The following is a 288,358-nucleotide window of genomic DNA, read 5'->3' on the forward strand; positions in this document are numbered from 1 at the left end:
AACCACAGTTCAATACATGATTTCCATATAATAGAAGAACATCAACAGTCTCATCTATTCCTATTCCAAGTGAGCTATTGGGTGCTCAACTACCACAGGAAAAAACATTTAAGATTTCATTCACTATATGAAGAAGACATGAAAAGAGTTTTTAGGCAATCAATGTAGTGTAAAATCATAGCTTATGACTTGTAAGTTGCACACCCCTTGTTTCATCTAAAGTGCGTAACATACAAACCTTTTACTTTACATTAACATGAATGCATGAAATATCTTTACTAAGTAAATTTCTTAGGATGCACGTAAACTTTAATCACATCACAAATAGCAATGTGACAAACTGACATTAAACAGTTCAGCAAAACTTTAGAAGCTAGCAGTAAAGTGCTTTTCTTGCACAACTGAAAGAAAATACAGAAAGAAATGCACATGCAAGCCAACCTTTAATTTTCAAACAACAAATGTTATTTTCTTGTAAACATAAAAGATGAAAACTCAAACATGATTCCTGTTACTGAAAGGCAAACAGAAACCAGGTTTTTGTTTGAGTTCCTTTACAGATTTGCAGATGTTAACTATAATTAACCTACATTCACGCTTTTTTATATATACATAGGAATGGTAGCTGAGAATGAAAAGGCAGGCAGGCTACTTGTTACCATCTGTAATTAGCTGCTTAACTGCAAGCATACCAAGGATCACTACTATTTAGCAATCAAAATGGATTTCAACTTCATTTTTTCTGAGGACTTTACGATTACACAGCATGATGCCTATCTAGTAAAAACAAATGTGACAAAATGCAAACATTAACACACGTTTAATAAATGCAATCTGGATATTGTATTATGATGCACAACAGAAAATAATGTTCCACATTGTGTTGGCTATGTTGTAAAAAAATAAATAAATCTACCTTTATGGCACAAAGCCATCTTCAAGGCAGGCACATTTACTGAAAAACTGTAGAAAATCCTAGCTGTGTCAATAATTTCAGTCAATACCAGACATCAATTATTTGATGGCATTATTTGTATTGATGCACAGTATTTAAAACAGTACTATACTTTGCTGTATAATGGTATAATCATATCTAAGCTTATGTAGCAGTTTAAATTCTGACCATCATCAAAATTTGTTTACTATATATATGTATAGATATTGGCAAATTATACTGTATATGTTTGACTTCAGGTAAAATGTTTAGTTTTTATGGGAAAACTTCCACCACTCAAATTTCAGTTTTTGGTAATTAAAAGCCCATATGTACTTCTCTTTCTTTCTTTAGCTAGAATGCAGAATTTCAAAATATTATTTAGAAGAGAGAAGTGAGAGCCTATTTACTATCAATAACCTTTTCAAGATTTTTCTGGTTTTGTAATTCTGAACACAAACCAAGTTTATAAATACATTTACAAATTCTCTTGTATAAATATGCTTTCTGATTTATTATTACAAAATGCATAATTTACAGCTAACTCACTACTTTTAGACTCATTATTTTGGATGAAGACAATTGTAATTAGAACCAGTCCAACATTTTCCCTCCAAAACTATGGCCAAAATTTTCTATTTTAACTATTTAAATTTTACAGACTTTAGTCCTGCAAACCCTTATGTACATGCAAGTTTGGGGCCTTAATCTTGTTTAAACAAAATATTTACAGAGACTCAAAACATGCTGTATTTCTGGTGGTTCTTAATTATGTAAGAAAGTCCAGCAGTAATTTAAAATAATTATATTTTCTTCCTGACTAGACTGCAAAAGTCATGTCACTGGCAAATATAGTTAAATTCTTGACATCAATCAAAAAAGGAATGTATTAAATCTTTTTAATGTTTTAAGTACTAATATACTTGGTTTCAACTGAGACCAATGTATTTATTGTATACAGTTTATTTCTGCTTAATATGACTAATGAACCTATGACACTAATTTCAAAAACTAATATAGAATATTTTTCATAAGCAAAGTAAATGTGATATTAGCTATTCTAAAAGCAGCCTACAGATGAAGGACTTGTATCAGCAAATATAAAAGTTTATCAGCTTGAACACTCTAGAACTGTCAATAGTGTTTAATGTTCCCTCCTTATATACAATTTAAAGGAGGGAAAGATTTTGGGGCAGATTGTCAGCTAGTGTAAATTGAAGTCAATATAGCTATTACAATTTATATCAGCAGATGATTTGTCCCATTGTCAATTATATTTAACTAACTCACAAGTTTTGTTGTTATTGATAATCTTGAAGTGTGTCTCTGTTTGTAAGGTGGAGGAATCATTACTAAAAAACAAAAAAAGTCTTCAAGGAAATTAAAATCAGATTTGAAAATGAAATGTTTTATTTTCTGATTCTGGATCCAGCTCTGATAACCTCCCTGTGACAAGTTAAGTATTACTCAATTATAAGCAGTCCCACTGAAATCAAATGAGGCTCCTTAAAAAGTAAGATATTATTCAGCCTAAGTAAGGAGATCACATATAATAAATACAACTGTTCGTATTAACCCCCCAACTAAGTCAAACTCTTCCACTGAGATGACAGCAATACTGGGTTCAGTCTCAGTACGTTCTATTCTTCATGATGTTCTTCTGAAACTTTACAGCTATCTCCATCACTGCTTTCCTTGGGCGAAGGCTCTGTTTTTGTATTGGATGAACTACTGAATCCAGGATCTTCTGGCTGAGTCCCATCTCCATCATAGATAATATCTTCTGGATTTGGTGGTGGTGGACAGAATTCCTCCTTAGGAAACATTTCTTGAAAAAATGTCTCAGCCTATTCAAGGAAAACACAAAAAGTTAATTTTAGGTTGACCTTTACTAAAACCAGATCAAAATCCGAAAGAAAACCAATGGTGTGAAAAGATAGGTTCTGTGGTTTTTAGAACTTCTCAGCAATTGTTGGCGTATTCTACAGTATACTGCAAATGTAGCTTTCATTTACAAAATGTATGAATCTTTTTCCACTGAGAACGCACACCTGGTTCCAGTCCAACAACAGAAGCAGCAAAAGATATGAACTTTAGAGGCCCATGGGAGCCATTAAAATGTTAACATTTAACATAGATCATCTATCCCTCCAAATACCTCCTTTTTTAAACTAAAAACAGCAAAAAAATCATAGCTGTATTGCTTGTATGTAGTATTTACTACTGATGTTTTTCTCATTAAATACATAGCTCAATATTAATTACTATTACTGTAAAATGTACTATTTTTGTTGGCAAATGTACATGCAGTTTTGCATGATTTTTATATTTTACAAAAACAGTTATAAATGCTTATATATCTATAAAGTTTGTGTTTGCATGCATGTGTACCCAAACACACAGACCACTTCTCTGAAAAAGGTGTCTATATACATAATACATTATATTTTAATAAGAATAAAGTTGCTATCAGAAGTAACACAATGATTTCATTATTAAACAATTTATTCCAGACACTGTTAAGGTTCAGTAATTAAGTACTTAAAAGTGACAGTATTAAGCTGTCGACTGTCACAGTGATTTATGTTAAAAAATGCTTACTGTAGGAAGAATCAGGACACATGCTATAATAATGCATGGATTACAATAGTAAATACACTACATTTTGGGTAAACATGGAACGGCAAAGGAACAGTAATGCCCGCAAATCATAAATTCAAGATCTCGGGGACCAGGGGCAAAATCCCAGCTAGCCATAGCTATGCAAAAGGTGTCATTACTTATCTTATTATTCTGTTTCCATTGCTTTTCCCAAATAAAGTATTAAGCGGATTGCTTTTCACAAATTAAGCAATCTCCTTTTATAGGCCATTTAATGATTTTGATTTACAAGGAGAGCTAAGGAGTCTTACAGTTTGGGGATTATTATTTAGATAACACCAAATGATATACACTGTACAGACAAACTGAAGACAAGTTCCCTGTCCCTTAGAGCTTACACTCTAAGGCAAGTGGATCTGGCACTTGCACGCAGCCCCACAGAAGTCAATGGGGCTCTACAAGAGCACAGAGGTTCACCTGAGTGCATCTCTTTGCAGGATCAGGGTCTAAATAAAGTCTGGAATGAGATGAGATTTGTATTCTCCACTCCCATTGCCACCTCCACCTGTCAAACTAGTGGTACTCAAAGGAGCTGGATTTTCAGCTTGGAAATGGAGATTGAATGGGTCTATTTATTCACAGAACAGATACAGTATGGATAGCAGCAACAGAAGATTCCCCCACTCTCTCCTTTCAATATACCTCATCCTGATGTGCAGGTATCACTTCAAGAGATTAGAGGATAAACTTAGTTTCTCTGCCCATCCAATCTCTGGCATTTGCACTGGCCAACAATGAGGTCAATCAGTACCAATTGCAGAGGTGGGTTTTGTGGTGGGGGGACTTACTTGGCAACGTCCTTGCCCATCCCCTCCCAGTGGAAGGACTTCCCCAACCGGTCCTTGGTTCTGTTCACCCCAGCATGGCCACTGGGATGATCATGGGCTAAGCTTAAGAGCTTCCCCCAGTACTTAGTTGGAACCACCAACTGTTTTTGTGGCTGGCATTTTTCCCGGTGTCCACCATAAAGAATCTCCTTGTATAAAAGTCCTTGGTCTATAACAAACCGGGATCGATTAGAAGAGCTGAGAGGCGGTGGGGTGCTCCGTGCCACCGCCCAAGCTTTCTGAAGGCTGTCATCTGCTTCCTGCTCAGTCTGGAACTGTTCCCTTGAGGCTGGGGACACCAGTTCTTCCTCAGACTGTGGACTTGGGCTTGGTCCCTCTGGAAGCAATGTAGGTGATGGGGTTGTTTCCGTTGCTGGTGAACCGCTCTCCGCTGGTGCACCTGAGGGTATTTCAGGCTCGGGCTGAGCCTTTTGGGTATGGCTGTATGTTGCTTCTGCCAGTTCTGGCTCGCTGGTGCCCTCTGGCGTTGAGTTAGAAGATGTGGTTGCAATTGCTGGTGCTGGTTGCTGTTCCAGTTCCGGGCCTGGGACTGGAGGTGCTGTGGCTGTTTCAGTGGTAGGCATGGAATCCGGGTCCACTACCTCTGTCTGGGTCTCTGGGAACACAGACGGGGCGTCTGTGGACGGCTCAGGAACAGGAATGGGTCTGGAAGCTTGCCTGGTTTGGCTACGTGTAACCATTCCTACTCTCTTGGCTCGCTTCACCTGGTTGGCCAAGTCTTCCCCCAGTAGCATGGGGATAGGATAATTGTCATAGACTGCAAAAGTCCACATTCCTGACCAGCCTTTGTACTGGACAGGCAGTTCAGCTGTAGGCAAGTCTACAGCTTGTGACATGAAGGGGTAAATTGTCACTTGGGCCTTTGGGTTGATGAATTTGGGGTCTACGAAGGATTGGTGGATAGCTGACACTTGTACCCCCATGTCTCTCCACGCAGTAACCTTCTTTCCGCCCACTCTCAAATTTTCCCTCCGCTCCAAGGGTATTTGAGAGGCATCCGGGCCTGGGGATCTTTTGGGTGATGGTGGTGTAATGAACTGCACTCGGATGGCGTTCTTTGGACAGTTGGCCTTGATATGTCCCAGTTCATTACACTTAAAGCATCTTCCATCTGATGGGTCACTGGGTCGAGGTGAGTTACTGGAGACTGGTGAGGTGGAAGAATAGGGCGTCTGTGGCTTTACTTGGGTTGTATGTGGGGTCTTTGGCTGTCCTCGGTTGTAGGGTTTATGGTCGGTGTGCCCCCTGGGGTATTCGTTCCCCTTGACCGTAGCTTTCTTGCTTTCTGCCACTTCCATCCATCTGGCTCCAATCTCCCCCGCCTCAGCGAGATTTTTGGGTTTTCCATCTTGTATGTACCGTGTGATGTCCTCAGGAACACCATCCAAGAACTGCTCCATTTGTATGAGGAGGTGCAGTTCTTCCAAGGTTTTAACATTGTGTCCTGGTATCCAGGCCTCATAATTTTATCGAACGTAGTAGGCGTGTTTGGGAAATGACACATCTGGTTTCCACTTTTGGGTTCTGAAACGCCGACGGGCATGATCCGGGGTGATCCCCATTCTGTATCTGGCCTTGGTTTGAAAAAGTTTATAGTCGTTCATGTTCTCCTTAGGCATTTCAGCTGCCACCTCTGCTAAAGGTCCACTGAGCTGTGGCCTCAATTCTACCATGTACTGGTCTTCAGAGATACGGTACCCAAGACAGGCTCTTTCAAAATTTTCCAAGAAGGCCTCGGTGTCATCACCTGCCTTGTAGATGGGAAATTTCCTGTGCTGTGGAACAATCATTGGCGCAGGGTTGTTAGGGTTGGCTGTGTTTTGCTTAGCCTTTTCTAATCCCATGGCCTGTCGGTGGGCTTCCCTCTGGAGTTCCAGCTGTTTTTGGTGGTCTGCATCTTTGGCTGCTTGCTCTCTTTTGTAGGCTGCCTCTCTTTCTCTTTCTCTCAGCTCCATCTCTTGTAGTCTTTTTTCCAGTTCTCGCCTGTGTTCAGTTTCTTTGATTTGTTCTTCGCCCTCCATTTTTGTCTTGGTAGGCATGGTTCCTGTTTTCTTGTGTTGGGGTGCCCTCCGGTGTTTATCTTCTGAACTGCAGGCTCTGTTGCCTCCTGGGGTCTGCCTAGCAACAGTGCCTTTTTCCCTTTCTTTCTCTAGCTAATGTTTTCAATGTAAAGTAAACCAGAAAAACCACTTTATTTGCATGTATATAGTGCTGGTATTTGACTCCTAATGGGAGTGCTATTGTGTGACAAAAGACCCGTAACAGCTCCTTAATGGTTTCTTGCTTAATATGCAAGCCACAACTGCCAGAGAGAGCAGAAAAAAAATTCTCTCTGGTTCCTTTTAAACCCAAACTGTTTTTGCTTAAAAGCCCCTAGCAGAGAAAAGAAAAATATAATATTCCTACTGGCTTCTGGATTCTATCTATCCCACCGCTGCCACCATATCATAACCTAGTCCCAGATTTGGACCTTAGTGTCCAAAATATGGGGTTTAGCATGAGAACCTCCAAGCTTAGTTACCAGCTTGGACCTGGTAAAGCTGCCACCACCCAAAAAATTAGAGTGTTTTGGGGCACTCTGGTCCCCACAAAAACCTTCCCTGGGGACCCCAAGACCCAAATCCCTTGAGTCTCACAACAAAGGGAAATAAACCTTTTCCCTTCCCCCCTCCAGGTGTTCCTAGAGAGATACACAGAAGCAACCTCCATGAATCTAAGCAGAGGGATTCCACCCTCCCCCGTTTCCAGTCGGGAAACACAAGTACTTCCCTCTTCACCCAGAGGGAATGCAAAGTCAGGCTAGTAAATCTAACACACACAGATTTCCTCCTGACTTCTTCCTCCCACCAATTCCCTGTTGAGCTGCAGACTCAATTCCCTAGAGTTCCCCACTAAAGAAAAACTCCAACAGGTCTTAAAAGAAAGCTTTATATAAAAAGAAAAAAAAATACATAAAAATGGTCTCTCTGTATTAAGGTGACAAATACAGGGTCAATTGCTTAAAAGAATATTGAATAAACAGCCTTATTCAAAAAGAATACAATTCAAAGCACTCCAGCAACTATAGACATGTAAATACAAAAAAAAAAAACCATATAAATCACTAGCTGATCCTTTGTACTTACAACTGGGAAACAGAAGATTAGAAAGCAAGAAATAGAAATCCCCTCATAGCCGAGAGAGCATACAGGCAGAAGACCAAGAACAAAAGACTCACACACAAACTTCCCTCCACCCAGAGTTGAAAAAATCCTGTTTCCTGATTGGTCCTCTGGTCAGGTGCTTCAGGTGAAAGAGACATTAACCCTTAGCTATCTGTTTATGACAGGTGCCTGTCCTCTCAGGAATTGTTCTGAGATTAACAAATCCACATTAACCAAAGAGCCTTCAAATGATGAACTTCACTCACCTCTGACCAGCAATGGATTTGAATTGAGATTTCAAGGATGAAGGATTCCATTACTAAGCTTGTATCTAAGTGACACAGACTCATTTCCGTATCATTGTAAAATTCTGGTTTCCCTAATTTACATTTTTTCTCCTCTTTCAAAACTGTTTTCAGGTACAAATCAGGAATATAGCATGTCTAATACACAAATTCTATTTTACAATACAAACCATGCCTTTTCAATTGAAAATCAGCCAAATGGATTTTTTGATTGGGGAAAAGAAAAAAAAAAAAAAGCCCAAACTCTGTATATCAAGTCTCAAAGGAAAATTTTAAAGATAAGGTAAGAAAACATTTTAAAAAATCCCCAGCATTTCTATTTTAACTCACAGCAAAATTGTATCAATGGTTACTCTGGTGACATTGCTATGATGAAGAAAATGTAATGGCATCTTATATTTAAAGAAAAACACCAGCTAAAACAGACCAACATTTGCACTGCATGTGCCTTTGATAGTCAGTATCAAATTAGGCAGCAAATACCCACTCCAAAACTTGGTCAGATAATTATGAGATTGAACATGGACAGCATTTCTCAGTATGCTATGTAGGACAGCATGACTTTGATTGTAATTGAACAATTTAATAGTACAGAGTGCTTTCAGGTCTACCAATTTAAAGTTAACCGTATTCAGTTGAAATCATGCAGAATAACCAATAATAATTTAACAGCCTCTTCATAACAACACTTTGGTATTCACAGTAAGTAATTGATATAGTAAATAGTTTCTTTGATATTAAGTTGTTATGGGTAATAGCATTCCAATCTGTAAATTTCTAAGCTAAGCAACATACACTACTGTGTAGAGAAACTACAGAGATATTGTAGTTTAACAACAATTACACTATTTAAAAAAAATTAAAATGACAATGTACTATATGGTGTTTTTCTGTGTTCTGGACATCTACCTTTAATAGCTTGCACAGAAGCTACATAACCCCTTTCTATTTAATAACAACATGTATATAGAATCCTATTCAAATAACAGGATGAAATACAAGATGACCAATAAATTTCATAAATCTCAATACTTCCAAATACCACCAGATAATGGGGAAAAGGCATGCAGTGCCACAAATGTTGACAGGTTCTTTAGTGTATACTATTAACTTGAGATGAATAACATCTTATACATGTTAAATACGGTGCAGGTACATTATACTAAATATGAAACCTTGGATTCAACCACCACACTGACCTACTACACTATAACTCATCTATAAACAGGTTATGTTGTTGAACAAATAAATTTGGGAGCCAAATTCTGCCCTTGGTTTAAACTTAGAGCTCCTGTTGACTTTAGAGGGAGTTCCAAATAGCACTAATTCCTCTCTTTAGCCTTATCCCAGAGGGAATTAAAATATCACATCAGATTAAAACATAATATGATATACTAGAAAATTAACCAATTAAAATTGAGGTTAAATAGCCTGTTTATTGGATTTTTTGGCAGTAAAATCTGCAAAGAAACTGTGGCACTGTCAGTCATATAGAACATACTACCAGTTATACAAAAATCAGACCACATGATTCACAAGAACTGGTAATACTCAAAAGTAGTGCAAGTGGAACTCATGGAAAGCATCACTAAGAGCAAACATGGAATCAATCACCTATGTTAGAGATGGATCATCCAGACCATCATCATGCTAATTAGCATATCCCCCTACAGTAAATTTTCTAGTACTTTTGTCCTATGCAATTTAAATGTATCCTAAGTGAGGGAACTTCCACCACATTCCTCATTTTCAAGAAGTTTGCCTTATGTTCAGCCTATATTTTCCCAGTCTTAGTTTATCCCATTACTATTTCTAGTAACATCCCTGTGTTTCATACTAAAATATTCCTCTCTCCCCTTGCTGTTTAAATCCTTTATGTATTTGTGAACTATACCACTGAAAGCTAGTCATTGCTTAGGTAAACTAAATATATTATTTCCATATGTCAACCCTCCCAGCTCCTGATCATTTCTTTGGCTCTTCCTCTGAGCTCAATCCAGTTTACAAATAGCTTTTCAGTGGTCACTTGCCCAGAAGAGAACACGTACTTCTAGTTGCAGTCATTTCAGAGCCATATAGAGGAGCTACAGCAACTTGAATTTTTAAATTTAAAGAACAGAAGTAGTTTCCAGTTACAATAATATCACTCATATTGAAATGGAGTTGAGGGAAAAACAACGATGGCCCTAGAAAAGGTGGTGGATAATAGGTTGTGGACAGAAGCGTGTGGACATGATATACCACAGCTCATCATTAGGTAAAAAGTGTACTGTAAATATGCCCCACATTAACTTTTAAATGTAATTTAAGCAGCTTTTAATTTGCACTCAGTTTAAAATGGTAAAACAGTTTAAAATTCTCTTTTAAACAAGTCATTTACATTGTAATAGTGCTACCCTAATGTTTTGCACCATTTCTCTCTGTATAATCCGTTATCCTCATAGTTTATCCTTTTGGGAAGCAAATTATTGCCTTGTAAAGTGAAGTGAAGAATACTATTAGCCCTTAATTATACTGTTCTGACACTACAGTTCGGGCTGCGTCAGCCATTCCATTATAAAACTGTATGGCTGGCCCTAAAAAACTGCAGCTGGATAAAAGTTTTCCATTCATATTCTCTGGCCAGAGTCACTTAAAAAAACAACTTTTAAAAAATACTAGAGTCACTTAACATTATGTAACTGTAAAAACCGTTCATGCGTGCTAGCACTGAAAGCACTCATATCATGGTGATAAGTGCAGTATATAGGTCTAAACTACCAACCTATCTTACTAGGGTGGACTCTTGAAGGGAACAGCAAAGAAGAGACACCTTTGAAGGGTTTTTTTTTGGGTGAGGCAGGGCCTGGACACCAAGAAGATCCACTCTTCCTCTGCCGCACAGTAGTAGGGAACGCAGGCAAAGAGGAGCTAGGTGATATAGCAGTACTTGAGGGGCATCCTACCTGCAGCCTGGATGATTGGGCTGCCATTTATTCCCCCCATAGTTAAGGTTATTTCCACATCTCTCTGCTGCTCTGATAGGAAAATGTAGATTTGCCTAGTAACTTTTTTTTTTAATCTTCTCCAAAGCAATGGGAGGCCATGTCTTCAGCTGAGCATCGGTGTCTTAAATCTTTTCATAAAGCAAACAGAAGTTACATGACTACATCCATTGTACTTTGAAAATTTACTCTGCAGTGTGAACTCTACTTTTAATTTTTTCTGGCTTTTCTTGGTTAGTGATGCTTTCTTCTCTACAAAGACATCAGAATTCACCTTATTCTCTTTATCCCCGGTGCCAAAAAATTGCCTGTTCTCTGATTATTTCCTATGTGATTAAATCTATCCTGTATTCTTTGGTCTTCCCATCTTTCACCTGTAATATAGCCAAAAATCTTGACATAAGGATCATCCTTTTCAGTTATATCTGCTTTCTTGATTCTCTAGCTTCCCTTCCCCACCCCCATTATGTTTAAACTTTCCCTCTATTGTCAAATGACACTATAGCTCTGTCCATGTCTAAATTATGCCCCTATCTTCTGTTATAACCCAGTGTTCCACCACAGTGTCTTCTAATGATCCCTTTTTCTCCCACTCTCACTTTCACGTCTTCAAGTATTGCACCTTATTAGCTGGCTTCTCTATGAACTCCAAATTTTCAACTACTCTTCTAAAAAAATTTCTCAACAGTCACCAGTTCTATGAAACACATTACAGCTATATTGTCAATGCACTCTATTTGTTCTGTTTTATAATGTACTGTTTTATACTCAGCATCACTTGAGGCCTTTAAACCGAAAGCTTTCAAAGTTGAAAAATATGAGTTCCCTTACCTGTTTGACAGCATAGTCATTTCCTAATGCACAATCTGGCCCAGAACAGACATAGACGTTTGAGGGTAAACAGTCATATGAATTCCTGTCAATTCCTGAAGAATCTCTCATGTTGAAGTATACTGCCCATAGGACTCTGGGCTTTCCCAGTCCTCCTCCATTTTCGGACTCTAAATGGCAAGAAATATTTTCAGTGGCCAGTATGCAAATATAAGAGACTTGTAAAACTCAGTATAATAAAACAATCAATTCAGTTATTAGCATGAAATTACTGTAATAGAATATAAATATATATATTTTAAAAGACACTAAAGCATATCAATAGTGCTTTTAATACGTTCTTCTTATAAGGTTTCAAGAAAGGAATTTCCTAAGTAACATTTTAAATCTTGCTGGATTATTACAATTTTTAACTGTAAGAAGAGTCTCTTACAGTATGTGCTAAACTGACCACCTCATTCTGGAGTTGCTGATTTTGAAGTTCAATACAGTTGCCAACCCTTTTCACTAACTGGTGTTACCCTCAGTGCTCCCTTTTTAATTTCAAGAGCAAATCACATTAAATGTTTATCCATGACTTGTTTAGAAAAGGGCTTCTCTGCGGGAAAAAAAAAGTGTAGTTATGGACTGTACATTTGCCTATGCCTAAAAAACAAAAGCCAAATTTTACATTGATATGACATTGTACAGCGCAAGACAGACTATTTTACCACTTACACCTATCTATCCATCCCCTTATTTCATCTTACCTTATACCCACCTCTTAGTTGCTTTTTCTGTTTCACTTCCCTTTTCCATCCCTTAGTATGTATGACAGTTACACTTGTTTTGTACATCAACCAAATGCCAAATAAATGCAAATTACATTGCTTTTCCATTTAGACCTATTGTTTTGACCAACTGATAAAGATATATCACTGTTGAGTTTCATCCAGAGATTTACGTAGGAAATATACATGCTTGTAGAAGATCTGCATTTGGCTCCCAAGTACATTTTCACCTTACCCCATTTGTTTCCCCTGACCACAAAAATGAGAGCATGGAATTTGTTCCTGAATACAGGTCCTCTGTATGACACGTCAACCTGCTGCTATCAAGCAACAGGGCCCATCTCAAATGTTGCTTCACAATATACATTCTATTTTGTCATTTCCCACTTAACAATGACTTAGCAGTTATACAGCACTTTTCACAGGATAACAGAGTGTTTGACAAACCATAAAGGGTGAGATTTTTAAAAGGGACCTACGGAAATAAGGTGCCTAACCCCCAATGCAAAAGGGAGTTCTTATGAAAGAAATGGCAACAAATACAGAAAATAAACAACAATAACCATGGATAATGGAGAACAACAAAAATAATAAATTACTCCAATTCAGATAGCTTAGTCATTCTATTTTGTCTTTTTTGTTGTGTCGTTGTTAAATGGAAATCAAAGGTAAATTTATCCATTTATCTCTGTTTATTAAAGAGAGCACGTTATTCTTAATGCATGAGAAACCACCAATTTCTAATTCTTCCTTATTTACTATCTGTATCTTTTTCCTGTTACTCAGGAAAACCAGCAACACTTCTTAGAAGATGATAGTGAAGCAGAATGTATAATACTGATACTGAGATTTTTAGATGCTATTTTGTTTGGAAAATTCATTGTGTCCATTTTTGGTATTCTACATCCTCTATAATAAATGCTGCCAGCATTATTATCCTGCATAAAACTTATTCCTTGTAAAATAATCTGTTAGATTTATTCTTTTTCAAAGAACCAACTGTCCTGCCAGATAATGCTGACATTCAGAAAAACATAAACATAGTACTGTAAACAAAACAGCAAGAACATAAGGATAAATCTATATCATTCCATCAGCATCTATTTTTTATGACTATCAAACAATTTATTTAAAAAATAGGTGTTAATGCTACTGAATAATTTGAAAACAAATTAAATCCATCAGCCTGTGAAAGCATGAACTTTAATACAGAACAAGATGCACTTTAATATATTAAAAAGTTGATACTGCTCATAAAAGTTACTTCTTCCTCATTTAGGCAGGAAAATAAATGGAGTCCTCCTCTCCAGGTGACTTTCCCTCTTTGACCTGCCATGGCCCAGTGCTCACTTTATCTAGTGATTCATTTTCAATAACTTCAACAGTATTTGTTCTGACATTTTAATTAAAATACGACCACTACCTCATCCTGATGATAAAAAGGCCTGTGTGTCAGTGAAAACTAGCTTTTCAGTGCCTCAGTGCACCTGAGGACCCCTTCTCATCAGAGTTCTTATAGAAGAATTTCATTCAGGTTCTAAATAATACATCACTTCAAAACTGGATCACTTTAAACATTAAGATTAATGTAAAAAAACGACACTGAACTGCAAGCTAATCATTTATTTACCATTTGATACTCTAAGAGGCATACAACACTGCTACAGATTATACATTTAAGCTTAGGTCTCTAGCATACAACTTTGTGGACTTTAACTTAATAAGCACACTAGTAATAAAATATCTGAATGAAAGAAATAAAACACACAGATAACTCCCTACTTTACAAACTTGTATTTACAACCCTCCCCTTTTTGTCCAAAATCTGTCTTCCAAAGTCCAATAGGTAGATAATTGCATTTTTCTCAAATTTTACAAAAACTTGATTTTTCAATTTTGTAAAAATGAGATTTGCCTGTACTATAAACTGAAAAGAAAGAAAAAAATATGTTTTGAAGATATATGTAAATCAGACCCTCTGATGAAGGCAATAGCAGCTTCTCCTCTTTTTATTATAAAAAAGAAACAGTTTATCACTGAGCCTTGAAGCTACAAAAGAGAGTTAAGAAAAGGGGAAAAGAGAAGAAACAGGAAAAGAGTGAAAAGTTAAATATCAACTATTCACAAAACATGGTAAATAGGCTGTGAATCCTTACCTACACAGTGAACATTTTGCAAGTTAGTAGGTCATCAGCAATGATTATTAAAATGATCTACATTAGTTAGTTTATGAGTTTGGTTGCAAAGTAATACTCCAATTGACAAAAAAAAGTTCCAGTGTTTTGCCATGAGAAGGCAATTCACTATAGTTGAGTATGAGTACTCCAATGATAAAAAAAGCTTTAATTTGTTCACAACGCGGCAACCACCAACAGTACCTTACCCTGCTGCTCCACCTTCTACACTGCCTCCACATAAAATACAAGGTTACATTCAAAATTCTGCTATTGATTTTTGAGGACCTTTGATGAACTGGCTTAAGATACCTCAGAGACCAATCGTCTCTTTGCAACAGCTACATTTTTCAACAGCTACATTCCCCAAGCACTATGAAGCTGTCCATGTCAAGGACAAAGCTCATGAAAACATCTGCCAGGGTTTTCTCAGAAATAGGGTCAAGGCTTTGGGACTCATTACTAGGAATAAGAGAGACTAGAAATCTCATTATCTTCAGGATGAAGTGTACAATTCACTTCAACTTAGAATTTATACAACTGCAGTTACAAACAGCAAACGAGGAGAAGTGGAGGAAAAAGATGAAGACAAGAAGCAATGTAAGAGGAGGGATAAGAGAAAGGAAAAGAACATCACAGAAAAGCACACAGCCCTGACTGCGCTGGGGAATCAGACTGGAAAAGTAAATCATCATACTATTGGGATTTTATCTTGTGAGTGTCAATACTAAAATGATGGCCAGCAGTATAAGAAATAAGGAAGGATAAGAAAAAGATGGGATACAAGTAATGCATTGGAAATTGCATTCATGTTTCAGCAGTAGTGTCTAAGTCCTTTTGAACAAACCTTTCCTGTGCAAGGAAACATTTGTTAGAAATGAAAACACCAGAAAATACTTTCAGGATTCCTATGGTTTCTTCAATGCAGGACATTTAAAGCCAAAGTCTTGCTCTGCTCATTCAGAACTATTGCACCTAATCAATGTCTGAAGCTCTACCCGTGACCATTAGATCATAGTCAAGGAAAGAGGTAAGTGACCTTTTATCTAATTATGTTCTCTCATTCTTTTTAAAAATATATTGAATCCTTTACTTTAGAACATGGATACCCAAACAGCCAACCAAGCGGAGATCACTCTGTTTTCATCTTAATGGTGGATTCAGATGTTCAGTAGAAGAAACGTTAAAATTCAAAAGGTAAACATATGTACAATTTTTCCATTAATGCTTTTCATCTATTTTTCTTACCTCTCTCTGTTTCAGCATTTAGGGAGAACAGCTTCCGTACAACAGGCTCTAAATCTTCTTTAGCAGTTTTAGTTGATGAGCAGGTAAAATGAACCAAGTCTGTTGGAGGGGGAAACACAGATTGATTACACTGCTCTACAGCCAAAATGCTTCTGAAATAAATATAGTCTAACTTTACTAATTCTGGGTCACTGAGAAAGAAAATGATGCTTAAAATTGTTGATTGGCTCTAGTTTTCAAGATATGCTATTGGGTCAGTATATACGACCCTTGACTTGGGAATGGCGGAGGATAAGTGAGTTATAAAGGGAAGGGATCTCAATTTAAACCAGAAATGACTAAAATACATCTTTGACTGGATCTATGAATAAATCTATGACTGGGTTTGGACAGTACTTGCTTTTGAGGCAAAACAATCAATGATGCAATCTGAAGCTGGTATTGCGTCATACATGATATGAATTGCATCATGTTATTCCTAGACGTCATGGATGATGCAATCATAACGAAGCTTACATCACTCTGCTGAACAAATTGCCCTATATGAGCTCTAGAAATCATACAGTGTGGTGCTCTCTTATTTGTCACTGTTTGATTTTGCAAAGGGACACATTTCTGTTTAGCCAAAGTGAGCAGAGATGCCTCGTACTTGTGTGAACAGTGCAGATAACTTCTGCTATGTTTGTGGTGAAGTGACTTTTGCATCACAAAAGCGCAGTATAACCACTATGGTTAAGAAAGCCTATCACCTTTCTTTTGGCTGCAAAATTGGAGATCAGGACAAGAGGTGGGCCCCACACATATGCTGCAACACTTGTGCAACAAATCTTCGCCAGTGGTTGAAAAGGAAAAGGAAATCTATGCCTTTTGCAGTGCCAATGATTTGGAGAGAGCCAACAGATCATACCAGCAATTGTTACTTCTGCATCGTGCCTCCAGTTGGGAAAGGTGTGTCAAAGAAGAAAAAGTGGACTGTGCATTATCCAAACATTCCATCAGCTATACGCCCAGTACCCCACGGAAAAGGACTGCCGGTTCCTGATGCACCAGAATCATTCTCACTTGAGTTAGACGAGGAAGAGGAAGAGGATGAAACTTCTGGTCCTGAACCATCAATGTCACAGGACCCACATTTTCTCCCATCTTCCTCCTCTGAACCACACCTCATAACACAAGGTGAACTGAATGACCTTGTCAGGGATTTGGAACTACCCAAGAGTAAGGCAGAGCTGTTGGGTTCCAGACTACAGCAGTGGAATCTCCTGGCAGGCTAGCTATCAGGGCAAATGGAGCCCATCAATGCTTGCAGAGTATTGCTGGAGAGTGACAAGAGATGCTCCATTTAATGAAGACAAGAGACAAGCCAAGAAGCGCCGAGTAGACACTGAATAGGACTAAACTATGTACATAATAGTTTTTTGCCTTTTGTTTCATAATACATTTTATTTATATAACCCTTTTGCTGAGTTTTTAAAGAGTTACATAAACAGGACAGGTGAAGTAATATCATGTAAAGCAACCATAAACACATGAAAAGACCTAGGTTTACAATTTATGATTAAAACTCTACTATACATATATATACACACAATAAAATGTAAAATGTAAAAACAAATATCTTAGAAACAGTAGCCAATCAGTTGTTTTAATTGTCATATTTGAATTCAGCACATCAAAATAGATAATAAATATCACATTTTATCTCTGAAGCAGACGACTTCTCAAAAATTGTAGACCAGTGTTATGATTGTTACCACCCCTTACATACAAATATTAATTACAACTTAAAAAAAAATCAAAACACCAGCGCCATGAAATGACTTCTCTAAACAGATTTCACTTCTCTCAACTAAGAGAAGAGCTGCATATTTGGAGCAGAGAAGTTCAGTTTATGAAGATTAATGATAAATTTCTGAGAAAGATCCCCAAACATAAAGTGAAACTTTTTGGGGTAGACTCTCTTTTTATAAGCACTACTGGAACCAATAACTCCGCTATCCACGTCTGACCTTTATAGTGCAAAAATTTAGCGTTCTCCAATTCTTATAGAGCAAGTCAATTAAACATCTGACATCTGCTTTTTAAACTTAAATTATACATAATATAAAAAACCACCTTAAAAGCAGATCCACAACAGTACATTTCCTTTTTTAGATCTTTATGAAGATTTTCAATCTCTTTGTTCAGACACATCGGTACTTGTACCCTAGAGCTTTTAACTTCCAACTTCCTTCCTTTCCTAAACCTAACAAAACAGCCTGCAAAGTGCCTGCAAAATCTCAAAAGGAGTTCAGAGAGTGAATGTTTTTTCAAGCAATTTAATCCAAAGTCTAAGGTGATGTTTCCATTCAACACTGTACTTAAAAATATCGGATCTTTTTCTTAACAAAGCAATACTGAGATAGCAGTTCACTATGAAGGTATATGTGTAGCTCAGTCATATGTTGAACAAAGAGGTGTGACTACAATCATTAGCAGAGCATTGCCTGTAAAAGGTTTAACTTGCCTCTTGAGTAACAGTCTTACTAGCATGAATGGAAGTTGCAGACAAACAACTATTTCAATATAGTTCTGATATAATAGTTCAATATCCAGAGTTTTGTCTGTAGCAACCTGCAGGGACTTTGGAGGGAGGAGCACAGGCTGCAGGAAGAAAGAGCTTGGAAGAGGCACCAGACAAAATCAGTCTGAATAGAAAGCTAGAACTCTACCAGAAATTGCAGCATCTCTGTAAAACTATCCTCTTTAAAAAAAAGACCACTTTAGTTTTATAATCTTGGAGTCCTTTCAAATTATTACCTAGCACATGAAAAAGACGGTTACTCACCTTTGTAACTGTTGTTCTTCGAGATGTGTTGCTCATATCCATTCCAGTTAGGTGTACGCGCCGCGCGTGCACATTCGTCGGAAAACTTTTACCCTAGCAACTCAGTGGGCCGGCAGGTCGCCCCCTAGAGTGGCGCCACCATGGCGCTCGATATATACCTCTGCCGGCCCACCCGCTCCTCAGTTCCTTCTTGCCGGCTACTCCGACAGTGGGGAAGGAGGGCGGGTGTGGAATGGATATGAGCAACACATCTCAAAGAACAACAGTTACAAAGGTGAGTAACCGTCTTTTCTTCTTCGAGTGATTGCTCATATCCATTCCAGTTAGGTGAATCCCAAGCCTTACGTAGGCGGTGGGGTCGGAGTGAAATGCGGCAGAATGAAAACTGCCGAGTCAGAGGCCACAGCCTCTCTTGACTGTTGAACCAGGGCATACTGCGAAGCAAAGGTATGGACCGAGGACCAATGGAGCTTCGCGACAGATCTCGTGGGTAGGTACACGAGCCAGCAAGGCGGCAGACGAAGCCTGAGCCCTGGTAGAATGCATGGTGATGTGGCTTGGTGAAATATGAGCCAAATCATAACAAGTGGGGATGTCCGCCATCACCCAAGATGAGATCCTCTGAGAGGAAAACAAGCAAGCCCTTCCTTTGGCCCGCTACCGTGACAGAGCCGGGGCACCTTAGGAGATGGGTCTGTCAGCACAATATAAATGCGAGCCCTCCACAGATGCCCAAGGAGTGCAATGGTTATGCCCATTGCGCTGAGCTGTGGGTAACATGAAAGGCCGAAACCCCTTAGGGAGGAGACGTAACAGCTACGAGGAAAGTTGTCGTGCAGGACAGGCATAGCAGAGGGCCAGTCGTGAACGGCTCGACTGAGGGAGACATAAGTCTGGTTAAAACGAGGCTGAGCTCCCAGGTCGGGGCTGGGCGGTGCACCCGAGGGTGCGAGCGCTCCAAGCCCTTGAGGGACCTCGAACCCATAGATCGTGAGAACAGGGAACGGCCACCTTAGCCTGCTGGGAGGTAGAGAGGCTGCTACGTGTATCCTCAGCAATGATACCGTCAGGCCCTGCCGCTGAAGGCCAGAGGCAGGCCAAATAGAGGGGATCGAGACCTCAGCAGGAGCAAGATCGAGCGTATTGCAGCCGTAGAAGAAACACTTCCACCTGGCCCTGACCGTTGACCAGGTGGAAGGCTGCCCGTCACCCCGACTCAGGTACGCAGCAGCCACACCGTGAGGTAAACCAGCTGCAGGACCGAGCGACAAAGCCCGTTGTCGCCCTGAGTGATGAGGTCTGGGTGGGGTGGAAGGGTAATTAGGTCTGTTACTGACAGGCCGAGCAACATGGTAAATCAGTGCTGCCTGGACCACTCTGGAGTGATCATGACGATGCACGCTCTGCCCCTGCGGAGTTTGAGCAGGACCTAGCGGACCAGTGGGAATAGTGGGAAGGCATAATGCAATTGGCCTCTCCACGGCATCAGGAATGCGTCCAAGATCGATCCTGCGGAGAGACCTCGGAAGGAGCAGAACATCTGACATTTCCTGCTCTCGCAGTGAGCGAACAGGTCTGTGTGAGGAAACATCTCAACTTCCGGAAAGCCGAACGCTTGCTGAGGCAAAGCGTTAAGACGTTCCGAACGCCTGGGAGAAAGGACGTCGCCAGCTCCATCGAATGGGCCATGCAAAAGACCCGGAAATGGATGGCCTCCTGACAAAAAAGGGGGGGGGCAATGTCCCTCCCCGGATACTCATGAAGCACATGGCCGTTGTGTTGGCCGTAAACACCGAGATACAACGGCCTCGCAGCTGCCGCCGGAACCCCTGGCACGCCAGGCGGACTACTCTCATTTTTGGGGCATTGATGTGGAATGCCAGCTCCCAAGAAGACCAAAGGCCTTAAGCCCGGGGGTGACCATGAGCACTCGAGCAGAGAGATGACGCTTCCATCGTCCGGGCAGTGAGGGCTGGGGCGGATGAAACCGCATCCCTGCCCACATCAGGGAGGGAGGTAGCCACCACTCTAGGGAGCCTAAGGTGCTCGAGGGAACGGTGACCACCATGACCATTGGCTCCCTGTCCGGGCGGTACGCCGAGGTGGGCCGGACTTGGCGAGGACGGAGGCGGAACGTGGCGTGTTTGGATACAAACTTGCGGGCAACCATGGACCCAGGAGACTGAGACAAGAACAAGTCGAGGTCGTTGGGAAAGCCCTTCGACCTCCTATGATTGTTGCCATCGCCTAAAACCGCAGGTGTGATAAGCAGGCTCCAGCTGGGTAGGAGACCAGGATAGCCCCTTGGAAGCCCAACCTCTGCGTGGGAACCAGAGTGGATTGCTCTATAGGAACCATCAGGCCTTGGCCTGTGAATAAGAGTGTGACGATGTCCACGCACTGAGCAGTTTGTGTCTCAGAGTCTCCTCGGATAAGCGAATCGATGGTAGGCGGCGACTATGGCCGCAAGCCAGGAGAGTGACCGTTGGCTATAAAGCGGAGGTACCTCCTGTGCGGAGGGAAGATGGCGTCACGAAAGTACGCGTCTCTCATATCCAGGGCGGCATAGTAGCCCCCAGGAGGTAAGGATGGAATAATGGTTCCCAGGGATACCATGCAGAACTTCAACCTCATTCTAAACCGGTTGAGTCCGTGCAGGACCAGGAAGGTCTGACCTGTGCCCGCGTGGGGGACTAGGGCATAACGGGAGTAAAACCCCTCGCCCCTTTCGCCCGCCGAAGGGGGACAGGGCTGGAGCAAATTAAAGGTGATACACTGTCCCCAGGTACACCTTGGAAGGTTCGTCTCCGGTCCCAGTGGTAATTACGAGGGACCTTGACCTTGGCTCTTTAGGGGGCCTGACGTTCGTCCGCGACCACCTTGGCCTTGCCGTTAGCCAAAGTTCTGCCTCTGGCTAGGCACAGAGTATGGCGGCTGGGGCCAGAAAGGCCTGCGTTTAATCGCCGGCGTATGCATGCTTAGAGAGCGCATTAGGAGCCCATTGACCACCAGGCTTCGCAGCCTGGGGCTGTCCCTGCCACGACGAGGCCTTTACCAACAAAGGGTAAATCCTGAATGGCAAACTGCAGCTCCCGTCGGAGGTTTGAAACCTGAAGCCATGCACCTCATGGCGACGCCCAAGGCCAGAGTCCTGGCCGCAGTGTCTGCTGCGTCCAACGAGGCCTGGAGGGACGCTCCGGGAACCTCCTTTCCTCTGTCCTCCGAGACGGCAGCGGACTCCTGGCGGGAGGTCTGAAGGAAAAACTCCTTCACCCCGGTGCTATAAGTATTGCAGCTAAGCAAGGCTTGTTGCTTTGCTACCTAGAACTGTAGGGCCTCTGCAGAGTACCCTGGCGGCCAAGCAAGCCCATGCGCCAAGCCTCTTTCGGCATTGGGGCGGGCGCCCGCTGGCCATCATGTCAGGATCATGGTCCTGAGCATAGAATCTGCGCATATGGAATGACACAGATGCGTGTGCGGACTGCCACGGAGGTACTAAAGAAGGCACAGGCAGAGTCTCTGACTCACTCGGATCTTGCCCAACTCGGCACCGGGGACCGGCACCGGGAGGCGTACCGGTACCTGGAACGAGATCCAGACCCGCAACCAGAACGGTGCCGGGAGGTCAACCGAGATCTCGAGGCTCGGGGAGAGACTACAGGAGTCAAGGTATCCGCCGCGGCGCCGGGAGTCGGAACGGTGCCGACAGCGGGTCGGCGAACGGAATACCGGGCGGTGCAGCGAGTGTGACCAGTACCGATGAGGAAACAGCATCGGGACTGCCGATGGTGCCGGGCGTGTCGACAGAACCTGGAGTGCCTGCGGGACCGTAATCATGAACGGTGCCGCTCTGCTGTGCTGACAGAGGACGGTCACCTGAAGAGACTGTATCAGGCAGCATCGACTCTGTCATGGCAATGAAATTCCTCGCCGTCGGTAACGTCTCCGGCGTGGAGGGAACAGCAGGCTCAACCACAGCGCATAGTGGGGAGCTGTCAGGCATCGGATTCGACGGCCCTTGTGGGACCGGGGTTGACGGTACCGAGGTTCGGTGCCGGGCGATCCGAGTTAGATAAGCTGGCTGGCTGCGGTGCCGTTGGCACGGAAGCAGCAGGAGCAATAAGCTCAACCACGGCTCGTGCCGGGGAGCCGTCAGGCACCGGATTCGATAGCCCTTGTGGGACCGGAATCGACGGTGCCGACATTGTCGGTGCCTCAGAGGCGTCGGTGCTGGGCAATCCGACCGAGACTAGCCCTCTGGCTGCGATGCAGGTTGCACGGAAGCAGGAGTAGGGCTCTCAACCACGGCGCGTGCCGGGGAGCCCTTAGGCCCTGGATCCTAACGGCCCTCGTGGGACCGGGACCGACGGTGCCGACGTCATCGGTGCCGCAGCAGACGTCGGTGCCGGGCGATCCGACTCAGAGGAGCGCTCTGGCTGCGGTGCCGTTGGCACGAAAGCAGCATGAGCAGTAACTCAACCACGGCGCGTGCCGGGGAGCCGTCAGGCACCGGATCCTAACGGCCCTCGTAGGACCGGGATCGGCGGCGCCGACGTCATCGGTGCCGCAGCAGGCGTCGGTGCCGGGCGATCTGACTCAGACGAGCTCTCTGGCTGCGGTGCCGCTGGCACGGAAGCAGCAGGAGCAGTAGCTCAACCACGGCGCGTGCCGGGGAGCCGGGAGGCACCGGATTCTACGGCCCTTACGGGACCGGGATTGACGGTGCCGACGTCGTCGATGCCTCAGCAGGTGTCGGTGCCGGGCGATCCGACCTAGACGGGCTCACTGGCTGCAGTGCCGCTGGCACGGAAGCAGCAGGAGCAGTAGCTCAACCACGGCGCGTGCCGGGGAGCCGTCAGGCACCGGATTCTACGGCCCTTACGGGACCGGGATCGACGGTGCCGACGTCGTCGATGCCTCAGCAGGTGTCGGTGCCGGGCGATCCGACCTAGACGGGCTCACTGGCTGCAGTGCCGCTGGCACGGAAGCAGCAGGAGCAGTAGCTCAACCACGGCGCGTGCCGGGGAGCCGTCAGGCACCGGATTCCACGGCCCTCGGGGGACCGGGATCGACGGTGCCGACGTCATCGGTGCCGGGTGATCCGTCTTAGATGAGCTCTCTGGCTGCGGTGCCGTTGGCACGGAAGCAGCAGGAGCAGTAAGCTCTACCACGGCGCGTGCCGGGGAGCTGCCAGGCACCGGATTCCGTGGCCCTGGGGGACTGGAACGACGATGTCGACCTCATCGGTGCCTCTGCAGGTGTCGGTGCCAGGTAATCCAACTTAGACGAGCTCCCTGGCTGCGATGCAGATGGCACGGAAGCAGCAGGAGCAGGGGGTCTCAACCACGGCGTGTGCCGGGGAGCCATCAGGCACCAGCAGGAATCGTAGGCTCTCTCGACCTCGGAAGAAGGGAGCGGTGCCGAGCCGATATCGGTGCCGGCGACGGCCGGTGCCGAAAGGCCTTGGTAGTATCGGCGGGGTCCGGTGCCAAGGAGGCGCTACTGCCCGCCGCTTGATCATCGCTCGGCGCCCCAGGTGGAGGGGTAAGTGAAAATCCCACACCGTTTTGTTCTCGGCTTAAAAGCCTTGCAAATGGGGCACTTAGCTGTCAAGTGTGATTCCCTGAGGCACTTGAAACAGGAGTCGTGTGGATCTCCCTTCGGCCGCGGCTTCTGGCACGCCGGCCCATTCGAAAAACCGGTGAGCCCCACATGGGCTCCGGGACCGGGTTCATGGAAGGGGCTACTTCCTGAACCCCGCTAACTAAACTAACCATGTTAGCAAAGAAAACGTATAACTATACAAATATATAAATAAAAGGGTTATAACTGCGTAACTATATACGAGAAATACGAGTAGCTAGGGAAGTGGAGGTCAGCTAAGCCGCGCTCCACTGTTCCAACGACCGACACGGGCGGTAAGAAGGAACTGAGGAGCGGGTGGGCCGGCAGAGGTATATATCGAGCGCCATGGTGGCGCCACTCTAGGGGGCGACCTGCCGGCCCACTGAGTTGCTAGGGTAAAAGTTTTCCGACGAATGTGCACGCGCGGCGCGTACACCTAACTGGAATGGATATGAGCAATCACTCGAAGAAGAACTGTGCATTCCAAAAGAAGCCAATATTAATTTTAGGGCCAAATTCCCCTCTCATATTATGTGACATATCTGTGCACTGTAATCTGTCCCATTTACATTAACAGATCGTACGTTCATGTAAGTTTTCTGTGTATATTGGGAGAGCAGAATATCATTTGAGATCCATGGGGTCGATACAGAGAAGAGATTTTACACTTAGAGAAAAAGGCTTCCAATATCAGGATATGACCACATTTAAAAAAAACAGCAACAAGAAAAAGTGATGCATATACTTGGCACAATGTCAGCTATGGTGTCTCTCCAGACAGCTTGTAAAAGTGGAGGACGGATCAGAATATGCCTCTGAAGCTTACTGAAACTTACAGTAAAAATATCCATGTCAGAGTTTTCAACTTTTAGAGTCACTGATGTCAACAAAACTATATTCACAACCCAATAATTTTGAACCAGATTTTCAGAAGAGCTCAGAGACCCCAATAGGTTCTATTTAGGTATCTAAATAAGGTCCTGTCAAAACTATTGCACCAGGTTATATCTGAAAACACTTGTTAGCCAACATTTTAAACAAGACCTATTTCCTCTTGTCCATGGCTTCAGTGACTGCTTTGTCCCTGTGCTTCCCAAAGAGATTACCAACAGACTATCTGGGAAGGATGTCATCAGATGTTAGTCTGCAAGTCCAAATTCCACAGATGGAGCTGCAGTTCCTCTAGGATTGAACAGCAAATCTTAGTTAGGTGAGAGATCACTCCTGAAAGATGCTGTTAGGGAAATTCTATTTTAAAGTAGATTTTATGTTGGTTTTTGTTTGATTTTGTCCCCCCTAATGTCCCCCCCACATTGAGAACAGCCACGCAAAAGTCGTTGCAGACAATGCTCTCAGAGCTGAGGTGACTATCCGAGTTTTGTCTCAGTGATGATTCTATTCTCTTGTCCGTGAGTTCACCACCCTTTTTGTTTTTTTAAAAAACACAAGAGCATGTGAAATGAGATCTCCATCTTCTTTGATTCCAGCTCAATAGCAACAATAGGGCTGAATAAAGTCTGTCGTGTACCGGCTTCATTCATCTTTAAACCTTTTTGACCTGTGTCATTCTTTACTGTGTCTATCCAACACATCCCTGGTATTCCTCTGTTTTTAGTTCCTTGCATAGTGGCATGTGTTGCTATGTATAGTATCCTTTCCAGGTCCAGTCTTGAAATGTCTCCAAACCATCACAGAGGACTTTCTTTAATTTTCTAGGACAGTGTTAATTCTTGCCCTAGACTTTTTCTTATCTCTTCAATTTTTATTTTCTGCAGTCTTGAAACTCTCAGTATTCCACTGAGCCAGTTCATTTCTGCAATCAAAATCTATCTTCTTAACTCCAGCATTCCAACCTGAAAAACAGTACTATCTTGAAAGTTGTCTCATCTATGTTGACTTTTGTTTTTATGGAATGTCTTTTAGCCTTCCAGATCTTGCAGACTTCTCTGAATGCAGCAGCAATAAGTCTGAATCTTTTTATGTCATCTTCACAATTGTCATTCTTTGATAACAGTCCTCCAATACACAATTTTTTCCACTTGTTCTAATTCTTTGTCAGTTTGATTTTACCTCTCTTCCAGTTGCCATATTTTTTGTCTTCTAGATGCAGCTCTTCAATCACTTTTTCTGCTTTCCCAGTCTGCATTGTCAGTTATTCTCTGTAAATCCTCCTTATTCAATGGTGTGATGTCAAAATCATCTGCGAATCTAAGGTTGTGCACTATCCTACCACATAACATGAGTCTTCTTGTTTCATCTCAGTGCCAGAGCCATTACTGCTTCTAGCACCAAGCTGAACAAATCTGGTGACAGCATGCAGCCCTGTCTCACTCCTTTGGTCATTCTGAATCATTCCATCAGCTTTCTGTCTACTCTCATTGTACTTAGCGATTTGCTGTAGATTTTTTCTTATCAGCTTTGTCAATTTTTCGGGGACACCATACAGTCTCATAACTTGCCATAACCTGTGTGTCAAATGCTATCAAAAGCCGGTTTGAAAATTTATAAGTCAATTCAAGTTTAATTCTGAGGTTTGAGAAAGAGCGTCACAAGGGAAACAACAAGGACAGAGGCTGACGTCATGTATCCTGCACACTTCGTAAGTGATTTTGGGTTATGGAGAGGACTTACAGATCAGAGAGATGCCTCCTTATATGGCACAGGTGGAATTTAGATTATAAGTAATTCTGGGCAACTCAAATTTTGACAAATTTGAGGTGCCACATATCAGGGTACAATCCAGACAAGTGAGGTGCTTCACAATGTTTTGCTCTTGTAGCTCCAGCCAGGCCCACTCACAGACAACATAACAGCATGCAGATCACATCCTGCGTGTCTGTGCATAGCTGCAGCCCTGGTCTAGCAGCTCTGACCTCAGCAGGCTGTCAGCAGCACACTAGTCACACATTGGCTTCCATCAGCTTTGGTAACCACTTGCAGGGTGACTCCCATGTACTCCCAGTCCTGAATTTTCCCCAAAACATGTGTTCTGCACCATCCTGCCCTCTCATTGACAGTCCAGATATTAAAGGTCCATTGCTCATATAAAGGGTCAATAATCAACTATTTGCTATTTGAACTGGAGTTACCAAAACAGTTCAGTTTAAACACAAACACTTGATTAGTTTAGATTAAAAATAGTTTATTAAAATCTATCTCTAAGTATTTAAAGTGACTAGAAGCATAAGGTAATAAAGGCAGGAATGGTTACAAGAAAAACAAAGATAAAACAATTCCTAGTAGCTAAATCTTCACAAGTTAGGCTTGGTTCAAGGTAAAATCTTGATCACAGATTCCCAGCAACATGGCTGACCAACTTGGGAGGGATAGCTTAGTGGTTTGAGCATTGGCCTGCTAAACCCAGGGTAGTGAGCTCAATCCTTGAGGGGGCCATTTAGTGAACTGGGGTAAAAATCTGTCTGGGGATTGGTCCTGCTTTGAGCAGGGGGTTGGACTAGATGACCTCCTGAGGTCCCTTCCAACCCTGATATTCTCTGATTCTCAGGTTAGGATCTCCGCTCAGAGTCAAAGGGCTGGTTCCTAAACAGTAAAGGCAGCGACATGGGGTCCAGGTGGTGAAGGACACTCCAAGTTCTTTCTTCTTACTCATGTTTGCTGAAATGCAAATGTACTTTGTCTCCTGCCATCTCTTCTCCCTGCTATCTCAAGGACCTGTTTACCTCAATTTACATACAAGTAGTAAACACAAATGCCTTTGTTTAGCATAGACCTGTTTAACAACTTTTGCCTAGTCAGTGGTTTTGAACATGAGCTATCATCATCACCCCACAGGGGACTTCATAACTTCACATATAATATTGCTACATACATTTCACCATGATAATACTGATCAGTGAGTTATTAGTTTTCAAATGATACCTCACAAGGCATCTTTTGTACAAAGTTTATTACAATAGTATGCAAAGTGTGAATACATGGGTACTTTCAGTCACAGAAGGGAATTCATAGAAGAGCACCAAACTGTTAAGGATGAGAGGAACTGGCTTTTGATTCAAGTTTACAAGAACTAAATACATATATATATTTGATTAAATATCAAATAATATTGGACTGTGAAAATTTATTTGCCCATTTTTTAATATGTGAATAAAATATCACAAGTTGCCATCAATCATCATGATAAAATGGTGTGTGGGGACAAACAGATTTTGCTTACGGTCTGGTAAATATTCATGACAATTTTCAAGGCTGTACTATGGGGATAGCATGATTTCAAGCATCTAAAAAAGAGACTGTACAAAGCTCTGAGAAATACACTGTAGAAAGCTATCTGACATTGACAGTGGAAGAATTTGATTGTTAGAGATTTTTTCCCCTGTGGAAAGTATATATTTATGGTCCTATACAATTAATCAAAACAGAAAATGCTACATATTGTATGGGCGAGTCAATCTTGCTACTGAACACAAAACTATACACTTCCTGCATGTGATCAAATTTGCAACCTTACTGTATGAATATAAGTTTAGTATTTAATTTTCTTGGTTGTTGGATATTCGTCTTTTAAGAAAAAAGGGATGGAATTTTTCACTGATCTCCCATGGGGCAGCTATGTGGTCTCTTTCTCTGCTTCCCAGGGTCTTCTTTTTGGATGGGGCCAGGCACTGTACTATATTGTCCCTATTGGACTCCATAGATCGCAGTTCAGAATTAAAAATCTTGAAGCAAGCATTAGCTCCTGCTGGACTCCTCCATTGGAAAGCAGTTACAGGGGAACTCATGGATCACACAGTTCTCAAGAAGCAGTGCTGCTATGACTGGAAGCCTTTTAGTGGTACAAGACTTTTGCAGCAATGGATGGAGAAAATATGCACTCTGTTCACTATCTCCAATTTTTCCTATCCAAGTGGATATTTACCTCGAACTCTCAACTACACAGTATTTTCTGGCCCTTTTGCCCTCCCAGTTCCACCAGAGGACAGGACAATCTGTCTCAAGGGAGGGCAGGGAGGAGGTAGAAAAGAAAATGCTAGTTGCAGCACTGTGAAGATGCACAACTGTGCTGTGTGCATCTCCACAGATTTTCAACTCAAACTGAATAGGTTTTCAACTTACCATTCTCATGCCACTTTACATTACATATAATTTTGATCAAGCCAACAGTACGAAAGGCAATTACTTAAAATTGAATAAAAATGTTACTGCACATACACAAACCTTATTTTAAGAAAACTGTATACAGCTTTGTAATTTTATTTTTTTTTCTCTTTTAAAGAAAAACTCATGGCATCTTTTTTTAAAAAAAAAGAAAAAAACCCTGCATTTCAGCATAGCATTAACATTAAGTTATTTCATTTATAAGTGCATCAAAAACATTTTCAGTGAACTTCTAGCCCCATCGAAGTCAATGAGAGTTTTGAAAAAAAGTAAATCTTTTCTTGGGTAACAAAGACCAAAAAATCCAACATTTTCTTGAATATAAAAAATTAATTTATCCTTTGGCTCAACCAAGAATGGAATCTTTCAGCCCAAAAAGACAGTATATCACAAAGATAAGTAAATTAAAATATGTGGTGATAATGAAAGTCATCTTGCAACTTTAATTAAAATGTTTTACTATCTCAAATGTTGTAATACAATTTATTTTTCTTAAAAAAACAGCTATAAATCACTGATGTTCACATCATTTACTTTCTATAAAATCATTTTTATTACCTTTGAGGTTATGGTTATGAGTCACGAAGTCTCATCAGTATATATTTTGATTATGTTTGATTTACTCAGGTATAACTGCATTAGTTACAGTGGTTGCCAACATTTGTCTTCAAGTAATTCTTCTAGCAGGAAGAACGATGAGTTTAGTTCATGATTTCATCATTACAGTCTCAATTTTTAGGGCAAGTGAAGGAGTTTGGTTCCACTCAGCTGGCAATACCGATTATGTGCTGTCATTTATGCACTATGATCAAAGACTAGATGCATTTGTATACTTATCTTAAGTAATTGTTTGAGGGAGAAATCAGTCAGGTTAAAACTCATTTACAGATAATGATGTAAAAATAAAATAAGAGATTTATGAAATGTGCTCTGCTACTAGAATTTAGCTCTGCCCAAATGCCACCATGTTATTTCAACATTCTGATAAAAAAAATTAACAGTTCATCACTAATTGAGCATAAGAACAAAAAGCGGAGTTGACGGGGGAGCCGTGGCCATCGATCCAGCGCCATGAGGACAGGAGGTAAGTCAAAACTAAGATATGTTGACTTCAGCTACGCTATTCTCATGGCTGAAGTTGAGTATATTACATCGACACGCCCCTCCCCTCCCCTCCGTGTAGACCAGGCCTAAGTAAAGTATCGAAGTGTGCAATTTAAATCAATCAAAACAAGTACATTCTGAGGAAAGGCTACAAAAATTCTGTGTGAAGTGGAAGTAACGTGGAGGGCGGGATGGAGGAAATTGTTTAAGATTCCATCATGCTCTTGTGCTAGATTTTAACCTCAATTTAGACTATTGCTTGCTTGTCAGTTTATAACCATTCTGAACATTAAATGCTTTCTAGGTTTGACTTCCTGTTGTGTTTCATAATATATTGAAGAAACCAAGGCAACAAATCTGTCATTTAAATGAATGAGCATTAGCCACACAAACGACCTAAAGTACTCTGTTGTATAAATACATCATAAAATGATTATTAAAATGAATTTTATTTATTCTATACTGTAAACAGTTTTAAGGGACTAGGCGGCTCAATGGATAAGCTCACCTCCTTTCCCTTCCGAAGACCTGAATTCAGATGTAGGTTACAGTGCATGAGTCAGTTATTATTCAGTATCATTCTACTTATCTCCTTGAAGTGTCTCAAACTGGTAAACCCTTATAGCAGAATTTAGAAAAGACCAACGGATTACTGTGAGATTCAATAGGAACAATTTGTTCAACTTTTTCAGACCACATCAAATGTTAACAGTTCAGACATAAACCCTTATAAATAGGAAACTTAATAGAAACACTGGAAGGCCCCTTCTAGTCATCTCATTCACACACATATATATAAAAAAACTAAAGGATGATGCAGAAATATTTAATATAGCCATACAATTCTGATAAAATCTCATTTCTCTTGTAATGTTATTATGATGGAAAAATCCCATTTTCTAATATTGGAGCTATATTCTATAGCTACAAAAAGAAAAACTTAATATGTGCTGGATACAATATTTTGCCTTAGCAATTTGTCCTTTCAAGAACAAACTCCAAAAAGAGGTGTCAGATGAGATTCAGATGGTTAGTGCTTTATTTATTGACAGTAGGAAGTTTGTTATGTTGGATTAATTGTATATATGAAAATAAATCAAATAGAATTACATTAATTGCACAGTATACACAGGAACAAAGGGAAAAGATGGAGATCAATGGGACCACACATTTAAAAAAACAACAAAACAAAGATTGTTTCCAAAATATTCTGTGAAAAAAATCCCTCCTCCTAAGTATATTTGCTACCTATGTTGAAAGGCTGTGCTTATGAAATGAAATATTTCTAATCCTGTGTAGAGTACAACATATTGCAATACAGGATTGGATTTATGGTGTTAGGCTTAAAGGTAATCTAAAAAGGAAAAGAAGTTACAATTGTGCCATTCCTTGCATCTTTATGATGCATGAAGAAGCACTGAAATTCATGTCTGATCTTCCTATTTTGCTGGAGGATTGCTTAGATGAGTCAGAAGAGGCTACTGGAAGCTATTTCAGATTTAAAATCAAAGGTCCAGGATGTTTAATTCTTAAAAATTTTCTCCCAAGATTTTTAGTTAAGTGGTCACAGAACTCACCCCCACTGCTCTCCCTTGAAAAAACAAAAAGAATTAAAAAAAATAACTTCTCTCAATAACTCATGTTTGACTTTTTTTGATAACAGTGATATTATAATCCTGCTAATTCTTCAGGTCTTCCAGGATAAACAAAACCTGAATTTCCAATGTAAAAACACAAAACAGAAGGAAAAAAGCTCTTTGGGGAAAAAACCCACCGTTGCAGGCCATCCCTTGTACATGGGAACCAATGCATGGCATAAGCCCACTTCCATACCCACCTTTTGCAAGATTTTTCATAAATAATCCACACAACCTAGCTAATCTAATCTTGGTTCTCTCATGAGAAAAGATCTTCAGGTTTAATGGTGATATCGTAATGCACACACATCTCTGAAGACTAAGTCTAACTATTTATTATTGAGTTTTAACAACAGCATGCAAGTCTAAGTGGCAAACAAAGAGATCCACTATTCTACTAAAGATAAACTTGTATTGTTTTTATAGTTCAACTGCCCCCTTTACAATGCAAAGATGCCCCCAAAATTTTTCCTCATCTTATTTGTTAACTCAGAAATATCAGCTTCTGACTTTCTCATTTGACAGAGGACTTCGGCAATAATTTAGCACCTGGAAAGTGACATCACAGCTTCAGGCTGAAATTGAACTGCAGTTCTCCCAACTCCATTTGGGAGCACCGTAAGTCACAGAGCTAATTAGCCCCTTTCACTCAATCGGTGACAGAAGCTGTACCCTCAATGGATTACTAAGTGCTGGAGTATGCAACTGTACTTACATTACAACATTCCTTGGTGGTGGCGGCGGGTGCCCATTAGTGGAAGACAACTAAGTTGCAAATCGAGGTCCCTAGCTGCATCAGTGGCAAAAGCTGAATCAACACACCCTGGCCATGTCCCATCTTTGGCCAATCCTGGCCACATCTGTGGCAATGCTAGCTAGTTATTGTGCCACTTGGGGGAGCAGGAATCGCAGATGCATTGCCCCAGATCACTGGACTAGCAAAGGCTGGTTGCAAAACAAAAGTCAATACTAGAGCTTGTTGAACATTTTGCATCGGAATGATTATCCAATTAATAATGCCCTTTTTGAAAGGTTTTATCCAAAACTTTTGATTTTTCCTCAGTAAAAATCAAAGTGATGCCTTCCTGGCTGCCCTTCCGAAAATTTTTTTTACCAGTTTTACTTTCCACCAGTGCTCTCTGCCTCCCACAGCTCCAGGGGACAGAAAGGCAGGGGCAGCTCTATGTATTTTGCCGCCCCAAGCACGTCAGTCAGGGAGCCTTCGGCGGTGGTTCTGCGGGTGATCTGCTGGTCCCATACCTTTGGCATACCCACCACCAAATTGCCGCCAAAGCCGTGGGACTGGCAGACCTCCCACAGAAATGCCGCTGAAGGCAGCCTGACTGCCACCCTCACGGCGACCGGCACACCTCCGTCCCCCCGCTCCAGGCACAGGTTTGCTGCGCTGGTGTCTGGAGCCGCCCCTGCAGAGAGGCAGAGCACCTGGGTTCTGCATCCTGAAGCTGCAGGGGCAAGCTAAATATCAGGGTGCTCTGCTTCTCTGGCAGCCAAGCTGGAAGGTTCTCACAATTTAACAAGTAATTTGATGACAGCCTTCCCAGTGAGCAAACTGGGTGCTGAAAAATTCCATTTTGATGCTTCTGAAATGGAATTTTTTTCTCAATTCCCTTCCATGAAAAAATTCACATTTTTGGCATTTCATCCCAATATGGGACAATTAAAAAATAAAAAAAAAAAGGTGCAAAATTTTTCCTTGGAAGGAGATTCCCTTTTTCAGCCATCTCTACTCAGGACCTCTATTTCTGAGAGAGAAAAAGAAAAGTTAGGAAAAGGGGGATTTGGGGAACATCTTTATATCATAAAGTAGCCATGCAACATTTTAAATATTGTTCTGAATAGGTGGGGTTGTAATCTACTTTTAAAATCTCCTGGTACATAAAAGTAGAATATTTTCATTAACTGTGTTAAAGAAATAGGCAAGCACTATGTTATAATTAAACCAACAGGGCAAAATCCTGCTTGATCACACACCATCAGTGACATCAAACTTAGTGACAGTAATGATATGAGTCAAGGGGACAAGATTTGGTCTTGGATATTTTCTGTAGCAGAATATACACTATACTACACTATAGTGTACTACACTATATCTCGTTAGTTAAATGAGATAAAACAATATGTGGTCCTAACTGGAACTGGATGTGAGGATTATACCTACATGATCAGCTTTCCCCAGGGACTCTTCTGGAAATAAGGAGCATGAGAGCAAGGAGTTTACATAAACAATTCTAGTACCTGAGATTTTCAAAAATATCTTTTTAGATAACTAAAAGCAGCCCACAGAAGCCCATGAAATACTAGGTACATGGTATTGAATAAGATACGGGTGAGTGGAATTATTTCTCTTTCCTATTGGCAGCAGTAAGCTATTATAGATTATTTTGCTCAAGCAGGTATCTGACAATTGTGCAACAGAAGAATAATTCAAACAAATATTTTAACAATTTGTTTTCATAGCTGATGGAAGCAAAAGAAAAAACAGTCAAAATACATCTATTCTGAACTTACAGGTGTTTCTCATGCACGTCATGGTTGAAGAACACAACTCAATGATTCGAACTGCTGGCTGCCCTCGTTCCACTGGTGGCACTGTCAAAATGGAAATCTAATAGAAAGGAACAGAAAATTCTGAATACCAAATTAGCCAAAGAAGCAATTTGATCTTTGTTTCATTATTCTACATTATAGAATAATGCAACTTGTCACACCGTTAACAGACTATTGACTACCTATATAAAAATGCCCACTGCCACAAGGTATCAAAGTGGGAACAAATCTTCAAGCACCCAAAAGAGTAAAAAAACAAAACACTCAAATAAATAATGATATTATCATATATAACTATTTCTTTAATATCTCCACAGCATATAATCTTGAATATATAATACATATTTTAACATTAAATATACTCTTGCAAAGTCTTAGTCAATAACAGCATCAACTTTGAGTATCAAGTTTCAAAATATCCATTTTTTCTAAAATAAGATAGCTTGATTTGAGTCCTACAAATAAGTTTGAAGAAGTTCATACTTGAGTATTTATATGGTCACAAAAAGAGTTGTTACACACTAGTGGGTAAATAAGTATGCAATCTATCAACACTATAAATATGTATTTATGCAATAGACTTAGAAAGCTCCAGAGAACCTGATGTCAAATCCCATACAAACTGTACATGACAGATTTATTTCCTTTTATGAACTGCTTTAAAAATTCATTAACAAGTCTGTTAAAGTAGAGCAACATGAAGGATCAAACATCCCACAAAATCAAGGCAATTCCCAGTTAAAGTAAAAAGTAATTGGCGACACTTAATACTACTTTCATGTAATTTTATTTTCTGGTGTACTCAAACTCCTTTCAGAAAGAAATACATGGATCATTCCTAACCTTAATCACATGTATCGTGCCACAGAGACTACTTTTGCTAGTAAGGTCTGCAGGACAAGATGTACAATAATAATAATAATAAAAAAAGAAATCTACACTGTAGCCATTTTTTAGAAAAATGTTTCTAAACCTTTTCCCACATGGAATCCAATAAACCTAAGTATTTTCTTGTCACAGTTGACATAAACACAACACTTTAATTTGGAAACTGCCATTGGTTCATGAGGATGGAAATAAGTGAGGAAGCCAAGTGTCTAGTAGAGTCTTGATTCTATATGAGCAGCTGTTGGTTGTCAGAATAGTTGGAAGAACTGGGAGTCTATAAAATAACATGCACACGAAATGAATGATGTAGAGAAAAATGATAGGAACATAGATTCTCCCTTTCTCATAACAGAAGAGCATGTGGACACTTAACTTAATTGAAGGATAAAGGAAATGTTTTAACCACACAGTAGACACATTGGCAATTAATTCCACAAAGAACTAAGCACAATAGAGGACTGTATATTTATATGGATAATAAAAATATCTGAGAGTTAGAATAGTCAACATTTAAAAGTTTTGGAAGGGATATAAAGAAACTTTCAAGCTTCGTGGCCAATCATTATTATGGATTAGAATGAAACTTCCCTGAGGGACAGATTACCCCATATCTGTCTACTGCAGGTTCTCTTTCGCTTTCCTATGCAGGATTTGGTGCTGCCTACTGTCACAGATAAGATACTGGATTCTGTGGACCTGAGTCTAATATCTATGTTCAGGGCCGGCTTTAGCAAGTGTGGGGCCCAATCTGTACTCACTTGGTGGCGCTATGGGTCTTTGACGGCACTTCAGCAGCAGGTCTTTCACCCGCTCTGGGTCTTCAGCGGCACTCAAGGACCCGCCACCGAAATGGCGCCGAAGACCCCCCGGAGCACCGCTGGGTGAGTAAAAATTAAAAAGGCACCGGCGTGGGGCCCTCAGACACGGAGCCCGATTCCAGGGAATTGGGCGAATCAGCCTAAAGCCGGCCCTGCCTATGTTCCTGTGACTGGAGGCAATAACTGGCTGTTGTGGATGCTTCTCTTCTCTACTATATTCCACTTATGTAACAGTTAACTCTGGGCACAGCTATTGCAAGAGGCTGTGAAGCTGACACCACAGCTTCTAGAATTGCTGCTTCACCTTCCCCAGAGCTGACCACTGTGCAGGTGAGTTAAAGGCTGCACTGTGATTAGATTTAGGAACAGAGGAGCAGCAGGATGGATGAGGGAGAAAGTCACTCCTTTCTGCCTTCCATTGGGTTCTAGCTACATGGTTCTACAAATTTTGCTTCAATCTCTGGGATTTGATTCAGTGAGCATTCCATGTGACCAATCTGCAAGTTGCACTCTATGGGTTGAGAAGCACTAGTATACAGTATCTGATTTAAACTAAATATATCATGCTAATTAAAATGGTTTTTTCCGTTAAACATTAAGGGTATGTCTACACTGCAATTAAAAACCTATGGCTGACTTGAGCTCACAGGGCTCAGACTGAGGAGCTGTTCAATTGCAGTGTAGACATTCAGGCTCTAGGACCCTGCGAGTTGGGAGGGTCCTAGAGCTTGGACTGCAGCCCAAACTCAAATGTCTGCACTGCAATCAAACAGCCCTGCAGCCCCTGTCCTGTAAGTTCAAGTCAGCTGGCAAAGGCTATCTGAGTGCCTAACTGCAGTGTAAATATACTCTGAGTGAACAGATCATGAAAGGCACCAGATTAACAGTGCCAAGGACTATGCAAGATTCCTCAAATAGCTCCACAAATAAACACCACTCTTGGCCTAGAGGAACCTCTCCTAGGGATAAGCTTGATGTTTAGTCTCAATTCTGATTCAAAACTTGGTTTCTCTGAGACTACTAACAAAAGGTGTCAGAGTGACTATTAACAAACACAAAAATATGTCAGTCCCATTGCTAGCTAGTAGTTTTCCATTTTGACTGATTTTACATTTAATTTGCTACTTTAAGGAGAAAAAATGGGATTAAGACAATATCAATAGAATCAATTAACTGGAAAGCTAGATTCAAATAGAAGCAAAAATACAAATTAATTCTTCACAGAAGTTTAATTTGACCATATACAACTCTTTAAAAAGATTACAAATACGGAATTGATACGTACCTGCTGGTCTGAATCTGTCTTTAGTACAGATTGATCTGTAATGAGCACTGCTCTGGAGATCTGCCTGCAAATAAACGAAGCAATTATGGTACTTCACAAAAGAAAATACATAGCTATTTGGATTCAGGCCTTTTGAAAATAATTTAGTTACAATATTACCACTGTGGCAAATTATTTTTGTTACTTAAATATAAGCTATCATGATTACACATTATTAATTACATATTTTGTGTTACAAAGTAGGCCCACTTCTACAACCTCAATTAATGCACTACAGCCATTGCCAAAATAAAAGCATTAATGTGAGTAAAAGACTGCAAGACTAGGGCTTCAGCTTCTATTAAATGAACAAAAATATTTTGTTACCAGAATATTATAATAGAATTCTACATTTCAGAGATTCTATAACATTCTAGTTACAAAATAAATAGCATTTTGAGGCAATTTTATATTTTTATGCACAAATGCCTATATTACTGACATTTCATATACATTCAGTGGGAAAAATCAAATGAATGAGAAAAAACATTTTTAATTTTAGAAACAAGCAACTCATCATATAAATTACAAGAATAACATGGCCTCGATGAATCATATTCAGTGCCTAAAAACTGTATATTTGAGACATTTCTGCGGAATCTGGGACAAGCTTCCTAGCTCTTGTGTAAATTGGTCAGGCTAGTCAGCAACAAAAGTCATGGTACATATAAAGCAAAAATGGTATAAGAATACTACACCTGGAGCACCAAAAGGCTCCCTGAAACAATGTTCTGACACAATTTTTTTTGGGGGGCAGGGAGGGAATGATGCAACAATCACCACCAACAAGGCTATAGAATTCCCGCTGGCTGCCAGCATCATATGAAGATGTGAGGTAAACAAGAAAAATCTCAAAAGGAAGAACTGTAACTGCATCTACAACATATTTAGGGTAAAAAATTCCTTTAAAAGGAAGTAACAACAAAGACTGGTGTTTTTAAGTTTGTAGAGAAAACAACTGGTGTTTGGATTGGAAGAGCGACCCCAGGTGGGCACTACTGCATCAAGCTACATTGTCAATCACTTTTTCAATTTGAAAAGCAAGTTTTCCACCACAAACAAACCCATGTGTGTCTGTACACAAATATAGAGATAGACATCACTGCACAGGATAGATGGTACTCAGGGACTGAGGTATTTAATATTTATTTTTATACTCAAAGTATGCTCCCATTCCTTATTTACTGTACATCATCCAAATGCTCCATGAAACAAAGGACAATTATTTTTCTCATCTCCTTTCCTACAGTACTAATTATTGTAATATGTGAGCCTAACGCACATATCTTCACAACACCTGTATGAGATTGGGAGAGGTTTCAAAAATGGAAAACTGAAGCATAGGGAAATTAAAGCCAGAATTTGCAAAATATCTCCACTAATTTGGGCACCTAATTTTCTATATACCCCAGTTTGAGACACGTATGGCCTGATTTTTCAGAGTTCTTGGCAGGGCTGGTTGAAAACTGCCAAATAAATATCTCCCCTCCAGAAAACAGGGTTCTAGCGACATTGTAATTTTGCACAGAGAAATATAGTTTGACAGAACTTTCCATTGGGAAAATTGAAACAAAAAGCAAAGCATGATGACAGCTTGACCACAAGGATAGATGACAGCATATGATGCAAGATATAGTTTGGCAGGGAACAAGGCACACAGAGGAGAATGGGGGTATAAAAGACCTGGAACTACAATTCCCATAACACATCATGACAGCTCAGCTGGATACAGAGATTAATATTAACTCAAAACAAAACTGAGATGAAAACAAATGTCAAAATATTGGTATTTCCTGTAGAACTGACACTTTTTTTTTCCATCAGCTCTCTTACTTAGCATTTTTATAGCAATTTATATGGTCAAAAACACGCTAGCAAAGACTCCAGACTAAAAAAAGGAGCACTGGGTTGGGAACCAGGAGATCATGAACTCAAGTCTTAATTCCCCAACTGATTGGTGTCAATAAGTTGATATTGTACCTGATACATTTTGCCTGTCCCCCATCTGGAACACACTGAATACATAAGGGCAGTATATGTGCAAGGCTACAGGAACGACTTTTTTTTTTTTTTTTTTTTTAATTTCCTTGTGACAAGGAGCCAGTAATGAACTCAGATCAGCAACACAGAGAAAAATGATGATTTTCAACACTCATACAAAACTGTACAACAGGCACCACTCTAAATCAATTAATATCCCTCTGACAAATACTAAATTCCTGCTGCATGAACAGAAATATTAAGAGTTCTTCAATAAAAACCGTTCAGAAAAAAATGTATAATGAAAATAATAGGGGAGCTAAATATAGGGTACATAGTGCCCTCTATAATATGCACACATCATAGGAAAAAAAACACACAGGATTAGGCTAAATTACCATGAGGCTGCCCTCTGCATCAAGCTGTGTAGTTTCATTTGCAACATATTTTATATATTGGAGGTTTTTAAAAAATAGCACTTACTATGCTTCTTGCTGACTATTTACCTGTAACACACATTTGTGCAAGTTTTCTCTGAAAGGTAACTGTCTTCCACCACAAAATAGTTAGCACTTATTCTTTGCCCAAAATGATCTATGAGTGCTTTACATCTGTAAAAGAAGCACGACACAATAAGAAGAGATTAATTTCATGACATAATTTGTATAAGTAATTTGTTAGGCTCATAAAGTTGAACATTTTTTGAGGGATTCAACTGAGTTTCCAACAATTAGTAATAAATGCTATGTATTTTACCTATAAACAGCTAGAAATGACTCCTTAGCACAAATCTGATTACTTATAACACGACCTTACAAGAAAAGAGAAACATATAATGTAGTGTATGCAATTCTTTGTTCTAATTATACCAAAAATAGTATTAGAGCATATCATCATTTCACAAACAAAAATCATGTATTACATCCAGATTGCTAACCGTGGCTCTTTATGGCAACTGCAGGCGATGATAACTGAAAAAGTGAAACTTAGAATGATTTCCTATAAGGAACCTCCAGTCCCTACTCTTACTTACTATGCTCCAAACCCATATCACCACGGTAAGTTTTCCAGTGGTACCCTTTATCAAAGCAAGGACAAGGTTACTGTAGTAATAAAGCTTTAATGACAAGTTAGAAAGAAAGTTAGTTTGACTGTTGTAAGAGAATAGTCTTGAGAAATGTGGGGTTGTGAGAAGGGATAAACTGAGTGATCCAAGTGGTCTTTTCTGGCCCTACTGCCTATGATTCTACAAAGCATTTGTGATCTAACTCTTTAGTTGTATTGACAAAGCACAATAGATCATGTTGTTCTAAGAGCAGAACAATGATCATGATAGATAATACTCTTTTGAAGACAAATTATAAGAGTTTTAAAAGGTAAAAAAAATTTAAGTTTGCTTCAGGCAAATGTTTGAAAATCTAATATTAAGAACCTCTCTAAGGGCCTTGTCTACACTGGTACCAGCATGTAAGATATGTGTATAAGTTTCGATTTTGACTGTGGGTAGACACTACTATAATATAAAAATAATGGCAAATTAAATAATAATTTATACCTGGGATCCCTTGGAAGGCAAACACAGATTCAGTCCCTATGAAATACTGTCTAACTACCTTTCTGTGAAATACTTCCACACTAGTTATTTTCTAGGAAATGCCATTGGTGTTAGTCTTCAAGGTAGCCATTCACTCATTTACTAAGTAAAAAACAGCTGCTATCTATATAAAAAAATTGTGATACTATTGTCTGGCAATATCTGAGGTTATAATAATCCTTCATATCTTCTGTTAAAGTACAATGCAACAAAGTAATGTTTCTTTATTTATCAAAGCTGAAAACTGAGTCCAAAAACCAAAATATGTAACAAGAATACTAGTACAGAAAGCTAAAATGGTGGGGAATATGTGCTGAAGTTTAGCTATTTTACTGAAATATTACAAGCGGAGAAAAAGGATCTCAAAGAATTGGAAGTTATTTACCCATAATTGGAGGTTTTTTGAGAAGTGTGATCCCTATCCTGTGTTCCATGCATGAGTACACATGCACTGCTAATACATCATAGCTCTCCTTGTGCTCCAAACTGAGCACATAAAGGGTGGTGCAGGCCACTGCCTCTCCAGTTCTTACTCTTGCCATGGAATCCAAATAATCCATAGCAGAGGGGATGGAGGGTGGATGGCGGAATACAGACAGACACCACACATATTGAAGAACCTCTAGTTACAGGTAAATAAACTCCATTTCTTCAAGTGATAGTCTCTATGTATATTCCACATAGAGGAGATTCAAAAACAGTGGACAAACTGATGGTGAGTGTGAGGAAGCAGAAGCGACAGCTGACTGTAATAATGCAGTCCCCACAGATATGTACACAGTAGACAAGTGGACCCAAGCATAATGTCTTGTGAAGATATGCAAGGATCTCCAGGTAGTTGCTCTACATACCTCTACTAAGGTTATGTCTCTCAGAGATGCAGCAGAACCTGTTTGTGCTCGTCTGGAATGAGCCTGCAAGCCCCCTGAGGGGGGATGTGATCTAGTTAGTAAAGGATAATACAACCAGAAATCTATTTTGAAAGTCTGAGCAGATATAAACTTGACTCTTTGATCTCTCTGCTATGGTAACATGTGGTTTATGTATCTTTCTAATGCCTCTTGTTCATTTTAGATAAAAGACCAAAGCCCTTTGGACATCCAGAGAATGCAGGCTCCTCTCTTCATCCGAGGCTTGAGGTTTAGGAAAAAATACTAATAAGTTAATGGTTTGACTCATGAAACTCAGACACTACTTTAGGGATGAATGTGGGGTGGCTGCATAACAAGGCCTTTTCCTTACAAAAGGTAGTATATGGAAGGTCTGCCATAAGAGCCCCCAGCTCCCTGACACTTCTGGCTAATGTTACTGTGATTAGAAAGGTCACCTTCCTAGACAGATGGGCCACAGAATACATCACCAGTGGTTCAAAGGGAGGTCTGGTGAGAGACAACAGAATGAAATTAAGGTCCCACTAAGATATGAATTTCATCAGTGGTGCAAAGAATCCAAGAAGTCCCTTGGAAAAAAAAAATCTAGTTGTGACAGGATGACTGAAGATCACACTATACTCTAAAACCAGCATAAGAACGGCCATACTGGGTCAGACCAAAGGTCCATCTAGCCCAGTCTCCTGTCTGCCGACAGTGGCCAATGCCAGGTGCCCCAGAGGGAGTGAACCTAACAGGCAATGATCAAGTGCTCTCTCTCCTGCCATCTATCTCCATCCTCTGACAAACAGAGGCTAGGGACACCATTCCTTACCCATCCTGGCTAACAGCCATTTATAGACTTAACCACCGGGGGCAGGAGGAGGGGAAGGGATAGCTCAGTGGTTTGAGCATTGGCCTGCTAAACCCAGGGTTATGAGTTCAATCCTTGTGCAGGCCACTTAGGGAACTGGGGTAAAAACCTGTCTGGGGATTGTTCCTGCTTTGAGCAGGGGGTTGGACGAGATGACCTCCTGAGATCCCTTCCAACCCTGATATTCTATCAAATTATCCAGTTCCCTTTTAAACACTGTTATAGTCCTAGCCTTCACAACTTTCTCAGGTAAGGAGTTCCACAAGTTGACTGTGCACTGCGTGAATAACTTATTCCTTTTATTTGTTTTAAACCTGCTACCTATTAATTTCATTTGGTGACCCCTAGTTCTTGTATTATGGGAATAAGTAAATAATTTTTCCTTATTCACTTTCTCCATAATCGCTCATGATTTTATATACCTCTATCATATCCCCCCTTCATCTCCTCTTTTCCAAGCTGAAGAGTCCTAGCCTCTTTAATCTTTCCTCATGTGGGACCCTCTCCAAACCCCTAATCATTTTAGTTGCCCTTTTCTGAACCTTTTCTAGTGCCAGTATATCTTTTTTGAGATGAGGAGACGACATCTGTACGCAGTATTCGAGATGTGGGCATACCATTGGTTTATATAAGGGCAATAATAATTCTCTATCTTATTCTCTATCCCCTTTTTAATGATTCCTAACATCCTGTTTGCTTTTTTTTTTTTTTTTAAACCACCTCTGCACACTGCGTCGCCATCTTCAGAGAACTATCCACGATCACTTCAAGATCTTTTTCCTGACTCGTAGCTAGTATGTATAGTTGGGGTTATTTTTTCCAACATGCATTACTTTATACTTATCCACATTAAATTTCATTTGCCATTTTGTTGCCCAATCACTTAGTTTTGTGAGATCTTTTTGAAGTTCTTCACAGTCCGCTTTGGTCTTAATTATCTTGAGCAGTTTAGTATCATCTGCAAACTTTGCCACCTCACTGTTTATCCCGTTCTCCAGATCATCTATGAATAAGTTGAATAGGATTGGTCCGAGGACTGACCCTTGGGGAACACCACTAGTTACCCCTTTCCATTCTGAGAATTTACCATTAATTCCTACCCTTTGTTCCCTTTTAACCAGTTCTCAATCCATGAAAGGACCTTCCCTTTTACCCCATGACAGCTTAATTTATGTAAGACTCTTTGGTGAGGGACATTGTCAAAGGCTTTCTGGAAATCTAACACTACGTCCACTGGATCCCCCTTGTCCACATGGTTGTTGACTCCTTCAAAGAACTCTAATAGGTTAGTAAGACACGATTCCCTTTACAGAAATTATGTTGACTATTGCTCAACAGTTTATGTTTTTCTATGTGTCTGTCAGCAAAACAAACTATATACAATATATTTACAGAAATGTTGCAACAGAAAGGAGCTGAGGGCACCAAAGATTCTAACTCAGCCCATGCAGCAGTAAGAAGGAACTGGAGAGGTGTTCTCGTGCATCACCCTTGATGCCCTTGTTTCAGGGTACAAATAAATCTATGGTGCATGTATGGGTCAATGGACACTTCCTGTAAAAAAAATTCAAACTTAGGCACGTGTACCCAAAAGTGGAATACACATAAAGACCATCACTTGAAGAACAAAAACAAAATAGATACACTTAGCAACTAAAGATTAAAACATTGTTAGAAATAAATTAAACAATGTTTCCTAAGGGCAATAATTAAAACTAGCCACTATTGACCAGCTGACATGCTTTGAAGCCATGTTTGTTTATATTTTCTCAAAGCTGAGAAGCTGAACATACTGGACAAGACTACAATTTCAGAGGATACTCTTCTTAATGACTGCTGTTCTTAGTTCAACTTCAAGTAGATACACATTCTACAGTTTCTTCCTTTGGGGCTAATTTTTTTTTTTTTAACGTCACAAAGATCTTTAAGGTTTAATCCTGAATTCTCAAAAGGATTTTTAAGGCACTTTATACTGTCAGATCATTTTCTGTATAAAAATATTGAACACTTTTTCATTGAACTTTTTGGCTGATGTGCAAAACACATCCCACTTAGAAGAGTGAAGGCTTTTTGAATTGGCTACCCAAATAACTGACACAAATCAGTTGCCTCAATGGAGCACACTCCAGAATTTATTACTCATCTACCAATAGATATCTGATTACAAAATAAGCATAAACGTTTTCTATAACACTAGTTATTAGCCAGTTTTCATACTGTAAACAAACCTAAAAATCCCACAAAAGATGAAATCCCGGCCCTATTTAAGTAGATGGGGTTGGCATTGTCTTCAGTGAGACCAGGATTTCACCTCAACTTTCTATGGGAAGTCGGTACTTGAAATGAGAGTCAGAAGAGAAATACGGATAGAATAGACTCACAACTTAGTTGGAATGGTAGCAAGAACTTAATAGTGACAAGGGTATAAAAGTTGTAAAATCTAAATATTAATTTCATTATAATGGACAATGTGTGATTTGCATACCACCCATCTAACGTTCTAACTCTTTCTAAATTCAACAGCTTCAGTGCACAGTCCATTTAAATATATTAAATATTAAAATTAAATATTTAAAATAAATGTTTAATATTTTTATTATCAAGTTTTAACATGAAATACCATATACATATAATGTAAATCATTCTACTCAACATGTATTTCACTTGTTACTTCATTTTTTTAAAATGTGAGCTGAATTAATTTCACTGTAAAGCACTCATTTAAATACTGCTAATAAACAAGCAAGTCAAGCTGGCACAGTTCATATCTAATTATAATCTTTTATATTGTTTATGAAACAAGTTCCCCCCATACCCCCCAAACATTCTGGAGGAGGAAGGTTGATTAAATGTCATGTTGCATCACTCAAAGCCAGCAAAAGCAACCATATAGGCTTTTTATTTTCCTGTTAAGTGTTGTTTTCTCTCCTTTGTTCAGGAACAACTATCAAGTCATATGTCTGATAAGGTTTTAAACAGAAAAAGCTTCTTGCTTCTTTTAATATCAGTTTCCACTTCACTTCAAAGGATGATCATGAGAAGATTTCTTTCAAGTGCTGCTACCAAATAAGGAAAACACTTATGCACTGACATTATCAGGTCTCTGTCATCTGATATGTGTTGGGACAATGAATCATACAGAACTCTCCATTGACCTTCTTTCAATGTGTCTAGATAAAAGGATGAAAATTAGAATCCATCTCCTTGCAGTGCCATGAGTTATAAATGTACTTTATAGGGCTCATTATCCAAACTAATGGACTAAGGGCGACATCCTTGAAATGGACTTAACAGCACTGACAAAGCCACTATGCAATATTTCAGGAAAGATATGTAAATTACTATGTGTTTGCTATATCTTTTTTTATAGAAATATAAATTTATATTTGTCACATCTTTTCAGTTTTTGGGCCAGAATTATTTTAGTAGAAACATTTAAAGTAGGCTCAACATAAAATGTTAGCAATTATTTTTAATGTAACCATACTTGAAATAAACTAGATGTGAATTAAAATACCTTAAATCTTACCAAATTAAGCTAAATGAGCAATCTCTACTAAGCATATAGGAATTAAAAGCAAAAGACACTAAAAGGATAATAGTAATGAAATTCAATTTGCATTTCCCTTAGGGCAAACAGCATGCTCCTCTTTCAGTTTGCTAACACACAACACCAGAGTTAAGTCAAGTTTATAGTATCTAGCAACATAGTATCTTAACAAATTAAACCTTTTTTAAAATTGGTGATTTACATTAGGTTGCTTGTTTATGTAAACTTTTCAGCTTTTTTCCTTCCTTCCATTACATTTAATTGAAGCAGAATTGCTTATTTATCCAACACCTGTTCAAAGATACATAGCTACAGTGAAAAACCTTTTAGTTGCATTATTCAAGTCTTGGAACAGCTATATCTAAAAGATTCCAACTTTCTATAACCTCTTCTTTGCATATTACAATGGTTCATATACGACGAACTACATGTAAAGGGCTATATTTAACAATTATATTCAAGAAAGCCATTCCATTATATAAGATATGGACAATAATCTAGTGAAGATTGAATTTCATTGGGTACTGTGGAAGGCAGTATTGAACCTTAGATGTGCTTCAGAGTGGGTGGGTAATGGCCTGAGAACTTGTTTTAGTGATAGAGAGGCTCCTCATGTGTATCCTTAAACCACCATGACAAACAGGACCAACTTCGTTTACTCATACAAACTTTGAGCTGTTGGCCATGTCAGACGATAGCCAACCAGCAAATAAAATCACTTTATTAAACTCTCAGGACAAGTCTATTTTATTCCTTGTTCTTTGAGTGGACACTTTGCTGGTGAACTTGCAGTAACTTGTAGGGGGAGTTATACAACTTCTCTTGATCAGCCTGTGTCCATTACAAAATCTGCCACACACAGATCACTATCTATCTTCTGGATGTGTGCCTCAAATGTTAGGCTATACTCATTCAGATGAATACAAAGGTTTTTGTATGCTAGCACAGATGTGATTCAAAGCCAATTATTTGAAAATGAAAACACCCATGAACTATCTGGATATGCTTGGAATGATAGTAAACTAGAAACGCTGATATACAATATACACTGTATGTTTATACTCAGTGATACTGAAGCCCTAAACTAAACTTCTAATAGCAGAGACAGGTAGCTCAAAGTGGAAGACACATGTAACTCAAATCAAAAGAACAAAAATGCCAGATGTGAAAATTTCGCAGGGAAAAGGGAAATTTCTTGAGGGAGATTCAGAAAGAGGTCCTAACTTTGAGAGTGGCATCCTGGAATGCTCTAGAATGGCACTGTCACAAAGAAAGGCTCTGCACCATTTCCTTTAGATGGTCAGGTTCTGGATTCACCTAACTTTCTCTGGAAGTTTGTTCCATAGCTGTATTCTGTCAACCAAGAAAGCTTTGTCCCCGTGTTTTACACTGTCACAGTTGTTCACAGATTGAAATTTAGTTTTTACTTTTCATATAGCCTGGACTTGATCAACTTGGTCAAAATTAGGATGAAGACCTTAAAACTGGCATTGGAAGCCAGGTAGCCGGGAAAGGGACTGGAACACGAGCTTAATGAGTTCATGATTGCCCAAACCACGGAAGATGCAGGTAACCACATTTTGGGCAGCTGGACTTTATGCTGTATTTTCATATAAAGCTTCAGATAACAGTAATTAAATGACTGTTCAAAGGTGAATTATTTCAAGAAGAAGGAATCTGGTAAAGACTGTCAGTGAAAATAGGAGCAGATGCACTGCAATGATATGAGTGGGCTAGTTAATTAGGCAAATGGGCTAATCCAAGCACATACAGGAAGTATGAAGACACACAGAAACTCTGATGAAGTGAATAGATTATTTATTCACATTATTTAGGGCACACCTAACAGGCAAAGAGTGGTAAGTTCAAGAGTCAAGTTTCTAAGAAGAGTCTGAAATGCTCAGCAGTGTGATGCTGCATGAATTCTCTTTCCATGAAAAAAAAAATACAGAAAACAGGATCCAATAGTAGAAATAATTGGCAAGACAAATAAATAAGAGGAATGAAGTGGCCACAAGAGAGCCAAAGATGGCACCAATAGTGGATAAATTCTGATAAAACACAGCATTTGGGCCATGCTGGAAAGAAAAAAAAAACTATTGTGTGAAAAAAGGTCACCAACAGAGACTAAGAGTAATTAGAAGAGAGATGGAGAGAATATCTAAAAGATGAGAGGTCAATTGGATAGGAAATGAGGGGGCAAAAATCAGAAAACTGGGGGGAGAAATTACTAGGTGACCTGATCTCAAATAAATGAGTTAAAGAAAGTTTTCCAAGTTTTTCACAGAATGCACCATATCTTAACAGAGGAGTGGACAAGGAGATATCTCCCCTCCTCTTTGAAACCACATATTACATTTATCACCACATGTTGCCCAGCCATCTATCTATTCCTTGTCTCCCCCGAACACTGCTCTCCTTTTGGTGGCTGTGAGTCATAGCCCCACTAGAGGCTTGCTCCCCAAAGGTGATTTTTTTTCCCCTCTCTTTGTCCTCTTGTTTAGCAATAGCTATGTCAGCTCGTCCTCCTCATTTCCAGTTGCTTCTACATGCACACAAGGCTTTAATTTGAAAGTTCCTGGAGTCATGTAGAATCAGCTGGTAACAAGGAGGAGAATCAGCATCACTGGACCAGTCAGCCCTCTGCGGATTACTAGTGGTCCATGGACTGAAGTTTGGGAACTGCTGCGTTAAGCAATTAATACTACTGAATCAACTGTGGAGTAGTTAGCACTGAAACTGGCAACTCTGTATGTTCCTAGAATTTCAGTGGCCCACAAAGAATTGGTGTTACGTGCATATGTAAGCACAATATGGTAAGGTCCAGTTTAGCTGTGAGAACCATGCAACATAAGTGAGTTGTGTCAATTTCAATTAACATATTAAACAATTATTCTTATTAAAATGTTATTGCACAAGCCCAGCAACATTGTCTAACAAAAAGAACTGATTTTCAATATCCTCCTTACAAACTGAAATATTTGTCAACAGAAACTGAACAACAGTTTAAAAACACAGAGTTACAAAAGCTCACACAAAGCACCTGGAAACAAAACAAAACAAAACAAAAAGAATTCCAAAGAATAAAAATCCCAAAACACAAAAACCAAGAATTTCCATGTACAGTTTCTTTCATTTGAAAAGAAATCAAAATATTTTACAAACCATTTATAGGAATCACTTCAGCCACCACCGCTAAGTTACCATACCTCTGGCTTAGAACTCAACAGCTGTTGAAAGCTGCACAGCACCTTTAAAATGTCCAACTTAGAAAAAATACTCTAACTTTTTTTGTTTTGTTTTTAAAATTAAGTTTACTCTCAGAACAAGATTTAGATCATCAAGTTTCAGTTCATGGCCATTTTGACTTTTAAATCCTTGAAAAAACACACACACACACACAATGGTAACTATAACAATCCACAGAGGTGCAAGCAATGTCATGAGGGGAAAAAATGTGGGATGATTTTTCTTCACTCAACTTTAGAGCTGCCTGCAGGCCTGATACTGCTGTAAAAGAATTTATCCTAGGATAACAGGGCAGCATAGTTTATGACAACAATCTACCTAAAAATTCATTAAAGTCTTTTCTCTTGGAGTGACATGCATTATCAGCAAAGATTAATCTGATGAGTCTTTAGGTGAGCTCCATTTTTAAAAATGCAATAACAGAGGGCTTTGTTGTCATCTGATGAAAATCAATTAGAGTAGGTAAGGCCACAAGGAAAACTAACATCACTCATCACCAGCCCCCCGGCAGCTGAAATGATTTGTCTTCCAAGCTTGGATGATCAGGAGCTGTAGTAATATCACAGGGAAATTAATTTAGTTTCTATATTCTAGACCCACTTTCCTTGTTCTGGAGGACCTATACACAAATTACTTTTAATCAAGGTTGATGTGTTCTTAATACCAAGGAGGATCTTTGAAGAATATATTTTTTTTAAATCAACTTCAGCGTTTTTTAACTGTGTTTTATGTATAAAGGTTACTTGTATAGTATTACCCTTACCGTCCAGATTCTTTGTCCACTACAAGGCACTGTACTGAATGGCGAAGACAATAGATTCCACCAAATACGGCACACATCCTAGAAATATATTAGAAAAAAATAAAAGATTCATTGTGACTGATTGTAAAGAACTTCTGTATTGTGATTAGAAATGGAAAGTGAAGTAAGTACAGCAATAAACCAGAATTTAACATCCTGAGAGACAGAAGTCTGAACCTCAGAATCAGAGAGATCTCTCTGTATCAGATGAGCCATATCATATACTTTCAAAACTGTACTCAGAACCATGCAATTGAATTATTACTAGCGCCCAGAGACTTTAGATCAGATAGCAGTGTGCGCACACATACTAGCACACTCAAAGGGCTTGATCTAGAAGTGGAGGGTGCTAAGCACCTCTTACAATGTGGCCAAAGTCAGACCATGTTGCAAGTTCTGCTGCAAAAGCCTTGTTTTAGAATATAAACCATATCTTTTGCTGCTGTTGAACACTTAAAAATGAGTATCAAAAGATTATTATAAAGACACCAAATTTAATTTAAAAAAGATTTCCTTCCCCCACAGAAACCAGTATCTAAATCCAGATAGTCTTTTGACCACATGAACCCTCCTATCTTGGATCAGAGCACCTACTACTCTTGAGGGTCTTTCTAGAGGACTTATATTTGAAGCTGAGAAAGTCCTGGGGAGAAAAGTATTTCTTTTAACTGTTACCAAGAGCTTAATAAGGCTCTTAACAATTCTGCGACACTCAACAGGATCTCTACTATTGTTATTTAAAAGAAAAAATGCTTATTTCCCTATTATACATCACCAAAGAGTCCCTTCTTTACTGAAAATATATACCAGCTGTCAGGCACTTTCTTGTAGAGCGACAACAATAAAACTCTCATATTCTGGTGGTTAATAGGCTTAATCTGAATTGTATCCAACATATTAAATATATAAATTACAAAGGCCAGTAAAGAGGATTACATCTTTTTTAATTAAAAGGAAGTTAACACATATTGCTCATTATATGATAGCTGACATAAATGTAAGATAAATACAATGACTATCTATGACTCATGATATGGTAAATTCTCTTAAGTTTACTAATTCAACATAAAACACTTTAGATCTCTGTGGGAAGGCACAATGATACTAACACAGAACAGAACTTATGTTTAACTGTTAGTAGGAACAAATGACACAGTATGAGGAAAACAGAAGATTATGTAAACTTTGTTTACTGGGGCAGCTACTAATCCTCAAAATATGGGAATATTCAGTTTCCCAAATTAGGGAACATACTGCCTATTGTAGAAAATAAGGGCCAAATAATCTCCCTGGCGCACAGTTTGAATCATCAAGGCAGTGCAATTCTTAGTAGCTGCTGTAGCTATATGGCTGGCATACTGTATACTAAAACAGATTTAAGTAGATCTCAGATACTCTGGTTCCACCAGACTTTCAAATGAAGAAACACATCCCTAGCAGAGCTTTGAAGCATGCAGGTGGAGTTGACCTTCTGTATCCTTTACCCATTACTGCCTGTGCAGGAATGTGCTGGTTCTACTATAGCAAAGGTCTTCTGTACCAGTGAGGGCTGTCAGGACACCCTCTTAAAGAATAAATACATAAGTACAAAAATTATTATAAAGTCATAAATCCTGAAAGAAACCAACATAATTTTATATCCTGTTATCAAGTTATAAAGTGTTTAGTCTATCAACTCTCTTCTAAAATATAAATTTGAAGAGAATACTCTCAAATGCTGATCAGGTAAAAGTGATGACATCTAACTCATAGGTAACACTGTATTTTTAGACTGACCAGTGTACATATTACCTCATTTCACATTCAGTTTACATTAATGTACTACAACAGCTACCTAAATTCTGTATTATAGCTGGAACTGTCTGGGGTGCTATCACTATAATAAATAGAACAGCTTACATTTATTCAGTACCTTTCATCCAACAGATCAAACTTTACAAATGTATATAGGTAGGGGTCACTTCACACCCACCAGAGGCAGCTACAATCCAAAACAGGCACAATCTGACATAGGTTAGGAGAAAGAAAAAAAAAAGTGGTGTACTAGGGGAGCTTTATGGACTACCAGCAACTAGGGCTTTAGTTTTGCATTTTTTTCAGCCACGCAATGGTACAATTAGGTGTTCACTAAGACAGAAGAGTGCTCTAACTGAATTAACACTTCCCACCACAGACCTTGCTTAATGCATAAATACAAAAGGTGGCATAAATGATCATGGCAAGAATTTTCCTCAAAAGAAAAATGTACCTTCTGAAGTGGCCATGGGGATCAATGATTAAATACTGCAGAGATCCAAACAATGCAGTATTAAGAAGTTTTCCTTAAAAAAAATGCTGCCATTAAAAGCAAGTAAAGAAAATTAAACCACTGAAAATATTAAACCAATATTACTAGTCTGCTCTAAAACTATGAGAAAAGTCACAGCTTAGAGAGAAACTCTAAAACAATTCCAGTACATATCTAAAGTTCCTTAAAATATGGAAGTCCTAGAATAAGCAATCCACTGTAAAGACTTCAAAGCAATTTGTGATCTTACAGTATCAATATGTGCATGACGGAGATTTCTTTGAGGATAGTTTGATGCTTACCTATGCATTAAGGTTCCAAAATAAAGTCAGGTTTTAGTCATCACTTTTGCTCATACTGAATAAACATTTGGTATACATTCGGTATATACACTACAGATAAGGTTGCAAAATATTCACGTTTTAGGATGAAGTGTTCCAGTGTCCTGATCTATGTCACAGAGGAATTAAAAATAATGACTGTTTGATGTTTGAGAGAGAAATGAGCACAATCTGCAATTGAATTATTGGCCTGCATGGCAAAAGATGTGCATACAGAGCAGGTGATGCAGAATCCTCCTCTTCTTGTGTTTCAGGAAGTTTTGCTCACTCAGACTCTGGAAGCACTCAGAGCTCTAAATTGCAACCGGCAATTTGGCCTCACATCCTTCTTGGGATATACAGCATTTCTTAAGAAGATTGTTAGGGCCATGATTAAGAAGTTATATGTGAGACTGATACTTATTAGGCAGGATGACTACTCTCTTGTTTTTAAATCAATTTTTTTGGGAAATATAGTTAAGGAAGAAGAAGAAATCTAGAATTCCTTGACCTCTTTTAAAGATTTGCTTTGCAAGTGTGAACAAATTGATCAGTCTTTACCTTCAGTAAGTCATTAAGCAACTACGGTGATTTTTTTTTATTATTATTATTTTTTTAAAAGATCTATCAGCAAATTTTGATATCACTGACTGCAAGGTTCTTTTGACATGCCTGGAAACCACAGCAGGAATAGCTAAATTGTGCTTATGTGGCTCAATTCTTTTCTCTCAAAGAGAACTCAAAGTAATACTGGACAATTTGCTTAGCAGAACAATTGATACTTTGATGACACACAGCTCTCTGTCCCCCACCTTTTTTTTTTTTTTAAATAAATATATCAGAATGGCATAGTCAATAGGTTTTCCTAGTGTCCAGCCTTCAACCAATTCTTGGATGATCTGTAACAATCTGAGGCTCAAGCCAGAAAAGACAAAGAAAACTTTGATAGCATGGGGGAACAGATATTAGAAACAGAAATGGCATTTGTCCCTTGATTAAAGGAGTCTGCCCAAACTTTTTGACTTAACAATTAAAAGTTGGGATTTATTAGATCCTCAACCTCTTCTGTATTTCCAGAAAGCAATGGCAAAGAGTTTCCCACCCTCACCTGCTCCTGTCAGGAAAGCAGAGACATTTCCTTTCTGATACAAGCCTCAACAACCTTACCTTTGTCACCTTCAGCCAGACTCAATTACAGTAATGTGCTTTATTTGGGGCTACAACTGAAAAACATCAGTTGATACAGAACATACCTGCCTGCATGCATAAAAGAGGGGTGGCCCTTCCCAGACAAGCCAAATTATGGGTTAAGCCTGGATGAGGGGTGGGGTACGGACTTACACCCCTGGGTGTATGATGGAGTGTGTCTGGATGCTGGGACTGACTGTCTGACAAGCTGTTTGTCTATATATGAACAGGAGCAGACAAAGGTAGCCTTCTGCAGATTCATCATCCACAATCAATTTTTTCTTCTGGGGTTACTGACTATATATGATACCACTTTGTCACACTATGTGTATGGGTTTTTTGCTGTATATTAGGTTAAGGAGGAGTATGGCATTCATTGCAGTTAGGGCACGACCACCAGACATCTAGACTTTCTAGCAATTATGTTGTTTGTATTGCATAGGCAACTTCAGACTTTGAAGTGTCATCACAGTGACATGGTAGAATTCACCTATCTTCATCTCTCTTCTGAGAGCTGGTCCTGGCAGTATTGGAAACAAAATTAAATGGGAAGTGGGAGGCAGGACGTTGGCATATCCAACCCCAGAGGTCAAGAGTTAGGGGTTTTCTTTTTCCTCTGAATTTGGCATCAGCCCAGCTTCAACAAGCTCACCTGTTGTCTCCAAATTTCCAGCACAATGGCCCCTGACATACACAAGCATACAATTCTTGACCATGAAATAAAAAAGAGAAAACAATCTGGAAAAGCAGTCTTAAATTTGAGAGGGTGGTGGGTTTTCTGCAAGCACATAGGAAACAATGCTAAAAAAATAACAGCTAAATTTGCAGAAAATGGCAATCAAAAGAGGCAGGCAAGACAATTAAGGTTGTGTTTCCAGCCTTAACTCTGCCATTTTGCAAGTATGCATTGCAATACAGTCAAAATTACATGACTACAGGTTCTAAGTACACATGTAAGTAAGGCGGTAGAAGAAAAACTGTACTTCATAAGTAAAAGAAGTTTATATTAGTCCCTTATTCATATGTTCTTATTACCTTCTAATGCATTACCCTTTTGTGCTGCTTGGTCTATGATTTCATGTGAAGTTATCTGCACACTTGGAGCAAAAAAATCCTTCATCGAAAGCTTTCAAGTTATAGAAATATTTTTTATATATGATAAATTAGTTTACAGCAACAAAGAGTCCTGTGGCACCTTATAGACTAACAGATGTATTGTAGCATAAGCTTTCATGGGTGAATACCCACTTTGTCAGATATATGTAATGGAAATTTCCAGGAGGCAGGTATAAATATGCAGGCAAGAATCAGTCTAGAGATAATGAGGTTAGTTCAATCAGGGAGGATGAGGCCCTCTTCTAGCAGTTGAAGTATGAACACCCAGGGAGAGGAAACTGCTTTTGTAATTGGCTAGCCATTCACAGTCTTTGTTCAATCCTGAGCTGATGGTGTCAAATTTGCAAATGAACTGAAGTTCAGCAGTTTCCACTTTGAAGTCTGGTCCTGAAGTTTTTTTGCTGCAGGATGGCTATCTTTAAATCTGCTATTGTGTGTCCAGGGAGGCTGAAGTATTCTCCTACAGGTTTCTGTATATTGCCATTTCTAATATCTGACTTGTGTCCATTTATCCTTTTACGTAAGGACTGTCCAGTTTGGCCGATGTACATAGCCGAGGGGCACTGCTGGCATATATAACATTGGTGGACATGTAGGTGAATGAACCGGTGATGCTGTAGCTGATCTTGTTAGGTCCTGTGATGGTGTCACTGGTGTAGATATGTGGGCAGAGTTGGCATTGAGGTTTGTTGCATGGATTGGTTCCTGAGTTAAGAGTTACTGTGATGCGGTGTGTGGTTGCTGGTGAGAATATGCTTAAGGTTGGTGGGTTGTCTGTGGGCAAGGACTGGCCTGCCTCCCAAGGTCTGTGAAAGTGAGGGATCATTGTCCAGGATGGGCTGTAGATCACTTGTGATGCAGTGGAGAGGTTTAAGCTGAGGACTGTAGGTGATGGCCACTGGAGTTCCGTTGGTTTCTTTCTTGGGCTTGTCTTGCAGCAGGAGGCTTCTGGGTACACGTCCGGCTCTGTTGATTTGTTTCCTTATCTCCTCATGTGGGTATTGTAGTTTTGAGAATGCTTGGTGAAGATCTTGTAGGTATTGGTCTCTATCTGAGGTGTTGGAGCCAATGTGATTGTACCTCAGCGCTTGGCTGTAGATGATGGATTGTGTGATGTGTCCGGGATGGAAGCCAGAGGCATGAAGGTAGGCATAGCAGTTGGTGGGTTTTCAGTATAGGGTGGTGTTTATGTGACGGTCACTTATTTGTACTGTGGTGTCTAGGAAGTGGACCTCCTGTATAGATTGATCCAGGCTGAGGTTGATAGTGGGGTGGAAGTTGTTGAAATCGTGGTGGAATTCTTCCAGAGTCTCCTTCCCATGGGTCCAGATGATGAAGATGTCATCAATGAAGCGTAGTAGAGAAGGGGCGTGAGTGGACAAGAGCTGAGAAAGCGTTGTTCCAGGTTAGCCATAAAAATGTTGGCATATTGTGGGGCCATGTGTGTGCCCATAGCGGTGCCACTGGTCTGGAGGTATATAGTGTCACCAAATTTGAAATAATTGTGCGTGAGGATAAAGTCACAGAGCTCAGCAACCAGTTGTGCTGTGTCATCAGGGATACTGTTCCTGAAAGCTTGTATTCCATCTGTGTGCGGTATGTTTGTGTAGAGAGCCTCCACATCCATGGTGGCTTGGATGGTGTTTTCTGGAAGATCACCAGTGCACTGTAGTTCAGATTCCTTAATTCGTATTATGTGGTATAAGTTTTTTTATACACAGTATTTCAGTAAAACACTATGGTCATGGCACTGTATTTAAGGTTATGCAAGTTTCTTCTGTTAAAAAAAATTCACCATCTCCTAATTTCTTCCATTTCATATTGTCCACACCACTTTTCTGTTCTATGTTAAGTTTAATGAATTCAGTGTTACACTCCTTTCTGGAGAATGGGACAGACTGAAGACAGACATAAGAATGGCCATACTGGGTCAGACCAAAGGTCCATCCAGCCCAGTATCCTGTCTGCCGACAGTGGCCAATGCCATATGCCCCAGAGGGAGTGAACCTAACAGGTAATGATCAAATGATCTCTCTCCTTCCATCCATCTCCACTCTCTGACCAACAAAGGGTAGGGACACCATTCCTTACCCATCCTGACTAATAGCCTTTAAGGGATACAACGTCCATCAATTTATCTAGTTCTCTTTTAAACCCTGTTATAGTCCTAGCCTTCACAACCTCCTCAGGCAAGGAGTTCAACATGTTGACTGTGCGCTGTGTGAAGAACTACTTCCTTTTATTTGTTTTAAATCTGCTGCCAATTAATTTAATTTGGTGGCCCCTAGTTCTTATATTACGGGAACAAGTAAATAACTTTTCCTTATTCACTTTCTCCACACCATTCATGATTTTATATACACCTCTACCCCAACATAACACTGTCCTCGGGAGTTAAAATCTTACTGCATTATAGGTGAAACCGCGTGATATTGACCTTGCTTTGATCCACTGGAGCGCGCAGCCCTACCTCCCCAGAGCACTGCTTTAACGTGTTATATCTGAATGTGTTAATCAGGTCGCATTATATCAGGGTAGAGGTGTACCTCTATCATATCCTCCCTTAGTCTCCTCTTTCCCAAGATGAAAAGTCCTAGTCTGTTTAATCTCACCTCATATGGGACCCGTTCAAAACCTCTAATCATTTTAGTTGCCTTTCTCTAAACCTTTTCTAATGCCAGTATATGTTTTTTGAGATGAGACCACCACATCTGTATGCAGTATTCAAGATGTGGGCCTATTATGGATTTATATAAGTGCAATAAGATATTCTCTGTCTTATTCTCTATCCTTTTTTTAACAATTCCTAACTTCCTGTTTGCTTTTTTGACTGACGCAGCACACTGCGTGGACGTCTTCAGAGAACTATCCACGATGACGCCAAGATCTCTTTCCTGATCAGTTGTAGCTAAATTAGCCCCCATCATATTGTATGTATAGTTGGGCTTATTTTTTCCAACGTGCATTACTTTACACTTATCCACGTTAAATTTAATTTGCCATTTTTTTGCCCAAACACTTAGTTTTGTGAGATCTTTTTGAAGTTCTTCAGAGTCTGCTTTGGTCTTAACTATCTTGAGCAGTTTAGTATCATCTGCAGTTTTGCCACCGCACTGTTAACCCCTTTCTCCAGATCATTTATGAATAAATTGAATAGGATTTGACTTCCACTTTTTAAAAGATGCCTTTTTATCTCTCATTGCTGCTTTTACATGGTTGGTAAGCCACGGTAGCAATTTTTAAGTTTATACTGTATTTTTTAATTTGGGGTATACATTTAAGTTGGGCCTCTATTATGGTGTCTTTGAAAAGTGTCCATGCAGCTTGCAGGGATTTCACTCTAGTCATTGTACCTTTTAATTTCTGTTTAACTCACCTCCTCATTTTTGCATAGCTCTCCTTACTGAAATTAAATGCCATAGTGTTGGGCTGCTGAGGTGTTCTTCCCACCACAGGAATGTTAAATGTTATTATATTATGGTCACTATTTCCAAGTGGTCCTGTTATAGTTACCTCTTGGACTATATCCTGCGCTTCACACAGGACTAGATCGAGAATTGCCTCTCCCCTTGTGGGTTTCTGTACCAGTTACTCCAAGAAGCAGTCATTTAAAGTACAGAGAAATGTTGTCTCTGCATTTCATCCAGAGGTGACAAGTACCTAGTCCATATGGGGATAACTGAAACCCCCCACTATTACTGAGTTCTTTGATAGTCTCTCTAATCTCCCTTAGCATTTCATAGTCGTTATCACTGTCCTGGTCAGGTGGTTGATAATAGATCCCTACTGTTATATTCTTATTACAGCATGGAATTACTATCCACAGAGAGTCTATGGAACATGTTGATTCATTTATGATTTTTACTTCAAGTCTACATTTTCTTTCACATATAGTGCCACTCTCCTCTACCCCACAAAACCTGTTCTGTCCGTCCACTATGTTTTGTGCCCCAGAATGACTGTGTCCCATGACTGACCTCACTCCTCCAGATTTCTGTGATGCCTATCAATATCCTCCTTTAATATGAGGCATTTTAGTTCACCCAGCTTATTATTTAAACTTCTAGCATTTGTGTACAAGCACTTTAAAAACTTGAAACTGTTTATTTATTTGTCTGCCTTATTATATAGGGAACGTGATACAGAGGCAAAACATTAATAAGGCACACCTTGTATAAGGGATTTGTTGAAGACTGATTAGTTAAAGTGATTTTCTGTTTAACAAAGGAAATGTGGGATTTGTGTGGTCTGGTATCCACCTGAGGATTTGAATGGAAGATAATAATATGTATATCTATGGGCCAAATCTTGCTTCCAGGTCTAAAGCATCTATAAAGGGGATTAGCATTTTGGCAAAGACTTCCTATTCTGAAACCTATTTTGCCTCCTTTAAAAAGGAATTTTCTTTATGTATAGTTGAAGAGTCTTTTAAGGGTTTGAAACAAATTCAACTGCTTTCAACATAAAGAAATACATGGAGGTCTACTTTCTATTCATAGCTCAGAAGCTAGTGCACAGGACTGGGACTCAGGATCCACAGCTCTGCCAGTGGTCTATGGGATGACCTTGGGAAAGTCACTTCAACTCCCCATGCCTCACTTTCCCCATCTGTAAGATGGGGATAATGATACTTCTCTCCTTTGTAAAGTGCTTCGGGGTCTATCGATGGAAAGCACTACATAAGAGCTAGGTATATTAAGAGTCTATACTATAAATTTTCACATATGACCATGCCTACAGCTCCAAGACAGAGGCATCAATGCTCATTTGGTCTTAGTTATGTATTTATTCCAGATACAGCAATAACAGCATTAGAAAATTCAAGATGGCAGCCTCCCATACAGTGTTCTCCAACATTTCTTTGAGGATAGCATTAAACTAGGTTGCTGTTCAGACAAATATAACTGTAGTTCAAATAAAATTAGATGGAGTAGTTTAATAAGAATAGTATTTTTCCTTTTCAAAGTTATCCATAAAAATGACTACTCCATTTTCTTTTAGATCTACAAGAGGAACAAATACTGTAACTCCTCGCTTAATGTTGTAGTTATGTTCCTAAAAAACACGACTTTAAGCAAATCCAATTTTGCCATAAGAGTTCATGTCAGTGGGGGGTTAGGTTCCAGGGAATATTTTTCACCAGACAAAAAACAAACAAACACACACACACACACACACACACACACACACAGTGTAAGTTTTAAACAATTTAATACTGTACAGAGCAATGATGACTGAAGTCTGGTTGAGGTGGTGAAGTCAGAGGGTGAGATATTTCCCAGGGAATGCCTTACTGCTAAATGATGAACTAGCGATCGGCTGAGCCCTCAAGGGTTAACACATTGTTAATGTAGCCTCACACTCTACAAGGCAGCACAAAAGGAGGGAGGGGAGACAGCATGGCAGAGAGAGACTGTGTGTGTGTGTGTGTGTGTGTGTGTGTGTGAGAGAGAGAGAGAGAGAGAGAGAGAGATGCATTGCCCCTTTAAGTATACTGACTGCACTGTAAGTATATTGCCTTTTTATGTAGATCAGCAAGTTGAGACGGCAGCTGCTGCCAGCAAACTCCCTCCATCCTGAGCCCTGTTTTCTCTTCCCCCTGCCCCGCACCATGGAGATGGGGTAAGCGGGGGGCAGGAAGAGCACAGGGGAGGGGTACACCTTGACATTATCCTCCCTTTTCCCCGCCCCCACACAGCAAGCAGGAGGCTCCCAGGAGCAGCTCCAAGGCAGAGGGCAGGAGCAGAACATGGCAGTGGGGGGGGAAGGACAGTTTAACTGCTTGCACTTGATAGCCTGCTGGGCAGCTGCCGCGCAGGGGACTTAGGAGAGTGGGGAGCTGATGGGGGGCTGTTGATCTATCCTGGTTCCAAGCCCCCGCCACCTAGCTCCAACCGGCTGCTCTTTCTGTAATCAGTGGACAAAGCAGGTGGCTGCCAAACAACGTTATAAGGGAGCATTGCACAACTTTAAAAGAGCATGTTCTCTAATTGATCAGCAATGTAACAACGAAACAACATTAACCGGGATGACTTCAAGTGAGGAGTTAACTGTATCTGAATAGCCTCTATTTCCTTACTCAATTTCTCTTATTCTTTTGGAGTACCACCCTAAATTAGAACATGTGCTATTGAAAAAAGTTTGAGAGAACTATACAGATAGCATAAATACTAATTTCTAATTGTTGAACCAACATATGCTGAATTTTAATCTGCTGTTAAAGATTTCATCTGTCATAAAATCTTCCACATGTCAAATAAAGACAGCAAGTGAAAACAGAGTACATACGCATGAGCCTTTGCTTTTCAAATGTTGTATTGATTCTCTTTGCAAATCAAAATTTCTATCCTTTGTAAATTTCAGTATTTGATATATGGCAGCAACTGACAGAGAACAGAATGATTATTGTATGATATATAACTGTGGTTCTTTGAGATATAGTCAGTGTGGACCTGAGTTTTTGAATAGTTACATCCATAGGGGCTGCACATACACCTCCTCATGCTTTCATTTGAAAGCATAAAGATTGGGGTGGCCAAGAACCTCCCTCAGTCCCCTCACAATTCAAAGCCCATAGGTACCAAGGACATCAACAAGCAGGGATGGAGGGTGAGTCATGGGAGCCGCACTAACTGCAACATCTAAGAACCATAACTGCTGTAGTGTAAGTAATAGTTCAATCCAAGTAGGTGTGTGAATCTCACAATATGCAACTCGTCAGCAGTATTCTCACTGTATGGTGGGAATGAGGCATTCTAACTGTATTACTTGGCATCTGACCTAGCTGGTAAGTCAACGGCATAATGTTGGATAAAGGTTAATGAGTTGCTTGCTCCATGTTGATGCTTGCAGATTGAAGACAATCAAAACATTTCTGAAGGAGGCTGAAGATGTTGCATGCCTCCTGGTGAAGCCATTTGAAAAAGATGGAAATTCAGTGTGTGATCCATTGAGTGATTCTTCATGATGAGATGGCCCAGCCTTTTAAAAAGCCAGATATGGCCACAAAGAGGCGAGGAGAAAGCCTAAAGGGCTTGGTCTTGTCAAGAGCAATAGAGTGAGGCTCTGGAGATGTCCAGAGTGTGTAACTTTTCCCCTGGCATCAAGAGCAGTTTCAGGAGGATGATTAGATTGACTGGCTCTGAAGGAATTCTGAGAACTACCATAGGATGGAACTTGAGATGCAATGGACCCAGGAACCCTAGGTCTCAATGGAAGAGCATATAGGGAGGTTCAATCAGGAGGGCCTGGAGTTCATTGACCCTCCTTGCCAAGGTGACGGGAATCAGAAAAAGGGTTTTAAGGGTAAGATGATACAATGAGCAGCCTGAAAGTGGCTCAAAGGAGCTTTAGGAGGACAAAATCTTCGAAAAAGTTATGTCAGACATAAGGAATGCAATTTAACCAGAGTATGGCATGCCAATACTGCTATAAGTTGGACCCAGAGAGCTGAATGCTCAAGTGCAGCATGTAGTTGAGGATCTTGGGTACTGGGAGCTCCATTGGGCCTAGATCATGTTGGGGATACCCATAAGGCAAACCTTTTCCATTCTGAGTAGATCTTGCAGATAATTCTTGCACAGATCAGAAAACTACCTCAATATGTCAGGAGAAGTCTGTCAGTATTGTTCAAAAAAACCAACATCCTAGCAGTCAGGTGCAATGACCATGGAGGTGGGTGCAATGTGAGACACGATTCTGGAATATTATGTCTTAATAGGCTGGAAGATGGATGGGGGCCAAATGGACATTTACAATAAGTTGGCCAGAACTGGAGCTATGAGAATCAGTGTGCCCTTGTTCCATCTGACCTTGACCATCACTGTGGGTATCGGAGAGATAGGTGGAAAGGCACAAAGGAGGCCTTAAGCCCACTATAGCATGAAGATGACTGGAAACCATTCCAGGCTCAGGAAACCAGTGGAACAAAAATGAAGACGTGTCATAATCATTGATAGCAAAAAGGCTCCACAGAGCCAATGAACATTGGCTCTATGGTGGATTGCTGCAGTGAACATCATGGTTGGTTACTGCATGCCTGTTCAAGAAGTCTGCCAGATAGTTGGTAACACCTGGAAAGTATGGAGCCAGCTGGGTTATTCTCTGTTGATGTCTTCCTGTTCATAGCTTAATGGCTTCCTGGCAGAAAAGTGATAAACAAGGTCCTCCCTGCTTACGTCATGCATTGCAGGAGGTATTGTCCATCAATATCTACATTGTGGAGTTTTGCAGGACAGGTAGGAATGCCATATGGACCACTCTTATGGCCCTGAATTCCAGAATGTTTATGTGGAGTTTCTAATAATCCTGAAACCAGAACCTCTGCATCTGCTGATGCATCTGTAATGATTCATTGTTGCAGAAGGAGCAGAGTTGAACCCCTTTTAATCCATTCGTAGGATCTATCCAGCAACTTAGGTCACTCAGGACATGAAACAGTCCTGTGACCTTCTTGTAGATGTTGTGCTTGGACAAGGAGTACACCATCCTCAGCTACAGTTGTGGAGGCCGCAGAGGTATGGTAAAGGATGAATATTGACATGTGACCTAGTAGTCCTAGACAAGTTTGCACCATCATTGTTGGAACTTATATAAGCACACAGTCTAAACTCTCAACCCTATTAGACTGGGCAACATCTAGATTATGCAGTTTTTCTCACCCCACTGGATATTGCAGTCCTTAATTTACAGGTTTGTTCCTTAGACCTGGGCCAATCTCCTCTGTTGAAGTCTTTTCTTCTCTGTGTCTTAGTTGCTTGTAGCGAAGGTGGGGGCTGGAGAAGGGACCAGTATGTGTCCCCTCTGTTTTATATCCTCAGTCCATGTGCTTGGGGAGCACAAGTCCAGGCATGTTTAGGGGGCACTGCTGAGTCTCTCCAAGCAAGGTTGAGCAATTCCCCTGGTGTAGCTGCATGAAGGTGAGTCACTGCACTGTAGCTCCCTTGCTGGCTGTTGATGGGCTCTTTGACACCCCGCTCAGGCATTGGTTACTTTCCTTGCTGTTGCATCTGGGAGCCAATATCTGGCTAATTCCCCAACTTACAGCATGTTTTAGCGACCACTATACAACACAATTCTCATAACTTCATATGCATTAATGATACACATAAATGGATAGAGAAATGACTTTCAGCAGGTCATAACCATTCCCCGATACCTTACAAGGCATGCTTTATATACAAGATCATGATTATATGAAAATCAGGAATATGGAGGTTCCAGTATGCTCCCCCAAGGTATAGAATGTCACACTGACATGGCGGGATATACATGGCTTTTTACTTAGAAAGATAATTGGGCTTTCTAGTGTGCTATAACCAGTTTCTCTGAGGTTGGCAGAGGTATAGCTTACAGTAATGGGCAAGGATACAGACACACATGGAGCGCAAGCTAGCTTTTGAGTTCTTAAGGGACTGAAGAGCACTGTCAGTGTGTCAGCTGAACAACTCCATCCCCTCAAAAGGTAGGTTCTCTCTTGCGGATTCCACCTCCTTGGGAATTCCTGAAACCTGGAACCATAATGCTCCTCATATCATCACTGCCAAAGCCCTGACTCTTGCTGCTATATCTGAGGCCTCCATGGATCCTTTCTTAGCCTTTAACTGGCCCTTCTTGATGACCTCTTTGAGCTCATCCCTGTAAGTGAGTGGAACTCTGGGGGGAGGGAAAGGGCACCACTCTATCCCAGGTTAGAGAATTATATTTGGCCAGGGGAGCTTGATAGTTTTCCACTTGAAGTTAAAGGGAGGCAGAAGAAAAGACTTTCCTCCCAAACAAATCAAGCTTCTTTGGGTCTTCATCCTTTGGGATGCTTCTTCTAGAGTTTGAGTTTTCTTCTATTGCTCAGACAACCAAATAGCACAAGTTAAGAGCAGGCAACAAAACATTCATAGCTTTTCCACAAAACTTGTTACTGCTTTTCCCATCTTTCTGCTGCATCCAGGACAGTGGCAGGTTCCCTGTAACAGTGAAGTGAGAAGGCATGGCCTTATGGAGGAGGAACAAGTTTCCTCTAAGGGAGGCATTGAAGCACATGGTGCTATTGGTTTCACAGTTCACACTGGTATGGTGGTTGTCTTGGTCCTGGGGTTGTTTCTGACATAGGACTGGAATCCTCCAACAATGTGTGTGTTTGATCAGCAAATCTCTCGCTAGAGAGTAAACACTGATGGTTGCTCAGCTGTCAGTGCCGGGTAACTTTTGTCAGTGCCATTATGGTAGATGATGCCTTCTCACTAGTCCTGGATTTGGCATGGGGCTTTGAGATTTTTTTCCCCCCTAGTGGCTTTATGCAGTTTTTCCCCCATCAGCAGAAAGTGAGCTCCCCCTAGAATCTCCAACTATATGCTTGGAGCAGTCGATCTCGGTGTCAGACTTTAGTTCTGATGCTGACAGAGTCTCAAAGCTTAGCCCAAGTCTTTTCTCAGCACTAAGAGTTTCTAAGAGTCAGCTTGGGCCTGACCTGCCTACTGGAGGGGGCATTTGAGGATATTTTCTCTAGTATCTAGTAGGAGGACCACCTCTCTTCTTACTTTTTGAAACTTGTCAAATTATTTCAGGGATTATGGCTAGGTCAGCTGGGGTGAATGACAGGCCACAGAAGCAGCTGAAGGTTGTTACTAACTGACCTCTATTCTACAATTTACATGAAATCATTTAGTAGCCTTAGACCACTAATTATTGGACAGATTGAGTTGTCTTTGTGATGTGGACATCTAAGTTGCAATTTTGTTGGTTGTTTTACCAAGACAACCTTGAAATACCCTCTGTCCCTTGGTCATTCCAAAGGTTGGAAAGGTAGGGAACTCACACAGTTCTTGCACATGTTGTGCGTCCAGTTCTGTGAACAGAAAACTTCAGTCCTCACAGTTGTTAATCCAATACCATTCACAGGCACTAAAGCCACTACAAATACTCGAAATAATATTTTATTAAAGGCTCATACCTTTCTAAATTATAACTAAAAGGAAGACCTCAAATGGAAAATGCAGGGAATTTACACCCAAATGAAAAAAGTAAATTATGCAAAACACACCATGCAAGTGTCTCAGTGCGGAGTGGAAAGTTGGACCCTATCTTTCAGAAAGTAAATATTTCACTAGTTAATCAGTTTGTTAACATCACAGAGTGCAAAATATTTATCAATGTAGTTTAACAAACTAAAACATGTTTATTAGGCAAATACTTGTCTAAAAGTTATAAATATGTATTAGTATGTATAATGATAGCATGGTACACATGACCCTTCCCAAATAAATGTACCAAGAATTTTCTCCACAGTTAGCCAGCTGAATCAATAACTGATCAACTATTTGTCAAAGGTAACATTTTTGTTAAGTTGTTTTAAAAAATACAGTTGGCTTAAGTACATTTTCAATTGTGGCTTAGAGAGGAAAAAGAGAGAACATTCTCTTAGACACATCAACATTAAATACAAAAAAGAAATTACAGTAGCATTAAGCCTGGATTGAAATCCACAGATACAATGAAATTCAGAAGCATGAGTACTGTTCTGCCTTTAAATCACAAGACACCCAATCAAGACCATAGCTCCACTGTGTTAGGTACTGTACATACACATAAATAAGAGATGGTGCTTGCCCCAAAATGCTTACAGTCTAAAAAGAGAAAAAAAAGGATGAAGTGGAGGAAATGTATTTTTCTTTAACAGGAAGGGAATTGAGGCACAGAGAGACTAAGTGACCTTCCCAAGGTGACTCAAAGTATGTGGAAGAGCTGGAAAACAAACTCAGATCTCCTAAACGTGCACGCGCGGCGCGCACACCTAACTGGAATGGATGTGAGCAATCACTCGAAGAAGAACAGTGACTTAGCCACAAGATTATCCTATCTTTATATATTATACTGATTTCAACTTTCCTTTGTGCCTCTCCAGCCCGACCACACTTCGGTAAATATACCAACTGTGTTGCTCTTATTAGGCAAACAGACTACTCCAAGTCAGCCAGTTATGTAATATCTCCAGCCTTTAACTCAAAACTGTTATATAACAATCCTGTACACTGAATCAGATACCACCAGAAATTCTTATTTTAATGTGAAACAAATATACTGTGGCAAAAATTGTATCATATTAAGGCCAAACCAAATGTGATAGTTGCTATAAATATTTGTAATGAAATAAATATTAATAGTACAATTCAACCCAAACCAAAAAACTAATGGTGAAAGAAACTGCAGGGTATGGCCTATAGCAGAGTGTTGCCCTGATCACCTGGAGAGGATTGAAATGGGGGTTGTAGTTTCTCAACCTCACTCCTCGTAGCCAATAAGAAAGGTGGACTATGTACCCAAATTGGTCACTCTAAATGTGACTCCTCTAATTGATTTGGCTAAACCAGTATGACACCTGCAGTAATACTCAGTAACTGGCAAGTAGGAGGTATATTGAATATAAGTGATCATAAGCATCCAGGGTTCTGACAAACTGGATTCCACTTTCTGCTTCGTTAAACTTGGTAGTAGTCAGTTGCCACTAGAAAGGATTTTTCCTATCAGGGCAGATTAGCCTGAGGGCTTGTCTACATGACAAGTTATTGTGCTGCAAGACACAGTGTGAATCTATAGGGCAGCAGCTTGCCATTCAAAGAATGTTAAGCATTACCCTCTGGGACTCAGTAGGAGGGTCTACATAAGTCACTGAGTGGCAAGCTGGCATGTTGCAGATTCACAGATTGCTGCCCTGACAGAGTTCTTCCTCTGCGCACTTTACAGGTTTCAAATAATAAAGATGATGACACCTGAGCATTTTTAATGACGACAGAGTTTCATCAGTGAGCTGGACAGTTTGTCATTCTTGTTTTGCCTGAACTTCGCTGGCTGAGTCTGACAGTGAAGAATGAAAGAATTCCAGCCCTAGCATCCCAAAACCCAGGTTTACACTGGAAAAAGAGAGTGGAGTCAGGCAGATATCAGTAACATCACTTAGTGCTAGGCACAAAGTATAACACACTGGCCTTTTAGGGAACTGATTTTCCTCAGAGGGAATAACTTGGGTGAAGAGACAATTTGTACCCCGTATCTGTTTGAGAAGTAGGCTGACTTAGCGGATAAACACTGACTGAAGGACAGCAGGGACCTAGACCACTGGGTTAACAACACTCCACACAGGTTTTATTTAACAGTAAAATTGCAACCAGTGATCTTTAACCATGGTAGAGCAGGTGTTTTACTTTAGGGTTTTCCATGGTGGAGCTCGGCAATATTTCTTTCATGACGGTTCATGTTAGAAATTAGTTACAGTTTAACTTAATTAAAATAAAGCTCTCTTTGTAATAAATTACATAATTTTTTTCTTTGACTTCCACCATAACCTGAGGAGTAAAGTGTTTTTTGATAAACGCACCTTACTTTCTCAACATGGTTTGACAGAATTGTGCTGCTTGACTGCACAAAGGTGTGAATGGCTCTTATTTCCAATAGTAGTCTGCTACCCAAAGGAAAAGGACATGACCTGTTTTCAAAGCATGCAGGTGGAATACAAGTTAAAAAAAAAAAAAAAAAGGAAAATGACAAGGAATTCTGTTTGTATCATATTAAACAAGTACAAAGAACTGGAATTCCTGTTAAAATAGCCTTGCATGAAATATATGAATTTGGAAGCAATCCAATATTATTTAAATAGTGAAGTTGAACTAAACTAAATGAAGTCCCAATAATTTATGACAAAATCAAGTAAAAATCATCATGCCAACATTACCTTAATACAATATGCTATTCAAGATGATTTGACTATGCTAGAAGTACAAGGTAGCTCTTTGATACCATTAACCCTAAACGACAGACGTTTAAACTGATATTACTTTAATTAACTGGCTACTGCTTCCACCAATAATTCAAGTTTTGCTGAAAGATAGCACCAACACTGTACTCAAGTTCAACTTTGCCCTGGTGACATCAAATCATATTACAGCTAAATTAACAGTTGTGAAAATTTTCAGCCTGGTAGACCCCATCATACATAGCCTTTAAATGCCATTTCAGTTCCTATCAAGGCAGGAATCAGCAGATGTAATTTTTAATACAGCTGCAAAACAATAGGACCCATTAATAGCTGAACTTTTGACAGCATATTCATGATGATTTATGAGTTTGTATATAATTTGATTATTCTATTAATTCTACTGATTACTGTTTCAGACAATACAGTGAAGGTCACTTCCAAAATAAATCTTCATTACATTTCACAGAAAGTAACTGCCTCCAACTAGTTGTTTTCTTTAATTAAACACTAATGTAACAAGAAAGAAAATAGGCTTTAGGGTTGCTGCATCTGTTGCTACAAGAGGAGTATATTGCTTTGATGTAATGCTCCCTGATCCTAATTTTTTTAAAAAAATAGGGCTCTTCGTCTGACATCTTGATTTTCAACATAGAAATAACAAACAAAAACTACCATTTACAGATTACCTTCAGTTCATTTTGAAACTACAGAAAACGACTAAGAAAAATACATCACATGATTACAATATATTCTTCACCACCCAGAAAAGCTCTCATTTATAGTACATGTGATTTTTATTTTTTAAAATTTGTGTGTAGTGATGGCACAAGAAAAGTCCTTGCCCTAACAGTTATTCCTGTAGCAGGATATACAATTTTTTCCCCTCTTCCTGAAAGAGGACTATACTGTGACCATGAGAGGGCAAGCTTTGGAGAAAGATCAAAGACAAACATGCCAAAGCCCTGAATTAATGCATTATCCTCTTTCAATTTATTTTTTACACATAGGGCAAGCTATGCCCGGGATCTGATGTTATATTCTTTGTTTCCTCCAAGTCTCTGGAACGTCAACATTTCCTAAAGTATAGTAGTATATGTTCTAAAAGAACCCTGGAAAATAGGCTATGGCCAACACAAACATAATTCAAACAAGGTCATATCTCCATAAATAGATTAATTTTCCCATCAGAAAGTTGCACTACACAAAAGCAAATTTTAGTATGCTTACAGACACTTGGACGTTTAAAAAAATAATCAGCTCTTTCAGTGAATAATTATCTCTAGGAAGACCATCACACCATCTGTAACTCTCTTGTGTCAAGGGGAATTATTTGGTTTTGGGGTGGACTCTTCACAGTAGGAGCACAGGGCGAGGAAGAAGCATACTAGATACAGGGAGCAGGGAGAGATGTCTGGGGGACAAAGTAATCCAGCAAAAAGCAATACTCAGAGCAAATTACTATATCTATTATTCCCCAGGATCCTAAGGACTAAAACCTGTATTTTCATCATCTGATTTTAATTGTTAAGAAATAAACTCTTTCCCCCCTATATAAAACCAAGTCTACTATTTAGGTAAAAATTTGTGGTAGAATAAATATGAAACTCCAGCAACAAAACTGAACAGTTTAAGTCAGAAACCTGGATGGCTATGAACCATTTAAATTCCATGCAACTTTTGCCTTTAATGATAAAAAATGAAGTTTTCCAGTTCATAGGATTTTGGCATATTCCTTGGCTCCAATCCTGAAATAAATTCCACACAAGTGTAGGATCTTAAGAGCTAACCCAACAGCTAACATTCAGTCAGCAGAGTTGTGTAACACAGTAAAAACACTAATGCTAAGCTCTGTATTTAGCATCACATACAGTTAGTTCACCAGGGTAATTGAATAATATATTAGTAAGATTATTAATGCATAATGTAACTCTGGCAGAACATTGCCGATAATTCAGAAGACTTAAGGGGAAAACAATTAGTTGCATCCATTAGTACACATTGCTGAAAATATCAATCCCGAAAGATAAAAAAATCAATATGTACAGCTGTGCTCTTTAAAATAGTCATTTAATATTAATCGTGGCATTGCAGTAACAATTTTTTATAATTAAATGTACTTATTAGGAATACTTCATTACAAACATTTCAGAATAATTTCTCTCCGCAAAGTTTAAAATAATTTGATATGCCTAATACACACACATCGTACTTAGGAAATTAACATTGCATCTGTACATTTATAACAGTAACAAGCAAGGTACAAATGTAATACAAGCACTGTTAGTTCTACAGTATGCACAAACACTCATTGTGCACATGTACGAATCTCAGCACAAAGAGGAAACTCTTGGAAGTCAGAGATAAAATTGACAGGCTAGCATCACAGTTCACTACACCACTTTGAAATGTATACAAGAGGAGTTGCTATTTTACTTTCCTAGAGGGATGTCTCCGAGCAATAGTGATAAGGAAGGAGGAGAGGTCCTCCTAGATTAAAAGGAGGGAGAGCTGGGATATCCACCTGGAAGCAAGCTTCACTGCAAAAGAGAAACAAGGTCTCCCCTGCAGTAAACTGACACTTAACCCACATGAATTATGAAAACTACCATCAGGGTGCTTTCGTGTAAATCTATCCTAAGGATTGCCCCTACCATAGGCCTAACTCTGTATGTCTTCCTCCTGAACCGTTTATCAGAAGTCACAAAATAAATGTGACATCCTAGGACTAAAACCTGAAAGTGATAAAACTCAGGCTCAGAAAAATATGACGACAGAAGCTTGTTCCACAGCTTTGAACACTCCACCAGCTCTGCCTCATACCTATGGAGGTATGCCCTGGAGATTGTCCTGTTTTACCACAGCTGCTGTTAAGGCATATAGTATATCCCTCTGAAAGCTGGAGTCCAGACCATCTGGAAGTTTTGCATGTTAAATAGGAGACCCTGGTCTCAGTAATGTAGCCCATGTAGGAAGTTGTGCAATATACTCTTGCTGCTCTGTCTTGCTTAGCAGGCAGGCATTGCACATTATACTGGCTTTAATTTCCAAGTGGTCTTTATGGTTTTAAATGTGTTTAAAATAGTCTCTGCAAAAGCAGAAGAGAAAGATTTCTTAATTTTCCTCACTGTTTTACAATACGATTTATGAGGAATTCACTTAGGTACCGTAGAGTTTTCAGACAAACATGGGAAGCTTATCTTACAAAGGATTCTGAAAGCTTATCATGGTAAAAACCTATTTGGAGCGAGTTACAAAAATTGCAAGCCTTCTGTCATCTGTAAGTATAAAGGAATATTAATAATCTAGGCTTTGTTTCAAACCAGAAATTTATTTGCTTCCAGAAATTGCAAGGTAAATAAAAACTAGGTGCAGAGGTAACTAAATACAAGACTCTGCACCAGCATGAAAGGTCTTTTGAGGACCTCTCCAACACCCCAGAGAAAGAATTTTGGAACTGGCCTGAAATCAGTTGTACAACCAAGAAATGGAGTGTGTTCTATGAACAACTATCAGCCCCCAATATGAAAACTACGCAGCCTTAAAATAACTTAGGAACAAGAACTGAATTTATCCTGTAATAAGGAATGCTATAAAACAGCTCTTTAGCCATTCAGGGGTCTGGACTGCCACTTTACACACCTACATTTAAGAAATACTCCAGAGAACTCCACAGAGTGAAGCACAGGGTGAAAAACTCGGATTAGAAGCACACAGCACACTTAGCTGAGTTTTGGGAAAAGACCAGAAACAAATTAGAGAATTATTACTTTAGATATTAATAGCTATAATATGCAACATTTTGTAACTGGAGGAAAATTAACCAGAGTTTCGAAGCAAAAGTTGCTTAAAATAAGCTTGCTAATGGGCAAAAAGATATATTCAGTCACTGGAAGGACAACACATTAAGTTCTGTATCAAAATGGATATTGGCTCAGAGATGCTGACTAAAGAACACAAAGCTATCAAGCTAAATAAGCATGGCAGAAGACTGCTTAATGATCACAACAGGGGAACTGCACCAGTAAGAAACCTTCCTGGCTCTTGAAACAGAGACAAGAGACCTGGGGAAACAGAAGCAGAAAGAAAAAGGCATTTTGGAGCCCATCACCTGAGGGACAAATGGGGAGCAGCACCCTTTGAGCTCATGAAAACCAAGAGCAGCTAAAACTGACTACAGGTGAGAAACCTGCTTACCCAAAGATGGTAACTTGCTGAAATTACGTTTTAGTCACTAGAAAGCATGTTTTGTTTTACTTGTAACAATGTGTTCTTCTGTTCTGTCACTTAAATATCTGTTAATAATAAAATCAATTCTTTCAGTGAGTAATTCTCTCCATGAATACTACCACACCACTAAGCTTATTCCTGTTTTATTACAAAACCACCTCAGTGCTGTGTATTAAACTGAAGGATGAAGTCCTCAGCTAAAATACACTGGTGTGTACTCTCTCCCTTTGGAGGCAGCAAACTTAATTTCTGAGGGTACATCCACACTACCTGCCAGATCGGAGGGTAGCGATCAATCTACTGGGGATTGATTTATCATGTCTCATCTAGACGCGATAAAATCGATCCCCGAACGTGCTTCCTGTCGACTCTGGAACTCCAGCAGGGCAGGAGGCGGAAGCGGAGTCAACAGGGGAGCTGCAGCCGTCAATCCCACGCCGTGAGGACGGGAGGTAAGTCTAACTAAGATATGTTGACTTCAGCTACGCTATTCTCGTAGCTGAAGTTGCCTATCTTACATCGACACCTCCCACCCCCCCAGTGTAGACCAGGCCTGAGAGCATCTGTAGAAGGGTGGGACCGGAGCTCGACCCTCCCTGAGGATGGAGGGGAGCCACACCGGCTCACCACACTCTGTTGGCCCGGGGCCCGCCCCTTGCTTCGGGGCTGTGCAGTGCCACCCAGTCACTTGGGGGCTCAGGCCCTCTGCTGCAGGGCTGAGCAAATTAACACAGTTAATAGGTGGCTCAGGCCCTCTGTGGCAGGGCTGAGTGACCAAACACAGTTAATAGGTGGCTCAGGCCCTTTGTTGCAGGGCTGAGCAAGCAAACAACAGTCTAGAAGCCCAGGCCCTGGCTCAGGGCAGGGCAGCAAGCAACTCAGGGCTCAGGCCCTTCAGGAGGGGCTGAGCAAACAACCACGATGAATGGCCTCCTCAGGCCAGAGGAGGGGGAGTCTGCCACCCTTGAAGGGGTGGCAGGGGGAACGCAGGCCCTCCCACTCCACTGCGTTCCAGCCCGGGGCCCTAGCAGTGGTTAACACCGCTGACGGTCAGTGGGGGATCCTGACTGAAACACACTGACATTGGCTCAGGTGAGTCTGCAACCTGACTGGAGCCGGCTGCACCTGGGCCACTTCCAACCTCTCCCTCACTGGGTACCTGCCATCCGCCAGCGTCGTCCGGTGGGTCCCAGACCATGGGTTCCTCCGGGTACCGGGAGGTCCAGTCCATTCCTCTGGATACTGAGCGTCAGGAAGTCCCAGTCCCTCCTCGGGGTACTGGGCATGGGGAAGCTCAGACAGCTCCTCTGAAGGCCGGGCGTCGGGAAGCTCGGGCAGCTCCTCTGGATACCGAGCATGGGGTAGGTCAGGCCAGCATTCCTCTGGGTACCGAGCACGAGGTAGGTCAGGCCTGGCGGGAGCTCGGGTACCAGCATCTGCCTTCTCCGGCAGCCTCCTTCCAACTGAGCGCTGGGGTCGGGCTTTTATACTTCCTGTCCCGCCCCTTGACTTCTGGGAGGCGGTGACAGGCGGCGGAGGCTCCACCCGCTGCTGCGCCTGTTCTGGCTTGTTCCTCTCAGGCGCGGTGGGGAGTGAGGCCTCCTCGCTACAGCATCCAATGAGAGGAACTGCATGCTGAGGGGGAGACTGTTTTGGAGACTCGGAACTGGAAAGGGTGTTGGTGTCACTCTCCAAGGAGTAACTTGGCTGGTGGAAGCCAAGACGAGGCTTCTGTGCTGTGAGCAGGCTGATGGTAGCACAGCACAGCACAGCAGAGAAGCACCCGGGGTTGCAGGGCAGGCAGTGACAAAACCCCAAAGCATCATACCTTCTTCCAACAGGGAAGCATTTGGCCCATTCTGCAGCTTGTGTTTTTGCCTGGACATATTATTCTAACTCTTGAGGTTTATTAAACACTGGAACAAGGAATGAATGCAATGCTGGTTTAAACAAGGTTAGCCTCAATAGGAGGTGAAGATTATTATCTTCTATTTTCCTTTATCCTTTGAAGGCAGGAGAAACAAATATGGAGTAAAGAAAAGTAATCTGTAAAATATTTTAAAAGAGAGTGGCAAAAATATGTATGCATTCTCCCCACTTTGTCCTTAAAGAATCAATGTAACAAAAAATAGGTTGCATTTTTATTAAGTTAAAAGGATTAAAACAATGATATACAATATTTTCACTATGACAAACATGGAATAGGCAAAAACTGTTTAAGTTAGAAATTATGGGAAATATGGGGGTCTGTATTCCTCTCAAACCACATGCCTCATTCTCATTATGGGCTATATTAACATATTGAAGATGAAAACAAACACCTTCAAAGTAAGATTTTTGGGAAAATCAGAAAACATGAAGGGAGAAATGGGAGATATTGGAGTCCCTGACAGCACTTCAGTAAACCCAGCTTCAAGAACCCCTACAATTGACTCAGATAAAACCACTAGTGCCCACCAACATAATAGCAACTTAATCTCATGTCCATCTAGCCTCCCAATAGAATGTAACATATTGTATAGAAATTACTATTGTCTGTCAGGAACCACCTAACACACATGGTGCACAGCTCAACCAACAGAAGCAGCCAGAGAGAGAAGGCAGCTTCACCCATTCCATCCTCCCTCCTACCACCCTTCCTCCTCAATGGTGGGAGAGAGGGAGCATCTGACATCCACTAATCCCTTCTAATCCCACCGGGAAGGAAAAGGGACACACACAGAGCCCCTGGCATGGTGGAGAGAACACGGACGCTGGTGTGGGGGAGGAGGAGGGAATGAGGAACAAACAAGAAGGTCCTAGCATGAGGGAAGGAGTGGGGAGTTACAGGGAGTCCCTGAACAAGAGGGGGACAGGAGGGTGTCACACAGGGACCTTTTGAGGGAGAATGGAGGGATGCAAGGAGCTCCCAGTTCATGCAAGGAATTCAGCCTACAGAAGTAAAATGTGCGTCCTAGTACATTTTTATCATATGTTTAATTGAATATTTCAACATTTGGTAGTAATCACAAGATTAACTTATGTACAGACAGATTGAAGTTGTGGCTTTTCTAGCTCTGAATCCCACTGACCTCATAATGCAGAATCCTGTTCCAGGATTAGACCCTTAGGCCTCAAACCTGCAAGCAGTTCTGCCCTCACAAAGTAGCTTGCATGAGTGTCCCCATGTAGACAAGCTATTAGGCCTGGTCTACATAGGGGAACGGGGGGGGGGGGAATCAATCTAAGTTACGCAACTTCAGCTATGAGAATAACGTAGCTGAAGTCTACGTACTTAGATCTGCTCACCGTGGTGTCTTTGCTGTGGTGAGTCAACTGCTGACACTCCCCCGTCCACTCTACCTGTGCCTCTCACTCTGGTGGAGTACCTAAGTCGACAGGAGAGCGCTTGGCAGTCAACTTATCGCTCCCCACTGGATCGATTGCTGCCCACCAATCCGGTGGGTAGTATAGACAAACCCTGAGTCTTTGCTAATACTATTTTAGGGCCCTGTTCATCACTCCAACAGAAATGGGAGTTTTGCTATGGTACTGAATAGGGTCCTTAAAGGGGCGCTGACAAGATAAAAGTAATATTTTAGAAACAATCTTGTCTTGTATTAACTGCCTTAATTATTAAATCAGAAATTGTACTTTTTGGATTTCAGGTTCATTATTTGTATAACGCAATCAGAGTGGTGAAACTATAACTATTACTATTGTCAGTTTCACTTTCTCAGTGTTATGCAGCAGAAATGCTATTGGGTTGGTGTTTCCCATACTGCAAGGAAATATTTAAATCCTCTCTCAGTGCAATAAACTGCTTGTTTTTATTGGAAACATTTCTATTGGGTTACTTAATCTACATACTTTTAGCCTAAACCACTTGACAACATCCTTATAATCACCCAAAGAAGGATTCCATACTGTATATTCTAGTATTCTGAAGAATACCAAGTATTCAGCCAATTAATTACTTCAATAGCTCCAATGCTTTCAAATAACTTGTTTAAACAGACACACAAAAGCACAGTTCGTGAAGAGAGTTCACTTCTAAGAGGGATACTGTTATTCACAAAGGTCTTCATATACTTAGGATGTATGTTTCAACATAAAGGTTATCTCCAAATTAAAAGTCTCTTACTGTCAAAACCTGAGAAATAATGTGGGCAAGGACACAAAAAAGCATTCCATAGCTTTATTAACGACAATGCTCACTGATCTGTGAATAACCTGGAAAAAAAAAACAGCGGGGATTATTGAGTTACTTTACCAATCTATCCATCCATCACAAGAGAACAGGCCTCAGAAATGATGAATTATCTCACCTCCCTAATGTTTATCCCAAGGAAAACACTCTCCTCAAGGGAAAAACAAACAGATCATACAAACAATACCCATGTTGCATCCCTATGCCAATATGAACTGTAACTAAAGAAAAATATCTGTTTTTTTTTAAATTGCTATGTTGAGGGCCCTATTTAAATTAAATGCAAGTAGAGTTCAGAAAAGAGGAGCAAAGTAAGTACTGTTCACATTTAGCATTTAAAGAAAATGTGCGTAAGTATTGACTTGATTCATATTTCCAGTACTTCCAAGATGAATTTTCAGGTCAAAGTAGTTCTCTTAAAAATTGATACAAATATGCAAATTACACATTTTAAAATTTAGGCCTCAACTCACATCGTAGATATGGATAATATATATTATCTGATAACGTCAGCTGTTCTGTTTTCACAGATATACTCCATAGCTGATTTCATAAAGCTCAATGCTATCTGCCTACATATCTGACACCATGTTAGGTTAACATGTCTTAATTTCCCATACTTTATTAACATGCCAACTTTTATGCTCACAAAGTTTACAGAAGAACTATTAAGTTGCTCAAGGCAATTAATTCTATTGCTTTACAGTTACAAATAAAAAAATAATTACTCAACACCAAATTTGTTGCAAGTCTTGGGACAAACCCGAAAGTTCTGGGACAAATCAATCATGAGCATTGTTCTAATTTACAGACGCTGGGAAAATATAAGCTTCCCAGAAGACATGAGACAAACACTATTGGACTCATCCTGGAAGGCTTGAACAAATCACATGGATATCTCAAATGCAAGAGCACATTATCTCACAATCTCTGAACCTTTGGTTTCTTACAAGAATTTTTTAGATCCATCCTACAAAAACAACTATACCCTAAACTAGATTCTCAGGCTGTGCATAGATTTTGGCAATGCATCTTAATCAGAACTTCCCACTCATCACAAGAGAAACAGCAAATCATCATCATTTTCATGATGGGACTCTAATTTCAGTTAGGATGCCCAGGGACCACCTGTATTTTCTCCTGGCTCTCTTAATGACAAACTAAGATCAGAGCCAGAACGAAGAACAGATGGCTGAAGATGAACCCAGGTAAGATTAAGGTGATGTTGGTGGAAATAAATAGCACTTCAAAGAATTCTCCTCCTCTACAGTAATTTCACCCAGTGAAATCTATCCGCAGATTTACCTTAATCCACAGCCTTAGAGAGCTCTACTCTTCACTCTGAAATGCAAATAGCCTTAATGGCAAAAAAATACTCACTACTGTCAGCAGTTGGGTCAGAAAATTCCACCCAAATCCCACTGGTCTCAGGATCTGGCCATAATGATCCACTTATTCTTAACATCTAGGCTAGGGATTGGCAACATTTTGCACATGGCCCATCAGGGAAATCCACTGACAGGCCAGGACGGTTTGTTTACCTGCAACATCCGCAGATTTGGCCAATCACAACTCCTACTGGCCACGGTTCGCCGTTCCAGGCCAATGGGGGCTGCAAGAAGCAACGGGCAGCACATCCCTTGGTCCCCAACACTTTCCGCAGCTTCTATTGTCCTGGAACGGCGAACCACAGCCAGTGGGAGCTGCTATCAGCCAAACCTGCAGATGCTGCAGGTAAACAAACCATCCTGGCCCGCCAGTGGATCTCCCTGATGGACTGCGTGTCAAAGGTTGCCAATCCCTGATCTAGGCTTAACTATCAATTCTCTATATCTACAAAATGAAGACTTATGTCTTGAAACAGTATTAGTTACTTCAAAATGCAAGAGCCCATCTGCTTATCAACACAGGTCATGGGGAACAAATCACTTTAAAATTACTGCTTTTTGTACATGTTCCCCATTGAAAATAGGAGTCTTCCTCAATTTTCAAAGCCCTGAATGGAATTACTCCAGGCTCCCTGAAAAAAAGTCTCTCTCCACAACCTCTCAAGGCAGCTTTGTTCCAAATATGTCAACCAATAGGGAGCCATGGAACCTTAACAGGAGATAGACTGTAGAACTCACCACCAGAAGTAGTAAAAAATGATCACTAGACTCCACTGCATTCAGATGGAATGCAAAACACACCTCTTACCTAAGCTTTCTAGCAATGGTATCTTTCTGCATTACAACACTCTCACTCAATTTTCAATAATAATTTAAAAGCTCAAGCAGGCTTTTGCAGTCAAGAAAAGAGTCACCATTTTTACTCTTGGAAGGTGCTCAGATACTTTGGTAATGGGTGCTAATAAGTGATCATAAGTAGGTATCGAAGTACACAGTATTTTAATAAAGTTAGTATGGAACAATACAACGCTATTCTTACATTGCGTATTTCTCTAGGTAGTTTTCCTCATTAACCCGTAAGTATTATAAACCCACTCACTTCCATCCTGCAAGTATAGAATAGAAGCTTTCCATGAAAAAACACATTTCAGAGTTGCTTGCTTTTATATCAATTATAGCCGGGGTGCTGAAACAATGTGTAGAGTGGGGGTGCTAAGAGCCATTGAACCAAACAAACCTTGTATATGATGGAAACCACTTCAAGCAGGGGTTATAGACAATTATTTCTGAAAAAATTGGGGTGGGAGGGAGGCAGACAAGCTAGACTAGAAATCTGAAGCAAACTGTTGCTCTGAGCCAAATCTCATGTCTTTCAAAAAAGTCTGAAATAGAAAACAGTAAATTACTGGGAACTTTCAAAGGCAAAGTAACTACAAATGACTCATCAGGACATTCTTCTAAAAACCTAGGAATCAATGTATACCTCATTCGTATCCTCATAATATAGACAGACGGGATTCCCAATCCTTGTCTTCTCAAAATAAAGTGTCCACCTCTATCAAATTAATTTAAGCCTCCTTCCTGCTATTGCTGCCATTGCAGTTTAATATTTCAACTACTGTATGTAAAGAAACTCTGCCTGATTCAATTATAAACTAGCCCCTCACCTCTAAATCATGTTCTCTGGTTCATTAATGAGTTACTACACCAAATGGCTAATTAACATACTTTCTGGATTTTAAGACGACTATGAAAATCTCCTATAATCAAGTTACCGTATTGGCCAAGTCAAGCTAGTAATTCTTGCAAGTTAAACCTCCCAAACCAGGAAATATTTTGGTTGTCCTTTAATGGTTTCCCTACATGCAAAGACCAAAATTATACTAAATATTCTAAACACTCAATCGCTAATGCCTTATACAGTGTAGTGGCAAGAATACTTTGTGTTGCATGTTGATTGTGATCTTGGCACTCTCCCTGTTTCCCAGAAGATGTTGAAGTGTTGCATTACTTTGCGTACTGTATTTCCAAGGTACAACTAGGCAGAAGCACACTGGTGCAGTTTCGCTAATGGAGAAGTTTTCCTTATCAGTTCCCTATCCTTATTGCATATATCTCACATTCAGCTGGTTGGGAATATAAACAGCACTCCATTCTAGAGGTGAGAGGCTTTTCTTCAGGGTATGGGATATCATTTTTTTTTTTGTTCAAGCATAATTCCAGATACTGTCTCATAAGAAAGGAAGAATGATTTTGGTCTCATATTAACATGTTAAAAACAAAGGAAGCTATAATAAAGGCTGGACAAAGTTCCTTTGCTTGTCGGCGTGGAACAATGTGAAGATTCCAATGACCTATCTTGCAGCACAAATCCAATTTATGGGGATAGAAATCTCACATCTCTACCTTGGCATACTGGGAGGTTCATAACAGTGATATAAAATAGTTTAGTTTTCTCTACTAAAACGTAACTGTTTAAACCAATAAAGAATTAATGCTGCTTTTATTCACTCAAATGTCTTCAGTACTTATAAAGTGTTGTACTGTTTATGCAGAATCCATTTAGAATGCAAGGATGTGACTTACAAATGTCTTTGAATCATTCACATAAATATGCATGTATGCCATTTATAACAGTAGCCTTGATGAGAACACAGTGTAGCTGGCTGCAAGAAACGCTTAAGAGGCTTACATGAAAACAGAATATAGAACAGTGGCTAGAAATCACAGAACAGGTGACACCTTATTCTGATAACCTGGTGATAAAAAGTGTAGGATATGATGTATAGGTAGTAGAGTTACCACTTTACTATACAGACTGAACAATATACTTCAGATATTATTCAGTTTTAGCAGACAATACCTGTGGTAGATCTATAACAGTCAAAATTAAATGATGTTGTGACTGATTTCTAAATTGTTTCAATATTGATTTAAACAAGAAATGTTAAGATTTCAGATTTTAGTTTTTATTACAGTGGTACTTTAAATCTTTTAAAAAACTGGTAAGCTTGCAATTTGACATAAAGCCCCACAGATATAATCTCCTTACTCCAACTATAAATGTTGACCATTACTTGAAATAAAAGTACCCAAAATAGTGGAGTACAGTGGGCACAATCAAAAAGTTTGGCCAATTTGAAGAATTCTTATAGTCCCAGAGATATTAACTAACAATAGGTACAAAATTGCCAGAGAGAAGTGTGTTTAAGACTATGCGGTCCCTTTAAACCTAATCAGAGGTGTAGAACAGAATAGTGCCTGTCTGACCATTGAGCCAGCAACTCCTTGGGTCTTCTGTAAAAGGTGCGGCAGTGAAATTGTAGCAAGAAAATCCCACCTTTGATGGGACATGAAGAAAATATTTATCTCACTGTTTGTTTGAAAATAAAATACAGTAACTCCTCCCTTAAAGTCAGCCCAGCTAACGTTTCGTTATGTTGCTGATCTATTAGAGAACATGCTTGTTTAAAGTTGTGCAATGCTCCCTTCTAATGTAGTCTGGCAGTCGCCTGCTTTGTCCAATGCTTGCAGGAAGAGCAGCCCATCGCAGCTAGCTGGTGGGGGCTTGGAACCAGGGTAGACCAGCAGCCCTCCCCATCAGCTCCCTGCTCCCCTAAGTTCCCTGTGCAGCAGCTGCCCAGCAGGCTAGCAATTGCAGCTGTTCCTCCCCATCACTGCCATGTGCTGCTCCTGCCCTCTGCCTTGGAGCTGCTCCCCGAGACTCCTGCTTGCTTGGGGGTGGGGGGGGCAGCAGGGAGGAAAGAGAGGAGACTAATGTTAGGGTGTTCCCCTCTCCCCTGCACCCTGCTTATCCCATCTTCCATAGAGCAGGGGGGAACACGACACAGCTCAGGACAGAGGGAGCTTGCTGGCAGCAGCAGTTGCGGTCTCAGCAAGCTGATCTAATTAACAAGGCCGTGTACTTAAAGGGGAAATGTGCATCTCTCTCTCACACATACAGTGTGTGTCTGTCTGCGATGCTCTCTCCTCTCTCTCCATTCCTGCTGCCTTGTAGACAGAGAGTTAACCCTTGAGGGCTCAGCCAATTGCTACCTCATCATTTAGCAGTAAGGCATTCCCTGAAAAATATTCCACCCTCTGACTCCTCCACTTCAACCAGTATTAAATTGTTTGTTTAAAACACATTGTGTGTGTGTGCGCAGCTACAGATATATCTATAGCTAGTCTCTTGCGTGGCGAAAAAAATTCCCTGGAACCTAACCCCCTCATTTACATTAATTCTTATGGGGAAATGGGATTCACTTAACATCATTTCGCTTAAAGTCACATTTTTCAGGAACATAACTACAACGTTAAGTGAGGAGTTACTGTATCATCTATTTGAAGGTGGTTGGTGGTTTAGAATATTAGAAGACATCACAGCAAGATAGATTAGTAAACAGAGTATTAGAGTGGCTAAACGGTGAAAAGTCATCCCTGTAGTCTGATTCCCATGCACAGATCTCTCAGCCCAAGTGAAGTTCTGTTGAAGTAAAGCGAGCATAACAATCTACCCACACTGATGCAGCTATAGGATTGAGGGCCATAATGTCTAAAACAAAAATATCTGCTTAGTTAAGAAGTTGGTGAACGATGTATTTTGTCATCCAAGATCATCAGAAATTAAGAATAAGCCATTTTGCAAAGAACATCCTAAAAGCCTATTGCACACATTACGTTACTGAATTCTCATTTGCAATACAGGATTGGATACTTGCCCAAGAAACAAACGGGAAAAACAACTGGCAAACCCCATAAACAACATTTTACTGAAACAAGTTACTGAATTGAATCAAATCAAAAAGCAGAATTTAGAAATTAGGCAGAGGGCTGTTACTCCTACAAGTATACAGACATGCTACTGAGGAACTCAACCCAGAAATGGTACAATGGAATGTATTTTTCATATTCAGTGTTTATGCAAGACAAATATATAACTACTATCTGGTCACTTTCTCAAAAGATGTTGCACATTCGTTTGTCTGAACTAAATGAAAAGGTTTCAGACTTAACTGAAATTGAATTTATCTGCTTGGGTTGCAGAAATCCTGGCACCGGTAAAGAAGTACACTGTTTGCCTGTAATGGCTGCTGCCTTTTTTTCATGCATTCAACCACCTGTCAAACAGGGTTTTCACGTAGTCACAGACGTTAGGAATAAATCAGGACATTCTATACCGATGCTAGCTATCAGTGTCAATACCACCATGTTCTCTGAGAGAAGAGGGCCCTTTAATTCACAGCAATGGCAATGTCTATTCAGAGAGAATACACCTCCCTATCCCCCATCACTGTGGTACTGAGAGATCATGTCAACCCTCTAGACAGCCAAATTTGAACCCCATGCCGATAGGATCATCTTTCCAGCTGTGAGTGGCCTAAAAGCTGGAATCCTCTTAAAAGAGAAGAGAGATTAAGACTTCATTCTTGAGATTAGAAAGGAGGAAAGCGATCGATCATTGAACACTCTCAAAGAAAACAATGGCCAAGTATGTGTAAAAATTACCACACCCACTGCAGCCTAAACAACAACCCACATCAGACCTTGTAATGACATTTATAGAAAACCCAGTCTCAGATACCATCACATATCCAAAGCATCCTATTGGTGCTATACTAATAACAACAATATACATAATTTTTACTTCAAATACACAAAAGTTACTACATTAGCACCTACACAGGGTGGGTGAGAAAGTGGCTTGCATATAAGAAGAGATTCCTATATGGTGTCATGCTTCCAAAGGCTATCTGAACTCTCAGGGAGAGGGAGTAATCTGGTGGTCAGTGGTGCCCATTTAAAAACATAAGATCAGTCATACTAGGTAAGACCAAAGGTCCATCTGTCTCAGTATCCTGTCTTCCAACAGTGGCCAATGCTAAGTGCCCCAGAGAAAATGAACAGAACAGGTAATCACCAAGTGATCCATCTCTTGACACCCATTCCCAACTTCTGGCCAACAGAGACTAGGGACACCATCCCTGCCCAGCCTGGCTAATAGCCATTGATGGACCTATCCTCCAGGAGCTTATCTAGTTCTTTTTTGAATCCTGTTATACTCTTAGCCTTCACAACATCCTCTGGCAAGGAGTTCTGCAGGTTGACTGCGTTGTGTGAAAAACAAATTTCCTTTTGTTTGTTTTAAACCTGTTGCCTATTTATTTCACTTGGTGAGCCCTACTTCTTGTGTTATGAGAAGGAGTAAACACTTCCTTATTTACTTTCTCCACAACAGTCATGATTTCATAGATCTCTAGTCGTCTCTCTTCAAAATGGAAAAGTCCTAGTTTTATTAATCTCTCCTCACACGGAAGCCGTTCCATACCCCATATATTTCTGTTGCCCTTTTCTGAACTTTTTCCAAGCCCAACATATCTTTGAGATGACGTGACCACATTTACACGCAGTATTCAAGATATGGGCGTAGCATGGATTTATATAAAAGCAATATGATATTTTCTGTCTTATTATCCATCTCTTTCTTAATGATTCCCAACATTCTGTTCGCTTTTTTGACTGCTGCTGCACATGAAGTGGATGTTTTCCGAGAACTATCCACAATGATCTCCTTCTTGAGTGGTAACAGCCAATTTACACCCCATCATTTTATACATATAATTGGGATGATGTTTTCCAATTGCATTACTTTGCATTTATCAACACTGAGTTTCATCTGTGTCACCATTTTGTTGACCAGTGACCCAGTTTTGAGAGATCCTTTGTAGCTCATTGCAGTCTGCCTGGGACTTCAGAATTTTTGTATCATCTGAAATTTTGCCACCTCACTGTTTATCCCCTTTTCCAGATCATTTATGAATAAATTGAATAGAACTGGGCCCAGTACGGTCCCCTGAGGGACACCACTATTTACCTCTCTCCGTTCGGAAAACTGGCCATTTATTCCTACCCTTTGTTTCCCATCTTTTAACCAGTTACCAATCCATGAGACAACCTTCCCTTTTATCCCACGACAGTTTACTTTGCTTAAGAGCCTTTGCTCCAGTCTGACTCCCTTGCCCCTCCAGAAACACATACCCTAGTAACATGATTAACCATCCTATAAGCCAGACTTTGGAGCTAAGGAAATGAGTGTCACTGTCATGGCCCCAGCAATGTTTCTACAACAAGAGGACTGCTGTGTATTGTCAGAGAAGTTTTTATTTTAGAATCAATGCCTCTTCTTATCTTAATTATTTTCAGGGACTGTGTGTAGTACAGAAGTACAAGAATTTTTGAAGTAAGAATCCAGAACTGCAGTAGTTGTACATTCTGTGAACAATGCAGTATCAGGACTCAGAAAACTGGCTCAACAAGGAATGTTACACGCAAATGCTATTTATGTTGCACTGTGAATTTGGATTTCCAAATACTGTAGAGATTTTGTGAAGAGAAAGGAAGGACACGTCTTTATTTCTTCTCCAGTATGAATAAGCATAGGATTTAATATAAAGCAATATAATGATATAATGTCATTGCTTTTAAAATGAGCAGGACTTTTCTATGACAGCAACATAATTATGTCACATCAGCTTGTGATTGCCAGTTTGGATTTGTTCTGTCTGAGGGGCAAGTCCTTGAGTCCGCTTTTGAAACTGAAAACAAAGCAATAAAATCTTCACAGCAGCCATGGAGATTTGCCCCACAGATGGAGGAAAATTCTTCACAGTTAGCCTACAGAGCTGGCCTGGTTTCTTGCCTATATCTTTTCTTATGGGTTTGATTATTTATAGGTTAATATGAGACTGTTTTGGCTGTAATGCAAGGGACCTACAGTACTTTCTGTATGTTTAGCTAAGGCAAAGATAGCCTACATGTGCTTGGGACCTTTCACCTAGATAGATAGTGATGAGCTAAAGCATAAAGTCCATATATGGTTGCGACCTTTAACATAGATAAAGGAGCAAAGAGTCCTGTGGCACCTTATAGACTAACAGATGTAGTACTTGTGGCACCTTAGAGACTAACACATTTATTTCTCTAAAGTGCCACAAGTACTAACATCTGTTAGCCTATAAGGTGACACAGGACTCTTTGCTGCTTTTACAGATCCAGACTAACAAGGCTACCCCTCTGATAATAGATAAAGGATGCATTCAAGCAGGGTGGTATATGCAGGCTACCTCAATTCACACTCTTTAAACTTAACAGGTACAACACAATTTGGAACTTAGAAAGAACTGAAAGAACCGGTTAGGACAGAAATAACAGATGTGAGAATGAGCTAATGTCATTAATATGTATGTATGTCATCAATACACACAAACATACCAGCCTATGGAGTAAGTGTACCCTAACATTTTGTGGGTGAGGAAACTAAGTTTGAGCTTTGAGCAGTCCTTCTGTGCCCAAGCTCTATGAGAGGGGTGACCCATCACCAGCGGCGTATTATCACCGAGGCCAACAAAACCAAGGCATAGGGCGGCAAATTTGCTCGCGCTCCCTCCACAGATCTGCCCCTTCCCCAAATCCCCGGCCCGCCTCCTCCCTCAGGCACGCCGCTCTTCTCTCCTTCCACCTCCCTCCCAGGCTTGCCGTGCCAAAGCGCTGGGAGGGAAGGAGAAGCAAGTAGCAGTGCGCTCGGGGGATAGCGGAGGTGACCTGGGGCCGGCGGGCGCAGGGAGTAACTCTCTGGGGAAGGGGTGAGGGGGAGACCACTCCCTGCCCCAGCTCACCATCACTCCACCTCCGCCATCCCCTGAGCGCGCCACAACTCCCCTTCTCCCCCCACTCCCTCCCAGGCTTGCCGCAAGGAACAGAGGTGAGCTGGCGCCGGGGGGGGGAAGCAAATTTTTGAGGGCCTAGGGGTGGCAAATTTGTTAATCTGCCACTGCCCACCACGCCAAGGAAGCTTCAAGGCTTCTTCATTCTTAGTTCCCCTTTTGTTTATTAGTGTATTCATCTGTTAGTTCTTAATCATAAATTTTAAGGCAATTTAGTTAGCTTTGATAGCTTCTAGCTCTTTAAACTTCTCCTAAACTCTGCACGTTCCACTCAAGAATTGAGGAATCTGAACTCTCTTGGCATGCCAGAGGCGAGGCTGGTCCTTTGTCTCTTACCACCATGTTATCAAGGAAGAGTGTGAGTATATTAATCCAAAGCTTTATAGTGCATAATATCATATCTACCTTTAGAACAATATTATTGCCTTTTAACTCCAATTATTTTACCATTTGATTACTATTCCATTTATCTCAAAGAAAATCTTTAAGCCTACATTTGTCTCAGTGTGAACATACTTGTCATACCTCCAGAGAGTCCTTGCAAACTCTGTGTAGCCTGATTCTGGGACAAGACCCTTATCTTCTGATCAGGTAATATGGGTTATAGGCTCACCAAGTAATCTAACATAATATTAACCTCCAAAATCAGGCAACAATAGTGATTATGAAAGAATTCTTACAGCTGTTTTTGAAGAAGCTGATACTGGCCCAGGAACCAAACTGAAAGTGCATATTAGCCTTCTTGCATAGCAGCCAGACTTATTTTTACTCTAATTAGGCATCTAGGAAATTACCAATACAAAAACTAACAACTTTCATGTGTCTTTGTGGAATCTTCATTCAGTTCAGTAATCATGACTACCATCTGATAACTGTGCCCAATAACGGTGTTCTTCATATTATATTGTCATTGCATGACCCCAAACATTCAATATGAAAAGACTATCTAGTACGCAATTATCAAACAGACACAAAGGGCAGAGTACTGTGACATTGCACTCTATATGATTTTATGAAAATATGCTAATGTAACTGGAATATGCTTCATGCAAAAGGTCGCTTGTAAGGTATTATTACAAAGTTTATAATCTACTGAGTGTGATCATCCTATTTGTATAAATGTACCACTCTTATCTAAAACTAGAAATTGAAATATAACTCTGAGGCCCTATTGTAATTATGCAAAGTGTGGGCCATTAATGGTGGTTTGGAATCTTGACTCCCATTAACCAGGACAATTGACTGCACATGGCTCTGTTCTACCTGTAAGTCTTCCTGTATACCTGTGTGCTAGCAAGTGGGTAATGAAGTCTTACAGTGACATGTGATCATGTCACCTGAACTGTAATCCATCTTTAACCTGGTGCTTTTCCACTCGGGAGGAGAGGGGGGAGGGAGGAGAAGACCCAGAGGGACAAAGGATTCCAGCCTTATGCAAAAGATATACAAGTAGGTGGAACAGGAAAAAGGGGAGAGCCATCATGAAGAATCCCCTAGCTACCACCTGAGCTGGAACAAGAGCTGTACCAAGGGAAAGAATTGTGCCTTGGCATAGAAGGTGTCTAGTCTGAGGAAAAAATTTACTGAAGTATCTATAAGGGTGAGATTATCTGTATTCAGTCTGATCAGACAGATTTACGTGTTTTATTTTATTTTGCTTGGTGACTTACTGTGTTCTGTCTGTTACTACCTGGAAAGACTTAAATCCTATTTTCTGTATTTAATAAAATCACTTTTTACTTATTAATTAACCCAGAGTATATATTCATACATGGGGGGCAAACAGCTGCGCATACCCCTCTATCAGTGTTATAGAGGGCGAACAATTCATGAGGTTACCCTGTATAAGCTTTATATAGGATAAAGCAGATTTATTTGGGTTTAGACCCCATCGGAAGTTGAGCATCTGAATGTTAAAGACAAGAACACTTCTGTAAGCTGCTTTCTGTTAAGTCTGCAGCTTTGGGGCAAGTAATTCAGACCCTGGGTCTTTGTTGGAGCAGATGGGCATGTCTGGATCAACAAGACAGGGTGCTGGGGTCCTGAGTTGGCAGGGAAAGCAAGAGCAGAAGTAGTCTTGGCACACCAGGTGGCAGCTCCCTGGGATGGGGTGGGGGTTCTGTGATTCACCCCATCACAGCACTTTCTGGCAACTGTCTCACCAAGTTAAGTGTGTGGAGGACTGAAGCACAAATTCCTTTAACTTACCTATGACGTTGCACTCCATATGTTTTATGGAAATATGCTTATTAATGTGAATATGATGCAACTGGAATATGCTTTATACAAAACTAGGTAGCCAGTCAAAAAGTTCTACTTACAGTCAGTCACTGTTAAATTTATGCCATAATATTTAATTTAGCAGAATCTTAATTTCTGCTTTTTAAAAACAGATGAACTTCTGCCCCCTTCTTCTAAACAGTCACACTGAAATGGCCAGTTCAATGTTACACTGCTCTAAAGGAAGAAATCTCTTTTCAAAAAAAGTGTAAGAATGATTTGAGAATTTTCTAGTCTACAAAAATACAAGGCAAACAAAAGTGATGTTATTAGACGTCTACAGAAATGAGTTAGTATTAGATCATCAAATATTTCCACTTCCTATAAAAAAAAAGTCCTGCTTACCTGCAGAAGCATTGTGGGATCTCTCCTTGACCATACAAAGGAAACAAAAAGGGTGTATTGCCATAACGGCCAAGACACTGAAGAAAGTGCTTTGTTGCCTTGAGCCCATCTATGGTGTCACTGTTAGCCTCCGATACCATTGCAATAGAATGCAGAATAAAGTGCTGCAAGTTAGCTGTTAATTTCTGGGTTTTCAAATATTCTGAAAATGTACATTCCTTGTAATCTGTTACAGGAAAAAAAAATACAATTCAAGTAAAGGATGCAATTTAACACAGCAATTTTTCTCCTAGTACAGTACCAATCAAAAGAAATTCTTACATTTAAATATTTTTAAAAGGTGAAAACAAAATAAAATATTACAGTTTAGTAATGACAACTTAATTTTTCGATGTGTCTGATTGGAATTGGGTAAGCCAAAGCGACAGAAGTTAAAAATGGATTGTCAGCCTTGACTCTGAATTAAAAAAGAATCTCATAAAAAATTAACTTTTAAGAATGACAGAAATCCACTGCCTGTGAGGAGACTCCAGTAGTCTGGCAGGTTTTAGGAGAACAGAGTAGTAGTGACACACCTAAAAACGTTTTCATCTATTCAGTGAGTTAGGCCTGATCTAAATACATTTTTTGTACAATTTGGCTATTTCTATTAGGGACGCAGTTTTCTACCAAAATAGTGAAATTAGTACAACCCCTAGTATGGACAGTGATAGCAGCATACAGGTGCCTTTACACTAATATAGCTTATTCCTATAAGTGACAAGGATAAGCTCAAGAGGATGAGACATCTTAAAACAAGTTGCATCACTTGGGAGATGCGGGTGTTGTAACACTTTAATTATATGGGTGTAATTAAAGTATACAAGCCCTTAGAATAGCATTTTAATCCTGAATGCTGAACACTTGGAATATATTGTAAATGGCTGACATTTTATTCATAAAAAAGCAACAACTGAGTGGAGATGGGATATATCAGAGAATGAAGAGCAGCTGATTAGGATTTACTTTCCTTTCCTAAATATTATTGTTGATGCACCTGTAGATACATTAGTCCTTAAGAAACTATCTGAATGCAGATACTGCATGTCTGCAACACTTCTCATACTTAAAATAGAAAATTCAAATATTGGGCTAAATTTAATTACCATGGTTAATACATTTTCTCTCTCTTTTAAATGGCACCTGCTGTATTTCAGCTACACATGTCACTATATAATTAAGAAGTCTCTTTTCTTAGGCTTATTCTGGACATTTCAAAATTTAGGACTATAATTCAGACATTTTCTACAGTTCAATGACAAATATTACAAAAAGTATATTTTTATTTGAGCTTCAGCCACTGTTTTATTACAAATATATTTTACTACCTATGTATAGCCATGCAACAAATCATAAAATACACTTCATTTTCTCATATTGTATTGTCTTTATAAAAAAAGGTACCTCGGCCTTTCTGTATTTTAGGTTTCCTATATATTACATTTTAGAGAAAAAGCTTTTAAAAAAAATGCACTGCCATGCACTCCCCATTAGAAAGCTGTCTTCTCAAATGAATATAACATAGTCTCAAGAGGAGGAGCTTTAAACTTATCAAAAATTTCAATTAGTTAAGTTTAACTAAAAATATATCCAATTATTTCATGGGTGGCTTTAAAATCTGGTAACAAAGTCTGTGTAACCATCTCTGGAAGTAAAATAAATCGAATGTCATGCCAGTATATGAATCAATGAATTGCATCTAAAATTGATGTGGTGTCTCCTTTTTGGTACCTAATAAATTTTCTAAATACCACCTTATATTCTTTCTCTGAGCACCTCTATTTCTTCCACCAGCAGCAAACCTGAAATTGCCTGTAATCTATAAAGCACTTTGGCCTAATGAGTTTTTACCTTCAGGATCTCTGAGTTCATCACTAGTCCGTCACATACTTCCCTCTGCTAGTTTTATCATTTCATTATCTATATTGACCAATTCTCTTTTTTCTGGCACGTGCTTGGCATCTTGCCTGCTATCATTTCTGACACCCAATCCAATGGTCATATTCAGCCAAAGCAACTCCATATTCACTTACCCTCCCTTAAACACATTCCTGTGTGACAAACCTATTCAAATACTTCTTTTACTCAAAAACAAAGCCATTTTACATTTTCTGTAGTCTATTAAGGCACCTGGATTCTACAGTCTCTGAAATCTTTGTAATGTCTTCACTTCCTCTCTCCATTATTGCCATTTTATTTTCCACATATTTTCTAACTCAGCCCCTAAACTTTAGAGGGCACAGAATGCCTCAAGCAAACTACTCTCTCATTCCAGGACTGGAGAGCATATACTACATCCTTTCACACCTTCAGTAGGTTCCAGATAGTCACAAAATCCAAAATCCAATTCAAATGATCGAAAATAAGATGAATGCATTATCCAAAAGAGAAAGAAATTCATGTATATCGTATCGTATGTAAGCAAATACCTCAGTTAAAAGTTACTTTATAACGTTTTGCAAACCAGCAGCAATATTCTATGGAAAAAAGAGGAAAAAATTAAGTGAAACTGAGAAAAATAAAGGAGTGGGAGTTTGATAAGCAGAATTTAACATTGAAGTGAAAAGGTCAAAACATACTTTGAAACTGAATCCATAAAAGTAAATGGGTGAAAACACAGGAGCACTATCAAAACTACTGGTAACTGAATGAACACATAGCTGTGTAACTTTTCAGTGAAACACACTACCTTCATATTCATCGGGATGTTGTTCATACTCCAAACAAAATGTCAAAAATTTCATTAGCATTCTCTTTTCCACCATAGTGAGCTTTTTGCTGTTGAAGACATCTGCTCTGGAACAAGGTACCTGGAAAATAATATTTTACTAGTTTTTCAAAGGGAAGAAAGGAAAGATTATTTATTATATTGATTACCTGATGAGCATTTTAAAATTCATTTATTCCCAATAACCAGAATATCCCAATACTTTCTTTGTTTTTCTTTATTTCCTATCATCTTCAATAGCATCTTAGCTAACTTCAGAGATAGTTAAATATGAACAACTTTTCTTAACTTTGCCAAATAACTCCTGTTGCCATTATTAGGACAATGGCATTTCCCTCCTAACCAGGACAGATCAAATCTAGCTCTGTAATCTGAAAACTTAAAATTGGCTTTTTTCTGAGATTTAACTGCTGAGTCAATAGTAGTTTGACTACTAAGGCAGTAGTCTATTCAGTTCCACATGCTTCTTTCAGCGGAACAATACCCTAACATTTAATTTATGAAGTGAGACAACAGAAGTAACTGCTTATCACACCAGAGTGCAAATAGAGACATTTTCCAGGAAAAATACTAACAAACAGCTGCAAAACATCATGAATATCAATTTCAGCTCATTTATATTTAAGAAATTGATTCAACTTATATAGTGCATTTTTCTACAGTACCTGTTCCACTCTTCCTTCTTGAAATGCAAGAATCCTGGTGACATTTTTGAACTCTGCATATCGGCTAACATTAGACTTAGTTAGGAGGTCAATTAACAGTCCCCGGGAATAGAGCAGCTGTAGAAACCAAGAAAATAAAATACCTGAGGATAAAGAAAAACCAAGCACTTATATCAAAATGAAACAGTTACCTCAGTCATATCAGATTTATAGCCTCTTTCCCGTAATTGCCTATAAGTAAGTACTGTGAAATAGGAGGTTATGAAGAAATACAAAGACTCCAGAATAAGACAACATTTTGTCAGTGGGAGGGATGAGACACACAAAAGTAGCTGAAGGATGGCATCCCATAAGAAAGTATGTTCCTACCCAACGGTGATATGGTTTTATTGGTTTGGCGAAATCAGCATATCTGGTTCAGTGCATGGGGAAGAGGGAAGCTCTTATCTGTTCTGCACAGGGACTACTGTATGATTTCAGTAAAAGTTCTGGACATTCCTCTGCATTTTGTTTGCCTTACTACATCATAAGAATGGCTATAGAAATGGTCTTCTGCTCTAGTCACTTGGGATTTGAAAGATATACCAGGCTCTGTCCAAGGCCACCTCTTTTTCTCTCTTCACAACCTCTCACTGGGAGATCTTATCCACTTACAGAGTTATCTTTATACTAGTTGTTAACAAAATCAACCCCTTTTTTGGCTTCAAGTCTATCTTCTTCTGTCAAGCCCAGCATTTCAGGCTCACCTTTTTAATACCTCATGAATAGCCAGTGAGCAGCGCAAAAATCAACACAGCCGAACGTAAGCACCTCATTTTTTTTCCCCTTTAAACTCTCCCTTCTCTCCTACTACCATGACTAAAAATGTGCTCCACAGCACTCAGACCCGTGACTTGGGTGTCATCTTACTTAAAACTGTCTCTAGACCAGAGGTTCCCAAACTTGGTTCATGACTTGTTCAGGGTAAGCCCCTGGTGGGCCGCGAGACGCTTGGTTTCCCTGAGCATCCGCAGATACAGCTGCTCGCAGCTCCCAGTGGCTGCGGTTCACCATGCTTAGGTAAACAAAGCATGTCATGGCCCACCAGGGGCTTACCCTGAATAAGCCGCAAACCAAGTTTGGGAACCCCTTCTCTAGACTATGATTAAGAGCCATGAGAATTTTTCATTCTTAATCCTTTTGGTGATATTGAGTCAATTAGCGTAAGGGTGAATTTTGATTTATATGTAGGACACATAGGCCCATAGTAATGTAGACATTAAACTTGTTAAATTATGGCAAATTAAAGTTATGTTAACAGGACTTACTTTTGAGGCAGCTTCAAGCTTTGACAGAACAAAATAACTTTTCACACAATTCCCCAGAAAAGGTGACAGATCAGTAATTTTTTTATTGCGGTCATGAGATCTCATAGGTCTTGAGAAAGTGTAATCATGAGATATGCGAATGGATAACGAACATCTTTTCTAAGTCAAAGTTATGACCAGGAAAGTGGCCAGGCCTTAAAGTTCAAAAAAGCCATACAGGAGCCCTCACTGTTCACCAGAATTACCTCAGTTCCCTTTACCTGAGTCAAGTCATCCTCTCTTCTTATTCCCATTATTGGTTGCTTGCGAAAAATATATGGATTTGTGGATGTGGCAAAGAAACAGTACTGCAAAAAGGAGGGCGGCAAGATGGACCCAAAGGTCAGAATGACTTCACTTGACCAGGATTAGAAAATACAATTGGGGTTTGAAATGTCTGATACACTGAAAGGTCTTGTGGGATGATACCAGCCTGAATTTCACCCTTAAAAGACTAAGTAAACAAGGAAGAAGTGTGCTCTCCAAGGTCACCATAATGATAACCAGATGGCTTATTTCCCTGCAGTTCCAAACTGACCCTGAAGCTCCACAAAGCAAGTGAGCCAAAGAGATAACCCCTTCTCCCCCCACCCCGCACTTGACTCCCCACCCAAGTAACTTTTCTTTTTGTTTCCTTAACCAGATACCTGAATACCCATGGAGGGAAGCCTGCCAGGAAAGACCTGTCACTGTTTTTTTTGGGGGGGATGGGTGTGGAGAATGTATGTGTGGGCCAGTAAGAGTATGTCTACATAGCATAGTTACCCTCAGACTCTTTTAAGCCCAAGCCCCCTATCATTCACACACAAATCAGTCTGACTCAGGCATGCAATCCCAATGCAACTCGGGTCCAACCCCTTTCATTCTGCAGTGTCAACACAGCTCAAGCAGCAGACTCAAGATAGATGGTCTGTATAATGCTGTATGAATGTTTGCATGGGAGACCTGGGTCCAGCAACGGTAAACCTAGGTTTACAATGCAGAGCAGGCGCCCGACTGAGGCTTGGCAACAGAGTCCACAAACACAGGCCCCACAGACTCAGTTTACCATACAGCACAGACATATCCTAATAGCATGAACATATAACCCTATAGTACAACCTAGGCTGAAAGCAAATCTTACCACTGATTATTAGAGGTTGCCTGGGATGTGTGATGATTCCAACCTTAACCTCTATTATATCCCAAGAGAAAGTAAGCTACTAAATAAACTGCATAGAGATTGATCAATTTACTTAGCCTATCCTTACTGTTATCTTAATTTTGTGGTTTTATTACTGATTATGCTCATGCAATGATTTGACCAATTGTTCTCAAGTGGTTCTTTTTTAAAAATTAAGAAATTTTAATTTGTATTATGGTTAACTCCTTGATTTTGCTAATTTGATTTACATTGTACTCTTAATCTGTTTCTTATATTATTTACTGCTTTAGGGAAGTATAATAAATTAATTAGTTAACTTTACAGTTCCTTATGTTCTTAAATAAAAAAAATATGAAATTGGTTCTCTCTGATCAAATGTTGATTAGGTAAATACAAGCCTAAAGGAACTTTTAAGTAAACATTATTAAACATTTGACTCAGGTCCTGAAAAGCCTATTACTACAGAGAGAATGTGCATTCTCTGTATCATGCATCATGCTTCCCTAAAACTTTATTTAACAATCTATTTCCAAACATAACTTGGCTTTTCTTGAGTAAACAATTGTTACTTATGTCTCTGCTCTATGAGTTAAATATAATTGTGTCATATTCCCCAAAATGCATGTCTCCTAAAACTAAAAAATTCCTTGAAGTTTTTCAAAAGCTTAGTCCCTGCTTTTATGTCATTCAATTGCTGAATGAAGCTAGCCATACTTAGCCATAAAACCTTATAACCTGCTTTGTTTTACTCTTTGTATAACCTAGAAATTTATTGCACACTGTTGGGGGGGGACATGAATGTAACCACTAGTACAAGATGGATTACCGAATTTAAAAAGTAATGCCCCACTGGAGAAAATTACATATACAGTGCTATCATTCTAAAAGTTTTGTGGCCCTGAGTGCAGAAATTTGTCAAGTTCCATACGAGATGCAAAATCCTGGCTGCCATCTCAGATTTCAAGTTCTGAAGAGCCACGTCTTTGGAGTGAGTTTTAATGATTCCTTTTCAAGATAAAGGTCTACTGGAACACTACCTTGGGCAGCCTGGGACAGTCTTAAAGAGTCTCAATGCCAAATGTGAACAGTTGTGATTTACTGTAGCCTTTTGTTGCCCTCACCCCTTATGTCTCCCTCTGTTCTGCTCCTTCCATTCTACCTTCATTTGTCCTACACTGTATCCTAGCTTTAGATCATTCTTGAGACGTTATCTGTTCAGGTTTTTCTCCCTTGCCTGTGTATGTCCCCCTAGAGATCCAACTGAGACAGTTGGGTGCTCTGATGTGCCCACTGACTGTCAATCACGAGCTCTGGAATTTTGTGGAATTAGCATTATCTGCAATATATTTGCCAATACTTTATGTCATATCACAATGCCCAGACCAATGTGCTCTATAAAACAATATTCTCTGTTCAGTTACCGTAAATTGTTAATAATAGAACCTTAAATATCTTTGTGACAGCACATAATGGGGAAATCTGCATTTGAAGTGCTGAGAATCTAGCAAAAATGTTTTTGTAATTTTAACTCTAAGCTTTTAATATGTTATTGAAGAAACTGTTTATTTTCCAGCTCCCGATATTCAATAATAAAATTCAGTTTCTGAATTAGGAAACATCTGCTACATACACTATGGATGTGATCCAAAGCTCACTGAAGTCAACATAAAAGCAAACATTTCTCTATAACTTTATGTATACTGTACATATACTGTGAAGTAGCCAAACAGCAAAGAACCTAGTTTTGAGAAGTAACTCTGTGTTCTAATTAAAAACAACATAAGAACAGGAAATCAGAACAATGATGGGACACACTGCTTCAATCAGCTTAATTGTTATATTAAGGACTAATTGCCTCTGATATTTTTCAATAGGCAAGTTATTACAATCCACTGTGTCAATGGCATGAAAACTAAAAATTCTTTAATAAATACTTCTTAATGAAGAACCATGACGGCTTCAAAAGGAGCAATTTCTTGGGTTCAGGAAAGTGTGCTTAAAATAACTCCATATGATGGATATGAAAAATACTCTGCATCTTGAAAAATTCTGAAGTTCTCATTTGTTGCTAAATATAGCTTTGTTCCTTTTTATCTTAAATATTGCAGACAGAAAATAGTTTTAGATCTCTGACTTAAGCTCTCAATTGCAGGGAAATATGCTTTTACAGCTTTACTTCTGAGCTAATATTTTTGGTTTCCTTAATTTAAAACACCCCGGCCTTCAAGACCACACATTTGATGTGTTGCTGACATTTTAGAAGAAAGTATAAATGTACATCACTTTAGAGCACAAATTCTTTCCCCCAGTGATGTTATCACCTTGTTAAACCCTTACATGTCCACAATGTATATTTAATTTTTTTAATGAAGTAATGTATTTTTATGAAGAAAGTCAATTAGTTCCTACCTTGGAAACTAAATCAATATTAAATCTCCTGCCTTCTTTAACAATTTGCGCGTAAGTAATTTTCTTTGGTTCCAAGGCAGCAGCTTCTGCAGTTGATACATTTTCTGTTTTTCCTGTTTCCAAAGCAGACTGATCAAAAGTTGCATCACAGAGGTGCTCTCTCTCAGAGGTCATTTCTGCATCCTTCCTTTCTGTCGTACTCTCCAGATCATTACACGTAACACTTTCTGGATATGTTTCACAGCTCTCGGTCCCTAATGACTGGCTTTCCACAGGCAGGCACTCTTTTTCAGACTCCTGAGCAGCCTCACTAGTATCAAAAGCTCCAAAGGCAGGCAGCTTTGGCAATGCACCAGCTTCTTTAACATCTTCAGCTAAATCCTGACTGATTAAAACACAAAGAGAGTCTTTAAAATAGTCTTAAAACTGAACTTATTTCTAGCAACATGATTAGTTACTGCAAGGAATGGAAAATGTCAGCAGCCCTTTCATGAAAGTGTTAGATTCATCTGATCTGTCCAAATCAGATGTCTTATTTGGATCAGCTGAACTACTCCGGTTCTCTGATTATAAAGCTATTACTCATGTGGGTTACTTTAATATATCAAATAGTAGACTTGCAGACTCCACATCTGTATTTCTTATTTTGCATAAAAGACCAAGAGAGACCAGGCAAATTAACTGAACAAATCTTAAAACTCTCAATGTGATAAACAATGCAGCAGATGTTAGTTCCCACAATAGAATAAGGAGTGTGATATTAAAAATAAACAGATACTAAAAGGTAATTTGAAATGTTTTTATATGGATACAAAAACCTGTTGGAAAGCCTAAATCATTAAGTTACTGAAGATATTAGAAAATCAAAGTAATTTAAGACAAAGGGACTACTCTCAGAATAAGGCATACTTGATTTGAGTAAGATTATGATGACTACGAGTCTATCAATTCTTCAGGAGAAATACAAAATTGTGAACTGAAGTTTTGGCACATAAGAGCTTTCAGTATATTTTTTGGCCTTAATTCTGCAATCTGATCTATGTAAACCAGCCCTTATTCCAGTGTGGAGTCTCACTGAAGACACATTTGGTTCAGATTTCAGTATTCAGGGCTTAAGTATGTACAATTCAGTCATTTTATAAATAATTTATAAATGAGACTTTAATATAAAAGATTAATGAATAAATAATAAATTTTCAGATTATGGAATCCAACAAATACCTTATAATAATCACGATTTATAATAATCCATTACTGTTTCTGATGTGCTTAACCACCTACAATACATACTACTTGTGTATGTAACACGTTTATAACATCAATAATTTATTAACCCTTTAATAACTATGTGTGACCTATATAACCATGCTATTTTCAGGATGTGTGTCATCTGTAAACCTAGGAAATGCCCAAGGAAAAGTTCTACTCCTGCTTCGTATCAGTACCATGCATACCTTGGGCCCTCATACTTCCTACAAAATGTGGCTCATCCCCACCTCCACATGAGTTTTCTCCCTGTGAGCGTGTGCTTTGATCTTCTGAAGGGCCACCACCTGTCCAAGTAGGCACAGAGCCTCATTCTTCCAGTCCCCCTGCTTTCAGCTGTTGGCTACTGCTAACATTAGTCTAACCCACCATGACCCTGGCTCCTGCTGCAAGCTCATTCTGCTCACTATTCCTGTATGGGTTGAGAATAAAGGTGGGACCTAGAAACAAAATAGGAGAGACCCACTAAGAACACCAGTGAGCAGCAACAGAAAGGTTCCTGGCAGAGAAGAAGCATGACTAAGTAGGACTCATTGCAAGCAGACTCCCAAACTGTCCCTGCCTCCCAGCAGCCATAGATGATTCTTCCTCAACATCTCCTTAACAAAACCCTGGAAATTAGCCACTCAGGTGATAGGAACATGGGAGACGGCCAGTCTCCTCAAGTATCAAAAACTTATTTTTTTTAAGCAGTACAGTTCACTTGTTAACCAAATACAAACATGAACCCAGAATGCCATTAAACTTAAGTTGTAGCTAATCATCAGGAAATAAGCTTAAGTAAAATATTATAATGAAGGCATGTCTTTGTACAGTTCTGATTAATCTGTAATTTGCCTATAGTAAAGGCTACCTGGTCAGAGAAGGGAGGTCACCCTAAGTAGCAAGTATTTTGCTCAGTCTTCCTAATTTTCATAATGAAAAAATTCTTTAAAATTCCCCTTATAAAACAGAACTCCACATCTAATCTCATCTGTCTTTTTTATCTTGGACTTCAATGAAGTCTACCTCAGCAACTAATACTTTTGAACTTGAAATTTTAGTTTATGCTACCAACTGAAATGAATCAAATCAATGTCATTATGAGTGAAAGAAATTCAGCAACAATTTTGCATTATCTTTTTATCTTTCTACCACAAGCCATTAAGGCACTGAATAAACATTTTAAACTCAGCTGAAAACTAATGAACTGTGATTTTAAAGGTGACCTGCAAGGGTACAGTTTATAATTCCAGTGGTTATCGAAGTGTGTGCGTGTGTGTATATATACACACACAAATTCTCTTAACTGTATGGGGGCATTCAGCACAGTTACCAAAATGCAACTCTTTCCTCAGAGGTGGGGGCACTTTGTCAGAGTCAGCATTGGAAGAAAACCCTAGACCCTTTTCAGGATTGCAAAATCCCACCCTACAGTCTTGAGGAGGGTTCTGTGTCTGATTGGTTGTACAGAAGTGCAGCATAAACCTACTGGCTCCTGGATACATAAGGAGATGGCTTATAAGCCCTTCCCCAAACCATTCTGGATTGGGAAGTAAAGGCTACTGCTAGGAAACAGCAGGCAGAGGAGCTGGCATGGTTACATGTGGTGGCAACTCTCCTGACTCCCCACCTCTGAGTTTGAGAGTGCCAAGGAACCTCAGACACTCCCAGGGACCCAAGTCATAAGCACTGGCTCACAATCATCCCCAGCGTAGCAGCAAAGGCAGCAGTGGTGAGCACCTTGGCAGTAGGGTTGTCAACTTTCTACTCGCACAAAACCGAACACCCTTACCCTGTTCCCTGCCCTCCCTCTTCTGCAAGGCCCTACCCCTTGTCTGAGGCCCCACCCCAGCTCACTCCAACCCCTCTCCCTCTGAGGCTCACTCTCCCCACCCTCACTGGCAGGCTCACACTGGGGTGTGGGAAGCGGTGAGGGCTCTGGCTGGGGGTGCAGGTTCCGGGGTGGGATTAGGAACGAGGAGTTTGGAGTGCAGAACGGTGACGTGGGCTGGGATCGAGGGATTCAGAGGGTGGGAGGGGGATCAGGGCTTGGGCAGGGGGTTGGGGCCCGGGAGGACGACAGGGGTACAGGCTCCAGGCAGTGCTTACCTCAAGCAGCTCCCAGAAGCAGCAGGCACGTCCCCTCTCTGGCTCCTACACGGAGGCATGGCCAGGTGGCTCTGCACACTGCTCCATCCACAGGTGCCGCCCCCACAGATCCCACTGGCCATGGTTCCTGGCCAATGGGAGCTGAAGAGGCAATGCTTGGGGCGGCGGCAACACGCAGAGCCCCATGGCTGCTGCTACATGTAGGAGCCAGATGGGGACATGCTGGCTGCTTCCCAGGAGCCACACAGCAGAGGCTAGCAAGGAGCCTGCCAGTCCCACTGTACAGCAGTGCTGCCAATCAGTGGTCAACAGCCCGGTCACCAGGATCCCTTTTCGACCGCATGTTCCAGTCGCAAACCGGATACCTTGTCACCCTACCTGGCAGGGAAAGGGAGGCAGCCCCTTATACACAGTGGGAACCAGAACTTTTCCCTTGTGGAAGTGACACAGCATAAGGAGAGGAGGGTGGGAGCATCTGTGAGTGTTCACTTATTGACTTATGCTCTTTTTTCTTATTTTAGACCCTCCCAGCGCCCATCTCTGCTGTAGTTGGCCAGCTCATACTGAAAAGGGATATACTAGCGAGCACCAGGCAGTTCTTTAGCTGTCACATAACCCTGTTGAAGCCAATGCACAGGAAGCTGAGTAAATTGTCATTTTAATATAGAGTATATTATTCAATTTTTTTACTATTCATTTATATTCTAAATGGAGTTTGCTTCAGATGGGCTAGAGGCTGCGGAACCTGAAAGAAAAATGTTTTACAGATGTATGCTGAACCTTACACAGTTAAAATTACTACAATTTTGTATCAGGGGGTAGCAGTGTTACTCTGGATCTGTAAAAGCAGCAAAGAACCTGTGGCACCTTATAGACTAACAGACGTTTTGGAGCATGAGCTTTCGTGGGTGAATACCCACTTCATCAGATGCATGTAGTGGAAATTTCCAGGGGCAGGTATATATATGCAAGCAAGCTAGAGATAATGAGGTCATTTCAATCAGGGAGGATGAGGCCCTGTTCTAGTAGTTGAGGTGTGAAAACCAAGGGAGAAGAAACTGGTTTTGTAGTTGGCAAGCCATTCACAGTCTTTGTTTAATCCTGAGCTGATGGTGTCAAATTTGCAGATGACTTGAAGTACAATTTTGTACTTTACTTTTGCTGGTCCCATGTAGACATCATTCTTTTCAATATTAGACTTTTTCCATGTTTAGTACATCCACTTCTCCCACCCAAAGTAGAGTTGGCTAAGTAACACACTGCAGAACCTTGTGGTATATCATATACACATTTGATTAACAACCTAAAAAACTGAGCAGATTTCAAGCTGTTATTTTTATTTAAAATTCCCACACAAACATTCTTCCCTCGTGGTCCCCAGACTATCATGGAAATTTTCCCCAAAGCTACACATTGAAGCATAGGAGAATATTCAGTCCTGGACCAACAGACAGGTTTACGGTCCCATAATCATAGGAAAAAGTCAGTTCTAGAAAGAGGTTCTGGAAAGATGGGACTCCCTCTCCCTCTGCAATAAAATTTGAGGCTTTACGACAATTTTATAGAACAAATGTAATTTTAGAAATTTCTAAAGATTATTTACTTTTCTCTCTGATATCTGCACAGTTGGTATGGTATTAAGGTGCCTTATGGTATTATGTCACGTGATTTTGAGTGTAAAAACCAACAGCTAATTACATTGGAAATTCCCAAAAATTTGTAATAGTTTTTCTATTAAATGGAGCGTAATAAACACCAGTATGGTTTGGTAGAAAGACACTCATTCTGGTCCATTTGTAAAAGTCACATATAGCTCCAGTGCTCACAAGCAATGCAGTTATTCTCAACCTATGTCAATAAAACTTTTATACCATAGCATTATATATCAGAATCCATCATAAACGTACAATACACAAATATTTACACATTCACTTATACTAGAACAGTCAAATGAACATAATTCACACGTAAGTGTTCACAAGAAAAAGCTGAAATGATCATGGTTTTGCTGTGTCATTTTTATTTTGATTTACATTAACTTTTTATAAAATATTCTGTTTTCTCTATATAGTGTTAAATGTCTATCTACAATATCTTAAATGATACAGTATGATGACATTTTTCCTTAGAAAATATTTTTTAAAATTCATCTCAGCTAACTTGTATTGCTGGAAATCAATTCAATATTGTTGACATATTTATTTGTATAACAGGATATAATGTTTGTGTAAACTTAATGTATAAGCTATAAATATTTGAACATTAAAATGAAGGTCTTACTTCATCCTAGCTGTAACCTTACGTATGAAGTTCTGCTCTGTCAACATACAGATGTTGTGGAAGCCTCAAGTTGATGTCACAGAACTATTTCATTTTAAGCAAAAATTCATTACAACCCGAGTTTAATTTGGACTTTGCAAAGCATTCTACCTCACTCTAAATGGAAGTTTGATAAAGTAACTATATAAAGAAGTTTCACTGTACTGATGTATTTTAAAAATCTATTCAATTCCCCCTTAATGAACATCACAATTTGTATGATTTTCAGGTCTACTCATTTTATCACAAAAGCCCAGCCCCTTTATATAAAACCGAACTCATGACATCTTTCCTATAGGAATAACCATCCCTGAATAATGTAACAACTGTGTCTATAAAAAATGAAAAATCACTCAAATTAAACCTTTGGGCAGACAATTTTCTACTAATTCACAAAAAGGATACATCTGCAGGCAAATTGTTGTGTAAATTTTGAATATTATCTACCACCATTCATCAATTAATGGTAGTAACAAAGGAATATCTCAAAGTGAATGTGTCTTATTAATGCCTTGTAACAGCCACCCCTTCAGATAGGTCAAATGAAAAATTGCCAACCAGCTGGTTAATTTATTCAGCACAGGTGTTCACTATTTATTTTTCAGCCATTTTCCTTTTCTCAATACAGCTTGTTGCAGAAACAGTATTCTTTTCCATTGATGGATGCACTTTGTTCTGGGGCCATTCATTTCAAATTTGCACAGTATATATTATACTGCTACCCAGCTGTTTATTTTTTCAAAATAAATGTTTAATGGTTACTTCATAGGCATTATAAAGTTAAGAAACAACAACAAAATCCAGACAGAACATGTAAGTTGTCAGAAGTACCATAATCAACTCAAGTTGTTTAGGCAAACTTTCTCTTTGCTATTTTTATCCAACTCCCCACTCTATTTGGAGGCAGAAAGAAGAGCAAACACTATGTTATTAAATGACCTAGACTTCATTAGGTGCTTAAAGGAAAACTAGAACAAATCTGGAAGTTCAAATTAAGACTCTCTTGTACAAATTGTGAAATATTTGAAACCTATTTTTGAGTCTGCTGTTGGTCAGAGCCATTTTTCAGCATGCAACCTCTTTAGCAATTAGTTATATTTGAGAGAGATTAAAACTTTTAATCCTACTTCAGTACTAGTTTTGAACATTTATTATGATAAAGTTATGGCAGTGATTATATGACTGGGATTAGACACAGTAATTTTAAAAGAAATGGAACCTTTATATTTTATCTGCATTATAACCTACTGTATGAACCTCAACTTTTGAAAATTCTACACAATACCCTGTTAAACATTTTATCACCTTTCAGTGCTGAACCAGTATTAAAAAGGTACATATGGACTGGTTTCTGATATTACAGTAGGTTCCCAAATTCAAAGTAGATATACCACAGGAATGCTTAGCTGAATTTACCCTACATTAAAAAGGGACCCTTCATTCATGACAATTCAATCTAAAATATCATGCTAATCTTCAATTTGTTTGTCTGAATTGCTAAGAACTGAAATTGGTTATCACTCGTGCAATTTTTGTATCAATGTTCATTACATTACTGAAGTACTGTTTGGACACATTCATGTTACCTATGATCTTCTATTTACAACTGCCATGAAAACAGATATTTTAGTTAAAAACAAAGATATTCTCTATGGCATCTTTGCAGCTTTTCATTCAGGTAAAGTATAATATATAAATATAGTAGTTCAAAGATGGTGAGCAGCTCTAATCACACCTTATTGCTAGTTTCCAATCAGAAAAGAACTATTAGCCTTTTATTCACGAAATTGCTCAAAATGTTTTACATCAAATCTGAAGCAAAGCCAGTAAAGGATCAGCCAGTTTCAGTTAAGTCCGGGGGACTTAAGTATAGGACTTTTGAAGAGCAATTTATAATTCTTATTTTTGCTGTTAACCCAAAAGGATATAGATGAAAGAGAAAGAAAAAAATCACTTATGCTGAGATCACAATGTAATTAATCATTCACAATATAAAAAGCTATACCAAGGAATTTTGTTTATATACCTTCCATACTATTTATACTTACCTAGCATAGCAGACATCTTCTACATGCTGAATGGTGTTATCCTTCTTGTTAAGAGAAATAGCTTCTTCTGTTTCAAGGATCAATTTTCTCCAGTCTTCATTGTCCTCTCTGACATCAGTTTTTTCCTTACAAACAAATATAAGATGATAGGAAATTTTTTGAACTCTAATTTTTTAATTAAAAACTTAAAACGTTACCAACCTGGATGCTATTGTAAACTGAAATAAACTTCAATTCCATCAATTCTAACTTTCTAGTGATGTTTTTGAGGAAAATTTCCTTTTTATGCCACCGTACAGCTTAAATGTGTACTTTCCTATAGCTAGATATTAATTCAGTTTAGATAGGAGCACAGGTGTGCACTAATAAAAGTACTTAAAATGAGAGCTGCTATTTATAATTTGTGATGAAATACAGGGTTTCAAAGTACCACAATACATCTTTTGACTGATTCAGTATTTGATGACTTTTACTGGAAGTTTATCAAGCAAGTTAAGATAAAAAATAGAGACTATTCATGCATTTTCTTTTTCAAATTTGTAGACCTATTTATGTCAGGTAGATGTTGACATGGTACGTTAAAGTGAAAATTCACTTAGCTTGCAAGCAATACCAAATAGGCTATTTAAAAAAGAAACTTGTATTACATCTGACAGGTTAGTTCTCATAACTGTAACTCAGTCCAAGGCAAGATTGCAGAATGGGTTGGCATATCCACACTAGTTTTAAATCTAGCTAATACAAGTAAAAATATCCTAATACAAGTAAAAATATCCGTGAAGACACAGGAGCACAGGTTTCAGTGTGGGCTGTACAGGCACAATGGGAACCTTAAGTATGTACTCATGATGCTAGCTCTTGCTGAAGCCTGTGCTACTGCATCTTCAATGCCATTTTTGGCCACTGTAGCTAGATTAAAGCAAGCACTGCAGCACAGGCTGGCATACCAATCGCACCACCAACTCAGAAGTAGCCATACCCTAAGAGAGTCTGATCCCTCAATTCTGGCTGAGAACTCTTGCATTACAGACCACACCTAGGAATTAAATGATTTGAGAATTAGCTAGTCAGGCTAGACATTTACCTAGGTCAAATGATGAGATTTTAGGAAGAACTCTCTCCCTGGAAAGAAAATGAGTGCAACAGTCTTTTCCCAAGAGGTTAGCTCTTGCTAACATCCTGCTTGTTTAAGTACAAGAGCCATTAGATTATTTTTGGAAGAGCACCTGAAACAAAGGACATTTGTCAAATGTGGCAAACAGATACAAACTACTCAGAGACTAAGCAAGATTCCTCTTGATCTTCAATCTGGGCACATACAAGTTCTCTTTTACCATCACAGAGAGAGAAGAAACTCATCTTTCCATACAACTATCAAAAGTGGTTAAGAAATGTACAAAACATGTGTCTTATTGTTAACTGAGCCCTATGTGACACCTTTCATCACTCCCCCAATCACTATTAATAGGTTATGAAAGATCTAAGATATGACAAAGCATCTTCACAAAACTAAAAATCCCTTTTTGGCCCTTCTAGTGCAAAGTACTCACTCAGTCTACGCCAATGATTTTCAACCTGTGGGGTGCAAACCCTAGGGGCCTAAGTCTAAGATTTCCAAAGGTGTCCACACCTCCATTCAAAATTTTTTAGAGGTCCACAATTGAAAAAAGGTTGAAATCACCAGTCTACACAATTGTCTCCAGCATAATAGTAAAACAGGCATGATATACTGCTGATTGTTTAGCATGCTGTTATCCTCAGTTGTGCTGGCTGTTTTGGTGATCTCATTATGAGAAATAGTGCTAGCATTTCCTTTCAAGTCTTGGTAACTCATTTACTTTGTGAAGTTTGTATGTATGTGTCAATTTATTTATAAAGTGGAGCTCTTGGAGAGAGCATTGTGGTTTCTACTGCTTTATTTGGGGGTGGGGTCGTCTGATCTATTGATGTAGCATACTTATGTACTATGAAGGAGAAGCAGGGTTTTTTTTTGGTTTTTTTTTTGTTTTTTGGGTTTTTTTTGTTTGTTTTTTTTACAGGAGGAGTACTTCCCCTACTCCTTTCTAAGAGAAACATAATGGTGGGACAGTATTTTAAAAAGAACCTACCTGCTCTAGACACTTGGTAAAGCTTGCTTTTGTAAAATAATCAGGAGTTTACTCACCTTACAAATGCCTTTGTGAAACAAAGAATTTGAACAGTCACACAGTTAAAGTGAAAGGTAATGGAGAAACAGACTGCGCTGTCTGTGCAAAAGGATATGGCCAGTACAACAACAGAGAATGGGGCAAAATGGTCTTGTGCATAAACTGGGAGTTGAGATCAGCCTAGCTGTACCATGGACTACCTGGACAACCCTGAGCAACAGACTTTTCTCCATTTGTAACTTGGTGCACTTAGTGTGACACAGAATTTGAGGTCTTGTCTTGTATTCGTGCTCACTCCTAAATAGGGGAGGTTGCAGATGAGATTCAGCTAGGATTGAAAGTGTAAAAAAACCAGAAAAAATAGAATTATGGTTCTCAATTTCTTAAGCCTGATGGAGAACACATGTAAATAGTAATTACATTCTTACACAATACCCTAAGCATTTGGGACAAATTTTTCCAGTGGATTTGATGCTGCAGCTCTGCACAAAGTGCAATTCTGAATTTTTTTCAAAAATACAGAAGGCACAGAACAAATTAAAAATGATAGTCTCTCAAGTTAGTCACAAATCTGGGTAACCTGTGTAACTTTCCAGTGCCTGTTGGACATAATGCAGTGTCACAAGGAGGCAGTCATGCAGAAGTTCTTGCAGCTACAACAAGTAGTATCTAGTCTGCCAAGTAGGGGGCAAGTGAAAGAAAGTGGATAGCAAACATTGTTAAAAGGCAAATATATTAAGATATTTGAAGTCATAAGGATAAAATTTTGAACAGATTTCCCTACTAAAATTAGGATATTTTTACATTTCCTGATAAGGCAGTTGGTATGCATGGGTTATCTATTTGATGTGTATTTATGTGATGGTTTATTTTACATGATGTTTTAAAGTGTCATTTGATTCCAACATTTTAAAAATTACTGAAACAGTACAATTTCAAGAATTAAAGAAAAAAAGCTACCATATATAATTTCTACTACTATCTGCTAATGCTACAGGTACTAGAGTCAGGGACACTTGAAAAAGCAAATGTCAAATAAAAAGTGATTGTATTTGTACTTCAAACCTGAAAAAAGTTAAAGGGTGTTGTCTGGTTTCCAAATTAATGCAACAAAATCCCCAAGAAGGACTTTAACTACAGTAATATTAAACAACAGATTTAGTCCAAAGATATTACCTCGCCCACCTTGTCAGCCTGATTGAGAGCAGAGCATTACCCTTTATCGAAAGTTTTAATATTTAGGACCTCTTACTGTTCAATACACACTTCCTCTAAAGACTCTTGCAAGAACAGAATAATGGGAAGATTTTAAGATTTGCTGGGTAAGTTAGATAAAGCTAAATCTTAGCTAAAATGGTTATTCTCTGTGATAGCTATATTACTTACTAAAAATCACAATGTATTGTAGTAGATTGAAGTTTGAGTTAGTGTGTACGCTGTTATGATTGGGTTTGGGTCAAACCTAACTGAAGCTAGTGGGCAAAGGGAGGAGTTGCCAGTGTGGAGCCACCCGGTGGCCTCACGTTCTGCTCCTTTCCCTGTTGCAGTTCCCGAGAGAGCTCTGCAGTTCAGGGCTCCCTCAGGAACCACAGCGGGGAAGGGAGGAGAACATTGGCAGCTCCTCTGACATGGCTGTACCGCCCCCAGCCCTGCCTCCGAGCCCCGTCCTCCAAATGAGACATGCTATAGAAAACCCACAGAAACAGAGAGAAGGCAAAAGGGAATAACTTAAAACAGCCAAGAGGAAGATATGCAACATAGCCGTAAGAGAATTTTTAGAGAGTGTGCTGGCTGGAAAGAGGCTTGGAACTGTGAGGAAAGAAACTGACTCATGCATTTAACTCCTTCTTTTTTAAGGGAAACAGGACTTCCTACAATCTTTGTAAATAGAGATGATTGTACTTAAATTCCTGACTCATCATCAGTTTCTCCCACTAACAGAAACAACCTGCTAGACCTCGAGGGCTGGTCTACACGGGGGAGGGGTGGGAAGGGAAGAATTGATCATTACGAGAATAATGTAGCTGAAGTTGAGGTACTTAGATCTACTTATCGAAGTGTCTTTACTGCAGTGTGTCGACGGGAAATGCTCTCCCGTCAAGTCCCCTAGCGCTTCTCGTTGAGGTGCAGTACCTGAGTCGATGCTAGAGTGAATGGTGGTCGATTTATCGCATCTATACTAGACATGATAAATCAATCCCTGCTGGATCAATCACTGCCCGTCAATCTGGCCAGTAGTGTAGACAAGCCCTGAATTTTGGCTAACTGCTTGGTTCAAAAGGATTAAGCGTTCAGGAAGAAAACCATGAATCAGAGAGACGACTGTGTGACATATATGAAAGTGGTGATCTCACTTCCAATTTTAAGTTGTGATATTGAACAGCCATATTACAAAGTGTTTCCTTTTAGTATAATGAATATAAATAGACGTGACTAAACTAGAGAGGTTATTTCCTATGGATTAGCTGGCTTCACAACACTTCAGTAGATAATCCCAACAGGAATTTAAAAGCAATAAAGCAGTAACTGTGCATATCCATTTGCTAATATAGTTCAAATGCCTGCTTGTTCTAAGCGAGTGCCCTTTTTAAAAAGCTTTGAGTGAACGGTCATGAATTACATAAGCCTTGGTTATAGAAAAATGCATTATCTGCATTCAAATTCAAGTGTTTGTCTTGGCTACATAAGTTTCAGAGGTAAGATCTGACAAGTATACCAAAATCATGGCAATCTGTCCAGAAATAAATTATGCCAACAACTGGGATTACGCAGTTTATATTTATTTATATTTTTGTATTTATTTTTTAAATATACACACACACCCCACTATATATACACGCACAGACACCTCAACACAGATACACACACACGAGATATATATATCAATCACACACACAGGATACAGACTGAGTATAAAGAGCTATGTTCCCACATGATCCCACAAAAGCATATGCAGATTGTATTCTTAGCTCTGCCACAGCTTGTCTACATGGTGGTTTTGTCTGCATTAAAGGGGTGTAAAATTGTAATCCGTGGTAACTTGTTGCACACTAAATGGCCCGTGCAGACCCTGTTGGACCACACTAAAAGTCTTATCGTGAGCATTAACATAGTCTGATTTCAAGCTATGTAAGTATATAAAATAGTTATGATATTCTATAAAATACTGATAACATTTTTCTTCACTGCAGTGATGTGAGGCGTAATTCATTAGTATCCATAAAAGTGCCGTGAGAGCCTCACTTGGAATGTTCCATAGAAGTGCAAATTAGTATTTTTATCCAGTAATGACAGTGAAACGGAAATACTTCTTACAAACAGATAAAATTAATTCAGAATATATCCATGATGGGTGAAGTCTATAAAAGCTCATTTAATAAAGTATACCTATTATGTGGCTGTATAGTCTCATTTATACTCATATAAAACAGTACTCTCTTATTTTAAGATATACTTCAGAGATGCCTTTTTTGATAACATGTATTATAATTAACACAGGGTTTCTCAAATAGGGGACGCCACTTGTATAGGGAAAGCCCCTGGCAGGCCAGGCCAGTATGTTTACCTGCCCCTTCCCACAGCTCCCATTGGCCCGGAGCAGCGGTCCAAGGCCAGTGGGAGCTGCAAATCAGCCAGACCTGCAGACAGGGCAGGTAAACACTCTGGCCTGGCCTGCCAGGGGCTTTCCCTGCACAACCAGTGACCCCTGTTTGAGAAACCATGAATCAACAATTATAATACTGAGGTTACCAGATGTAGCTTAATTCAGGAGCAGTGGTAGAAGTAGAAGTGGATTCCTTTTCTTACTGGTATGGAGGGTGGGTGGGGGAGGGGAGAGAGACAGCTAACAGGGGGGCACATGACCTCCTCATGCGACCCTCCACAAGAGTCCTCCCTGTCCCCAGCCCAGGGCTCCCATGCCCTCCCCATCCCATGATCCTTACCTGGGGGGTGGGGGGGGGAGGCTCTGCCTCCTCCCACTGCGCCGGAGACTTCGGAACTGTAGCAATGAAAGGAGCGGAACGTGGGGCTGCTGGGTGGCTCTACCAGAGAAGTTGTCAGTGTGGGGCTGCCTGGTGGCCCCATGTTCTGTTTCTTTCCCTGCTGCAGTTCCTGGGGGAGCCCTGCAGTTCAGGGCTCCCCCAGGAACAACAACGGGGAAAGCAGGAGATCATCAGCAGCTCCTCCAGCACGGCTCTACCACCCCCAGCCCTGCCTCTAAGCCCTGTCCTCCAGCAGGGCTGCTGTACAGATGGAGGAGACCCTGTGTGGAAGGGCTGAGGGCAGTACTACCGTGGCAGAGGAGTTGCTAGCATTGGGCCACCCAGCGGCCCCACATTCTGCTCCTCTTCTGTCTTTCTGGTACACTGTATCAGCTTTAAATATTTTACTGGTATGGCATGGTGTACTAGACCGTCCTACCTGCACTGCTGTTTAGGAGTTATTTTAAATAAAATTGTCCATGTATAAAAATGAGATGCATGGTAGTTCAGTTTTGCTGGCTTTAATATTTATTAAATATGTAATACCAAAGAGTACTAGACACTTCCTAAGTTCTTGGTTATGTAAGTATTTTTAAAAAATAGAATATAGTAAATCCTCACTTAACGTTGCAGTTACGTTCCTGGAAAATGCGATTTTAAGCAAAATGGTGTTATGTGAATCCAATTTCCCCATAAGAATTAATGTAAATGAGGGCATTAGGTTCCAGGGAAATTTTTTTCACCAAACAAAAAAGTGTATGTGTGTATATTATATATAACACACACACACGCACACACACACACACACACACACACACACACACACACACACAGAGTACAAGTTTTAAAAAATTTAATAATGGTACACAGTGATGATTGTGAAGTTTGGTTGAGGTGGAGGAGTCAAAGGGTGGGATGTTCCCCTTACTGCTAAATGATGACCTAGCAATTGACCGAGCCCTCAAGGGTTAACTCTTTCACTCTGCAAGGCAGCAGGAATGGAGGGAGATACACGAATTTCCCTTAAGTACACTGCCTTGTTAATTAGATCAGCTTGCTGAGACAGCAGCTGCTGCAAGCTCCCTCTGTCTTGAGCCATGCTCTATGGAAGACGGAGTAATTGGGGTGCAGGAGCAGGGGGACACCCTGACATTAGCCCCCCTCTTCCTTCCCTCTCCCCCGGCACAGCAAGCAGAGGTTTCGGGGAGCAGCTCCAAGGCAGAGGGCAGGAGCAGCACATGGCAGTGAGGGGGGGAGGGACACAGCTGAACCGCAGGCAGCTGCTGCACAGTGAATTTAGGGGAGTGGGGAGCTGATACGGGGCTGCCAATCCACTCTGGTTTCAAGCCCCCACCAGCTAGCCACAAAGGGCTGCTCTTCCTGCAAGGGATAGATAAAAGAGGCAGCTCCCAAAAGAGAGCATTACACAACTTTAAATGAGCATGTTTCCTAACTGATCAGCAATGTAACAACTAAACAAGGTTAACCAGGATGACTAAGTGAGGAGTTACTGTACTAGAAACCTGAGGAGAAAAAAAAAGTCATTCTAGTTCCTTACCTGATTTTCCTTAATCCAGGACAATAATCCTGAAAAGCTAAAACTGGCCCAGTTTCCACCATAGTAATTTCTCCTGCAATGAAAAAAAATGAAACTTGGTTGAAAGAAAACCAAAAATATAGCTACTGAATTACCTATAATGCTGCTTATGAGACTGTGCAGAACTTTATGTAGTTCTGTTAGTAAAAATAATTTTCATGTTCTATATTCTGAGCCAAAAGAGCCAAATTCTCACATCTCATTGAATGCTCTCCAATTTACTTGCTCTTTCCAATTTGAAAAGAAGTTGTCAATTTACTAAGTTCAACACAAAAAGGTAAGTCAGTAGATGTGCTTTTTTCCTTTTAAGTAGTTGGTCCTCTGACTTCCCTTTTCAAGTTTTTCCTATTGACGCTTCCTAAACATCACACTAACTAGTGAGCTTTTCCACTATATGAATAAGAGATTAAGTAAAACATAAATGTTACTTTTATGGGAAAGAAACAAGCACAATATAAACATACTAATAAAATGAAAGGATTCTACCACACCTATAATAAAAGATGCTACCTCACAGGATTTAACACTAATACCAGTTAACTAAAGCATGTTGGGACTTTTCAAAAGTGACCAAAACCAGAATGCGTTCTTCAATGGACCCGTAAAGTTACATTAAATCGCACTTTATTCATTTCTTTTGTACTCTCCCCCGCCACCGAAGCTATAACAGAAGCTTAAAAACACTGAGTAAAAATTATTTAAAACTTTTCGGAAAGATAAGAAAAAAGGCAGTTTGCATTTTACACCAGAGATAATAAAATCATACAATTCCTCCTAGACTGAATTCGGAAATGGAAAAGTTTAAGATGGAGGGTTTGAGTCCAACTTACATGTTTAAAGGAGGATGTTTTTCACACGAGTTATATATACTGACAAAGACTTCATTAGGAATGTCAGTGTCTTTGTAGAACCAGAGGGTGATGCTCTACTATGTTGCTTAGTTAACACATGAAGGACAGATGTCTGCTAAACAATGTCTAATTGTTCATGACTAGAAACTGACCTAAAGAAGTCCTTCAGTTACTTCAGGGAAATAGCAACAAAAGAGTCCTGTGGCACCGTATAGACTAACAGACGTACTGGAGCATAAAACTTTCGTGGGTGAATACTCACTTCATCAGACATGTGGTGGAAATTTCCAGAGGCAAGTATAAATATGCACGCAAGAATCAGGCTAGAAATAAACGAGGTTAGTTCAATCAGGGAGGATGAGGCCCTCTTCTAGCAATTGAGGTCTGAACACCAAGGGAGGAGAAACTGCTTTTGTAGTTGGCTAGCCATTCACAGTCTCTGTTTAATCCTGAGCTGATGGTGTCAAATTTGCAAATGAACTGAAGCTCAGTAGTTTCTTTTTGGAGTCTGGTCCTGAAGTTTTTTTGCTGCAGGATGGCTAACTTTAAATCTGCTATTGTGTGTCCAGGGAGGTTGAAGTATTCTCCAACAGGTTTTTGTATATTGCCATTTCTAATATCTGACTTGTGTCCATTTATCCTTTTACGTAGTTTGGCTGATGTACATAGCCGAGGGGCATTGCTGGCACATATTACATTGGTGGACGTGCAGGTGAATGAACTGGTGATCATGTGGCTGATCTGGTTGGGTCTTGTGATGGTGTCGCTGGTGCAAACATGTGGGCAGAGTTGGCATCGAGGTTTGTTGCATGGATTGGTTCCTGAGTTAGAGTTACTATGGCGTGGTGTGTGATTGCTGGTGAAAATATGCTTAAGGTTGTCTGTGGGCAAAGACTGGCCTGCCTTCCAAGGTCTGTTAAAGAGAGGAATCTGAAGCCATGATTTACTAGTAGAAAAACCCAGATAATCTTCTGTAAATTCTAGGTAACCAAGCCTGGCAAAGGAATGCATTGGCTCTGGAAAGGGTTTGAACTCTCTCGTCTGCTAAACCATGTATAGGCTATTTTCTTGGTCTGCCAACTACCATTTTATCTAGGGTCTATATGAACAGTTTAACAAATCCCAGACCAAAACATTCCCACTGAGCATGTAAATGATTTCCTGCCGATCAGCTTTCCTGGGCCTCAATCTAAAGGTAACACCAAGCAGTGTCATTCCAGGAGATGGATCAAGTCAAGAAACTCAGAGCACCTATAAATGCATGCAATACAAAAGCAGCAGCAGGTAACATCTTTTGTAGAATATGTCTCTGTTAGGCTGGCTGCCTTTCTGAATGTCATGCCATAATAGCTGTGGTAAAACAAGTCAAAGCTGCTGATGCTTCATGATTTCTCCTGAGAGCTGCCTGTATGTGTCTATCCTTTATTTGATTTCTCAGGAAAAAAAAGTCTCCTTCCATCAAAATAGCTGTCTTCTGCAAGGGAAGCTACTGCCACATTGATTTTAAGAAGCTAATTACAAAATGACTTATTTCATGCATTACCTGTTAAAATTCTTGTGTTTATTAGTTCCCATTCTGCCGCAGTTATATGCTCCAAAACACAATTAAATAGAATGACAGGCTCCTTTCTTGGCTCCCAAGAGAAAAATATTAACCATAACCACACTTCATTTCTTTTGGCAAAACTCTTGCCATTTAGTCTTAATTATCAAGGTTAAAAGATATCTGAATTAAATCTATTGACCCAGAGAACCAATTTCCTCACTTTTCTTGGAAAGGAATCAAAAGACCAATGCATTACTCAAGGGTCCTTTTCCCTCTCTCGTTTACTATTTATTAGCTTCATAACTTCACCTAAGTGAAAGGGTAAAGAAGAAGGATAGGAGTTAAACACAAATAATGTGAGTTATATTGTATTATAAATCTTACCTGTTCTGATAAATTTAGATAAAGAGGCAGGACAAACTATAGAGATTCAGATGGCAGAAGCATACAGGAGCCTACCACACTCTGGGATCCCATATAAAATAGGAATTTTAAGGAGAGAGGACACTGAGTATTTGACATCTGGAGCAAGGAGAAAAGTGAATGAAGATGAAGGCGGGAAGCAGAGACAGAAGAGCAACAACATGTGAAAAGAGGATGGTGCAAATTGTGGCATGGAAGAATCTGATGGGAAATACAATGAACATAAGAAAAAACATATTGCGTCAGACCGAAGGTCCATCTAGCCCAGTATCCTGTCTTCCGACAATGGCCAATGCCACATCCTCCAGTGGGAATGAACAGAACAAGTAAGCATTAGATGTGAGGATGAGAGGTTTGAATTTTATGTGGAAAGATTCAGGAAGTCAGTGAACGATCACGTCACACATCTTTCGTCCTCACGGTGGCAGGAAAGAACTTTAGGTGCAGAATGTTGGATGTGTTGAAAAAAGGAGAGGCAAGAGTGCAGGAGTCTAAGGAGAGGAATGTTACAGGTGAAAGAATGAGGGCATGAAGCAGGATTTTAAGCACTGGGCACAGAGGGGAAAGGGTAGATCTTAGAAATATAACAAACAGAGAAGCAACAAGACTTGGCATAAAAACTCAGAGCCTCAGATGTGAAGAGTCAGTTCTCAAGTTTTGCGCTTGAAAAGGAAGGATAGCAGTGTTTTCAAAAGTATTGGATAAAATAGGGAGAAAAATTAATTTTCTGTTACTGGTGAGAGTTGGATTAAACTTCTTTAAAAGTAGAGGATGCATCTATTGCCATTCATTTAAGAGTTGTAAGAAGCCCTTGCGCTCCTTTATAGAATAAAAAGAGCTAAAATAATAGGGCCCTTCACCTCCCAAACAGGTGCATGTCACCATCTAAAACAAAGGTACATGCAAGGCACAGGTGCAGGGGTTTTGCTGGCTATTGTTTTGTGTAGGTTTGTACATCTGTCAGAGAAAGAGCATAAAAACCATAGAAGCTGAGAGAGTGGGCAGCAAGAAACCCTTAAGCCTGATAAGGATTTGCAGCTTAGCGAACAGGAGCTGCTAACAGGGAGTTTTGCAAGGGAGTTTGGAAGGGAAGTAGGAAGGGAGGGGGGGTCCCTTGTTGGTCTGATCTGTGACCCATTGGTCCCCTGAACCCATAACCCGAGCCACATCGAGAACCTTTCTGTTTACAGCAGAGAGGAGCGTACAGGGAGCTGTAGACTGCAATTTGAGACAGTTTGACAGAGGGAGGCCTACAATGGTGAGGAGAACCCGCAACACCTGTGCCAGCACTGCTTCTGTCTCCTCCACCTGCGCCTGTAGCCAGACAGAGCACCAAAGCATAGATGCTTTTACCTAGATTCTGGTGTGGGCTTGCAGAGACTGTAATTCGCAATTTCCACTTACTGATATCCAGGCTGGGGGTGGCATCCAATGTGAAAGGTGCCTACTGGTGGAATCTCTCAGGCAGCAGGTTGGAGAGCTACAGGAGGAGGTGGCCAGGCTGAGGTCCATGAGCAATTCCTGGACAGTATCCATGTGGAGACAGCTGACGGTCCTGTCCCAGTTGACAGGACTACCGACACTCCAGTGGAGGAAGAGATGCCTCAGGGTGTATCTGACACACCAGTGGGGGAGGAGGCTCAGGGTGGACACAGCCAGCTGGTTACTTCTAGCAGCGGGCAGTGCTCCACTGCTGCTGCAAACCCTCCTGTTGTGGTAAAAGATAACCATTATGCTCTTCTTGATACAGGAGAGAAGAAATCACCCCCAGCAGTTAAGGTGGTGAAGTCTCGTACCCCTAAGGCTGGGAGGTCTGCTGCCACCACTGATAAGAAACGTAGGGTAGTGGTGGTTGGAGACTCTCTGCTGAGGGGGACGGAGACACCCATCTGTTGCCCTGACCGCTCATCCCGGGAGGTATGCTGCCTGCCAGGGGCCCGTATCCGAGATGTTACAGAGGCTTTGTCGAGGATTATCCGGCCTTCTGACTACTATCCCATGCTACTCATCCATGTGGGCACAAACGATACTGCAAGGTGTGACGCTGAGCAGATCAAGAGTGACTACAGGGCTCTGGGAGTACGGGTTAAGGAGTTTGGAGCGCAGGTGGTATTCTCTTCGATTCTTCCTGTTGAAGGTAGGGGTCCGGGCAGAGACAGATGCATCGTGGAGGTGAATGCCTGGCTGCGAAGATGGTGTCACCAGGAGGGCTTTGGCTTCCTCGACCACGGGATGCTATTTGAGGAAGGACTGCTAGGAACAGATGGCGTTCACCTTTCGAAGAGGGGAAAGGCCTTATTTGCACACAGACTGGCTAACCTAGTAAGGAGGGCTTTAAACTAGGTTCGACGGGGACAGGTGAGCAAACCCACAGGTAAGTGGGGAACAAGACCTGGGAGATGGGTTGGAAACAGGAGGGAGCACGGGCTATAATGGCAGAGAGGAAGGAGGGTCAGGGCAAAGCTGGGAGGCAAGATCAAACCAGTATCTTAGATGCCTTTATACAAATGCAAGAAGTATGGGTAATAAGCAGGAAGAGCTGGAAGTGCTAATAAATAAATACAACTATGACATTATTGGCATTACTGAAACTTGGTGGGATAATACACACGACTGGAATGTTGGTGTGGATGGGTATAGTTTACTCAGGAAGGATAGACAGGGGAAAAAGGGAGGAGGTGTTGCCTTATATATTAAAAACGTACACACTTGGACTGAGGTGGAGATGGACATAGGAGACGGAAGGGTGGAGAGTCTCTGGGTTAGGCTAAAAGGGGTAAAAAACACAGGTGATGTCGTGCTGGGAGTCTACTACAGGCCACCTAATCAGGCGGAAGAGGTGGATGAGGCTTTTTTCAAACAACTAACAAAATCATTCAAAGCCCAAGATTTGGTGGTGATGGGGGACTTCAACTATCCAGATATATGTTGGAAAAATAACACTGCGGGGCACAGACTATCCAATAAGTTCCTGGACTGTATTGCGGACAACTTTTTATTTCAGAAAGTTGAAAAAGCTACTGGGGGGAAGCTGTTCTAGACTTGATTTTAACCAATAGGGAGGAACTTGTTGAGAATTTGAAAGTAGAAGGAAGCTTGGCTGAAAGTGATCATGAAATCATAGAATTTGCAATTCTAAGGAAGGGTAGAAGGGAGTACAGCAGAATAGAGACAATGGATTTCAGGAAGGCGGATTTTGGTAAGCTCAGAGAGCTGATAGGCAAGGTCCCATGGGAATTAAGACTGAGGGGAAAAACAACTGAGGAAAGTTGGCAGTTTTTCAAAGGGACGCTATTAAGGGCCCAAAAGCAAGTTATTCCGATGGTTAGGAAAGATAGAAGATGTGGCAAAAGACCACCTTGGCTTACCCTTGAGATCTTGCGTGACCTACAAAATAAAAAGGCGTCATATAAAAAATGGAAACTAGGTCAGATCACGAAGGATGAATATAGGCAAATAACACAGGAGTGCAGAGGCAAGATTAGAAAAGCAAAGGCACAAAATGAACTCAAACTAGCTATGGGAATAAAGGGAAACAAGAAGACTTTTTGTCAATACATTAGAAGCAAGAGGAAGACTAAGGACAGGGTAGGCCCACTGCTCAATGAGGAGGGGGTAACAGTAACGGGAGACTTGGAAATGGCAGAGATGCTTAATGACTTCTTTGTGTCGGTCTTCACTGAGAAGTCTGAAGGAATGTCTAGTATAGTGAATGCTTGTGGGAAGAGGGTAGGTTTAGAAGAGAAAATAAGAAAAGAGCAAGTAAAAAATCACTTAGAAAAGTTAGATGCCTGCAAGTCACCAGGGCCTGATGAAATGCATCCTAGAATACTCAAGGAGTTAATGGAAGAAGTATCTGAGCCTCTAGCTATTATCTTTGGGAAACCATGGGAGACAGGGGAGATTCCAGAAGACTGGAAAGGGGCAAATATAGTGCCCATCTATAAAAAGGGAAATAAAAACCACCCAGGAAACTACAGACCAGTTAGTTTAACTTCTGTGCCAGGGAAGATAATGGAGCAGGTAATCAAAGAAATCATCTGCAAACACTTGGAAGGTGGTAAGGTGATAGGGAATAGCCAGCATGGATTTGTAAAGAACAAATCGTGTCAAACTAATCTGATAGCGTTCTTTGATAGGATAACGAGCCTTGTGGATAAGGGAGAAGCGGTGGATGTGATATACCTAGACTTTAGTAAGGCATTTGATACGGTCTCGCATGATATTCTTATAGATAAACTAGGAAAGTACAATTTAGATGGGGCTACTATAAGGTGGGTGCGTAACTGGCTGGATAACCGTACTCAGAGAGTAGTTGTTAATGGCTCCTAATCCTGCTGGAAAGGTATAACAAGTGGGGTTCCGCAAGGGTCTGTTTTGGGACCGGTTCTGTTCAATATCTTCATCAACGATTTAGATGTTGGCATAGAAAGTACGCTTATTAAGTTTGCGGATGATACCAAACTGGGAGGGATTGCAACTGCTTTGGAGGACAGGGTCAAAATTCAAAATGATCTGGACAAATTGGAGAAATGGTCTGAGGTAAACAGGATGAAGTTCAATAAAGATAAATGCAAAGTGCTCCACTTAGGAAGGAACAATCAGTTTCACACATATAGAATGGGAAGAGACTGTCTAGGAAGGAGTATGGCAGAAAGATCTAGGGGTCATAGTGGACCACAAGCTTAATATGAGTCAACAGTGTGATACTGTTGCAAAAAAAGCAAACATGATTCTGGGATGCATTAACAGGTGTGTTGTAAACAAGACACGAGAAGTCATTCTTCCGCTTTACTCTGCGCTGGTTAGGCCCCAACTGGAGTATTGTGTCCAGTTCTGAGCACCGCATTTCAAGAAAGATGTGGAGAAATTGGAGAGGGTCCAGAGAAGAGCAACAAGAATGATTAAAGGTCTTGAGAACATGACCTATGAAGGAAGGCTGAAGGAATTGGGTTTGTTTAGTTTGGAAAAGAGAAGACTGAGAGGGGACATGATAGCCGTTTTCAGATATCTAAAAGGGTGTCATCAGGAGGAGGGAGAAAACTTGTTCATCTTAGCCTCCAATGATAGAACAAGAAGCAATGGGCTTAAACTGCAGCAAGGGAGATTTAGGTTGGACATTAGGAAAAAGTTCCTAACTGTCAGGGTAGTTAAACACTGGAATAGATTGCCTAGGGAAGTTGTGGAATCTCCATCTCTGGAGATATTTAAGAGTAGGTTAGATAAATGTCTATCAGGGATGGTCTAGACAGTATTTGGTCCTGCCATGAGGGCAGGGGACTGGACTCGATGACCTCTCGAGGTCCCTTCCAGTCCTAGAGTCTATGAGTCTATGAGTATGACTCAGAAAAAAGTTGAGAAAACTTTTGAATAGGAGTAGTGCCTGGAAAGGGGCTTGGAAGTGTGAGCAAAGAAACTGCTCCCTACTGCTTGAATCCTCCTGTGTTCAGGGAAACAGGACTTTGTATAATTTTTTTTTAAAAAGAAGCAGTATTACATCATAAATTCCTCTTAACGGAAACAACCAACAGCACATTAAACTTCAGCTAAACACGTGGGTCAAAAAACCGGTAACGTGTTTAGTCTCTGATATGTCCTCCTGTAGGTTTCTTAGAGATAGGGTAAGACCTAACTCTAGACAGAGGGGCAAACAAAGGAAGAGGAAAACTAATGTAACATATTGAGAAAGGTGGAGTTCCTGCATGTGCTTGACTGACACTTATTCTTTAGAGCGGTGGTTCCTAAACTCATTCTGCCGCTTGTGCGTGGAAAGCCCCTGGCGGGCCGGGTGGATTCAAACAGCAGGAGCTCCAGCTCCAGTGGCCATGGCTTGCTGCTCACACTTTCAAGCCCCTTTCCAGGCAGTACTCTAACCTAAAGTGTGTTCTCAACTTTTTTTCCAAGGTCATGCTACAAATTCTTCTCTGGCTTAAGGATTTTTTGCCCAGTATGGAGCAGCGAACCGCGGCCACTGGGAGCCACGATCTGTCAAACCTGCAGCTGCGGCAAGCAAACAACCAGCCCGCACCACCAAGGGCTTTCCTTCCACAAGCGGCAGAACAAGTTTGGGAACCACTGCTTTAGAGAGACAAGGTGGGTGAGGTAATATCTTTTATTGGACCAATTTCTGTTGCGGAAAGAAACAAGCTTTTGAGCTACACATAATTTATTGTTTAGGAGGAGGAAGAGAAGACAACTCTTTAAGAGTTCAGTGCATAGTTCGATATTTCTCTTTGCTCTGCGAAAAAAGAGAAGCTCCCCAAAAAGAATTTTAAGTAACTGATACTGCTAATATGCCCAGAGTCACTGGAACAAACAAAACAGGAGCATTTGAGATGACTACCACAGTCCCTTTACAAAGGCAGAACATTTTTGGTATCTTCTTTTACCTACCCTTGACTGACAGCTTTAGAACTAACTCTAAATCTCAATAGGAGGAGAAGCAGCAGCTTATCTGCAGGCAGGGGGGGGGGGGGGGGAAGAGAGAGAGAGAGTGTGTGTGTGTGTGTGTGTGTGTGTAGGTAGTGGTGAAAAGGAATATATTAAAAAAACCAAAAAAAACCAAAAACACAACTCTGAAATTTTAGATAAGCCTTTCTGTGAAAGACAAGGGAACAATCTAAACTGAATTTTCATTTCAGAAACTAAATAGAAACAAAGCTGATACAAAGAAAGTTTTCCCCCTCAAGACTTCTATCTCTACCATCCACCCCAATAAAACCAAAAATTAAACTTAAAATAAGCAGGGGTACAATAAAAATAGAACACATGCTAAGAAAAAAAGTCCCATATACATGACCATTTATTGTGGGAGCTGTATTCAATGCACAAAGTAATCAACTTTTAGTTTTGATATACTTCCCTTTAGCAACCTCAAGTTTAAACTAAACTAGTTTTGAATTGCAAATTACTTTTCTAAATCACTTAACACCTATCCTTGAAATTTCACATGTCAACAGCTCATTAATATCTACAGTAAATGTAGCTCCCTGAAAAGAACCACAGATTTTACATTTATTGAGACAGATAGCTGGCACACAGAAATAGGGCTCCTTCAATTACACTTTGGCAGAAGCTAACTTGAGTTTAAAATCTGTCTACAGGAATTTATGGCAACATTGCAATGACATGACTATTTTAAATAAGATTAGCTGCTGTTGATTTATAAACACTGTCCAAGCATCATCATCAACAGAGGCTAGTACTTAGGATTTTATAATGGACCACTTCAGAACCATCTACCATTATCACCTATGTGGCATAGTATGATCAATACAAACAGTGGCTGGAGATTAAAAGTGGTACAATGATCAACATATGGTAATGAATGCAAGCAACACACAACATACTTCAAAATTTTACTTACACTTATTCCATATTTTATAACTAACTTCTTTAAATATTTGCAGAGAAAGGCAGATATACACTATTATGATGAATGTCTATGACACAAAAAAGCATTTCAGTAGGCTCAAATTCTCATTTTTAGAAATAATTTAATCCATAATCCTAAAGACAATAACCCAAAATATAAAACACAACAACATTTTGAATATAGATTATTTGGATTGGTTATTTGAATAAGATTAAATAATTTGTAAATTCATCTAGAAATGAAGATCATAGAATATTTCACCAAAATAAAAATAAGAATATTCCTATTTTAAGTCAGAAAAAAATCTTGAAAAGTCTACAGAATTATACATCCTCCCAAATAAAATCTAAAATGCCCTTGACAACGGCTTTTTACATAAGTGATTAATTTGAAGATTAAATAGCAGATAACCATTGTAAAATTTGTAAAAGCAGCAAAGAATTCTGTGGCACCTTATAGACTAACAGACATTTTGGAGCATGAGCTTTCGTGGGTGAATACCCACTTTTTTTTCCTGTCCCTGCCCTCCAGTGTGTCTGCCACTCCTTCCAGTTTAGTGTCATCTGCAAACTTGCTGAGAGTGCAGTCCACGCCATCCTCCAGATCATTAATGAAGATATTGAACAAAACCAGCCCCAGGACCGACCCTTGGGGCACTCCACTTGAAACCAGCTGCCAACTAGACATGGAGCCCGACGATCTAGCCAGCTTTCTATCCACCTTATAGTCCATTCATCCAGCCCATACTTCTAAACTTGCTGGCAAGAATACTGTGGGAGACTGTATCAAAAGCTTTGCTAAAGTCAAGGAATAAACACATTCACTGCTTTCCCCTCAACCACAGACCCAGTTATTTCCTCATAGAAGGCAATTAGGTTAATTCTATCTTTCCCACATCTATAACATCTTCACTGTTAGTGAGATCCTGGTTGGAAAAATAACTACACAAAAATGGTACCCCCTTAATCAAGAAATCCATGTGTGTTTAGTCATTAGCTTGTTTTGGAAACACAAAAATAACTTAGTATTACTACTTTTAGCACTGCAGTTCTAACACAGCTATGGCCAGGTTTGTTCAAGTTTTGGTGCACAGAAGCCTTAGTGCCAATATTAGGTAAGTGAGAGAGAACCCAGCTAGACTTTCCAATCCCAGACTGAGTCTCTGGTACTGCTGGTTAGAAAACAGATCTTACTCCTGCAGACTGCACAAACTTGGAATTAGGTAATTGAGATACATCTGGAGCCCTATGCTGGCCTTTTAGTAATTCTTCAGAATAGAACCACACTTGAACCTAATAATGACCTTCAAACTGTTCTGTAGCAAACTGCCTTTAAAAACTTGAAGGAAAAAAGTGAGCAGGAGGATTTGTCCAGTTTTTAACTGCAGAATTCTGGTAAACTTTGGCTGCTAATGGAGCCTTCTGTGGTAATTAGTATCTCTAATCTGCATTTTTCATTTTTGTAATTATTTTGAGAATAACATCCTCTTGTGCAGGTGGTGGCATATTAAGGCGAATTGGAATCCTTGTGCAGACAGCTAAACTCAAAATAACTGATACACTGCTTTTCACTTTGCCTACCATTGAAATGTAGGGATCTCTGAGGTGAAAGGCCCAACGTGAAAGCAATACATCGCAACCAGTTTAGGACACACAGTGAAGGTTGGATATATACCCAGTTGAAATAGAGGGGAAACTGTAGGTCAGCACAATGTATTTTGAAAAATTGAATTTCAGACTAGAGAAAAATGATTCTACACTACTTAAGTAGGAAAAAAATTCCATTGAGAAGAAGCCATCTAGAATGGCATTTAAAAACTTAGATGTACATTTCAAGCAGAGGTTTAATCTTCCTTTACCAAAGGAATTAGAACATCATCTTCCCCCTTTCAGTAATCTACATATCCTTACAGTACGTGATACTGTTACGTAAAGCCTTCAGATAGTTGTGCTTAGAGGATACAATATGATCAGATTGTTTGTCCTTGTTCCTTGTTTCTTCATACAGTATAAAGTGGTGGTGTAGTAATCCTACTTTCAGTGAAACTTTAAACTTAACAGGAATTATGGGAGATGAATCAAGCCCTCAATTCAAATAATTAATGGATTAATTTGCAGCCTCTACATATTATAAGCAAATCAAGAACTGGTTTCTGGCTGCAGAATAGCCACCTGAGCCCGCTTTCATTAGTGAGGGCTGGTTTATACTAATGAAATGTTCCTCTGCACAAAAGAACTTTTTAATGAAACAGTCTTCCAAAAGCTGTGCCAAGTGATCTAGGCATTTCTTAGAGGGCATCTTTATTCACAGGATCTGCAAACTTTAGATTCCTGATAAGGGACAAACTTCACTGTGCCCTTTGTTTTTTTAAAAGTGACTTGGGGAGTAGTTGTTTCATACTTCCCTCCAGAAACTCATCCCTGGTTTTGAAGTATTATTGGCACATTGTAATAGAATTTCAGTATCCCTGTCCTAAGCTAAATTGGGTGAGTAGAGAAGTAGTGAAGGCAGTCCATTCAGCCCTAGGGGTTGAATGAGTAAATCACATTTCCCTCCCTCCCTTTCCCCAAAAGCAAACCATGCTTGCTGCTGGTGCTTAGATGGAAATTGACAGTTCTGGTGAGCTCAGAATCTAACCCACTTTTTGGAGACCAGAAGAAAAAGGCAGACCTCAAATCTCAGAAGTTGGTGCATTGATGTGTGTTTACACAGCTAGAATTCAGGATTTTTCCCCACTGTACACAAGACCGTTGTTGATTGCTGGTCACTAAACTCCCAAGTCTGTGGAAGATGTTTTTAATAAGTAATCATTCAACTACTGTTGCACATATTGTATACAACAAATGATCCAAGGTTGCTTTTGTCAATGAGGGATTGTTGAGCTGACCACAGGACATGTGTGTTAAATACAGGCATTTCACTAGGATTAAACGTCCTTCACCACTGCTTCAAGTTGTGTAGGCCCTTTTGGATCCACCTTCAATAGCGCAACTTCAACCCTGCTGAAGCTTGAAAAACCAAACGGAGTTCCCAAGAAGTCACAAATAAACACCCCGTGAAAGACCCGATGTAGAAGATCCCTGACTTTGATCTCCCACAAAGCTCATGGGGAACCCTAAACCACATCCACACAAACCATGGCAGAAGTGGATACACAAATGAAAAATGGAAGACTCACCAGTGTGCGACTGTGGTCACCCAGAACATACCATGGACCATATAGCAACTCAGTGCCTGATTCACAAATATGAAGGCGGCATCTTTGTGATGCCTATGAAGTAAGGCTGAAAGAATTGGGTTTATTTAGTCTGGAAAAGAGAAGACTGAGAGGGGACATGATAGCACTTTTCAGGTATCTAAAAGGGTGTCATCAGGAGGAGGGAGAAAACTTGTTCACCTTAGCCTCTAATGATAGAACAAGAAGCAATGGGCTTAAATTGCAGCAAGGCAGATTTAGGTTGGACATTAGGAAAAAGTTCCTAACTGTCAGGGTAGTTAAACACTGGAATAGATTGCCTAGGGAGGTTGTGGAATCTCTATCTCTGGAGATATTTAAGAGTAGGTTAGATAAATGTCTATCAGGGATGGTCCAGACAGTATTTGGTCCTGCCATGAGGGTAGGGGACTGGACTTGATGACCTCTCGAGGTCCCTTCCAGTCCTAGAGTCTATGAATCTATGTCATCTGACGAAGTGGGTATTCACCCACAAAAGTTCATGCTCCAAAATGTCTGTTAGTCTATAAGGTGCCACAGGATTCTTTGCTGCTTTTACAGATCCAGACTAACACGGCTACCCCTCTGATGATTGTAAAATTTGCCTATTAAATTTTTTTGTGCAGTATAAATATGTCCTATTCCCCTTCCTCCGAATATATGAATTCTAGTTTATGATGCATTGTAACCTGGCAAGCCTATAGCCTCTACAAGATTTGGAAAATTTATCCGCAGCAGAAGAGTATCATTAGATGTGGAAATTCTCATTTTCATCATTGAAAATGAAAGCAAAAGCATGTATGAATGTAACTAAACACAACTAAGGAAACAGTAATAAAAATCTGCATTCCACAGTTCTAATTGCTGCCTACTTCTGTGATATTGTAGGCTATAATTTGCAGGTCTTTTACCATTACCAAAGAGACATGAATACTCTAAATTGAAGCTACAGTAGCCAGCTATTATTACACAGCTTAATAAACCCTATATACTAAAGTTGGAGAAATAAGATGAGAAGCAATTCTCAAATTCAACAAAGAACAGAATAGTAAATTCACAATATTGTGTTACTGTGGGAGGTGAAATCTAAAGTCTAAAATTAACTGATCACAATTTAGTAATTCTAGGTCTTAAAAAGGTGCCTATTAATGGTCAAGTTTATTTTTTAAAATACATACTGTATTCCAACAATTTAGCATTTTACTATTCTTCAAACCTTGCATTTTTCCATGTTCCAAGTACTGTTTGCAATTAACATTGCTCCTGTTCAAAGTCTTTATGGATGTCTTATGCACAGTAATGACATTTGCAGGATTCAGCACCTTTTAGGATTCTACGCCATCTTCGTGTACGCTGCTGCAGATTCTCTACTACATGTTTCTTGATGATGTAGTTAAAAATTCTTAAAGAAAAAGATATTTCCAATCTACAGGACATTTTCCACTCAACTCAATTTCAAATTACATTAAACTTGGAGCCTGCAGTATTGAACTGTGATGCCCCATAATCTTAAGATGTAAAAGTTCAGGATTAACCAGTTTAGGGACTGGCCAGTTCCCAGAGTTTTTGGGATACCCTGGGGAATGGTCTCTGGTCACCGTAGCAAGGGCCAGGTTGATGCACATCATCTCCCACTGCTAAACAACCCTATTCTGTTCATGAAGTGCCCCAACTCCCCTCACTGTACAGTCCCTTTTTGCTGCTACTTCCAGAACTGACTGAGGCAAGTTTTGTGCATCTCCATGTGACAGTTTTGGCATGTTTAATAAACTAATTTTGAATATTTTCATACAATTTGCATATGATTATAAATTTCAGTTTTATGGACAATATACGCTTCCCCAACCAGCTATGGGCACAGAGGAGGATGAGGACAGGGACCTGTACAAAGATTGACAGCTGCATGGCTAAGGCACGAAGGGAGGAAAATAAGTATCTAAAGCACTGGGTTTGGTGGAAGTGCTGGCAGATACCTGAGACACCTTCCAGCACTCACCTAATTTAGCAGTCTCAGACAATAGGGAAGGCTCAGATATCTCAGTGTTGCCTGGGATAGCTGGATGGAGTGCTGGGATGTCTGAGGAACTGAAGTAGCTGGGTGGGTGCTGGTTTCTGTCTGGGCTCTGGTAGCTGGGGAACTCATGGCTGTGGTCTCCCTGGAGGGAAAAGGACTGGAATCTGGCTGAGGTTTCTGGGAGACAGAGCTAGGGTCTGGCTATGAAGCAGTGGGTCTTTTGGGGGGGCAGAGGTCTGGCTGCAGAAACAAAGGGTCTTGCTGGGGGTTGGGGTGCACAGTGTGGAGCCAGGGCATGTGTTAATACTGAGTTCCCTGACCTTTTGTTCCCACTAGCTGACCAATTTGTATGAGTTTTCATAATTTTTAGTATTTTCTTTAAACTCCAACTGCTGGAGTCACATTGCATGACAATCTCAGCTTTTCTTTTTTTTTTTTTAAATGAAAAAGCATGTAGCCTTAATAGTTGCAGAGAAAAAGTTTGCAAATGTGAACCACATGCACTCTTAAGACTCAAAGGAGAAGAAAAATTGAAATCATTTTAGTGGCACTTTTGGATGATCAGCTGTCAATGGATATCATCCCCCAGGACCTCTCTGCAGCATGCAACACTGTCAACCATGAGATACTGTTGTCTCACCAGAAAGAGGTGCAAGGATCAAGGGTAATACACTAAAACAATCTGAGTCTTTTCTAAAGGGACATACCAACAAGTAATGATGGGAAACTACATCTCTCCTACCAGAACTCTCACTTGTGAAGTCACACAAGGATCAATTCTCTCTCTAATTCTTTTCAACATGTACGTGCAGCAACTAGATGAACTGGTCAGACGACAGACTCAAAGCCAGTAATATGTTTCTACCTATCCTTCACCGCCTACCCCCTCACCGCTACCACCAAAATGGCGTACTGCTTGCATGAGATGAGCTCATGGATAAACAGCTAGCTGAAGATGAACCCAAGCACGACAAGCAATACTGGTGGGCAGAGGATGAGCGAACACACACAACAGATGTTAGTCATAGTCATGTTGCTTAATGTACTATTGGAAGGCATTCAGATACTTCGGTGATGAGCTTGGTATGAAAACCTATCTGGACAATCCACTGGAAGTCTGCCTCCACAGCAGCCTCCAGTGGCCATACGTGGAATTACACCTTCTAGATGAGCGAACCTGAACTGCCAGCGACAGGGCTGTCAAACGCATCTGTCTCAATACATTCATGACACTTGGAAGCTCTTGGACAAATGACAGCTGGGATGAGAGAAAATACTATAAAGCAACAACAGAAGGCTGGAAACTAGAGACTGGTCAAGACCAAGCTAGGGAGGCTGTGATAAATGAAGAGGGGGTAAGGAGAACTCCCTTTTATGAACCCAGCCAGCCAGCCAGCTATAAAATCCCTCTTAGTAGCTGTTCTTTAACTGCTTTACCTGTAAAGGGTTAAAAAGTCTCACTGCTATGCACAGGTAAAAGGAAGTGAGTGGGAACCTGGCCAAAAGAGCCAGTAGAAAGGCTAGAACTTTTTAAAATTGAAACAAGATTCCACTTTTGTCTGTTGTTGTTCTTGGGGAAAGGCAGACAGGGAGCAGTTATGCAATGAGAAGCTTGGGCCAGGTATGAAAAATTATCAGTATCACATCTAGAAACTACTCATTTAAAAATCCAGATATATAAGTAAATCAGGAAATGTTTAGGAAGACGCAATTAGGTTTATCTCTTTTATTTCTTTATGGCTTGTGGATTCCTCTGTGCTAACCCCAGGTGCCTTTGTTTAGCCTGTAACCTTTAAGATGGACCTCAAGAGAGCTATTCTTCATGCTTAATTCTTGTAATTTATTTTTTTCTAATCTAGCAAAAGCCTAAGCCTCAGATTTTTTTTTTTTATAAATACAATTTACCTTTCTTAAGAACAGAATTGGATTTGTGTGTTCTAAGAGGTTTGTACACATGTTGTTTAATTAGCTGGTGGCAACAGCTGATTTCCTTTGTTGTTCTTCTCAGCTCTTCCTGGGAGATGGGGGGTGAAAGTGCTTGAGGGTACCCCACAGGAAGAAATTTGTCAAGTGCGCCTTCCTGGATTGTCAAAGAGGTTTTGCACTTGGGTGATGGCAGCTTCTATCAGCTGAAGGTCAGAGAAAAGCTGTAACCTTGGGAGTTTAATACAAGCCTGGAGTGAACAGTATTAATTTTTTAGAGTCATTGTGGGCCCCCACCTTCTGCACTCGAAGCACCATAGTGGGGAATCAGCCTTGACAGAGACCAAGTCGACAGTTGTTAAAAAAGTGGATGAAAGGTGGGGGGGAAAAAAAGGCAACTCGATGTAGGGAGTTTTCAGGATAGTCTGACCAAAGTCTTCCAGTTTGGGTATCTAACAGTAATCACCTAAAAATGTGACCTGGCATTACAGGCTGGGCACTCAACTCCCATTAAAGTCAACAGCAGCAACTTGTGCTCAGCACTCTGAAAAACAAGTCACTTTAATTTAAGGCCTGGTATACATTAGGAAATAGCTCAGTTTAACTATGCCACTCAGGGATGTGAAAGGTTCACAACCATGAGTGATGCAGTTAAACCGACTAACCACCACTGTAGACAATGCTAGGTCAACAGGAGAATTCTCCCATCGACCTAGCTACCGCCCCTTGGGGAGATAGATTCTCCCACTGGCACAGGTAGCATCTTCACTGAAATGCTACAGTGGCACAGCTGAGACTACCACTCTAGCAGTTTGTGTGTAAACAAGCCCTTAGTGTCTAAGTTTAGGCACCTACATTTGTACTCAGTTCAGCAACTTGTACTTGAATCCAGACACTATCTTTGGCCCCATAAGATATGTAGCTGGGTAATGGTTCATGTTGAGATTCTCACAAAGCTCTTCCCCTCATTCACCTCCCAAAAAAAGCAGATTTGCAACATTAACTTTGGCTGCATATTTTAGAATCATAGAATCAGTTCAAGTTAGAGATTTTAATCTATTTCCGAACACTTAAATGATCAATGAAGTGTATCACTGGAGTAACTTACGAGTCAACATGCAGAACCCTCTGGCCACTTCTTGAGCATGCAGATGCAATGATAGATTCAGGCAAACCTATAAAATAATGGTTAACAGTTAACAGTTTATAAAGTGCATGTATTAAATAGAATGAGAGTTACTTTGTCAGTGCCATACAATTTAGCCAAAAAGGCTCACATCTTTTTAGATTAAGCCTTAACACATTCATGCTAAAATATCAAATACAAAATTTCAGAGTCAATAAGAGGTTTTTCTATATTATCCTAAGGAACTTACAGAACATCGCCACAGAACTTATTAATTTATTGTTACATTACACAGCATTTTTGTCTTTGCAAATGCTATTAGCTTCTCTTTGTGGAATCTTGTCATCAGCCTCTCTCCTAGATGACTTGATATCAGTATTTTCTATGCGATACTGCCTGAAACTTTATGGGATGCTCTGAAGCAGCTACCTCACTGCTAAACCCTGAGTTATTTGAAAATAAAGTGATTTTCACTATACTTCAGCCCAGGAATCAAAGTTGATAAATGGTGGTAGAGTTCTACTAAATACTCTGCCTACATGAGACATCATTTATGACATCACAGATTAGGCAGACATTTAAAATATGACTATGCACATTCCCTAGACTCTACGCCCCACTCAACAGGTACTCTGTACACTGCTAGATTCCCTTGAGCATCATTTCTTTGAGTAAGCACTAATTGAAATGAATGGGGCAGTTCATACTACGTACAGTTATTCTTTCAGGTTCCTCAAAAGCAGGAAGATATAACTGCGATAGTCAGCTTCAAAAACAAACTGAGGGCATGTCTTCACTAGCAAAGTTAAAGCGCTGCAGCAGCACTTTAACATGGCTGTGTAGACTCCCAGCGCTGGTGCCGCGACCCCACACCAGCGCAGCTCTCCCAGCACTATTATTAAAAAAAAAAAAAAAAAACCCACACACAACAACAACAAAACCACCACACCACCACCTCCACGAGGGGAGTAGCTCCCAGCGCTGGTGCATTGTCTACACTGTCATTTTGCAGCACTGTAACCTGTAGCACTCAGGGGGTGTTTTTTCACACACCCCCCGAGTGAGAAAGTTGCAGCACTGTAAAGTGGCAGTGTACACGAGGCCTGAGTGCATCTCAGCCATAATAGCTATAGACTTAAAAATTAAAGCTAAAGCTTTGGAGAGCAAAGTGGTAGCACTAGAGACACTGGTATACCTTACTGTCACATACCAGCCCAATTCAAACTCTTTCAAATATTCTCTCTTTCAAATATTTTGATTGCCTAGTTACAGGAGACCCAATAAGACTTACTATCACCCATTCTTAGGAATCATAACCTGATTTCTGTTAGAGCTACTTAAACTACATATTCAGCTAGAAAGAGAGAGAGAGAAACTGAAGAGAACTATAGGTCCTCTCTCTTCTCCATTTCCTCAAGCACAAAACCAGTTCTACTCTTCAAAAAGGACACAGTAAGATTTCTTCATCTTAGCAACCTGATAATTCACTTCAAATACATCATGTAGCATCTTAAAAGGTTATAAGGACAAGTAGTTACTAACTTTAAAAGTGTTCTAAGGAAATCAACATCAATTCTGCTTGAACTGGTGTGAGTAACTCTTAGGGCATGTCTACACTACAAAATTAAGTTGACTTAAGAAGTTAGGTCAACCTGCAGTCACCACAGTAATTAAATAGGCTCTTTGTGTCCACACTGCGCTCCTTCTACTGTCTGTGCACACCCTTGCCAAGAGTGCCTGCATTGACTTAAGTAGGGCACTCTGGGGAACGGACAATCCTGGGGCACCGCTGTCAGTCCTGGGACAGCGGGATTCCAGCTGTCAAAGGCAGCAACAAACGATGTAAGCATCACAGTGTCTGTACAGACACTGTGTTAACCTAACTACATTGATCTAAATAAGCACTATGCCTCTTGGGGAGGCAGAGTTATTAGGTCAGTATAGCAGGTGAGTTAAATCCATAGGACACACACTGCACAAGGGTCCCCTGTACATATTGTAATTGCGTTCTTGAAAAGGGGGGTGGATACTGAAACAATGTATATTGTTGAATTTTTCCCCCATAAGAAAATGGAATAAGGAGGGGGATGCGTTCACCACACTCACTTATGACAATGCTCTTTTCACCTACACAGTGCACCTTTTTACGATGACACATTATACAATACACATTTTACACATAAAACATTGAATAAAATAATGTAGAATCTATGACATTATCTGATTAAAATATGACCATGTAGATCATTGTTGCTACCACTAATATAACTGCAACAAATATTGTTCAAAGGTTGTCAAATAAGCTGTCTATGGAAAGGTTAGGATTTGTTGAATATGATAATGCTATTTATATGCATGTATCATTTTTGTATTTGAACTTAAGAGTATTGGCTCTAAACCTGGATTTCAAATGTTTACCATGTGGGCGTTAGCCCAGGATTAGTTAGCCAGCACATCTTGGAGGGACTATTCAAATTGAGTGGCCCATCAAAAGAACATTTAACTCACAATGGAAGATGCCTACTGTGCCACTATCTCGGGGGCTCCCCCTGCACCCCCATGTTCATCCTTATAATATGATTGTGTGGTATCCAATGCAAAGTTTGCCATGTCAAATGTCTTCAGAAGGCTCACGATGCACTGAGCATTGTTGTTATAATAATGTTAATGCTATAGGTTGTAATTTCATGTATACAATTATGAGGCTGAAAATGTGTCGTCATGGCTAAAACACGCCCAAGCAAAACTTTCCAGGACCAGAGGGGCAGTTCACACCTCATCAGGGCATGTATGGAACAAATCCAGCCCAGCCTCACAGGAACAAAGGACACTGGCCCAGGCAGCAACAAAGGATCTGTTGGACTCTCGAGTGAGTCACCCTCCCCTTTCCTTGGTCAGTCATGGACTTTGAGGAGGTAGTGCTCACCTTACCCTGGGATGAGGGGCAAAGCCAAGAGGGAAGAACATGATAACAGCGAGAGACATTTGCCATGCTCTCCCCCTCTCTCTTCTACTCCAACTACAGACATCACCACCAAACGACTGAAGCATTGATCAAAGGCGAAAGCCTGGCTGAAGGGCAACCAGCCAGCCTGTGGTGAGAAGCACCCAAGTTTGTAAGGGCACTGAAAGTGTTAAGATCAGCTTAGAGAGCGTTTTGCTTTTATTTCGTTTCACCAAATCTGACTAGTGCTTTGATTTATAATCACTTAAAAATCTATCTTTTGTGGTTAATAAATTTGTTTATTCTACCTGAAGCAGTGTGTTTGGTTTGAAGCATCTCTTTGTTAAACTGACAAACTCATAAGTTTGCAGCATTCAGCGGGTAAGCCTCCTGGTGGGCTGGGCCGGTTTGTTTACCTGCAGCGTCTGCAGGTTTGGCCAATCGCAGCTCCCACTGGCCGCAGTTCACCGCTCCTGGCCAATGGGGGTTGTGGGACATGGCGGCCAGCACATCCCTCAGCCCGTGCCGCTTCCCACAGCCCCCATTGGCCTGGAGCGGCAAACCGCGGCCAGTGGGAGCGGCAAACCGCGGCCAGTGGGAGCGGCAAACCGCGGCCAGTGGGAGCGGCAAACCGCGGCCAGTGGGAGCGGCGATCAGCCAAACCTGAGGGCACTGCAGGTAAAATAACTGGCCCAGCCCACCAGTGGGCTTACCCTGGTGGGCTGTGGGCCAAAGATTGCCAATCCCTGAGACAGCTCAAACCCTAGGAAAAACTGAAGACTTGTACTAGATAAAAAATGCCAAAATATTGTGTATTATGTTTAAAAATGCTTTGCCTAGTCCTGGTTAACCCTAGAACCCAAGACTAGATAACACTAGGAGGATCTAGACATCAAACGTCATATTCTATGGTCTTTAACTCAGGTCTAGTCCACACTTAAAATCTACACCCGAATACCACGGCTATGCCAACCTAAACCTCAATGTAGAAGCAGCTAAATCAATAAGAGAATGCTTCCGCCGACCTAGCTACTTTCGCACATGTCATGATATAATTCCCCAGTCTGAACCTTAGAGTCCAAAAGATGGGGTACCAGCATGAATTCCTCTAAGCTTAATTACGAGCTTAGATCTGATAAGCTGCCACCACACAAAAATATAGTGTTTTGGGGCACTCTGGTCCCCCCCAAAAACCTTCCCTGGGGACCCCAAGACCCAAATTCCTTGAGTCTCACAACAAAGGGGAATAAACCATTTCCCCTCCTTTCTTCCTCCCAGATCTTTCCTGCCCTGGGTACACTAGGAGATCACCGTGATTCAAACTCCTTGAATGACAACACAGAGAAATCAGGTTTTTTCTCCCCCTTCTTTCCCCCTCCCAGGGCTATCCTGGAGAGATAGACAGATTCAAGCTCTGTGAATCTAAAACAAAGGGATTCCACCTTTCCCCCTCCCTTCTCTCTCCTTGTCTCCCACCAATTCCCTGGTAAGTACAGACTCAATTCCCTTGAGCCTCAACAAGGGGGAAAAAAAATCAAACAGGTCTTAAAAAGGCAAAAAACTTTTAATAAAAAGAAAAAGAAAAAAAGTAAAAGTTGTGTCTGTAATTTAGATGGTAAAAGTTACAGGGTCTTTCAGCTTATAGACACTAGAGAGAAGCCTCCCCCCAGCAGAAATACAATGTAAAATACTTCCAGCAAAATACACATTTGCAAATACAGAAAACAATCAAAAGGCTAAACTCGCCTTTTTCCTGGTACTTACTAAAATTAGAACAGAAGAGATTTTTTTCAGAAAGATTGGAGGAATCTGCTTACATGTCTGGTCCCTCTCAGAATCCAGAGAGAACAAAGCAAAACCCAAAAAACACAAAGAAAGGCTTCCCTCCACCGAGATTTGAAAGTATCTTGTTTCCTGATTGGTCCTCTGGTCAGGTGTTTTTGGTTCACTGTTTGTTAACCCTTTCCAAGTAAAACAGACATTAACCCTTAACTATCTGTTTATGACAGCTCAGGAAGGTGGTGCTCCTACACCAACAGAAAAACCCCTTTTGTCACTGCAGGCTGCAACCACATTATGGAGTGGTGCCGTAGCTATCCCACTATACTCCCCAGAGCGTAAACATGGCCTCAAATCCTTTTTTAGGAATAGGTCACATTGAAATCAACAAATTATTTGCCAGAATAAAGACGGCTGGATTTGGAACTATAGAATGCAAACTCAGTTGCTTCCTTTCCCCTGGATCCTAAGACATTGATTGGAACATAACTCTTCTACTCTACTCAGGTTCTCTAGGGCAGGTAAAAATTCCTCCGTTCCCCCTCAGAACTAAATTAGCATTATCATCCACTTCATTCTCATAAATTACAAAAATCAGATTACAGAAAAAAAGCAAAGAAAAAAGCATTACAAAATATTTAGCTAGCCTAAATATAAAAATACTTTCCCTTTCAAACAGCTTCATTTTCCTTGAAGTTTCTTTTGCCCAGTACAGTTAAGTACTAAATACAGTACACTGTCTGTATAACTTTTAAAATACTCAGTTGCAACCAAATGCCTACACTCAGTCTTAAAGATGATCAAATTAAATGACTTTTGTACAATGTCAACAAAATATGACAGGGTCTTCCTTATTCAGGAATCAGCATGAACCATGGGCTATTCTATTTCAAATCATCAATATGCACTAAGGTAAAATTTCAGGTTTTCTTGCAACCTTTTCATTTTTAAGAACTACCACTTTGAGGGATGGTGAAAATTGTCATCTTAACTAGCAAAATAGAAAAAGTTATGAAGATTCAGTGCAACTTTGCTGTGTCACTGACTACTGTACTATGATGAAATACCATGCTACACATTGCTTTTATCTTAGAAAACGGAACAGTTGCATCCATTCTGGGAAAGTTCATTCTGTTTACTAGACAATTCCATAGGCAAAGGGCACTTCAAATAGTAGGCACTGAGCTTCCCTGTAGCAGTGTTTCAAACTTACAAGAAATGTTCCATTTTTATGTGCACGCTGAGCCAGTTAGCATATTGATGTCCATTTACGAATCATATTATGCATAAGCTTCCAGCTCTTTTTCACTGATATACCATGCAATGTACCAGAATATCTTATTTCAAAAGACAACACCTGTAGTTTGCACCATTTGGCCCTACCACCAGTTTCAGAAGCCTCTAAATTTAAAGCAATACATACAAAGATTTCAAAACCAGCATTGCAATCTAATAATCTTACTTTAGATTTATTACCTTACACACACACACACCATACATCCAAAAACCATTTTACAAACTATAAACATGCAGGCTCACCACTGAAGTGCAGCAGCCTCCAAGGATGAAAGTAACAGCAATACTAGGTAACTAGCACAGCAGATGACTACTGTATTCAACTGAAAATGCAGGGCTAGTTTTTGATACACAGAATGTAATTACCCACATGAAATTTGGCTAGAACAGCTGTCCTAAATTGATCTTGAGCAAAATGCACAGGGCTCTTTAATAATTAAAAGTGGTCAAGACCTTGAGTTTACATCTTATCTGAAAGATGCTACACCTGCAGAAACAGTGCACCTAATGCAATACCAGGGGAACTACTTCAGAATTTAATCAAAGGAAGAAGTACCATCTGAAGAATCATGAACCACTATTTTAGATTTATGCTTGAAATTTTCCATCCAACTACCAACTAAGCCTGAAGAGTTTGCAAGACTTGACAAGATTGTAATTTGAGGAGGTATGGCAGAAGTTTTTGTTCTATAAGAAACGCTAATTATTGTAAGATACCAGGATCCAAGCCTTTTAAGTATCAGTTATCATGGCTACTTTCATAAACAATAATTTAGGTGCCAATTCCAATTCAACTACTTAACACTTTAAATGACATGACTATGTCACATCATGTGTTTAAAACTGTTTTGAACACACTGACAAACTTGAATGACATAACTGACAAACAGGCTGTTCTAAATAATTAATAGTAGGTATATTTTATTCCTAATTAGTAATACACATGTAGATTAAAAATCTTTTCCTACTTCTTTTGTCCATTTTACATCAGTTAACTAAACAATTTACATAACTTTTCCATGCCAGCTGTGCAATTTATGGATCGCCAAAGTGTATTTCATGAATCATATACTGTACTGATACTGCATTTAACATTGTACGACCTAGATACAGTCTCAAAAACATCTCTCTATCAGCTATTCCAGGGTGCTGCAGTTAAGTATCCAATCTGCAGCTCCACCTATTGCTACGTGCTAGTAGTGACAGATGATGAGGACAGCACACGGCTTCATGTTTTGCTGCAAGAGGCAAAGTGCCAGTAATCTATAAGTAGGTAATTTGTGGGCAAATGTAGTCGCCTGTGGACAATTGTGGAAGAGATCAAGTTACAAGGAATGCAAACCCACATGAAAAAAGAAATAAGAAATACTCTGTTAAATATTGATTGTTCAGCTGTTTTTAAATTCTCTCCTTCCAAAATGGTGGATTTATTTTTTGTCAAAGATGACAATTCCTTGTATATTAAAATGGACATAATAGGAAAGACAGTGAAGAAAAAGATACATCATGAGCTATGAAATATGTGAAAATAGCACTGGTATGTTGTTATTAAATGTAAACTTAAGATCTCAGAGGTTAGGATTACTCCCCATGCTGCGCTTTAGGATTTAGAGATATTCTCTCCAATTTCTATATGCATCACTGGCCCGATCCAAATCCTGTTGAAGCTAATAGAAAGATTCCAGTTGACTTTAATGGGCTTGGGATCAGGACCCATGTGACAGTGGAGATCAGCTGAGATACTTCCCATTCTCCCAGGAGCCCCTAGATCTCTGCTCTTGAGAACCAAAAGGTTGCTTTTTGATGGAGCATCTCTAGCTGTGGAACTTGCACTTTCTGTTATTAAGACAGAAATAGAGGTTTACGTTAAGTAAAGCACACAACACATCTGTTTGATCAAGCATTTGTTCAACAGTGAAGCATTTGTCTCATTAAGATTTTAGTTATACTGCACTGGGGCTACAAGTAAGACTGGAGTGGTTATTTGTGCTGTCCAGTGCAGGAAACAATGAGATATTGTTCTTTGTTTGTCGTATACCTAAATGTCATGGTACTGGCCACAACAAAAAAATTAAATGAATAAATGGTTTCAAATGAAACAAACTTGTATTCTGAGGAAATTATTTTCAGCTTTTTAAAATGTATTTACTCTAAAACTTAAGTCTTACACAAACTCTTAATGATTTGGCAATATGCTATTTAATACTTTTTTTTAAAGCTTTTCAATTTATGTTTAATACTACATTTCAGATCTACAAATTTTAAAATCTGAAATCTGCCTACTTTTCAGGGTCATTTATACCTTTCCACTTCAAATTTAAGTAAAAAGCACTGCTTCCTTGTAAAGTATTCTGCAATGAAATTCTAGAATTAAACATAGTGAAAATAGGAAATTTTCGTGAGAGTTAATATGACATTTTATTATAGCAGAAAAGTCTGCAGATCCATTATAGCATGTCTTTCCCCCTGCTTGCAGCTCCTTGGAGGCAGAATCAAATGTGTCTAGCACAGTAGGCCAAGAGCGGCCATATCAGAGAAGATCCAGACAGTTCAAGCTACTTCCAACATTACTTCATCGATCTAATTTTTAAATTTTAATCCACACATTATTGGATACAAGAAATTCATATAAACACTTTACTCCTGGGGGGGGGGGGGATTCTGCAGGACTGTATGCCTGCAGAAAACAGTGCCCCCGCCCCCTGCAGATTTCCTGTTTCTCTGCAGAAAACAGCAGAGAAGCTGCTCATGGAGGGGAGGGGAGGGGAGGGGAGAGGGGCAACCATTGGTTCAGTTTTTGGTGGGGGATTGCTCCCCTTCCACAGATGCAAGGGCTGGGGGACAGATGGGGTTACATGCCACTGCCCCCCTCATTCTGCAGGCACAGAACTGCCCAGCTGAAGGAGGCTGCATCTCAGCTCTGCTGTCTCTGCAGCTGAACATCCCCTCCTGGTCCTAGTGCCAGTCACCCTCGGGAGGCCTCCCCTCATTTCCACCACCTCCCATTACCCAGGCCCACTGCAGGCAGGCACTCTTGTATAGAAAACAGGAGGGCTCCCAGCACACAGAAGGGGAGTATAAGGGAGTGGGGGGTGGGGAGAGAGGCAGTGAGGAAGGAAGAGAGTGGAATAGGGCAGGGGGAGGGGAATGTGAGAATGAGGGGTGGGGGACGGAGAACAAAAGGGGACAGGGGAATTGCAGGCGGAAGCGGAAGCCCAGCACGCAGCATCCCCTCAGTGGCAACAGCAGGGCTTCTTTGTTAAAAAGGCCCATTGAACCCTCACCATGACAAGCCACATGCACCTACACCTGGACCCTCCGATGGGCCCCGCATACCCAGACCCTCAGCCCACTGATCCTCAACCTGCTGCACCTGGACCCCTACCCCATAAATCTCCAATGAGTCCCAACACCCAGCCCCATTTCCTCACACCCAGACCTACACCATCTTCACCTGGATCTCCTGAGTCCCACTGCCATGCCCCTGCAACCAGAACCCCCCAATGAGCCTCTGAGAATCAGACAAAATTTCATTAATGCTAATGTGATTCATAAGTAAAAATACATAATACCTGTATATTTATTGTAACTAAATTGCCTCAAAGTTATGTATTAAATACGGCATGGTCATTAAGGTGCCAATATCAGCTGTAGTTCCGCTTACATGAGGATATAAAAGTTAGGTATGACTGAATTTCAATTCAGCGAGCTCTCACTGTTTAATTTCTTTTATTTAATTGCGTGAGTTAAATGCGATTGACAGCCCTAATTTTTTCGCTAGATTTGACTGGGCAGTTTTGAAAATTGATCACTATAACTCACAGTTTTAATCACACGACAGAATACCAATTGAAATTTATTAAATATTGTGGATGTTTTCTACATTTTCAAACATATCGATTTTAATTACAACACAGAATACTAAGTGTAAAGTGCTCACTTTATATTATTTAGATACTTGCACTGTAAAAATGATAAAATCATTTCAGTTCACTTCTCACAAGTACTGTAGTTCAATCTCTTTATCCTGAAAGTGCAATTCACAAATGTAGATTTTTTGTTACATAACCGCACTCAAAAAACAAAAAATGTAAAACTTCAGTGCCTACAAATCCACTTGGTCCTACTTCTTGTTCAGCAAGCCACTAAGACAAAACAAGTTTGTTTACATTTACGGGAGCTAATACTGCCTGCTTCTTATTTACAGTGTCACCAGAAAGTGAGAACAGGCGTTCATATGGCACTTTTGTAGCCAGCATTGCAAGGTATTTACATGCCAGATATGTTAAACATTTGCATGACCCTTCATGCTTTGGCCACCATTCCAGAGGACATGCTTTCATGCTGATGACGTGTGTTAAAAAAATAGTGTTAATTAAATTTGTGACTCAACTCCCTTGGGAGAGAATTGTATGCCTACTGCTCTTTGTTTTACCCGCATTCTGCCATATACTTCATGGTATAGCAGTCTCGGAGGATGACCCAGCACATGTTCTTCATTTTAAGAATACTTTCACTGCAGATCTGACAAAATGCAAAGAAGATACCAATGCGAGACTTCTAATGATAGTACAGTACTTGACCCAAGGTTTAAGAATCTGAAGTGCCTTCCAAAATCTCAGAGGGACTAGGTGTGGACCATGCTTTCAGATGTCTTAAATGAGCCCCACTCTGATGTGGAAGTTACAGAACCTGAACCACCAAAAAAGAAAAGATAATGAAAATGAACATGCATTGGTCAGCACTGTTTTGGATTATTATTGAGCATAGACATTTCCTCTGGAACGGTGGCTGAAACATGAAAGGACATATGAATCTTTAGCACATCTGGCACGTAAATATCTTGCGATGCCCGCTACAAGAGTGCCATGCAAATGCCTGTTCTCACTTTTTGGTGACATTGTAAACAAGAGGCAGGCAGCATAAGCTCCCACAAATGTAAACAAACTTGTTTGTCTGAGCAACTGACTGAACAAGGACAGAGTGGACTTGGAGCCTCTAAAGTTCTGCGTTGTTTTATTTTTGAATGCAGTTTCTTTTAACATAATTCTACATTTGTAAGTTCAACTTTCATTATAAAGAGATTACACTACAGTACTTGTAATGGGGGAATTGAAAAATACTATTTCTTTTGTTTTTTACAGTGCAAATATTTGTAATAAAAAAATAAATATAAAGTGAGCACGGTACATTTTATATTGTGTTGCACTGGAAATCAATATATTTGAAAATAAGGAAACATCCAAAAATATTTAAATAAATGGTATTCTATTATTGTTTAACAGCGCAATTAGTTGAGATTTTTAGTCACCTGACAGCCCTAAAAAATTCTATAGCAAAAATATATAATTGATCTTAATATAATCCAAAATTTACTTTTAGCTTTTCCACTTCACTCTCCATTTGATTAGCAACCATTTATTATTACACAATGCCCCACATGTGCAAGGCTCTTTCCAGTAATTACAATGGACAAGTTTCCTGATCCAAGCTGCTTATATAACATATACAGCTGCAATTGTTTGTAGGAAATGTCTCAATTCCTGAATTACTAATGGAAATTGGATCTTTCCACTGTAACTAATATGTTTGTACCAAATTATACAGGACTTTTGTAGCAAAAAGTTTAAACATTTAATTCTGTTAAATATCTCTATTAAAGAAGCCATGAGAGGCACTTTATAATAAAAAAAGTGTTGGAGGGAACCATAAAGCAAAGGAATGCAGGAAGCAAGCAGGTACTTTCAATACAAAAAAGTCTCTGTAGTCACACAGACACACTGACACAGCTGACACACTGTAATACATTTTACTTGTATTTAAAAGACTGTAGCTGATAATTCTGGGGGTGTTCACTGGATAATCCTAATAGCAAGATCTTTGCAATAGTTAGAACTTGTAAGACATTCATGTACAGCAACTCCTCGCTTAACATTGTAGACATGTTCCTGAAAAATGCGACTTTAAGCAAAACAATATTAGGCGAACCCAATTTCCCCATAAGAATTAATGTAAATGGACCAGGGGGTGGGGAGGAAGGTAGGTTCTAGGGAAATTTTTTTCACCAGACGAAAGACTATATACACACACAAGTTTTAAACAAACAATTTAATACTGGTACACAGCGATAATGATTGTGAAGCTTGGTTGAGGTGGTAAGTCAGAGGGTGGGATACTCCCCAGGGAATGCCTTATTGCTAAATGATGAACTAGCAATCGGCTGTGATGAACTAGCAATCAGCTGAGCCCTCAAGGGTTAGCACGTTGTTAATGTAGCCTCACACTCTACAAGGCAGCGCGACTGGAGGGAGGGGAGACAGCACGGCAGACAGACACACCGTGTGTGTGTGAGAGAGAGAGATGCACATTTCCCCTTTAAGTACACTGACATCACATTAACTACACTGCCTTTTTAAATAGATCAGCAAGTTGAGACAGCACCTCCTGCCAGCAAGCTCCCTCCGTCCTGAGCCCTGTTGTGTGTCCCCCCTGCCCTTTGGAAATGGGGCAAGCAGGATGCAGGAGTAGGGGGGAAGGGGACACCCTGATATTAGCTCCCTTCTTCCCCCTCCACACCCCGCAAGCAGGAAGTGCTGGATAGCAGCTCCAAGGCAGAGGGCAGGAGCAGCACATGGCTGTGCTGGGATGGCCTGATATTAGCTCCCTTCTTCCCCCTCCCCACCCAGCAAGCAGGAAGCGCCAGAGAGCAGCTCCCAGGCAGACGGCGGGAGCAGCACATGGCTGTGTGGGGAGGGACAGCTGAATTGCCAGTAACTGATAGCCTGCTGGGCAACTGCCACACAGGGAACTTAGGGGAATGGGAGCTAATAAAGTGCAGGGCCAGCTCCAGCTTTTTTGCCACCCCCAGCAGCTCTACCGCACCACTTCATTCTTTGGCGGTGGGTCCCTCACTCCCTCTCGGAGGGAAGGACCGTTGCCGAAATGCCGCCAAAGACCCGGATGCGCTGCCCCTTTCCATTGGCCACCCCAAGCACCTGCTTCCTTTGCTGGTGCCTGGAGCCAGCCCTGATAAGGGGGCTGCCAGTTCACCCTGGTTCCGAGCCCTGATCAGCTGGCTCCAATGGGCTGCTCTTCCTGCAAGCAGTGGACAAAGCAGGCAGCTGCCAAACGATGTTATAAAGGGAGCATTGCACAATTTTAAATGCGCATGTTCTCCAACTGATCAGCAACATGACAACGTTAAGTGAGCAGTTACTGTATTGCGGTGACAAGCAATGTGTAAATGCCTAGATTCAAAATGTAACTAGCTTGTGGTTTTTACCAAAAATATATATAAAGTAACCTAAAAAGAGGTCTGGGGTTTTGTTTTTGGTTTGTTTGGTTGTAGGTGGTGCTACAGAACAATAAAATAAGATATTTCTGGTGCTACAGCAGCCGCAAACTGAGTAACTGAATGAAGTATTTAGAAAGGAAAGACGATTCGTAGATTTAAACAAGATCCTCTGATTGGTCAAAGGGAGAAGCACATGCCTTTTTACCTGATAAAACAGAATTAATCGCCTCACCAAAGGCTCTTATGCAAAGTAAGATGCCACAGCATAAGAGGGAAGGTGCTCTCATGGACTGGAAACTGGTTAAAAGATAGGAAACCAAGCGTAGGTATAAATGGTCAGTTTTCAAAATGGAGAGAGGTAATCAGTGGTGTGCCTCGGGGTCTGTCCTGAGACCAGCCCTATTCAACATATTCATAAATTATCTGGAAAAAGGGGTAAACAGTGAGGTGGCAAAATTTGCAGATACAAAATTACTAAAGATAGTTAAGACCCTGGCAGACTGCGAAGAGCTACAAAAAGATCTCTCAAAACAGGGTGACTGCGCAACAAAATGGCAGATGACATTTACTGTTGATAAATGCATAGTAATGCACATTGGAAAGCATAAACTCAGCCATACATATAAAATGATGAGGTCTAAATTAGCTGTTGCCACTCAAGAAAGATCTTGGAGTCACTGTGGATAGTTCTCTGAAAACATCCACTCAATGTGCAGCAGCAGTCCAAAAAGCAAACAGAATGCTGGGAATAATTAAGAAAAGGATAGATAATAAGACAGACAATATCACGTTGCCTCTACATAAACCCATGGTATGTTCACATCTTGATTACAGTGTGCAGATGTGGTCTCCCCATGTCAAAAAAGATATATTGGAATTGGAAAAGGTTCAGAAAAGGGCAACAAAAATTATCAGGGGTATGGAACAGCTTCCATATATGGAGAGATAAATAAGATTGGGATTCTCATCTTGGAAAAGAGATGTCTAAGGGGAGATATGATTGAGATCTATAAAATCAGGACTGGTGCAGAGAAAGTAGATAAGGAAGTGTGTTTACTACTTTTCATGAAACAAGAACTAGGGGTCACCAAATGAAATTAATAGGCAACAAGTTTAAAACAAATAAAAGGAAGTTATTTCTTCAAACAATGCACAGTCAACCTGTGGAACTCCTTGCCAGAGGATGTCACAAAGGCCAAGGACTATAACAGGGTTCAAAAAAGAACTAGATGAATTCATGGAGGACAGGTCCATCAATGGCTATTAGCCAGGATGGGCAGGAATGGTATCCCTAGCCTCTGTTTGCCAGAAGCTGGGAACGAGCAACAAGGGATGGAGAACTTGATGATTATCTGTTCTGTTCATCCCCTCTGGGGCGTCTGGAACTGACAACTGTCAGAAGACAGGATACTGTGCTGGATGGACCTTTGGTCTGACCCAGTAGGGCCATTCTTATATTCATAATGACATGGAACTACCAAAAAAGGAACATCAGAGGGAAAAATATAGACAGAGGTTTTGTTTGGAAGTAACTAAGCTGAATACACATGCAGAATAGAACAGTCTCACACCCAGCTTCAGTTCAGACAACCTGGCAGGGTAACATGAGAGAAAACACCACAGCTTCAGTAATTTTCTCTTTTGTTCCCAATGTCTGATATATTAAACTTAAAAATTGAAGTGAGAAACAAAAACAGTCAAAAGAAAAATATTCAGGAATATACATATATCAGCTTTCAAAAAAAAAATCAAGTGTCAGACGACTGAAATCATGATCAAGTATTATGCAAAGCTCTCCCTAAAGCAGTATCATAAAACATTTTACAGTGATCATAATAAGCATATTTGTCCATTTCACTCCTCTTTTAGAAGAGTCTCAGGGCCCATTAACTTTGTAGAACCAATAAGCATGGTTCAGTGCCACTAAAATGCTACTCACTACTTAAATTTTATTTTAATGATTTCTTCTTGAGTATGATTTAATTCTATTGCTCTTAGCAGTACCACTTTTTAAAAACTCACTGGCAACTTATAACAGTTTAACAGGTCGTCTCTGCATACAACTTTTCGGTCTTTTCTGTAGTACCAAAATTATTTTTCCTGCTATTTACAGTATTAGGTTTTATCCAAGTAACTCATCAGAGCATGTCATAATTTCAAAGAAACTGGGGCGATGAGTCACTGTAGCATATACACATGCCCCACACACACAAAACTATCAATATATACAGTTATACTAAAAACTTTTGCATAAACAATTTGATATCACAGAGTAATGATGCTAAGATTGTCTTGAATGGTCAGTTCTCCGAGTACTTACATCTACAAGAGATTAACAGTACTATTTATACACCAAGGACCAGAGGGGTTTGATTAAGGACAAAAATGTCCTGGGAACACTAGATTTGTAGCAATTCTATATATAGCATAATAAAAGCATAAATGCAGACAATATTAAACCAACCGTTCCCAAGATAGGAAAAGAAAAGTCACACTGGACAAAATCCACAAAGACAGTTTCGGAGAGCAACCAAAGATGTAGCTATTTTTGTTTGACTTGTATCTGAGTCTTCCAAGACCTCTCCCTCTTTTTTTTTTTTGCTTCCTTGCAGAAAGATGGTCTGATCCTGCACTATTAATGAAGTTATCTTTATACTGGGGCTGGAAGCGGGGTTGCAGATTATTGGATCCTCTGTTTTTACCCCACTTCAGTCTTGGTAGTATCAAGACCCTAAGTAAAATGATCCGAGAAGTAAAGGGTTCACAGAATTGCAAAACACTCATACTACATGAGGGAAAGGAAAGAAGCAATACAGAATATCTGTGATAGTGTCTTGTGCTAAAGACTTCTGAAGCAGAACCCTGTCCATTTTAAAAGGACTCTGAAAAGGCTTCAGTGGCAGTTGCATTGTCTGAGAAGTTTTTGGATGTGATGTCCAAACTAATCAGGAATTAAATCAGTAAGGGCAAGCACTTACTCAAAGCAGAGGCAGCACTTGAAAGGCAGAAAGTTAGTCAGGTGAAAAAGTCACTGAGAAGGCAAAGAAAAGGGATATCAAAAACTTTAGGCGTGGCTGTGAATATCAGTTTTGCTCTCTTGACACTTAAAAGGATAGGGGATTACTCATTTACAAAAAATGTAGCTCTGTCCCCTGATTTATAAACATTAATACAACAAGTCAATGCCACTCTGCTAACCTATGAGATTAAATAAATATCTTTAGTTACCATTTATTTACAAAGATGACATGAAACAAACATAATATTTCAGAAGTTCATGGGAATATCACATGTTTTTATAAGTGACCCAGTCCAGCTTTTCCCTATCATGTGCCTAAATATTAACTTGTGTAAAACGAGACTGCTTATTTATGAAAAGCAGAGTAACCAAAATATAAAGGAGAGAAAGCAAATTATCAAGTTATAGAGAAAAATTCCTGAGGAACATCCTAAAAACATCTTGCAGCAACATTAGGAGTTATTCATTTTTCAAAATTCACTTTTAGATCAGAATAGCTAATATTCAGCTTCGTAATTCACATCTACAATTTTTAGGTAAGTTTTACAGGATATATCTTAAAAACTGTATTAGTATCTGGAATTGATTTTTTCTAACACTATACTTACATAAGATAAACATAAAATAAAGTACTTACACCACTCCCAGCATATCGAATAATAAATAATAGATTCCCCTGACAGGACTTTGATGACCTGGCAAAGCCCGAGTGCTTTCAGCCAAAATCATATGAAACCATAAATCACTCTATTTTATAGAATATTTCAAAATGGATTCCTGCTTTCCACCTTGAAAGTCATTTCATATGTTATTTATAACCGACGAAGACCAGAATGGAAAGAAAATTGCATAGAACTAGAAAATTTACTGTGACTGCTTTTATAAAGAATAACTTTTAAAAAAATTAGAATTACTGGCAGACAAAACATGTGAATACAGCCACCTTTTAGACAACAACATCCTTTATTTTACAACTTAAACAGATGCCAACACAGGCCTTCTACAATAACCAGACAAGTTTAAGCAATGTTAATATTACAGTATATTCCAAGCAAACAAGGCAACTCAATTTAAGACAAATACTACATCCAATATAAAGGCACTAACTACGTTAGAGATAGCATCAGTTTTAACTCAGAATGGTTTCTACCATAACTTCAATGTTATTGAATTGGTTTGTCTATAATTTTCTCTTTTTAAATCATCATTTAAAGAGAAGTGTATGAGCCTGAACACTTGACAGTACCATTCTATCATGTAAATTAAATTAACAAGTTTATGCTTTTTTCTGAAAAAGTGCAATTTTATCTAAGATCTCATAATGTCCTCCTCTGGCACTAATAAGTATAACCAGTCTTTTAATATTCCTTAATTTAAAGACTGATCCTCCAAACAAATATGAATGTGAATAAATTTACTCAAATGAATAAACCCATGGCCTTCAACTTATTACTCAAGTGAGTAAAGTGCTTGCAAGATCAGGTACTCTGAAATACTATTCTCAGACAGATTAGGAATTCCTACTCGTTCATTTAAAACACAATTTTTTTAAAAAGCACAGACTGATTAAATTGGCAGTAATGGCTTATGGAATGAATGACATGTATAATATCTGTTAAACAAATGAGGTTTTTCAATTACTAGATAATTTAACCAAAATAAAACTATATACTGCATTCAAAATATAATGATATTTGAGTGGCTTTGATAGGATGTTAAAAAGCCTGACTTCTTAAATATTATGACTAAAAAAAAACAGAACTCACAAAAAAAGATGTTGCTATAGCAGGACAAGCTTGCTTAATTTCTTAACCCGGGAAATTCAAGATGTGGTTAGCAGTTTTGTATCCTTTGATATCTAAAGTCCTAAGGAAAAGGGCATTAAGTTTACCTTCACTTCGATAATGAAAGTTTTGTTGCTGATTTAGACCTACAATACAGCCAGAAATATAGCATACATTCTTATATCACACAGCTAATTATATAATTTCCTTTAAAAAATGAAATCATCTTTCCATTGTATCAGGACAAAAAAACCTGCTGTATTTAACTGGAGATCAGGCAAGCCAGTTCCTTCAGTAAATGCAACATTTCTCTTTACTTCATGAGTATCATGGTATTAATTCAGAAGCTAGGAGGAGGAGGAGGAGGAAAAGAAGTGAAGTATTAGTTGGAGAACTGATGACCAGAATTTAGCGTAAGGTTCCATTTTAATTAAGTTCACCATGGGGAAAACAGTTAAATGAACCTGAAATAAGAACAAATTCAAATCTAATGTCACCTCTTAATTGAATCACTAAAATTACCAGATGCACAAATTATACAATCAAAAACAGGAAAAAAGACAATGCAAGGGTAAAAGGTCTTAATTACTAATATGCATTAAAAAGTCAGCATAAATATTTTAATGTTTTACAAAAATCATGTTTTTGACAATTAGATATCAATGGCTACACATTAAAAAGTTAACATTAAGTCAACACCAAAAAGCAGAGAAACACAGAACTAAGGCAATATACTAAAACTGACTACCCACAACAGCCTCTATCTTTTGCATCTTTTGAACAGGAGCATTTTGGTTTGATAATGTTTAGTCATACTGCTATTGTAAAGATTCGTAGATTCATATGATGTTATATGTTGATAGGGATTGTTTATCTAATCTGATTTCCCACACAATATTGGCCATAAAATTTCATCCAGAAATTTGTGCATCAAGTCCAGTAACTTGTGGTTCAATTAGAGCAGTGGTTTTCAACCGGGAGCCATGGACTCCTGGGAGTCCGCAGACTATGTCTAAGATTTCCAAAGGGGTCCGTACCTCCATGTGAAATTTTTGAGAGGTCCACAAATGAAAAAAGTTGAAATCACTGAACCAGCACATCTTTTTTAGAAAGACATCCACTTCTGATTTAAAGATTAAGTGATGGGAGAATCCACATTTCTTGTCAGCTTTTCCAGATGCCTTACTTCCAATATGAATGAGTCTAGCTAATTAAAATACAATGTATGTGCAATACCTGATCTCTTCTAAAGTTCAAGGAAAAGGTAACTAACACAAATAAAATACGCCCCCTCCAAGCTGCTAATCTCTTCCTTGTCTTTTGCCCTGACCATAAGGCCCACCTCACTGAATCCTTCCACTGACTCCCTGCTTTCCACCACAACAAACTGTATAGCTCTTCAAGGCCTGTCACAACTCTGCCCCTTCCTACTAACCTCTTGTTTCTTACTGTGTTTGCCTCAGCATGAAAGATGCCTGCCTCCAGCACCCATTTTGTCTGCCTCTCACTAAATGCCACTGTACATTTTTCAGTTCACCCTCATGCATGTACTTTCTCCTTCTAACTTCTCTTCAAACTCCCATTTCTGTCAGCCAACAAGTATGGTAAGGGACACTTAGGAATAGATTATGGTTCTGAACTACTTAAATATTTTATTTTAAATAAAAAATATTTCAGAGAGAGCTAATCTAAGTAATTTATCTCAGTCCCCTTATCTTCCCCTATCTCCATTTGTTTGCTAGACTAAAGTATTCAGGATAGGGACCGAATCTCTATGTGTTTGTAGGGTGCCTAGTACACTATGGCCCTAATCCTACTTCGAGTCTTTGGGCACTAGAAGCATACAGGCAAATAAGAGAACGTTGATTTGCTTTGAAAACCCCATGAAATTCCATTCCTATATAACATCTAAACTTCTGTACTTGATTATTTTAATTTTTGTATAAATACCTATGGCTTAGGCTCTTTTATAAACTGAAACAGATAAGATCCAATAAAAAACCCTCAGTTTAGAAGATGAACAGAGTGTAACTCCTCCTTAATGGCAGATCTACTATATCACTAACTACAAGTAAAAGCTTCAATGCAGCAAGGACTAAACTCCAAAGGGCATAGCCTTTGTCTTACAGCACATCAATTATTAATCCACAAAGATTAACCTTCACAACATCAAGGCATTACAAAGATTAAAACCCCTATTTACTCAGTCATATAGCAAAACCCTAGCTGTACTGTCCTCAGGCAGTCATCTTCTAGTAACTTCCAGCATTCAAAATAATCTCCATAGTACAACCAAAAGTGAAAAATGGAGACACCTTAACATTTCGGTCTAGACATGGCAAATTGTAAAACAAATTATTTGCCATGTACAGCAAGTCAATCATAAGGTTTATACTTGTTTCTGTGTATTAGGATTTTATGTTAAACATGAAAACGTGATGGTGAGCAGCCATAATTGATTTTAATTACTGAAACCTGAGTCATCTGAAACATCACAGAGTCACAAGAGAAAATGACATGAAGCTTGGGAGATCATCATGATGTGGAGGGCACTGCAGAAGGGCTGGCTGGAACTTGTGATTTATGGGCAGGAGCTAGCTGCTCCCTGAAGTCATAACTCTGCTCTTCCGGGGTCTGAGAACTGAAAAAAACAGACTTCCCCTTCAATGCCAGGGTTTAGAAAGCACTTTTCAGAGCTATACAACATTCTGGACTTCTTACATTTTTCTGGCCTCTCTCAGACTGAGAGGACAGAACTTGTTACTAACTAAGAAGAGTTGATAGGTTTTAACCTGTCAGCAACACTTTTCTTCAGAAAGGGAAATATGCAGAGGTGAATTTACTAACAAACTGGAAATTCTGCAGCAACATGAGATGAATGGGAAAACATTTGGAAAATGAATATGTAATTTTATTTACTATGAATCTATAAACAATGACCAATTTAATTTTATTAATGTACCAATTTTTCCTACCTACATCATTTAGGCAGCTATTTAGTCTATGTATTTCTTTTTAAAAATATATATATATTTATACTATGAGATTTTTAAAGTCAATACTGCTCATATACTTGCATGTGCCTAACCCAGGGGTCGGCAACCTTTCAGAAGTAGTGTGCTGAGTCTTCATTTATTCACTCTGAGTTAACGTTTTGCATGACAATAATGCATTTTAATGTTTTTTGAAGGTCTCTTTCTATGAGTCTATAACATAACTATTGTTGCATGTAAAGTAAATAAGGTTTTTAAAATGTTTAAGAAGCTTCATTTAAAATTAAATTAAAAAGCAGAGCCCCCTGGACCAGTGGCCAGGACCCAGGCAGTGTGAGTGCCACTGAAAATCAGCTCGTGAGACGCTTTCGGCAGGCGTGCCATAGGTTGCCTACCCCTGGCCTAACCTAAGGGTGAGGGAGATACCTGAAGTATACAAGCAAATAGCATCCAACTGGCTCTAGTCATGCACATTAGGTATCTATAAGTTAGCCACAACAGAGTAAGAAAAATGAGAGAAACCCTTAGACTTCAGAGTATAAATCAGTCAATAACTTATAAGAGTCAGGAAGTCTTTCCCTATGGGAAGATTATTCCATAGTTGGCAATTATACGGTATTTTTGCACCTTTCATCAGAAGCATCAAGTACTGGCCGCCACTGGAGACCGCACATTGGCTTAGACAGACAACTGATCTGAAGCAGTGAGGCAATTGCTTTCCATGTATTTTACGTTACGTGATCATGAAAAGCAATAAAACTCCATCATAGGTTTATACTCTGTCCTACCTATACTCTGTACTACCACCATCAGTAGTACTCTGGTATCTGAGAGGCAAGAAGGGTTAGCTTGGTCAAACACTGATTTGACTTTCAGGGAGAATTTTTAATTGCTTATACATCACAGATATGCAAGTAATATGATTAAGCTTTTTCACTGTATGTGAAAACGTGTGTATACCGAAACTGAGGCTTGGCTGCTTTTTAATCACTAAATTTTCACAGGAAACAAATGGAGTTTTGATATACCCTGACTACCATTCCCTCTCATTCTTCTTCACACTATCTGACCACCAGGAATTGAATGGCAAGGGAAACTATTACAGTTTCTTCATTAGGTCCTCAATCCTGCTACTGATCTATACGAATAGCCCATAGAGGTCTCTTGGTTCACCCAAGAATCTTGATTTGGTACCTTTAATAGGAATTATGTTCACCAATGGAAAAATACTCACGTTTTACTATTTTTTGCTAGCCCCTATATTAACTAAAATCATTTAACAATAATGCACACATAATAGGAATGTGTTTTTTTGACTAAACCTTTTAATCAGCAAATATTCCCAGAATATGCCATTCAGGTATGTCTACCAATAAAAATCTCCTTCTGTCTCTCTCACACCCCCAGTTTAAAGGTTCAGAAGACTTCAAGTTAATTTGAATAGCACACAATTATTTCATAAAAACAGAATGGATATAAGGATTTTTTTAAAAAAAATCTGATTTTAATTTAAATTAAATAGAGGCTTATTTTTAAAAAATAAGCCTATTTAATTTAAATTATTTTAATAGACCATAATAAATTTAGGCCTTAACATAGGCTGTCAATATCCAATTTAATTTTAAATAAAAAAGAATACTAAGGAGTATGTTTTTGCTGCAAAGTTTTAAAGAAAGTCAAATCCTGAACTGGTGGAAGTCACTAGCTAAGCACTTGGAACTAGAATTTATTAAACTACTAAACCAGCTTTTGACAGCAATAGCCTCTTCTGTGGGTGCAGAAAATATTTTCTTCATTTCTGTTCATTCAACTAGCTCAGTTCAATCATTAATTCATTTAAAGTTAAGAAACCATTGGAAGTTGAAAAAGGAAAAAGTTGAAAAGAAGTTGAAAAAGCTTGTTCTCCTCCAATCTATGAATAAAAACTAGATGCGAGAGGATGAGATCTTCTAGTTCTAAAATCCTGAAGGGCACAGTTTCTGGTCACTATCAGTTCAATTCACTAACTACATTTAAATACCTTAGATACACAGTTTTAATACACAAAATATATTTTGATAAAGCTTTTTTAACCTATCCAGAGCGTTTAAATTAGTTTTATTTTTTAAATGATGTTTTATGCTAACTGAATTTGAATTTCCATCCAAAGAACATGACACAAATTGCAAGTCAAAAATTAATCTTTTAGTAAATAAGAAAAGATAATTAAAATAAGAAATGTAAAAAATATGAATGTGAATAGATGTAAGTCAAGCTATATATTTGGCTAAACAAATATGCATAGATGTAGTGTATCCTCCTGTTCTAGCAAAAAGAGGCACCAAGTTTAGTATAAAGAATATATTTAGCTGCAAATCAACATGTTTTCATGGTTACCGACCCAGGAGAGTCAAATTCTCATTAGGAAAATAATTAAGTACAAATGCAAAACTTTATTAAAACTGATTTAAATCAAAATGTCCTTTTTGCTGATTTAAATCACTGTTTAAAAAAATCAGCGATTTCAATTGCTCTATTTAAATCACTCCTCCTCAATAAAAAAAACAACCAACATGATTGCTTACTTCAAAAGAGAGAGAAAAATTACAGAACTAGAAGGTTCTGACTGAAGAGCTAGGGTCAGAGCAGACCCCATGAAGCTTCAGCAGGGTGCTTGGATCCACCCAGCCAGATCTGATTGCAGCATTGGGCTCAAAAGCTGGTGAAACTCAAGTAAAGAGGATATATGGGATGGGAATAACCTTAGTTTTGTACAAAATAATTTTAGGAATAACCACAATAGTTTAAGATTTTCTATAATAAGAGCTGTTTCAGCTAAGCCAATATCACCACTGAGTTCTATGAAACAGCAAATATTTAAGCACATCTGCTCTCAATTCAGTTATCTGGCCAGAAAATCCCCTTCAAAATGAATACAAAAGGAGAAAATTTGAACAGTTTGTTTTCCTGGTAAATATTTTGCTGTGGTTCAATCAGATATTTTAGAACTACCTTAAATTGCTTCAAAGTAAAACATCAGCTCTTGTTTATGTAAGTGAAATTTAGAGAGATTGTCAATATCACCACGTACACTACCTAAGGAGATCCTGTCACCTAAGATTTAATTTTTAAAAGTTTTAAAGGGCTTAAGGATAATATTTTAACTCAACCAGGAGGAAGACCGCTTACTATAGGTCTGGTCACAGGTGTATGAGAGTCTAAAAAGACTATAGATACCAGAAGAATATCTGGTTCCGGCACCAAGACTTGAGCTCCCTTCTTCTGAGGCACAATTCATGCCTTTTGATTCCCAGTAGCTGGCCCCAACCCATGCCTCAGATTCACAGTCCTTTTCCTTATCCACCTCCTTGTTAAAGTCCCAGTCCCATCCTTACCTCAGCAACATGTCCAACGCCTCATTCCCTTGATCTCTGTTCCCTAGCAGCAGCACCTGTCCTTGGTCCCAGCACTATAGTGTACAATTCTTACCTTGCTCCATCCTCCCCTCCAGCATCACCCCAGCCACCTGCTCAGCTCCCCTTCTTCAGCCTCGTTGTTCTGATTCCCACCCCACAAGTACAGACCTGGCACCCCATCCTCCCTCCTCCTTAGCCTCAACTCCTCCGACTGTGCCTGCACAGCTGCTGTCTCCTGCCACCGACCTCGGTCCCCCGAGCCTCCAAGCACAGCTCCCGCCTCTCAGGCACCACCTCGTCCCTATAGCTCCACACAGCCCTTGAGACCCCCTGCCTCGTCCCCACGTCTGCTGCCCCGCGCACACAGCTCTGCCCCCGCGTCCCAAAGCGCTACCAGCCAAAGCCCAGATCCGTCCCGAGGGTGCGACTCTCATACCGGTTCCTATCACCACCACATCAAACTCCGAGGGCAGATTGTCCGCCATCTTGGGAGGGGATCGATCATGTGACCTACGCTGGCGGAAATAAGTCTGCAATTCAAGGCGAGCGTCTGGCGGAAGTTGCCGGGTCCGCCGTTGCTGCTTTGTGCGCCTTGCATTATGGGGAGTGTAGTTCTCGCGGGAGTGACGATTCCCTTAAAGGGATGCTGGCGATTTAACGATCGGGCTCGTGGCTGGCGGATATGCAGCTGCTGGACAGAGCAGGGCAGGGGGCAGAGCCCTGACTGTCTGCTGTGTGCCCACCCAGAGCTCTTAGGACATGGTCAGCCTCATGCTCCTCCTGCACCCACTGTATCCTGATAGGGCGTAGCATGGCTGGGAGTAGGGCGTCCCCTATATCCGAAACCCGGAGACCTGCCCCTGCTGGGTCCAGCCCTGCACGCCTCGTAATCCGGAAGAGAGACTAGCGTATTGCTGCCTGCCTCTTTCAGAGACTGTCGCCAAAATGCGAGGGTCTGTGTGGCTCTTCTTATGAGTCAAGTTTTGCTGCTCTATCCTTAGTCTAACCTTCTCCTCATTGCTGCTTTCACTCAGACACTTCCCTAAAGAGCTTTGTCCTTTTGAGGGAAAGAAAAACAATCTACAGTGGGAAGTAAAAACCTATAAAATGCTATCCTTGAAAACAGCTGGTCTCCTCTGTCCACCCTACATTCCCCTCTGTGGCTCCTGATCTACAGTGACTCTGGAAACCATCCAACTCATATAGTTACAGACAGTATTATCTATCCCATGAACTATTCTGTTTGCATTTAAATCATCCAATTACATTTAGTTATATGCTACTTCAATACTTAAATATTTGTTATCATCATTCTTCCATTCTTTCACATGGCTTAGCCAGGGATACAGATTTAAGCATTTTGGTTGTAGGTTGATTCCTCTAAATCCAGAACAATTGTTATTCTTTGAATTGTCTCCAAAGTGGCAGTGTCTTTCTGTTAATGAGGTGCCCAGAACTGAATGCAGTATTACAGAGGGAAACCCTTACTTTCTCACTTCATGATTTTATATTTATCCATATGCAGCCCAAAACTGCATCAGCCTTTTTTGCTACCATCTTGTATGTAATTTGAGGCCCACTTTGTTGTCCAATGTCACTCCAATAGAGACTCTCTTTCAGCATTACTGCTTTCTAGCTTTTTCCCTCTTTATGTGTTTTGGATTATTTTTCCAAGATGTATCTCGTTTTGTTATTTTCTTCCTATGTTGTATCCAGTCTCTTTAGGTCCATTTGTATTATTTCTTTTTCCTCACTGATTTTGCATCTCCTCTTAATTAAGTATTAATCACAAACGTCATTGGGGTGCTGTTTAATCCCTTCTGTAGATCACTCATGAAGATACTAAATAAATTGGACAAATCACTGATCTCTAGAGCTAGTTCAATAATAGAAAAATAACTACTATTTTGTGAATGCTATGGCTTCAGATCAATTTGAGTGTACTCAAGCCCTTTAGCATTCATACATCTGTGAACTTTTGAAAATAGTATGAATCAATAATATACTCAAATTCAAAATAAAATTCATGTGCTTATATTCAAACACCTATTCTAAGTATAATTAATGTATTACACATTAAAATACTTGGGTGACCAATTCTGAACTTTGAGTATTATATAACAGCACTAGATAATTCACAAAAACTCTATAGACTGATGTTTGTTTGTTTGTTTGTGATACCAAATCAATTTGCAAATAATGGGATTAGTCTGTGTTGGGATTCCCTCTGAGAACTCTTTCCACTTGACTTTGCAAAAACTCAGTTTGACTCCAGATTGCATCACCCAAGTATCTTTATTTGGCATACAGCAAAGCTACGCTGAGTTGATCAGGTACAGGGCATACCACAAATCCAAAGTTATATAGAAAACCTCTTCCTTTATATACATTTACGCACTACATTACACTTGATGTACATTGCATCATATGTTTTGGCACGGCTTGGTTAGTTTGTAGGAACTTATCTCTGTACAGTGTGCTTTATCCGTGTGCTGTTCATGCATAATCTGACCTCTAATTTACATTTAGGTTCGTTTCCTAATACTGTACGGGGAGACTTTGGCAAACCAGTAAAGTGCTTGAAACCACTATGGCTTATTGTTAAAGGCGGCCTAGTCAGCAAGCTGTAAATTGGCCATTTAGCAATCTCAGCTTGACCAAGGCAGAAGGGGAGGGGGTTTGGGGTGCCAGAAAAAGGGCAGCTTGACCCCGGGTCCTTCCTGATAAGAATTGTTTTGAAGTTGCTGATACATTTTAGAAGAGCAGCATGTGCCCCAGGAGTGTCTACTGGGGTCTCAAGGCTGCAGACTCTGGAAATACCCACACCTGGTTAATCAATAATCAGAAGGAACTTATTGCTTGATCATTGAAATGCTTACTTAACAAGGTTTCTTTAAGGCACATGTCATTCTATTACTAATGTATAAATAAGGGAAAAAAGCGGAAAAAAGTGGAACTAATTTGGGGACTCTTCGGGACTGGTCTCTCCCTCTGGTTGCATCTTCTGTTCCCCATCAGCAGATGGGCTGCCTCTGTGTCACTCAAAAGCCACACTCAGTTTTGGTGATTATCAAGGGTTGGGGGTGTTTTAGTAATCTTGTTGCGGATGCATGTATGTGCTTGAGACTAGTAAAGTTTAGCTTTAAGTGAAAGCACTCTTGTGTTGTCTTGTTTGTGCCAGCCATCTATCGGTTGGACGGCCGTGTCTCCCCGATTTATTTCCTGACACCTCCTCGCACAGAGTAAAAGTTACCAAGAGCTTTCGGTTGAAAGAACCCTGGGTACCAATACCAGGAAGTTTCTGCTGATCTTAGCTAGCCATCTTGATTCCAGAAGACTGCTTGTTATGACAACTTAATCTTCCATGCACTTTCCCAATCATACCCACTATGAAATTGGCAAGTTACTTAAGTCAAGTTATTTATGTCAAGCCAGGCTGTGAATGCTAAAAAAAGGGTAAAAATTCATTGGATTGTATATTCTGTTAATACAATTTGACTAGCAGAATATCATTCAATTATTTCCAACTCACCTCTCCCCAGTTTAATACTATGCATTTATCATATATTATAACTTTGACACATTTGTTTATGATCCTTTGGCCAGTTTGAAATCGATGTGACAATGTTCATATCCAGCTGATGTTATTTAATGCCGAGAATAAGATTTCATAAATCACTGCTGGATGCTTAGTTAAATTACAAATATGCTATTTCTATGGTACAACTTAATCTTATCCTCTAATTTAGAAATTCTGTCAAAAAAGTTGTCAAATTTGTTTGGTGAGAGGTGTTCTTTAAAACGAATGCTGTCCATTTCTTATACTATAAAGTTTAGGGCTAAATTATTATACTCGTACTCAACTTATCTTGCCATTTGCAATATTTAATGATTTTTCTCATGATGTTTATTTCATTATTTTATTAATGACAACATATATTTTATAAAGTCTACCTTAATTTTAATTGTCTATACTTCTTTCATTTATTTTGCTTGTTGAAGATAGATTTTAAAAGGGAGCTTAGACTCTCAACCATTTTTTAATAATTAATTTAATTCCTTTCCACATTTATTAACAAGCCAACATTACTTCCTGTACTGGTATTACTTTGTTCTCTGTTATATTCAAAAAATCCCTTCTTAGTTTCCTTAATCCCTTCAGCTAGCATTTACTCCTTTCTTTCTGTCATCATCTCTTCCCTGAAAATCTTAACAGACTCTTAGCACTCATTTGATTTCCTCCCTTCTTTCCCAGGGAGATCTAGGTAAAAGAATGGTGAAACAAAAGAAAAGGTGGCCAGTGTACTATCAGGGTTCCACTGTTGCTACTTCAGGGTGATGCACCAGGAATGACAGGAGATATAAACAAAAAACGTAAGTAGATACAGCTATAGTGATTAACGGTGGGATCCCCAAGGAGACTTAGGAGTTGCGCTGCTAAGTGCCTAATTTTTGTGTGTCTTGGAAAATCACAGGAACAACACTGTGAATGATCCACAAAGCAGGCAAGGAGCCTATACAATGAACTGGTAGAGATGGGCAGCTAAGAATGCAATCCACAAAAGCCAGTATGCTAGGCAGTGAGCCACCTAAGATAGCCAATAGGAGATGCAGATGACAAGGGTGTGTGCTAAGCCCCACCTCTGTCTCAGAGGCACCTATCTTTCCTGAGTGATGCATGAATAGGAACCTACTGCCTGAAGCCAGGCAGCTTAGGCATCTAAGTCACTTGCTACAGGAATGAGTTAGGTGCCTGAGGCTACGTCTTCACTACCTGCCTGCCGTATCGGTGGGTAGCAATCGATTGCTCGGGGATCGATATATCACGTCTCATCTAGACGCGATATATCGATCCCCGAACATGCTTATATTGATTCCGGAACTGCACCAACCCGAACGGAGTTGCGGAGTCGACATGGGGAGCCGTGGACATCGATCCCGCGCCGTGAGGACGGTAAGTAATTCGATCTTAGATACTTCGACTTCAGCTACGTTATTCACGTAGCTGAAGTTGCCTATCTGAGATCGATTTTCCCCCGTAGTGTAGACCAGCCCTTAGTCACACCACACAAAATGTCTGGCGAGCTAACAGGTGGTTATGATGGCAGCCACCTTATTACTTTTAGCCCAGTGGTTAGCTCACTTGCCTGGGATATGGGTGACACAGATTCAATTCCTCTCTCTCTATCAGAGTGGGAGAAAGAATTTAAACAGGGGTCTCCCATTTCTCAGGAGCGGGCTCTAACCACTGAGCTATGGGATATTCTCCCAACCACTGCTGTTGAATCTGTTCTACTGTGCATAAATAAAGATACAGAGATTGGAGCAAGAGTACTGGACTTAGGGTCACCCAGCACCTGGACTACAGAGTGTCTCTCATTTCTCTCTCTCTCTCTCTCTCTGGAGGTTAGGCACCTACAGCATTCAGCAGCAGTTTTGTGGATCACAGTGGAGAATGGGACTTAGGCACCTAAACCCGAGTCTTAAGCACCTAAGTACCTTTGTAGATCTGGGCCTAAGGGCCAGATCTTCAAATGATCAGCACCCATAGTTGAAACCAGATTTTCAAAAGAGCTCAACATCCAGCAAATCCTATTGTAGCACTTTTGGCCAGATTTTCAAAAGAGATTGGCATCAAATTTGTTGGACTCCTTTGAAAATCTAGTATTTATTATGGTATCTAAATGAAAGATGAGCAATTTTGAAAACCCCGGCCTTAATAAGTTAAGTAAGATTACAAAGAGCTAGAAATACCTACTCTAAGTACAAAAGGATAACGTTCAGACAGAGTTTCATTTTTCACTCTGCGTTTAATGCCTTGTGAATGTTTAAACTAAATTCTTAATGATATCTGAATGTGTGTGTGAATATATTCAAGTCTTAACACCTTAAATCATAAGTAATAATAAACCAACCAGTAGCCTGTTAACACCTTATTACAAGTCTCTTGCTCACACAGCAAAAGAATGGAAAAAAATAGTAGAAAACAACTAATGGAAAACAGAGACCACCTCAGCCCTAAAGTTCCACCAGACATGGTAAAGTTCATGCACAACAGAATCCTTGTTGATAGGACACACGCCAGAAAGTTTAAGAAACACAGTGTTCTAGTGGAAAACTTCAAACAACATTAAAGACAAATATAAAATGTGTTCACACATCGGGGCTTCTCAATAGGCTAAAAAACAAATAACAGATGAAGAAAATCAATAGTTATAATATTTAAGGCTAAACAAACAATGATGGATTCTAATGATATTAAAGGAGTAAGACCAAATCTTATGTCCCTTATAATTATCCTACCAGCTGTTTTGCAAAACTTTGTTTACAGTTTTCCTGTCCTGCAGTCTCTGTAGCCCTATCCTATTAACAAAGGCTATCTTTTCCTTGTTTTTCACCCTCAACAACAACTGTTCAACCCCAAATACTTCACAATGTTGATCATCCCTGTCCTAAATGTTTAGAGATGAAAAGCAAATACCATCATATCATTGAGAATGTTATAATCTATAATGTAATATTTTATGAAATGTGACAGAAAGATTATAAATTCTCCTCTCAGACCCTTTTCTTGCTAAGAAAAGGAAGTGTGCATGAAAACATTTCAAGTATTTAAACTTGAGAATGTTTTATGATTTAATACCATTCTAAAAGTGCACAGGGGTAGAGTGATTTCCCTATCAATGTCTTCCTGTATCCAAAGTGCCCAACTATTTATCCCATCACAAAATGCTGTTGTTTGGTTCTCCGAGCTCCTGCTAGCTTCATTCATAAGATGGCAATCAGTACAATCCTATTTCATGATGACAGTCATTATCCACTGGACCAGAAATTCTTCTTAGTACTAGTTTATTTGACAAAATGTTCATCTAGGGTCCTTAACTGCTGGATTTGTCAAGCTCTGCAATGAAAAAAATACTTCTCTATACTGTTCAGTTTTAGTATTGGCAACTGTAAAAACAAATAAAAGAGAAAAACAGTATATAAATATGAATAATTTTATGGGAATGTCATGGACCTTTAGAAAATGTCTTACCATGTTTTTCTCTTTAGCTATTTAATTGCAATGTCATAGTAACAGAAAGCAGCATACCCAATTCTGCACGGATGAATAACCGCATTCAATAAAGAAGATTTAACAGAGTAAATCAAACACTGGATTAAACATTTTCTGCATAACAGACCACAAAATGGGCATTCATTTTACCAATAGATCCTCTGCATTAGAAACAAATAGAAGTGCACACCAGCATAATTAAATTGCACATTCAGTGGCCTCATTGCAGAATTTCCCTACATTATATTAAACTAGGACCCAGTCAATTAGAATTGCCTAAACACATTCAAGAATGCACATTGACAAGATTAAAGGTAAAAACTGTACCTATTTACATTCAATAAATTAATTTGTTTTCTTTGTTTTGGTTTTTTATCAACAAGGTTTGAACTAATACATAATCCAGCACAGCATTTTAACAAATGATCCAAACTGCATCATTAAAATAATAAAAGTTCACAAAGACATTCAAATCCGATGTTATGATTTCATGTTTAGCCTTCTGATGTTCATAGTCTTCCATTTTTACCAATTATTTTCCATATTTTTGTTAACTTTCAGCAAAATATTTTTTTTCCTTTATGCCTGATATTCAAGCTTTTTCATGTATTTACAGAATTTAACTTTTAACTTTAAAAGTCTGCCTTTCACAGTAGCATAAAATAGTTATACTTAGTTCTTAATCTTTGTCAAACCACTTTACAAACACATAATTATCCTTGCAACAGGTCTGTGAAATCATTAAGTATTTTTGTCTCCATTTCACAAATGGAGAAAACTGAAGCAAAACATTTAAGTCACATGCCTAGAACCACAGAAGAAGTCATATCCACAGATTTTGCTTTTTAAATCCTTTTATGTTAACTATAGTCAAAAAGGATTTGGATACCCCCTTTCTATTAGGAAACTTTCCTTAATGTAGCCTCCAATCTTTATTGTGTTTTATCCTTACAACTCTCCTTGGACGTACTATTATTCCCCATCTTAGGGTATGTCTACACTACGAAATTAGGTCGATTTTATAGAAGTTGATTTTTAGAAATCAATTTTATAGTCGATTGTGTATGTCCACAGTAAGCACATTAAGTCAGCGGACTGTGTCCTCACCACCATGGCTAGCATCGACTTACAGAGCAGTGCACTGTGGGTAGCTATCCCATAGTTTCCGCAGTCTCCGCCGCCCATTGGAATTCTGGGTTAAGCTCCCAATGCCTGATGGGGCAAAAACATTGTCGCGGGTGACTAGTATCAGGGAAGATCCCTGTCAGCTAAACATTAACAGCTCAGCATGAATGGGCCTCCCCCCACCGGGTGGCTAACAGCGGGGATGATTTCTTTTCAGCCAAAGGCAAACAGTCCAGCAGGAATGAGCACCTATGAATGTCCCCTTAAACAAATTTCCCGTATTTCAACCAGGTGATCATGAATGATATCACTCTCCTGAGCAGGGACGGCTCTAGGTATTTTGCCGCCCCAGGCACAGCAGGCAGGCTGCCTATGGCGGCTTGCCTGCGGGAGGTCTCCAGTCCCACGGATTTGGCGGCACGCCTGCGAGAGGTCCGCCAAAGCTGCGGGACCAGTGGACCTTCTGCAGGCATGCCACCGAAGGCAGCCTGCTTGCCGCCCTTGCGGCAACCGGCACAGCGCCCCCCCATGGCTTGCCACCCCAAGCACAGGCTTGGCGTGCTGGTGCCTGGAGCCGCCCCTGCTACTGAGGCTAACACAGAGAGATAAAGAACGGATGTTGCTTGAATGGCACCAAAGCCCAGACCCATTCGCTGCAATATTTTGTTCTGCAGTGATTCCAGACTACTTGCTACTGTCTTGACATGGTAAAGTGTCCTACCATGGAAGATGGAATAAGGCTCCCCTCTCCAGAAACCTTTTGCAAAAGCTTTTAGAGTAGCTCCAGGAGAGCTTCATGGAGATGTCCCTGGAGGATTTCAGCTCCATCCCTAGACACGTTAACAGATTTTTCCAGTAGCTATACAGGCCGCAAATGCATCCCAAGTCTTCAGGGCAAATTAATCATTAAACATGCTTGCTTTTAAACCTTGTATTATATTTACAAAGTGTGACAAAGTTCTTATTCTATCTTGGTGGGTCCTGCGCTTATTGGCAGATTTGTTTGCCTCAGAGATTCATCATGTGGGTCAGGGAATAGCCCAGAGACCTTCTCCTCTGGTAGAACCCACAGTCCAGGTCAATTCCTCCTGTGTCTGATCAGAAGTTGGGAGGCTTGGGGAGAACCTGGGCCCGCCCTCTACTCTGAGTTCCAGCCCAGGGCCCTGTGGACTGCAGCTGTCTAGAGTGTCTCCTGGAACAGCTGCACGACAGCTACAACTCCATGAGCTACTTCCCCATGGCCTCCTCCCAACACCTTCTTTATCCTCACCACAGGACCTTCCTCCTGGTATCTGATAATGCTTGTACTCTTCAATCCTCCAGGAATACACCTTCCCACTCTCAGCTCCTAGTGCCTCTTGCTCCCAGCTCTTCGCATGGACACTACAAACTGAAGTGATGTTCTTTTTAAACTCAGGTGCTCTGATTAGCCAGCCTATCATAACTGATTCTTTCAATTTCTTCTTAATTGGCTCCAGGTGTCCTAATTAGCCTGCCTGCCTTAATTGGTTCCAGCAAGTTCCTGCTTGTTCTGGAACTGCCCGTGTTACCTTACCCAGGGAAAAGGGATCTACTTAATCTGGGACTAATATATCTGCCTTCTAACACTCTCCTGTATCCATCTGGCCTGACCCTGTCACAAAAGATACACTCAGCAATGGTGCCTTCTCCACTTCATGGTCCGGGAGCCCGCTTTGAGAGGGTTGGGAGGGTATTGGCTCCAGGGTGATGAACAGTTCCTGGCTTCTGGAGAGAAGGGATTCTCTGCTTGCCTGCTGTGCACTCTCCTCCTCCTCATCATCTTCCTCATCCACAAAATCCTCATCCCTTTTGCATGCAGCTCATCATAGAAGCGGCATATATGGGACTCTGACCTGGAGGGACCACTTCCGTCCTTTGTTTTTTGGTAGGCTTGCATATAAAAGAGAAGCTTATGTCCTCCAAAATTCCGCACCCCTATCTCCTCACCTGAATGGAGAGAATGTCAATGAAAAATAATAGTCATTTATTTTGCCAGTCAGGGATCACCATCAAAATGAATTCAACAAGATGTAGTTTCAGCTTTTGTATACATGGACATACACGTTTTCTGGTACTTCCCACAGATAGATACAATTTGGTCTCCTACATGTGAAAAATCAGAGATTAACTCACTTTTTGATTTAAAAGAAACAGTATATTTTGTTCTGGGATAAACTCACTCACATACTCACATTTGCAAATCAAATATATTTATTTAGAATGTTAATAATAGCAGCAGGGAAATGCATCATCATATTATGATTTATAATAGAAAATATGAGATCTCAAACAGTCACAGCTCAGACTAGAGAGTACCAAAGACTGATTTGAACAGCAGTGATGTTCAGCTACTGAGCTATTTGTAACATGCTATGTACAAAAATTGTATACCAACTACTCATGATAGAACAATATTGCACCATTGGCCTGATCTAAAGCCCTGTGAAATCAGTGGAAACATTTCCATTTATTTTGATGGACATTGTACTAGGCCCTATATGTCTGTGTATAACAATTTTAAACTAATTTCTTTGTTTTATGCAGAACAAAAGTGCACCAATTGCACCTTAATTTATATCTGTACATAATGGCACAACTAAAACCAGTATAATGCCCTGCATTTTACATATCTATATTTATCCATATGCTAACCTATAAATAGCCAGTAAAACACAAACAAATGATTAAAAGAAGGAAAAACAAAAGAAAACAAAACAAAGAGATATTGTCAGGTGAAAAGTCATATATTAAAAACAAATCACCTTACCTGAGTTACTTTTATCTTAATTATTAAGATAGGGAGAATTTTAAAACTCTAATATACTTTTCATAATTTATGCTAATTGTTTGTTGTTTTCACTGTATTCAGTGAAACTGGATGATCCATTGTTATAAAGGCTTTCCACCATAAATCTTTCTTTAATATAAAAAGATTTTATTGATACTAAATATTCCATTCCTTCCTGTGCAGATGAATGCAAAAGAAATAGAACTGATCTTCACACCTTACTGACCTAATAACACAAATCTTTGCCATTGGGTCTTCTGCAAATAGACTTTGTTTTAATTCTTCCCTCTAGTCCATGCAGCAACATACTTCACTGAAGATGGCCTATAACTCATAGCATAAAGCTTTGAAAGTTACATGCTCTTTCTGAAAGCTCATCCAGCTCTGAACTGGTTTATTTCCCACATGAACTTTTCAATACTTTCACAAGCTTTAGACCAGACAGCTTTTTAAGTGTTATCATCCAAAAATCATGCTTTCTTCACACACATGGTCTCTTGCTACTACCATGGTCTCTTGATTGCCTGCACTTATGTCCATCTGTTTAGATGACATCAGTTCACTGTACAAGTTGATTGGATCCCTACCAAAGACACTATACAATGGACAGTTAAAATGGTCTGTATAACACAGCAAATGCCATCTCTCCTTTTACCACAGGGAAACATTTGCATCACATGCAATGGGTCACAGCTGTTCACACTCAGTCACATTTACAAATCAACAAAAGGCACTCTCTTGCCTTCCTCATTTTTAATCTGCATCACTGCTGTTTTCATTAGAAAGTATATGTATGACAGAATTGCGCAAATATTGTCTAAAGTTGAAAGACCTTGCTGCAGCTTATGGAAAAAACAAAGCCTTCTTTGACTAAGCCAATTTGGGCCCCCCTGGAAAAGCGGATGACCTGAGCCCTCCCATTTTTAAAAGTGATGGAGCCATGGCCTCTCGGGCCCCGCCTCCTGTTCCAGTGCCCCTGAGCTGAAGCCCTGAGCCTGGGCACTCTCTTTCCAAGCCCTAGCAGAAGCCGCAGGGCTGAAGTTCCAAGTGTGGGCGCTTCCCTTCCCCCTGGAGCACAGGAGCTAGGTGGTGTCAGGAGAGCAGGGAAACAGGTTAGAGGTGGGGGCAGAAGTCTGATGGGGTGTAAAGGTGGGCAGAAGGACTGTGTGCACTCCAGGGGAGGGTCCTGAAGGGGGAATTATGAGTCCGTGAGGAAGCAGAGGCAGAAGGCATGTTGGGGGGTAACAAATAGGGGAGATGGGGGAGTTAGGGATAGAGCAGGAGGGGCGATTACGAGTCCAGGAGGCCGAGGTAAAAGGAGGGAGTTAACAGGCAGGGGATAAGGGGGGCAGTTAGAGGTAGAGGAGGAGAAAGGGGTAGAAGGTATGGGGTAACTGGTAAGGGATATGGAGACAGGGGTAGGGGCAGAGGCAGGGGCAGAAGGCATGGGATAATAGGTAAGGGAGGAGGGGCAGTTAGGGGTAGGGGAGGAGGTAGGGCACAAGGCAAAGGGTAAGTGCAGAAGGAAGAAGACAGAGGATGCCAGCCCAGGAGCTGGCCAGTGGATACCCTGGCACTTTGCTCAGCACTGCCTCTGGGACCATCCATATTCATTAAGGGCCCCCTACTTTTTTCCCCATAATTTAAGCATTGCATACCATATTTGAGAATGTGCAGCAGAGTCACCTCTTGCTCTGCACTAATCAACAAGCCAGAAATACTCTCTCCATGAAAGCTGTCCAACAATTCTTTCCATTTTCTTAATTAGGATCAGGCTTTATGGCAGTTGAACCACAAAAGATGTGAGGAAGTTCTGTGACAGGACCCATATAAATCGAATTGTGATCTAGCTCGCAGTGCGCAGATATGCAATGAACTATAATCTGATTTTCTCGCAGTTATCAAGAAAAATATTTCTTATTTCTTAGACCTGTAGTTCTCAAACTTTTTAGTAATGTAGCTCTTACAGATATTTTCAAACTCAGTGGCTTCCGACAACCAAATACCATTTTTTCAACTAACTCAGTAGATTAAAGAGTTCAGGACACGAGATTCAAGACACTAGAGTATGGAGTTTTGCAACCTTATTCAATTACTGTTTATTTAATTACTGGTCATAATTATACTCAATCATAAGCTGGTTCATTTGTAAGCCGACCCTCCCAAGATGGATAAGTAAAAATGGAAAATGTTTATGACTCGTTCACAAAATGACCCTATAATTCAGGGGTCAGCAAACTTTGGCACCCGGGCCATCAGGATAAGCCGCTGGCGGGCCGAGATAGTTTGTTTACCTTGAGTGTCCACAGGCACGGAGGTAAACCTAAGTAAACAAAGAGTCCCGGCAGGCCAGCTGCTTACCCTGACGAGCCAGGACATTAACTGGTAGGGAAATTTTTTTGGGGGAAGAAGCTGGGGGTCAGGGGAGTAACCCCTGTGACCACCCTCCACATGACCCCAACCCTAGCCTGGGATCTCCACACTCTCCCCATCCCATCCCTTCCCACTTTATCTGGGGAGGTCCAGGGGAGGATGTCTCTGGCCTGGCTGGAGCTGTTCCAGCAGGCTAGGCAGCACGGCTGCAGCCTGCTCTGGCAGGCCATATGGGTGGCGCGGCCGCAGCATGTTCCAGCGGGCTGGGCTGGGCAGCGTGGCCACAGCCTGCTCTGGGGGGCAGGGTCGAGCAGCACAGCTGCAGCCTGCCAGCCCCGGAGCTGCAGCTGCTTCGGAGGCTGGGGGGAGAGCAACATGGCCAGAAGCAGAGAGACTTTGGCCCCGCATCTTCCATTCTGGCTCTGCTGGCTGTGCTGCCTCCCCTTACTCCCTCTGTTGTGGGGAGGGGCTGTGTCCCACCTCTCTCTCTCTATACCCATTCATAAGCCGACCCTCTTCTCTGGTGCTTCCCTTTTTTACTAAAAAAATTCGGTTTATGAATACGTATATACGCTATATAATCTAATCTGATCTGATCTGGCTTTTTTAAACTATCATTTGAAATTATGGATTTTTTAGTGTGTCTGGACACTGCCTAAGATTTTAGTGAGAAAAATGGGCCTGTTTCAAACTGATAGTTGCACAGTGTTTGGCTGAATTTCTGATAAGCCGCAGATGTAAGTCATTTTCCAAGTTTAAATATTTCTGTGCTTAGTTTTCACAGAAATCATTGCTAAAAACCCAGACATAGAGATAACTTGAAGTGAATGGAAGCAGCATTTTCAACGCTTCATCACTGAGTTCTTTGTACTCTTCTTTAACATAAATCTAGAATTTCTGGTATTTTGGATATGAAAACTTGGTCTTCAGCATGTTGATCACTTGACAATTCTTTGAGATTTTGTTGAGCCATACTTATGGTTGGAGTGGTGTTAACTGTTATCAAGAATGAATTTAGAATCCAATAAGTATCTGTAGATTCATGTTAAACACCAGGAAATTATCCATTAAAATGAGAATACAAATCCAGGCAAATGAGTTCTTATTTGGTCTTTAGTAGCATTTTGATCCCTTTCACTCTGTTCTTTTAAAAAGTCTGATAGTACTAGAAACATAACAGTATCTCCTTTTTCATGTGGCATCTCCAAAGACAAAGCTTCTTTATGACTCCTCTAATTTTCTCTTTCATATCTAGTATATTTATATTCCTATCTTCAAGTGTTCGATTTAGTGCATTCAATTTGCCATCTATGCCCACCAGATAAGCTAACATAGTCAAGAAGTCCACATTAAACATGTAACCTTCACAATCTATTTTCCCAAGGAGGAAAATTCAAAGATGTGTTGTAGTATTTTCCCACAGGACAACCACCTGATTTCACTGTGAAACAGAAGCTGGGTGTTGTCAGAACACATCTCAGCACAGCATACTAAAACAATGTGTTCACTGTCCAGGATTTTCTAAAATTAATTTTAGTAACAATGTTGAGGGTCTTGTGTACTTCAAGCTGTAACTTCTTAGATGCCAAAGCTTGGTGATGAATCATGCAGAATGTCCAAATTGCTGCTGGTGCCATTTCCTTTACTCACGTTGCAACCTCACTGAGCTTTCTGGTCATGGCTACTGCTCCATCAGCACAGAGTCTTATACACATAACCAAGTTAAGATCTCACCCACAATGAATGTATTGAGGATCTTGAGTATTTCCTCACTTGTTGTTTGGGTTGGAATTTCACTGCAAAAAAAAAGTTATACCTGCTTTGATAAATCTCACATACTGCAGAATTGGAGCCATGTAGGCTATATCTTAGATTCACCAAGATGCAGTGCAAAATATTGATTATTCTTAACTTGTTTTATCAGCTAGTCCTGTACATTTTCTGCAAAGTCATCAATGCATCAACAGATGGTATTATTTGACATAGAAAATGGTTTTCAGTGCCATGACTGCTTGTTCCCCAGTCATAATTCTACAGATGTCTATTGCTGCTGGAAGTAGAAGGGTCTTTCAAATTGTGTGCACTTGTTTGCATTTTTCAGTTCGCATGGCTGCAATACAAGATGGTTCTAAGACTTTTTGAGGAAGAGTTGTTTCTTTAGACATGACTTCATTCTGCCACTTAAACTCTTCTTATTTCCAAAGGAAACAAAATCACACTCTGTTTATGAATTCCAGGTAGATGTATAGTTTCTAAATGTTTCTGTAGTTTCCCTGGCCTCATACTTTCACTCACTGACACTTGAAAACAAATGACATTGTGGCTGTGGACTTTCCTTAATGATATCAAGATATGAAAATCCAAATATAAAGTAACTATCATCAGATTGTCTTTTCTTTCTTTTCTGTTTAACTTTATTAAAATCATCATCTTCTTCAGCCAAACATTTTTTACAGGTAGGTGAAAATCATTCTATTATAAAGATTAGACACACTTGTCTCTCCCTCAGGACCCCTCCGCCCCTTCCTCTATCCACAACTGCTGGTGCTGCTGGTCCTGGGAAACTCTCTGTTCCCTCCACTCCAGAAGGGACCTTTCAATAGAGAGATTTTCTGATGAATGCTTCCTCCAACAGGAACTCTCCCAACTGAAGGCCCCCTGCAGGAACAGAAAGCACAAAGGCACAGAACCTGAATGTGTCCCTGCAATTTTATAGCCAAGCCCCTGTGAGCCTGTTATAAACAGATAGTTAAGGGTTAATGTCTCTTTTACCTGTAAGGGTTAAGAAGCTCAGTAAACCTGGCTGACACCTGACCAGAGGACCAATAGGGGGACAAGATACTTTCAAATCTTGGTGGAGGGAAGTCTTTTTTTGTGCTTTTTGTTTGTTCGTTGTTCACTCTTGGGACTAAGAGGGACCAGACGTACATCCAGGCTCTCCAAATCTTTCTGAATCAGTCTTTCATGTTTCAAAATTGTAAGTAATATCCAGGCAAGGCGGATTAGTCTTATGTTTGTTTTCTCAACTTGTAAATGTTTCTTTTTGCTGGAAGGATTTTACCTCTGTTTGCTGTAACTTTGAGCCTAAGGCTAGAGGGGGTTCCCTCTGGGTTATATGAATCTGAGTACCCTGTAAAGAAAGCATTCTCCATCCTGATTTTACAGAGATAATTTTTACCTTTCTTTCTTTAATTAAAAGCTTTCTTTTTAAGAACCTGATTGATTTTTCCTTGTTTTAAGATCCAAGGGTTTGGATCTGTGTTCGCCAGGGAATTGGTGAAGTCCCTCAAGGCAGCCCAGGTAGGGGAAAGTTTTGGGGGGACAGATAGTGCCCCAGACACTGAAATTTCTGGGTGGTGGCAGTGTTACCAGATCTAAGCTAGTAATTAAGCTTAGAAGTGTTCAACCAGGTCCCCACATTTGTACTCTAAAGTTCAAAGTGGGGGGAAAAACCTTGACAGAGCCCAAGTCAGTTGACACGGGATAGCCATGCATGTCTTATTACAATGTAGACATACCCAGAGAGGTTCCCAGCCCAGGCAGCAGCAGCAGCAGAGGACACAGGCACATAGATAAGATGCAGATGATGTTTAAGGCTAGTTTATTAGCCTTTTAATTAAAAAAAAAAGATAAAAATGGGCATACTGATTAAAAATTTTCCCCAGACTTGTAGTTCCCCTATAGCTGGCTCACCGTTGGTGACGCACAGTCTTGGAGGGAGATTCTCAAGAGCAAAACAACCAAAGTATAACATGCCCTCCAACAAATAATGTTTGTTTCTTTAAAAGAGAAGCCAGCAACCCTCTAACATGATGGCAGCAAAAGTGTTGAAATCCCCTGCCTTCACTCAATGATCCACTGATAAACCCAAGATATTAGTCTGTTGCTAGGCTGTTTTCTGATAGATGCTTTTTGACTTAGGGTATATCTACACTATGAAATTAGGTTGATTTAATATAAGTTGATTTTTTAGAAATCGATTTGATACAGTCAATTGTGTGTGTCCCCATTAAGTCAGTGGATTGAGTCCACAGTACCAAGGCTAGCGTCAACTTTAGGATTGTTGCACTGTGGGTAGCTATCCCACAGTTCCCGCAGTCTCCGCCGCCCATTGGAGTGATGGGTTGAGCTCCCAATGCCTGATGGGGCAAAAACATTGCCGTGGGTGGTTCTGGGTACATGTCATCAAGCCCCACTCCCTCCCTCTCTCCGTGAAAGCAACAGCAAACAATCATTTCTCGTCTTTTTTCCTGGGTTACCCATGCAGACGGCATACCATAGCAAGCATGGAGCCCGCTCAGCTCACTGTCACTGTGCATTTCCTGGGTGCTGCTGGCAGACATGGTACTGCAGTGCTATAACAGCAGCATCGCCTTGCCTTGCTGGCAGCAGATGGTGCAATATGACTGTTAACCATCATTGTTATCTCATGGGTGCTCCTGGCTGACCTAGATGAGGTCAGTCGGGAGCGCCTGGGCAGACATGGGTGCTCCTGGCTGACCTTGGTGAGGTCGGTCGGGGGTGATTGGACAAAAATTGGAATGACTCCAGGGCATTCTCTTCTTTAAGTTTTGTCTAATGGAGATTCAGTCCTGCGTGGAATATCATGCCAGCTGGAGGCTTCTGCCTCAGGCTACTCTCCCAGCCGGCAGCACTGTGCAGTCGCACCTACCCCAGCCTACCCCTTGCTCCCATGGCTCATGAAGCCTGCACAGTAGTAAGGAGCAGTTCAACTACAGGCTGAACAAGTGCAGAGTGGTGGTAGAATATGCCTTTGAATGTTTAAAAGCTCGCTGGTGCTGTTTGCTGACTAGGCTGTTTGCGATTAGATTAGAAGAGCACAGCAAGGCGTGCTGAGCATCACAGAGGCTTTGAAAACCAGTTTCATGACTGGCTAGGCTTTGGGGTGACAGTTGTGCGTGTTTCTCCTTGATGAAAACCCGCCCACTGTGTTGATTTTAATTCCCTGTAAGCTAACCCTGTAAGCCATGTCATCAGTCGCCCCTCCCTCCATGAGAGCAATGGCACATGATTGTTTCGCACCTTTTTTCTGCACAGACACCATACCACGGCAAGCACAGAGCCCACTCAGATCACCGCAGCAGTTGTGAGCACGGTAAACACCACGCAAATTATCCTGCAGTATATGCAGAGCCAGAAACTTCAACAGCAGGTAAGGAGATGATGGCAGCGCGGTGACGAGAGTGATGAGGACATGGACACAGAATTCTCTTAAAGCACGGGCCTTGGACATCATGGTGCTAATGGAGCAGGTTCGTGCTGTGGAACGCTGATTCTGGGCCTGGGAAACGAGCACAGACTGGTGGGACCGCATAGTGTTGCAGGTCTGGGATGATTCCCAGTGGCTACGAAACTTTTGCATGCGTAAGGGCACTTTCATTGAACTTTGTGACTTGATTTCCCCTACCCTGAAGCACAAGAATACCAAAATGAGAGCAGCTCTCACAGTTCACAAGCGAGTGGTGATAGCCTTGTGGAAGCTTGCAGCACCAGACAGCTCCCGATTAGTCAGGAATCAATTTGGAGTGGGCAAATCTACTGTGGGGGCTGCTGTGATCCAAGCAGCCAATGCAATCACTGAGCTGCTGCTATCAAGGGTAGTGACTTTGGGAAATGTGCAGGTCATAGTGGATGGCTTTGCTGCAATGGGATTCCCTAACCGTGGTGGGACAATAGACGGAACACATATCCCTATCTTGGGACTGGACCACCAAGGTAGCCAGTACATAAACCGCAAGGGGTACTTTTCAATGGTGCTGCAAGCACTGGTGGATCATAAGGGACATTTCATCAACATCAGTGTGAGATGGCTGGGAAAGGTACATGACGCTCGCATTTTCAGGAACTCTGGTCTATGTGAATGGCTGCAGCAAGGAACTTACTTTCCAGACCAGAAAATAATTGTTGGGGATGTTGAAATGCTTATAGCTACCCTAAAGTGTAAGGAGTTCCACTTGTACTTGAAGTGAAGGTGGCAGAATGGTATTCTTACAGTTTTCATACATAGAATATTAGAGTTGGAAGGAACCTCAAGAGGTCATCTAGTCCAACCCCCTGCTCAAGGCAGGACCCATCCTCAAACAGATTTTTACCCCAGTTCCCTAAATGGCGCCCCCCTCCCAAGGATTGGGCTCACAACCTTGGGTTTAGCAGGCCAATTCTCAAACCACTGAGCTAGATAGTGTTTTGAAAAATAAAATATGTGTAAAACAAAGTGCCATGTTGTTCTTCTCATTCTGATCCTTAGCCTGCATTTCTTTCATACCCAAACCTCCCAACCCCCAGCCCCAAATGAGTGGGCAAGGAGCTGTATTTTTGTGTTTTATGTATTCTGCCATGGAGTTTAGCAGAAACAGTTTTTAGGTTTCAGAAAATGGAATCTATATCGGTCAGGTACATTTAATGTATGATTTAGGGTGACCAGTCAGAAAATGTGAAAAATCAAGATAGAAGGTGGGTCGTAATAGGACCTATATAAGAAAAAGACCCAAAAATCGGGAATGTCCCTATAAAATTGGGACATCTGGTCACCCTACTATGATTACATTGTTTTTAAACTACAGAACATGAACACTTTCTTAACACTATTATTTAAATATTAACAACTTTATAATACGTAGTAGAGAAGTAAAGTAGAAAACATTTGTCAATTAATTAAAAAAATAAAATATTTACAAGACATTTTTTAAAACAAAGTATACCTGCCCAATTTAATGGAATTTGAGTTGTGGCTCTTTTTTAAAGTACTGTATGTGTTGAACATGGAGAACAATAAAGTGTTAATGTCAAAGCAACAATATTCTGCGTTTCTGTGTCTATATATATGGAATGTGAAGAAAGTACATGAGCTGAGGAAATGAAAGAGTTATAGCAGAGAATGAGTGGATGGTGGTATGTTCTCTGGCACAGAGTTACACTTGCTGAGAAACTTAGAGGAAGAGAGAGGTAGGGCATTTGATTCTGTCATTCATTATCTCCCTTTAGAACAATGACTGACTGAGAAGTCTCTGCACTGTGCCTTCCATTTTTTTCTGCTTTCTCTCAGCCTTTCCCAGTGGCCTTTCCTTTAAAGGACATGTAGAAGGATTGCAGAAATCACAGATTTAGCCTTTCCATTGAGCTCCATGCCTTTTTTTATTAACCCCTCTATAGTCAGATACGTGCTACCACCAGGGCTGAACGGGGCAGGAGTAAAAGATACACCCCTCTCCCCATGACCTTCCTGCAGGTAACAGTGTGTTTGTGGATTCTGCTATCATCTGCTTTTCTGCAGACATACCGGTTTTTTTCCATACCCTGACCTGTTACCTTAAACTCATAATCTTAGATCTGAATTAATGTAGCTTTTCCACTTATATATAATGAACTCTGCTATGTCTCACCCACAGAGGTAAGAGTTGAAGTTCAAGGGTAGAGCATTGTGGGAGTGTTGGAAATATTTCTAATCAAGCTGTACTTGTTCTGTACAGTGAAGTCCTCCATCCATAGAACAAGTAGAGCATGGCAGTAGTTAAACCAAGATCATATTGGTAGCGCAGTTTATCTTAAACTTGACCAATCACTCTTATTGCTGGCCCTTTCTCCAGATCCAGTCAGTCCTATACTGTCCACTGAAACTGTCAAAAAATTGCATTTGGTGTCAGCTGGGGAAGAAGGGGAGGGTGTTTGTAGTGCATCTATGCAGTAGGAACATAGGCACTGTGTATGGCTATGGAGCTCAAATTTTATGATCCTGTTTCTGTGTACTGCATCTCTAAATGTAAAGTATCTCTTTGCTTGATCACTGTGTGAGTGAAAACATAACATAGATAGTGCAGCACGTACTTAGATATACCACTATGAAGGGTATGGTGAGGATTTCCCTCACATAGACGTCTAATGTAGAAAAAGTCAGTAAAATTTGTGCAGTACCCCAAAGAATCATCTCCCTAGTCCTCTTCAAAATCCTCAGGCTGACCTTCTGCACAGAGGGGCATCATTGTGGAGAACATAAAAGAAATCAGAGATCTCAGCTCCTGGGAAAGTTGAGGAGGTGAGGGAGACAAGTCAGCCCCATTTTCCTAAGTTCTCTGCTGTAGAAGATCCTCATAGCACAAGCCACCTAGTTTATATTTAGTCATGCTATGCTGTTAGAGTGTTGCCTTGGAAAGTATAACCATGTAATAATAATGCTACAGTAATTTGATTAAGAAGTCCTTCCAGTTTACATCTCACCAATGATCTTTTGTTAGAATGCACACAAGGGATCATTTGATCTAATTACATTAGCTATCAATAACATGCAGAAAACATTGTATTTTTGTTCGAATCGGGTAATATATATTTTGCTAAATTTCATACAAAAATTGCTTCAGATCATGTTAACATTTCAGGAAATGTAATTGTGATACTGTTGTTTTATAATTATAAAAATAGTTACCCTTCTATATTATTTCCATTTGAGAATCTCAAAGTGATCCATGAATCAATTTAATCTTCCAAATCTTCTGTGTGGTTTGATACTATTACTCCATTTTATAGGTGAGGAAACTGAGGCACAGGCAGGTATAAATGAGTTGCCCTAGAAATAGGAAGTAGAATCAGAAATAGGCTCAGCTCTTCTTGACCACCCCTGTGTCTTAACCACAAGTCCATTCTTCCTCTCTGAGGCTGTACATCTGCTGGGTCTTCAGATATTTTCTTGTAGTTATCTTTAATGCTGTAGTTGAAAACAGTACTTGAAAACATTATGAACAATCCAGATCTGAGAGACTACATGTGTTTATTATTTCTTAGGCAATTTTTTTCTCATTTCCTCATGCTCAGTGCATCTGCTTCACTTTGTATATGTTTTTCAAAGAGATAAAATTGCTTTATGCCATCTGGGAAAAAAGGGAAAATATCTAAAACTGCTTAAATATTAATATTTATATATAAATATATATGCAAGGAGTGAGAAAAATAAATTACACAATACAGTTGGCTTGATCCTGCTCTCATTTAGGCCAACAAGAGCAAGGACAGATCTATTATGTTGTTAGTATCTGTTAATGGAATTTTTATTCATTGGATTTCTCCATATTCTCCTATTTCCAACTTTCTGTCAACTCACCAGTAATGATTATTTAGCCATTAAGGCCTCGTCCTGCACCATTAAAGTCAATAGAATTTTTGCCAGTGACTTAAATGGGAGTAGACTTTCAGTGCTATCATGTCTTTAAAAACAAACAAGCAAACAGTGTATCATGGTCTTTTCTGACTAATGGATAAAATGAATTAAAATACGGTTTCAAATGTTTATTGTTTTACACATGATATAAGAGACTTTACAGTGTTTGATTGGATATGTACTTAAAATTATGTATCTATATAAATATTGCAAAAAGCTGTGCTTTGTCCAGAAAATGGATAATATGGCATAGCAAACTCACAGATATACACAGATTAGAAGACTGTATCTTTCATCAGAAGAAAATGAGTAAAAACCTGTATAAGAATCTGAAGTATTTAATTACAACAGACAACTATCATGCATTATGCATGGCTGAAAAGGAAAGTAAGCTGGAAAAAGAAAATTTGTTAATCTTTAAAGTTCTTGAAACTGAGAAAGCTCCTTTAGGAATCTCATCATAAATATCATCATATAATTAAAAGGGTTTAAGGTGGTCCATAAAACTGAGTGAATTGATGTCTCTCATATGCAGTATTTTAACTTGGACTTCAGCAGAGAAACCATAAACAAAAGGCTATAAAGGCATCAGATGAAATGAGTTCTTGCAAGCTCAGATCCTTGTGAAGACACACTTATCTTAAACTCACCAGGGACTCACACATGAAACCCTCAGCAACAGACACCTGCAAGGTAAGAATGAATAATGATGAGAACCCAATTTACAGGTTAAACAATTTCTGAGTACTTTCAAGAAGCTAACAGTGGCATAAAGTCTAATGTCTAAATTTGAAGCAGCAAAAGTAGAAAACAGAGAAAAGCTAGCACTAGAGCAAGTTAAAAATATTATTTTATTTTTTTTAAAGCTTTGACAAATTGGATGTGTGACTTAAAGCTGCCTCAGTCTGAATGCATTGTCTTTTAATGCTCTCATCAGATGTCTGTGGTGAGAGGAGAGATTGAGTCTGGACTTTACAGCTAGCATAATGAGAATTTCTTTTTAAAGTTTCCTAGTGTAGATATGCCCTGCAGGGGAGCTGACAGTCACTCCTATTGTGTTTTGCCTTTGAGCAAAAAGGACATATATAAATGGGTTTGTCAGCAGACAGAAGGTGACTTTGGGAAGATTGGTGGTATCAATGGGGCCACAGCCAAAAAGGAAGACATAAGCCTCTGTTGTCATCTTACCTTGTTTGCAGGGAACAGGGACATGTCCATTCTACCTCTTGTTTTCAACAGATAAATTCACTGAAGCCTTACAAGGAAAATCTACTCATCTTTAAGTGTTTCCTTTACAACATTGCACTTTAAAGATGAAAATAAAATAGCAGTGTTTTGTGCATGGTTTAGAGGAGTTGCCTTTAGGATTTTAGGGCCAGAGTAGCAATGGTATTTCATTCTTTTTAAAAAAAGGAATCATTCTACTTTTTGTAGAAGGTTGAAGTAAATTATCTTCAGCTTGACACATGTAGACCTAGAGTGTGCCCTTATTTCAACTTTCAGAAATTGTGAACTGACACCAAATTATGTGGAGTGGTGACTTTTGAGGAAATGAAATGGACATTATTAGAAGCTCCAGGTTGAGTAGACCTACCATCTATTTTTCATTAATTCAAGCCATACCAGTACAATACACCTCATTTATAGTGACATCTTCCCTCTCATGAAGAAAATTGAGATGTGTACATTGTAGTTTATTAAACTTTTGTTGAATTTTATCTGGTTAGAAAGGGAATGCCCATGCCATAAGCAATTTATGCATTGGAATTATTGGTTATTTTAAAATGCATTACATTTTTTGTAAAAGTTTGTAGTTTAATCTGTGTTGTGGGATAGGCACAATTGAAAAATTACAGAATCTGAAATCTCAATTCAAATGCACCAGTGCCATAATACCATGGTGTTCTCTAGTCTGTATATTTCACAGATACAGGGCCAGCTCCAGGCACCAGTTTAGGAAGCAGGTGCTTGGGGCGGCCAACGGAAAGGGGCAGCACATCCGGCTTTTCGGCAGCAATTCGGCAGCAGGTCCCTCAGTGCTTCTCGGAGGGAAGGACCAGCCTCCAAATTGCCACCGGACAATTAAGCGGTGCGGTAGAGGTGCCGCCGAAGTGCCGCTGATTGCGGCTTTATCTTTTCTTTTTTTTTTTCTTCGCTGCTTGGAGCGGCAAAAAAGCTGGAGCCGGCCTTGCAAAGATAGAATGATAATGAAAAAAGTAAATAAACAATAATGGGTCAAATCTGTAGACTGTATATAAAATTCCCATTTTGTCTGAGTTAGGACTTCAGGTGTATGCTGAATTGTAATATATAGCACTAACTCAGGGCCAAACTTTCCCCTATATGCATAACATCTTCTTGTAATTCTTCTATTGGAGTGCAGTGTGGGGTTTGGAATTTATTTGGAGTTTGCCCTCCCCTAGAAGACAGTGGAGTTTTGACATCCTAAATGCAACATATCCCCAGTTTCATATAGCCTTTCAGTGGTCCCCAGCCATATCTATTCCTCAGGGTTGTTCTGGTAACCTATTCCCCCAGATTTGGTTGTCTGTAGAACCACTCCTTGCCTCAACCACAGCAGGCTTTCCAGCACAAATTACTACAGGCTCTGTTAGGTCTATATTTAGAGAGAGTGAAATTGGCAGAGACCTATGGTCCCTTTAAACCCTTCCGTCTTATTTAGGGAGCCACACAGAGTCCCCATAAAAGAGAATGGTAGGAATATACTTTTGCACTCACTCAGCCTATATTAGCAGGCACAGGCAATCCTCTTCACTTGTGGAAACAGAGGGGAAGGTGAGGGCCAGAGTGTTTCACATTTTTGAAGATGGAAGTACAAACATTAACACCACTTAGTTGATATATCCACTCTTTCACATAAGTTAAAAGCCAGGAAGGGGCTTTCACTTTGAAAGAATAGCTGTATAGTTCCTAGTGTTGAAGCAGATTATTAGAGGAAGGTTTGCAAGAATAACTGCTTAAAATGGTCACATTCAGATTAGATAAAAGAAATATAATTTGTATTTGTATAGAAGAAAATGGATGAATTTAAATTTTAGCTGATTATAATTATTGTCATCATAATCATCATCATTATCTTTGTATGTCTAAATGACTGACTCAAAGAAGAATTTTAACATATTTCACATGTCACTGTAATTCTTTTCTGTTTTGTGCTCCAGTGCTTCAATTTTTTTATTTGCTTTCTTCAGCCTCTGAACTTTTCATGGAAGCTATTGTCATGTAAGCTATTTCAGCATACAACCATTTAGAAGAAAAAAAAGCCCTTTGCAATAAAATAAAGACAAGAAGAGGTATTCCATATTGAGTATTTTTTTTGCATTTTTGTCAGTAAAAAATAACCATCTAATATGGAGAAAACATATTAAGTGACAGCACCTCCATATGCACTCCATAAAGAATAGTAGGTTTCCACCCTGAGCCCAGTCTTTTTGACAAAACAGAAAGATGCTTTTAACAATGACTCAACTCTGATACAGATCAGTAGCAGGACCAATATAGGCTTTGCTTCATTCAGGTTAAGGCAGAATGAAGTATAATCTCCTATTTTAATTAGAGTTGCAGGAAATCAGGACTTATGAAACAGGCCCAATATACCCAGCAGTTTAGGCATGTAAAAATGGAGGCACCCAAAATCAGTGGTCATCTTTGAAAATGTTGGGATAACTATATTTATGGACTCAATATTTAATACGTGGTCTAGTGTGCAGTAGCAGTAACGGACCTAATAGGAAACTGTCTTGTATTAAGTATCTTGTACTATTAGAATATTGGGCTATTACTTCATCATGAATATATTGAATCAAACCTAAAAATTTTGTCTAGAAACTAGTTGAGGTTGCTTAGTGCAAATGTAAGTACTTCTCACATATTACAAAATACAAGCCTATCAAAGCATAGAAATGAATAGTTACAGACATCATAGATCTTATATCACCAACAATAAACATAAACACAAATTTTGTTCCATTTTGTATTTAAAGACTCAGACTCATAGACTTTAAGACCAGGAGGGATCATCATGATCATCTAGTTTGACCTCCTGCACATTGCAGGGCACACTCGCTCACCCACCCACTCCTGTAACAGACCCATAACTTCTGTCTGAGTTACTGAAGTCTTCAAATCATGATTTAAAGACTTCAAATTACATAGAATCCACCATTTACACTAGCTTAAACCTGCAAGTGATCCATGCCACAGGCTGCAGAGGAACGTGAAAAGCCCCTAGGGTGTCTGACAATCTGAGTCAGGGGACAATTCCTTCCTGACCCCAAATATGGTGGTCAGTTAGATACTGAGCATGTGGACAAGACCCAGGCACCTGGGAAAGAATTCTCTGTAGTTACCCAGAGCCCACCCCATGTAGTCCCATCACTGGCCATTGGAGATATTTGCTACTAGCAGTAGCAGATCAGCAACATGCCATTGTAAGCCCTCTCATCATACTATAATCTCCACAAATTTATCAAGCTCAGTCTTGAAGCCATTTAGGTTTTTTGCCTCTACTACTACCCTAGATTAGCTGTTCCAGAATGTCACTCCTCTGATGGTTAGAAACCTTTGCCTAATTTCAAGCCTAAACTTATTGATGGCCAGTTTATATCCATTTGTTCTTATATTAACGTTGGCACTTAACTTAAATAACTCCTCTCCCTCCCTGGTATATATACCTATGATGTATTTATAGAGCGCAATCATATCTCCCTTCATCCTTCTTTTGGTTAGGCTTAACAATCCAAACTCTTTGAGTCTACTCTCTTAAGGTAGCAAGTATCAGAGGGGTAGCCGTGTTAGTCTGGATCTGTAAAAGCAGCAAAGAATCCTGTGGCACCTTATAGACTAACAGATGTTTTGGAGCATGAGCTTTCGTGGGTGAATACCCACTTCGTCAGATGCATGTCATCTGACGAAGTGGGTATTCACCCACGAAAGCTCATGCTCCAAAACGTCTGTTAGTCTATAAGGTGCCACAGGATTCTTTGCTGGTTTCTCTTAAGGTAGGTTTTTCATTCCTCTGATCATCCCACAAACCTTTCTCTGTACTTGTTCCAGTTTGAATTAATCTTTCTTAAACATGGGAGACCAGAATTGCACTCAGTATTCTAGATGAGGTCTCATCATTGCCTTTTCTACTGGGAATACCTTGCCTGATGCATCATAGGACTACATTTAGCCTTTTTTCATGGCTGCATCACATTGGCAGTTCATAGTCATCCTGTGATCAACTAATACACCTAGGCCTTTATTCTCCTCTGTCACTTCCAACTGATAAGTCCCTAGCTTCTAGCAAACATTCTTCTTGTTAGTCCCTAAGTGCATGACCTTGTACTTTGCACTATTAAATTTCATCTCATTTCTATTACTCCAGTTTTCAAGATCATCCAGGTCTTCTTTTATGATATTCTGGTCCTCCTCTGTATTGGCAATACCTCCCAACTTTGTATCATCCACAAATTTTATTAACACACTCCCATGGGTGGCGCATATAAGAAGTCGGGGAGGCTAGAAAAAAGTCTGGCCTTACAAGGGGGAAATCCTGCAGATGTGATGTGGGTTACCCCTCTGGAGGCCACTGACTCACCACCGCCTTTGGAGCACCAGGAAGTGCAGCTTCATAGAAGTGAGAGGGGCCACTGGTGCTTGGACCATTGCCCCACCCTCACTCTTCCTCTTCCCCAAGGCCCCACCCTCACTCCACCTCTTCCCCTGAGGTCTCCCTGTCCACCATCACTCCTCTCAACGGCCCCCTGTTTTCCCCCCTCATTCTGGGAAGGGGATGGAGAGGAGTGAGCGGTGGGTGGGGAGACCTTGGGGGAGGGGGCAAAGAGGAGCAAGCGGCAGGCAGTAGGGGCTCAGGGGAAGAGGCAGAGAAGAGTAAGCAGAGGATGGGCAGGGCCTTGGGAGAGGGAGAGGGTAGAGGCTGAGGGGGGACAGTGCCACGCCCTAGGTGCCAGTGGAGCTCCTCACACTTTTAGGGAGCTTCTGTTGCTCCCTTGTTAGCCTCTCTAAATGGAAGACTCATGCACTGCCTATGTCACTTTTTATTGCAAGGTCATTAATAAAAATGTTACTTTCATTGATGACTTTTCCATAATGATTTAAAACCAATATTCTATTTCCCTAAAAACTTCGAAGTTGATATGAAAAGAACACACTGTCTATAAGTAAAACATCACACTAACATGCAGCTGTAGCTCCTTAATGAACTTAATGAAGTTAATTGGAGTCATGGATGCTCACCATCTCTGAAAATCAGGTCTTAGGCCGCTCATAAATTGGTCTTTAATGTTAATTCATATAGGGTGTTTCAAAATAATTGAAAATTAGTTCTTTCAAATTAGAAATCACAATAAATCCCTATCGCAAAGCAAAAGATTAGGGCCTGATTCTCCACCCCCTTGCGTATATGTAGACCTTTACACTTGTATAAATCAGAAAAGTAGCATTTTACATCCACTTTGCACTTGTGTGAAGGACTGCACAAGGGGCAGTGCAATTGAGAATCAGCTCTAGTCATTTATTTATTCTTTCGAGTTTAGGCCTCAGTCCTGCAAACACATATGTACATTCTTAACTTTCCTCAGAAGCATAAAGTCAAGCATATGCATAAGAGTTTGCAGGAATAAATAGCAAGATAGTTAAAGAAAGACAATGGGATTGAATTCAGAGTGGTAGCTGTGTTAGTCTGTATCAGCAAAAAGAATGAGGAGTACTTGTGGCACCTTAGAGACTAACACATTTATTTAAGTATAAGCTTTCATGGGCTAAAACCCACTTCATCAGATGCATGCAGTGGAAAATACAGTAGGAAGATATATATATATACACACCCGCAGAGAGAACATGAAAAAATGGGTGTTGCCATACCATCTATAATTAGAGTAATCAGTTAAGGTGGACTATTGTCAGCAGGGGAAGAAAAAAGCTTTTGAATGTAATCCTCATATATATGACAGTATGGAGGCGATTAATTTCAAGAGCACACACTTTCCCTTGAGTAGGAGATATAGAATAGTATTATGGCAGCCTTAAATTCTACAGCTGCATGTTTATTTTCTCAATCTTGACTGGAAATATAATTTTTTTAATTTATGTTAATTTGTTTTCTGTTGATAGATGTTTACTATGACAAGTAGAGGGACCTTGCAGAAGGACTGGGTAACCCAGGGGTTACTGCTGCTCCAGGATATCTGGGACTCCCACAGCCATTATTGTGGCTGCAGAGGACAACTTCTGCCTGCAGTCCCACAGATAACCTAGTTATTAAACAGCAAAGGTTCCTGAAGGGAAATGCTGCTCACATGTCTACAGCTGATTCTGCAGAGGAAAAGTGATCTAAATTGGCAAGAGGGAAAGATCAGGAGAGGGAAATGGGAGAGTTGCAGGGAGCTCTCCACCTTTGTACTGGAGCCTGATGAGTTATAGGAGGGTTTAACTTTTGCCTTCATACTTTGCCTGATGGAATTTACTTTTGTTGTTTACACTTTGGCTGAAGCAAGCCTTATTTTTTCCATTTAGACTAAATTTGGTAATGCAGATTTCTTTTTTAATTAACTGTAATTAGTAAACTATTACCCCAGAATATTAATGTTGATGCTTGCTCTTGCTATACCACTTTAGGGTAAAATTAACATTGTTTTAAAGTTTAACTCCTAATTGTTTTACTTTCTCATATTTTTTTGTTATTTGACTGAAAATTAAACAATATCTAAAATATAAGGGACTTCCCAGCTTAAACATCTATGTGCATTTAAAATTATAGCTCACATTTATGTTTTCTGAAAAAGTTCTTTAAATCCAATGGCCTAAATGAAACTATGAACTGGGCTGAATTCAAAAAATACAAGATATAAAATGATGACAGACCTTGTCACAGCATACTTAATATAATGAAAAATATATATGCTTCCTTCATTAAAAAGATATCAGGAGGCCTATTTGAATGCAATATTCTATAATTCTGAAATAATATCATGAAAAGCTAATTGCCAATCAATATTAACAATACTTTATTTTGCATTTAAAATAAATACTACTATAATGAATATGTTGTTATAACATGTATCACATTCCATTCATCTCTATTTTCAGTGTGCTAAATTGTGCCAGTTAGGCACACTCTATAGTTTGGACACAGAGAGCACTGAGCAGAAAGGCAAAAAACTTTCAGAGCTCCCTGGGTAGTGGGGAGCAATCTGTGAGGTATCTTTTTAGGGCTGCAGTATACTATTGCCAGTGGGGGATAGAGCCATCGCTCCCCCTAATCATTATCCCTCCCTGCCCCCTTTTCAGCACATTGTTCCCAGGGGCGGCTCCAAACCCCAGCACGCCAAGCACATGCCTGGGGTGGCAAGCTGCGGGGGGCGCTCTGCTGGTCGCTGTGGGGGTGGCAGGCAGGTTGCCTTTGGCAGCCTGCCTGCAGAGGGTCCGCTGGTCCCCCGGCTTCGGCAGACCTCCCGCAGGCTGCTGCCAAATCCACGGGACCGGGGACCTCCCGCAGGTAAGTCGCCAAAGGCAGTCTGCCTGCCGTGCTTGGGGTGGCAAAATGCCTAGAGCCGCCCCTGATTGTTCCCACAAATGATAGCAACTCCTCTGCTTCCCCAAGCCCAGAGCTGATGTTTCTGGGCCCCTGAGATAGGCTTAGAAAGTGTGGAGATTTCATACTCCTTCCTTCTCCATTTCATGGCCACATAAGGACTTGCTATAATGTGGCCCATTATAGCCAAATTATTTTCTCAGTTAATACAATTTTAAATCAGGAGTAGTGGTTTTGACTAGTTACAGTATGGAAACTAGAGAATCTGGTCCCTTATCTTTATACATCTAACCGCTTGATTTAGGAAAATATCAACTCAGAACTCTTGCATTTGAGGCTGAAAAATGCAATCACTATAGCCTCAGAATTTCCCACATCCTTTTTATTTCCCTCTTCCCTCCCCACTAACAATCCTTGGCTATATGAATTAAAAATTACAAATAAAGTACTCCAGGAATCTCAAGATTTATTTTTAATGTAGAAAGAAAGGGTTAATACTTTCTGTCATTTGGGTACCTAAGTCTTTTGGTTGAAATAATTCCCTTTTTCAGTAAAAGTCTTATGTATGTTAATGGAAATTCCTAATAAAACCTGAGTAACATGATCTTCATGCACCCTATTTTTTCACATCACTTTTAGGCCAAGGCTTGTATATTACTGAGAAATATGTTTACATGGCCTTGAGGTATTTCTACAAAAATGTTTGCATCCTATAGCATATCCATGGCCACATCACACAGTACAGAAGGACCTCCACATCATAGATGGTTAATAATAATTTTTACAGAGACAAACTGAAGGAAAGAAGTAATTTCAACAATAGTCATGTATTACGAATGCTTTAACCTGTGCTTCTAACTCTGGGCCTGATACTTACATGAGTGTAAATCAAGAGTAATTTCACAGAAGTCAGTGCAGTTACATTAATGTAAATCCACTATAAGATCAGAATCAGGCATTGCATGTCTTTATAGGATATAGAAAAATGACCTGTGTGTAGTGTGTTCTTCACATTAATCTTGGTATGGAATAGAGGAGAAGGAATGCATAATACGGTTCCTTTTCAATGGAGCTGTTCTTGACTCTGTTTTTAAAAAGTCATTGAGATTAACTGTCCAGACCAAAATCGTGGGTGCGATCAGCAACAGAAGTTACAGTAAGGGTTTGATCTGATCTCACTTTATACTTGTGTAACTTGATTGGCTTCAGTTGACTTAGTCCTGATTTACACTGGCATCAGGCCCAGTGGAGTTACACCTGTGTGAAAGTGATGTGAGTGAGAATGAACCCTTAACTGCCATGCTTTTCTCTCTACTCCCTGTCAAGAACTGATGCACATAAACACCTAGTTAATGTTGCTTAACACAGAATTAAGTTCAACTGTATTTTCTATCATTAATCTTCAAAGATGTTATAGTGCACAACCAGGAGCCAGCAGACAATGGAATACAGCTTTCAAACTACCCATGCATCTTGGGTTGTTGAAGGGATAGGTGGGAGCATTGAGGAAGAAGCCCTTTGCACAGTTGAATACAATTCTGAGAGCTCAAAGTCCTGCAGTTCACTGGTATTCACTTCCTGGCTAGTCCTCCATGGCAGTCTTTGAAGTACTCTGTTCTTCTCAGTGAGTAAGAGGCAACACATATGGGCCCTTCTGAAGTGCAAATAGGTATCTTCCTGTAAACCTGTGTAAATATGTTAAACTGCACATTGGGCTATGTCTCCAATGCGCAGCTTTTCAGCCATGTATTTTAGAGATCAGAAGGGCAAAATAGCAGGCACCACTTGAGACTCTTAGGACCATCTACTGACATTAATTTTTATGCAGCACTCCATATTGATTTTCAAAATGGAGTTTTGAATGTCTTAATGTAACAATATGGCTCTTACAAGATATACAATATAATTCTAACAGGCATATCCTGGCATTGATCTAAAATACTGAATATCCATTGATGCCAAATTATATTAGCAGAATTTCTGTACTTGAGTTGAGGATAGTAGCACTTCACACTGGTTTCTGGTCCAGCTCCCACAGAAGTCATTGGCAAAATTACCATCATGTAGGGTGGTAAATATTTCAAAATACACCTCTACCCCGATATAACGCAACCTGATATAACACAAATTTGGATATAATGCAGTAAAACAATGCTCCAGGGGGGTAAGGCTGCTCACTCCGATGTATCAAAGCAAGTCTGATATATCACGATTTCACCCATAACGCGGTAAGATTTTTTGGCTCCCGAGGACAGCATTATATAGGGGTAGAAGTATATTTTCAGCATTATTGAACATCTAACTCTTAATTATTTGCTATCTTTATTAGCCATACTAAATTTAATTAAATATTTATGGAAGGAATTTTCAAATAGTTGGCAAAATCTTAACATTTATTCTAGTGTCAATGTACAACTATCTTATGTATCTATGAATGATGTAAATCAATTGTCACAGTGCATGTGCAATGCTTAGACAAAATCAGTGGAGCTGAATATGCAAGGAGGCATCTTTGGATAACAGCTGCATATGCACGCATACTCTTGAAACAACACAAAAATAATTGCCATCCTTGACAATAATTGGTAAGTCAGTAAAAAAGAAATATAATCATGTAACTCAGTCCAATATATCAATATAGTCAAAGTACAGTAAATGGACACTTTTAAAGCCTATGGAAAAATGTATTCTTCCATTCAGAACTTTGAAGTTTGCATTTGATGTGACTTAATGGTTTGAGTTTAGTTAAAATACTGTATGTTTAATGGCTATATATAGCTCTACAAACATGTATAATTGATATTGTAGATATATATCAGTTTTAAACCTGATCTCAAGTTTACCACTCCTAAAATATTAATTATTTTGACAATTTATATTTCACAAAAATAGATTCAATTAAATGTTAAATTTGATACATTCATTAAATTTATACTGGAATCTGGATATGTAGAACTTTTTCTCATTAATCAGTTTCTTCTTATGGAAACTTATCACATTGCTTATATTTTGTTGTCAGAAAATACTTTGCATTCAACACCGAATATGAAAATTTATGTATCTTCTGATATAAATATAAATTAACAAAAGATTACTTTTTTGTTGTTGCTCTAAATAGAGTTTAAAGTCCATTTCAAAAATGCCAAGATCTACAAAGAAGAAAAATGAAATACCTTCTCATCCCACTAGATGGTGGTGCCTTCAGGTCAGGGTTAGAGATACTACAATAGACAGTGCAGGGGAAATTTTTGCTGTATTTGGCTACCTGGCAAAGAGACAGAGAGAGAGAGAGAAAGAGAGAGAGAGAGAAGTTCAGCTTATAAAGTACTTTCTCCCACTCTGCTCATGGATATTAACTTATCTATATTTAAAAATGTGAGTAGATATACATGACTTCACAGTGTAGAGATTTAAATGTACCACTAGCCTATCTCCATTAAGAAAAATGGGTTGGAGAAAGATTATATGTAATGATTTCATCCTTATTGATGATTTTAATAGGATCCTGACTTTGCAATTTTTGCCACTGCAGATCCCCAATGGAATGCAAAATTGGGCCAGAGATTAAAGTGGTGAATCATATGTTTAATGTGATAGATACTGAACTGGTTCTTTGTGGATGTTGGTTCATTTAATTAACAATAATATCACTTGTGTTTATGCAACACTTTTTATTGTGAAGTATATTAAAGTTCTATACAAATTTTCTTATACAACTGATGTGCAGATACCTCTGGGGTGGAGGATGACAGCCAGTTGAGGCACAACACATTTCACATCACCTGGGAGAAGAAATTTTGGCTAAATGCAGAAGGACAAAACTCTGCTGTTATAAGTCTGCTATTATAATTACCATGAAGAGCAGATAGGGCTTTGGAGATAATGACTTTGGGTCATTAAAAAAAAAAGTTCTTATTGTGAATGTCCAAATCCTGAAGGTCTTATTCAGGGAAAATTCTGACTGAAGTCTTCCTATTGACTTCAATAAGGAGTACAGCATACAGAGGTCAGTTTGCTTGAGAAAGGACTCCAGAATTTTGCTCAATTATTTTTAATTACAAAGGGAATTTTGGAACTTCCTATTGACAGGTGAGGTAATTTGTCTGGAACTAAGAAAACTTAATATAAAAGATTGTAAAACTGTTTTGATTTTGCTTTAATATTGTTTTAAGAAGGGGAGGAATACTTTATGACGTAATAATAAAATGTTTAAATTTAAAATACATTTGTCTGAGTTAACAAGTTAAGAATTCAAATAGTTTAAACACTAGATTACAATGTATCACATCAGAACCTCTGGTTGGCCATTTCACAAATCATGTAATTTTATGGCAAGATGGAGAGCGCTAACCAGAGGTTCAGAAATGCTTATCTTAAGAATGTCAGCTCCTGTGTTGCTGTTCTTTCGGAAGCTATACACAAACTGACTTCAATGGGAAGTGCACATTGATGCATGGTAACAAATATACTTCATCATGAGGAATTACACAGCACTGTGCTGAGCATTATGAATACTGCTTACCTTTAACGTTTAAGTACCTAATCCAGCAAACACTTCTACAGCAGCATAACTTAAGTCACATGAGAAGTCTCATTAAAGTCAACATACCACTCATTTAAACTAAACTACACATTACTTAAGTGGTTGCAGGATGGTGCCCTCAGTATGAAATGTACTGTAGCCAGACTAAAATATAAAGCTTTCTTCTGTCTAAGTTTGGGGTTTTGTAAAATATTTCTAGTACATCCAAACGACATTGTTTTCTTTTTACATAACCATCTGACTGCCAAAACCCTGATCCTCCAAAGAGCTTCATGAGAGGCAGGCCCTTGTGTCCATCTAGAGCTCACTGGGCCTGAGGCAGAAAAAACAGATATAGATAGTAGACTCCTATTTCAAAGTGTCAGCTATTTTGTGTTCTACTGAATCTTCCCTGATTATATTGATGGAATTTAGCTAAAAAGAAGGTGTCAGGGCCCAGTCTCAGTGGAATTTTCTACTCTTTTTAAAGAGAAGAAAATTCCACTAACTCTTTTCTTTAAATGTCCAAAGAAGCAAATTGTTTCTAACCATTGTTATTTACAACCATTATTGGGTTAAAATGCAGCACTTTCTAGGAGGGTAAATTCCTTTATTAGATCCCCTTGAATACCTCAGTATAACTGACAATCACTGGAAACATCTCTAATAACTCTTTATTTTACTTAATAAGGGATACCACATCTTTAAAACATTAGAAACAGATGTCACTGCATTACTTCATTGCTGATGTATGTAATAGAAATGACACACTAATTAATTTAATGCAGTATAAATGTACTGATTATTTATCATGGCTGACAATAAAATTATGAAAACATTCAATTACAATCAGTGGTAATTCATTATTTATTGATTTTGCATTATGCACACATTAATACAATGCATTTAATTACACAAGAGAAGGGATCATTTTTCTATTGATACTCAGACATTTAGTTTCATCATTAAAAAAATGTTTAGGTGAGAAATTTTAATCCACGCTTCAATAAAAATTCCTGAAACATCAAACATAAATTGAATTCAAACCTCCAGTATTAGTGCACTACAAAATGTGGGCAGTAAAAATGACAATTTCAGTATCCTGTTTCTCACATGCCAGTGGCCTACATTTGTTAATATAATCTGAGTTACATGTTCTAATACAAATTAAGGAACTACATTTTAGACTGATTTTGGAAAAATTATAATTATTTATTTCCCTCCCTTCCCAGGTTGTGTTCATAAAATTAGTTATATAAGCAGCTCATTTACTAAGGACCTGACCCAAAGCCTAGTCAAATCAGTGGGAATATTTCCACTGACTTCCATGGACTTTTGTTAATGGCAGAAAGGAGAACATCAGCACTGCACTAAGCGCTCGTCAGGTTGGAAAGAATGGAGAAAAAGTGGTGTCTCAGTTAGCTGAAATTGAGTAAGATATGCAATTTTCAACTATGCCTTCATTCTTCATTCTGGGCCCACATGTTCCTCATCGCTCACAAATCTAGTGTTATGTTCATTACTCACATATTTGATGTGAACTCCATCCCATGTGTATTTATGTCCTTCACTAAACTGATATGAACTTTTATTCCTGTATATTACTGACATCAGACATGCTGTATCATGATTGAGTTTATAGAATATTTTATTCATAGAATTAATCTTGCATCATTTTAATCTCCTACATTACAACTTTTCTTGAGTCACTACATTAGTGTCTTGCCCCCCACTTGGCCACTGGCAAATTGAAACACAGTTAACTGCACCATATACGTCATATTACTGAATTTTCCAGTCATTTAGCAAAAAGTTCTTTTTCTCTGTGACCTTGGGCAAGTCACTTCACTGCCCCATGCCTCGGTTTCTCATGTTTAAAATGAGGATAATGATTCTTACCTCTTTTGTAATGCACTTTGAGATCTACTTGGGTGAAAAGTGGCATATAAGAACTAGATATTATTATTGTTAATGAAAATTCCCTATTGTTTTCATTATTACCCCCTCCTTATAAATTTGTGTCAGCCAGTATCTTCTCTATAGGATGAGCCAGTGGTCACAATAATGACTACTGGAAATAGGTAATCTACAGAGATCTGTGGATTAGCCCTCTCTACTGGGGCTTGAAACTGACCAGGGCTCTACTCTCTCTCCTCTGGCATTTGTGAAGAACTTGTCCCTGCTTTTACTTCAGCAGACTACATACCAAAAAAAAAAAAAAAACACAAGCAAGCCCCTTTCCTTGATGTTTTGCAATCCAGCAACTGGCGGTCAATTTTTATATGTAATTAAAACTGCGCCAACATTTCACTGGCTGTTAATATCAAGAAAAATGGAATATTTTGCCCTCAGGGCTGAAATGGACAAAAATATTGAATAGTGGATTAAAAATAATCATTCTAAAAGGCTAATTACTACTGTATATGGAGAGTTAATAGTTTGTACACATTCATATTACACATTTGGACCCCAGTCAATCAAGTCAGCTGACAAATGCAGGATATTTTACAACTGACAAGATATTACAGTATGATTTTTTGGATTTAGCATCTTTGCCTTATCTTGGGTAAAATTACAAGGAAATAATATCTACTGATATAGTTGACTCTTATACGCTTAGTTGAGCTGGGCTGCTGCATGGTATTAATTCTCAAACCTTGAGCATTTTCTTAGTCTAAGTGCAGTTCTTTTCTCCATGGATAGTCACCTCTCAAGGGTACTGTTTTTACTACAGTCTTTATGATTTTATATTGCTTCATGCCACTCCAACTTGCAGAGTGTTGATGCGCAAGGCTTCCTCTGGCCTTGCAAAAACTCAGCCTTATTTAGAAATATGTTTAGCTTGTGGAAGACATTAAAGTCAAAAAGAAAAAAAATTCTGAGAGTGGAATTTGATTATCTCATTAATCTCAAAGCAAAATGTCTTTAAAGGGAGTAAAGGAGAAAAACAATGAGAAACCTTTAAATCTGATTTATTAAATCTTCGAATAGCAATTATGTCCAATAAATTAGCCACATCTTTTCTGTTTGAGGGACTTTTCATATTATTTGTATTATGATAGTACCTAGCCCCAGCTAGGCATTAGGTAGGCATTATACGTAAATACATAGTAGGTAACAGTCCCTGCCCCAAAGAACTTCCAATCTAAGGTTCTGATCCTGGAAAGACTTTTGCACATTTTTAATTGCCTCATCATTTTCAGTGGGATTACTCACAGTGTGTAAAGTTAAGCATATGCATAAATCTTTGCTGGATTGGGGCCTAAATAGTCAAGGCTGGCAAAGGGTGGGAGAAAGGGATTCAGCATATAAGGAGAGTAATCAAGGGGATGTTTGGAAATGCCATGTTAATTTCACTTTATTTTTAAATGTTTATATGTTTTTTGTGGTGAGTTTTGAAATATATAACTGAATAGATTTGGATAAGTGGGAAAGGCAGAAGGGGAGAGTTAACAGCATCAATGGAGTGAGAATGTCAAAGGGGAAGAGGAACAATGAAGCGGAGATGAAAAGAGAGAAGAGGGAAGGACGATAACTAATGGAGGACAGGGAGAATCAGGCTGGAAACACATGGACAATGAGGTTGCTGTAGGAGGAGATCAAGAGCAAACAGTGAAATAGAACACTAAAAATAATATCCAGCCTCTGAACTGCAAAAAGTCAGTCAGATGATATTCTCCACGTGCAGGTTTCTACTTCTTTGCTGTTGCTGCTGTGGTTGCTGTTGCTAGGGGACTATCTCTGACCTCTAAGGCTGGGACTTCCCTATGGATCTCTGCTTCACATTCCCTTGAGTTCACATTGCTGGGAGACAGGGATCACATAGAGCATGGCATTATGGAGGATGCCACCTGATCAGGTCCAGGTGGAGTGGGAAGGAGCCCTTGGCTGGACCTCTTTTTTTCATGCAGTTGCTGCTGGAGGAGTCATTCTCAATTAGTTTTACTTTCCGTGAGCTCATGTGAGTGAGACAGGGGCCACATGTGGTACCCAGTGTCTCTGGGAGTTGCTCCATTCTCATGGGAGCATAGAGGGTCAATAGGATACTAGCTAGTCCTCCTTCTGTCTAAAGTGCTGTTGATGCTTTGGTTGCTGCTGGAAAGAGTGGCCAATTATATAGAAGCTCTCCTGAGAATTTAAGGTGTTTACATCTTAATGATCCCAAATTTCACCTCTGTCTCAGTACACTCTCACACTGCTAATATAATGCAGCTCCAATTTTTGGAAGATTTTGCTCTGCAGAAGTCCTAGATCATTTGCAGTAAACGGTCATTATCTTAGCTGTCTATTTACAAAAATGAAAAACTACATATTGTTTGTTCCTCTAGTAACATAATGAAAACTCTGGTTTATTATTTAGCCATGGAAAGGCTTGTCCTTCTTTTTGGAGATCTCCTATTTCTTTCCGTCTTTTGCAGACTCATAGATGTTTTTAGGACCCAAAAGAGTGTCAGATGATTGCAAGTGCCGCAGTCACCTTTTGGATAAAGAGGTGGAGGTTGGCAGCAGGGAGAGGAGAAGTAAGAGACTGTTAACAGTGGGCTGCCCTTCAGGTCTAGCTCCCAGTTTGGCCCTGCCCTCCATGCCTACTGCTAAGTTCCTTTTCCGATCTTAGTTACTTATCTTGCTAAAGTTATCACGAGCTGCTGAAATGCTCCTGAATGGGGAGATTCCCCTGCAAATGTGTGAATACAGTTTCACAATTTTTCTCACCATTGCACAAAAAGAATGAGAGAATATCTGTTTTTTAGTGACAGTCCTTACTATCCTGAGTCAGAGGGAAGAGTAGGTCCAGTAGACATTTCTGATCATCTGTATGGACAAACTAATTCTATACTAACTAGTGTGAGAGCTGTTTGCTGGGAGCCCAGTGTGTGCACCTCTCTCTCTCTTTGGACTGCTCTAATGTCAACTTCTGTTCATAGGCAGAGCTCTTGAAACTCAGATATTATGGCCAGGGATGGATTCGCCCAGCTCCACTATCCAAACTATTGTGGGAACTAGTATCCTGGCCCAGAACTAAAGGCCTGTCCCCTCAACCAACGGGGATGAACTGCTGAGCATGACAACTGAGTTTGGGGGACAACAAATGAGGAAACAGGGGCAGAAGTGAAGGTCACGGGGCTACAACAAGGGATCCAGATGGGGACTGTGGCAGGGCAACGACTCACCAGCGCAGCACCTCCTGCTGGTCATCCAGGGAATTAGCTCCTCCCAGCCCAGAGGGCCCTCTGCAGGCTGGTGTCTCACCTGCTGCTGGCCCCGTGTCGCTCCTGGACCCAGGTGAACCCCTAACCCCCTATCCCCACCTTGCCTCAGTGGCTCCTGTCAGTCATCATCCAGCCCATTTCCCTGGGGCAGACTGCAGTTTGTAATGGCCACTTATCATTGGCAATGGGGTTAGGACCTGTTGCCTTTGCCTATCTCTGGGCTGCCTTTCTGCAGCCCCAGTAGCCTTTTATGGGCCCTTAACTCAGCCTGCAACCTGGGACTTTTCTAGGCTGGAGCTCCCCATCTCCCTCTGCCCTTCCCCAGCACTGCTCCACCCTAGGTACCCTCCTCAGCTTCCCAGGCAGCCAAGTCCTTCTCTCTCAAGGAAGCTAAAGAGAGTGTGTGTCTGTGTCTGCCCCACAGCCCTCTTATAAGGGCTAGCTGGGCCCTGATTAAGCTGACCACAGCTGTGGATGCTTTCCCAATCAACCTGTCTTCCACCCCTCCAACCCCCCTGCTGCAGCCCTCTCCAGGGCTGCTTTATCCCCTTCAGGCAGGAGCAGGGTGACCATCCCACTACAGGGACATTGAGCAGAGAACCTTGGACAACAGCTACTGATCCTCAAAGAAGTCCAAAGAGCCAGTGGACATTACCCAGAGGAACTCTGGCTGAATGCGTGAAGTGACGAGGGATCAGAAACAGGCCCCACAGTCGCAGAACACCACCTCTCCCACATCATCAAGTTTCCTCCTGCTGGTCTTGTGGATGGCCATCTTGGCCAGCATCAGGAGACAGTTGATGAAGAGGTCTCGTGACTTTGCGGGGCCATGGATGGGATGTGCATATATAAGGAAGCACAGGGAAAAGTGCAGCTAGAACATCAACAGGAAGTTCTGGAGAAGCTGGAAAAGGGGCTGCAGCCTGACTCACTCTATGTAGATTTGTGCCAAAGTCCTCCTCTTACCAGGGGCGATCTTGGCAGTTACAGGACAGTAAGCCTAACTTCAGTACCAGGCAAATTGGTTGAAACTATAGTAAAAGAACAGAATAATCAGACACATAGGTGAACATGATTTTTTTGCAGAAAAGTCAGCGCAGCTTTTGTGAAGTGATATCATGCCTCACCAATCTATTAGAATTCTTAGAGGGAGTCAACAAACATGTGGAAAAGGGTGATCCAGTGAATATCATGTACTTGGACTTTCACAAGGTGCCTCCCCCAAGGCTCTTTAGCAAAGTAAGCAGTCATGGGATAAGAGGGAAGGTCTTCTCACGGATCAGTAGCTAGTTAAAAGACAGGAAATAAAGAGTAGGAATAAATGGTCAGTTTACACAATGGAGAGAGGTAAATAGTGGTGTCCCTCAGGGATTTGTACTGGGACCAATGCTGTTCAACATATTCATAAATGAGATGGAAAAAAGGGGTAAACAGTGAAGTGGCAAAGTTCACATATGATACAAAATTATTCAAGATAGTTAAGTCCAAAGCAGATTGCGAAGAATTCCAAGGGGATCTCCCAAAACTAGGTGTCTGGGTGACAAAATGGCAGATGAAATTCAGTGTTGATAAATGCAAAGTAATGCATATGGGAAAACATAATCCTACCCCTCTACATACAAAATGATGGGATCTAAATTAGCTGTTGCCACTCAAGAAAGAGAGCTTGGAGTCACTGTGGATAGTTCTCTGAAAACATGAACGTAAGGTACAGCAGTAGTCCAAAAAGCTAACAGAATTTTAGGAACCATTGGGAAAGGGATAGATAATAAGACAGTAAATATCAAAATGCCACTATATACTTCATGGTATACCCACACCTTGAATACTGAGTGCAGTTTGGTTGTCCCATCTCAAAAAAGATATATTAGAATTGGAAAAGGGTATGGAACAGCTTCCATATGAGGACAGATTAAACAGACTGGTACTTTTCAGCCTGGAAAAGAAACAACTATGGGGGTATATGATAGAGGTCAATAAAACCATAAATGTGTGGAGAAAGTGAATAAGAAACTGTTATTTATTCCTTCTCATAACAGGAGAACCAGGAATTAACCAATAAAATTAACAGGCAGAGGGTTTAAAACAAACAGAAAGAAGTACTTCACACAGTGCACAATCAACTTGTGGAACTCCTTGCTAGGAGATGTTGTGAAGATCAAAACTATAATTGATTTAAAAAGAGAATTAGATAAATTCGTGGAAGACAGGTCCATCAGTGGATATTAGTCAAGATGGTCAGAGATGCAACCTCATTCTCAACCAGAAGCTGGGAATGGCCAACAGGGGATGGATCACTTGGTAATTGCCCTGTTCTGTTCATTCCCTCTGAAGCACTTAGCATTGGCCACTGTTGGAAAACAGGATATATACCTGTGCTCATGATTCCATGGAGGAGCTGCCAACTGAGATCCGCAGTGGGCCGTTGGACTAGGGTGGAGATACATGCTGACCTACTGGGGCTTCCTGCCCTCCATAGGCAGAAAAAGGTCCCACTACTTGGTACTTGGGAGCATAGGTGCTGACTCTGTGGGTGCTCCAGCCCTAGAGCACCTATGGGGAAAAATAGTGGGTGCTGAGTAACCACCAGCAGTCAGCTACCCTTCTATCCCCAGTGCCTTCCACTCACTGCGATCAGCTGTTCTGTGGCATGCAGGAGGCGCTGGGGGGAGGGGGAGGAGCGACAGCTGGGTGGATTGGAGGAGTGCATGGAATGGGGCATGAGGCAGGAAGAGGCGAGGTGGAGGTGTGGGCTTGGGGGAAGAGGTGGAGTGAGGGGTGGGGTGAAGCGGGGATGGGAAGATGCAGAGCAGGGGTGGGAAGAGGCAGAGCAGGGGTGGAGGCTTGGGAGCAGAAGTGGCGTGGGGGCAGGGCCTGGGGCAGAGCCGGTGGGGGGGTAGAGCACCCTCTGGCACATTAGAAAGTCAGCGCCTCTGCTTGGGAGAAAAACAGCGAGGAGTCCGGTGGCACCTTAAAGACTGACAGATTTATTTGGGCATAAGCTTTCATGGCTAAAAAACCCACTTCTTCAAATGCATGGAGTGAACATTACTGATACAGGCATAAATATATATTGGCACATGAAGAGAAAGGAGTGACCTTACAAGTGGAGAACCAATGTTGAAGGCCAATTCAGTCAGGGTGGATGTGGACCATGTCCAATAATTGATGAGGAGGTGTCAATACCAAGAGAGGGAAAATTGCTTTTGTAGTGAGCCAGCCACTCCCAGTCCCTATTCAAGCCCAAACTGATGGTGTTAAGTTTGCAAATGAATTGTAGGTCTGCAGTTTCTCTTTGAAGTTTCTGTTTGGGAGGTTCATTGGCCAGAGCTCTTGCCTCCACTCATGCCATGTACCCTGGTCCTGGATCATGAAGAGCAGCAAGGGAGGTTTAGGTTGGATATTAGGGAAAACTTCCTAACTGTCAGGATAGTTAAGCACTGGAATAAATTGCCTAGGGAAGCTGTGGAATCTCCATCACTGGAGATTTTTAAGAACAGGTTAGACAAACGGCTGTCTGGGATGGTCTAGATAATACTTAGTCCTGCCATGAGTGCAGGACACTGGACTAGATGACCTCTTGAGGTCCCTTCCAGTCCTATGATTCTATGTCATCAGCATATACCAACAGCAGCACTCACAAGTCCAGAGGTAGCAGCAATATTAAAAGTGGGAGAGAAAGGGTCAGGAATGAGATTGGGATCTCTGTTGCGTCTCACCACCCATGACAATACCTGCACATAGGTTTCACTGTGCGGGGAGGTGGCCATCAGGAGGTGGTAGACACTTTGCCTCCTGGTCAGGGTGGGGAAGGTTCCCCAACTACTGTAAATGGAAAAGGAGGAAGCAGTGGCAGCAGTAGCAGTAGTAATGGTTGGATGGGCCACAGCAGGTGGATCTGCAGCCACCTGGGCATATGCCCTGGGGGCTGAAGATTGGGTGCCTCTAGAGCTGGTGGAAGGGACAGCAGGAGGTTGGTGAACCGTGGAATTAGTGGCCGCTGATACAGAACGAACCTTCTGTGCTGGGCTCTTGCCCTTTTTCTTTTCCTACCCTTCTTGCTGACTGAGAAGGCTTCATTGATGGTGGTGCTTTTGGCAGCAGAGTCCCTTCCTGTGCCTTCTGCTGCCACACCAGTGATGTTGGCAGAGGTATTGGTGATAGCTGCGGTGGCGGATGGGACAGAAAAGCTGAGGTGGAGCAACGATGTTGGCCAGGGAACCCTCCCTCAGTCTCTCTGCCCAGATTGAGGGCTACTATTGAAGACAGGTGATGGGAACAGCCACCAGATGGGGACATGTAAATAATGAAAGGGTGGTTGGGGAGAGAATGGAAGCTAGTCACTCCTCTGCACTAGTATATATGGGGAGGAGGTGGAGGGTGTAGGCAAACCCAAAGGATGGGGGGACTACATCAAGCAGCATGGGAGGTTACTCAGGCTGCACTGGGACTTTAGGTGGGCGTATATAAGCGTCGGTGAGAATACAGCGAATGGGGGATCGAACAAAAGAGGGGAATCACAAGCACGAAGAATATGCAGGTTCACAAGACAAGTGGGGCTGGGTGAAGGGAGGCAGGCAGCAACAAACAGCAAGGAGAGAGGGCAGACGAGGCAGGGGCAGAAGCAACAAACAGTAAAAGGGAGGGGTGGGTAGGGCAAGGGAGGTAGGCAACAAAAAGGGTGGCCATTCATGCATCCACAGAATACGGGATTTCTGGAATAGTGTGGCCCGCCCCCACCTGTGTGACCCTGCCCCTGCCAGAGTACTCACATGGAGGACGCCATTTTGCAAAGCACCCATCCTGCCCCCTCTGGTGTACATGTGAAGTCAAGCTGTTGGGAGTGGAGCAGTGCGCTCTGCAAAATGGCATCCTCCATGTATTCACAATGATACTGGTCAAAACCATGTCTGGTTTTATATTAGTGCTGGACAGGGACAAACCTTAGAAAAACGAGACTGTCCGGCTTAAAATTGGACAAATGGCCTGCCTAGCAACAAAATGTGGGAGAGAGGGAATCACAGAGGGGGCATGTAAGATGGGAGGGGCCACATAGGGTGATCAAATAGCAAGTGTGAAAAATCAGGACACTATTTTTCCAGGAGTGGCTGGGTAAAGGTATAATTGTATATATAAGACAAAGCTTCTAATATTGGGATGTCTGGTCACCCTAGGGCCACATGACCGACAAAGGGAAAGGGGGCATGTGAGAAAAGGGGGACAGCGTACTGCAAGGGGGAAGGGTCTGTGCAAGAGGGGAGCAGTGAACCACACGGGGCTGGAGGTTAGTGGGTAGGCAGAGGAAGCAGGGGGTCCATCAGTCCACTACAAACTCGGAGAGGAGAAAAGGGAGGCAAGTGTGAGGGGGACACATGCACCCATGTGCTAAGGTTGCTGCCTCTGAGGTACAAAGAAACCCCAAACAAACGGAGCACGCAGGATGGTCCTGAGCCCACAGAACTGGGCAGCTGGCAGTGTATACTGAGCACCCTGGCCGACATGCCCGGACAGCTACTGCTAACTGCAAAGATGGGCCGGTCCTGGGCAAACCTGGACAGGTGACAGCCCTATGGTGGCGAGAAGTGAAAAGGCTGCTGCAGCCCCAGGTGCCTGAAAGCAAGAAGCGAGCTGGCAGATGGTCACTTTGGTCAGAGGAGGCGGCGGGGGCGGGCAAAAGGTGGAGGCAGGGCTCCACGCCACTCCCCCTCCTGAGCAGCAGCAACACCAGCAGCCACCTCCTCCTCCAGCGGCAGCAGCCCCAGCTCCCCTCTGAAAGCAGCCACTAGCCGGTGCCACGCTTGCTGAGGGCCAGGCGCATTGGCTGGAGGGGGCTGTCACTCTCCCCCCCCCGCCCCGGTGGAGGTGGGGAGGGCTCTGAGCGAGCGGCTGCTACGTGCGCGAGCGATTGAGTGAGTGAGTGGGAGACTCTGTTTTGGGTCGTATTGCAAACAGTTGGGGAGAGTGAGCGTGGCAGGGAGCGCGGGGCTGAGCCGCCGCAGAGAGTGGCCATGGCTGTCTCCTCCGCGCCTCCCGTCATCTCGGCAACTTCCAGCAGCGCCAGCAGCAGCGGCAGCGTGGGGGGCCCGGGGGGCTTGTTCCGGGCAGACCCCCTCTATTCCTCCAGCCCCTCCGAGTCCCCTAGGCTCACCAACAGCCTGGTCAACAGTTTCCTGGCTTCCAGCGGCGGCGGTGCGGGCACGGGAGGCGGCGGAGGGGGTGGCAGCAACGAGTGTAAGATGGTTGATCTGCACGGGGTGAAGGTGGCTTCTTTCCTGGTGGAGGGGCAGGAGCTGATCTGCCTGCCGCAGGTCTTTGATCTCTTCCTCAAGCACCTGGTGGGGGGGCTGCACACGGTCTACACCAAGCTGAAGCGGCTGGATATATCGCCCGTGGTGTGTACGGTGGAACAGGTCCGCATCCTGCGGGGGCTGGGCGCCATCCAGCCCGGCGTGAACCGCTGCAAGCTCATCACCAGGAAAGACTTCGAAACTTTGTACAACGACTGCACCAACGCCAGGTGAGCGGCAAACTTCGCTGTCACTCCTCTCGCCCCGGCTCGGCGCCTCTCCTTACTGCCTGCCCACTGCCAAGGGAGGGTGCTCAGTCTCCTCCAGTGAGGGTGGGTGGGTGCCCGGGCACCTTGCGCTCTTAGGGCAGCCGGAGCCCTGGGCACAGTCACGCCCGCGCCAGGAAAACTTTGTTTCCGCGGGAGTCCCAAGCCTGGGGCGGGTGGTGAGAGTGCTCCCGAGCTGCTCGTGCCAGGCCAGCCCGGAGGCTCTTCTCTGTAAACAGAGCAAAGAGCCCGCTGCCGAGCTCTCCGGAGCCCGCCGCGTCCCCTCCAGGGCTGTGAGCGCTCCCTAGCGCGTCTTGCAAGGTGCCTACAGCCCTGCAGGTTCCGCATTAGGGAAGATGAGCCCCAGAAGTCCAGCCTGATTGTGGGGCTCCGCTGCACTGCTATACCGGACGGTCTGTTGATAACGTGCAAACTGCCTCTTACCCTGTGATGGTATCTTTGAGAGAGGGTGGAGATGCACGATGCGCCAAAACTAAGCAATGCTTTAGAAACGGAAACCCTGCGTTGGCACGAATAGTCAGGTTGCGAATGGGGCAGTGTTCAGAGGATGCTCCCCTCACTTTGGCTAACTGTTAGACAAGTTTTCTGGACGGTATGGTCACCTTAAATCACCGCCTCTAACTACACAAGCAGTAGGAGCATGCAATGCAGTTTGTGATGCTCGCTGCCAGAAGGGACCATAGCAGAGTTAGATGGTGTAAAGGAAGCAATAAATTGTATGAAATCTGTTCTAGAGAAAGAGGAGTGATTTAGTGTAGGTGATTACACAGAATTCTTAAACTATTGAACTTTCTTGCTAAGGTTTATTAAATCTGTGTGCCAGGTAACTGCACTGAGCACGAACTTGGCAAATTATATGAAATAATTATTCACTTTCTCACAGATATAGTGTCTAGATAATCTTTCAAATGACTGTAAAAAGGAACCCAGTACTTTTTGCTTTAAGTTCTTAGCTGTATATTTTTTCTCTCACTGAAAATTATAATTTCTAGCTGTCTGGGTTGTGAACATAACTTGTGATACAGTAGTCATAAGTCTTGCAAAAGAAATAATGATAGCCAAAGAACATGTACTATGTGTGTCTGAGGAGTATGGGTAGTTTACAGACAAACTGTTGCTTAGTATAACTCTGGAATAATGGTACATTATTTAATCAAAGAGGTTTTTACTGTTGTTATAGCCCTTGTCCTGTTGTGCCTAAGTGACTAAACCCAAAGCTGGTTGTATTCGTGGAAGATCCCTGCTGGGTTCTTCATACATGGGGGGTCAGAATCCTTGTTTGTGACCTCATAGTTCTTGCTTTAGAAATGATAATGATCTTATAAACAAAAAACTCCTCAGGGCTTTATAGAAATATATAGTGAGAAAGGGTAAATTATAAGAGAGAGAACTCTAGATGACGTCTAATAGTTCAACATTCAGCAATTTCTGAGGAAAAAACTCAGACTTATCTTTCTATCTTAACAAGAAACGTTATCTTTACATATGCTGTTTACAAGTACATTGTTTAGGCCTGCCATGACTTACAGCAGGGAAAAGTTAACTTTCTTTATTAGGAGACAAGTAGTTAGTTCTTACCACTTAGACTCTGCTATACGATGGTTTCATGTTTTAAATAAATGCATGTACACGATGAAATTAAAAGTCGTGTTTCACTTATTTGGGGTCTGATCCTGCTTCCATTGCCATTGGCTTAAGTAAGAGCAGATTTAGGCTTTTGATTCTTATGGCAATTTTTTTTCTCCTCGTGTTGTTATGTTTTGTTCTCAGTGATAAAGATGACATTTCAGAGCTGCTTTAATTCCATTCCTGCCTGTGTCCACATGAACTGTATTCTTTTTCTTGCTCACTTTCAGTTTCTCCTGCTGCCCATTTATTTCAACAAGTCATACTCCTCTGTGACATCACAACTACTGCCACATCAAAGTTTTGATGTATAAGTACGGTTTGTGACCACTGTATTTGAAAAAGATGGGAACAAAATTCTATAAGGTACCCTTAGTATACCTAGCACTTAAAATATCTTTGGCTCTTTGCAAAATATTCACAAAATCTTGGTTCCCAAACTAATATTAAAATAACATGTTTCTGAAATTTGACTGGCAAGTTGATCTCAGAACCACATTTTTGAGCAATGCAAACAAAACGACCAAGTTGATTAGTGAAAATAAGTAATTGCACACAATTGAGTGGATGATACAACCCCATTATACACTGACTTGAACATATGTACACATTGACAAAAATGGCACAAAATATTGAAATAAGTGTTTATTTCAATTTGTTCTTCACCAAAATCACATGGCTGGGAGAGGGGATAAGATATGCAAAGAGAGGCAAAGGCAGAGGAGCTCTAAATGAGAAGATAGGAGCTGAGAGATGCTGTAGGAGGGTTTGAAAGATGCAGCCAGAAGAGCCAAGAGATGCAGTCAGAAAAATACGGCTGGGGCACTGGAGAGAGAGACCAATAGGACTGAAATAAAGGACATACCTGTCCAAGGGCAAAAGCAACTCTCAGTTTAAAAGATTATACAGGAAAAAGCACATGTGCCATGTGTATAAGCCCCTTTTACCTAATTTTGGAAATGAAATTTATCTTCATCTGCTTAGGGATAACTGATATCAAGATATTTTTGAAGATAAGTTTCACATTTAACGTCACCACTGACTATCTCAGTGTTTATATGCCATATTATTTTCTTCTTTTGAAAGTACCAATATCTGGAAATAAACTCACTACTATCGATATGTTTTGCATTCAGATCTACACATGTAGTGCGTTATAGCGATTATGAGTGCATGTGAAACAAACTTTTTTCAGATGAATTATCATAAAGTTGAATGCCTGCAGCTTAGCAATGTTAATTGCATTGTATCATGATAATTTGAAATGCTTAACATGACACTTAGTTTGCCAATCAAATTATTTATTCACCAGACCAGTATACTATACTTCATGTCAAAAAATGTCTGATGATAATAGATAAATTGTCATATGTAATGGAATTCTCTTGTCTCTTACTAGATGTAACATATCCTGGACACTACTGTGCACATTCTGTGAATTACATAATACATTTTAAAGTTCATTTTGTCATACAGTGTAAAATAGTTGTATTCCTATACCTGGAAGTAAAGTCAGGAAAGAATGTTATATCGTGAAAAGTTAGAATAAAATCTTTGAAGATGTGTTGTTCTACCATATTACTTAAGCATTTTATCTTGCAATTCCAAAATGTTGTACATTCCTTTCTTATCCTCTGAGTTATAAAAACAATTTTATAGCAGATTACTATATAGATTGTATTTAAAATCATGTTCAAATGCAGAGGCAGGCTCAAAAATTGCTGGAAAAGTAATTAGAGATCTCATAGTTGATTTTTTTCTCTTTCTGTGATTTTTAAAAACAAACTACTTGTTTCCAGCTTTGCATTTTGCGCTTTTGCATTAGAATGAAAAACACAGCAGTGTAGATTAATCAAAGAATGGACATATTTAACTTTTTGTTCTCACTCCTCTCTGACACAATATTTTCTTAATTGAACTTGTCTACAGAGCTCTTAAGAATTATAGAGAAATGCATCTGTAAGTGAAAGTTTCCTCCCTAACACCAAAGTGAGGTTTTTTGTGAGGTATAAATATAATGTTGTACACACATCCCCATAAGCAATGTTCTTAGCCTTAGTTGTCATTAGCCATCATTATATAACTTATTTTTAGGAACCATAAAATAAAACTTTAATCTTTTTATAAGTCAGTTAATTGTAAGTAGCAGCTTCAAGAATGAGTGAATCTTTTTACAAAGCCTAAATAAGAAATAATTTATGATATTTTGGAAGATTACTTAAATCAGACCACCAGTTGATTAATTGTAGCATTATAAAGTTTATTCTAAGATTTAAAAGAAAAGATGTATAATGTATTTGCGTTATAACAGCTTAATATACAAGTACAGTCAGAACAGTTGTACAACAACATATAATAGGCCCTTAAAATCACAATTGCATATGTATGATTCATACCCAACCAGTAGAATATTTTTGTTAAGATTCTTCTGGGCATTTGTATTAGATGAATGCTGTAGTCTGTTGTGGTAGTATTGCTGTGGATTATCTGGTGAACATATAATAAAATATTTCACTTGAGAAAGTGTTTTCAGGTAAAGGGAACTGCAGAGCAACACATGGCTTACTTATTTTCTGTGACGAATTTAAACTATTTTGTTAAGCTAATATTTTGTATTACTTTGGCTTGTTCATAAACAATTAAAGGCTTTAGAAATGAATCTATGCAGTAAATGCAGACATTTTATTTCATGGCATAATGAGGGTCTAGTCATGTTGTCTATTAAAAGCGGCCCCATAGTCAACAATGCTCCATCTTTTATTAGAAGAATGATGTCAAGATTATAATTAAAGCAATCCAGTCATGTGCCACTGCACAGAGCTTCCATGTGTATATTGATTTTAAATGTACACTTACGCTTCCATAAACTACTTTGCCTTTGCCTAAGTAAATATTTAGTGTTAATTCATACTTGCCAAAAACTTGTTAGTTTAGGAGGTGATGTTATATTAAAATAAAAATAATCAATTTTCTGTTTATTTTTTCTTTTGTGGATGGGAAATTTACTTAAAACATTTTATTGAGGCTTCTTGCTAGTGTAGTGGACTTTGTTGGGATGCAGAAAGAGATTTTTTTCCATTTTTAAAAGGAAATTACTGATACCTTTCGAAAAGTAACTAAGATGAACATCTTTAGACTTCTGAAGTTCTTATTCATCTCAAAATCTTTGGCGTTTTGTAAAAATGCTTCTCATAGACAAATCTAATATGAAGAAACCACAATCAAAATTCTTTACTTTTCTGATAGCAGTAGAGCTTTCCATCTGTAGCATAATTGGCTTTTTCCAAAAGATGAACATTTAATAGTTTTTCTGTCTACATTTATTTAAATTTTCTAATGTAACTTCTTCAAATTGAAAATACTGTGTTTCTGGAGCAAAGACAAAAAAGCAAAACAATTAGGTATTAATGATATTCTTGTTGCATATTCAAAAGGTCTTTGCAAGCATTTCTTCTTCTTTTCCCTTTTCACCATCTCAACCTGCAGAACTCTTCACTGTCACTTCAAATCACACAATTCTAAAAAGATAAAACCACATTTAAACTCATTTGCTTTGGGAAAGAAATAGAGCATTTGCACCCAATAAGCCTGATTGTGGAACTGCATGCAAATTGTGTTTTGATTTATCTCTTTTGCACTTTTTTCCATTTGAATTGATCTTGCATTAATTTTGCCAGGCGGCTCTGTGAGGCTGCAGATGTTGCCCTGTGTTTAATAAATCAATGAGACAGATCTGAATGAATCACTTCAGATGGATTCTCTGCTCGGTTTGATGTCTAGATGTTATTCTTAGCTTGTTATCATGACAGATGCATTAATGTTCCCATACACTGCCAGCAATGTCAAAGAGATTGAAGCTTTTAAAGTGGCGGTATCCCCTTTTTTCAGTTGTATTAGAATAACTAAATTGTCTTTTTGGAACAGGGCAAAAATATAAACTTAATCAAAGGATTAATCTGGGGAAAATATTAATCTCCAGATCACCCTGTAATACAAAGTTAAACATGTATAATTTCATACTGAATGATTAATTATTGTAGAATGTTGGAAATCAATATTAAAATCTAAATGTAGCTTAGCTTTTTAATACTGTAACCATTTTCTCAACATTAATATTTTATTGTAACAAGAATGACCAAAATAAATAATATAAGATTGGGATACACTGAAAATGTCACTATAAATAGAATATAATTGTGTCCAAATTGCTTAGAGGATGGAGTTTAGTTTTTTAATTCTCAGTAATGTATTTCTTTTGGATTTAACGCATCTAGGTTTAACGTTTGTTTGCAGAAGAGGAAGCAGCTTGTCTGTTGTGCTTTCATTATTACTTCACCATTTATTGCTGAAAATATTACAGAAATTGTTGATCAGTTGTTTTTTTTTGATCCACATAGTCAGGTATCAACTAACTTGGAGTAGAACCCATGGATCACAGATCATAAAATAGGTTGGCGTATTCTGACTTTCACCGACTATTTTAGATTCTAAAAAAGATTATGTAAAGCATAAAAGGTCCTTGTTATTACACTGCAATTGATCTTCCCAACTACATTAAACACAATTATAGTATTATGTTATGTTTTTAATGGCATTCCTTGTTTTCTCTCTAATAGGTAAATGAATATCTTGTGATTTGTTGTGAACCCTGTGAGATGCATCAATCTAATCTCTGTTTCCATCTCTTTTATGTTAACATTTTATTTTTATAAATGACTAATCATGTACAAATATATATATTTAAAAAACTTTTTACTTTCCTTACATTAAGTCTTTTGACAAAAAGTGGGAAAAATCAGCTGTTACAGATGTAGATTTATGTTTGCCTTCTTAGCATTCTTGCTACAGTAGTTCCAATTTGATAAAGGAAACAGTATGTAATAGAAATATGCAGTATATGCAAATAACCAGACACTTTTTAACATTTGGATAAATAAAGGTACATGTAACAATGTGTGGCGTAGCATTAAACTTACAAAACCAGAAGTGACCAGCTCTAACTTCATGAAATATACTCTGTATAGGCTGCTCTTGGGTACATGTGTGTGCTTTTTAAATGGTAAGCTGATAGTGAACTCCAGGACAGTTGAGGCCCAGAGGAAAAAATCCTTATGTTGGAATTGTACTGCTTATTGTATAGCTTTGGAATGAGAGATCACTGTCTATTTTTAAATATTTTATAACAGTTGTATGAATAATTTTGCTAGATATTAAATCCTGACTGAACAAATTTTACAAATTGGATTTCTAATTATGTCAGGTTTGTCAGCGCCCACATTAAAAGATGTTGAGGCCTAGTCTTAAAGTCCATATTTGGATTTTGCTCAGGTGAACCTCGCATTGAGATCAGTGCAAGTTTGCCAAAACAAGGGATGAGTAAGAACTTATTTATAGATATTTGCTAGTATATGATCCTTTCTTTTCAGAATTGGGTCGTAATGCTAAAACCTTCATTTGATTTCCTTTCTGCAAGTGATAAGTCTGTTACATATCAAGGAAAGAATTGGCATGTACATGTATTTCTTCTCAGAAAGTACCATAAATAATTTTGGTCCTGATCTTTCTTCCACAGAACTCAGGACCTTTTGTTCTTTGGTCTGCATATTCTTGCATTAGTATAATTTTTAAATTTATTTGAAGTTATGAACAAAGATGTACACTTTTAAATCTAAAATATTTGTCTAAACACTAGATCCTGACAGACACCCTTGCTTCCTTTTTTTTGGCAGAGTTCTTTGTGTGATTATTCTTCAGCTTAATTAAACTTATTATGTAAACAGAGATAGTACAAAAAGCACAATTTTTAACACATCTTTATCTGAAGTACGCTAATAATAAACTGTAATGGCAACAAGAAAAAACAATCGAATGTACAAATGGCAATTTATATGACGTTAACATTCACAATTTGAGATTCCTTAGATTGTTTTGAAATTAGAGATATTGTAGTACTATGACATTTTTCTTTCAGTGTAAATTAAGGCAAGATTTTTATATATTATGATTAAACATGAATTACCAAGTGCAACAAGTACACTAGTATGTAATGATTCTCAGAAATTTGGATTTATCCTGCTTGATATTAGAATTGTCCCTTGGGGCAGTGCACTTTTGATCTTGATTCCCTATTGGTAAAGCATGGTTATTCAAAGTGACTTGGTAATAGGTATTTTTTCTCTCATTCTACAACCTGTGAATTAGAAATATTGATACCTATTAAGTAGTGCACTTTGTAGACTGCCCTGAAGTGTTCCAAGATACCAGTCCTAATGAAACTTGTATTCACATGCATTTCTCTTTTCCTTGGTGGCATAGCTAGATTGCCTTTTTTTTGTATGTGTATATGTGTTCATATATATACAAAGTTTACAGTCACAAGAAATCTTAGGGAGATTACATTTCCTGTGGCTGTATATTATTTTGACCTGTTAAGCCTGTTTTGCTTGTTAGCGTATTGTCAGAGCCTTCTTGATTCAGTTATAAATACTGGACCTCCACTCCCAAAAGTACAAAGAACCAAAACAAAAAAGTAGCACCAATTTTATTGTCATACAATGATTTTTAAACAAGTCTGCTTGTTATAATGTAGTGTGTATGTTAAGGTCTAAAATGTTCAGCTTCAGTTGTGTCTGATGATCTTATCAGGTTTCTGGCAACTGATATCTGGTAGCAGCATTTAAGCTACATTTAGTCTATCTGCTATTTATGTGATGGGTTAAAAAGAAAAAGTAATATTGATTGGTCTCTGGATTAAAGTTTGAAATCGGCAACAACCTGAACACACACAGCTTTTTTTTATGATTTCTCAGCTTGCCATTGATCTACCAGTTTTATTGCACTCATTATTTATTAAAAGAATTTGCAAGCTAAACATAACGTTAAGCTAGTTTGCACACAGGGACCGCACTTAGGAAATTGAATGGAAATTGCATTAGAGATGAACATCTGTGCTATTTTTCCACTCATGTGTTTATGGGTTTGTATAAAAGGTGTATTGGATTAACAGTTATAACCATTATAGCTTGCAGCAATATGTTAGACACTGAGCATTTAGTTGTTATTTAGAAGGAAGTCTCTTTTTTGCTTATCTTAAAGGTATGGTAATACCATCACAGACAATATTTTGATTCTTATTCTTTATTAATGCAGCTGTTACAGTTTATTCATGTATAAAACTCAAGATATCTGACAATATTATACTTGTGATGTACTCTATACAACTTGAGATATCTGACAATATCATGCATCTGATATGTTACCGATGCAGCCTAAGGCTGTATTATTAATTTATTTAATTAAAGGTTTCTGGTGACACTATTAACTAAAGAATTGCAGTATGAGTAGTTCGCACATTACCAAATACTGACATAATATGTGGTCTTGTTTTATATTTACAATATACAGATGGATAATGAAATTTTGACAACTTTATCCAGTAATTCAGATAACTTGCTGTCTGTCTTAATCAGAATCATTTCTATGACACTTTGCAGGAGCAAGCCCAGTGAAAATCTTAAATATTTTGAGATCCTTTTCCCTTCAGTATACATGTCTAATTATCCTCAATACTAATAAAAGTTATATGTGGTACATCAGAATAGACCCCCTAGAGGTTTGGAATCATCTTTTATAATACAGTGTTGTTTGTATTATCCTTTTGAAATAAAGAGCTATAATAACTAGTATTTGGGATGGGGGGTGGGGTAGGGTTAGGTTGGTTATTTTTAGATATCAGTTTTAAAATAGAGTGAAATAATGCAATAGTGGCTTCAGGGTTCTTTGAATTAAAAAGTATAGTTTTAGAAGTAAACTATTTGAGGTTTATTTAGTTTTTAAAAATATGTGCAGTCAATTACATTTATGATTGGAATGAGTTGAAGTGCATCATCACTTGCATCATCAATGCATATTCCCTTTCGTTGCTGTACTCAGTAGTCCACATCTCACTGGCTCATCAGATTGGTAACTCTTCAGAGTATCCCATGCCAAGTAGGAGAAATAGCTCTGTTCTTCATGTCAGAAGATTATGTTGACCCGTTTTGCCTCCTCTTGGAGAAATGACCCACTTCTAAACTGAATACTGTAAACAGGGGGTTGTATTTCTCAATATGAAGAACAACTGAGTTCCTCAGGAAAAAAAAATCCAGTGCTTTTGGCTTTTTTTTTTAACTTAATTTTGTGAACATTGGTAATGTTTCTTGTCACTTTTGCTCCCAGCCCAGTTTTCATATGCTATCACATAGCACATCTGAACCTATAAAGAAATTTAGATAGAGATTGGGTTTAACATCGAATTGAAATTTGCATCAGTGGGGATGTGGTTTGTTAATCCTTGTAATGAGACCTATATGTACATACAGAATTAGAATACTCAAAAAAATAAATAAAAGCCACCTTTGTAGCGCCATTATTGTGTGAGAGATTCCTAGGAATACTCCAGAAACTAACTTCAGGACCCCTGCAAAAGCCTATAATTTAAGGATATGTCAGATATTGTGTGTGGGCACGTAATGAAAATAGAATTTTCAGCACATACCTTTATTTTTCATTATATCTATCCTGTTTATTTGTTTAAAAATGACTGTATATATGTATCCTCACTATGTCCTTTCCTTAATTACACCAATCCTTAGAACCTTAGTTATGTTTTCTTTCTGTTTACCAAGTTTCCAGGAAAAGTGAAACTAAAACAAAACACTTCATTATTAATTACTAAGTTAATCAAAATTATCTTATTACCATGAATGCAAATAGAAAGCTTAGTCCAGTATACTTAGACAACACAGGGTGGTACATTGTGGTAGAAAAATTTATTGCTGTGAGGTTGGGATGATCACAGTATGTTGCAGTAGTGAAGTTATGAATATATGCTAAGCCAACCTTCTAATACTTTGCACTCCTTCTGCCTCCCAAATTACTTGCTAGATTTCTGAGGACATATATGTTGATGAAATAGTGTGGGTTTTGTTTCCAAGGGGGAATGAGTGTAGAAAACACATTCTGTTCTGACCATAAAGAAGTCTATCGTATCTTTTTACAACAGCCCAAATCCCTGCATTAGAATGAGTTAGTTACTTCAATGTAATAATAACACAGGTGTTCAACATTGAGAAAATTAAAATTGTCACAGGTTTCACTCCCACTGTGGACTTTGAGTACAGATATGAAGACCTGCATGTGAACCCCTAAACTGAATTACCAGCTTAGATCTGGTTTTGCTGCCACCACTCCCAAGTACTAACTCTCTTCCCTGTGTAGTCTTGAGAGACTTCACCAATTTCCTGGTGAACACGAATCCAACCCCTTGGATCTTAATACAAGGAGAATTTAACCATCCCCCCTCCTTTCCCCAACCAATTCCTGGTGAGTCCAAATCCAGTCTCCTTGGATTCTAACACAAAGAAAAATCAATCAGGTTCTTAAAAATAAGACTTTTTATTAAAGAAAAGAAAGGTGAAAGAAAAAAACCTCTGGGAGAGATTAGCATACCAGCTACTCTCACAGACAACAGATTCAAAACACAGAGGATGTTCCCCTGTGCAAAACTTAGTACACAAAAGAATTCCAAATTTGATTATTCCTCTAATTGCATAAAGACAAAGTCACAAAGGAAAATAAACATAACCTATTTATTCTTTTCTAAAACTTACTACTCTGATAAGAGGCTGGTTCCGTGATCTTTTCTACTCCAACTGAAACTCAAACTGACCAAGACAAAGGGAACTTCCCTCCTTTCTTTTGAAACATCTTGTTCCCCCATTGGTTCCTCTGATCAGGTGTCAGCTAGGCTAGGTGAACTTCTTAACTCTTTACAGGTAAAAGAGGCATTAACCCTTAACTGTCTGTTTATGACAAAAATATTTTAAGAAGAGTAAATATAGTACACTGAATCCATACACTGTAAGTACATTTTAAACTATTGCATATTATGCATTTGGTAGTGGATAAATGCCAGTCACACTACGTTTGCCCTGCTGCAGGCTCAGACTTCGACTACTGACTTGATTTTTTAACAATAAATACCATCAGAAAGGACCTGCTGCAGGCAAACATGAAGTCTATTGGGTTTTGCAAAGTTATTGGACATATTTCATACTTCATAGCTTTGGAGGTGGCTTTATTGTCTTGGGGATATATTTTCCTTAGGATGCATGTGTGTAGTTCCCATCAAACTTAAGGAAGTTATGATCACACATTGTGCTCTTCGAAACACTGTTGAAAAATAGAAATTAGGCTTTTAACTTTTTGTCCTCCTTGATTTCCCCTTTCTCTCTGTTTCAGAAGGTACAAGTAGATAGCTATAATCAAAATGGTGGCAGTTATAAAACAAGAGAATATATAATCTGAACAAAACCTTGAACAATAACCTAACATCAAAAGCACACATCATTTAAAAAAATAGAGAATTATGCTTTCTCTAGCTGATGAGCATATTACTGAAACAGCAGGCTTTTTGTAGATAAACTTTATTGGTTTTCTGTGGCACTTGTAGCATCTGAGGGCTTCACAAACATTGAATTAATATTGCCATTCAGCCTCATGTTAGGTAGGGAAGCATTACTATCCCCGTGTAAGCAGAGTCAGGATAAGCTCTACCCTGACATCTGGTGGAAAGAATTTCAGAGAGTGTATTTGCATAGGCACGCCTACCCTATCCCAGACTGCCGAGCTGTGGGACTGCTTGGTGACAAATGATTCACCCTCAGTTGGGTGGTACTTGCTAGACAAGGGACATGGGTTCCAAAACCCAGTGAATTGAGAGAGGCTGGGGACAGGTATCTGTGCCTGGTGGTGCAGTCTCCTTGTGGAGCCAGAAGCACCAGTTCCACCCCCTCCTCTCTCCACTGTGGAATGTCAGAGTTGATTTTTTTTTATTCCCTCAAGAATCTAAATACAGGTTACTGAGCTGAAATCACTTTGGGCTAATGGTGCACTAGGACTGGGGCTCCCCCACTAAGAGCTGAGATCACTAAGAATTGAAATCACTAAAGAGCTGAAATAACTGAGCTGAGAGCACTGAGTACTGTGCTAACTAGTGGGGGAGCCTGAAGTTATACTGTGGAACAGAGCAGCTGGTGGAGTGGAGCAGTTGCGGGGACGGCTGGAGCGGACCACGGGACAGCTGGTGGCAGCAGAGCGGCTGGCAGAGCGGAGTAGCTGTGGGATGGGTGGAGCGGCCCACAGAGCGAGCGGAGCCGAGCAGTTTGCAGAGCAGCTCATGGAGCAGAGCAGCTGGTGGAGCGGAGCAGTTTCTGAGGACGGCTGGAGGAGCAGAGTGGAGCAGCTGGTAAAGCGGAGCAGTTCGTGGAGAAGGCAGAAGCAGAACCCACGGAGAGGCAGGGCAGTTGGCCCCGGACCACGTAAGGTGCCCCTTTCTACCCAGGCTGGGGGGAGGGACCTCTACAGATAAACTCTCGAACTCTGAGGTGGCATTGACCAGAGACTTTTGGGTTGTTGGACTTTGGGGTGATTGGACTTAAAACCCTAAGGGGAAAAAGGACAGTGCCAAACGTACTTGGAGGTGGGTTTTTGTTTATGGTTTGTGTTATAACCCTGTTTGTGGTGTTTCTCCAATGCGATGCCGCATTGATTCCTTCCTTTATTAAAAAGATTTTGCTACACTCAGACTCCGTGCTTGCGAGAGGGGAAGTATTGCCTCCTAGAGGCGCCCAGGGGGGTGTGGTATGTGAGTGTCCCAGGTCACTGGGTGGGGTCTCGAGCCGGTTATGCATTGTGTTACTGAAACGGAACCCCTGGATACTGAACCCAGCCCTTGTTGCTGCCAACTCAGAGGGGCAGAAGGGTTACACCTGTTTTGCAGAGAGGAACTGAGGCACACAGCTAATAAGTGATTTGCCATCATCATACAGGAAGTCTGTAGAAGAGCGAAGAACAAAACTCAGATTTCTTGAATCTCAGGTCAGTACCTTCACCACAAGATCATCCTTTCTCTCTCTACCAAATTTTCTGTTATAAGCCCAGTATTTTTTTCAGCTGAAATTTCTCAAAATTGCTATCTTTCCAGGGAAAAGTAATGTGAAATTTCCCCAGAATAATCAGGCATGGTATTCTGAATAAATGAGTTTAAAAACTAGGTGGTGTGATCTTTGAAAAATCTTTTTTTACAAATTTTGGTTGGCAATTGGTCAAAACTTTGGGGCATGTGTTTTGTAGCTTACTCTTAGTCAGGAATGTACAGGACTTTGTGGAGTTTTCATAGTTCAGAATACAGTATTGGGCTGTGGGGATGGATTTTAAGAATTCTGTAAGTGTTAAAGCACAAGAAGGAAGACAGAACCATTGTACAGATGTACTCTGATGCAGATATTACAGGAGAGCTTGAAGAGTTTATAAATCCTTAAATACATCTTTTCTGTAGAACGTATGTAGACACTCCATCTCCTATACATTGTACACTTTATTCCTAGACCGATGTTGTGGAACCTGTGAATGTGTGTATTTTAAACGTTAGCTCTGCAAAAGGCTACAGCCCTGAAGAGTTTAGAAACTGTGCTGGTATATGGCTCTGATTTCTGTCAGCCTAACAGCTCAAGTTAGGGGAGATTACTGGCTCTGTTGGCGTGGTATTTGGTTTGAATACCATTTTTTGTGTCTCACTGAATGATAGCTGCTTTTTATATTGCACCTATAATTATAGCCATGTACATTATCTGTTATATGTTTTTCTGACATCTATAGCACATTTGTATGTATCGGCATTGTAAATCTTCTAAAAAATGCTCAAGTCATCAGTTGGGAACATGAATATCAACCCCACTCCTGCTGACAGTCCTTTTTAACCCTGCCATTGATATGGAATGTTGCGTGAATCTCTCTGGTCAGGAGGCAAATTTCTGCCGTCCTTGAACTGGTATTCTTAGGAGGCCAAACCTCCTCCTCACAGCATTCATTGAAGAGAGAAAGATGGGCTGTAGAAGACCACATGCAGTTTACTGGTGGGCAGGCACCATACCAACATCATCCATATCAAATCCTGGAGCAAGAAAATTGAAAGGAGCTGGATTAACTGTAGAAGCCACCAAACTCATTGGCTATCTGCTGCCAAGCCTGGTGTCATCTACAAGGTCACAGCAGATCTTTATTTAATAGTTGAAAAAAAGAAAAACAGCCCTGCATACAGTGATATAATTCCATTGTGAGGTTCTGGTGATATCAGAAAGTAGGATAACAGAGTGTGTTTGTTTAGCTTCTTTTATTGAACTGTTGCAGATTTGTTATTTTCTTATATCGTTAGAATGTTTCTTCTCAAGACATTGGCTATGTTTTCAAACAAGAGTGTAATGGTACTCCCACCAAAATGAATGTGTACCCTTTGCACATGCAAACCTCCACATTTGCACAAGTTCTCATTAATGTGCAAATACCTGTTTTCCTCATGCAAATGTGGGATTCTTCCTGCACAAGTGTATCTTTTGTTGCACCTTTGTTGCCTGAAAACATGGTTCTATTTGTTTACATCTTATATAAACAAAAAACCCTTTTAGTGTTGATGTCACTTATTTGAACAAGCCTGTATGTGATGCTTGCTGCTCTAGGGATTTCAGTAATATATATTTTATAGTCTTAATTTTAAAAGATTGTTTTAAATGCACTATGAATATTTTAACTCACACTTAATAATAATGAAATATTAATTGCATAGTTCTTCGAGTGATTAGACCTGCCCATTCCACTGTAGATGTGTGTGCACCTATTGCATGGTTGTTGGAGAATTTTTTTTCTCCACTTGGTTGTACCTGTCAGGGCATTGTGAACGGCCTCTGCATGCAAGTATAAAGGGTGGAGTCACTCCTGACCCCACTCAGTTCCTTCTTACTGCCCATGAATATTGGAGTGTGTATTTCTTGTAATTGCAAATCCTTCCCTTCTTCTTTTATATATTACCTGTTTTACTGGATTAGAGTAGTTTACAAAATTTTAGACAGATTTAGAGTTAAGTTTTAGTTTTTAGGACTTTGGCTTCAAAGGTCCCCACCTGGGTATTGGTCCTGGTAATGGGGTTATGCCTCAGTAGATACACAAATGCTGGAGTGCACTCAGAGAGGAGGATGCCCTGAGATGGTCCTCAGGTCAAAGGGGAGTTGTTTATTCTGGAGTCTGGGTTGGGCCTTTTGAGACTCCAGAAGTGACTGAGCTAATTGGTTAGTTCAACCATTGGCATCTGAAGAGTCAGGATTTGTTCTTAGTGGTGTCTTATGCAGTAGTTTGGGAGCTGCTAAACCTTTTAGTGGTGGTAATGCACATACCTACAGTGGAACCGACACATGCAATATACCTAGAAGAACAACAGTTACAGAAAAGATTAGTGACTGCTAACTATAATGAAATAGCAGAAGAAACAAAGTTAGAAAGTTCCACCACTGCTTCTGGTACCATAGATTGAAAATATAGATTTCAACGTACTCTCACTGAAATCAACGAGTCTTGCCACTGAACTCAGGGCTCTGTATGGAGTATCGCAACTGTGGTCTTCAACCTTAAAACATCAAAATCTGTGGGAGTCTCTTAATGGAGTTCAATGGGCTTTGGATCAGAGGCTGTAAATACAAGAAGGAATACTTTTTTAATAATTTGAATACATTTTAGATTAAAGAAACATACACTGAAGTTTTTTTTAAGACAAATGTTATTAAAAACATGTTACTAATCAGAATGTTAAAATTAAGTTCTGTGAAGCTGACAGCCAAAATGTCTAGGATTATCTAGAAGTGTAGCAACGCTGTATCCCAGAGATGGGCAAACTACAGCCCGCGGGACCCTCCTGCCCAGCCCCTGAGCTCCTGGCCTGGGGGACTAGCCCCCTTCCCCGCAACCTCAGCTCACTGTGCCACTGGCGCAATGCTCTGAGCAGCGGGGCTGCAAGCTCTTGCTCGGCAGCGCAGCTGCAGAGCTGTGGCCTGACCCGGTGTTCTGTGCTGAGCGGTGACATGGCTGCCTGTCCTGTACTCTGTGCGGCACAGCTGTAAGGGAGATTGGATAGAGGCCAGGGGAGTCCGGGGTGGTGGTCGGGGTGGGAGTGTGGATAGGGGTTGGGGTGATCAGAGGGTGGGGAACGAGGGTTGAATAGAGGCAGGGGTTCTGGGGGGGGCAGTCAGGAATGAGAGGAGGGGCTGGATGGGGCGGTGGGGAGCAGTCAGGGAGGTCCACGGGTGGTCAGGGGCTAGGAAGGGGTGGATGGGGCAGAGGTTCCGGAGGGGCTGTTGGGGACGGGGAACAAGGGGTATTGGGTGGGACCGGACTCACGGGGGTGGCCATCGGGGTGAGAAGCAGGGGGAGTCAGATGGGGGTGGGGGCTGGGCCATGCCTGGCAGTTTGGGGAGGCACAGCCTCCCTTGACTGGCCCTCTATACAATTTTGGAAACGCTGTGTGGCCCTCAGGCCAAAAAGTTTGCCTGCCCCTGCTGTATCCCCTTCCCCCAAAAGGGGCCACTGAGCTGTGTGATGGGAAGCCAGCCCCCTTGCTCCACTCCCTACTAAGTGCCACATTGGACTCCCCACCCCAGTTGCATGTGCACTCACCGTGTGGTGGGGTGAGAGCCCAGGTAGCTCCCCTGACCCTCTCAATACCTGTCACTCACTACTCTGTAGTGTGGGGAGCCCAGCTAGTCCCCCTGCCTTCCAGTTCTCTCCGCTCCCACAATAGTGTGGTGTGGGGAGCCCAGTTAGTCCTCCTGAACTTGTAAGGAGCACTTGCCTTTCCTCCTCTGGATCAGGCTGTTGCTGCTCCAGGCTCCCTTCTCCCACTGTATATGCTCCAGCATATGGAATGGGATGGGGAGCTCAGCTATATCCTTAACCGCCAGTCCTCTAAGGGATCTGCTCACCTCTCTTAGCCAAGGAAAAACCTTTCTGCGCAGCCACACTAGCTGAAATTGGGAAGTTAAGGCACAGCGCAGTGTGGCTGTGACCAAGATTCAAATGCAATTTGGGGAATCTGGGGCACAGCCCAGTGTCGCTGCAGCTTGGACCCCTGCCAAAATCCCCATCCAGCTCGTGTGCAGCAGCTGGCAGTCTGCAACCTACAACGGATGACTCTTTACAGTGGTCAACCCTGAAATTTGGGGAACACCTCACTCAAGGGATGCTGATTCACAGCACATATTGAGGTAGGGCAGAGAGAGGAAACTGCCCCAGAGAAGGAGTATCATGTTGGCTCAGAAGAGGGGAAATTATTTCCTCATATTCACACCATCTAGGGGTAGAGACAGACCTCCAGAGAGGCATCGCATGGCAAGGGGTGAGGGGCTCATGAATCCCTTCCCCACCTGATGCTGGGTAATTAAAACCCAGGTGTAACAGCTTACTTAAAACCAGGTTTACAAGTGGCGGCCACCTGGGTGTACATTTGTTTGCAAAAAGGGTGGATTCAAAATAAGATACAAGTGAGTTGACTTCATTACACATTGGGTTTGCTTGTCCGAAGACAAGTTAGAGACGGATAGGTATCTCTATTCCATGTTAGTAATCTGGGAGACTTTGGGGAATTGGTTAGAATGAAGGCATCCAAGATTACTTTCTATGAACTACAAGCTTGGCACATCTTTAGTTTCACACCCCAGGTAGTGCCTTTGGGATGGGTGGTTTATGCTTGGCGGCCTCCTCAGTGATAGCCAGACCCCAATTTTTTGAGGGAAAATTTAAGAGGTGGAGTTTTTGAGTGTTGGACAATATTTTAGTCTGTGCAATTCGGTTTCCTTGAAGGGAAGATGGGGTTCCAGAGTCAGACCTGAAAGTTGAGTGGTACTCATTGGATCTGGGAAGGGATGAAAGCATAATCCTATGGGAACTCTTTCCCTACCTAGTGGGGGTAACTACCTATAAGAATGAAGTCCAGGGCAAGGGAGGCAATTCAGGCAGGGTGGCCTGGTAGTGGCCAGTTTTTCAAGTATGAGTGGGTGGAATTTAAGAGTTGGTGGAGGGAACCAGTGAGAAGCCCATTCGGATGCAGTGAGAGCCAGGGAAGCTTAGTTCTTTTATTGACAAATTTTGTCTTAATGCAAAGCAATTAACATTTGGAACATTCACATGTATATTGGAAGTGTGAGGGAATTTATTCCACTTCTGTGTCAGGGTTAATGAGTTTGGCAAGAAAGGATTTAGACAGGGCTTTGGCATATGGGAATCTGACTCCCTGTTTTTCAAAGTGTCAAAAAACTAATTGAGAGGGTAAGGGGGGTCATAATGCTACAAGAATGTGGAGAGGCCGGGATTGGTTGAAGGGATGGTCTCTATTAGGGTTAATAAGGGCTTAAGCAAGGAGGGATTTTGATAGGGCTTTGGAATTCATGGATCTGCAATAGGTAGGAGGGACTTGACACCTGACTTGCAGGGTATAAACAAATCAATTAAAAGATGACAAGGAGAGTCATAATATATGAGAATGGTGGGAAGGCTGGGATTTGCTTAGTCAAAGCAGCACAGACTTGCTTATTGTAGGTGTCACTGTTTTCTCATGGGGAAGGGAGTTACAGGAGAACCTCCAAGTTACAAACACTTGGAAATGGAAGTTGTTCATAACTCTGAAATGTTCGTAACTCTGGACAAGATGTTATGGTTGTTCTTTCAAGTTTACAACTGAACATTGACTTTATTCAGATTTGAAACTTTACTGTGCATAAGAAAAATGCTGCTTTTAACCCTCTTAATTTAAATGAAACAGGCACAGAAAGAGTTTTTTTACCATGTCAAATCTTTTCTAAACTTTCCCTTGATTTTTTAGTAGTTTACATTTGACACAGTACTATACTGTATTTGTTTGCAAGGTTTTGTTTTGTTTTTGTTTGTCTCTGCTGCTTCCTGATCACGTACTTCTGGTTCCAAATGAAGTGAGTGGTTGATTGGTCAGTTCGTAACTAGTGGTTCGTAACTAGAGGTTCTTCAGTACCTTGGAGAAGAGACGTTCGGTTCATGGCAAAAAAGCATATTGTTGGGGTTCCTGTGTGAATTAGTTCAGGATTGCATTTGTTGTATCCACAGCACAGAATTGGAGCCCAACAAATCAAACCTATCAAAGGTAGCAACCAAATGCATACAAGATAGGAGCCCCCTTTTAAGGCAGATAATTCAGTGGTTTACGTGCTAAATTCTTCATGTTTGTTCCTTCCTTCAAGATCATGCAAATGGGCACAGGAGTTAGTGACTGGATGTGTAGGCATAATATTGTGCATTTGGCTCATGGGTTCAGTGCTGGACTTCAACAGTGAGGCAGCTCTTGGTTGGCATGGATGGAGGGGTGCTTTGCAGGGAGCAAAGGAAAGGGTGAACGAGGCACATGCTCTGGGACCAGATGATGCTCCTTGTTCATTGTTTGGCAGCTCAGGAGCAGGCACTGGATATGTTTATTTTTTCATCTCAGCAGAAATAATTTAGGAGTGTGTAAGAGGGTTGACTTGATGATCAGAGTTGAGAGAGATTTCTGTCAGATCTAGGATTTTGTCCCCAGGGTAATGATTATTTGGTTTGAAAAGTTGCAGCAGAGGGTATAGTGGGGAGCTACAAAACCTCTGCAAGCTGGTAAGGCTAGGGGGTGCGTGAGTAGGGGGCTGGCTAAATTCATATGTGACCACAGGGGATTGGTAATTACTCATCTGAACATATATTATTGGGCACCTGAGTTATTTAGGGAGCAGGGGTTACACATGTCCAACTGGGGAATGGTTACCTTTTTGTCTTCATTTTAAGGAAGGAATCAGTAAATATCTGGTATGCACAGAATGGGAAGGGGGCAGCCAAGCTAAATTGCTGGTGCTTCTTCTGGCAGATGTCCAGTGCAGGTACTTGTTATGAAAGGGATGTGATTATTGAATAAAAAGGATGAGAAAAGGATTTAAAGCATCCTTTTAAGAAGAAAAGCAGTAGGGCAGTCAGCAAAATATCTTCAATGTTTGTATAAGAATTCAAAGAGTCCGGGGACCAAGAAGGATGAACTGGAAGTCATGGAATATGAAGAAAATTGTGATTTAATTGGCATTATAGAGACGTGGTGGGACAACTCCCATGACTGGAGTACCAGCATTGAGGGATATAGCTTGTTCCGGAAGAATAGGTAAGGGAAGAAAGTAGGAAGCGTCATGCTACACGTCAAGAATGTATACACTTGCTCCAAGATCCAAGAGGAAGAAAGCGACAGACCTACTGAGAGTCTCTGGGTGAGAATAAGAAGGGAAAAGAACAGTAGTGATGTTATGTGGGGGTCTATTATAGGCCACCAAATCAAGAAGAGGAAGTGGATGAGGCATTTTACAAGCAAGTAACAAGATTAGCTAACACACTTGAATTAGTATTAATAGGGAATTTTACCTACCCTGATATCTGATAGAAGACTGTTTACACCAAAACATCATAGGTTCTGCAAGTCCTTAGCCTGTAGAGGGGACAACTTTGAGGAAACAATTAGGAAGTCCATCCATTTTGGATCTGGTGTTGACCAACAGGGATGAATTAGTTGCGAACATGAAGGTGGTTAGGAATGTGGGAAGAAGTGATCATGATTTGATAGAATTCAAGATCCTAAGGAAAGGAGGACATGAGAACAGCAAAACAAGGATGCTGAACTTCAGAAAGGCAGATTTCAACCAACTCAGAGAAATAGTAGGCAAGATCTCATGGAAAGACCAGCTAGGAAGAAAAGGAGTCAAAGGATGCTGGCAGTTCCTAGAAGATGGAATACTTGAGGTTGAGCCTCTAATATTACTATGCAGAGTAAAGATAAGAAGAGCCACAGGAGGCCAGTGTGGCTCCACAAAGAGGTTTTTAGACATCTAAAAGCTAAAAGGGATACATACAGGAAATGGAAGGAGGGGCATGTCACCAAGGAAGCATACATGGGAATAGTGTGAGCATGCATGGAAATCAGGAAAACCAAGGCAAAGAGTGAGTTACAGTTGGCAAGAAATGTTAGAGATAACAAGAAGGGGTTCTACAAATATGTCAGACAAAAAAGAAAGATCAAGGATGGTGTGGACCCGCTGTTCAGTGGAGAAGGTGAGCTGATAACGGAAGATGATAGGAAGGCAGAGCTACTCAATGCCTGCTTTGTTTCAGTCTCACAAAAAATAACGTGATCAGGCTACTAGCAAAGTTACTATAGACAACAAAGAGGAGGAGATGCAGATCGGGATAAGTAAAGAACACATCAAAGATCTTCTGAATAATTTGAATGAATTCAAGTCAGCAGGGCCTGATGCCTTTCCCCCTAGGGTGCTGAAGGAATTAGCTGAAGAAATCTCTGAGCCACTAGCAATAATATTTGCAAACTCATGGACAGGACCATCTCTAGGGGAGTGCAGGGCCCTGGATATAGGTGCCGAGTTTCTAATCTTCAAGGGAGTGGTCCCCCCCGACTCTGCCTAGGCCTAACCCCCACTCCACCCATTCCCCCCAAGGCCCCACCCCACCTCTTCCCCACCCAGTTCCGCTCCTCTCCCATCCTCCCCCCCAGTGCCTCCTGACGCCGCGACACATCTGATCTCTGGTAGGTGTTGAGAGAGAGGGGGAGGCGCTGATCGGCAGGGTCCACTGGTGGGCAGGAGGCGCTGGGCGGAAGGGGGGTTCTGGTAGGTCGGCGCCTCCTCACCCTGCTCGCCCTCCTGCCTCACCTCCCCACCTGCCTCCTGTGGGGCCCCCAAAGCGCAGGGCCTGAGGCGGTCATGGTAATTCACCATACCCAAGGGACAGCTCTGCTCATGGATGACAGCATAGTTGCTGAAACTACAAGTTCTGGGGGTGCTGCTGTACCCCCTGGCTTGAAGTGGTTTTCATCATAAAAAGGATTTACAGTTCTGGTTCAATGTCTCTCAACACTCCCACTATAAAAATCTTTCCAACACCCGTGGGTGACAGGAGACTGGAAGACTGGAGAAGGCCTGATGTAGTGCCCATCTTTAAAAAGGAGGAGCCAGGGATTTATAGACCAGTCAGCCTGACTCTGATCTGGGAAGCTACTAGGGAAGTGTATAACACATGCAATATGAAAACACTTGGAGGATGAAGGGGTAATCGCTAGCAGCGAGCATGGATTTGCTAAGAACAAATCATGCCAAACCAGCTTCATTTCCTTCTTTGGCAGGGTAACTGGTTTGATGCATGGAGGAATGTGCTAGATGTAATATATCTGGATTTTTGCAACGCTTTTGATATAGTTCCCCATGACATTTTGATAAGTAAGCTGGAGAAATGCGGACTTGGTGGAACTACCATTAAGTGATGCATAATTGGTTAAACAACACAAACAACGAGTAACTATTAATGGAGTGATGTCGGATTGGAAGGAGGTCTCGAGTGAGGTTCCACAGGGATCCGTTCTGGGTCCGGTGTTGTTTAACATCTTTAATAATGACCTGGATGTAGGACTAGAGAGCATACTGGTCAAATTTGCAGATGACACAGATTTACAGATGGGGGAGAGTTACAAACACTTTGAGGATACAGCTAAAATTCAAAAGCATCTTGATAAATTGGAGAACTGGGTAATAGACGACAACAATGAAATTCAACAAAGACAAATATAAGGTGCTACACTGAGGGAAGGAAAACCAATTGCCCAAATAGGGAATGGGGGATAATGGGCTTGGCAGCAGCTCTGCTGAGAAGGATTTGAGAGTTGTAGTGAATCACAACCTCAGCATGATTATTTGTAGAAATTATTTGGTGAACATTTTTGAGTAACAAATGCATTTGAAAACACTGTAATGTGTATATGGAGAATTTGTGATGGGTGAAATTTATCAAATAATTTACTATGAGTTGTTACTAATTTTCTATGAATTATTTGCTCCTCTCAAATAGCAACCACTGCCCTGAGCTACTGCATGAGGTTGATTAATTAGTTTCAGTTTGTGTAGTGATATTTCCCAGCCAGTTTAAAAGGATGCTGTGAAGTACTTTGGGGTATGAAAAGGTTTCACAAAATGTTGTGTGAATCAAAATGTCTTCATTAATGTTTTCTCAATTTCAATGCAATGTTTTATTTTCAATATAAACATTCCCCTGTTAGGTTTGTAACCCAAACTCATCAGCATTGTACTGCTGATATACATGAGAACCCAGATGTGAAATTGACTATGAATGTCTCGACCAGCATAGTTTTACTTTATCTGGTAGCTGAAGTGAAAAAAACAAATTAACAGTGCACATGGTAAAGGCTTAATATAGATGTTTAAAAATCTTTTGTTAATAATGTAAAGTGTTTTTAATAAACTTGTTGAAGAATTTTTGTAAATATGTTTTAAATCTTGACAGTTACTCTTTAAATGAATGTTCACTAAATAATTTTTCTAAATAAAATATGGCCTTTTTTGTATTTGGGAAAACAAAGCAGTACATTCTTTGCAGACTGCCTGTATTAGCTGGTTAATATGTCTGTGTTGTCATAAATATATATATAAACTGTAAATTGTTAACATATAAGGCTATGGGCTATTTAGATATCTCAGTGAAATATGGTATTGTCTATGTTCCCATTTCATTTGGTTTCCATTATAATCCTCTGGAGAGGACTACATGTGAGCGAATGTGTTACAAAAGAGTACAGATGAAAATGTACTATAAAAAGAGAGCCATCAAAATTACTAACTGGCAAGTATGTGTGTTTTTATATAGAACATGCATATGCACTACACACATGAGATTTGTCATGTTCTATATAACACTCACTGTATGGGGAACTAAATTTTTTTTTTAAAAGAAGTTTATTGCTAAGGATAGTTTGGAAAATCTGAATCTGGTGGCTCTTGGTTGAAGTTCCTAGACATTTTAAAACAGATGATTCTTGCTATAGTTCTTTCACTAAAATTTATTTCAGTGTATTTATTAAGTACAGAAAGTTAAACCTCTGCAAGCTGTGTCAGTCATTATAAAATTAAACCTATGTGACTCCTCCATTTTATTCTTATCCTCCTACACTGCCCAACAACATTACCTTTCAGAGCACTACTAGTGCTCATAAAAAACAAGGAATTATCCAATATAAGTGTAGTACATGTTAATATGGATGAAAAATACGATTCACAAGCTGGACTTGAAAGCATGATGCATGTTAAACCAGCAAATGCTTGGATTTCTGCACACAGTACAGGTTTAATTGGTAGTGTATGATGAGTACTTTACATGTACACCTGATTTTCTAGGAAGTCCTATGCATTGACTGTCTAGGTTGAAATGACAGCTGGTGGACCATTTATTACTCATTCTGTTTTGGTGGAAAATTCAGCCTTGTGTGTCATTTACACTTTGTGACACATGTACCCTCCCAAGGCCTAATGACTTGTCTGCAGATGGGCTGTTATTTATTACAGTCATGTAGAATAAAATTGAGTGTCTTCTAAAATTAATTTTTCATTTGCCTCCAGCTCTGCTTTAATAGAGGACACATAGTTGCCTGTTTGCAGAAATACTGTTTAATCACATTAATATCTCAGCCCCCCAGGCCGGAGAAGATAATTGTACAAACGAACAGCAAAATCTGTATCTTTAACTTCTTTTTATGATTAAATTATGCAAATGACTTATCTCCTGCCCTTCGAAGCACTAATCATCTAATTAGGAATGATGTGTTAAAGGGGTGGTTTTGAATCGGGAGGGGAGAGGGGGGAATGCGGGAAGCGGAAAATGGGAGCTGACAGTGAAATGTCTGAAGGTACTGTACTTGTACAAGATGAATATGAGTATTTGTTAAAAGGAGCAGAAATAAGGGCCTATTGTGATATTTCTGATTTGTGCTGTCATTTCAAATGAGGATAGTTCTGCTTTATGCTGTTTGATTCTTCATAATTTTGTATATTAACATTTAGTAAACAGGCTTCAAGAATCCAATCCCTTGTTTGTAAGAATTGGAAAAGATAGTGTTGAGAATGTGAAAGCCTCTGCATCCTTGTCTGGCTTCACAAACTGTATTATGTGGAAAACAACATATAGGTATTTGTAGATTCTTCTACTCAACACTAGGCATCAAAAGTCCATCAGATTTTTGTAAACAAAACGAGTATTAACGCAAGTTTAATAATTTCAGTCTCTGAGACCTAACTGCTTATTAACAATAATTTTTCTCTTTAGTTTAAAAATTTTCATGTGCAAATCCCAAAGAGACTTGAGAGCTTCTGTGGTAATGTTCTGTAACTTCAAATTTTGGGCTTCTGTTTATGATGAATTATTAAGACTGAGGTTCTGTTTAGCTTGTAGACATAATCATCACTTTACATTTTGGGCAAATGTGAGATCGAAGACTGTTGTCCATCTGCTGTGAAATCAAATTACCAGAATTTTTATACCAATGTCAATAGGATAATGAACTCAGTCTGCATTAAATGCTCAAGCTTATAGTCAAATATGATGATGACCACTTGGTGCATGTTTTTCTTTTAATAATTGAAAATATTTATTTAGCTCTTGTACTTGCTGAAGATAACTCAATTTTGCAAAACTAAGGGAATTCCTAGGGCTTAGCCAAATGAGACCAAGACACTTCAGGTACTCATATACCCGAGGATGTGTGAAAGCATGAAGGGAGACCAAGCAAGCAGCTAGCTACTATGTACAAGCTACCTGCCACATGGGAGGGTTCAGCCTAGTGGTCAGATGTAGCCATGGAACAACTGTAAAAAGTTGTGCCTTTCTGCAAATCTAATGAGTACTCTTGCTCTCCCAGCTGCCATCTTTAAGTCAAAGGAATGTATTCTGGTGTGTTAGGAATAGCGTTTGTGATGAGATCTGATTCTGAATGTTTGAGTGATGTGTGGTATGGAAAGTCTGGTCCTGATTCAAGAAAGCACTTAAGTATGTTCTTAAAGTTAAGCATATTATTTAAGGGTTTTCTTGAATAGGGATACTTGCCTGCAGAAGCACCTCTGTGAACATTGTGTCTGTGGTTTTTTTTTATAGCATAAGAATATATTGATCTGTTTGCAGGAAGGAAAAAAGATTTCCCAGAACACCTTGTACAACAGGTTGGGAAACACAACTTTAGAAAGTCAGGTCTCCCTGAAATGTCAAGAACTTGGTAGTGGTGATGCCAGAATAATACTAGTGTTTACCGATCTAGTGTCTGCCCTGTACACTTGAAAAGCATGCAAACTGAATTTGAAAGCACTTTAAAATGTTGACCCTTGTAGATAACCTAGTTTTTCTTAACTGTCTTCAAAATCCAGAACTAGCAGAATGGTTTATAATGAAGAATATGAGTTCTGACATTGCTTTGAAATCAAAGACCTAAATTACTGGCGGAATGTCTTCATAAACAAATTGAGGGTGGGAAGCTTGACATACTTACTGGCCTTCACTTTCTGTGGCTCCCAGCAAGCCAAATGCATTTGATAATCACTTTACATTAATCTTTAGATTTACTTTCTTCCATAAAAGTCATAAAATGGTTTACAAGTAAAGCCTGGGCAAAATGGTGAAAAATTCTGCGTAACATTTTTGTGATAGTTTGTTTTATGCTACTTGATGCCTCAGAAAGTAACGAAATTCTGAGGGCCCAAAAGCTTTTCACATATAAGCTTGTAAAATCCATTTCTACCTCAGCATGTAGCTTTTTTTTTTTTTTTTTTTTTTTTGTAATTTCGTTCACTCAGATTTCAAGATGGGAGCATGACTGCAGCTTTCTTTAAGAGAGACAAGGTGGGTGAGGTAATATCTTTTATTGGACCAACTTCTCATGATGAAAGAGACAAGCTCTGTGAAGCTCAAAAGCTTATCTTTAGGTGAGGAAAGGTAATCATAGCGTCACAGCTAAGGGTATGTGTACACTGGCAAGTTTCTGCGCTGCAAGTTATACCACTTTTTATTAAAACGCTGGAATTTAACTGCTGTTGTGTGTCCACACTGCTCCATGTGACACTGGAGAGAATCCACTGGAGCACAAAGACAGCAGTGCATTGTGGTAGCTATCCCACTGTGCAACTGGCTGCAGGGTGCTTTGGGAAGGGCTTGCAATGCCTCATGGGGCAGGCACAGCGTAACATGATGCAGGTTTCCCAATCCCATTGTTCTATGGCAGTGGTTCCCAGACTTATTCCACTGCTTGTGCAGGGAAAGCCCCTAGTGGGCTGGGCTGGTTTGTATACCTGCCACGTCCTCAGATTTGGCCGATCGTGGCTCCTAGGGTCGCAGTTCACTGCTCTGGGCCAATGGGAGCTACTGGAAGTGGCAGCCAGTATGTCCCTTGGCCCGCGCAGCTTCCAGCAGCTTCCATTGGCCTGGAGCAGCAAACCGCGGTCACCGGGAGCAGTGAACCGCGGCCACGAGGAGCCGCGATCGGCCAAACCTGTGGACACAGCAGGTTAACAAACCGGCCTGACCCACCAGGGGCTTTCCCTGCACAAGTGGCCTATCATAACCTTAGTCCCAGATTTGGACCTTAGCGTCCAAAATATGGGGGTTAGCATGAAAACCTCCAAGCTTAGTTACCAGCTTGGACCTGGTACCTGCTGCCACCACCCAAAAAATTAGAGTGTTTTGGGGCACTCTGGTCCCCCTGAAAAACCTTCCCTGGGAACCCCAAGACCCAAATCCCTTGAGTCTCACAACAAAGGGAAATAATCCTTTTTCCCTTCCCCCCTCCAGGTGCTCCTGGAGAGATACACAGACACAAGCTCTGTGAATCCAAACAGAGTGAATCTCCCTCTCTGTTCCCAATCCTGGAAACAAAAAGTACTTTCCTATTCCCCCAGAGGGAAAGCAAAATCAGGCTAGCAATCCAACACACAGATCTCCCCTGATTTCTTCCTCCCACCAATTCCCTGGTGAGTACAGACTCAATTTCCCTGAAGTAAAGAAAAACTCCAACAGGTCTTAAAAGAAAGCTTTATATAAAAAGAAAGAAAAATACATATAAATGGTCTCTGTATTAAGATGATACAACACAGGGTCAATTGCTTAAAAGAATATTGAATAAACAGCCTTATTCAAAAAGAATACAAATCAAAGCACTCCAGCACTTATATTCATGCAAATACCAAAGAAAAGAAACCATATAACTTACTATCTGATCTCTTTGTCCTTACACTTAGAAACAGAAGACTAGAAAGTAGAAACTGCTTCTCCAAAGCTCAGAGAAAGCAGGCAGACAGAAAACAAAGACTCAGACACAAACTCCCTCCACCCAGAGTTGAAAAAATCCGGTTTCCTGATTGGTCCTCTGGTCAGGTGCTTCAGGTGGAAGAGACATTAACCCTTAGCTATCTGTTTATGACATGGCCGAACGAGTTTGAGAGCCACTGTTCTATGGGTATCCTACTACATTGTCAGCTGCTTTTCAACTGAAGGGAGCGGGCAGGGGGAGGGGAAAGAGTGTGTGGCGAGGAGTGCATGTGTGTATGAGGTGGAGGAGAGACAGTGTGGTTTGGGGGACAGTCAGCATGCTGTCTTATAAGTTCAGATAGTGACAGGAAGCAACCGGTCCTGAGACAGGGAGAAGAGGAAAACCGGACATAACCCCGCCTCCCTCCCTGCGCGCTCTGCACAGCAATCTCTCTCTCACACACACACACACCTGCCTCTGTGTTCAACAGCAGGAGCATTCAACATTAATGGTTTGCTTTGTGTCCTGGAGCAGATCAGCACAGCATGCCATGGCTGTCAGAAACAGTGCTTTGGAAGGGGAGGGGCTCATATCTCCAGGGCAGCGAAGTTCAAAACAATGAGCAGAGCAGTCACCTGATGCATTATGGGACAGCTCTGGAGGCCAATTACAGCGCAGAAAGCAGTCAAGTGTCTACACTGGCAATAGAGTGCTGGAGCCTCTGCACAAATAGCCTTATTACTCTCGTCAGTGTGGTTTTTTTTGCAGCATTGCAACTGAGTAGTTTCTGTGCACAAAGTGGCTTGGCAGCGTGTACACATCTGCAGTTTGAGTGCAAAAAGCTGCTTTACTATGCAGAAACTTGCCAGTGTAGACAAGCTCTTAGTACAAGGAGGAACAGATTAAGTGTAATAAGTTAACACACGTTGCAAGAAACCTTTCAAAATGAAATGGGCAATTCGCACCTTATTGCAGGCATATGACAAAGGAGAGTTAGTGGGTTCAGATTGTTGTAATGAGACAAAGGCAATCTCTCTTCTTTGGCAATTTAGGCTTTTGGAGAAAAATTCAGGGAGAAATTTCATACAGTTGTTCTGTTTTAATGAATAATTTACAAATTCTAAAACCCAAGTACATCTTGACAGCAACAACAACAAAATCACTACAAATATTTTCCCTAACTTTATAATAAACATCATAAAACTGATTTGGAAACATATATAGGGATTACTTCAGATGCTACTGAAATGCAGTTTATAAGGTGAAGAATTGTAAATGTTAAACGAAGCTCAGCAACATTACACAACTTTAGGACAGAAAATGAAGAATACTTTAAAATTGAAGCTCCATGAAAAATTATAGACATTATGCAAATACTTGAGTTGGAATCAGACTAGGAGATTGGCGCTCTTTGTTCAAATCTTTGAACTTGATGTAATGTTCTGTGGGAAGTCAGTGGATAGAGTGGAGGACAAGCTTTATGTGCTTGTGGTAGCCCATGTTACAGAGGGGACATGCTGTAGTCGTCTGTATTGGTTGGAGTTTCCTAAAGGCTGATGGCTTTATGTCCCAGTATATTGCATTGCTGTAGTTCAGACAGCAAATGAGAGAGGTATGTATAACCAAGTCCAGGTCATCTTCCACCAGTAAGGAATGGGGTCTCCCAGCCAGTCAGATATGCTCCTGGATGTTGCTATGCGAAAGTTTAGCATCAACAAGGAATCCAGGAGCACTCCTAAACTATGGACTGAGTTGACCAGTTGTGAGAGTGCACCTTTAGTCAAAGGAGATTGCACCATGGCTGCTTTCTTCTGCCCACCAGCACAACTTCTGTTTTACTTGGGTTTAGCTTCAACTAGTTATATGTCCCTGAGCTGATCTCATCCTGGCACTGGGCTATCTTGGTGGTAGTGGTATTGTCATATGTGGTAAAGGATAGTTAGAGCTATGTGGCCCCTGAATGTTGCTGGAATTTGAGTCCAGATTATCTTAGTAGTTAATTTAATGGTTACACGAGAAGTTGCATAGGACCACAGTACTCCAGCCATTTGTGGGTACAACAAAACACAGATATCTTAGGTTTTAATTTCTCAACTGAAGTATGGTTGTATTATGCAAATAGCCAGACTCCATTCTTGTCATAGGATGAATATGCAGATAATGAAAAATCTACCATTGATACCTCTGATAAAAATACCTATTCTTAGAGCAGTCCCATGGTACAACACTTGGTGCACATGTTAGAGCAGCCAAAGATGAGTTTTAGTTTAGTTTCCATATTTAGGGCTGTATTTTGAAAACTTCTCAGCTTATTCATCAACCCTCTAATTAATAACTCAAAGACTTATACTGAAGAGGAAGAGAGGGGGATTAATGTACAGTTCTCTTTCTGTGTCTCTCTTTCCCTTCACAACAATTCTGTGTGTGGAATAGTCTGTCCCAAAATATCTGGCTGCTGGAAAACCAAACATTTGTGCACTGTATTTTTTGAACTTTGTTCTATTTCTGAACAATTTGCTAAGAGAATGTCCAATTGCATGCTCTTCTTTTGCATCTGTTTTGTTCCTTTCATGCTGTGGCAGTTGTACTGAATGTTAATGAGACAATACATGGTCTCACCCTAGGCAGTAATTTTCAGGTCATTAGCTAGAGGGAAGGGGAAGGAGAAATCTAAGCTCACCAACCTATAAAAGGGATACACTTCATACCTCTTGGAATACTTACTATTTGTGCTCTTTGGAAAAAATCACTCATGTTGTGTGCACCCTTTGCCTTTATGAATACATTCACCCACATCAATATCTTAATAAAACTACTAGCTAAAATATACCATTCAGTTGCACCTGGGATGTGCACACTGAGGATAGTATTCAGTAGCCCTTAATGTTTCCCATTCTAATAGCTACAAATGGGGCTCCATGAGGGAGAGATAATAGTCTTCTTTGAGTAGTATTCCTGTGGGTGCTTCACTTTAGGTGTGCATGCACCCCTGTGCCTTTGATCGGAGATTTTCATTAGCAGTGCCCATTCAGCCTGAGCATGCACCCTACACATCCTTGTGCTATATACTGAAGTTATAGGCTGAGCGAGTGAACCTCCCTCAGTTCCTTCTCAGCTGCCTTTGGCCAGAGACAGAGTCTATCTAGCATGTGCCTATTCCCTCTTGTATAAGTGTTTTAGCTTTTATAGTGAATTTTCAGTAGTAGTAGTATGTTTAGCACCTTATAATTTTTGAAACATTTGTTCCATGTTTTTTCTTTCTTTTCTTAAAATATATATATATGCGCATGCACACACATTTTTGTTTTTCTTTTTCCCTTATCGAGGGGCTTGAATGAATTTTCCTTTCTTGGGGATGCTGGGCTCCCTGGGCTTTAAAAGGTACCTCTCTTGTTGAGTCGCAATTCCTGTTAGAGACAGGCACTCTTTCTGCATTCGTTGTTTGGAAGATTCTTGTATTCCCGGCAATGTAAGGTCTGCCCTTCTTTTAAAGGAAGATACTGGAAGAACAGGGAAATAAAGTATAGGCTCTTAATGATGGAGGAAGCCTTGAGATTGCCTTCTGATCTGGGGGAGGAGAACCCCTCTGTATAGGGACTCTCCACTTTTGTTGGTGCTCCATTGTTGTCAGGGTCACAATCATTGAGAGCTTCTGGGGGAAGGCCACATCAAAACTCTGGTCTCCAACAGTCTCCATGAGTGAGGTACTGATAACCGAGCTGATGATACAAAGAATTTCCCACTCAAAGTAAAAGGAAGGCATAAGAGGAGAATGACAGAGTTCCTCATCAAAGAAAATCTGGTTCTGACAGGAGTGTTAGTGAAGCTCTGAGTATTTCATGTACTGTGAAGTGCACTAAGACTTCAGGTAAGTCCCATACCTCGGTGGTAAAGGGCTCAGTACTGAAGACTACTATTATCTAGAGACCGGCTTCAATGGAATCCTTGACCCCCTTGGAATTAACATCTGTGCCTCACACTGCAACGTCATGTTTGCCTTCTGCAACATCATTGATGCTGGTAATGAATTCTGCTGTACTACTGGTACCAGAGTAATTCTGGTACTTAAAAGACCTTTCGGTACCGAATGAGCCTGAGTCTCCGTTCCTTGTGACCTCCGGACACCTCTCGGTAATGAAGTTGACTGGATCACCGATTGCTCATGGTTTTGGGAAAGGTATCTCTTCTCCATCTTCCACTATCCAGAAAGAGGGGCAGTCACTTGGAATACAATATGTGGAGGAGCATTCTGACTCAGACTCTGAACTTACTGTTCAAAGCTCTCCAATTTATTCCAGGAGATATTATTCCCCATTGCAGATGCAACAAAGGCCCCTGCCTTCCAACACTTGGGATGACCAGTGTTGGATACCTCCCCCGATGGTCTCCCTCATTTGCCTCTGGATCCCAGTAAGACCATGTACTACCAGCAATTTTGAGGGCCTCTACTCAGTCCCACACAGAACATAGACCTCATTCCCTGGTACCATCTATCCCTCCTCCTCACTCTGAGTCCGAGGAGATCTTTGAGAGGCAAGACACAAAGTGGAAAATGAGTTTTCCTCTTGTCATTGTTGCCTGATGAAGCAGTCATGCCATCACCGCCATTGTTAGCTGATTGTTTTAGGCTAGTTCACGACCTGATGAAGCAGGTCACTTACACCTGGAAGAAGTCCAGGATTCCCATTGTAAGGTCCTGGACACATTGCACATTTTTACTTCAGCATGGATGTCACTGCCAATTAATGAAGCCATCCTTGAGTCAAGTCTGCCTGGCAAACTCCAGCAATGGCTGATTTAAAAAAATACTACATCCTGGCCAGCGATTCAGAGTTTTTATTTGCTCAGTCCAGCACCAAATTCTTTAGTCATAGATGCAGTCAATGAAGGAGGCAGCAGCAGGCAACATACCTTTTTAGGCCACACCTTATTATAAGGAACAGAAATGTCAGGACCTTTTTGGTCTTAAGAGCTACTTGTCATTGACACTTCAGTTCAGGTTAGCTAACCAGTAGGCACAAAATACGACTACCTGAACTACGAGAAGCTTAATGTTTTTATTGACCTTTTACCACAGGAACATTGAGAACAGTTCAGCACCCATAATAAAGGAGGGTCTGCTCTTTGTGATGCACTGGATGCAGTGGAAACTGCAGGTGTCACTGGATGCAGTGGACACTGCAGCCAAATCTGTTTCCATTGCAGTAGGGATGAGGTGAGCTTCCTGGCTTCAGTTGTCTGGGTCTGTGCGGGAGGTACAATTGACAGTGGAATATTTACTTTTCATTGGACGGTAGCTTTTTGCAGATTACACGAACGACTTGCTTCATGTCCTAAAGGACTCTGAAGCAACACATAAGTTTTTAGGGATATACACACCTGCAAAAACGAGAACTTAGCATGTCTCAGTCGGCAGAGAGATCCCATCCTGTTCAATTTTCCGCCTTCCATAGGCCACTGGAACCACTGGCTAAGAGGTTGAGGTTTTCAAAGAAAAAGCTTGCAACTACCTTGAATTCTTCATACCAGCCTTCAATATCATTCAAACACCACTTTTGATTCTTTGGTCAAGAGTCCAAACCACCCAATGCCCAGGTTTTCTCACCTGAACGATACAATCCCCCCTTCCTCAATTTGGACACTGCCTCTTTCTTATTTCATGAAGTTTTGGGAGGTTATAACATTGGACAAATAAAAACTGAACACCATAACCGTGTTGTACAATCCAATTTACCTCCATCCTGCCCTTCCAACCACTTTCCCTGTCCCTCTTCATGAACCCGTCTCACAATCAATTGCTCACACAGGAGAGCTCATTGCTGTAGGGTGCATACATGGGCCGAACAGGCACTGCAACCAAAAATCTCCATTCAGAGGCGGAGGGATGCATGCGCATCTGAAGTGGAGCACCCACAGGGACATATAATTCAGAGAACTCCAATTACTGCACAAGGTGAGTAGTAACCTCTCCTCTTCTATATTTTAAGGTTGAGAATAGCTTTACATTACCTGTAAATTTTGTTTTAGGTGTGGGGGTCAAAATAATCCACCTGAAACTTCATGAGCATGCTCTTGCAGCAAGGTTGCATTTTTATGAGAAGTTTACAGACAGTTGTGACAGGTCATATGGGAGAAGTGAGGGTTCATATAGTATGGTGATCTCAGCTCTTGAGTGTTTTCTTGACTTCTTTGTTTTGGCTAATCATAACTCCAAAACAGTTCAACCGAGACACTCCAAGTCTCTTCATATCTTGTTTTTGACATGAACTGATGCCATTGAATAGTTTGTTGTGAATTTGTCAGAGGAATTGTTTTGTAATTGAAAAGAGTTTTGGCAAATAGCATGGGCAGCATGGTGATCTTAATTCTGCATGACCCTGGCAGGGATAGCCATAGTCTGCTGTCTGTCAGCAAATTATGAGAAATTGATGTGGGGAAGCAGTTGATCGCACTTGGGAATCATAGACACACATACAAACCAAAACTATGTACTCCAGATTTCCTTGACTTCACAAGCAAAACACAAATAGAGTGGTTTAAAGGGGCAGTTCTGTCTTCACTTATATGGGTGAAATGCCTGTTGAAAAGGAGAAAAACAGTATAAGTCCCAAGTTGTCCACAGCTGCAAGGTTGAAAATTTCTTGAAGTTCTTACCAAAAGATAGGTGTGCTTGGTGGAAGGTGATCCAGAAATGGGAGCAGAATTAGGCTTGTTTGAGTGATCTGAACTGGGTAATTTCTTAGTTTCTATTTCTCTTTTTAAAAAATAATAGTGAATTTGAATTTCCATATTTTCTAAAAGTTGCTCAATTTTCTATTTTTATGGCTTATAAATATTAAAAATACCAGCTTGTTTATTTGCAATGTACCTCTGTGACCAGTTGTTCTTGACCTTTCTATAACTCCAGTTAGAAGGTATGCTGATTTTCAAAGATGCAACCATATGAAAAATTGGGGGAAAGGGTGGAAAAATCATGGCCTTGTTGAGGGAGACATCAATAGGACAATTAAAAGTCAAGAAGAGGGCATATCTCCTGTGCATCACAGTGGATGCACCATAGACTGCGTTTTTTTACATTTTGAAGAACATGCATATTTCGCAGTGGGAACTTTGCCATTAACTTCAATGTGAGTAAAATTGGGCTCAGAAAGGGTGTAGAAAATAATCAGAAAAGTCTAATTTATTACTTCCTTCTATGAGTTTTGAAGCAGGGTCCCTGTCATACTAGATGATCTGGTCACCATTGAGAGTAAGGGAAACCTTGCATAGTTCTGTATCCATAAAGCATTTGTACAAAGTAAGTACATCTGTTTGTGGTATAGCGATATATCATCTTCTTAATGTTCAAGCAGATGAGAACTGCCATACAAAAGACCAAGTGAGAAGAAAGTTTAGCAATGAACTATGAAGTGTTTAAGAAGAGGGTGGTGACGTGTGCTCACCATATGAAGGTATTTCAAAGGGGCTTTTACAAGTTTAAAATAAATCTAACATATTTCTCTCATGTGTAGATTAATATTTGGTACAGCTGGGTTCTCATGCATGACATGCAGCATGTATTTCAAATCAAAAGCATATATGATCATGTGTTGTATACAGCAGTGGTTCTCAGCCAGGGGTCTGGGGCTACCTGGGAGCTGCGAGCAGGTTTCAGGGAGTCTGCCAGAATAATCCAGAGAGCAGGACCAGTGCTAGACTCACGGGGCCCAGGGCAGAAAACCAAAGCCTGAGCCACACCACCTGGAGCTGAAGCCAAAGCCTGAGCAACTTACCTTTGTAGGACCCCTTGTGGCACGGGGCCCCAGGCAGTTGCCCTGCTTGCCACCCCTGAATGCTGGCCCTGGCTTTTAATCTACTAGATATAGAGAAAAACAGTTGTTGTGGCACAGGTGGGGCTGTGGAATTTTTATAGCATGTTTGGGGAGGGGCGGGGGCTTAGAAAGAAAAAGATTGAGAACTGCTGGTATACAGACTATATTCGCAAAGCAATAACCCCTTTTAAAAGAGGAAACTGTTGCCCTATTTCTGTGGTGTCAACAAGCCCTATCTGGAATATATTCATGTAGAATGCCTTCAGTACTGGGATTTATATTGCTGGAAATTTTAACTCTAATTACAGACAGACAGAGTGATAATTTGGGGGTGTGAGGAGATTCTCAAGTTGCATTCATCCTCATAAAGCATGTCAGCACACCAGTGTCATTTATTTAATTGGTTGTTAAGCCTTGCAAATCTTTGTCAATAGATGGGGCTCAAATAATAAGAGCATGTGATGTTTAGGTCAATTTAAAAATACACTATCTTTATAAGAAATAGTTAATTTATGTATGTTTATTTACAAAATACAGATAGTAAAAGTATCACAATAGGATGTTATCTCTGCAGCTTTGAAGTTAGTCTCTCTGTCTCTGTGTATGTAAATATATATAAATTCACACTGGTAGCATTCCTGTGAAGTTATATATCTGAATATTTGGCTAAATGAAAAGGATGTAAATTAGATCTCTCTTCTTGCATATTGTACATACACAAACTTGGACGTACAGTTTCTCTTTAATCTGAGTTGCAGGTGAGCAGGAAACAAAACATCTACTGTTTACTTCCATTCATGAGTTAGCTGTGACTGTCCATAAGACCAAGGGCAATAATATGATATTATTCTGAAGATGACAATTATAGAAATGACCTCAGAACAGCAGCAGCAGTTATTCAGCACTTCCAAAGCTGCACTGGCAATCCAAGGAATATTCTGGGCTGTGATTTCTTGTAATGGCCTAAAATCATAGTTTTCTCCATGTTAAAAGTCCGTACCCACCATTGAACACTCATGTATTTAAAGCAGTGGTCTCCAACATTTTTATGCCCAAGATCACTTTTTGAATCTAAGGGCAGCCCAGGATCTACCCTGCCCCTTCCCCGAGGCCACACCCCTTCCTCCAACCCCGCCCCTCTCACTCCATCCGCCCCCCGCCCCACTGTCGCTCGCTCTCCCCCACCTTTTTTCACTTTCACCGGGCTGTGGTTGGGGTTCAGGTGTGGGTGCAGGTTCTGGGCTGGGGCTGAGGGGTTTGCATTGTGGGCGTGGACTCTGGGCTGAACCCGGGGCAGGGGATTAGGGTGTAGGAGGGAGTGAGGGGCACAAACTATAGGAGGGAGTTTGGGTGCAGGAGGGGGTGCAGGATGCAGGCTGGGACAGGGGGTTGGGGTGCAGGAGGGAATTGGGGTACAGGGTGCTGGCTCTGGGAGGGGTATCAGGGATGGGGCACAGTGTTGCTGTGCAGGAGGGGGTACAGAGTGCTGGCTCTGGGAGGGGGTCTGGCCTGGGGCAGAGGGTTGGGGTGCAGGAGGTGGTACGGGGCACTGGCTCTGGGAGGGGAGTCAGGGCTGGGGCAGGAGGTTGAGGTGCAGGAGGGGGTATGGGGTGTTGGCTCTGGGAGGGGGCTCAGGGCTGAGGGTTGGGGTGCGGCCACCCGCCGGGAAGCACTTACCTCTGGTGGCTCCCAGTTGGCAGCGGGTGCAGTGAGGCTAAGGCAAGCTTCCTGCCTACCCTGGCCCCAGGCTGCTCCCAGAAAGGGCCAACGCACCCTTGCCGTGGGGCGGGGGTACGTGGCTCTGCCCCTGTCTGCAAGCCTGCCCCCACAACTCTCCCAGCCAATGGGTGGCACGGGGCCGGGGTAGGAAGTCTGCCTTAGTGGCAGCAATGCTACACCGCCAGAGATCATGACCAAGCAGGAGATCCTCTAGGATCGTCCAAGCGATTGCAATCGCTTGGTTGGTGACCATTGATTTTAGAGGTACTCCATAATACAGTAGAACCTCGGATTTATGAACACCAGAGTTACAAATTGACCAGCGAACCACACACCTCATTTGGACCTGGAAATACACAACAAGGCAGCTGCAAAGATTAAAAAAATAAAAATGCAAATCAGTACAGTACTGAGTTAAACATAAACTACTAAAAAAAAAGGAAAGCAACATTTTTCTTCTGCATAGTAAAGTTTCAAAGTTGTATTAAGTCAAATGTTCAGTTGTAGACTTTTGAAAGAGCAACCATAACATTTTGTTCAGAGTTAGGAACGTTTCAGATTTATGAACAACCTCCATTCCTGAGGTGTTTGTAACTCTCAGATTCTACTGTAGTCTCAACGTAGCGGCTCAAATGAAGTGGTGTATCTCATTTCTAACTTCTATTGACAAAAGCCACGTTACTATTTTAGAATCAGAAATTACTTTTTTTCTGTAGCATTGGTGGAGTAGCTTAGCTGCAAAAACACAGCTGTAGTTGGCAAGGTCTTTTCTTCAGAGGGTGAAAGTGTTTATAACAATAAAATAAATTATCATAATCTGAATAGTTCAACAGAGTTTGAGATACAACCAAGCCCTATAACCACTGAGTGTGGAGCCCAACTTTCCTCAAAACTTTTTGTCCCTGTATCTCCCAGTCAGCTGCTCTATAACCCTTCCTATGAGCATCCGTGTAAGGGGAGAGAGCAGCAGAACTGAGGTTAGAACTTAGGTCATTGTAGACCACATAGTATCTAATTCAGTGTCACAATATTTTGTCATGTAAGATGAATTCCAACAGTTAAACAGTACATTTGCAAAATTAGAGTATGAAAGCAGAGCGACAGAGGAGTTTAGGGCTGATAAAACAGTTTTTGTACCATTATAACCATATTGGTTTAAAGAACAAGAGTACTTGTGGCACCTTAGAGACTAACAAATTTATTTGAACATAAGCTATCGTGGGCTATAAATTGGTTAGTCTCTAAGGTGCCACAAGTACTCCTGTTCTTTTTGCGGATACAGACTAACACGGCTGCTACTCTGAAACCTGTCATATTGGTTTAGAAACTGATGCTGTTAATGTGGCACAGCCTGCTAGTGCCAATGCTGGCATAAAGATGCTTATATGAATATAGCTTATTCTTCTAAATTTATGGGAAAAAGCTATACCAGTGTAAGCACCATTAAAACAGTACCCACAGTAGAGATATTGCACTGATTTAACTATCTGAATCTCTAAACAAATATAGGTAGAGCATGAAAAAGAAGCATCTCCAAGAGAAAAGATAGTTCTCAGATTAGATGTGAAACTAGACTGAGTTGATTAACCAAAGAGGTATAGAATGGTTATTACAAAAGAGAGCTGTTGCCCTAAGAGTAACAATATTTTGGGGAGAGAAAGAGTAGGCTTATACCAGATGAGTGTGTAGTCCATAGGTAGGGCTTCTGCTTTTAGGTTTTAAACAGTAATAAAAAACAGCCGATTATAAAAAAATAAATTAAAAAAACCTCAGTGATTATCCAATAAATGCTGGAAAACTACCTGAATGGTTGCTCAGTTCATGTTGACTACATCCCTTTCCCAGTGCAGTTTGTCTATATAGGTGATGTCCCTGCCTTCTGACTTGTGTGCGAGGGCTTGTCTACATGGAGCAGTAATGTGGACTACAGGGGTGTAATCTCTTAAAGAGCACTAATGTATTGCACATTAATTGGTCCAAGTAGATCCTGCTTGTCAACACTAAAGGTTCCTTAGGGCACTTTATTATAGTGCTGTTTGAAACCTTACTACATATATATGCAAAAAGGAAGGCCCCCAGAACTCTGAGTTTTGGATAGCTAGATAGACCGAATAATTGCTAAAAATAAACCCTGAAAAATGAAATTAATAACTCCTCCCAAAACAGAAGCTCTGTTCACAGGTCTCCCATTTTTTATACTCATAGTTGGTGATTAATTAGTTAATATTTGTAAAATTATTTGAAGATTAAAAGAATTAATAAATTTTAAATATTATCATGCCAATAATAATGTTTCCTTCCTTGAGGAATAGTGGCTTACTCATGGCTTGCTTCCATTTAACAACTGTGATTTATCTGTGAAATTCCTGGAGGGAGTCACAGAAAGTTCTCAAAGTTGCAGACAGATATAAATTGTGTGTTGGAATATATTTAGCAAATGAGAATTCAAGCTACAGAAAAATATAAATAGGAAGACATGGGAACTACTGTAGTGACTGGTGAGATTACTAAACATTTAGTGTTGTCGAAGAGAGAGTTGTGTGGGGAATGGAAAGATTTATGTGCATGTGCGCACACACCAGATCAATTACTATTTATGGCACCATTCTTGCAAAGTGCTTGTTAACTTTTCAAGCATCTAAGTAGTACTGTTGATTTCCAGAGGACTGCTTGTATGCTTAAATGCTTTGTTAGATTGGGTACTACTTCATCTGCAAAGTTTTTTGGTGTGTGTGTGTGTTTAGAATTTTAAAGTTTCTATTACCTGTGGTTGACATCTGTCATAACCTATTCCCAGATTTGGACCTTAGCGTCCAAAATATGGGGGTTAGCACGAAAACCTCCAAGCTTAGTTACCAGCTTGGACCTGGTAAAGCTGCCACCACCCAAAAAATTAGAGTGTTTTGGGGCACTCTGGTCCCCCCAAAAACCTTCCCTGGGGACGCCAAGACCCAAATCCCTTGAGTCTCACAACAAAGGGAAATAAACCTTTTCCCTTCCCCCCTCCAGGTGTTCCTGGAGAGATACACAGACGCAAGCTCCGTGAATCTAAACAGAGGGATTCCACCCTCTCTGTTTCCAGTCCTGGAAACAGAAGTACTTCCCTCTTCACCCAGAGGGTATGCAAAGTCAGGCTAGTAAATCTAACACACACAGATTTCCCCCTGACTTCTTCCTCCCACCAATTCCCTGGTGAGCACAGACTCAATTCCCTAGAGTTCCCCACTAAAGAAAAACTCCAACAGGTCTTAAAAGAAAGCTTTATGTAAAAAGAAAGAAAAATACATACAAATGGTCTCTCTGTATTAAGGTGACAAATACAGGGTCAATTGCTTAAAAGAAATATGAATAAACAGCCTTATTCAAAAAAAATACAATTTAACACATTCCAGCTACTACACCATGTAAATACAAAAGAAAAAAACAATAACCCCTATCTTTTTGTACTTACAACTGGGAAACAGGAGATTAGAAAGGCAGGAAACAGAAATCCTCTCATAGCCGAGAGAGAGACAGATTCAAGACAAGAACAAAGAACTCAGACACAAACTTCCCTCCACCCAGATTTGAAAAAGTCTTGTTTCCTGATTGGTCCTCTGGTCAGGTGTTTCAGGTTACTTCTTTCCAGGTGAAAGAGACATTAACCCTTAGCTATCTGTTTATGACACGCCCCCCAAATTGCAGACAGTGGGGAAGCTCACTGGCGGCGATTTCCTCCTAGAACTTTAAAATAAACAGATTAATACAACACATGCACCTTTACATATACCACTAAGTATATAACTAACAGACTTCTACATTTTAAGAACACTTTTTATCTACTGGATTCTGGGAAACTCTCACGGGAGAGTGCATCAGCTACTTTGTTAGAAGCTCCTGAGATGTGCTGAATTTCAAAATCAAAATCTTGCAGAGCTAAACTCCAACGAAGAAGTTTCTTGTTGTTCCCCTTGGCAGTACGAAGCCACTTTAGTGCAGCATGGTCAGTTTGTAGCTGGAACCGCCGTCCCCAAACATATGGGCGTAGCTTTTCCAGGGCGTACACAATGGCGTAGCATTCCTTTTCACTGACTGACCAGTGACTTTCCCTCTCAGACAGTTTCTTGCTGAGAAACACAACAGGATGGAAGTTGTGATCCGTTGCTTCCTGCATGAGAACTGCTCCTATACCACGCTCAGATGCATCCGTGGTTACTAGGAATGGCTTGTCAAAGTCCGGGGCCCTGAGCACAGGGTCAGACATGAGCGTCGCCTTAAGTTGGGTAAAGGCCTGTTGACACTCATCAGTCCAGTTAACTGCATTTGGCTGGGTCTTTTTGGTCAGGTCGGTCAGTGGGGCAGCGATTTGGCTGTAGTGTGGTACAAATCGCCTGTAGTACCCGGCCAAGCCTAAGAAGGATTGGACTTGTTTCTTTGACCTTGGGATAGGCCACTTTTGGATAGCATCCACCTTGGCCTGTAGGGGGTTTATGGTTCCTTGACCCACCTGGTGCCCCAGGTAAGTCACTCTGTTTTGGCCTATTTGACACTTTTTGGCCTTAACAGTTAGTCCGGCCTGCCTGATGCGCTCAAAGACCTTTTCCAGGTGTAGTAGGTGTTCGGGCCAGGAGTCTGAAAAAATGGCCACATCATCGAGGTAGGCAACTGCATATTCTCCCAGTCCTGCTAGTAGACCATCTACCAGCCTTTGGAAGGTGGCGGGTGCATTTCGAAGCCCGAAAGGAAGGACATTGAATTCATACACCCCCGCATGGGTGACGAATGCTGACCTCTCCTTGGCAGGTTCATCTAGCGGTACTTGCCAGTACCCCTTGGTTAAGTCTATTGTAGAGATGAACTGGGCCCGTCCCAGCTTCTCCAATAGCTCATCGGTGCGTGGCATTGGATAGTTGTCCGGACGAGTTACCGCATTTAGCTTACGGTAGTCCACGCAAAAGCGTATTTCCCCATCTGGTTTGGGTACCAGAACCACTGGAGATGCCCATGCACTGGTAGATGAGTGGATTATACCCATCTTTAGCATGTTCTGGATCTCCCGTTCTATAGCAGCTTGGGCATGAGGAGACACCCGGTAGGGTGGGGTTCTAATGGGATGAGCATTACCTGTGTCAATGGAGTGGTATGTCCGTTCAGTCCGTCCTGGGGCGGCTGAGAACAATGGGGCGAAGCTAATGCACAGCTCCTTGATCTGTCGCCGCTGCAGACATTCCAGGGTGGTTGAGAGGTTCACCTCTTCCACGCCACCGTCTTTTTTTCCCGTCGTAGTAGACACCGTCAGGCCACTCAGCATCATCTCCCTGGACTGTAAACTGACAAACCTGTAAGTCTCTGGAATAGAAAGGCTTGAGAGAATTAACATGGCACACTCTGGGCTTTAGTGAGGAATTGGGAAATGCTATGAGGTAGTTCACAGTTCCCAGGCGCTCTTGGACCGTGAATGGCCCTTCCCATGATGCTTCCATCTTATGGGCCTGTTGCGCCTTCAAGACCATAACCTGGTCTCCTACCTTGAAGGAACGTTCTCTGGTATGTTTGTCATACCAGGCCTTTTGCTCTTCCTGAGCATCCTTTAGGTTTTCTTTAGCAAGGGCTAAAGAGTTTCGGAGGGTGCTTTGTAGGTTGCTTACAAAGTCCATAATGTTAGTTCCTGGAGAAGGCGTAAACCCCTCCCATTGCTGCTTCACCAACTGTAATGGCCCCTTAACCTCGTGACCATACACAAGTTCAAACGGTGAAAACCCTAAACTGGGATGTGGTACAGCCCTGTAGGCAAACAGCAACTGCTGCAACACTAGGTCCCAATTATTGGAGTGTTCGTTGATGAATTTACGTATCATGGCCCCCAAAGTTCCATTAAACCTTTCCACCAGGCCATTGGTTTGATGGTGATATGGGGTGGCAACCAAGTGGTTCACCCCATGCGTTTCCCACAGTTTTTGCATGGTCCCTGCCAGGAAATTAGATCCTGAATCAGTAAGGATGTCGGAGGGCCAACCTACCCTGGCAAAAATGTCTGTTAGGGCCAGGCACACAGTGTTAGCCTTGGTGTTGCCTAGAGCTACTGCTTCCGGCCATCGGGTAGCAAAGCCCACGAAAGTCAGTACGTACTGCTTTCCTCTGGGTGTCTTTTTTGGGAAAGGACCCAGAATATCCACAGCTACTCGCTGAAATGGGACCTCAATTATGGGGAGTGGCTGGAGAGGGGCCTTGACCTGGTCTTAGGGTTTTCCCACTCTTTGGCATACCTCACAAGACCGGACATACTTGGCAATGTCCTTGCCCATCCCCTCCCAGTGGAAGGACTTCCCCAACTGGTCCTTGGTTCTGTTCATCCAACATCCTTGACTCACACCTGAAGTGACGTTGACTTGTTGGCCTGAAGCAACAAGTGTTAATATAGAAACCTTATTGTGAAATGTTGAGGGCCAGCTTTCAAATAAAATAGGCACACAGTTACGTCTCATTTGCCCATCACTGTGTGTGGCCAAATCAGATAACTTCAGTTGAAGAGGCAGATAGAGAGGGCAGATGAAGTGATGGTCCTAAACCAACCTTGCATCATCTTTTCCTACTGGATACTACTGAATGCAACAATAACTTTATTAAATAAAAGCTTAGTTATATTACATAAAGGCTATTTTCTAGTCTTGGTCTCTGTGCAGCTCGTGAGTGGGAGTTCTCCTGGGAACTGAGGGAGGATATGACTCTAACTTTGCAGTCCTGGCTCAGGGACAATAATAAATATTGCAGTTTGGTCCTATCTAAAGAATGAGTTTGATATCTCTGAGCTGAGTTTGAACGTTGATATCCTGTATTTACATTACTGTTTTTTACTTGGGAATGTGGCATGGTAGTTACAGCGTTAAGATTGAGAAGTGATCATAGAGTCTGTTACTGGCTCTCTTACTTATTTACTCTGTGACATCATGCAAGACTCTTAATCATTCTATGCCACAGTGTACCCATCTGTGAAATATCTGAAATACCTCAGAGGAGTATTGTTAAGATTTAGTTGTAATGAACTTTGATATCTCTGATAAAAGGTGATCTATGAATACAAATTATTATTATTTACTACGAATGTCTTTGCAATCTTTGCGCAAGAGAAAATATAGTTTAGCTTTCATGGTCTTTTCGGTGAGCACATTTATATTATGACTTTCTTGTCCTTGATATAAAATAGTGATTTAAGCCCTGATCCTGTAAATCATTTGAAGGCAAAAGGACTATTTACATGACTAGTGTTAAACAAATGTGTGTTGGCAAAATTGGGGCCCTAGATGAGCTGTTAATTAGAGGGGGCGGGGTGTGGAAGGATTCGATTTTTATCAGAAAACCCAGTAAACAGTGATTTTTTTTTTTTAATAATCACACACACCGATGAAAAAATATTTCCATCAATAATAATAATGGAGACTTACAGATAGGAAAAGTAACAAAAATGCTGCTTGAGAATTTCAGTCAAAATCCAGTGATGTAGACTTTTGAATTGGGCTTGTTCTTCTTCGAGTGCTTGCTCATATCCATTCCAGTTAGGTGTGTGCGTGCTGCGTGCACGTTCGTCGGAAGATTTTTACCCTAGCAACACTCGGTGGGTCGGCTGAGCGCCCCCTGGAGTTGCGCCGCTATGGCGCCGGATATATACTCCTGCCGACCCAGCCACCCTTCAGTTCCTTCTTACTGCCCATGTCGTTCATTGGAACAGTGGAGCGCGGATTAGCTGACCTCCACTTCCCTAGCTACTTGTACTTCTCATTCGTTATCCTGTATAGAGTTATAATCCTTTTATTTGTGTGTGTGTGTGTGTGTGTATATATATAGTAATACGTTTTTTCTTTACTAGCATAGTTAGTTTAGTAATAGTTAGTGGGGTTCGGGGAGTAGCCCCTTCCCTGCACCCGGTGCCGGAGCCCATGCCCGGCTCACCCGGTTTCAAACCAGGCTCAGCCTGCCACAAGCCGATGCCGACAGGAGATCCGCACGACTCCTATTTGAAGCGCCTCGGGGAACCGCACTTGACAGCTAAGTGCCCCATTTGCAAGGCTTTTAAGCCGAGAACAAAAAGGAGTCAGACTTTCACTTATCCCTCCACCTTTGGCACTGAGCGCTGGTCACTCGGCGGGCAGAAGTGCCTCCTTGGCACTGGACCGCGCCGGTACTGCCAAGGCCTCTCGGCACCGGCCGTCGCCGGCACCGACGTCGACTTGGCACCACTCCCTCTCTCCGAGGTCGAGAAAGGCTAAGACTCCTCCTGCTTCCGTGCCAACTGCACCGCAGCCAGAGAGCCTGTCTAAGTCGGATCGCCTGGCACCGACACCTGCCGAGGCACCGACGATGTCAGCACCGTCGATCCTGGTCCCATGAGGGCCGTCGAATCCGGTGCCTGACAGCTCCCTGGTACGCGCTGTGGTTGAGCTTACTGTTCCCTGCACGCCGGAGACATTCCCAACAGCGAGGGATCTCATTGCCGTGACGGAGTCGATGCTGTCTGAACCCCTGGCACTGCCGGTGCAGGTAATACAGTCTCTCGGCAAGCCTCCCTTGATAAGACCATCCTCTGTCGGCACAGCAGAGTGACACTGTTCATGATCACGGTCCTGCAGATGCTCCAGGTCTTGTCGGCACTCTCGCTCCCGACGCCCCTTGCAGTCCCGGTGCTGTTCTCCTCCTCGGTACTGGTCGCACTCGCTGCACCGGTCGGTATCCCATTCGCCGACCCTCTACTCTTGGCACCGTTCCAGCTCCCGGCACTGCCTGTAGCTGCTCCCGACCTCGAGTCTCGAGATCTCGGTCGACCTCCCGGCACCGCTCTGCCCGCAGGTCCGGATCTCGTTCCAAGTACTGGTACGCCTCCTGGCACCGGTCCCTGGTGCCGAGTTGGGCAAGGTCCGATAGAGACAGAGACTCTGCCCATGGCTTTTCAGCACCTCCATGGCCATCCAGACACGCATCAGTGTCATCCCATGCGGACAGCTCTTATGCTCAGGACCATGATTATGATGTGCCCACCAACAACCTGAGAGCCCATCTGGACCTCCTAAGGAGGGTAGCATTCAATATGGACCTCCAGGTAGAGGAGGTCCCGGAGATAGAGGACCTGGTAGTGGACATTCTATCGCCGGATGCCCCGCTAGAGTGGCCCTACCCATTTATTCGGACCATCCAGCTGAATGCTGATACTATATGGCAATCCCCAGCCTCTATCCCTCCTGTGGCCAGGGGAGTCGAGCGTAAATATATGGTGCCCTCTAAAGGGTACGACTACTTGTATCTCCGTTCTCCTCCCTGCTCACTAGTTGTTCAGTCCGTTAAGGAGAGGGAACGGTATGGCCAGCAGGCGCCAGCCCTGAAATCGAAGGAGGCTAGGCGAAAGAACCTACTCGGCCGCAAGGTGTACTCTGTAGGGGCCTTACAGCCCTGGGTGGCAAATCAACAAGCCTTGCTTAGCCGCTATAATTATAACACCTGGGTGGTGATGGGTAAGTTTCTGGAGCTTCTCCCTCAAGACTCCCACCAAGAGTTCGCTGCCCTCTTAGAGGAAGGGAAAAAGGTGGCCAGAATTTCCCTCCAGGCCTCGTTGGATGCAGCAGACTCAACAGCCGGGACTCTGGCCTCGGGTGTTGCCATGAGGCGCATCTCATGGCTTCAGGTTTCAAACCTCCCGCCAGAGCTGCAATATACCATTCAGGACTTACCATTTGATGGTAAAGGCCTCTTCGCGGCAAAGACTGCCCCAGGCTGCAAAGCCTGAAGGACAACAGGGTCCTAATGCGCTCTCTTGGCGTGCATACGCTGGTGACCAAACGCAGGCCTTTCCGTCCCCAGCCACACCACCGTACTCTGTGCCTAGCCAGAGACAGGATTTTGGCAGGTGGCGCGGCCGAGGTGGTTGCAGACCTTCAGGACCCCAAGAGGGCCAAGATCAAGGTCCCTCGCAACCACCACCGGGACCAAAGACGAACTTTAGAAGGTGTGCCCGAGGGTGGCGTACCAGTTACAGGCCGGGATCCCACTCCTACTTCCTCCTGGCGGGATCCCAGTTAACTTCAGATCCCTGGGTCCTACGCACGGTGGAGTATGGGTACTACCTCCAGTTTGTTCCAACCCTGTCCCTCTTCAGGGACCCCTCTCACGAGCAATTCCTCTTACAAGAGGTGCAGACGCTGATGGACGGAAGGGGCAAGGGGTTTTACTCCCGTTATTCCCTAATCCCCAAGTCGAACGGAGGTCTCAGACCTATCCTAGACCTGCGAGGACCCAACCAGTTTATGATAAGGTTGAAGTTGTGCATGGTATCCATGGGAACCATTATCCCGTCCTTGGATCCTGGAGACTGGTATGCCACCCTCGATATGAAGGATGCGTACTTTCACATTGCCATCTTCCCTCCGCACAGGAGATACCTCCGCTGTACGGTCCTGCTGTTTGGCCTTTCTGCAGCCCCACTGGTATTGACCAAGTGTATGGCTGTAGTCGCCGCCTACCTCCGCCGACGTCAGATATGCATTTTTCCATATCTGGATGATTGGCTTATCCGAGGAGACTCCGAGACACAAATCACTCAGCATGTGGGCATCGTCAAGGACCTATTTACACGTCTAGGCCTGATGATAACTATAGAAAAATCCACTCTGGTTCCCACGCAGAGGTTAGACTTCATAGGAGCTATCCTGGACTCCGATCTAGCTGGAGCCTGCTTACCACAGCTGCGGTTTCAGGCGATGGCAACAATCATCCGAGGTCTGCAGACTTTCCCAACGACCTCAGCTCGCACTTGTCTCGGTCTCCTGGGTCCCATGGCTGCCTTCAAGTTTGTAACCAAACCCACCAGGCTCCGCCTCCGTCCTCTCCAAGTTTGGCTCAACTCGGTGTACCGCCCAGACAGGGACCCAATGGTCACGATAGTCACCATTCCCTCGAGCACCCTAGGCTCCCTAGAATGGTGGCTAACTCCCTCCCTAGTGTGGGCAGGGATGCCATTCCATCCGCCCCAGCCCTCAATGTCCCTGACGACGGACACATCATCTCTCGGCTGGGGTGCTCACCTTGGTCACCTTCGAGCTTAAGGCCTTTGGTCTTCTCAGGAGCTGGCATTCCACATCAACGTCCAAAAATGAGAGCAGTCCGCCTGGTGTGCCAGGGGTTCCAGCAGCAGCTGCGAGGCCGTGGTGTCTCAGTGTTTACAGCCAACACAACAGCCATGTGCTACATAAACAACCAGGGAGGGACTTGGTCCTCCTCCTTTTGTCAGGAGGCCATCCATCTCTGGGACTTTTGCATAGCCCACTTGATAAATCTGGTAGCGTCCTTTCTCACAGGCATTCGGAACATCTTGGCGCATTGACTCAGCAGGTCTTTCCTGTCTCACGAGTGGTCGATCTGCCCCGATGTAATGCATTCTGTTTTCCAGAAGTGGGGATTTTTTCCCCATATAGACCTGTTCGCTTACAGCGAGAACAGGACATGCCAGATGTTCTGCTCCTTCCAAGGTCTCTCCCCAGGATCCATCTTGGACGCTTTCCTGATGCTGTGGAAGGGCCAACTCCTTTGTCTTCCCACCGTTCCTGCTGATTCATAGGGTCCTGCTGAAACTCCGCAGGGGCAGAGCGCGCATCATTATGATCATTCAGGCAGCACTGATACATTATGTTGCTCGACCTGTCGATAGCGAACCCAATTACCCTGCCACTCCAGCCAGACCTCATAACTCAGGACTACGGCAGGCTTCGCCACCCGGACCTGCAGTCTCTTCACCTCATGGTGTGGCTGCTGTGTGGCTAAACCAGGGTAGCAGGAAGCCTTCCACCTGGTCAATGTACCTGGCCGAGTGGAAGCATTTCTCCTACAGGTGCGAAACGCTTGATCTTACTCCTACTGAGGTCTCCATCCCCTCTATTTTGGACTACCCCTGACCTAAAACAGCAGGGCCTAGCGGTATCATCGCTGAGGGTACACTTGGCAGCCATCTCTACCTTCCACCCAGGCTAAGGTGGGCTTTCCGTGTTCTCACACTCTATGGTTTCGAGGTTCCTCAAGGGCTTGGAGTGCCTATACCCTCAAGTACGCCGCCCAGCACCAACCTGGGACCTCAGCCTGGTTTTAACCAGACTTATGTCTCCCCCATTCGAGCCGTTAGCGACCTGCTTGCTGCTATACCTGTCTTGGAAGACAGCTTTCCTCATAGCCATTACATCGGCCAGACAAGTCTCCGAGCTCAGGGCTCTTACGATGGTTCCGCCGTACACTATGTTCCACAAAGACAGGGTGCAGTTACGACCACATCTGGCTTTCCTCCCTAAGGTGGTTTCGGCCTTTCATGTTAACCACACTCAACGCAATGGAAGCAACAATTGCACTCCCTGGACATCCGTAGAGCGCTCGCATTTTATATTGAGCGGACAAAACCATTTCGTAAAACCCCCCAACTCTCTGTCGCGGTAGCAGACCGAAGGATAGGCCTACCCGTTTCCTCTGAGGATCTCATCTTGGGTGATGGCATGCATCCGCACTTGTTATGATTTGGCTATTTCCCCAAACCACATCACGGTGCCTTCTACCAGGGCTCAGGCTTCATCTGCCGCCTTGCTGGCTTGTGTACCTACCCACAAGATGTGTCGCGCAGCTCCATGGTCCTCGGTCCATACCTTTGCTTCGCATTATGCTCTGGTTCAACAGTCAAGAGATGCTGCAGCCTCTGGCTCAGCAGTTTTACATTCTGCCACATTTCACTCCGACCCCACCGCCTAGGTAAGGCTTGGGAATCACCTAACTGGAATGGACATGGGCAAGCACTCGAAGAAAAGACGGTTGTTCACCTTTGTAACTGTTGTTCTTCGAGATGTGTTGCTCATATCCATTCCAAACCCACCCTCCTTCCCCACTGTCGGAGTAGCTGGCAAGAAGGAACTGAAGGGTTGCTGGGTCGGCAGGGGTATATATCCGGCGCCATAGCGGCGCCACTCCAGGGGGTGCCCAGCCGACCCACCGAGTGTTGCTAGGGTAAAAATCTTCCGACGAACATGCACGCGGCGCGCACACACCTAACTGGAATGGATATGAGCAACACATCTCGAAGAACAACAGTTACAAAGGTGAGCAACTGTCTTTTTTACAAATGGACTAGCAATTTAATAGTACGTACAGGTATGACTTATTGATTTAAGTATATTTATGTTTTGATACTTTACATTGACAGTTTGCTTCAATGGCTTGTAAGCTTTAACTTTTTGGATCTCAACATCTCCTGTCACTAAATAATTGTCTGACCTGCTCCCTAATTTCCTGCAACTGTGAACATTTAAATCTATAAAAATAGAAAAAAAGCTTAAAACCAAAAATTTTGTGAAACTATAAACGTTTAAATCTAAAAATATAAAAATAAACATTTGTCAAAATTATAAAAAACTGAATTCTGCCAAGTGTGTGTGTGTGTGAAGAGGGAGAGTAGTATAGTATAGTATATATTTTATCCTGGTAAATCAATTTTGGCTTTATCTGAAAACATTTTTTTAGAAACTGTTCTCCATATACGTTGTTTTCATGTGTTGTATTTTGTTTACTAGTCAGTTTAAATGGAAAGGAGAATGTTACAAATTGGAAGCCTGTTATCTAAGCACATTTAAGTGAGACTTTATGAGCATGAGTCTTCCCTCACTTACGCTTTTGCAAATCCACAAACTCCACAAAAGTCAAGAGTTACATTGGTGTAAATCTAGTCCTAGTGAGAGCAGAACCAGGCATTGAGTGCCTTTCAATATGTAGCATAGTGTCCTTTGGTGAGTGTACGTTTTAGGATTAAAATTCTATTTCACTTTATTTTGTGGGAAATATAATAAGGTTTATCTTTTTTTTTTTTAAATAACAATATGCTTCAGAAAAGATAGGAAATATTTTTATTTTTAATCTGATTTTCAAGGCAGTTGCAACATGAGTCTGTGATTTCTTTGATTAAGTAAAACAAAAAATTGCCTGCGTTCTTTCCACAACTGCCCTCCTATGTAAAAAGTAAATTAAACCCCTCTGCATTTACAGAGAGAGATGCTAGTTGCTGCTTTTGAGTTTTTTCAAGATAGAGGTTATGTTAATAACGTACTTCAGTGAAACACAACAAAGTGGAGAGACTGAACTAGTCTAGGAGAGAGCATTTGATCTGTAGTCTCAAATATCAAGGGTCAAATTTGGGTTACATTTTTTTTTCCTGATATAAACCTTCCATTACATTAACTCTTTGTTTTCTAATTGATTTCCGAAAAAGGTTATCTGTTTTGTAAATTACCATTATGATTCGTATTCTACATTTAAGCTAAATAGTTACTACTTTCATCGTCTAATTAATAATTTAAATCCTGTCCTGCGGCCTTTAATCACATGAGTAACACTACTGGAATCAATGGGACTACTTACGTGAGTAAACGTTCCAGGTTCATGCTTTCACAGAGAAAACAATAAATCTTCATGGAGAAAACAGTGTTAAGATTTTGCATGTGCTGTATTTATGGTCACATCTTATGGCGTTCACTCATCCTTAGAAAATGAGTAGTAATAACTTTTATAACAAATGGCATTTTTCTCTGTGGAGGATCCAAAGAGGCCACTCAGCCCAGTTGCACTCTGGTGTGGCCATAGAATCAGCACAACCCACATGATGCCGATGATTGAATTGAAGCTGCAGCTTCTCTCTGAATGAAGTTTCTTTTAATGCATTTTTTTCTGTTATATGGTATCAATAGCCAAATACTGAATCCTGTTAGTTATTCAGAAGTCAGATCTGCTGTGAAATGCAGCACGATAACTCTTCCTGCTCTATGAATAACCTCAAAATTAAGAGCTGGTAACCCTCTTCTGACCAGGAAACTTATAACTATGCTATATCAATTCGTTTGGAATTACCTGTTAGTTGCTTCTGGTAGCATAAAGCCAGGCTGCACAGCTCAACTAATATAACTGATTGCATCTAAATGGAATTAATAGTTGTTTGTGTTTATTAAAAGGATGTATCTTTCTAGATGTGTTTACTGCAGTCTCACAACCCACTTGTGCCTCCCTAAATTTCCTACCTGCACCATAAAAAGGAAGAAATGGAGAGGTGATGCTTGTCTAGAAAACAGGACAAGGAGGCCTGGAGATGCAGGTTTGTATGTCCTGGACTGCTGATGGGGAAGTCTGCACCTGTCCCATGTTACAGTGTTGGGATAAGATTCCCATTGAAAATGCTGGTATGGCAGAAAGCACCAGAGAATACTGATTTGATTTGAGGAGTACTCCTGACATTTTCATTTGCAAGCAGATTTCAGGATGCTGCAGCATTTGGAAAACAACAGGAAACAGACAGTCCAGGTCCCAGTAACTATTGTAAAAATGATTGATTAAAAAAGGTAATTAAATCATCTCATGATTTAAGTTAGCAGCACATCGAAGTCAGAGAAAACTTACAGCATTAACTATGAACACATGCAGGAGGCACAGTGACTTAGTTTGTATGATAAAGGTATTCTAGAATTTCAAATTTATGAAGCTAATTTCATCTTAGTAATGTGTTCACACAGAAAGAAAAAAGAAACATCTTCTGTATCCTAGCAAGAGTCCAGTAATTTGTATGAAGATACCAAGTATGTGGTTCAAGTATGACATTGTAGCTTAAAATGTCATCAGAACCTAGGATATGTGAACCTCCTATATTGAAACCCCAGAGTCTTGTTTCTTTGCACTTTCAGATAAGTGTGAATTTGATTAAGTTTGGACTCCTAGGAAAATATTATGATTACACTTACACAATAGTAAATCCATTGACTTCACTGGAGTTACTTGTAATTTAGGTCATTTTATGTGAGAAGAGAATCAGGCTCCTGTACTCCCCTGCTTTAGAAAAGAAGACATTGCCCTTTAAAACCAGATTCACTAGAAACTGAAGAAAAGTGTGGACAATGAGCTAGTTTTCCTAAATCTTTTGAGCTCAGCAGCACTTCCTATAATAAAGATGGATGCACACCGATCTTAGGAAATCATCTGGCCACTCATGCTCCCATTCAGTTTCTGGGGCCAAACTGTATCAGTTTTTTAAAGTGGAACTTTTCCTCTAAAGTTGTTGGTGATCAGATGCTCTGTCTCAGGACACTTGCAAGTCAGCAGTCAGCAGTGGACTGACTCCAAACTAGCTAGCTCCCTGGATTATCCAAATATTGATTAGTTTAAAATTCTCTACCAAGACCTTCAGATAATTGATATTCTACTGTCTTCTACATTCATTCATTTTGGCAAGATATTTTAAGAACCAAATAACAGCAAAGGGAAATAAACAGTAACAAGGGGAAAAAAATCAGGCGGGCAAGGGCAAAACTAATGAATCTCCCTATTGGAAAAAAACCTCTGTCATAAGGGGTTTATCATGGTACTGCTGGTATATGGTCCTGTGCTGGCCTCCCCATTCTACTCCTGGAACAGGGTGAATCGGAGCAGGGAGAAGTGTGTTGAAGGAGGAAGGGTACATGATCGGAGCACACAGTTGGAATACTTGCTATTCTGGGCTGTTGCTTTGGTCTTCTGCTAGCTCCTAATTCTTGGAGGTACAAAGGTGGTGAGAGGTGCAATGTGCGTTCAGGTCAGCTGGAATGCAGAATGGGTCATTCTGTTTCAGCACGTTCTGAAGTTACCGAGCATTTGGAGGAGTGCACCCATTGCTACAACTGCTGAAAGGTGCAGCCTATGCTCTTCTCTCTGCCCATGCAGTTTTGCTGGCTGGCAAGGAAGTCAGGGCAGGGGCAGGGCCATGCCCCGTCTCTTCCACTCTCCTTCTAGGCTGCATAGCACCCTTAGTGGCACAAGGAGGGAGCCGTCTTTGTGTTTATGGCTGCAGTTATGAGTAGGAAGATGCAAAGTGGGAGGCTCCTTGCAAGCTCATCTCTTCCCTCCCTGCACACCTGCTCGGGGTCTGGCCATAATGTGATCTCAGGTGTTGATAAAAGTGTTGATTTTCATTCTGTGAGATGTTTAAGCAGAAGTGAAAATACACAGAATTTTACAAACCTAGAGTCACATTCCTATCTGGTGAGAACCTACTACAATTTTACCAATGACAAGGCAGATGTATTACCTAACTGCCCCATTAGGCATCTAAATCCAAAATTTAGATCCTCAAATACCCTACTCACTTGCCACCTAACCATGTAGGTGCCTAAATTCCCATGGTGCATAAGTTCTGGTAAAATGCCCTAAATTTCTGCCAGTGGGCATGTCCAAAGCTGCCCAAGTCCTGGTGTCTCCGAGCAGCCTTTTGTTTGAACCCAAGCAGGGGAATGCCTGTCTGCAGGGCCTGATCTATTGGGCCAGAGAGAGAGAGAGAGAATGACTGTATAGCCCCATGGTTAGGGCACTCACCTGGGAGACCGAGGTTCCAGCCCCTGCTCCTGTGAATCAGTATTTTATGCAAAGTGGACAGCTTCAACAGGAGCGATTGAGAGCTCCCCCTACTATACTCCTTAGCCCAGTGATTAGGGCCCTCACCTGGGAGGTAGGAGACCTGGGTTCAAGTCTCTGTTCTAAATGAGGTAGAGTGGGTCTGAACCTGGATCTACCTCATCCTGGGTGAGTGGTCTAACCAGTGGTGTGTAGGGCATAAGAGTAGTGGCAAAATCACCATAACCTCCTTGTTGTTTTGCAAGAAAGATCTATGCACCTGATTCCAGGAGAGGGTTCCCAGCTCTGAGTCCCCAGTGGCGAGCGCCCCTCCCTCTGGCCTTGAGTTACGCACTAACTCCCTTTGGGGACAGGATTTAGGCCATGCTCCTGTTTTTGGCATTTCCTGTTAGTTCATTTTGGCTGCTTCCCGCTCATCTTGCTGATTTCTGTAAATCTGTTCTTAAGCACTTAACTCTCCAACTTGTATTGTATAGGGAACTTGGTCATCTAATTTAAGGCTGTGGATTCTGCTATGTGGCAGAGTTCCTAAATGTTAGGTGTTCATTTCTATGGCACCCATCACTATTGTAGCCTCATGATGCCTCTGTGAGATAGCTAAGTATTTTTATCCTCATTGTATAGACTGGGAAACTGAAGCATGGAAATGGCCACTAAATTTGTGTGCCTCAGTTTTTGAATGCTCAACATAAAGCACCAAGAGTCCGATTTTTCAGAGATGCTGAGCACACATAATTAATACTGAAGTCAGTGGGATATTAGGAGCAAGACATCTGATATCGAGCAGGCAAAATCAGTGGGGATTTTTGAAAACATGAGCCTATGTGAGGAGCTCAAAGTCACAACAGGAGTCTGCACTAGTGACAGAAATAGAATTTGGGAGCCTGATTCTTCACCCCACACCGCTTATAACTGATGTAACTCCATAGATATTGGTGGAATACCAATTTTACAGAGGTATATAAAGAAGTGGAGAATTGGTCCCCTAGATTTCCGGTCCTGTGCTTTAATCACAGGACCACCCTTCATCCTACTATAAATAAAATATATTATTACCACCTCTTCATTGCTTCCTCCAAAATGTAAGAGATATTGGCTGGGCTGTATAGGAGAGCCTAGTCTCCTCCTACTTGTGCTATACCTGTTAATTATTAAGTAGAGTATTCCTAGTGGCAGCAGTCCTGAACCTTTTTCCAGCACTGAATTAACTTCATTTTAAACCACTTCACTCTTTTCTGTGATAAAATATTTTAAAAATCCGAAATGGAGAAAGTAACTAAATGTGCTAAAACAAAAACTGATGTAATGTTAACATAGGGTAGCAATGGGGCATTATTTTCATGACTTTAAAGCAAGGAATTACTGGTAGGTTGTGTGGTAAGACAAGTAGGCAGATTTATTTTGCTCAGAATTTCCTGATTGTGTTGTTCGGAGTCCTCTGAAGACTACTACATAATTTCCTTTCTGCTACAGATAATGTAGACTTCTTAAGAGTTCCAACTTAAAATTTGTGTTTCCCTTTTGTGATTAGGGGTGGGGAATGGGGGACAACCCTCCCATCATTTATGTATCATGACCTCATAACTCAGTGCCTTGGGCTATTATTTCAAAACCCAATGTGTTCAAACTTTGGCCTTAGAGAGCAGTAGGATCTGTACACAAGAACAATGGAGTGGTAAATATAGAATTTTCAGTAAGGCAAAGACTATATCTTGTCATTTTTGAATCAGTGTTCAAAAGAGGATCTCGGCATTCACAACCTGAAGTATGCTTTAAATGTATTCTTGGAGCAAGAAAAAATAAAAGAAATTGACAGCCTTCTTCAAATGTTATTGGAGTGAGGCATCATTTGACACACGGAAATAAAATTTTAATATATGCTAAAGGAGAGATCCACTAGCACTCTGACAGTAATTTAATGCAAGTCAATTTTGAGCCACGCATAATTACTGTCATGATGTGGAGTGCAGTTCACTTCTAAGGAATGGTTTGTGTAAAATGCCATAGATGCAATTGAAGTACAGTTGGTTAGGCAGAGTAACTTCTAGCTTTCACAAGCTGGACTTCACCTTGTGTAAAATGACATAGATGCAACTGAGGTACAGTTGGTGAGGCAGAGTAACTTCTAGCTTTCTCAAGCTGAACTTCGCCTTCTTCATTGACTGCTAGTTTCTGCTATATCAGACATTCATTTTGTCAGTCAAATTATTCATAGGTAGCAATTGAAAGTATCTCTGGGTCATTTAATACAAAATCATCCCTAGCAGTAATTATGTCATTTGGTACTGTGTACATGGTGTCACTGAGACTAAAATAATGCTATTTGGAATGTATTTTATAAATGTTTGTATGCATGTAATGATGGGATTATCTGGTGGTGTTTTGGATATAGCAAAACCTTTTAAAGTCTTTTAAATAAAAAGTTTGTGTTTTGGGAAACATTTTCAGGCTTCAGAAACTATTTATCCCCTTCATTTAACCTGTGTTTCCCAAACTTGGGACGCCGCTTGTTTAGAAAAAGCCCCTGGAGAGCTGGGCCAGTTTGTTTACCTGACGCATCCACAGGTTCGGCCAATCACGGCTCCCACTGACCGCAGTTCACCGCTCCAGGATAATGGGGGCTGCGGGAAGGCAGCCAGTACTTTCCTTGGCCCGCGCTGCTTCCAGCAGCTCCCATTGGCCTGGAGCAGCAAACCGCGGCCAGTGGGAGAGGCGATTGGCCGGACCTGCGGACGCGGCAGGTAAAAAACTGGCCCAGCCTGCCAGGGCTTTCCCTAAACAAGCGGCGTCCCAAGTTTGGGAAACACTGACTTAAACTATTGTTTGGTTTTTTTGCAGGAAATTGAATGGAAACCTGTCGTATGTAAACAATAAAGATTCATATTGAAAAGTATTTTTGTGGTGTTTTCAGCTCAAAGGAACTTTTTTTTTTTTTTAAAAAATCCTCCAAGGAACAGCGTTTAAAAAAAAATCCAACAACCCAGAGCTTGTGTATGTCACACTAGTCTAACAAACCTCAAAGCTGAAAAGCTATGGGTTTTGCTATCAGTCTGGAATCCATGATTTTTACTGCATTAAAATTGGTCAAAACAAGTTTTTCCATCCCATGTGTATGTATTTAAACATATACAAGCATATGTTTTAAACAAAAAAACCACTGAAGGTGGAGTATAACTATACCAATATAATTAAGTGGAAAAATATATACGATAGGTACACTGTACTTGGGAAACTAAATATTCCTTTTGTATTCTACGTGGAAACTTGTTATAGCTGCTCTGTATTGAGTAGAGGAAAAACAGGTTAACTATAGGTTTTCCCTTTGATAGCTGAAATGTAGCTGTCACTATTTCTGTCCAATGTTGTTTTTGATGTAAAAGTAAAATTACAAAAATAACATCAACTTGAAAATTTTCTGCTGACTTTTAGTTAACAGGGTTCTAAATGGGGACAACTCTTCCACCTGCAATCAAATGTAATAAACCACCTTCACTGCAGAAGTCAAATTCTGGGGGGAAAAAAGTTGGAAGCTCACACTTACACCATAAAACCTTGTTTATTGCAACCATCAGTCTTCGAAGATATGCCCTACAATGGGATTTGGTAAAGCCATTACAAGGTGCCGTATGAGTTCCATTTGCCTACAGTAAATAGAATGTCAGAAGTGTCAGGGGGAAATAAATATCGGGCTGGTTAAAAGGGAGCAGAGATGGCTCAAAGCATCATTGAGAGGATTGATTTATCTGGCGTGCTGTAATGACTGCAGATGTGGATCTGTTATTCTAGATGAGCAATGAATTTGATGAGCTGATAACACAGGGCCAGAGAGGCCTGGTTTTAATTACTGATGAGGAATTTATTTGTGAAGCACTGTGATTTACTGAGGGTTTGTTCTGTTATTGACAGATGACCTTGGGGCTTTTCTTTTTTGATGAATCAAAAAAAAAAAAGCAGCAACATTTTCTATTTTATGTTGTTTAAGGAAAAAAATCCTATCTGTACTAAGAAATGAGATCATTTTAGATACAATACCACTTTTGAGATTGTATCCATGTTGTATATAAACATGTTCTTTTGTGGTAATTATTAATTGCATTCCACATTTAAAATGTCATGCACATTACACTTGTTACTTGAATAAGACTAACCTTGGTACAGAGATTTGTTAATAGACGTGTGTTTAATAGATATTCTGTGGTAAGGGTTGTGTAGGCAAACTAGAAAAAGGTCAGTGAATCCAGGTATGTCATATACTGTGCCGTTCATCTTCCCAGATTTACAGTTAGCTTCATATTTGATAGAATGTACCTTTGTGTCTTATGTGAGTAGGATGCTGTTTAGCTTTTCCTTCTTGCAGCTCACTAAAGGAGTAGTCTGAAATAAGATACTAGAGCTCAGGAAAGTTTTTTTTCTTTGATAAATGTATCAGCTTCACTAATTTTTTACAGTTTCTGCTTCAGGTTAAGTACTTTGGCTATAACACTTTGGTTAGGCAGAATGTTACTGACATTTGTATTCCATTTCTTTTCACATTTGCTCTTTTAAAATTGCATACTTTCTTTGAATGCGATGCTTTAGTTTCTCCCATAGGGTAAACTTATTTTTTGTTATCTGCACTTAAATGGGAAATATATACGGCTGTCTTTTGTACTTTGCATGATGCAGTACTGGCTTAGGAACATCAGGATTAATCACAGTTATTTCTGTCTGCACTATGCCAGAGCTAGATGCAGATAACACAGATATTGTCCAGTTTGTAGATAATGTTTACTGCTTAGTTGCTCTTTAATTGTTGCTAAGTAGGAAAGCATCTGGACTCAAGGCTTTGTAGAAGATGCATGTTTCAATGTGTGTTCTTAATAACTTTAAGATTTGCCTGGAAAAGGCATGGATTGAGTCAGGTGGATAGAAGTTGCCTTATTTTCCTCTATATGCTCCATAGCACATGGTATTTTCAAGCAAATTTGCTTGTATTTTTTAACGGCCAACACTTCTAACATAAGACAAGTAGTTTTCATTTAGGCCCTGTGCGCAATGTAATCTCTGATGTGTAAAGTAATCTCACCACCTCTCAGTTAAACCCATTTTAGACTTCAGACCCTTACAGATTACTTTTGTGCTCAGATAGTATTTCTCATGTATGATATGGAAGTGGCAAAAGGATCCACAACTCATGGACGGGGGAGTGGCAGCTACATAGCCTGTTCACTACCTCCCAAGAGTAAGGAAGTATCTCTATGGAACTGCCGCATATTCAGAACGTTCTGAATTGGGAGGAGGTGGGAGGAAGGAATGAGGGAGTAACTAATCTCTGTAGCATACTCCCCAGTGGAAATCCACATGTGAATTAATACTTATTGCATCTGCATGACTTCTGCTGCTTCATAAAGGTAGATAGTGTGTTGTCATTGGAGAGGGAGCAATGAGCAGCAGTTTCTTTCTTCGTGGTTCTGGCAGTGCAGCTCACTGATTGGTTAAGGAGTAGTTGGGAGTGTCAGACCTTCTGCAGGTTGCAGTATTGCCAACTCTAAAGGTTTAAAGAAATCATTGAGTCCAGCCCTAAAAATCATGAGAGTGGCTTATAAACCATGACATTTTTTAAAAAGAGAGAGAACTTTTTTTTTTTTTTTTTTTAATTTGCCTTCTAGTTTTTGAGCATTGAGGTTACCCATCTTGGGTGATGTCTTCAAGCTTTTCTTCAGAACCATGAATGTTAGAAATGCACATTTTTTGTTTGATGAAGGCTGAGATTCAGCAATTATAGGAAGCCAGGAACAGGGGTTTCAGGAAAAGTACCGAATATTGTGAGACTCATGATAAAGTTGTCAGCGTTGGCAACTCTGGCTAGATTGTGCCAGTTTTGAGACATGATTTTTCTGTTGATCCTCCAGCTTCACAGAGTCTGGAGGCTGTAGCCTTGTCCCTCTCTGTAGAAAGAAATCTTTCCTTCATGAGGAGTGTTTTCCGTTAATTCCTAGAGGGTATTTGGAGTATTTGAATATTTCCCCCCTCCCTGTGAAGTTTTCTGTGGAAGGGAGAACATTCAACCCTTTTCAAAACACATATCTTATTATAAAAATGTGCAATGTTTGGCTCCAGGGATAGTGTTAACAATTAAATATCTATTTGACTGTTTTAGACTGTATTCATGACTTTAAATATTGCCTTTAACCAACTGTAATTAAAAAGAATATTAGATAATATTCTGCTGTGAGTGAAACAATCATTATTTTTACAGATTTTTTTTTTGTAAAAACAATGTGGATTTTAAAATCGAATGAATGATATTTCAGTATCTAATAAAGTTGAATGTTCAATTTAAAAGAAAAATCCCTACATCAGGTCTTCACATCCTACTTGCAACCTGTGTGCTAACATAGTTTCAACCATTTGAATGACTGATTTCATTTTTTCTCCGATAATTAATTAGTAAGCATGAAAAATTTACTATTCATTTATAACAATAGGATTGTAGCTTGTTATATTGTTTTTGTGGACTTTAAACAAAGTAAATATACTTTTTGTCCACATGGAAATAGTGGTAAAAAGTGTAATAGCGAATGTCCACATCTCTACAGGTCCCTATATTCAATATTCTGTCAGAGGGACAATAGACATAATAGCTTTAAAAAGAAAAGAAAAATCATATCCCTTATTGTAATGAAAAACTGCAACAGATTCATTGTAATACAAGATCATAAATCTACAATATATTTAGCTCTCTTTCAGCTTTCTAATGATTCCCCAAGACAACCTTTGTATCGCAACACTATACTGGAAAAAGGCTGATAGCATCCTTGTAACAGCTGTCTTCCAGTGCTTCGTCATATATTAGATTGGATAATGACTTCTACAGTGTGTGGTCAAAGGAGATGAGAGTCCAGTTCTCCTTTTCTCCTCTACCTCATAATTACTGATTCTGTTCTCATTAATTACCTTGTCAGGTGTAATGATTGCCAGGCATTTTACTGCAAAAGTTTCAGTTGTTTGAAACTGTCTGGGGCAAGCCACGTTGGGGACAGGACAGCTATTCTCCATGAAGAGGTCTGATTCTGTTATGTTCCCATATTTATAGGCACTCACTATAATAATAAGTCATTCAGTTCTTGGAGACAACTGTCATTTGTGATAACCACAGTTATAAAAAAACACTATTATAATTAATATTTTTTCTAGATAAGGCTTTTAAAAGCCCAGTATGGGCTAAAATCTGCTCTTACATGCACTTGTGCAACTCAGCTGAGGTCAATGGGAATTAATGACTGAAAGCAAAATCAGAATTTCACCTGTATGTATACTAAAATTTTATTTCAATCACATTTGAAGTTACTGAAAAATTGCCGGTTACTTAAAGCAAATAATGTGTTGAGACTCTGGGAGATTTTCAAGTTTCCCTAAATAATGTATGCAAACCATTCAGAATCTTGTTAAAAGCTCCCTTGTTGATAAATACCCAAAGCAACCAAACTCTGGGATTAAATGTTAGTAGTATTCAAGAAACAAGTGAATGTGACATTTAAAGTGTGGTATTCAATTAACAGTAACAAAATAACTTTTATTTTTTGGGTGTCCAATAACTTTTGTTGGAAAAATTACCACCAAGAGAAGAGTAACAACATTAACCAGGTTAGTTCACAAAATTAGTATAGCAGTGCAGCATGATATTTGATCTGTCTTCTCTTAACTTTTCCTGTAACTTTAAATTATCTGTATTTCCCTCTTTATTCCTCAAGAAAAAAAATCTTCCTCAACTATATATATATATGTACAAATTTCAAGGTGTCTTATATATGCAATCATGGAAATTTATATATGTGTTTAAGTATGTTTGTGTAAATATGGAATATTATGTGTATAGTGCCAAAATATGCATGGTACTTAGCACAGAAATAACATGAAATATATGGCAGAATGTGGGTAAAATAGAGCAGGAGGCTTACAATTCTCCCCCAAGGAGTTCCGCAGGTCTGTCGACGGGGGAGATGGGGCGCAAGAGGGGCAGTTGCCCAGGGGCCCAGGCTATTTAAAAGGGCTTGGGAGCCCCCCGGCTGATGCCACTGCCACGGTAGCCAGGAGCCCTGGTCCTTTTTAAATTGCCTGGGTGAGCTGCTGGGCTCCTAGACACGCGTGACTGTGCTGGCCAGTCATGCCATGAAACCTCTTTTGGAACCAATAGCAACCTGCTCATTATTGAACTTACCTATGAAGTCTTCTTAATGGCTATTGCATCAGCCTGAAGAGTGGGTGAAATTGGGCCTTAATGGCAGATCTTCTGTTCACAATATTCTACAAAGACAAGTATCATCTGTTTCATCTGAATCATACTATTTATCTACTGTTTTTTCCCCTGAAAATCACATAATTCACTTTGAAGGCTGCTTTTCACATTCTAGCTGTCAGAAGGGCACCAGCTTTCTATCTAAACAGGACCAAATCATTCAGAAAATCTTCTAGACTGTTTCATTTGTGGATAGATCTAAAGGATCTGCTATTTCTACCCAGAGACTGTCAAAATCAATCTTCAGGTATATTATTGCATATTATGATGCTGCCAGCATTCCATCTCCTCCTGGTGTGTCAGCTCATCCTGCGAGGTCTCAGTCTACATCAATCCTACTTAAAAATGGCCCAGTAACTGAGATCTGCAGCGCTGGTACGTGATTCTAGGTGCATACCTTCTCCAGACACTACACCCTAATTGATGCTTCTGGATTGGATGAGGCAGTGGGCAATGCTGTTCTTTCCTCAGGTATGGACTAGATTCCAAAGCTCCTTCCTCCTATTGGGTGAAACGCTTGGGAGTCACCTGAAGTGCAGCACCATAGGGACACTATTTGAAGAAGGGGTTATTCCCCTGTGCAGTAACTATGGTTCTTTGAAATGTATGTCTTTATGGCAGCTCCATCACCTGCCCTTCTTCCCTTCTGCCTTGGAGTTTCTTATGAGACTCCGTGGTGAAGAAGGAACAGAGGATGGTTTGCCTGCACAGCATTATTTAGCCTTGGTATGGGGCACAAGGATGTCTAGGCTGGAGATGCGGGCTGAGTAGACAACTGCTAATGGAAAATCTCAGATCAGAAGTGCATGGGGCACCCACACATATAAAGTGGAGCACCCATTGGGGGACACACTTTGAAGAAGCACAGTTACTGCACAGAGTGAGTAACCTCTTTGTGTAATATTTTGATGTATAGAAACCAATATTGTCTTTTTTATTTTTTGTTAGATAAAGGGACACTGCTAAGTTTGTAGTGCTTCTGTGGGACTGGGGGTGAACTGGAAAACGATGCCACAGATATACCACTCCCCTTTATCTCTGTCCCATCCCAGCAGCCTTCTGTGTTTTCACCTCCGCTGCCCATGGTAACAGAGTGGGAAAAATGGCCTTTTAATACTAATTTTAGAGTGTGTGTGTGTGCGCGTGTGCGCACGCACGCGTGGAGAGAGAGAGAGAATTTTTTTCCTATCACATAATTATGTAGTTGGTGGACAGAAAATTCTTATTTTCAAGTTTCCTTCCCTTGGTGCTCCAACATGGCTAAGCTAACCAGTCTCTGCCCACTCTCCACCTCATATTGCCCACTTGTGCAGAGACTGCTCTTTGTAGCTCTACTCATAATGCATGTAACTGGTTGAAGGGAGAAGGATGGGACATGATGCCCCCTTAAGCCCTGTTGTGGCCACTGAAATGGGACCACAATCTGGCCCTGTATGATTATGATTAGCTTTTTAATACCTAGGTCAGGGGTAGTCAATAGGCGGACCGTGGGCCAAATCTGGACTGCCAGATGGTTTTGAATGAATCCCAAAATCTTTTTATTTACTTATTATTATTGTTGTTGTTACTTTTTATTTATTATTTTCTCGGCAGTCTGGACCTTGAGCAAGAAATTTGGATCTTGACAAAAAATAAGTGACTACACGGTCCTTTATGATGAGCTTTTAATACCTAACTTCTTTGCTGTCTGGATTTACCAATAGCATTAGTAATGAAAGTTAAACTTTTGAAAACTAAATAACTGTTCAATGGCCATATTATCAATAAAGAAAATTCAATCTAAGGTATAAATTAGTGTATCTGCTTTGGACTAGGTACTTTTTTTTGAAAAGAGAAAGCCCCATGATACTTACGTGGGAGAGGAGATATTAGAGTTTTGTGGCAAACCTAACTAGGGGTGCAATATTCTGGACTTCTGAAGATTACAAAGGACTCAGCCAAATCATGGAAATACTGTAGAATTTGTTTTGAATAGAAAATATAGAGTGATTGTTTCCAAACAGTTGTTTGTTTCCTTTGTATGTCAAATGCTTGTGGGTCCATGTGCAATGAGACCTTGTCTGCCATGCTGGATAAAGGCACAGAATTTAATTAAAGAAAAAGTCTGATATAAAAATGTTAGTGATCAGCTTGTGTAATGAGTATAGTGCACATTTTGGTTAATGTATGACACAATGCTGGTTTTACCTGTGAGTCGGATGGCCCCTGGCCAAGAACATTACTAAAACAGGGGCAACATCTAGCAGTTTCAAAGAGGGGTGAGACTATGTATATATGTTATAATTATTTATAATATGTTTTCATTTTCCTTTCTATTAGGCTCAGGTGTATATATTCCTGTGATGATTTGAGAGATCTGTCTATGTATAATTTATGAATTCTTGTTTGATTTTTATGAACTGAGTATTCTTATGGCTGTCTTTTACTGTATTCTTACTTGACAGTCCTTGTGCTTAGGAGTGGGGGGAAGGGTGGCTCCGGGGTCCTTTCTAATCCTATGATTCTATGAAGCTGGTTGCAGGAGAGGGAAGGACCCCATAAATTTGGAGGAGAAGCCTTGAGCTGCGTGAGGGAGATTATACACAGCGTAGAGGTCTCTGACTAAATCCCAAGAGTGAGGAAACTGAGGCAGGGAATTTTCATATATGTGTCTTGTTATTTTTAGTTAGATCTGTTTATCTCTTGTGCTATCTAAAGAGTAATTGTTTTAGAAATCAGTTTTTCAAACCCCATGTCTGTTTGCTTCAACTATCATGTGTCCCTGGACAGGTAAAATGTTGAAGCTCTTGAAAATGAAGTGATTAAGCAACTTTAGAGTCTGGGAGGAACCAGCACAGTCTCAGGGACTTAGAAGTTGGGCTATGGGGTTCTTTGTTCTTAGAAGGGAATGCTGGAAACAGAATATGCACCTCAAGAGTGTGCCTAGAAACACAGAGCTATAAGCAGTGCCTGGACTCTGCTCAGATTCAGGGAAGCTTTAAAAGCACCTGGGTCCAGTGTTGGGAATCAAACATAGCAGCCTGGACAGTGTCCAGTAGGGAGAGCTTGACCAGTGTGTGACAATTTAATTGTGTCTCACTGGATGATCTCTGAATATTTGGACATCCAGTCCTGTGCATTCTCCTGTATACCTAAAATTTGATTATAGTACCCTAGGGAGTCTATGGGGGAAAGGAAAAGGTAGGCAGATTTTTTAACTGTATGCTGTTGAATGATGAAGTCTTAGGCCAGGGCAGCAAAAAAATTATTAATCTCTCTCTTCCTTAGCCAATTACGTTTAAGTTAGAGTACAGTAGTACTTCTGTATTAATTAGTGCAACATGCTTACTACAGAAATTTAAAACCCACAAAGTGTACTTAGAGTCAGAGAGATTCAGGCCCTGAAATTTAATAATAATATTTGAAGGGTTTCATAGTGCTGTGCAAATTTAAACAGTTGCTGTGTTTCAGCCCAGAGAGAGTTGCAACAATCCCTTTATACACTGTGATATAAAGTGGTATATCAGTTTAATCACTCACGGCTACCTGCACCAAGATTTAAGACAGGAAGTGAAGAGTACCATATCCAGCTCAAAGAGAGAGAAGAATTTAGGTATGTAAAATGACAATTACCTGAATTGGAATTTAACCAGAAAATGAGATTAAAACCTCAATCCATATTGTGCTAAAAATGCCATGCAATCTTTAATAAAGTGATGTAGACAGAACCTTAATTTTTCTCACCTCTCGGAAAAGTGGCATGTTCAGCAATAGATTGTCCCCTAACACTATGTGTGACACTGGTTCAGTAAATCTACTAAATCTTCAGTGCTACCTTCTGCAGCATCTATGTGCTCTGTGGAGGTCTTGTATCCAAGTGCTGACCCTACTTAATTTTGAGATCTGATGACATCACAGCGCAAGGCACTGTGATGGCAAACCATGGTGTATGTGTTGGGGACGCACTTGGCGTATACTAGGTAACTCGGGAGGGTGGAAGGCCACGAGTGCCGATGAAGCCCTCTTGCTCTAGGCCATAGCAAACCTCCTCCCCCTTCTCCAGCCATGTTTGACCTCTGGTTACCCTTATGGGAGGGGCTACTCCTACTCTCAAGACTGTAAGCTGCAGAACTAGAGAAAACCAGTTTGAACCGGATGGTAGCTAGGCAGACTTGGCCCTGGGTGGGAACAGCTTATACTGTAACAAGTAACAGTTTCTGGTTTGGGTATAAAAGTAAGCAGGCTGTTTGCCTCGGCGCACATGATCTGAGCCCTGCGTGGCTCCTTGTTGCCTATTTGAGATCTCAAATAAAAGTTAGTTTGTTTCTCCACTCTGGTATGTCCTTCTGGCGCAGCGCACATTGGGCAACAAACCCAAACTGGTGCCACCTCGGGCACTGAGTGCCAGCAACAGTTTTTGGCGCCCAATGTGGGGCTCGAGGCCAAAGTGTGCCTTGCCTGGACTCCGCCGGCGGTCGAAGCCGACGCCCAGCGCGCACCAGTGACTTTACCGGGGGCCTCGACAGAGACGAGTCAGACCGACCCCGGGGGACACAACAGTGCAATGCGATCGTACAGTGGAGAAGCAAAAAAAGGGGGGGCTGACGACGGTGGAGAACCGGTCCCCCTAGACAAGGTAAGACCAGTCTGGTTTATTTCATTACTTGCCCAGGACTGGGGACGCCCAGTCATGGAGTCCTATTAGGCAAAGATGGGACAAGGGCATAATTCAGGGCGGCAGGTACAATGTACGCCGCTGGAATGCATTCTGAAACATTGGAAGGCCTTTGGGTCGGACCCACTAACGAAAAGTCAATTAAAAAAATTCTGTACAGTTGACTGGCCTCAATACTAACTCGAGGACCAGGAAAGGTGGCCACCCGGAGGATCCCTTAATTATAATATGATCCTCCAATTGCTTTTATTTTTTCAACGAACTGATAAATGGAAGGAACATATGTATGTACAATTGTTTATGGTATTAAGAAGCAGGTCGCATATATTGCATGTTTGTAATTTGGTTCCGACTGGATCACCAGTCGGGGTTCCCGTGGTTACTGAAACCCCCCTCAAAACTGTAATGCCAGAGCCAGTGTCCCCTTCGGCCACAGCCCTGTCATCTTATGAGGTGACGCGTAGTTGGAACATGTCGGTCGCCCCGGCTACGGGCCTGTATCCCCTTATTACTGAGACTGTGATTGCCCGGCAGGGAGCTGAGGGGTGACAAGCCACCACCATGCAAGTTTACACCCACGTACCATTCAACCCTGTAGACTTGGCTGCCTTCAAGGCACAGGCTGGAGAATTTTCCACAAACCCGAGCCGCTTTATCTCAGTCTTTGAGGGATGTCTAGCGAGTCACAAGCCCGACTGGGATGATTGCCATGTCCTCCTATGAACCTTACTCTCCGAGGTTGAACGGAACCAGGTTACGTCAAAGGCTAAGGAGGAGGCACAGCAGAAACACGAGAGGGACCCACAGAATGTCCCCGGCCCTGCAGAAGTGGTCCCTTTGAGAGACCCCCAGTGGAACCCTAATGACCCCCCAGACTGTACTTGTTTAAACACTTATAAGGACTTGCTTTTACATAGCCTCCGACACTCAGCGGTCAGGCACAATAATTGGGCCAAACCCTACGAGGTGGTCCAAGAGCCAAAAGAAAGCCAAGTTGCCTTCCTTCAGCGAATTCGGGATTCAATTCGGCAACACGCTAATGCGGACCCGGATGACCAGGCTACTGAGGCTATCATAAAGGATATTTTTACCAGCCGGGCCACCTCCGATATTAAAAGAAAACTGTAAAAAAAGGAAGATCTTATGGGCATGTCCCTTGCACAAATTTTAGAAACTGCAAACAAAGCTTACAGCTTGAGGGAGGGAGAGAAGGAGAGGAGACAAGCGAAACTAATGGTTGCCGCGGTACAAGCAGGCGGAGGGAGCCGGCCGCAGGACTATGGCCGGGGTCGAGGAATGAGAGGTCGTGGGCGAGGGCGTCCAGGCCCACAGGAAAGGCGCCTAGGCCGAAATCAGTGCGCCTTGTGTTGCCAGGAGGGGCACTGGAAGAATGAGTGCCCCAACAGGGAACCCATCCCCATGATAAAAGTGGAAGGTGCCGACTAGGGGTGTCAGAGGCACCGGACCCTCCCGCATCTGGAACCCCGAGTAAAAATGTGCGTGGGAAACACGGATATGGACTTTTTAGTAGACTCTGGGGTGGCACACATGGCCATAAATCAACCCTTACCGCTGCCGGTGGAAGACTCTAGTATAATCGGTGCCACCGGGAGGGGAACGAAGTGTGCGGTGTATGGCCCTGCCGAGTGTACCCTGGGAGAGAGGAATATCTTCCACCGTCTGGTCTATCTCCCTGACTGTCCCACCCCGCTATTAGGATGTGATTTGCTCTGCCGGTTGGGAGCCACCCTGCATTTTGCTCCGGGGGAAATCACCCTTACCCTGCCTCCTGAGAGAGCCTGGATGATGGCCATGACCCTCAAGGTCGAACATCCGGCCGCTCAAGCGCCCGAGTGGGAACACTGAGCGGATCAAGTTTATCCCTTGGTCTGGGCATCAGAATTCCCCGGTAGGGCTGGCCATGTTACCCCCGTGTCCATTCAACTCTTGCCTGGAAAAGGCCCGGTGCGAGTATGGCAGTACCCCATCAACCAGGAGGCTTGCCGGGGCCTTCAGGACATCATAGGCAAATTTTTAAAATGTGGTGTATTGCGGGAATGTCAGTCGGCCTGGAATACCCCCATCCTGCCGGTAAAAAAGGCGGATGGCTCGTAGTGACTAGTGCAGGACCTTTGGGCAGTTAATGAACGGGTTAAAACTCTACACCCTCTCGTTCCGAACCCGTATACTTTGCTCGCATCCATAGGAACCCGATATACCCATTTTTCCGTCTTGGACTTAAAGGACGCTTTCTTCACCATCCCAGTGGAAATTCCCTCCCAAGAAATCTTCTCGTTTGAGTGGGAAGGAAGCAGCCGAGTAAAAAGACAGCTTTGCTGAACGGTCCTGGCACAGGGGTTTAAAAATTCCCCCACTCTATTCGGTCAGGCCCTGGCTCAAGACTTACAGGAATGGGACAACGAAGAAGGGGTCCTCCTCCTGCAATATGTGGATGATCTGCTGGTGGCAGCTGTCGGAATCACCCCGTGCCTAAGGGCGACCGTAAGCCTCCTCAATTTCCTTGGACTATGGGGATACCGAGTGTCCCGACAAAAGGCCAAAATCGCTCTCCCGGAAGTTTGATACCTCAGATTCCACATTAGGCAAGGGGAGCGGCGCCTCTCGCACGAATGTAAAGAAGCAGTTTGTCAGATTCCTCCCCCGACTAACCGTAAGCAGCTCAGAGCATTCCTTGGTATGGCAGGGTTCTGCAGAATCTGGATCCTGGAGTTTGGACTATGGGCTAAGTCCCTATACGAGTGCGTCAAGGGGACGGATCAGAACCCCTTTTGCTGGTCCGCAGAGACAAGCACCGCATTCAAAACCCTGAAAAATAAGTTAATGGAAGCCCCGGTCCTGGGGCTGCCGGATCCCACTAAACCATTCCAGCTGTACGTGCATGAGCAGAAAGGGGTAGCTCTGGGAGTGTTGACTCAGTCCCTGGGCACGTGAAAACGTCTGGTAGCCTACTTTTCTAAACAGCTTGACCAAGTGGCAAAGGGATGGCCAGCATGCCTCCGCGCAGTGGCAGCTACCGCAGTAGTGCTCGAGGAGGCGGAGAAGGGGGGAGTTGTGCAAGTATACACTCCACATATGGTCCTGGCCCTCCTAGATATCAAGGGTGGCCTTTGGCTTACCCAAACCCGAGTTGCGTGATATCAAGCCAAACTCCTAGAAAACTCCGAGGTTACTCTGCTAACCTGCCCCCCCTTAACCCGGCCACTCTCTTACTGGGAACGGAGGAGCAGGAGCATGACTGTTTGGAAACTATCGATGTGCAATACTCCAGCCGCCCTGATTTGCGGGACCAACCTCTCCCGAATCCGGACTGTGAGTGGTACGCTGATGGGAGCAGTACCGTCGTTAACGGACAAAGGAGGGCAGGATATGCTGTGGTGACCCTCCACGACATGGCCGAAGCTGCGCCGTTGCCATCGGGAACCTCTGCCTAGTTGGCCGAACTAACAGCCCTGACCCGCGCACTCGAGCTGTCCGAGGGAAGACGGGTCAACATTTTTACCGACTCCAAGTATGCTTTCGGCGTAGTACATGCCCGTGCCGGATTATGGAAACACCGAGGAATGCTGACTGCGCAGGGGTCCCTGGTTAAGTATGGCCCTCAAATTCTCCGACTTCTGACTGCAGTACAACTCCCATCCGAGGTGGCAATAATGCATAGTCGGGCCCACCAGAAGGAAGATCAGGATGTCACCAGAGGAAATGCTCGCGCCGACACGGAAGCCAAGCGAGCCACTGTTCTGGAACCCCCAAGGACTGGTGACACCCCCATGCATGCCCTCATTCCAATGTAGACGGACTCCCAACCCCCACTTATTCAACTGAGGAAATCAGGTTGGCCGACAACTTGAATTTGGCCGAACAGGACGGGTGGTGCTACACCACTGCTACCAACAAGGTGCTTCTCCCAAAGGCCCTCACCCGGCAGGTGTTGCAAACGCTACACCAATCCACTCATGTGGGAAGGGAGGCCCTAGTCTAGCTAGCGGAAAAGTATTTCCTAGCCAATGGACTTCGACCTTTGGTATCCCAGGTACAAGCGGACTGTCTGGTGTGCCAGAAAAACAACCCTAGGTCTGGACGTCAGGAACAGCCAGCCATCTTGCCACTCACACCAGGTCCGTGCTTGGTGTGGCAAATAGACCTTACCGAACTGCCTCGCACCCAGGGATTCAGGTACCTGCTTGTCCTAGTGGACCATTTTTCAGGATAGTCAGAAGCGTTTCCATGTCGCAACTGCACTGCCAAGACGGTGGCTCTCAAGTTCATTAAGGAAGTTATTCCTCGCTTTGGGCTTCCCCAGTGGATGTAATCGGACAATGGACCCCACTTTGTTTCACAAGTTGTCCAACATGTAGCCACCGCCCTCTGCATCCCCTGGAAACTCCACACACCATGGCGACCACAGGCTAGCGGGGCCGTGGAGCGCATAAATCAATCTCTCAAAAGACATCTCTCCAAGATCTGCCAGGAAGCTAGCTTACGGTGGCCCGAGGTGCTGCCCCTCTCCTTGCTCCATCTTTGTGCCTTCCCTGGGGTAGGCTAGGGTTAAGCCCTTTGAAATTTTTTTCGGATGTCCCTGGCCTATGAACAGAACACCGGTCCTGGCAGGGGAGTGGGTAGTGGGGGACAAATTGTTATCTCAGTATATGTGCTCGTTGTCTGCTGTTCTTGTCTACCTTCACAGGTTCACCAAGGACTCGCAGCCCCTCCCGCTAGATGTGCCTGTCCACTCCCTGCAGCCTGGTGACTCTGTCCTCGTCCGCACCTGGAAGGACGAACCCCTGCAGGAACGGTGGAGGGGACCGCATACAGTCCTGCTGTTATCTCACACGGCGGCCAAGGTTGAAGGACATAAAAACTGGATACACTACTCCTGGCTGAAAGCAGTGAAGGCCCCCCCCCGTTACTAGATCAGTGGATTGTCCAGCCCGCTGGCGACCCAGACAACACCGACCTCGGACTTAAACTGTTGTTCAAACGACACAGAGTCCAAAAGGGGACACGTCACCCATCTGAAGCGCCCTCCCGTGGAAGGAGCTGCCCCGGTGAGGTCCCACGGCATTCCTCCCCGTTGCTTCCCCGCGTTCAATTCCACTCAAGCGCGGTGGGTCGTGCAGGTCTCTGTTTGTTGTGACCTGGGACCCTGGGTCCACAGTACCTTGTCTCCTATCCCTCACCCCAGGGAAACGGCCCCGTCATGGGTCCAAGTCCTCAGTATGTCTCGTTATTATTTTCCCCTGGGAAAGCACTCTTCACGCTCCTGGCATTGGCCTCTCTAATCAGGGCCCAAATGCACTCCGGTTGGGGTCCCAACACTCCCGATTTAGCAACTAACATCTACGAGGCCCTAAAGGCTTCCTTTGCCTGGGAGTTTAACCTCTCTAACTGCTGGATATGTGCCCAGATCCCTCACCATGCTGCAGGGTTACCCTGGAGGGTGGTTCCCCAAAATTGGTCCGATCATTGCCAATGGTGGTTTGCTTCGGGTGCAGATCAGTCCCGCTACTCACATAATATTTCCAGGTTAGCCCTCGGCTTGCCCACATTATTCGCTAATTGTACCCAGGAAGCCCCCTGTAGCCTCTCAGACGAGTCTTGGCAACCTATATGAAACGACACCCATATCCCCCAGCCCATCAGGTTACGCTCTGTTCCCTCTGGTCTCCTCTGCTATCAGCAGCCTGCAACCAATAATCACACATGGTTCACTGGTAACAGCACTTGTCAGTATTACATAACCTCATCCGCTAACGTATCCATCCCGGTTTATAATGCCACCTGACAGGACTCCGGAGAGGGGTTTATATATTGGTCCGCCAACGCTTCTAACCGAATTAATAGGGGATATAACGGCTTGGTGGGCAATGGCCAGTCCTTTTATATTTGTTTTAAATTTGCCTATAAGTGGCTGCCCCAACACTGGCATGGAAGCTGCTATCTAGGATTCCTTGCCCCTCCCCTCCGCGTCCTGGCCCAGGCTCCCTCAGGTCGCCCCAGGTATTACCGGTCCCTGGAAGCTACCATTGAGCCCATCAGTGAGGGAGACAGGTTTGGAATGATATTCCTCCCTTTGTATGGGGTGGGCCGTTTAGCCCAGCTATATCGCAGACTCTCGGTATTTCTAACTAAGTTCGCCAGCGAAACCCTGGCCATCGAAAAGAGCCTCAACTCTGAGCTTTACCAACTTCGGCTCCTGGCTCTGCAAAATCGACAGGCCTTGGACTATGTCCTGGCCTCCCAAGGTGGGGTCTGCGCCATTATCGGGCTGAATGTTGTACCTATGTCCCAGAAAATTCGGCGGACATTAATAAGCACATCCTATCTGCTGAACAAGCCTTTAATCAATGGAAGGCTCAGGAACAGGCTTCCTCCCCTCTTGATTCCCTCTTCAGTTGGCTGCCCAACCTTGGTGGAGTGGGCACCGGGCTGGTTCGCCTTCTGTTTATAGGGACAGCACTTTGTTTACTTACCCTCTTGCTCTTTGCCTGTTGTAAAGCTGTCATTAGTAAGGTTTGCTCTCCAACCTCTTCTGCACCCATGCTGTTGGCCGGTTCCCACAGTATCCCCCGGACCCAGATTTAAACCAAGTACTGTCACAATATTATGAGAAAACTCAAGCTGGAGCCTTTTGAGTATTCTCAAAGGAGGGAGTTGTTGGGGGCGCACTTGGCGTATACTAGGTAACTTGGGAGGGTGGAAGGCCACGAGTGCTGATGAAGCCCTCTTGCTCTAGGCCATAGCAAACCCCCTCCCCCTTCTCCAGCCATGTTTGACCTCTGGTTACCCTTATGGGAGGGGCTACTCCTCTCAAGACTGTAAGCTGCAGAACTAGAGAAAACCAGTTGGAACCGGGTGGTAGCTAGGCAGACTTGGCCCTGGGTGGGAACAGCTTATACTGTAACAAATAACAAGTTTCTGGTTTGGTATAAAAGTAAGCAGGCTGTTTGCCTCGGCGAGCATGATCTGAGCCCTGCGTGGCTCGTTGTTGCCTATTTGAGATCTCAAATAAAAGTTAATTTGTTTCTCCACCCTGGTGTGTCCTTTTGGCTCGGCGCACACCGGGCAACGAACCCAAACTGGTGCCATCTCGGGCACTGAGTGCCGGCAACATACATATAAGCAAAAGTATTACTCTTTAAACAAATAAGAGTGGAAATGAAGGGGTTAGTTATTTTAAAAAGGTCTGTTGATGTTTTCTCCAAAAACAATAACCCAGTGCCTGTTGTTGTGTTACCTTTTCATTCAACTTAAAAGCCATGGAATGTTTTTGTTTCACATTTAATCTATTTTTCAAGCTGTGACCGTGAGAAACTTCAGATTTTTCATGCTAAGACCCCAAACCTTCACTACTTCATTTCCTCATACTCCAGTCTTATGGTAGTTTTCCTTCTAGCATTAGGGATGAGGTCCTGATTTCTAGTTCTGAGGATATTAATATTATTTATATACATAGTGGTAGCATCCAAAATGTCCTGGGTGCTCTCCAAAAGCAGAGGGCTGAATTCTTTTTTCAAGTTACACTGGATTAAATATGGAGTAACTTTCTTGAAGTCTTTTGTGTTACTGCACATATACATCAGCACAGCAAAGAGCAAAATTTGGCCCAGAGGTTTTTGTTGGGTCTTCCTGTTCCTACTGCACTATCACCTATTTACTCTTTCTCTTGTGTCAAGTTTCTAGTGACAGTCCAAATCACAAATTTGTTAGATTACATTCACATTTTGTTAGATTACATCATCAGGTGTGATGTTACTTGATTCCTAGAAATGCACATTTTATTTACTTTAACATCATGCTTAACATTATCCCACTAATATATTTTTCCATTCGTGGAATTAGTAGGGGGAGTCATGTCCATTTTTAAAACTTCCAAACCTTATGCTATGTTACTGTAGCTTTTACAGTGAATGTCTAAGAAAAGTGTGTTATCCATATTCCCTCCTTCCCACAAGATTATAGAATTTATCTTGGTCGGGAAAAGTGCAAGAGCATCCAATAATTGGATTGCAGTAGTCCCAGTTGTTTGACTTCAGACTGGAAGAAAAATGCTATTATCTTTGCAGAAGCTAGAACATCTGTGGTGCAACTTGTGATCATTGATCCTATACTGGCAAAATAAAGTGATTCCTTATTTATCAAAGGGCAGGTGTTGCTTTTGGTAACCAAATTTTACTGTATTTAGTTCTGTTCATATCTACAGAGCTTTATCTCTATTTGGAATGTATCTGTATTTAGTTTTGGGGCCCACTCGTGCTCCTATTGGAGTTGAAGACAAAAGTCTCATTGTCATCAACAAGAGCCCAATCCTGCTCTTATTATCATTTTATCTTTGATTGTTTTTCCATCAAAATCCCATGCTGGCTATTTGGAGAGTATATTTTTAAGCACTGTGGAGAAGGTAGAAATAAACAGGATTTGTGCATGTACTTTCTATACATTGCTTTGAAATCAACACATAGTTGTTTTCCTTGCCCTTATTTTGATTCTGGTTACTAACCGTAATTTATACCTTTTAAAATGTTTGTGTATAATGGGTAATGAATATTCTGTCCTGCAAACTGTGTTCAGATGTGTTGAGCGGACATAGAAAAGCAAATGCCCGAGAATGAATTTGTTTGTTAATTATGTTTACATGCAATATTACTCCACTTCTTTGCTGTGAAGCTTGTACATTTTCTCTTTCATAGGTTTTATGTATGTTGCTACTTGCACACAAAATTTCTGTGGATTCAATATGCCACAACTAAGTAAGTAATTTTTTTTATGAAATAGGCCCACCATGCTTTCAAGCTTCAATAATACTGCTTCAGTGTAAGACCCAAGCTATTTCGAAATCTCAGGTAATCATCTTTAAGGAATTCCAAGCTTTATATTCGGATTTAGTTTCAAATTAATAATGTTCAAGAGCTTTAAAAAATTGAAATGGCAAATAGCACTTATCACTGGAATGAAAATGTATGCAGAATGTAATTGGAAGTAAACAGAAGTTCTTTAATTCTGTTTGGGTAATATTTGGACAATATTTGCAAAAAAACATACTTAAAGACAAATAGCAGACGGAGTGTTTATTCAAATATTTTCTTTATTGACTGCTTTCTGTCATTTCATGTAATCTGAGATGGATGTTCATCATACTGCTCTTTCCCCTTATTCATTATTCTGTCGTACTAATCAAATGTCTGAAATTATGATTTCATGTGGAACTGATTTACATAGTTCAGGAGTGAATGGTAAAATATGCAGTTTTCTTACAGAGAGTCTTTAAAATGCCCTGATTATTAGCATTACAAATAACAACTTATCTGGGACAATGCAGCTCTGTTTATGGAGACTCTCAATACTGAGCATGAGATTGCCTTCCAAGTTTTTTGTCCCTACTCGAAAAGTCAGCTCAGCCTCAGATTGTTGCTCTGGATTTTTTCTAAGCCATTGCTCTGAGGCCACGTCCAGACTACCCGCCGTATCGGCAGGTTAAAATCGATCCCCGAGCGCGCTTATATCGATTCCGGAACTCCATCAACCCCAACGGAGTTCCAGAATCGACACGGAGAGCCGCGAACATCGATCCTGCGCCGTGTGGACGGGTGAGTAATCCGATCTTAGATATTCGACTTCAGCTATGTTATTCACGTAGCTGAAGTTGCGTATCTAAGATCGATTCCCCCCCCCCAGTGTGGACCAGCCCTGAGTGTGAAATGATGAAACATAGATACTAGTCAAGTCCCCACCCCTCAACTCCATAACCTACATGTGAATATATTAATGAATAAAAATACAGAGTTCTGTTCACTCTGATTTATGGGATCATGTTGCTTGTGAGTATTTGAATAAAAGATGGATATTTGTGAAGATGTTTGTAAACCTTGAAAGTTTCACAACTATTAGCACAAAATCAGATTGGTACTAGAAATAAGGTGTTAACTTTTTGCTGTTTGGACAAATGAAACCTTTTAATCATGGAACAGAAACAATACCAGCTACACAACATATGAAACAAGTAGGGAATAGTCCACCAGTTTGTTGACAGCCTATAGTCTGAAACTGATTTGTTCAACCTATTGGGTAAATAAATCCAAATAAATTAATTTGTTGAAGATCAGGATTGTGAACAGCTTGCTAACAGATAGAGTGGATATATTTTAGGACATGTGTAAGTCTTTACAGAATCAGGGCCTAAATTTCAAACCAGCCTAACGAATTGTAAATAGCCTCTGGTAGGAAAGGCAGTAACAACACACAAATGCATTTTAGAATGAACTTCCCGGTTTCACAAGCTTTTCATTAAAATGAAATTCTAAAGGATGCTCTCAAGTCAATGGACTCTTTTAAAATGAAAACAAAATAGGATTTCTCAGTGTTTTCTTGAATCTGGTTTAAAAGTAAACATACAGTAGAAACAGAATTGTTGGTGATTTTGTATTGTAATGTAAAGTATTACGAATGACACCCATGAAGGTTTATCTCTTTATAGAACCATATATATACTCTAAAAAAAGCTCATTAAAATATAGTTTCCTAAATTATGAGACTATAAAAAACAATGTAATTATTAAAAAAAAGGCATCAAACTCTCCAGGATTTGAAGTCATGGGGACTGATCTTTCTATTTTGAGAGGGTTTGTGAGGCATCTTGATTAGAAATAACTAAAGAGTTTCTTCCTTTGTTGTCTCTTTCGTCCTAACAGGATCTCAGTTTACAAACTGTGAGTCAAAACAACTGAGTGGATATTATTTTGGAATCTTTTTGGAAGGAGTTTGTCTGTCCTTTGCTTCACAAGAAACCAAACTTTAGAAAACAAAGCTGAAGCTATGAGGAAGGCTATTTGTCCTAAAACTTATGAAAAGGAGGAGGAGGGAGTGCTGGGACCCATCTTTATAACAACAATCAGCCTTTGTAAGGTTTCATTCCAGGCTAATGGCTGGTGAAATTGTTCTGGGTAGTTAAAATGAAATGAAATGAATTAAAGAACATGAAGGAGAGCAAGCAGAATGGTTTATTGCTTTTCTTTGAAGGCACAATAGCTATACTCTGTCTCTTTTTGTTACTCATATCTATGTGGCGGATATTTAAAGTCAGGATTTTGAATAGCTTGATGGCTAAATGAGGGCTATAAATCTAGAGCTATGGTGCAAAATTCCAGTGCTAGCAAGTACTAAAACACAATGCAAAGAGACTGGTGTCTAAAATTGTTTTTAACTGATGAATATGCAGAGATTAAAAGAAGAAAGCACATGCCATCCCCCCCCCAACTACAGACATGTTATGAATAGAAAATACTAATGACCAATTTTAAGAAAAAAACAGATATTTAATATGCATTATTGCTTTTCACTTCATGGTGAACCTATATCAATATTTCTCTTAAAAGTGTACAATATCCCTATTTTGAACTTAATCAAAAGGGGGACCTTAAATAGTTGAATATTTCTATCTTTGGGAAATGTTGAGAAGTTAATGTATAGAATTTAATGAACTAGAAAAAAGCTAGAACACTACCTAAAACAAAATTTATTTTAAAAAACATGTTAGCTTGTTGATAGCATTACAAAATTTTCCCCAAATTTGATAATGCAGCTTCAGAAGCACCTGGTTTTAAAGTGTTGTTACACAGCTGAAAAAATAAAGTGTCATATCAGATTGGAGTCACATTTGTCTAAGAAAAACTAACAAGAGGATTTCTTTTGTCAACACAGGAGATGAGCAGTATGATAAGGGCAAATTATACTCTCTGATCTCCCCCTGTTATAGAAGTGACTGGAGATTAAAGCCTCAGTCTGGAATTTCATTACTTTTATACATTTTTCATGTAAGACAGTGTTTGCAAAAAAAAAAAAAAATACTGGTAAAGAAGGGTCAGAAATCATGAAATCACCAGGTTGTTTTTGATTGTGAATGTGTGTGTACTTTGATAAGTATTTTTAGAACCATAAGAGATAGAAGCATTATGTATAGTATGTACATCTGTGTGGGCCTTGGTTTGCATGAGGGTGAGCGTGTATGATTTTGGTATCTTTGTTCTATTTATGCTAAAGATTTGTGTTTGACCCTGCTCCCCAAGAAATAGTGTTTGAATTAAAAAAGTTAAAAGGAATAACCAATATAAAAACTAAAATTTGATTCTTTTATATTGTTTTAAGAGAGACTATTGTCTGACGAGGATTATGAAAAAGCTAAATAGTTTAGGTACAAATTCCATACTGATATAGTCCATTAACACAAAGTAGGAGTTTTGCATGAGTAAAGAGTGTAGAATTTGGTCCAAATTTTCCAGATAAATGTGTATGAATAGTAGTGGCTATACTGCTAATTAATTAGCAAAGCCAAGAGAGAAAGTGTACTTCTTCATTTTGGCAGTATGGAGGGCAATCCTCCTTTCTTTATTTACTTGGTACCTGAGCATTTCCAGTTGCTAGTGAAGTTTTTCCCCTGCTGTAGATTTCCTGTTAAATGCTGAAATATTTTTCCCAAACATTTTTCCCCACAATTTTTGTTTTGCCAGTGATGATGCATAGTTTTAGGTTCCTGGAATAAAAGCATGCTCTGTAATTTCCAATCTAGATTTTACTATTTTAGTGTCATTGCGAAAATTAGAGATTGCACTTCATGGGACAAAATATACAGTTTTTATATGACTGCAAAAGAGGGAAAAGGGCACAAGAAATCTGGCTGGTTTTGTCCCTTTGTAAGTGCTAAATAAAATATGGCCTTCATGCCCCTCAAATTGCAAGGACTAGTTAGAAGTATCAGAGGGGTAGCTACATTAGTCTGGATCTGTAAAAGCAGCAAAGAATCCTGTGGCACCTTATAGACCAGGCCTGCACAACTCGTAAAGCAGCGAGGGTCATATTACTCCAAAGAAAACTGCTGAGGGCTGAACCGCCCTGGACCCGCCAACCACCCATCCAGCGCTGCCAAGCCCCCCTGAAAAACAGCACCCCCCCAGTGCCACCCCCCCCAGCACTGCTCGCCCCGCGGAAACAAACTCTCCTTCCCCAGCGCTGCCCCACTGAAACAGTGATATTGAACCTTGGTAATACGTTATTGCGGGCCCCTAAGGTAGTATAATTAAGGTAAAAGAAAAATGTCTTTTTGCTAGAAGTAGAATAAGGTCTTCCCCCTGCTTTGTAATCGATTGCCCTGTTGAATGAATGAAGTGCTACTGAGGAAGGCATGGAAAGCAGCACCTCCAGACAGCTGCAACCCTTGGAGAGGGGATGGGAGTCAGACCAGATCAGTAGAACAGGACAGCCACTGACTCCTTGCTCGCTTCCTCAGCCCCCCACCCCCACCAGCTTGCCTCCTCACCTCCCGCCACTGCCCACCCGCCTCTTCAGCCCCCCTCTCTCACCCGCCACTTGCCTATTCAACCCCCCACGGGCCGCACAGTGAACTCACCTGCTCACCCCCCACGGGCTGCACAGTGAGCCCATGCGGGCCGCATGTTGTGCAGGCCTGGGACTAACAGACGTATTGGAGCATGAGTTTTCGTGGGTGAATACCCACTTCGTCGGATGCATTTAATTAGAAGTAGTGTCCAGTCACTGCTGGCAGTGGCCTCTGCATATCAGTATAAGGAGGGCAAAGCTGCCAGGTTCAGAGGAGGCAGGACACTGCATCATCATCTTCTGCAGTGCCCATTGGTGGCACTCTGTGTGTTTCCAGGATCTTTGAAGAAGATTTATTGATCTGAGGTGATGCTGAGGTAAATATTTTCTTTGAGGGAAAATTAATTTTAAAGTTAACTGAAATAGGAAGTCAATGAGTCTGTTACTATACACACCAGGAATGTCTTAATCAGAAATAACTGGAAAGAGGGTGACCAAATGCCCCAATTTTATAGGGACAGTCCCGATTTTTGGTTTTTCTTCTTATATAGGCTCCTATTACTCCCAACCCCCTGTCCTGATTTTTCACACTATCTGTCTGGTCACCCTAACTGGAGATCTCTTCATTATCATCATAAATATCAATAGTATAGCAGTTTTTCCTTTTGTTATGCGTATTCCAAAGAAGAGATTAAGTCCAGGAAGAATTTTTTTTTAACTTCATATATGGCAATTAAAATTCAATAAACTACTCCAGCCAGTCATGCAGCTTTAATCTGTGTACGTTATCTGATTTACCTAGACATCAGTAAACAGTAGAAATTTGCAAACACTTCACATGATTATTTTCAGATAGTTTTTCCTTTCCGAATGTAACAACAGTACATACGCTTTATACCACCTAGCATCTTGATGTTTGTAAAATGCACTGAGATCCTCAGAAGATGCTGCATAAGGAGTTTTTCCATTGATTTTAATGCACTTTAGATCAGATCCTTAATGCAGAAACTTTATTAATAATTTTGCTTGTGGGATTCCTTGAATTGATAAAAGTTTCTAATTGACTGGTGATTTTTATAATTGGGATGGGGAAGAATATATGCAAATTGGCAGCATTCAGAACGCATCTTCAACTTCCTAGAGCAGATTTTTAGCTTTTCGGTTAAAATAAAAAAAATTATTGTAAATTATGTTCTTTAAATGATCTTGTGAGTTGCATGTGAGTTGTGGTGAATACTGCTTTTGAGTGACCTGGCTAATGCTACTCATACCAATTCTTATGCCCAGGGCCGTCCTTAGGCATAGGCAGAATAGGCAACGGCGTAGGGCCTCACACTGCCTGGGGGCACCACTCTGCAGGCACCCCAGACAGTGTAGAAGCAGGGCTGCTGGGTCCTAGAGAGAGCCGAATGCAGCACAGTCTGAGGGACGGGATTTGCTGCTGGGGTCTCTGGGAAGGGGAGGGGATGGGGGTTGGGAAAGGAGTTCACCTGTGAGTGTGACTCTTTCCCCCCGGCTGAGGTCAGGTGAGGCTGTGGCTCTGGAGCCAGTATCCTTTGTTGTCTCCCATAACATCCATTCTTCTCCCCCTGCCCCACGGAGCACCCCCTCCTTTCTCCCTCCTCCCCAGGAGCACCCATCTCTCTCTCCTCCCTCCCCTCCGTGAGGGCTGGATTGGGTGAGGTGCTGCGGGTAGGTGGGGGGGAGGGGAGGCTGGCTGCCTGCTGAGGAATGAAAGTGAAAGTAACTCACTTCCTGGGCAGGCAGCCAGAATTGGAATGTCAC

The 288,358-nt window shown here is 40.9% G+C and overlaps 2 protein-coding genes across 6 annotated transcripts in view; one reads left to right on the top strand and one right to left on the bottom strand.

The window, feature by feature from the left end:
* Positions 1-426: 426 nt before the first annotated feature.
* Positions 427-157,794, bottom strand: CHM (CHM Rab escort protein). 2 transcript variants are annotated; one of them, XM_050965045.1, is made up of 15 exons: positions 157,727-157,794; positions 132,769-132,835; positions 114,276-114,348; positions 106,588-106,712; positions 98,864-99,248; positions 93,965-94,081; positions 93,261-93,381; positions 90,533-90,758; positions 50,687-50,764; positions 40,294-40,398; positions 37,769-37,832; positions 34,739-34,835; positions 15,899-15,997; positions 11,707-11,876; positions 427-2,781 (listed from the first exon to the last, which is right to left on the bottom strand). In XM_050965045.1, exons 1-15 carry the CDS (start codon positions 157,773-157,775, stop codon positions 2,575-2,577), a joined length of 1,983 nt encoding a protein of 660 aa, XP_050821002.1. In that variant the 5' UTR covers positions 157,776-157,794; the 3' UTR covers positions 427-2,574. The 2 variants fall into 2 exon arrangements, with proteins under 2 accessions (XP_050821002.1, XP_050821003.1); XM_050965046.1 differs by lacking the exon at positions 50,687-50,764.
* A 46,118-nt stretch (positions 157,795-203,912) lies between these two features.
* The window catches only part of DACH2 (dachshund family transcription factor 2), a 544,577-nt gene continuing 460,131 nt past the window's right edge, over positions 203,913-288,358 (top strand). For all 4 annotated transcript variants that reach the window (XM_050965050.1, XM_050965047.1, XM_050965049.1 and 1 more), the window contains exon 1: positions 203,913-204,632. In XM_050965050.1, coding sequence (XP_050821007.1) covers positions 204,124-204,632 — 509 coding nt within the window. In that variant the 5' untranslated portion in view covers positions 203,913-204,123. The remainder of the gene's footprint in view (positions 204,633-288,358) is intronic.

This window comes from Gopherus flavomarginatus, chromosome 8, assembly GCF_025201925.1.
Source record: "Gopherus flavomarginatus isolate rGopFla2 chromosome 8, rGopFla2.mat.asm, whole genome shotgun sequence".
Classification (NCBI taxonomy): domain Eukaryota; kingdom Metazoa; phylum Chordata; order Testudines; family Testudinidae; genus Gopherus; species Gopherus flavomarginatus.

Coding starts and splice junctions, on each gene's coding strand:
- CHM (XM_050965045.1), bottom strand. CDS start 157,775: ATGGCGGACAATCTGCCCTCGGAGTTTGATGTGGTGGTGATAGGAACC. Junction 94,082..98,863: donor ATATTGATTTAGTTTCCAAG/GTAGGAACTAAT, acceptor TGGTTTCTACAG/CTGCTCTATTCCCGGGGACT. Junction 34,836..37,768: donor AGACAGATTCAGACCAGCAG/GTACGTATCAAT, acceptor CCTTTCTATTAG/ATTTCCATTTTGACAGTGCC.